At 39.4% G+C, this 243,793-nt stretch overlaps 1 protein-coding gene and 2 pseudogenes across 1 annotated transcript; 2 read left to right on the top strand and 1 right to left on the bottom strand.

Annotated features, from left to right (window-relative positions):
- Positions 1-118: 118 nt before the first annotated feature.
- LOC128069395 (partitioning defective 6 homolog beta-like) lies at positions 119-1,579 on the top strand (annotated as a pseudogene).
- A 125,095-nt stretch (positions 1,580-126,674) lies between these two features.
- Positions 126,675-242,546, top strand: THOC2 (THO complex subunit 2). The gene is made up of 39 exons (XM_052662974.1): positions 126,675-126,745; positions 141,593-141,651; positions 146,008-146,099; positions 148,232-148,283; positions 154,341-154,411; positions 155,240-155,361; positions 155,909-156,042; positions 167,804-167,970; positions 186,393-186,485; positions 189,441-189,596; positions 190,177-190,349; positions 191,582-191,777; positions 201,741-201,782; positions 202,224-202,354; positions 202,454-202,555; positions 206,428-206,512; positions 207,159-207,252; positions 207,674-207,754; positions 210,634-210,730; positions 212,129-212,246; positions 213,650-213,829; positions 214,870-215,034; positions 219,666-219,941; positions 220,963-221,104; positions 221,764-221,921; positions 222,820-222,948; positions 223,314-223,445; positions 223,536-223,720; positions 224,224-224,402; positions 224,648-224,750; positions 225,420-225,850; positions 226,018-226,076; positions 227,538-227,573; positions 232,336-232,473; positions 232,839-232,908; positions 232,991-233,148; positions 235,007-235,083; positions 235,574-235,619; positions 241,999-242,546. The coding sequence occupies exons 1-38, from the start codon at positions 126,675-126,677 to the stop codon at positions 235,599-235,601; spliced, it is 4,782 nt and encodes a 1,593-aa protein (XP_052518934.1). The 3' UTR covers positions 235,602-235,619; positions 241,999-242,546.
- LOC128069396 (tyrosine-protein kinase Fer-like) lies at positions 241,802-242,564 on the bottom strand (annotated as a pseudogene).
- Between the last annotated feature and the right edge of the window lie 1,229 nt (positions 242,565-243,793).

Genomic DNA, 243,793 nt, shown 5'->3' on the forward strand with positions numbered 1-243,793 from the left:
TGAAGGGGCTAGGCAGTCAGGAACCTTGAAGGAACAGTGGTTAAGAAAAATGGCACTCTGAAAGCCAACACTGGCATAAAAAGAATCAGCAAGCAGTGGTATATGTGGTACAAGGGGTATGGAAGATTTCAACATGGTGAGATGTGCTTAAAATATACATACACTTACACAAAATACACATATACCTGTATATACATAAAATATACATATACCCATACATATACATGTGTGCATACATATGTATACAAACATAAACATGTATATCATATGTATACATATTTATACACACATACATACATATATTTAGCCTAGTCAACTGGGTAAAAATAGCCATAGGCATGCGTCAAAGAGAGGAGACTGACTGCTACTCTAGCAATAATGTGGGACTCTGGGGAGTTGGAGGGGAGAGAAAAACAGAAAACCTACCTGGTATCTGCACACAATACAAGAGTTTCTATTTCCCTCAGGTTTTTATTATTAAAGTTGTCAAATATACAGAACAAAGGTTATTCTACACAGGTAAAGGATATAAAGTAGGATGTATATCAGACTGCAGCTGTGCAAAAATATATACTCATGAAAGACCTGCAGGTAATTTTTAATATATGGGTAAAATATTTTAAGGTGATCTTTTTCTCCAAAATGTATCTGATAATATTTTTGCCTAACTTCTCTCTGGTTGGCACCACAGGCCTGGTTGTGGGGGATGTGGCCAAGAGCAAAGAGGTAGATGGGTTGGTTGCCCCCTCATCCCCCTCCACCAGGGCTCTCCACCCACTAAAGCAGAGGGAAGGAGGACAGAGCTGTGCCTCCAGCCACCACAGAGACAGGCGGCCCCAGCCGCCCTGTGGAGCCCAGCACTGAGACCCAAGCCTTCTATGCAGGTGCCTCTGGTAAGTGGCAGACTCTTGGGCTGCAGCTCCTGCACTCAGTCTGACTGCAGCCACCCAGGCAGCCTGGAGAGGAGAAGGTTGGCACTGAATTTTGTCAGTTTTCAACACAAAGAGCAAAACTTGGACATTTAGTGGAGTTTCATGGATTATTGCAACATATTCTTAAGATACCTAATGATGACATTTTATTAGCCTATACAAGGGAGACTTACCATCTATATATAAAGATGATAATTATCACAAAGCGATTTCAACAACCAACCTGCTGCTTAGGATTTTTATACAAAAAACAGAAAGAAGCAAGACATGCTAATGAAGAAGGAAAATGTTTTAATGGATGGTCCATTAACCGAAGAAAAAAGCCAGATCTAGTCATTGGTATGCACCAAGACTTAAGATGTATCTTCCATTACAGATGTGGATATTCCCCCAGAAACACATCATAGGACTAGTTCATCTTTATAAACACAACACTGACCACTCCCTGGGGCTCTACAGCTGGGATGGTTTGAGCCTAAAGGAGACACTATATGGCTTAGAGTGGGTCCCATGGATCATTACACCCTGGCTTGTTCCAGGAGGTCTGGCTCTCAGCACAGGACTATCAGCTGCTAATGACATTTTAGGTTAGTGGTATAGAAGTTTCAGGGAAGAGCTTTATTCGTTTACATTTTATTGAAGTATAGTTGATTTACAATGTCGTGTTAGTTTCAGATGTACAGCACAGTGATTCAGTTTTGTTTTTCTTTTTGGCTGTGCGGTACACGGGACCTTAGTTCCCTGACCACGGATCGAACCAGTGCCCCCTGCAGTGGCAGCATGGAGTCCTAACCACTGGACTGCAAGGGAATTCCCCAGGGAAGAGTTTTGATCAAATAACAGGATGACTGCAAAGAGTCACAACTTCATCATAATAGCAAGACAAGTAAACAGGAGAACAACATTAGGAACAGTAGGACTTCTGGCAGCTCTGGCCAATCTACTGGTAATAGCTTTCTTGGCTATCCACAGCAGATTGAACCAAAACACTGAGCCAAAGGATGAAGACATTATTATTGAAGATAGTGGTGTACCATGCTAGAGTCCTAAAGCTGTTCTTATTATTGAAAGCCTGGAAATGGTTAACCCAAATAGAACAAACTCAGTTTTGAGTTTGGACAGAATGGTTTTATTCCTTCTAATTAAATGAGTTTAGTACTCCTAGAAAGTGGTGCAAACAGAATTTGAAACACATGTTCCAGATCAAAAACTCTTATAACATGGAACATCATGAAACCATCTTTTGAATGCTGAATGTTTTCTGAGTGAGGATGTCTGAGGACTTGTAAATTTGGCTAATTTAAGAACATTTAGACCTCTAAGCCAATGACCTGGAAAAGGCATGAGAACAATAATGTTGTAGGTTTAAAATTTCTTAAAGTAAATAGAATGAGAAAGTAGATTAGTGGTTGCTTACAGCTGGGTGAGGAGGAGAATCAGAAATATGCAAATGGTTACTGGGTTTCTTTGTGGAGTAATTAAAATATTCTAAATTAGATTAATTTTTTGGGGGTGGCTCCAAAATCACTGCAGTTGGTGACTGCAGCCATGAAATTAAGACACTTGCTCCTTGGAAGAAAAGTTATGACAACCCTAGACAGCATATTAAAAAGCAGGGACATTACTTTGCTAACAAAGGTCCATCTAGTTAAAGCTATGGTTGTTCCAGTAGTCATGTATGGATGTGAGAGTTGGACTATAAAGAAAGCTGAGCGCCAAAGAATTGATGCTTTTGAACTGTGGTGTTGGAGAAGACTTTTGAGTCTCTCGGACTGCAAGGAGATCCAACCAGTCAATACTAAGGAAATCAGTCTTGAATATTTATTGGAAGGACTGATGCTGAAGCTCCAATACTTTGGCCACCTGATGCAAAGAACTGACTCATTGGAAATGACCCTGATGCTGGGAAAGATTGAAGGCAGGAGAAAAAGGGGACAACAGAGGATGAGATGGTTGGATGGCATCACCGACTCAATGCACATGAGTTTAATTAAGCTCCGGGAGTTGTTGATGGACAGGGAGGCCTGGTATGCTGCAGTCCATGGGGTTGCACTGAGCAACTGAACTGACTGACTGAACTGAGACGGTAATGGTGGTTGTACAACTCTGATCATTAAAATCACTGAACTGTACACTTCAAAATTAATATTATAGTATGTGAATTGTATCTCAATAAAGTGGTTTAAATGTTAGTTTGGTAACTGTTAGTACAAACTTTGGTGGATCAGAGGTGATTTTAAGTCTAAAACAAAGGGAGCTCTGCTAATGAAATTATGTGCTTTTGATACGGAAAACTAGATGCTACAGTACATTTCTAGAACTATGTGAGAGGGTTATTTCTGTTTGAAAGAGTTAAATATTTAACCTATTACAAAGATTCCAGTTAGTTTTTCCTTTAACTACATTGTTTAAATTCTAATGCGAAGTCTGATTCTCTTTAAATATTTTTGGTACTCTGAGGACCTCAGTTCTTGTGTACCCAGTATTTGGGGGGAAGGAGGCGTGGCCATTCCCCAGGCTTGGGTAATCATAGTTCCCTGACCAGGGTGAATTTGGGCCCTGGACAGTGAGAGTGCAGAGTCCTAACCACGGGACCACTGTGGAATTCCCCCAGTATTTTTCTTTCTTAATGTTGTTCTTGTGCTAATGTTATTATATTTTTAATTAGAGGATAACTGCTTTACAATATTGTGTTAGTTTGCTGTTAATTGTTACAAATCATTTTCTGAAATGCATTTTTTCTAACTTCTAAGAAATCAAACCAATTGGCTATTCTTAGGAGCTTCTTTCAACATTATGAAGCACTGAAGCTATGTTCCTGAATTATGAAATTCTGTGAGTTTTTCACATTGATGCTTGTCTATCCTATAGATTATATAATCAGCTAATTTTATTGACTCCGATAATACAGGAGATGCTCTCCTTTAATTCTTATCCTCATTCCCAATCTCACTGGAAAGTATTTCTTTTGTTTTGGGTGTGTGCTACTATATGTATGTTGGTAGGCTTCTGAACTTTTTTAAGATACAGATGGTCCCTACTTACAATGGTTTGACATGATTCTTCCACTTTATAATGGTGTGAAAGTGATACACATTCAGATCTTTTCCTGTGCTAGTGCAGTCTGATACTCTCTAGTGATACTGGGCAGCAGGGCAAGTTGCAGCTCCCAGACAGTTCAAGCAATCACGAAGGTCAACTGATAGACTCATAACTCTACCCATACAAATATTCCATTTTTCTCTTTCAGTACAGTATTTAATAAATTACATGAGATATTCCACACTTTATTATAAATAAACAGGCTTTGTGTTAGATGATTTTCCCCAACTGTAGGCTAATGTAAGTGTTCTGAGCACATTTAAGGTAGGACAGGCTAAGCTATATTTAGTAAGTTAGGTGTATAAAATGCATCTTCGGCTTATGATACTTTCAACTTAGGATGGTTTTCTTGGGATGCAACCTCATTAGAAGTTGAGGAAGATCCATATTCAAGTAGTGCAAATTGTTTTGGATATAAAATGCACTTAAAGACTTTTACACATAGGACAAACTTGTTCACTTTTTTATGTAAAGATTTTGGATTTTCTTCAGTGGGATTATTCTAGGAACATTGCCTACACTTTAAGAGAAAGCTGTGGCATTTACCATTGACAAGTAAAGTTTACCTATATTATTTTCATTGGGCTATTTATTTTCCACACACCTACTTATGACAAGTAAGGGTGAGGCTGCCAATTTTCATTCTTTGCCTGATTTCTTTGATATTTATAATTGGACAGTGTGCGTAAACACTGTAATAATGCATGCACATAGAAATTAAGAATATTATGAAGCTCCCTGTGGTCTATGAATAATTTCCCCTAAAGCTATTTAATAATTCATCTTAAAATAAGGCTAGTATGAACGTGTTTATGACAGTTGTGTGCTATTAAAACAATGAAGGATCAAATGATTCCCTTCTGAAAGATAATTTCTCTAAATGGTAAAAAAAAATGAAATACATTTTTTATTAATTGAAAAAAAAATCCCACACAGGGAAATACTTTTGCAATATTAAATACCAGAACACTACTCCAAAATGTATTTAAGTATTAAACTTTCTAATAAAAATCTGTCTTACTTGAAATGAAGATTAACAGTAATTTTTTAAACTGAATTCTACTTGGTAGGCAATTATTATGGCAAAAGTAATTTTAAAAATCTATTCCATAATATCATGAGTTTCAGTTACCACAGCATCTTAGAAAAAAATTAAGAAGCAGTTTCATATGTGTACAAGACAACAAAGAAAGTAGTTTTGAAGATCTGCATAAATTTAATTATTTAAGATGATATACTAGGGAACTATCTGTGATGACTGAAAATTAACTATTACAAACAACTATTAAATCTTTTAAAGACAAGGAGCACCTGAATAACAAATCACTGTTTGTTTGCTGTTCTTAACATATAAGCAGCAAAACCTTTCATCTTTTTTTTTATTGAGCTCAGAGTTCTCTACAACCTGCCTGTGTTTCACTCTTCTGGTCTCTGGGAGAAATTCATTCAGTCACTACAGGCTCATTTAATGAACTAAAAATACGTACCATTATCCCTGCAACCAAGGGCCTTGTTAACCTCATCATAAAAAAGCATTTCTTAAGTAACTATATTGATGTGGCACAGTAAAAAGGAATTAAGTGATTATTATGGGTTGAATTGTGCCCCCTCAAAGATATTTTGAAGCCCTAAGCCACTGGTTAGGAATATGACCTTATTTGGATACAGGGTCCATGCAGATACAAACAAGTTAAGATGAGGTCATTTGGGTGCCATCATCCAATATGACTGATATTCTTGTCAAAAACGGAGAAGAAACACAAGGAAGATGGCCATGTGAAGACAGAGGCAGAGACTGGAGTCTTAATGTACTGACAAGCCAAGGAAAACATCAAGGATCAATAGCAATACCAGAAGCTAAGAGAAAGGCATGGAACAGGTTCTCCCCAGAGCTTCAGGGATAGCATGGCCCTGCCAACACATTAATTTCAGACTTCTAGTTACCAGAATGTGCAAAAATAAATTTCCTTCTTTCTTTCTGGTCACACAGTATGTTGGATCTTAGTTCCTCAAACAAGGACTTAGCTCCCCCTGCAGTGGAAGCTCGGAGTCTTAACCACTGGACCACCAGGGAAGTCCCTAAATTTCTACTGTTTTAAGTCACTCAGTTTGTGGTACTTTATTATGGCAGCCCAAAGAAACTAAAACAATGATGTTATGACAAAATGTAAGCAAGCAATATAACCCTATTAGCTCCCATTGCAGTACTACCATGCCAACTGAAACACATTATGTCATTAAATAAGGGCACCTGTTTATGGGTTTCCCAGGTGGCACAGTGGTAAAGAACCCGCCTGCCAATGCAGGAGACACGTAAAGATGCGGGTTTGATCCCTGCATTGGGGAGATCTCCCGGAGGAGGGCATGGCAACCCATTCTAGTATTCTTGCCTGGAGAACTCCATGGACAAAGGAGCCTGGTGGGCTACAGTCCATAGGGTTGCACAGACACAACTGAGTGCACGCGCACACGCACACATGCTACAGTCCATAGGGTTGCACAGACACAACTGAGCCCGCGTGCATACACATACACACACACACACACACACACACACACACACACACCTGTTTAAAACTCAGAAGACATATGTTTTTAGAATTTCATCTATGACATCTTTGCTGATTCATCCACTCAAAACCCTAGTATAGAATGACTACTCTTTGTGCCCTCAGTATATCCTCTAAATAATTTGAAGACCCAAGTTGTACTAGAACAAGACTGAATAATGACTGCATGTGTGTATGTTTATAGGTGTACCTATATTGTTAGAATGAAGGTCCTTTATGGCAAGGGCTCTGCCCTATCACATTTGTATTCCCAATTCCTAAAGCAATGAGTGACACAGTAGTGCTTAATTAATGTTGAGCAAAAGAATGAATGTTGAACCACCTCTATTTGGTCACAGCTGGCACTATTCCACATTCTACTCACCACTTCCAATGGACTCTTGAAATCACTGTGAGTAGTAAAAATTGTTAATATGCCACTGTGATCAGGAAATGTGACCAAAATAGGAAATATATGCATATTATGTAAACAGTACAACTCGAATCACATTTCAAAAATATAAGATTCATAAAATTTTTCATAGTAATATAATAAAAATCTTATATGTGCTAACCCAAAACACCATCATAATTTAAAATTTATCTTAAGATTCTCTCTTTCCTCATTATGTGTAGAAATATTTTAAGATTTTTTTCATCAGTTGTTTCTTGCTCCTATAGAAGATCCAGGATAGAGATCTCATCAAACTAGCAACATTCTCCCTAACCCAGTAGAGGTCAATCCCTCTTATAATGATCTTAAAGTATTAGTTCCCTGTTTAGAAACAGCATTTTGATTTACAAAATTGTAGTGTCTAAAAAAAGGTATCTACATAAATACAACATAGTATTAAAAAGCTGAATTTTAAAAATCTACTTGCCTTCAACAAAAGGGGTATATTTTTAAAAAACAGATTTTTAAAATTCAGTTTTTATACTATGATACATTTACACAAAAATTCAACTTTTAGTCAAACTGTTAATTTATATTACTAGGTTCTTCAAACCATGAAGCATAGTTTCATTTAAGTTAAATAAATGGTCAACAGAACATTTTTGAGGTTAATTACATTCAATAAAATCAAAAGTTCTCTCCCTAAAATTAAGCACTGCTGCTAAGTCACTTCAGTTGTGTCCAACTCTGTGTGACGCCATAGACGGCAGCCCACCAGGCTCCTCCATCCCTGGGATTCTCCAGGCAAGAACACTGGAATGCGTTGCCATTTGAGCCACTCAAATAACTGAATGGCATTAAGGAGCACTTAGCCCATAAGCTCAGTCAATAACATCAACTTATTAATACTGCTGACTACAATATATGCTTGATCATGAAGCCTACTTCTGTAAATACCTGAAAGGCCACGCTGAGAATCAACAAAGGGAGTATCAATTACATGTTCTACACTTAATTTTAGAAAGTCATAGTAATACTTAAATTTGAGCCCAGACCGCCAATCTTTGCCAAACTGTTTATAATAATTAACTCTGCAGGTATAGTTCTCTCAGAATGGACCCACAGTAAGGTATTCTGTCATCTTTTCTTCAATAAATCATGGGACTGTGCTCCCTCAAAGAATGGTTGTTTTTTTTTTTTGAATGAAGAATACACAGATTTGGGGCTCAAGAATTCACTTAAGATCATAAGAAGGTTCAAAATCACTAGTATCCCCTCTTCCATTTTTCTGAAAACTGTTCAGTACTTAAGACAATTTATAGCGCTTGTTAATCAAGTCTTTGATTCAAAAACAAACCATCTATAGCCCAAACTGTAGATCCACAGCATAGATTAATACTGTTTATGCTTATTCAGAGTCTATTCATAGATAAAAAAATCTATGCTAAAATCAGAATAGGCAGAAAGACAAAATCTCATGATGGATACCAATCCAATATTTAATACAAACAAGGGTTTTCCTTTTTAAAAGAGAAAAAAGAAGCCTATTATTCAGACTGTGAATACTTTAATATGTTTATCCTTTAAGACCCTTTTCTGTGTACATGTATAAATGCACATTATAAATATTTCTAAAGAGGACTTATATGGTATTTTTATAATTTTCTTTTTTCTACTTAAAAATATATCATAAGCATCTCTCCACATTAATTTTTATATAGATTAGAACATTATTTTAACTGGATGACTAGTATCTGACCGTATGAATGTATCATAACCTCACAATTTCATATTGCTGAACATGAATTTTAGATGTATATTTTTAAAAAGAGAAAATACACACATGATCAAATTCGAGGGGTACAAAAGTTGCATCCATTCCACCCCTGTACCTTAAACCTCCAGTTCCCTTCCTAGAAGCAATCACTCTTACCAGTTTCTCCTACATTCCTCCAGAGATGTGTTACAGCATTTTAAAAAACACAAATGTTAATATATACACACACAGTTATGCACCTTCACTGCCAGGCTTTTCTAAAGCTAACAATTTTTTACTATTATAAAATATGTTGAACTTAATGTCCTCCTGTTCATTTGCAGTTTTTAAAATGTTGGCAATACTGTGTGACATGCAGGATCTTAGGTTCCTGACCTGGGATTGAACCTCTGCCCCCCTGCATCGCGATTGTGGAGTCTTAACCACTGGGCCACCAGGGAAGTTCCTGTTTGTTTTTAACATCAATATTAAAGTGATCTCACACAGCAGTGTGTCCTATCACCACTTGTTTTTTATCTATCTTGTTTTCGACTAGGAATAGTCTTAAAGCTTGAAAGCTTGTGTTAACCTTTGGAAAAAAAAAGAACATCTCAGCAGAAAACAAATTTACAAGTAGCAAATACTAATGGCCAACAAACATGCAAAAATGTTAAATATCATGAGTGATCAAAGAAATAAACATTTCAAAAGATATCATTCTTGTACGTTCTGGCAGAGATTGCCATCACTAACAATAAAAATCCAGTGGATGAGAAGATAAAGTACAACAGTCATTCTTGTTGGTGGAACTAAAAACTGGTACACCTTTTCTAGAGAGCAATCTGACAATACACTCTAAAAGTTTTAAATATATGGTTACTTTCTGAACCAGCCATCCTAGTACTAAAGCATTAACACTAAGGAAATGATCAAGGATGTTTTAAAAAAATATGTATATGAGGATGTTCAATACAGCAATATTAATTAAAAAAAAAACTCATTTCCAACAAAAGAGGACAACATTTTGTTAATGTAGATACTAGGCAACCTTTAAAAACTTAGGTTGTAGAATACTAATGTTAGGTAGTTAGAATAGGGAAAAGGAGTCCAAAATGGCAGTGGCTAAAAGACAAGGAAGGGAAAAGCCCGTGAAAATAGAACAAAGGAAGGTCAAAGAAAGGTTTGAGGAGGACCAGAGTAAGGACTTCAGGTAGAACAGCACTCCTGGCTGAGCCCAATTTGCATAGTGCAGGCCCAGGGGGAAGAAGACATATAAAAGGAGGAGCCAAGTGCTCTCTGGCGCTCCACCCCCCCTCCTGCCCCCCCCACCTGCGTACACTCTTTATCTCCTTCTCTCACTACCCCCCCCCCCCCCCCCCCCCCCCCCCCCCCGCGCATGCTCCTCCACTCTCTTCTCTTCTTCGAGGATGGATTCTCCTGCTATCTTCTAAATAAAATAGAGCTGTAACACTGCTTTGTCTAAGAGCTATGACAGTTTGTTCAACACCCAAGAGCTGTGATGCGCCGAGGGCTTTAATGTCTGTCACTCCAAATCATTGTGATGAGACAAGAACTGAGAAGCATACACTCGCCTGACACTACTAAAGGACAAAAATATGTGTTCATGATGTTGTATTAAGTGAAAAAAGCTGGTTATAAAACAATATTGTCTAGTATAATCCCAATTATAAAAAATACCAATATATAAGGGGCTTCCCTGGTGGCTCAGTTAGTAAAGAATTCGCCTGCAATGAGGGAGACCTAGGTTCAATCCCTGGGTTGGGAAGATACCCTGGAGAAGGGAATGGCTATCCACTCCAGTATTCTGGTCTGGAGAATTCCATGGACAGAGGAGACTGGCAGGCTACAGTCCATGGGGTCGCAAGAGATGGACATGACTGAGCAATATATAAAGATTTAGGCTAAATTACTCTTGCCTGGAAAATCCTATGGATGGAGGAACCTGGTAGGCTGCAGTCCATGGGGTCGCTAAGAGTTGGACTTCACTTTCACTTTTCACTTTCATGCATTGGAAAAGGAAATGGCAACCCACTCCAGTGTTCTTGTCTGGAGAATCCCAGGGACGGGGGAGCCTGGTGGGCTGCTGTCTATGGGGTCACATAGAGTTGGACACGACTGAAGTGACTTAGCAGCAGCAGCAGCAGGCTAAACTACATATTAAAACTCTACTGTGGTTATCTCTGGGTACTGGGATTACTGACTTTAATTTTCTTCTTTATGGTTTTCTTAATTTTCTAAATTTTATCCAGCAAATAGATTCTAATTAAAAGAAAAAAGCAAAAAGAAAAAAGAAAAAAACAGTTGGACTCTTGATTAGTCAAGGTCCTTTATACAATTGTGCCCAGCAGGCTGGGGGTGTTATTTGGCTATCTGCCATATGACAATGTTTCCTTCATCTGTGAATAAAATGGCATGGTAAGCTATCATTAGTGGGGCCTGCTATTGCAAGGTTTTGGCTCTTTTTTCACATAAAATAATTTTTATAACTTATAACAAGGAGAGGGAAGAATGTATTCTTAGGTCCTTATCTTTTTGCCTATTCTGAGAATTTGTCAACTTGCTACTTTGTAATATTATTGTCAATTATGAAGTTAAAAATAAAAGGGTCCTTCCCTGGTGGTCCAGTGGTTAAAGAGTCCAGGCTCCCATGGCAGATGGCAAAGTTTGACCCCGGTTGGGGAACTAAGATCCTCCATGCTGTGGCAAAGCCAAAAAAAGAAAAAAAAGAAAAAAAAAAAGAGGATACAGGTCAACTCCCAGAGATAAAAGCAGTAACCAGGTTATGTACAAGTGGTTGGCTATGAACACATGTCTTTTGGTCCACTGCCTGGGTAGCAGTAAATTACTAGCAGAGAAGACTGAGAAACATTAGTAATAATGATACCTGATTGCTTATTGTTAACTTGAGTTGAAAAGAAAAGATTTCACTGAAAAATGTCTGAGTGATATCTACTGCTGGAGTTCTAAACTTGTTCACTTAATACCTTAAGAAAATAATTTGGGGCACTGGTAAGAAAGCAGTCTCCCCTGATCTTCAGCCAAAAATTCCCTGAAATAATTTTTACAAAAGGGCAGCTCAGAATCAAGAACATGGAAAAGTAAAATCATTATATTTGTTGATATCCAAAGGCAAAACTTATTCAACATAATTTACTTATATTTGTGCTAAGCAGGAAAGTAGAAATCACTTTTTCATTTTCAGATAAAGAAATTAAAGCATAAGGAAATTAAATGATTTGATGAAGGCCACAGAAACCAGAACTTATTCTATCTGATACTTGCTCAGATAACTTATGCTGATAGAGTGATCAGGATGCGGTACTGGAAAAAATCAGATGGTTCCACAAATGCCGTTCTGAGGTTCTTTTAATAAATGACTTGGTGAATGGGTAGTAACTACCCTAAGTCTTTCTCAGGATTAAGTATTCTCTTCCATGATCATGTTGGGATCACAAGCAAGTGCCGAAATAAGTTCTTGATAAAGGGCAACATCTTTTCTTTTTCCCCAGCAAAAATATTGTACTCTTTCTAAAAGCTACTCTATTGTCTCTAAGCAAACATTTAGTAGGTTTGTCTTCCACTGGGATTGAGTTAAAAAAAGACACAAAATGAAGGAAACGTTGCTACAGTGACTACAAGCCACATTAAAACAGTACAACATATTTAATGAATGCTCCGTGTTTTAAACACTATAGACCAAGTTTCATTTCCCTCTATCCCATCATTTTAACTATATGCATTTTCTCTAACCTACTAAAACATGCTGAATTGAAACTAAGTTTCTAATCCTATTTGTTTCAAAGGTCAGAATTTAACCAGAAACTTGTGTGATTCCACAGCCCATCCTCTTTTACCATGTTACCTCCTATAATAACTAAAATATGTAATGTGCTTTACAATCCACAATTTTTTCATGTGTGGTAGCTAATTTAACCTACACATCCTACACCCATTTGAAATATTGGGAAACAGTGATTTTCTGACTGGTTGTTACTCATCAAGGATCATGTGGCCAGTGAAAGTGAAAGTGAAGTCGCTCAGTCATGTCTGACTCTTTGCGACCCCATAGACTAGCTACCAGGCTCCTCCCTCCATGGGATTCTCCAGGCAAGAATTCTGGAGTGGGTTGCCATTTCCTTCTCCAGGGGATCTTCCCGACCCAGGGATTGAACCCGGGTCTCCCGCATTGTACACAGATGTTTTACCATCTGAGCCACCAGGGAAAAAATGCAAACCCAGTGATTATGACCAATCTAGGTATAAGGAGGCTTCTCTGGTGGCTCAATGGTAAAGAATTCACCTGCCAATGCAGGAGACGTGGGTTCGATCACTGGGTCAGGAAGATCCCCTGAAGAAGGGAATGGATGGCCACCAACTCCAGTATTCTTGTCTGGAGACTTTTATGGACAGAGAAGCCTGGCGGGCTACAGTCCATCCGGTTGCAAAGAGTCAGACATGACTGAGCAACTAAACAATAACGAAAGGTATAAGGAAATTACTATTGGGATTATTTGTAGAAAGGGTAGTCCAGTAAGGTAATAAATGTTTGGCTCTGTGCCTTTCAAGGCTTGAAAAATTAGGTGGAGCCACAAAAGGCACATCACATAGCAATAAATGCTGAGAAGTCTGTGTTATGAGGTCAACAAAGTCATTACAGGAATAAGCATAAAAGTTCAAACCATATATAAGTATTTACAGATATACCAGAGAATACACAGTGGCACCAGCTTTGCCCAGTTTAGGACATTAGCTTTAACTCACTCAGTTCAACCTCTGTCTGACCATCTGAGTTCAAGCTATTCCCAGACAATGCAGGTAAACCTCACTTTTTACCACAACCCATATTATAGAAGCAGATCAGAACGACAGTGAATCACTGTATCCATAACAAAGACTGGGTACCAATTATACCAAATCAAATCCCCAAATATATCAAATAGCACAGCTACAACTATATCATAATTAAAAATAAAAGTCCATGCCAAGTTCTACAAAATGGACATAAATATGCTTTTATCACATAAAGGACAACCTATTAAGTATATGCAGAGTAGATAAACATATAACTTAAGTTTGGCCTCAAGTTCTCACGGCAGATACATTTCTCTTATATAATATTCCAAATGCTCTTTTCATGCTTTGAATTAAGTGGAACAAACATACTTTAAAATTTATGAAAAAGAAACATGGAGGCAATGAGGTTGAATGATTCGCTCACAATCCTTCAGCTAATCAGAAACAAAGTCAACATAGGAACTCAGGCTTTCGATCTAAGGCTCTTTCCACTGTACCACATGACCTCTAAGATGTGAAAATAATATTTGTTCAACTCAGGATCAATTTATTTTACCACTACTGTTTTTAATCTCCTCAAATCTACTCACACAATGACCTTAAACAGTGCTACAGATTACATTCTGTAATACTATTACCAGATCAGACCACAAAGTTTGAGACATGACAGCTCATGATAATCTCCCATCCTCAAGAGAACAAGGGCATCTATTTTGCTATATTCATCTTTAGGATTCTACCACATAGTACAATACCTGGCATATATTGTAGGTGCTCAGTAAGTTTTTTTTTTTTTAATAAATTAGCGTTTTTTTTTAAATCTGTTAGTACCAACTACCAGATTTAAATATGGGACCAAACAAAAACAGGAAAATATCATTATTTCACACTTGGAGTCTCTAAGCATTTATAATATAAACAAACGATTTATTAAATGAGTTAATGTTTATAACCAAATAAATACAAGGGAACATTTATGTTAGTAAAATATTTCAAGAACTATACAAGTTAATGTTTACAACCAAATACAAGGGGAACATTTATGTTAGTTAAATATTTCAAGCTCTATACAAGTTAACTGAGTCATTAATTACAGTAATTCTTATCTAGTGAAATGGACCTGACTTTTAGTCAGTATTCCCTTCTCCCCCACCTCGTTGGAGTCATCGAACGCACTAGAAAGCAATAAAATTACAGGTGTAGTACAAGGTACACTGGACTAGGACCTAGACTCTAGTCCAAGCTCTGTTAATAATTAGATATATGACCTTGGGCAATTCACTTTTTTTTTTCTTGTGTCTTAACCTGGTAATAAAAACAAAAGAGCTGAACTACTAATCACCAGGGACCTTTACTGTCTTAATTTTTTTTATATGATTTTTACAAAGATTTCTAAGTTCAGAATTTTTTGTGTCAAATTTGATATCCTGAATGTTATAATTTGTTAATTATTCAATAATTAAAAGCTTAGCACATTTTCCAAAACTATATAAAGACTAATAAAATACACTGTTACTGCCTTACATTAGCAGCAATAGGAGAAAACCAAAGATGAAATATGAGCATCAGATAATCAGGCCTGCTTTGCCAGTTGGGCTGACATGAACCTCTCTAGATTTTACAAATCACTGATACGTAAATACATATGGGTATATAAATATATATACACATACCATTGATACTTGTTTATACTGATATACATATATGTGTGCAAACTTTAAAACTTGTTTTTAGCTTTAAAATCAATACTTGTTCACGGTGAGAATTTCAAACAGTACATTAGGTCACATGTGAGGTGCAAAATAAAAAGCCTCCCTCCAACCTCCAGAAGTAACCACTGTTAACATTTGTTTTGTACATCCTTCAATAACTTTTCTGAGCACATACATCTAGATGTGTGTATGTATAAATCTTTTTAACTTCTTGAATGATGAAGAAAAATACCACAAGCACTGGCTTCATAAGCATGTTAAATACACTTTAAGTAGGTAGCGCAGTTGTATGGCAAAGTGGTATATGCTTCAGAAATGTTCACTGAATACATCTTCATTTTCTTGATTGGAGGCTAAGTGGAGCAGTTGCACAGAAAGAGCAACAGCAAGGAATCGACTAGCATTAGGCAAGCCATGAAATCTTCCTATGCCTTAGTTTTTGCTTTTGTAAATATCATGGGTGGACTAAGACCCCTTCCAGTTCTAAAGTGTGATAATTCTAAGATGGCTGTCACAGTATTCTCTTGAACTGGATATAACAAATGTTAAGTAAAAAAAGAGAGAAAAAAAAGAAACACTATAGAAACCTCCGACCTTACAAGAGTAAATTTTTCTACCATCAACTATCATGGTAGCACATTTGTGACATAAGTAGTGATGCAATTATATCTGAAAAAAATAGTAGATTATTAAAATTTGATAGGTTTTTTAAAAGCTTTGATTGACGTTTTTCCTTTTTTGGAGGTGGAGAGGGCTATTGCTTAGTGTCAGCAATAACCACTCTCCCTCCTCCCGATGAGAAAACAATTAAGTGTATTATGGAGTTAAAATAATGAAACTGAAAGTTAGACTGAATTTTGTTTTACTCACAGAATATGCTGGGGAGGTGACAAAGGTTGGAAAGAATTACTAGCTAATTTCCTCTTCCGGAAGGTCTTTGGCTTCTATTCTTTCTGTTCACATGCTCTTACCAGACACACTCCACCCAGCTCCATACCCTGGCACAGGCATCAGATGGAGGGGGGCGGGGGGGTCCCCTTTGATCATCTTTTTAAAAAAGTTCTTCGACTCGTTTTACCTTAGGGGTCACGGGGTTTGAGGAGGCACGCAGGCGGCCTGAAGCCACCCATGCCTTTCTTCGCCAGTCCCGGAAGCCTGGGCACGAACCCCGGGCGGGCCACTCGCGCCTGGCAGGGGCTGCCCTCCTGCCCTCCCTCGCAGCGCGGGGCCCAAGGAGAAGGAGGGGAGAAGAGAAGGGAAGAGAGAAGGAGAGGGGAGGGGAGAGAAGGAAAGGGGAGGGAGGCGGAAGCCCATCCGGGCAGTACCCACCGCGCCAGGAGAGCCGGCCTAGATCGCCCGAGGCGCCCCGCGCGGTGCTGAGGGGAGGGTCCTGGAGGAGGGGCGGCCCAAGCCCCAATCTGGAAGTGCCAACTCCTCTCGGCGGCCAGGCCCCAGCCTAGAAGGAAACGGAAGTCCCTTCCTTTCCCTCACTCGCCCGCCCACCGCCCAGAGCAACCACGAGTCGGGGAATCCAAAGTGCCTCCACGCCACGGCCTCAAAGAGACAAGGCACGCGGCGCAGCCCGTCTGTCTCCCGCCCCAGCCGCGCCGCCGAGCCCCTCAAAGTCTTCGGGCCTCCGCCCCCGCCGCGAGGCCAGCCTCCCGCTCAGTGAAGCCCCTCCTTCTTCCCCCTCCGCCATTTTCTAACTTACCCCTCCAGCCCTCGATTTGCGCTGAGCCAGCCCGCCTGCGGCTCCGCCGAGGTCCCGCCACTCCCTCAGGCTACCGGGGGCAACCGTCACAAACGAAGCCCTATTTACCCCACCTGCCCCTCCCCCCCCCCGCCCCGACCGCCTGGAAATCAGAACCCGACAGAGAGGGCGCGCACGCGCACTGGACACCTCGTAGTCCCCGCCCCCAGCTCCAGTGTTTCCTCTTTTGGCCTCGAGGTATTTTTCCCACGGTTTTTACCTGCTGAGCCCTGGAGTGAAGGAGTAACAGAGGTAAAAGACTGAAAAGATAAAGAGAGTGAACATGTCCAGTTCTTGCTGGAGACCACTTAACGTGCTTGGCGTGTGACTACTTCTTTGTTGTAATTTTGACAATCCTTTAAGGTAGGCACTCTCGTGGTAAACCAATTTTAAGAGAGGAAATTGAGGCCCAGAGATGCCCCAGTAGCACACAACTAATAAACAAGGGAACTGGGAGTAGAACATGACCTGTGTTCAAGAACTGAAGGTGAAAGGAAAAAGAAAGACATTCAATAGTGTAACAGGAGGGAAAGGGGCAGAGCACAGCCTTTGAAAGAGGCTGATTAGAGAACATAAACTGATTAGAATCAAATGGGTCTAAGATGGCAGAACTGTTGAGTTCAACTAGACTGATCCTCAATCAGCAAACTAAATGACACACCCAGAGGTGCCATGACAATTCCATGAGACCAAGAAGTGGGCCGTGGCCCAATTCCTAGAAATCTCTTCCCCTTCCCCAAAATAGCTGGAATAATCTTCCCACTCATTAACATACCCAGCCCAGAAAAACTAACCAAGACACATTTTGTGGCTGCACTCCCTATCTGCAATGGCCCAAACTCTGCCTGTGGAGTGTGCTTCTCTCTGAATCTGAATAAATCGGCTTCTTACCTATTACTTGTATCTCACACGGAATTCTTTCTGCGATGAGACATCAAGAACCTGAGTTTCATTAGGTCCTGAAACAAGGTTCCTTGGGTTTTGGCTGGGTTTAAATACCAGCATATGGGTTCAAGTCCCAGTCTGAGGTAAATGGTCTCAATGAGAGTGAGAAAGGGATTGGGAGATGAAGGGAAAATGAACAAGGAAGAAGGAAAACCAAAGGATGAAAAAAACAAAAGAAATCTATGCACATAAATTCCTGATCATAGCCTAGACTTATTGCAAATATGTCGTTCAGTTCAGTCGCTCAGTCGTATCCAACTCTTTGCGACCCCATGGACTGCAGCACGTCAAGCTTCCCTGTCCATCACCAACTCCAGGAGCTTGCTCAAACTCATGTCCATTGAGTCGATGATGCCATCCAACCATATCATTCTCTGTCATCCTCTTCTCTTCCTGCTTTCAATTTTTCCCCGTATCAAGGACTTTTGCAATGAGTCAGTTCTTCACATCAGGTGGACAAAGTACTGCGCTTCAGTTTCAGCTTCAGCATCAGTCCTTGCAATGAATATTCAGGACTGATTTCCTTTAGTATGGACTGGTTGGATCTCCTTGCAGTCCAAGGGACTCTCAGGAGTCTTCTCCAACACCACAGTTCAAAAGCATCAATTCTTCAGTGCTCAGCTTTCTTTATGGTCCAACTCTCACATCCACACGTGACTACTGGAAAAACCATAGCTTTGACTAGATGGACCTTTGTTGGCAAAGTAATGTCTCTACTTTTTAATATGCTGTCTAGGTTTGTCATAACTTTTCTTTCAAGGAGCAAGCGTCTTTTAATTTCATGGCTGCAGTCACCATCTGCAGTGATTTTGGAGCCCAAGAAAATAAAGTCTGCCACTGTTTCCATTGTTTCCTCATCTATTTGCCATGAAGTGATGGGACCATGAACGTTGAGTTTTAAGCCAGCTTTTTCATTTCCTCTTTCACCTTCATCAAGAGGCTGTTTAGTTACTCGTCGCTTTCGGCCACAAAGGTGGCTTCGTCTGCATATCTGAGGTTACTGATATTTCTCCCAGCAATCTTGATTCCAGCTTGTTTCTCATCCAGTCGGGCATTTCACATGATGTACTCTGCATATAAGTTAAATAAGCAAGGTGACAATATACAGCCTTGACATACTCCTTTCCCAATTTGAAACCAGTCTGTTGTTTCATGTCTGGTTCTAACTGTTGCTTCTTGACCTGCATACAGATTTCTCAAGAGGCAGGTCAGGTGGTCTGGTATTCCCATCTCTTTCAGAATTTTGCACAGTTTGTTGTGATCCACACAGTCAAAGGCTTTGGCGTAGTCAATGAATCAGAAGTATCTACTTCTGAAATTTTCTTACTTTTCTATGATCCAGTGGATTTGGGCAATTTGATCTCTGGTTCCTCTGCCTTTTCTAAATCCAGCTTGAACATCTGAAGTTCTCAGTTCATGTACTGTTGAAGCCTGGCTTGGAGAATTTTGAGCATTACTTTGCTAGCATGAGATGAGTGAGATGAGTGCAATTTTGTGGTAGTATGATCATTCTTTGACATCACTTTTCTTCAGGAATGGAAAGAAAAAGTGACCTTTTCCAGTCCTGTGGCCACTGCTGAGTTTTCCAAATTTGCTGGCATATTAAGTACAGCACTTTCACAGCATCATCTTTTAGGATTTGAAATAGCTCAGCGGGAATTCCATCACCTCCACTAGCTTTGTTCGTAGTGATGCTTCCTAAGGCCCACTTGACTTTGCACTCCAGGTTATCTGGCTCTAGGGGAGTGATCACATCATCGTGGTTATCTGGGCCATTAAGATCTTTTTTGGGGTATAGTTTTTCTGTGTATTCTTGCTACCTCTTTTTAATATCTTCTACTTCTGTTAGGGACCAACAAATATGCTGTAGGAACAGACAGATGAATTAGACTCTCAGATGAATCATGTTTCACAAACATGGGCTCCCTTACAGGTTAGTGTAGTAAGTTGAGAAGTTCTGAATGATAATGTTTCATGTCAAGGGGAAGATCATTAAGTATCACCTGCATCCTCAAATGATCCTTTTATCTTTCTTGAAAGTATCATCCTGAGAAGTCAGATTATTGTCATTTTTCTGCTCACATCCCTCTAATGGTTCCCTGTTTCGTGCAAAGTAAAAACCACAGATTTATAATGGCCTACAAAGGCTGTGGTAACCAGCCACTAAGATGATATCCAGTAATCGAGGACATGGAACAACAGACTGGTTCCAAATAGGAAAAGGAGTACGTCAAGGCTGTATATTGTCACCCTGCTTATTTAACTTATATGGAGAGTATATCATGAGAAACCCTGGGCTAGAAGAAGCACAAGCTGGAATCAAGATTGCCGGGAGAAATATCAATAACCTCAGATATGCAGATAACACCACCCTTATGGCAGAAAGTGAAGAGGAACTAAAAAGCCTCTTGATGAAAGTGAAAGAGGAGAGTGAAAAAGTTGGCTTAAAGCTCAACATTCAGAAAACGAAGATCATGGCATCCGGTCCCATCACTTCATGGGAAATAGATGGGGAAACAGTGGAAACAGTGTCAGACTTTATTTGGGGGAGCTCCAAAATCACTGTAGATGGTGATTGCAGCCAGGAAATTAAAAGATGCTTACTCCTTGGAAGAAAAGTTATGACCAACCTAGATAGCATATTCAAAAGCAGAGATAGTACTTTGCCAACAAAGGTCCAACTAGTCAAGGCTATGGTTTTTCCAGTGGTCATATATGGATGTGAGAGTTGGACTGTGAAGAAAGCTGAGCACCGAAGAATTGATGCTTTTGAACTGTGGTGTTGGAGAAGACTCCTGAGAGTCCCTTGGACTGCAATGAGATCCAACCAGTCCATTCTAAAGGAGATCAGTCCTGGGTGTTCTTTGGAAGGACTGATGCTAAAGCTGAAACTCCAATACTTTGGCCACCTCATGCGAAGAGTTGACTCATTGGAAAAGACTCTGATGCTGGGAGGGATTGGGGGCAGGAGGAGAAGGGGACGACCGAGAATGATATGGCTGGATGGCATCACCAAATCGATGGACATGAGTTTGAGTGATCTCTGAGAGTTGGTGATGTACAGGGAGGCCTGGCGTGCTGCGGTTCATGGAGTCGCAAAGAGTCGGACATGACTGAGTGACTGAACTGAACTGAATCTTTACCTCTTGCTCTTCACATGCTTGGGTAGTCTCATCTACAATGAACTAGGGCTGATCTGTGTAACTGATAGAATACAGTGGGAGTGACAGTGTATCATAAAGGCTAGGTCATAAGGGGCACTGTGATTTCTGCCTTGCTCTCTCTTGGATTGGTTGCTCTGGAGGAAGCCAGCTGCCATGTCATAAGGATTCTCAAACAGCATTTAGAGAGACCCATGTGGCAAAAGACTGAGTCCTCCCCTTCTCATCTCCTTCTCTCCAACCCAAAACAAGTACCAACTTCCCAATCCACCACATGAATAAGCCACCTTGGAAGAGGATTCTACACAACAAAACCTCAGAGCCAGAACCTGCCAGCCATGCCACTCTTGAATTCCTGTGTTTTGTTTTAAAAAACAAAATTTTAGGACAATTTGTTTCTAGGCAGTTTGATGCTTTTGACCTGTGGTGCTGAAAAGACTCTTGAGAGTCCCTTGGACAGCAAGGAGATCAAACCAGTCAATCCTAAAGGAAATCAACCCTGAATACTCATTGGAAGGACTGATGCTGAAGCTGAAGCTCAAATAATTTGGTCACGTGATGTGAAGAGCCAACTCATTGGAAAAGACTCTGATGCTGGGAAAGACTGAGGGCAAGAGGAGAAGAGGGGACAGAGGATGAGATGGTTGGATGGCATCACCAACTCTATGGACATGAGTTTGAGCAAACTCCTGAAGGTAGTGAAGGACAGGGAAGCCTGGTGTGCTGCAGTCCACGTGGTCACAAAGAGTCAGACATGACTGAGTGACTGAACAACAACAGTATAACAAATACAAAAGCCCTACACAATTAGGATCCCTCTTACCTTTATGTCCTCATATCCTACTACTCTATTCTCTTGCCACATTAGCTTTCCTGCCTCAGGATCATTGCACCTGCTCTTTACTCTACCTGAAACACTTCCCCCTGATATCTCCATGGCTGTCCTTCATTCCGTTAAAGTCTTCACTTAGTAGTCACTTTCTCAGTAAGACCTACTATAGCCACCACATTAAAAATTACAATGTTTTGACATACACATGGCTAGCAAGCACCTGAAAAGATGCTCAACATCACTTGTTATTAGAGAAGTGCAAATCAAAACCACAATGAGTTAACACCTCACACTGGTCAGGGTGTTTATGATCAAAAAGTCTACAAATAACAAATGTTGGAGAGGATGTAGAGAAAAGAGAACCCTCACACATTGTTGGGAATGTAAATTGGTGCAGCCACTATGGAAAATAGTATGGAGTCTACTTAAAAAACTAAAAATAGGAAACTCTCTGGTGGTCCAGTGGTTAGTACACAGTACTTTCACTGCAGTGGCCTGGGTTCAATTCCTGGTCAGGGAATTAAATCCCGCAAGCCATGTGGCATGGCAAAAAAATAAAATAAAATAAACCTAAAAATACAACTACTGCATAATTCAGCAATTCCACTCCTGGAGATAATATCCAGAGAAAACAAAAACACTAATTTGAAAAGATACATGCACCCCTATGTTTATAGAAGCATTATTTACAATAACCAGGACATGGAAGCAACCCAAGTGTCCATCAACAGATGATTAGATTAAGAAGATGTGGTATACATATAATGGAATAAAAGAATGAAATATTGCCATTTGCAGTAACATGGATGGACCTAGAGATGATCATACTAAGTGAAGTAAGCCAGACAAACACTATATGATATGACTTATACGTGGAATCTAGAAGATAATGCAAATGAATCTGTATACAAAACAGAAATGGACTTACAAATTTATGGTTACCAAAGGGGAGAGGAAAGGGAGAAGGGACAAATTAGGGGCATGGGATTAATAGATACAAACTGCTATATATAAAACAGGTACGCAACAAGAATTTACTATATGGCACAGGAAGCTTTTGAGTAATCTTATAACCCATAATGGAATATAATTTGTAAAAAACAAAACAATGAATTACTATGCTGTACACTTTAACAATATTCTAAATCAACTATACTTTAACAAATAAATTATAACTTTTCCACTTAGTACTCCCCATCTCCCTTCCCTTCTCTATTTTGTCTTTTTACCTCTGGCATCTTTCACTTTCTATAATGCTATTTGGTTATCTTACTGATTATGTTTATTGCATGTTCCCTTCCTCCCACACCTGCTAGAATATAGGCTCTAACAGAACAAAGATCTTTGTTTTGTTCACTGATTTTCCAAGTGCTTAGAATAGTGTCTGCAACAGTGTAGATATTCATAAAATATTTGTGGAATGAGTGAACAAAAATTTCATAAACATGCCAGACCCTTGGTAAATACTTGGGTGCATTGTCAGTTGGGAGATGTGAACACCAAAGGCAGATATATCTGGGGTATGATAATCTAGGTTTTCTATTTAGGGACACATAGAGGTGTGAAGTTAGAAAAACCATAATCCATGGAGAGGTTACTCTAACCTGTCCAAGGATTTCTGTTGTTGTTGTTATTTGTTTTTGGTGGAGGAGAAGGAAAATTTAGAGAGGGAAAGAACAAAGCTATATTAGTCTGAACCATATGAAATTGCCAATATTCCACTATTGGTAAATGTCCCAAACAGCAATTTAATATGGTTTAATCATGCATTGGAGAAGGAAATGGCAACCCATGCCAGTGTTCTTGCCTGGAGAATCCCAGGGACAGGGGAGCCTGGTGGGCTGCCATCTATGGGGTCACACAAAGTCAGACATGACTGAAGCGACTTGGCAGCAGCAGCAGCAGCAGCAACCTAATAGGAAAGAGGAAATTTGATGGCACAAAGACTCAGAGGAAATGAGAAAGATATGGGATCAACCATGAGTAATGGCATTAGCCTTGAGGAGGAAAAAGAATACATACTAAGAGACTCAAGTCTTGAGATGTAGATAAGGTGAGAGGAATGTTGAGAGTGATCACCATACCTCAATGACAGCTGGCTTCTGTGGAAAGTAAACTATGTAGTTATCTACTGAGGGAAACAGCAAAGGTTTAGCACTAGAATGTGTGTGCCAGGTGTGCTGTCAGTCATGTTCAACTCTTTGCTCCCCGTGGACTCTAGCACCCCAGACTCCTTTGTCCATGGGATCTTGCAGGCAAGAATACTGGAGTGGGTTGCCAGTTCCTTCTCCAGGGGATCTTCCCAACCCTGGAATCAAACCTACATCTCCTTCATTGACAGTCAGATTCTTTACCACTGAGCCACCAGGGAAGCCTTTAGCACTAGAATACTTTTTGCAAATGAAGTTATAAGTGATTGTCCAAATAAATAAAATAGATACAGAAGAGAATTACCTTGAGTGAAAGGAGGTGGGGTGAGCCTTGCCCTTGGAGCCATCAATTTTATGTAGCTGTTTCTGGCAGGAAGGAGTGTATCACTGTTAGCGAGTCCAAACTCTCTCTGCTCACCACACGACAGGCCAGTGAATCTGAGAGATGAGGTGCTGAGGTAAGGAATACGAGTTTATTTGGAAAGCCGGCTGACTGAGAACATGGCAGGCCAATGTCTCAAAGTAACCATCTTGTCGGGGTCTAGATGCCAGGTTCTCTTATAGAGCAAGAGAGAGAGAAAAACAATGAGGAACTAAAGTCAAAAGGCAGAATAGAGGGGGAGAGGCAGTGGGGAAGTCAAGTAAAAAGGGTCTTCAGTCTTGCAAAACATCTCCAGGAAGGGCCAGCTTTTGGAAGAGATGTGTTAATCTCTTCTTTCTTGCAGCCACTCACAAATGGGCAAGGCCAGGTTATCTCTCTATGAGCTGAACAAAGACACTTTAACAGTCAGGCAGAGGGGCAGGGTCCTTTGCGGCAGGCCATTATGTATGATTGTAGTAATAGGAGCAATGAAAGCAAGTTAAAGAAACAGTTCCAGCATAGAGTCAGAATTGGTTCTTCTCTGCAACATACCCGCATAGGATTACTCTTGACTCATCCTCAGAAAAAAGCTTTTGTGAAGGTCATTCATGTTGGACAGTATCTATTAAGTGTAACTGCCTCTCAGTCTCCTGACTTTTGCTCCGGTTTCTTGATCACTAACTTCTTGTCCGCTCCTTGTTTCCACTAAGACTGGGACTGTAATTTCCTCTCTTTGAGCAGTCATAAAGGTGATTTGCCCTCATCTTGTGCTGGCAAAACTAGCATCTCCAACCAGCCTTCCCTTTCCCTTCTCTGCCTTCGTCTGCTGGGGACCCAGTCATAGAGAAGAGGCTTGTTCGTTTGAAACAAGAGCACAGTCTTAAGCTAATGGAAAATTCTACCTGAGCTTTCTATATATGAGTCTATTCACATGTTTATCTAATATTCAGTCTGCAAAAATCTAACAACAAAGTCAAGGTCAGGACGTTGTCACAGTACACCTGGAGTAGGGTAGAGGTGAAAGTTGAAAGCTACTGGAGTTGAGGTCCAGGAGAGAGGCTAGCCTCTTGGAGGGGTCATCACCAGGGCAGTTGTGGGATTTGTGTTTAGAGTGGAAGACTGAGCAAGAGGCCAAAGACGTCAGTGGATGTGAGGTAGTGTACTGAATATAGATAGATAATAATAGCATTCGCTGAGTGTTTACCATATGTCAGGCACTGTCTTAAGTCCTTGGCACACTTTATCTCTTATAATCCTCTCAGTAACCCTATAAGCTAAGAGTTCTTTTTATTCTCGTTTTGACTGAGAACCTAGAATGGTACCTGGTATATAGAAGTTAATTAGCCAGGCCAGGTCGGTCCTGCACCTTGAGACCCTGCAGTGGCTTCTCACTTAGTAGAGGCAAGCACAGGGTGCTGTGGGAGCCCAGAGTGGGGCTCTGGACATGGGGAAGAGCTGGCTGCACCAGGAATTCAGTTTCAAAGGACAACCAGGAGACAGCTAGATGAAGCAGTGAGAGAAAGGCATTCTAAGCAGACGTGTCTGCATGTGCTAAGTTACAGAAGCAAAACCAGACAGCATCCATTTAGAGAATGGCTAGATTCTTTTGGGCTAGAATGTTGAATATTTTATTTTCATACATATTCATACTCATATGAGTATGGCCTCTCAGTCGTGCCCAACTCTTTGCGACCCCACAGACAGTAGTCTACCAGGCTCCTCTGTCCATGGGATTTCCCAGGCAAGAATACTGGAATGGGTAGCCTTCTCCAGGGGATCTTCCTGACCCAGAGATCAAACCCACGTCTCTTGCGTTTTCTGCATTGGCAAGAGGAGTTTTTACCACTGTACCAACTGGGAAGCCTTTTATACGTTCACATTGTGTTAAATGCATTTACATAAATGATCATTTCACAGATAAGAAAAGTGGGTACAGACAGGTTAGGTTGCCCAAGGTCTCAAAACTAGTAAGTGGTGGAGGTGTTGGGTAGGTGATGATGGATGGGATGATGGAGCCTGACAGAGTGAGGCTCTAGAGAGGTAGCCAGGGCCAGAATTAAACCCTTGTGTTTTTGTCTGCTCAGGATGCCATAGCAAAATAGCACAGACTGGGTGGCCTACACACTAGAAATGCACTTTCTCACAGTACTGGAGGCTGGAAGTCTGAGATGAAGATGTTGGCAAGTTCAGTTTCTTCTGAAATTTCTCCTCTTGGCTTGCAGATGGCCTTCTTCTCCCTGTATCTCCACATGGTCTTCCCTCTTGGTGTGTCTGTATCCTACTCTTCTCTTATAAAAATTTAATTCATATTTTATTTGGGCCCACCCTAACCACCTCATTTTAACTTAATTACCTCTTCAAAGACCCTATCTCCAAATATAGTCACATTCTGAGTACTGGGGGGTTAGGGCTACAACATACGAATTTTGGGGAGTCACACCTTGCAGCACATTGAATAGTTTGGCTTCTATCATATAAGTCAGTGGTTCCCAAACAGGGTGATGCATTGGAATCACCTGAAGAGCTTTTTGAAACTACTGATTTGCAAGGGACATTCCCTCCTGTGATTCATAGTCAGTGACTGTGGGCTATGTTTGTGTGTGTGGGTGTGTTTAGTTGCTAAGTCATGTCCAACTCTTTGTGACCCCATGGACTGTAGCCTGCAGGCTCCCCTGTACGTGGGATTTCCCAGGCAAGAATACTGGAATGGTTGCCATTTCCTCCCTCAGAGGATCTTTCCAACCCAGGGATTGAACCCATGTCTTCTGCTTGGCAGGTGGATTCTTTACCACTGAGCAACCAGGGAAGCCCCAGACTATGTTTGGGAAGGATGTAAAGCTTCCCCCTGCTCTCCAGTTGATTTTGGTGCTTTCCAAATCTGTTTTCAAGCCAGGTTTGAGAGCCACTACTGGAGGCAAGAGAACCATCAAGAAAGTTTTACGTAGGGTAGTGAAATGAGAAATGGGTTTTAGAAAAATCACCCTGGTATAGTAAAGTAGAGGATCGATGGGGTAGAGGGAAGTGGTGGTGAGATGACTTAGGCGGTGAGTGAATGCAGTAATCAGGAAATGAGGAAGGTCCCAGCAGAGTCAGTGGTGGTGTGAATGGAGTGTAATGGCATGATTTCAAGAGTTGTGAAAACGGGATATTTGTGAGAGGAAGGAGGCAAAAGCTGAGTTTGAGTCATGTCTCCCCATCTTTAAAGGCCCTTCGCAGAAACCTTATGGGACTTGCACTTGCACCTCTTTGACTATTTCTAGCTGCAAGGGAGAGTGAAACATGTGTTCTTTTATCTGGGTACATTTCCACCCAAAATAAATCAGAGTTCTGTTAGGAAGGAAAAGAGAATGAATTTTGGGTGGACAACTAGCTGTCTTTGCCACCACAATATTCATGGATTGGAAAATTCAGTATCATGAAGATAATTTTCCCCAATGAATCTAAATTTAGATCCTGTGCATTTCCCAATAAAAATTCCAACAGAAATTTTAATGGAATTTGGCAAACTAATTCTAAAACTCGTATGGAAAATCAAACAGCAAAGGATAGCCAAGACACTTCTGAGGAAGAAGAAAAACTTGTGGGGACTTGCCCTTCTAGATATCAAGACTTATTGTAAAAGCTATAGTGATATAGACAATGTGATGTGGTTCACACAGAGGCAAAGAATCCAATGAAATGGAAAGGAATGGCTGAAATAGACCCACATGTTTCTGTATGGAAACTTGATATACGACCAAGGTTGCATTACAAATAAGTGAGCAAAGAATAAATTGACCAGTCAAGAAATGATGCTCTGTCTATCTGGACTTTGTTTTTGGGAAAAATATATTTCTCTACTTGACATTCTACAAAAAAGTCAATTCCAAATTGATTAGAGATATAAATATAACAAGCAAATTATTTACATTTTTATAGAAAATTTAAGAGGTTATAAGTGCACCATAGGGTAGAAAAAGATTTTTTAGACTAGTGATTTTTGTGTTTTTTTGCTCTCATATCTCTAAAAGAATTTTGAAAAATTATGCATCTTCTTTCATGTGTTTAATGGTGACATAAAAATGTTTTCATTATAAAGTTAAAAGAATTACACAGGATATAATTTCCAATGTATTCTAAAAGTTGGCATTAAAAAACAAATCCGTGGTTATTTTGGATGAAATCTAAATACTATGGTTATTTGATACTCATTGTCACCCATTTGAAAATTAAAGGAATAAGCTCTTCACTAACAGTCAGAAAATTTATATCTATTTTTGTCTTCACTTCATTTTTCCATTCCACTTTTCTCATAGACTTTTATCTTAATGTAATATATTTTTTGCTTACTAGTCTTTTTCTGATCACCTTATTTCTTTGCAGCAAAAAAAATGTATATATAAAATAAAATTTTAGGCTATGTCCTATAAGTTTTTAACTATTAGAAACTTCTGTGAGGGACTTCCCTAGTGGTCTAATGATTAAGATTCCTGGCTTCCACTGCAACAGAATGAGTTTGATCGATCCCTGGTCACGGAACTACAATCCTGCAAGCCATGCCATGTGGCCCCCAAAAAAGTAATATTTAAAAAAAAAACGATTCTCTGGATTGAGTTATTGTAACCATTATTATTAGGGCTTTCCTTGTGGCTCAGCTGGTAAAGAATCCACATGCAATGTGGGAGACCTGGGTTTGATCCCTGAGTTGGGAAGATGCCCTGGAGAAGGGAATGGCTACCCACTCCAGTATCCTGGCCTGGAGAATTCCATGGACTGTATAGTCGATGGGGTTGCAAAGAGTTGGATACGACTGAGTGACTTTCACTAACAACCATTATTACATAAAAAGCCTAATTTGAAAATGCACTCTTGAATGAGCTGGATTTTTTCCTCTCATGTATGTATGGATGAATACTACTTCTTGCTAGAATGAGAATTCAGTTTCAATTCTATTTGTTTTTATTTTTACTTCCCTGGTGGCGCAGATGGTAAAGCATCTTCCTGCAATGTGGGAGACCCAGGTTCAATCCCTGGGTTGGGAAGATCCCCTGGAGAAGGAAATGGCAACCAAAATGTTTTTATTTTTATAGATAGATACACTGAGAAACTTGCTCAAACATATAAGAATATAGGAATATAAGTATTAATAGTATTGTAATAGCAATGTAATTTGATTATTTGAACTCTTGAGTTGTTTGCCAAAATCACATAGTGATCTATCAGAAATGTCTTTTTATGATCTGCTGACTGACTTCCTAATTAGATTTTCCTTCAAATTTGTTGGAAGCAAAGGATTGGAAACCACCTGATTTGCAAACAGATTTGTTACTCTTTCACTAGAGCCATTCACTTTCTCAGTTTCTAGTAGCTATACCAAAAAGACTTTTTAGATAACTATAGCTATTTACTTTTTTGCTTAGAGGAAACTTATTTAACCTGATATGTTCAGAAAGGGTTGGAAAAATGAAAATATTGTTAATTTGAATGAATTTTTGTTAATATAGTATTTTAAAATAAAATGATTCTGTTTTATCTTGTGCTTTAAATTTATTTTCTTCAAAACTTGTGGGAGCTGCTGGTTTAAGTTTATGCAGTTTATATAAAATGCCCACCATATATTCTAATTGTTAGCATCAATTCTATTCATAAAAAAGTCAAATGAGACTTATTTTGTTTTAAAAAGTCTGTTTGAAACTCAAATAAAAATGTGTTAATGCATTCCTTGTAAAAACTATCTCATTTCTGAATTCTAAGATAGATGTTGCCTAGATGAAATAAGGCGTTACCATCTTCAGTGTTTCTTACCCAAACTCTTATTGCTTTGTTCTCATGGACTTCTTAGGAGCAGCGAAAGACACAAGAGAATTAGAGGAGAATTCTTGAGCATCAGTAGTTTTTTACATGTTATTCCTCTCCTCTAATATGTTATTATGGAAATTTAAAAGCAAATAGAGGGGACTTCTCTGGTGGTCCAGTGTTTAAGATTCTGCTCTTTCAATGCATGGGGTGTGGGTTCAATCCTTGACCAGAGAACAAAGTTTCCACATGCTGTATGGCTCAGCCAAAAAAATATATATATAAAAATACAGAAAGAGAAGTTGATAGAATTGTACACAAGTATCCATATTCTTGGTTTTTCCAGTGGTCATGTACGGATGTGAGTGTTGGACTATAAAGAAAGCTGAACATCAAAGAATTGATGCTTTTGAACTGTGGTATTGGAGAAGACTCTTCAGAGTCCCTTGGACTGCAAGGAGATCCAACCAGTCCATCCTAAAGGAGATCAGTCCTGGGTGTTCATTGGAAGGACTGATGTTGAAGCTGAAACTCCAATACTTTGGCCACCTCATGCGAAGAGCTGACTCATTGGAAAAGACCCTGATGCTGGGAAAGATTGAGGGCAGGAGAAGGGGATGACAGAGAATGAGATGGTTGGATGGCATCATCAACACAATGGACATGGATTTGGGTGGACTCTGGGAGTTGGTGATGGACAGGGAGGCCTGGCGTGCTGTGGTTCACGGGGTCGCAAAGAGTCAGACACGACTGAGCGACTGAACTGAATCCATATTCTTGGCACCTAGATACTGTAATTAGCATTTTGCTACATTTTCTTTATTACCTATCTTTCCATCAGTAGACATGAGTTTGAGCAAACTCCAGGACGTAGTGAAGGACAGGGTAGCCTGGCATGCTATAGTCCAGGGAGTCACAAAGACTCAGACACGACTTAGTGACTGAACAACAGCAGTCTTTCCATCTACCCAGCCCTCTATCAGTCCATTAATCCATCTTATGTTTTTAATGCGTTTCAAAGTATTAATAAGTTCCAGGCATTTCTACACTTTACTCCTAAATACTTCAACATGCATATTATTTGCTCTTGTGGTTTTGTTTGTTTGTTTGAGGCAGTCAATCTTCATTCCCATCCCAGAAGCAGCCACTGTTCTGATTGCTTTCACTGTGAATTTATTTTCACTGTTCTATAATTTCACATATATATGTGTGTGTGTACACCCTTTATATATATATATATTTATATATATATATATATTGTTTAACACAAATGTTTTGGTTTGCCTCTTTGTTTGGCTCACCAGAGGTTTTCTACTTGGGACAATGAATAATATTAAATTCAGGTTCAGTTCAGTTCAGTTCAGTCGCTCAGTCGTGTCCGACTCTGCAACCCCATGAATCGCAGCATGCCAGGCCTCCCTGTCCATCACCATCTCCCAGAGTTCACTCAGACTCATGTCCATCGAGTCCGTGATGCCATCCAGCCATCTCATCCTTGGTCGTCCCCTTCTCCTCCTGCCCCCAATCCCTCCCAGCATCAGAGTCTTTTCCAATGAATCAGCTCTTTGCATGAGGTGGCCAAAGTACTGGAGCTTCAGCTTTAGCATCATTCCTTCCAAAGAACACCCAGGACTGATCTCCTTTAGAATGGACTGGTTGGATCTCCTTGTAGTCCAAGGGACTCTCAAGAGTCTTCTCCAACACCACAGTTCAAAAGCATCAATTCTTCGGTGCTCAGCCTTCTTCACAGTCCAACTCTCACATCCATACACGAAAAACCATAGCCTTGACTAGGCGTACCTTAGTCGACAAAGTAATGTCTCTGCTTTTGGATATACTATCTAGGTTGGTCATAACTTTTCTTCCAAGGAGTAAGCGTCTTTTAATTTCATGGCTGCAGTCACCATCTGCAGTGATTTTGGAGCCCAAAAAAATAAAGTCTGACACTGTTTCTACTGTTTCCCCATCTATTTCCCATGAAGTGATGGGACCAGATGCCATGATCTTCGTTTTCTGAATTAGGGAAAATGAATACAGGACTTTGTGAAAGGAAAGATGAAAAAAGAGACCCAGAATGAGGCCACTACACAGGCATTCTGAAATATTTCAGTTTTAAGAAAGAATAAGTATGGAAGTTGAATATCTAGAAATCAATTCCTTCAAAGTCATCCATATTAAATATCTTAAAGTTTTCACATACCCCTAGGGAATGTGAGCGTGCTTGCGTACTAAGTCACTTCAGTCATGTCCAGCTCCTTGTGACCCCATAGACTGTAGCCCCCTGGGCTCCTCTGTCCATGGGACTCTCCAGGCAAGAATACTGGAGTGGGTTGCCATTCCCTTCTGCAGGGGATCTTCCCCACCTGCTGATCGAACTCACATCTCTTACATCTCCCGCATTGGCAGGTGAGTTCTTTACCACTATCGCCACCTGGGAAGCCCCAGGGAATGTGTGCCTTAGACCAAAGATCAGTGTCATAGACAAGATGGATAAAGTATTAAATGTAAAGGAAAAATGTTTTAAATTTGGCTATATTAAAATTTAAAACTTCTGCACAAGAATATATCCCATAAACAAAATGGAAAGACAAGATATTTGCAACATGTAAGAAATACAAAATTATCATCCAAATAAAGAATTTCTTAAAAAAATTAAATGCTCTATGGTGACCTAAATGGGAAGGAAAGTTCAAAACAGAGGGGATATATGCATGCGTGTAGCTGATTCAATTTGCTGTGCAGCAGAAACTAACACAATATTGTAAAGCAACTATACTCCAATAAAAATTAATTAAAAAATTAAGGACAAACAGCTCAACAGAAAAATGAACAAATCATACAAGTAGATAATATATAAAATGAAAGATGCTTAATATGAAAATATGTTCAGTTTCATTAGTAATCAGAGACATGCAGATTAAAACCCAAGAGAGATGAAAAGATATGTCCACAAGCAGACTTGGCAAGAATGTTCTTAGCAGCCTTATTTATAAAGCCAAACACAGGGAAGACACAAATTATCAATCACCAGAAAAATGGATGAACAAGCTGTGGCATACAATGGAATTCTACTCAGCAATAAAAAGGAACAAGCTAGTGACAGACATAGCAACCTGAGTGGATCTCACAAACATTATGCTGACTGAAGGAGATTTTCCACAAAAGAGTACCTATTATATTTGGAACAGATTAAAAACTAATCTATCATGAAAACAAAAACAGAATAGTGTTAACCTGGTGGGAATGGGACCAGGGATTGACTTGGAGGGGAATTAGGGAACTTTCTAGGGGTGACGGTACTGTTCTATATTTCGATGGAGGTTTGGGTCACACAGGTGTATATACATTTGTTAGAACCAGTGAATATATTACTTTGGTTTGAACATTCCACTGTAAATAAATTTTACCTTAAAATATGAAGCAAATATGAATTCTCACTAATGATATGCATGCTGACACGTTTATGAGTGAAGTATACTGATGTGTTCAATTTTCTTCTAAATATGTTATGAAATATGATAGATTGAATTATGGATAGAGGATGGATAGACATGTGATAAAGCAACTAGGGCAAAATGCTCATATAGCCACCACCCAGATTCACTGCATATTTTTTTTTTAAATTTTACTATGTGTTTAATTTTTTTTCATAACAGTGTTGGGGGAAAAGCAATAATATGACACTTACACCCATCAGATTGGTATAAATGAGAACTGACAGTCTTGTGTGAAGATGTAGTGAAATGTAAAGGAAGTATAAGTTGATATAACCACTTTGGAGAGTAATTAAGCAAAATCTAGTAAAGCTACAGATGCTCATATTTATGACTCAGAAAGTCTACTTCTAAGTATAACCTAGAGTTTCATGTGCCCAAGAAGATATGTACAAAAATGTTCTTTGCAACATGATTATCCCTCCTAATTTTTTATTTTGAAACCTTTAAAATACTAAGATGCAAGAATAGTGGAACATACCCCTTATCAATTGTAAGCATGTTGCCACATTTGCTTTATCTGTGTGTAAATATACAGTACTCTTTTTCTGAGTCATTTGAGAGCAAATTGCACTTAATTTCTAAATACTTCAGCATGCATTTCCTAAAGTAAAGGCATTCTTCTACATAGCCACAATATACTGATCACATTCAGGGCATTTTAATGCTTGTCATCCTACTATTATCTTGTTTACCATCCCTATTAAAATTTCTCCAATTATTGTAATAATGTCCTTTAGTGTTATTTTAAACTCCATCTAGAATCCACTCAAATGTCAGACATTATATTTAGTTGTCATTTCCTTTAGTCTCTAATCTAGTAAAGTTCCACTACCTTTTTTGTGCCTTTCATAACATTGACTTTTTTGAAGAGTCTAGGCAAATTGGTTTTTGTTTGTTTTTAGATTTTAGAGATTTCATTTATTTATTTTTATCTATTTTTATTGAAGTATAGTTGATTTACAATATTTTATTGGTTTCAGATGTACAATATTGTAATTCAATATTTTTATAGATTATACTCCATTTAGTTACTATAAAATATCGGCTATATTCCCTGTGCTATACAATAGGCAAATTGGTTCTGCAAATGTTCCTACAACTGGATTTGCAACATTTTTAAAGAATAAACATTTTATTTTAGAATTGCTTTAGATTTAAAGAAAAATTGCAAACACAATACAGAGGTAACATACTAGTATACATTCAGTTTCCCCCATTATTAAGTTCTTGTAAGTAGGATGCTGCATTTGTCACAATTAATGAGTCAACACTGATACATTATTATTAAATAAGTACATATCTCATTCAGATTTCCTTAGTTTTTACCTAATGTCCTTTTACTCTTCCAGGAACCCATCTAGGTTACCACATTACCTTTAGTTGTCAGGTCTCCTTACACTCTTCTTACCTATGATATTTTCCTAAACTTTTCTTACTTTTGAGGAGTATTGGTACAGTACTGTTTTGAGGAGTACTGCTCAGATATTTTGTAGAATGTTCCTCAATTGGGATTTGTCTTATATTTTTCTCATGATTAAACTGGGGTTATGTATTTTAAGGAGGAAGGACATAAGGTACAGTCTTATTCTCATCACGCCGTATGAAGGGTACACGTTAACAGCATGACTTACCACTGCTGATGCTGATCTTGACCACCTGGCTGAGGTAGCATTTTTCAGATTACTTCACTGTAAAGTTACTCATTTGAGACCCTTTCCATACTGTACTCTGTGGAAGGCTGTCATTATGCTTAGCGCACACTAAAGAGTAGGTAGTCATGCTCTATCTCTGTGAGGGTGGAATAGCTACACAAATTATTTGGAATTCTTCTGCATGTGATATTTAGTCCTTCTCCTCCATTTATTTATTTATTCAATCATTTATTTATACCAGTATAGACTGATGGATAAATACCACTTTATTTGGTTGCTCAAATTGTCCTAGATTTGGCTGAAGGGAATTCATTCATCTGACTCCTGTGTCCCTTTAATATACCTTCATCATCATTGCATCATTGCATCATCAGAGCCAGAGGTCAAAGACTTCCCTGGTGGCTCAGACAGTAAAGTGTCTGCTTATAATGCGGGAGAGCCGGGTTTGATCCCTGGGTCAGGAAGATCCTATGGAGAAGGAAATGGCACCCCACTCCAGTACTCTTGCCTGGAAAATCCCATGGAAGGAGGAGCCTGGTGAGCTACAGTCCATGGGGTCGGAAAGAATTGGACACAACCGAGCGACTTCACTTTCACTTTATCGTCATTGCATAGGTTCTTTGTTTCTTTGTTTTTTAGCATGTCCTTGCTTTCTGGCACTACAAGATGATCCAGGTTCTTCTTGTATATTTCTTGGCCCATTTCTAGAATTAGTCATTTCTCTATGGAACCCTCGTTGCTTTTATTGGTATTAGAAACCAAGATCTGGGTATTAAATGTGCTTGTTGCTACTGGATTCTCATTGCTACTAAGCTCTCTCAGTTGACAGAGCAAAGTGATATACGTATGTATATGTCATTATACATTTGTTCAACTCTATACAATGTATAGGGCTTCCCAGGTGGCTCAGTGGTAAAAAAAAAGAAAAATCCACCTGCCAATGCAGGAGACGCAGGTTCATTCGCTGGGTCAGGAAGATCCCCTAGAGCAGGAAATGGCAACCTGCTCCAGTATTCTTGCCTGGAAAATTCCATGGACAGAGGAGCCTGGTGGGCTACAGTCCATTGGGTTGCAAAGAGTTGGACACGACTGACTGACTGAGCACATACACACATACAGTGTACAACACCAGGAGTGAATCCTAATGCAAACTATGGACTTTGGGTGATTATGCTGTATCAATGTAGGTTCATCAGTTGTAACAAACGTACTGCCCTGGAGAGAGATGTTGATAATAGGCAAAGCTATGTATCCATGGGGCAAGGGGTATATAAGAATGCTATACTTTCTGCTCAGTTTTTCTGGGAACCTACAGCTGCTCTAAAAAATAAAGTCTATATAAAAGGGGAAAAATGAATGGAGGGTTACAGAGATAACTTATTATTATTTTACTATTCTCTATATTGGTTTGAATGTTTGAAGTATTCTATAATAAAAGGAAAACAAGATGCTTGCATATGGGCACTTCTTCAGGATTCAAAACAATTTTGAATTATATGCAAATAATCATAGCCATTTTGTTTTTTTTTTAATTTAAATTTTATTTTTTTACTTTACAATACTGTATTGGTTTGGTTAATAAACAACTCAATTGCCCATCATCAGGTGAATGGATAAAAAAACTGTGGCACATCCATTCAATGGAATACTACTCAGCAATTAAAAATTAGAAATTGCTGATATAGACAAGAACCTATAGAATCTCAGAAACACAAAGTTGAGCAAAAGAAACCATATACAAGAGTTCATAAATTATAAGTCCATTTATATGAAATATTTATTATTAAATGCTTTTATTGCCTGCTTAGTCACTCAGTCATGTCTGACTCTTTGCAACCCCATGGACTGTAGCCCACCAGGCTCCTCTGTCCATGGGATTGTTCAGGCAAGAATACTGGAATGGGTAACCATTTCCTTCTCCAGGGGATCTTTCCAACCCAGGGATTGAACTCATGTCTTCTGCACTGCAGGTGGACTCTTTACTGTCTGGGCCAATAGGGAAGCCCCAGATGTGTATGAAAAACCCAAATGAACTTTTTGGCCAACCGAGTATTATCATTACTCCAATATATGAAGCATTTATAAATGGAAATAAAACCAGTGGTTGCCCCTTGGGGGATAGTGGTGGTAACCAACTGGAAATGGGCAAGTGGGAACTTTTAAAATTTGAGATATGGTTGTCATATAATGTGTAAGTTTAAGGTGTATAATATGTCATCTGATACATTTATATATTTTAATATGATTACCACTGTAGTGTTAGCTAACACCTCTATGTCACATAATTATTATTTCTTTCTTGTTGTGAAAACAATTAAAATCTAGTCTTATAGCAACTTCACAGTTTATAATATAGTATTGATGACTATAATCACTATGCTGTGGATTAGATCACTAGGACTTATTTGTCTACTATTTGCAAGTTTCAGTGGGGATTTTTTGAGGTGATAAAAATGTTCTATATCTTGACAGCAGAGATTCTTATGTGGGTATATATATTTGTCAAAAACTCATCAAGAAATACACTTGAAATGTATATTATGGGACTTTCCTGGTGGTCCAGTGGTTAAGATGCCTTGCAAGTGCAGAGGACGTGGGTTGTATCCCTGGTGGGGGAACTAAGATCCCACATGCCTTGGAGTAACTAAACCTGAGTGCCACACCTAGAGAGTCCTTGTGCAGCAAGGAAAGATCCCAAATGATGCAACTAAGATCCAACCCAGCCAAATAAATAAATATTAAAAAAGAAGTAAATAAAATAAAAACCCTTCATTAAAAATAAAATCTATAATTTTATGTAAATTATATCTCAATTTTTAAAAATAGGGAAAAAAAGTGCTGGAGATGTTATTGTGTCTCGAAGGCCATCTTAGCTGAGGTGTACAGAAGGGGACTGATTTGTAGCCCCACTCCTCATTAGTATAGTGGTGAGTATCCCCATCTGTCATGTGGGAAACTGGGGTTTGATTCCCTGATGGGGAGGAGTGTCAAATTTTGGGCTTTCCAGGTGGCTCAGAGGTAAAGAATCTGCCTGCCAATGCAGGAGACACAGGAGATGAGGGTCTGATCCCTGGAGTCGGGAAGATCTCCTGGAGGAGGGCATGGCAACCCACTCTAATATTCTTGCCTGGTGAATTCCATGGACAGAGGAGCCTGGCAGGCTATAGTCCATGAGGTTGCAGAGTCGGACACAACTAAACACGCACACAATGTTAGAAACAGCAAGAGCCTCCAGCAAGTAGGAGGACTCAGATCTTATCAATGGAATCAGCTGTGGCCTCAATCCACATACTTTTGGTGCAGTCACAGCTTAATTGTGTGCAATGGCTCAAGACTTGTCAAGTTCACACAAGAGACAAGCCAAGACCAAGGCCAGATTTATTTGCCGATAAGCTCCAGTGAGTCATTTCTAGATTTAGACATTTTACTCCTTAAGTAGATAGCAAAAAGAAGAATAAGCCTAAGGTGCCAGTTCTCTGTGATCCTTTCCCCCACACTAAAAAAGACAACACTAGAACAAGTTGTCCTGAGGAGCTGAGGTGTCTGTCATTAGGGGTTTTATGTTCTTGTAGATACGTTATGAAGGTATAAGACAGAAAGCTCCACACATCATCAGAACCAGGGTGGCATGAGAAGCAACCTCATGACAGCCTCCCAGGGTGGGTAGGGAGGCCAGTGGGAGATGGCCTTGTAGGAGCTCCTTACAGGCCTCCTGTCCTCTTGTGTTCCAGGAGAATAAAAGGCATTCTGCCAAAGCTCAGATAGTGCAAGCCTTTGCCTATGCGGTTATGTGCAATGTCACCATAGCGGAGTTATTTCCCTAATAAGGCTATTTCCCTATTGACAATGAATAGAAACAGTATAAGTTGGATGAGTAGAAGGTCCCAGGCCTCTTTTAAGTGATCTGGCAATGACCTGGATTGATCATGATTTGGAGGAAATCCAAGTTCAGGTTTTTCAGGTAACCGAATACGTTAGTTCCTAGAATCCTTGTGTTGCCATAGTAATGAATTCACTTCCCTTTGCCAACGCTGCTAAGGGAGACAAGGAATTAGAGGTAGTTCACAAGTTTGTCTTTACATTAAATGCAGTATTCTTTAGATTTTATTTTTCCCTGGTGGCTCAGATGGTAAAGAATCTGCCTGCAATTCAGGAGACCTGAGTTTGATCCCTGGCTCAGGAAGATTCCCCAGAGAAAGAAATGGCAACTCACTCCAATATTCTTGCCTGGAGAAGTCCATGGACAGAGGAGCCTGGTGGGCTTCAGTCCATGGGTTCACAGAGAGTTGGACACGACTGAGCAACTGGCACACATATATTGTTCTCAAATTTTTTACATAGAGTTTAGGTTCGATTTTCTCAATTCATTCCTTAGGATGTTTTTTTCCCCCTTAAGAAATTCCTGAGCAAAGACCTCTTTCTATGTGAAGGAAAGAGCTCTTAACTGGTGGTTGGACTTGAAAACCAGTTGCAGGCCAGTTTCTGTCCACAGAGAGCACACTAAGTCAACAGTTCTACTTCAGGATGGTGTCTGAACAAGGCCTATTCCTGTTTGGGTATGCTACATGTTACAGGACATTAGGAAAAATTAAGACCAACATTCAAAAAGTCAATACACCACAGGAAGCCTGTGGACTATTTAAAAAATACAGTATTGGAAGCCTGAGAAAATATACGCCAATGATCAAAAATACTAGGCACTGGGGAAACAAAATATGCAACTTGGTTAACTGGCAAAGTCAAAGAGGCTATTGTAAGAAGGAAAAAACTTCTTTCAAAAAATGGAAATATAGTTTCTAATGAGGAGAACAGGGAAGTCTGGAAAATATGGCAGCTCAGATACAAAGTTGAAATCACAAGGGCTCAAAAAGAATGATGAGTTCTTTGCCAGGGACTGGAAAGCTCCTCTCTGAAATATATCCAAGAGAAAGCCAGCTAGAGAATCAGTGGGATTACAAGGATTTAAAGGGATTTGACGTGTGGCAGGAGCCTGGGAGGTGGGAGTTTTGGGTTGCTGGTGGCTTAAATGCTGGAAGGCTTTGGCAAGGCCTTGGGCAAGGCCCTGGAGAGATGATGAAATAAGAAAAGCTTTATCTTTCCCTCTCTGTCACTTCATCCTCCAATTTCATTCTCTCCTTAGCCTTTTCCTGAATTGGCTTGGCTTTGCCCCCTCTTTACCTTTAATGCCCTTTTTCTGTTTCTCCTTGATCAGATCTTGGTCATTTCCACCTTGTGGTGCCTAGGGAGACTGCAGAACCCTTCTCTGTGGGCACCCAAGTCCTCACCTGAAATCAGTACTAAGAAATTTCTGCACCTAAGTAGCTCTGATCAGGAATAGGTGAGGAGCAAATAGTTGTCAAGTCCTTTGTGCCTTCCTCTCCTGTTAGAGAGGGTAGATGACCGGGTCACCTTTGGCCTGCTAGGGTTTAGCTAGGGGAGGCTGACACCTGGTGGTCATACTCAGGAGGTGCAGAAGAGTTCACAGTAGCCCCATGCTTTTACCGTTTACTTACCATTTATTGAGCTATCTGCCTCATATGAATTATCTCATCTAAAAGTCACAATTCTGTGAAGTGCATATCACTATTTCAATTTGACATATGAGTGATTTATGCTAAGCATTTATAAACCTATGTAAGCAATGGGGTCAGGATTTTTTTCCTCCATTTTTCTTTTCTCAGCTCCTGGGACAGTACCTAGGTCATAGCAGATGCTCAGGAAATATTTACTGAAATCACATTTTTTTACTTATCAACATCATGAAACGTTAATTCAGAGGGTAGTCTCTTTGTAATAGAGTTGATCTGAATATTGTGCCACCCACCAGATAAGCCTAGATTCAGTCTGCTGCAACTCTTGCTTTCCCCAGAAATCTCACCATCTCATCTACTTGGAGACTGAGTCTGCTTCAGAGAAAAATTCAGATCTATTGAATCTCTACTTAACTACGATCATCCTGCACCCTCTGTCCTGAACAAGGCTGAGTTTCTGTCCAAATGGAGACATTTCATATTGAGTAACCACCAAGAAACCACAAAATTTAGTCAGCTGAGGCTGTTCACATGCTGCCTTTTTAGAATCCCCCTCCCCCAAAAACACTAGGTCCCCAAGATGAATGCTTGTTGATAGGAACACTGAAGTTGCTCAAGATGGTAGCCAGTTTGTTAGAGAGGAAGACTGTGAGTCAAGTGTCAACATATTCAACCAATGAGAGAGACAGACAGAGAGAGACAGAGAGAGAGAAAGAGAGAGACAGAGAGAGACAGACAGAGACAGAGAGAGACAGAGAGAGACAGAGAGAGGCTGGCCAGGAAGCTATTAGACTATGGCAATGAAGAAGAGAAAATGGATGGTATAAACTTTAAGGAAGCAATATTGAAAGAGTTATGGGCTTGGAAGCAGTGATGACATAGGAGAATACCTACTGTATTATGTGAATAATAAATGAACGAGCATTGTTCACTGGAGGGAGGTGCAATGGAAGTGGTATCTTGAGGGGAGCACCATGTTTAATTCAAGGCCAGAAAGTGGGAGAGTTCCCCTGGAAGAGAGTCTGTCTGTCTTTGAATAAGAATTCCGTAGGGCCAAGTGGAAAGGTCTCGGTGGGAGAGGTGTTAGTGGGAATATGGGTAGTACCAAAGTGCAGAGGGCTTCCCTGATAGCTCAGCTGGTAAAGAATTCACCTGCAATGCGGGAGACCCTGGTTCGATCCCTGGGTTGGGAAGATCCTCTGGAGAAGGGAAAGGCTACCCACTCCAATATTCTGGCCTGGAGAATTCCATGGACTGTATAGTCCATGGGGTCGCAAAGAAGAGTCGGACACGACTGAGTGGCTTTCACTTTCATGGAAGTACAGAGCAGGATGGAGATGAAAGGAAGAGAGAGGATAGATGATCAGGGGGCTTCATCTTGGGTGGTGGGCAAATATGATTGGATGTAAAGAGGGTTGTATTGACTTTCCTCAAAGCTAAGGCAGGCTGAGGCACTTGACTACAGTGGGGAACTTGGACTTTTGGAATCATTATGGGAAACTCATGAAAGTCTGGAACTATCAAGGTAGAAGTGGTAGCTGCAGAGATACAATCAAAACCGTCTGAGTGATTAAGTTGGCAGGTGAGTAGTGCCTTGAAAAAGATGAAGACTGAAAGTCTCTACACATTGGCTGACCCCACATGAAAAAGAAGGGTGTTTTCAGAAGTCAGTAGGTGCCCAACAAGAAATGCTACACTCTTAACCCACCAAACCTTACTGAGCTCTTTCCTTGTCTTCCAATTTCAAAATCTTGTATGACAGCTTTCTGAACCTCCTCGGCAGGCTCTTGGTGCTTCCTTTTAGACATCTTTGCTGATCCTCATGGACTCCATGAAGGTCTGTACTCCCTAAGACCACGGACTGACCATTTCTATCTCTCAATTGCCCCTCTGTTTCTGTCTCTCCCCATTTGTCATGTTTTCATCATGGAAGTAAAGGAAAGAAAGCAGTTCAAGATCTAGAGAGATTTTGAGGTCAAGAAAAATGAAATTGGGGAAGCTTATGTGGATGTCCTCATTCTTTTCTGTGTAATGGAAGGCACAGTCATTGGCTGAAGGTCAGGTGGTAATTCATACCTCACATGACTGTTGTGAGCATTAAACAAGATAGTGGACGTGAGGGACTTCCCTGGCACTTCAGTGCTTACGACACTGTGCTTCCACTGCAGGGGACGCAGGTTCAATTTCTGATCTGGGAACTAAGACACCGCATGCCAGCCAGGGCAGCCAAAAAAAAAAAAACAAAAATTGATAGTGGATGTGAGTCATTTAGCACAGTGTGTGGCTTAATAATTTGATATTTTAAAAAGCTCCTTGTGGAAAAGTCAGAGTCCTGACTGGGCACGGCAGTAGTCAAGGCAACTGACAAGTGTTGGGCAAGGTTCAACTCAGCAATGGATTAGTGAACAGGTAGGTAACTGGGATCCAAGTAAGGAGAGACCAGCAAGCTACTAAAGCTCAAGGAATAAACTGAGGATTCGTCACATTGCATAAGTTAAGCAGTGAGTTTTAAGTGAGGCATGTGCGTGCTAAGTTGCTTCAGTCGTGACCCTATGGATCATAGCCCACCAAGCTCCTCTGTCCATGGGATTCTTCAGGCAAGAATACTGGAGTGGGTTGCCATGCCTTCCTCCAGGAGATCTTCCCAACCTAGGGATTGAATCCACGTCTCTTATGTCTCCTGCATTCGCAGGCATGTTCTTTACCACTGGTGCCACTTGGGAAGCCCAAAGTGATGCAGGGATCCTGGCAAACCATTTGCTAGCCAGGGGGTTACCTTAGACCCAAAGGTTATACCTTTCCTGAGTTGGACTCCAACGGCCATTCATTAAGACCCATTAGGGCATCTTGGAGCCTGACTTTGTACAGAATCCAGGTAGTATGATTTAGACAGTTTCTTTAACAGCAGTTAGTAGGTATGAAGAGGGAGTAGAGAAATTGGGACAGGGCAGGGGACTGGCAAAAGGAGATGAGAAGGGGGAAATTTAGGGTAGTAGAAGGCATATTGTTAGAACGTTTGATATAGAATGAAGCAAAAAAGGGAGACTGTTTTGTAGGCTATCAAATAACTATAAAAAAGAAAAGAAGGAGATGGAAGAATAAGTTATATATCTGGTTCCTCTCCATCAAACATAATACCTCAAATCCAAGTAAGTAATTGCTAGAAATTTAATTCTAAATGAGAACACAGTAACTCTCTAAAATAAGTGAATTTATTTACAGAAAATGGACTAAAACTATACTATTAAAATCAATAAGAGGAGAAACCAGAGCAAGCAGGATTGATGCAAGACACTTCCCCAGGAATTTTTTAAATACTTTCTCTTTTAGAAAAAACGATTTTCTATGCTTTAAATCAGTGGTAAATTTTCAAATTCATTTGTTACACTATAAAAGCAATATCAATTTTATCTAAAATAGGGATTCCCTGGTAGCTCAGCTGGTAAAGAGTCTGCCTGCAATGCAAGAGACCCTAGTTCTATTCCTAGGGTGGGAAGATCCCCTGGAGAAGGGAAAGGCTACCCACTCCAGTATTTTGGCCTGGAGAATTCCATGGACTGTATAGTCCATGGGGTTACAAGAGTTGGACACAACTCAGTGATTTTCACTTTCACTTTTTTGGCTAACATGCACTGGCAATACTTTAGCAGTCCCAGTTGCTTAATAGATGTAGAAGTTTGATGAAATCCAGATGGTTAAATTATACTCACTTGTCTAAAGAGAGAGAAAACTGGCGGGCTACAGTCCATGGGGTTGCAAAGAGTTAGACATGACTGAGCGACTAAGTACAGCACAGCACAGTCCAAAGAGGAGCATAACTAGAGAAATGAAAAGAAATCCTCAGGACTTCCCTGGTGATCCAGTGGTTAAGAATCCACCTACCAATGCAGGGGACACGGGTTCGATCCCTGGTCTGGGAAGATCCTGCAAGCAACAGAGCAACTAAGCCCGCGTGTCACAAGCACTGAGCCTGTGCACCTAGAGCCTGTGCTCCACAACAAGACAAGCCACCGCGATGAGACGCCCGCACACCACTACTAGAGAAAGACTTTGCAGAGGAACACAGACCCAGTGCACACAAAAATAAATAAATAAAAGAAATCCTTGACGTTTAGGCAGTGGCTGACCAAAAAGAAATAGAAACGTGTCAGTTTCTTATGGCTGCTGTAACAAGTTACCTGAAACTGAGTGTTTGTTTGTTTTTTTTATAGCAGTCAGTGAAAGCACTTTATTACTTTTTTCCCATGAACAAATTAGTTCCATCTCTAATGTCTAGGTTTCTTGGTGGGGAGGGGGGGGGGACCTTAAAGGAAACTGCAAATTTATTGTAGAAAACTTTTCATTTTGAGCACAGACACTAGTCCTAGCTTCAAGCAGTAGCATCTTTTATTGGATGGTAGAGCTGCTAACATCTATGTGTGCATGCTAAGTCACTTCAGTCGTATCTGACTCTGCGCAGCCCCATAGACTGTAGCCCACCAGGCTCCTCTCTCCATGGGACCCTCCAGGCAAGAACACTGGAGTGGGTCGCCATGCCCTCCCCCAGGGGACCCTCCTGACCCAGGGGTCGAACCTGTGTCTCTTATATCATCTGCATTGCAGGCAGGCTCTCCACCACTAGTGCCACCTGAGAAGCTAACATTTACAGGCCCACTTATATATTTTTTGCTCCATATGCATGAAATCCATGGGATCCTGCATATGCGGATCTGCCATAGGTTGAATTCGCAGATGCGGAGCCCATGGATGAAGAGGGCCAACTGTACACATTTTCAACTCCATTCCTTCCTGTGTCAACTAAAAGTCCCCTTCATAAAGTTAAGCGCTATGTTTGCATAATGTTAGTCACTCAGTTGTGTCCGACTCTTTGTGACCCCAAGGACTGTAGCCCACCAGGCTCCTCTGTCCATGCGATTTTCCAGGCAAGAATACTGGAGTAGGTTGCCATTTCCTTCTCCACTGAGTGGTTTTAAATAACAGACATTTATTCTCCAACAGTTCTGGAAGCTGGAAGTCTGAAATCAAGGTGCCAGCGAGCCACACTCCCTGCAAAGGCTCTGGGAAAGTACCCTTCCTGGTTTCTTAACTCCCGATGGTTGTCAGCATTCCTTGGCTTGTGATGCATCTTTCCAGTCTCTGTCTTCACATGGCATTCTCCTCTCTGTGTCTGTGCCCGAAGCATCTCTTCCTATAAAGACACTAGTCGTATTGGATTTACAGTCTATCGTAACTCAGTATGACCTCATCTAAACTTGATTACCTCTGCAAAGACCCTATTTCCAAATGACATCACATTCACAGGTTTCAGATAGACATGAATTTTGGGGGGACACTATTCAATCCAGCACACAAGCTAAATGTACTCCCTTGAGAGCTGGTACCACCAGGACAGTAAGTGTACTCTAGGTTTCCGAAAATACCACTGGGGACAGCAGAGGAGTGACTGGTAGAGAAGCCAAAGAGGAAAGGCAGAGAGTTCATGAGAACTGTGAAAGGGAAGGTCCTCACTACTTGTTTGTTATCCAGACTTCTTAGTACCTGGGCAGAATGAATGTTGGGGAGGACAGCCTGACCTGCAAGTTAAAGCTGTTGATGTGACTGATATATGAAGAATGAAGTATTGTGTGTGAAAACCATAGATGCTTCAAAATGAACCTGCTTTGTGGAGGAGCAGTTTATGCTGTTCCAGCAGAAATGAGCACATTGGTCATACCGCTGATGGGATGTGTAGCATCCACCCAGACAGGGACGGACCCATATCCTGCCACCACTCATCATACAGGAAGTCCCCTACATACGAACCTTCAAGTTTTGAACTTTGAAAGATGTAAATGTGTGTTCCACCAACATCAGGCATGAGTGAAATTGCAGCTTGCCCTCCCTCTCCTATTGCTGATGATCCTTCAGCTCTGCCATCTCCCACCTCCTCTCCCTCCTCCAGTCAGTGACTCTTCTTGCCTCTTCACTCCATGCCAGCCCCTGTATGACAGTTGTACTGCACTATTGTACTTTTCAAGGTCCTATAAGATTAAAACTGTTTTGTTTATTTTTTGTTTGCTTTTTATGTCCTATTTGTGTGAAATGTATTAGAAACCTATTACAGTACAATGCTATTGTGTTAGTTGGTTACCTAGGCTAACTTTGTTAGTTGGGTTAATACAGTTGTGTTAGTTGGGTACCTAGGCTTTGTTGGACTTATGAACAAATGGGACTTATGAATGCCCTGTTGGAATTTATATAGGGGACTTCCTATATTATAATATGTCCCCTTCCTGGGGCTGAACCTATAGCTAAAAAAACACAAGGCCTTCCCCCACCTAAACTCAGACCAAGGCTGACACACATAACAGTGCTTAACCCTTTAGGACCAACTTTGCCCTATATCTGCTAGTCAATACATTGCCAGACAGTCCATGCAAGTGTTCCCAGCACTACTCCACAAGCCAAAGTGAAAGCTTGTGCACTGGCCACAGTACGTACATAGATCACCTTTCACCACATGTGGGGACAGCCATATCTCATGAAACCCATTCAGTCTTCAATACATCTTGACATTGTCCTGCTCAGATCACTGCTCACTGCTCAGACCCACACACTGCTCAGCAAACCAGGAGCCAGCTCTTACTTGAGAACCAGACCTCCATGCAATAGCCATCTGCCAGGCCAGAACCCATTCTCATACCAAAGCAAAACACACTGAGGGCCAGATTTGAATCCAAACAAGAACAAGAGCCAGACAGACAATACAACCTCAGAGGGTTTATAGGGCTAAGTCCACACACCCCCATTTGGCATGCCAGGAACCATCAGAATATGAGTCATGCCCAAGTCATTGCTCAGGACACTCTGAGAAGGGCCACCCCAATCAGACCTCAACATAGATCCTTGCACAGAGCTTGGTAACCGATGAGAGAGTCCCCAGCCACGCCTCACGCCTCTACTTGCTCAGCAGAACAAACTGTGATGCTGGTTCCAGCACTGGCTGGAACAACTGCCTGCAGGGCTGCACCCTCCGTGGACCACTACCGAACAAGACACAGGATATTTTTGCTTAGACCAGGCTCTGTACATATGCCACCCCTCAGAACAGGCACAGCGTTCTCAGCTGCTCAGGGTAAAAAATGAGACATGGTTCCGCCTAGGACCTTATCTCACCTCCTGCAGCCCCGTCCCTAGCCAGAACCCTCTCTTTTCTCTCTCCATGCCTCATCTACTCTTTTGCAACGGGTTCCTTTCCCAGCGCCCACCCCACCTCCATAACCTGTGACACCTCTTCCATCCCTAACACAAGAGCCAGCTCTTCCTACTCCTCTCTCTATTCAAATCCGAGCCAAGTTTTACAAGAGCAGCCTGTAGCCCTACCACTAACTCTTCACTTTCCATTCACTCCTCTACCTGCCCCCCTCCCTCAAAAGCTGGCCTCTGACCTCAGGCCTCTCTTGAGATCACCAGCTGCCACATCCTAAAGTTGCTTTCCTGACTCTTATCTGTGGTACCTGGTTGGGGGATGGGACACTGGGTCCCAGCTTCCTCCATGGAACTCCCTCTTCCCCCAGGTCCCTGGATTCGGCTCCTGCCTCTCCCCACTTCTCTGCACAACCCTGGGCCCTCCCATGCCCCCGTGGACAATGATCTCTGGGCCCCTGAGGACCTCCCGCTTCTTGGCACAGCCCCCAGGTGTCCCTCCCCAGGAAGCCTTGACAGACCCCGCCCCCAGCACCCCACTCCCCTCTCTAGCCCTGTGCAGCCGGCACTCGGCACTCGCACTCTGGGTGGACATCTCTCCCCTCCAGATCCTAGGTCCTCGCGGGCAGGAGCCCCCTGTTTCCCACCGCTGGGTCCTCACAGCGGGGCTTGGGGTCCGGCTCTGAGCCAGGGCTTGATGCACCCGGCTACCCCTGGAGCTGGAGGGATCCCTGAGGCCCCAGGGGAGCAGGAGAGGAGGCGCCCGGCCCCGCACGTGGCTGCGGGGGAAGCTGCTGCGGGGGGCTGGGGAGGTCGTCCCAGGAGGCCTGCTCCGGGTGAGTGGCCACCTCTAATGACCCCGGTAAGGGCTCCGTAAATGGGTGTTGAATCAGCCGAGAGGCGTCCGTGCAGACTCGGCGGTCAGGAGAGGCCTGAAGGGCCCTTGAGTCCCGCTGTTAGTGAGGATAATTTGGCTGAAGAGCGAGGCTCTGGGCGGCGGGAGGGAGAGGCGCCCGGCTGCAGGAGACTGAGCAGGAGTGCCCCAGGGTCTCGGGTCAAGCGCAGGCCTCCCCACCCCGGGGCGTCTGGGCACTGTGGGGGGCCGGGCGGCTCCCTGCGGGCACAGTCCAGGTCCTCTCCACACGAGGGGGGCCACATCCCCTCACGGGCGTGAGGGGCTCTCTCCCGCGTTTCCGCAGAAACCCCAGACAGAGCCCTGGGCGGGACAGACGGCGCGGGAAGGCGCGTGGGTCTTGAACAGGACGCCCTTCCCCTCTGCTGTTTAGAGCGGAGGACCCTAAGGGGGCCTTGGTCAGGGTCGCAGCCCCCCCCCCCCCAGGATGTGCCAGGGGGGCTGAGGGTCTGCACGGGGCTTGGGGGTGGGCTGAGGGTTGCCTGGAGGTGACATGGATTGGACCTTCTTCCGGAGGGATTGTCCTCGAGGAGCTGGGTCTCAGCTCTGGTTTGGGGTCCCTGTGCTTGGCAGCTATGCTGTGAGGGTTCATGCTGTACTAACCATCCGTAATGGTAGAGCCTTAGGTGCAAGCTGCAGATAATGAGAAACTCAATAAGCCTGAAATTAACCCTGAGCTGTTTTGCCAAAGTTCTTAACTGGTACTAGTCCCTGGTCAGAGTATAATATGTATTGATTACTAGTGTGGCTTTGTGACCATGGGTTCCAGGAATTTCAGGGCAGTTTGCACTACACTGTCAGCATGATTTTACTCCTTTTACATTGAGAATAAATTCACATAACACAAAATTTGCCAAAGCGTACAAGTCAATGGTTTCTGCTATAATCACAACATTATATAACCATCACCAGTATCTAATTCCAGAACATTTTCATCACTCTAGAAAAAAACCCCATGTCTCCCAATTTCCCCCTCCCTCCAGCCCCTAGCAACCACTGAGCTACCTACTCTCTGTCTCTGTGGATTTTCCTATTTTGTACATTTCATATATATGTAGAATCCCACTATGTAGCCTTTGCGGCTGGCTTCTTTTACTTAGCAAAACACGTTCCAAATGCCTTCATGTTTGCAGTATGTGTCAGTACTTCATTCTTTTTATGACTGAGTAACACTCCATTTACGGATAGACCACATTTTGGTTATCCATTCACCAACTGATGGACATTTGTTCCCTCTTCTTCATTGTTATGAATAACGCTGCTATGAACATTCATGTACAGGCACACCTCATAGACAGTATGGGTTTGGTTCCAGACCACTGCAATAAAGCTAATATCCCAATAAAGGGAGTCACATGAAGTTTCCCAGGGCATATGAAAGTCATATTGACACTATACTATAGGCTCTCAAGTGTGTAATAGTATTATGTAAAAAAAAATGTACATACCTTTAATAAAAAATATTTTATTGCTAAAAAATGCCAACCATCATCTGAGCCTTCAGCGAGTTATAATCTTTTCACAATGGTAATGTCAAAGGTCACTGATCACAGATTACCATAACGACTTTAATAATGATGAAAAAGTTTGAACTATTTTGAGAATTACCAAAGTGTGACTGAGAGACATGAAGTGAGTAAGTGCTGTTGGAAAAATAGTGCCAGTAAAATTGCTGGACCCAGGGTAGCCACAAACCTTCAATTTGTAAAAAAAACATAGTATCTACAAAGAGTAATAAAGTGAACTACAATGAAGTGAGGTGTGTCTGCACAAGTTTTTATATGAATTTATGTTTTCCACTTTCTTGGATATATACCTAGGAGTGGAATTACTGGGTCATATGGCAACTCTGTATTTAACTTTTTAAAGGATGTGCCAAATTGTTTTCCAAAGTGACTGCACTATTTTACATTCTCACCACTATGTCTGAGCTTTCCCATTTCTCCAGATCCTTTCCATTACTTTTTCCCATTGTTTTTTGTTTGTCTTAAAATTATATCCATCTTAGTGGCTGTGAAGTAGTACCTCCTGAGTCTGATTGTCATTTCCCTAGTGAATACTGATGTTGAATATTTTTTCTTCGCTTATTGGTCGTTTGTAGGTCTTCTTTAGATAATTTGTTTTTCAGACCCTTTGACCATTTTAAAATTGAGTTATTTGGGGACTTCCCTGGTGGTCTAGCAGTTAAGACTCTGTGCTTCCAATGCAGGGGGCACAGGTTAAATTCCTGGTCAGGGAACTGGGATCCCACATGCCATGTGGCCAAAAATAAACAACAACAACAAAAAACTCAGAAAGAAATAAAACTGGGTTATTTGTCTTCTTATTGTTGCATTGTAAGAGTTCTTTGTATATTCTGGATACTCAAGCACTTATTTTTCACAGTATTGAGATTAATGATTTGCACCTGGTCTTGACACCACACTCCTTCCGGCCCAGGGCTCTGGGGTTGAACTTCTGCGGTCCCGGACCTGAGAGAGAAAGTGTCCTGCCATGGCCCTTACAAAAGATACTTGGAGCTTGCTGCTGGCCTGGCCACTCTCCTTTCAAATAGCCTTTGCCTGTGATGTGTAGCCCCACTTTCTAGCTCTGTTGCACCCTTCTCCTGTAATAAACCATACAATTGTAAGAATTGTCATGGTGGGTCCTCTGGGTCTTTTTCAGCAGCCCAACTAGGTTTAACTACTGGGACTGTCAAGAAGGGGAGTTGTGGATGCTTGTTGCCTGGAGATTTTTGAAAGCAGTTGGACTGTAGAGCTAAGCCACACCAGCATGGTAGGAAAGAACTGAAATATGCCACCTAGACAGGAGACATCTAGACATGAGAGAGGCCCAAAGGCTGTCTGATTTCAAAGCCCACGCTTTTCATCACTTGTCTGTACTCCTTTCTGTCTCTTTGTTAGGGATTTCTGTCACAAAGGGAGTCTTCCTGTTTCATAACCTTGTCTCTCTTCTCAGAACTGATATTCAGAATATTTTTTCCTTCTTCCCTCTGTCCTCACCTTCCTCTCCTGTTCCCTGCTGCTGCTGCTAAGTCGCTTCAGTCGTGTCCGACTCTGTGCGACCCCATAGTCGGCAGCCCACCAGGCTCCCCCATCCCTGGGTTTCTCCAGGCAAGAACACTGGAGTGGGTTGCCATTTCCTTCTCCAATGCATGAAAGTGAAAAGTGAAAGGGAAGTCGCTCGGTCGTTTCTGACTATCCTTATTCCTTTCCCCTTCCCTTCATCCTTCTTTCTCTTCCCTGCTTCTTTCTGTTTTTCATTTATGTTCCTCCCTTCTTCCTTTACTCTTTTGTTTTTATTTTCCTTCCTTCCCTTCTCCCTTCTCACTCTCCCTCCCCTCTCCCTCTTCTTTCATCCTTCCTCTTCCTCTCTCCCTCCCTTCCTCCTTCCTTCTCTCTGTCCCTCCTGCCCTCCTCATCTACCGTTGGCTTTCTCCCATTGTCTGTCCTGTCATCTTGCAGTCCTGGGTCAAAACCTTGCTTAACCTTCTACTTCACAATATCTTAGAAAAACTGGACCCAGAGTTTCATCTTAACCTCCTGCCAGAAGCATAGCTGGAAGAGCATGGAGAATGCTCCCTAGCCCACCTCACAAGTACCTGACAGACAGGGTGAGATAGCACACCGAGAGCCTTGCCCATGAGAGGAAAATGATGGATATTTTCCATGGATCTCCTTACAGCCCACCCCTCAAATCCATGCTCCACTTTTTTCTACTGTGCCCTGTGCCCCAGGAGGCTACCCCTTCCATAGTCTGTATTACATGAGCTCCCTTGCCCTCTGGCTTCTGGTTAGGTTTGGCCAGTGGCAAGCACTGATGTGAGATTAGAGGGTGAGAAGAAAGAGAAGTTAAGGTATTTATTCTCTTTGTCCCCTTCTTGCCCAGCCCTGGTTGTAGAAAGGGACGTTCCTCAATGGCCACAACTGCTCCCAGGCAGCCTTCTTGTTTTACTCCATCTCTCACCGGGCTCTAGTTGTGTCTCCCTCTCTTTGCCTCTTCTGCTTGAGGGGTGATAATGACTTCCTTCTGAGGCTTCTCCAGCACACTTTAGCATCCCTTATTGCTTCCCTTATTCTTGCCCACATCTTCAGTCAAGTCGCCTCAGATAAATCCTTTGAGTGTGTCATCTATTTTGTTGTTGCTGTTTAGTTTTGGGGGGCTTTTCATTTTGTTTGGGGTTTTTAGTTGTTTTTCAGGGGAATGTGTTTTGTTTTGTTTCTCAAGGGGTTTGTTTTGGTTTTTTGTTTTGTTTGGGGGGGGGCTTTGTTGTTTGTTTTCTTTTTAGGCTGTGCCCTGTGGCATGCAGGATCTTAGTTCCCCAACCAAGGATCGAACCCGCACCCTCTGCAGTGGAAGCACAGAGTCTTAACCACTGGACTGCCAGGGAAGTCCCTGTCTGCTTTTTTTTAATTCCAGGACAATAAATTCCTTGCCTGGCAATGAATTCAATCTGCCCTAGAATGGGGGCCAGGACAGTGCCATTTGCATTGAGCCTGGGGCTTTCCTCCCCATTAAGTGACAGTACATCAGAGCCATGGACTTGGGTCCTAGAAGAATAGACTAATACAGATCTGAAGTAAGGGTGCAAAAGACATTTATTCAGTCTCACAAGGCTCTTGGGATTTTTGTGGAAAAGGGAGGTAAGAAGGCCAGGCTTCACTAGGACTACCAGGCCCTAAACAAGGAGGATGGTACAAAATCACTTCTACTCCTGCTTACCCCTGGCACACTGGCTGGTCTACAGGGTCAGAGGTGCTCTGAAACACATACTTCATGGCGATAAGCTCAGAGAGAGTGAGTCACTTTAGTCCTCTGTAGGGCGGTGAGAATACTGGGTGTTTCCTTTACTTGCATTGTTCCCAAGTCAACTATTTAGCATCCTTCATGATCTCCTGGAATGGCCGTAATCACTAAGAAAATGACTATTGTGGGTCTCCTGGTCCATGTTAATTGTTCCCATGGCCAGAATTCAACCATGTCTGGGCATGTCTTATCATAACCTGGAGGGGCAGGCAACACAAAGATATTTTTTTCCATCAGTATCAAATTGCTCAGGACACCTGTGTAAAGGAGGTTTGCATGGGCACCTGGGGAGACATGAAAATAAAGAAGATGGTACCCAGAAGATGCTGGGATGTTGATCCCCTTGCCCAGCCTCAGAGACACATGTTTGAGCCCTATATGGAGAAAGGCTAATGGCATAAGCTGGTGGATCTGGTTCCCAGCAGAGATGTAATAACGTGGGAGGGGAGCACTACCCTGACACCTGATCATTTGCAGCTTCAGTGATATAGGGAGCCTATACTTGACACAGATGTTCTGTGTGATGAAAATTATGAAAAACCTGGAAGTAAGGCAAAAGGATGTCCTTTCCATGTCACAGTCTAACAGGCTGCCCAAAGATTATTTGTCTAGAGGAATATGTTTTGTTTGACTTACTATTTACTATTGATTACAGTCAAGTCTCTCTGAAGTCTCTATTAACTTGCAGACTGTTTGTAGAGATGCAAATGCTTCTGTCAGATAGAAATGATGGCCTCCAAGCTAACAGTTGTATTTCCCTGTAGGACATTAAACAGTATTGTATTGAAATCAAACTTCATAGTTTTACTTTAGAATTATTTCTTTGAGTGCCTATATGCACTTTCTTTCAAGTTCTCCTTTGTTTATTTATTTGTTGTACTGGGTCATCATTATTGTGCAGTGGCTTCTCTTGACACAAAGCGTGGGCTCTAGGGTGTAGAGGCTTCAGTAGTTGTGGCATATGGGCTTGGTTGCCCCAGCATGTGGGATCTTCACAGACCAGGGATTGAACCCATTTCTTCTGCATTGGCAAGTGAATTCTTAGCCACTGGACCACCAGAGACGTCACAATTCTCCTTTGAACCAACTTAACATACTGCTGCCTCCTCATTAATGAATTAAATATTTATAGGGGCTTATTCTATATTTTGTATGTCACATATTTTTAAACATTTGTATTAGAGTTTAGCTGCTTTACAATGTTGCATTAGTTTCTGCTGTACAGCATATATCTGCTCTTTTTTTTAGATTTCCTTCCCATTTAGGTCACCACAAAGCACTGAGTAGAGCTCTCTATGCTATACAGTAGGTTCTCCTTGTCACATTTTCAATTTTCTAAAAATTATACTTTGACAGTGGACACGCAGCTATGGCAAAGGTGAAACACTCTTCAGGTGTTTAATTGAACAGTGGATATAAATGAGAGGGCTGAGGCAAGTGAGGAGGATGGTGGGTGCCATAAGGTAACAACAGCTGAAAGATAGGTTCGTGAGGATGTTAAAAATATCCCCTGGGGACTCCCAGACATGACTTGGTGAAACAAACGTTTTACCTAAAGTTCCTGATTTCATCTTGATTGTGAAGGCAGAAGGAACTCAGAAAAGGGAAGCTGTCCAAGTTTCACTGAGACATTATTTCAAAACCTTTTCATGGAAACTTCTAATTGGATATCCTTTGGCCAACTTGAACTCATGTCTAAAACTGTACTTCCTTTTCCACTCAAACTTATTTCTACCATTTTCCCCACTTCTTGAATGGCAACTCTTCTTACCCAGTCCTTCAAGCCTGAAACTGAAAAGTCATCCTGGACTTCTCTAGACTCTACATATAATCAATATGGTCAACGTAAATAAAAAGGTAAATGGAGACAGCCTCAATTTACCAGAAATTTAGTTTATTTGGGAATAGCAGAGAAATTGCAATTCAAGAAATGCAAGCTGTATCAAGCTACAGGTGAGTCCCTTGAGGGTTCAGGGTGGGCTCCATTTATGGGCAAGGAGTGCAAAGAGGAGGATGTCCAGCCAGAGCGCAAGCAGCAAGTTCACTGGCTTGAGGATGGGGAGGGATGTTCGTTGGTCAGGAGATAAGTCTCTGTCCTCTGGAAGTCAGGCATTTATGGGAAATCAGTCTCTCAGTTAAGTTCCATTCTTCTGAGGACACATGCCTGAGATTCTCTATTTCCAATCCTCCGGTTCCATTTCAGGTTGAAACCCTCTCACACTACGCAAGTCTTAACTAATTCTATCTCATAAACATTTTCCCCTTCCTGCTACTGTTTTGTTAATTGAGTTCTTTATCACCTCTCGCTTGATTAGCCTCCTCACCTGACTTAGGTTTCACCTTTCTTATCACTCATCCTGCCAGTCTAGTTTATACACGTTGCCAGTTTCACCTCATTAAAAAATATTATAATCATGTTACTCCTCTGATTAAAACCCTTCAAGAGTGGGGGGAAGCCTTCAAGGGAAGCCAGTGTAGAAGTGGGGTTGATGGAATTTGATAACCAAGTGAGTCAAGCAATCCAGGATGTGAAAAGACTCTTCAACGTTTTTACTGCCTATAGGGTAAAGTCCAGTCCAGGCTCATAACACTAAGGCAATTTACATCTGCTCTCAACTTACTTTATCAGTCTCATCTTCAGGCCCTCCCTAACAAATACCTTATACTATGATTATATCGCACTTCTTACCATGCTCTTCATGCTTCCTAGTCTTTCTGGCCACTGTTCCCTTTGTCCCAAATGACCTCATCTCTCTTCTGTGCTAAGTACATTCCTATTCACCTGTCAAACTCCTCCAGGTGGAACTCACCGGTGTCTCCTTAAGTTTGGCACTATAGATGCCTTAATCGTGACACTGGTAGCCCTTGACCAGCTTACCAGCCAGCTGGTGGTCACAACTCAATGTCCTCCTCCACCATGTGACAACGAAAGGCAATATCTGACCCTAGACAGGCTCCTGTACTGGGGTGAGGTAAGGGAATACTTAAAGGACATTATTAGGTCAACTGCTAAAATTGGAATATGGGATAATAGATTAAAGTGTTGTATCATGGAAATTCCCTCATGGTCCAACGGTTAGGATTCTGCCTGCCATTGCAGGGGGCAAGGGTCCAACCCCTGGTCAGAGAGCTAAGATCTCACAAGCTGTGTGGAGTGGCCAAAAATAATAAAGTGTTGTATTAATGTAAATTTCTGAAGTTGATAATTGGATTGTGGTTAAAGTAAGAGAATATTACCATACTCTTCAGAAATATGCACTGAAGTATTTAGGGGTGAAGGGCAATGACATATAATTCTCCCCAACAGTTCAGGAGAAAAGATAAAGAGACAGGTAGATCATACAAATGATAAAGCACATGGGGTAAAAAGTTAACAAGTGAATCTGGGGTAAAGATGCTCGAGGAGGTCATCAGGAGGAAATGACTGCCAGTTGACCCTGGGGTTGGACGAGCAATGGGAGGCTTCTTATCCCCTCCCCTGCTTGCTTGGAATGTACATTCTGCCCACTGCTCCCATGCTGCTGCTGCTAAGTTGATTCAGTCATGTCCAACTCTGTGCGACCCCATGGACGGCAGCCCACCAGGCTCCCCCGTGCCTGGGATTCTCCAGGCAAGAACACTGGAGTGGGTTGCCATTTCCTTCTCCAATGCATGAAAGTGAAAGTGAAGTCGCTCAGTCGTCTCCGACTCTTAGTGACCCCATGGACTGCAGCCCACCAGGCTCCTCCATCCATGGGATTTTCCAGGCAGGAGTACTGGAGTAGGGTGCCATTGCCTTCTCCAACTGCTCCCATAGCCAGAGGCGATTCAAGGCCAGAGCTCTGAGAGAGTGAGGTATTGAGACCACCTGGACTGAATAAGTGACTGAGCCCAGTTTGGGCCTCTGTGTAAACTTTTAAGATTCTGGCAGGTGGGTGTGGAGATGGGTTTGTTTTGGGACCATCCAAGATGAGCCTCCTGTGTAAGTTTCCTAACTTACAAAACCTCCTCCTACCAGTCTGGGGTGGTCTGCCTCTTTGGTCTCTCCTCGCTTCTGAGGACAAGGTGCCAATCTCAGATTTCAGCTGGGGAGCTCCAGAGGTTTTGAACCGACAAAAGGGTTTATAACTGTTCTTTAAACTATTCCTTTAAAAAAAATGTATTGGCATCTAGTTGCTTTACAGGACTTCACCAGTAATGAATCCACAGCAGTGCAGGAGATGTGGGTTCGATCCCTGGGTCAGGAAGATCCCCTGGAGAAGGAAATGGCAACCCACTCCAGTATTCTTGCCTGGAGAATCCCCATGGACAGAGGAGCCTGGTGGGCTACAGTCCATGGGGTCGCAAAGAGTCAGACACGGCTGAAGGAACTGAGCATGCACGTGTGCACAGTTGCTTAACAATGTTGTGTTAGTTTCTGCTGTACAGCAAAGTGAACCAGTTATACATATATCCCTTCATTTCTAGATTTCCTCCCCATTTAAGTGACCACAGAGCATTGAGTAGAGTTCTCTCTGAGTGCATGCATGCTAAGTCACTTCAGTTGTGTCTGACTCTTTGTGACCCCATGGACTGTAGCATGCCAGGCTCCCTTGTCTATGGGATTCTCCAGGCAAGAATACTGGAGTGGGTTGCCATGCCCTCTCCCAGGGGATCTTCCCAACCTGGGGACTGAACCCACATCTCTTACATCTCTAGCACCACCTGGGAAACCTAGAGCTCCTTGTGCTATAACAGAAAGTTCTCACTAGTTATCTATTTTATACATTATATATATGTATATAAAGTCCATATATATGTGTGTGTGTGTGTGTGTGTGTGTGTGTGTGTATACAGTCTTCCCTGGTGGCTCAGCTGGTAAAGAGTCTGTCTGCAATACAAGAGTTAAAGAAAGAAAGTGAAGTCACTCAGTCGTGTCCAATTCTTTGCAACCGCGTGGACTGTAGCCCACCAGGCTCCTTGTCCATGGGATTCTCCAGGCAAGAATACTGGAATGGGTTGCCATTTCCTTCTCCAGGGGATCTTCCTGACCCAGGGATCGAACCTAGGTCTCCTTCATTGCAGGCAGATGCTTTAGCTTCTGAGGCACCAGGGAAGCCCAGGAGACCCAGTTCAATCCCTGGGTCAGGAAGATCCCCTGGAGAAGGAAATGGTAACCCACTTCAGTATTCTTGCCTGGAGAATTCCATGGACAGAGGAACCTGGTGGGCTACAGTCCATGGGGTCACAAAGAGTCAGACACAACTGAGTGACTATATATATGTCAATCCCCACCTTCCAATTCATCCCACCCCTCCTCTTTATACTAGTCTTATTCTAGCACTCTTGCTGTATGTTTGAAATTATCTCCAAATAAAAAAAAAATTTAAATCATACAATAATACCTTTATCAGAGTACTTATATTGTGATTGTGTCTCCACTAGCCTATAAGCAATCACAGATATGGACTGCTGCTGCTGCTGCTGCTGCTACTGCTGTTAAGTCGCTTCAGTCGTGTCTGACTCTGTCCAACCCCATAGACAGCAGCCCACCAGGCTCCCCCGTCCCTGGGATTCTCCAGGCAAGAACACTGGAGTGGGTGGCCATTTCCTTCTTCAATGCATGAAAGTGAAAAGTGAAAGTGAATTCGCTCAGTCGTGTCCGACTCTTAGCGACCCCATGGACTGCAGCCTACCAGGCTCCTCCGTCCATGGGATTTTCCAGGCAAGAGTACTGGAGTGGGGTGCCATTGCCTTCTCCGAGATATGGACTATGATTCATCATTTCCAGGGAGCATGCCTTCACAGGACAGGACAAATGGTAGGTATGCTATGCATGCTTATTAATTGACCATAAGCATTAGCAAATGCATTCCCTGCAAAGGGTGTACTGATAAGGGTTAATCTCCTGGGTGATGTGTTAGAGGTTCAAGCAAGTTAAGAAATGTCTGCTGGTGCTCACAGCAAAACCATTTATCATTAACATTCTTGATGTTATCGCCTCTTGCCTTCAGGGGTTGGTTTGACTTTACAGAGATACTTCTGCAAAGGAAATATCATGGATTCCTCAGTTCTGAGTATGTTAAGGCTTTCCTAAAGTAAAGCCCAAACTGTATTATGCTCATTGTGTTGAAATTTTAAAGCCCAAACTGTGTTGTACAGCCTGTGTTGAAATTTACCATTTCCTGTTATTTCTATAATTGAGCAGACACCCTGAAAAATTTGTGAACACTCCCATACCACCTTCACAAAAAGGTATGATTGTAAGCCCCAAAGAGGTCACATGATTCACAGAGGCAACTATTCAAACAAGTGCCTGCTCCATCACACCTGCCTCTAATTAAGAAAATGACTCATCAGTACGCCATGATGGGTAATTGTTTTTAGTAGTGCTTTTCTTTTTAAGCTCTTTATTTATTTATTTATTTGGCTGCACCTGGTCTGAGTTGTGGCACATGGGATCATCCAGCTTCCTTGCAGCATGTGGGATCGTTAGTTGCGTGTGAGATCTAGTTCCCCAAGCATAGATCAAACCGGACCCCCTGCATTGCAAGCATGGAGTCTCAGCACTAGACCACCAGGGAAGTCCCTGTTTTTAGTACTGCTTTTGACTATCAAAGAAACATAATACAATCATTCATGAAATTTAAAAAAATGTGTTGAGTATCTACTATTTGAGGGGTATTGCCCTGGTCATTGAGGATACAGTAGTGAACAAAACAGTGTCCTGGTGTCATGGATGTTACAGTCCAGTAGGGGAGACAGACATAAGACAAGCAAGCACATCAGAGATTACTTTTGAAAAATTCAAAATTTCAAGAAAAGTATAATAGATTCCTGGGCATAAGGCTCAGTGTTCCTGGAAATTATTTCTTTAGGAAATTCGAGTGTATACATTTTGCAGTTTCACAAAATTATCAGTTAGAGAGTCTATATATTAGTATCTCCTTCTTGAATTGAAAATTAGTGCTGTTGACTTGTCATTAATAGAAGTAATGGAATTAATTCTTCAGGAATTTTCTCAGTAACATATGAATGAACCCATGTCAGTTAAAACATCCAGCAGGAACAGATGACACACTCTAATGTTTTGAAAGAATCATTTGATAAGGCATCTATTTACAAAATTTAGATAGGGTATAGAGAATCCACAAGTGATATTCCAAACCTGAGGCTAGTAAGGCTGTTAACAGTCCTAAACCTGAAGCAGCAAAGGGAGAGAGTGATTTCTTGAACTTGGGTGTAGGGGAGAGCAAGCACCGGGTGGCAAGGGCTACCAGACAAGAAGAGTTATGACCTTCAAGTGACAGAAAGAGCCAGTTTACCTCCAGACACCTCTCAGGGAAAAAAAATCATAGAAATAAGTACCCCAGTTTCATTCTTTTGCATCTTTGCCAGTCTTCCCCATTGGCCAAGCCACGCTGGAAACCAGAGGCAACGGAGCTCACCAATGCATTGAATTGGCCAAAAAGTTCATTTGGATTTTTCTATAACATCTTACCATCAATATATATGGGCTGGTACAGAGCAGAGTGAGGCTTCCCAGGTGGCGATAGTGGTAAATAATCTGCCTCCCACTGCAGGAGACATAAGATAGTGTGATCCTTGGGTCATGAAGATCCCCTGGAGAAGGAAATGGCACCCCACTCCAGTATTCTTGCCTGGAGAATGCCATGGACAGAGGAGCCTGGCGGGCTATGGTCCATAGGATCACAGAGTCGGACACGACTGAAGCGACTGAGCATGCAGGCACCGAGCAGAGTGGAGAACACATCGAGAGGAGCAAATCCTGAAAGGAAATGCAGCACAGGTTCCTATTACTCTTTTCTCATCACAGCCTAGGTCTTTAATATTAATTTTTAATTTATTTATTTGGCTGGGCCAGGTCTTAGTTGCAGCGTGCAAACGCTTAGTTATAGCATGTGGGATCTAGTTCCCTGACCAGGGATGGAACTCAGATCCCCTGCATTGGGAGTGTGGAGTCTTAGCCACTGGACCACCAGTAAAGTCCCACCTAGGTCTTGAACTGTTTGCTTCAACCTACACTGTATTTTATTCTCTGACTGGTTTCTGACCTTATCATTTCATAACCCCCTTTTCTTATGTAAAACTGAAGGTCATCTTTGGAAGCTGATGCTTATCACTGCTTCTTACTCGTGACTTCTGGCTTCCCTTCCTCCCTCATCCCATGGACTAAGATGTTTTCATCTGTTCTGGATGACCTTGCCCAGTTCACTCTGGAACACTGTTTGAGCAAAGGCCCTCAGAGCAAGAACCCCTGTTATATTTGCTTCAGCCTTGTGAGTGGTGACAGGATGTGACAGGTGAGATGGGAAGCGCTTATTTGTGTCAGACAAATAACTCAGTCATCACTCCAGTTCTGTTTACCTCCATCCCTCTGTCTTGCCTGACAGCCACACCTATGAGTAGATTAGGATCCTGGAGAACAAAGACACTGGACTCCAAACAAAGGTTCAAAGGATACCTCATCAGAGGTGAGAAGAGAAGCAACTGTGGAGACTATATGAACTTGAGGAACTAGTATTTCTTGCCCATACTGGATGATGACATTTTTAAACAGGGCAGTCTCGTAAAGAGTTCTGGCATGCCTGGGAAAAACAAACTTCAATTTCAGTGCAGTAGTTACCTCTGGAGCAGGAAGATAAAGAGATCCAGAAGTACAGAGGGAGCTCCAACTGGGGCTATATTTTATTTCTTAATAACTGAAATTCTGAAGCATGTATAAGAAAATTCTAGAATTTCATGGTGGGGTGCTAATTATGAAATGCTTTGTATTCTTCTCTATGTGGCAAATACAGTTGAGGAGAGGAGGATGGGGGGAGGGGGCTGCACCCCAGACATGACTAAGGAAAGCAGACATGATGGAAAGAATAGTGTAATTAAATCTGTCTGCTAGTCCCCAGTGGTGTTCTGGAAGTATGTTCCTTCAGTCTAGCCACAGGCAGAGGCCTCATGGGTGCTCTAAAATCATGATGACACTAGTAATTTGGAGACCTGATGAAGTTTGTATTCCTAGCCTTGCTCTACAAAGGAAGTAGTTCCATGTAGCATTGGGTTGGCCAAAAAGTTCGTTTGAGGTTTTCTGTATGATGTTACAGAAAAACCCAAACGAACTTTTAGCCAACCCAATAGCTAGAGGCCAGTCTGATAAAGCCAGCCTGCCCAGGTTTAGGTCTTGGCTTGGGCACTTTCTGGCTGTGTCACTCTACCCGTCTGTATCTCAGTTTCCTCATCTGTAAAACGTGATGAGAATGTCAACCCAGGTCAAGAGGTTGTTGAGAAGAGTATGGCCACAGACTGAATTTTATTCTGGTTTTATGCTTTTCTTCTCTCAGACAAGCTGAAGTAATGGGAACAGTCCTCTCCACAGGAATTGGAACACTTTTGCTGTAAAGGGCCAGATAGTAAACATTTGAGGCTTTGTGGGCCATGTGGTCTCTACCCCAATTACTCAGCTCTGGTGTTGTGCTGAGAAAGCAGCCATAGACGATACATAAACAAACGAGTGTGGCTGTGTTCCAATAAAACTTTACTCATAACAATAGGCAGCGGGCTCGTGGGCTATGGCTTCCCTGGTGACTCAGCTGGTAAAGAATCTGCCTGCAGTGCAGGAGACCCGGGTTGATTCCTGGGTCGGGAAGATCCACTGGAGAAGGGAGAGGCTACCCACTCCGGTATTCTTGAGCTTCCCTGGTGACTCAGCTGGTAAAGAATCTGCCTGCAATGTGGGAAACCTGAGTTAGATCCCTGGGCTTGGGAAGATCCCCTGGAGAAGAGAAAAGCTACCCACTCCAGTATTCTGGCCTGGAGAATTCCATGGACCATATAGTCCATGGGATCGCAAAAAGTTGGACATGACTGAGTGACTCACTTTCATGGGCTATAGTGTGTCAACTCTTTCTGTAGCATGTTTTATTTTTAATATTCGTTTACATTATGGTTTATTATAGAATATTGAATATAATGCCTTGTGCTATACAGTAGGTCCTTTATGTTTATCCATTCTATATATAATAGTTTGTATTAGTAGATATTTGTAGATAGTTTGTATCTGCTAATCCCAAACTCCTAATCCATTCCTTTCGCACCCCTCCTACCCCTTGGCAACCATTAGTTTGTTCTCTATATCTGTGAGTCTGTTTCTTTTTTGTTATGTTCACTAGTTTGTTGTATTTTTTAGACTCCACATATGAGTGATAGCATACAGTATTTGTCTGACTTACTTCACTTAGCATAATGCCCTCCGAGTATATCCATGTTGCTGCAAATGGCAAAATTCCATTCTTTTTTATGGTTGAGTAACAACCAATCCATTCTAAAGGAGATCAGCCCTGGGTGTTCTTTGGAAGGAATGATGTTAAAGCTGAAACTCCAGTACTTTGGCCACCTCATGCGAAGAGTTGAGTCATTGGAAAAGACTCTGATGCTGGGAGGGATTGGGGGCAGGAGGAGAAGGGGACGACAGAGGATGAGATGGCTGGATGGCATCACCGACTCAATGGACGTGAGTTTCAGTGAACTCTGGGAGTTGGTGATGGCCAGGGAGGCCTGGCGTGCTGCAATTCATGGGGTCGCAAAGAGTCGGACACGACTGAGCGACTGAACTGAACTGAACTGAATATATGTATGTGTATGTGTATATATACACATATGCTTTATCCATTCTTCTGTCGATGGATATTTAGGTTGCTTCCATGTCTGTAGCATGTTTTAAATGCTTGGACACTCCACTTATCTCTCAGAATGATGATGGCCTAGGCTATTTGAGAAGAGTGACACACGTCCCTAGGCCCTGGTTGTACCCTTACAAACCTATACTGTATCTCTCTTCAAAAAAGCAAAAAGTATGTTTCCTTAATACAAGCTGGGACCACATCTCTGCCTTCCTTGGCAGAGTCTGCTTGTGACCTTCCAGTTGAATTACTCCAAGACTCAGGGCTTGGTCCCTACCAAGAAGCTTAAAGCAATATCACTTCAGCCACACCATTGCTACTTTAGAAAATTCTCCATTCTTACTGAGGAAATATGGAAAAGCTCTAACTGGGACACTTAAAGCCCGCCCAGAACTCAGGGTACACAGTCTACAAGAATTTGATCATAAATAATAGCATGTCAGCCATTAGTTAGGTAGAAGCTGGACACACACAGAGAAGGCCACTGTCTTAAAAAAGGCCAGTTTAAAACTACCTCTTCCCAGTGTGCCAGGGGATAGCCATAGTCCATACCACTATCTCTAGCACAGTCAGGATCAGTTCAGTTGCTCAGTCACGTCCGACTCTTTGCAACCCCATGGACTACAGCATGCCAGTCTTCCCTGTCCATTACCACTTCCTCTAGCACATACCCCAGGAAATATCATCAGCCAAGAAGACATGATGCAACATCACTGCCAAGGGCAGGACCCACTTACATACCCACAGACAGCACTTCCCAAATCAGTTTGTGTCCAGACCTGGGTTTACAGCCAACCGTCAGCTAGACATACTGTGAGACAACAACGCCTGACACCCAGTCATATTCCCCTGAGGGGGCTGGCCTTGCTAAGACCAGAGCATGGACACCTCTGCACTCAGCACACCCTTGCCTAACTCCCTTCAGAGGGCAAGATGAGAAAGTAACCAAGACAGACTCAAGCCACAGCCAGATACAGAGGCCCCAGCTCAACACCATGCAGAATGGTCTCAGCTTAATCCCAGGACTTCATGTGCACACTTGCTGGACACAAGGTGCCCAAAACAAGGTTCAGGCCTGGCTCAGCTCCAGGCCCTTTTGAATAAATAAATATACCAAGCACAGGGACCCCAAACCAGAGCTGAGACCCAGCTCCTCGAGGACAATCCCTCCGGAAGAAGGTCCAATCCATGTCACCTCCAGGCAACCCTCAGCCCACCCCCAAGCCCCGTGCAGACCCTCAGCCCCCCTGGCACATCCTGGGGGGGGGGGGGCTGCGACCCTGACCAAGGCCCCCTTAGGGTCCTCCGCTCTAAACAGCAGAGGGGAAGGGCGTCCTGTTCAAGACCCACGCGCCTTCCCGCGCCGTCTGTCCCGCCCAGGGCTCTGTCCGGGGTTTCTGCGGAAACGCGGGAGAGAGCCCCTCACGCCCGTGAGGGGATGTGGCCCCCCTCGTGTGGAGAGGACCTGGACTGTGCCCGCAGGGAGCCGCCCGGCCCCCCACAGTGCCCAGACGCCCCGGGGTGGGGAGGCCTGCGCTTGACCCGAGACCCTGGGGCACTCCTGCTCAGTCTCCTGCAGCCGGGCGCCTCTCCCTCCCGCCGCCCAGAGCCTCGCTCTTCAGCCAAATTATCCTCACTAACAGCGGGACTCAAGGGCCCTTCAGGCCTCTCCTGACCGCCGAGTCTGCACGGACGCCTCTCGGCTGATTCAACACCCATTTACGGAGCCCTTACCGGGGTCATTAGAGGTGGCCACTCACCCGGAGCAGGCCTCCTGGGACGACCTCCCCAGCCCCCCGCAGCAGCTCCCCCCGCAGCCACGTGCGGGGCCGGGCGCCTCCTCTCCTGCTCCCCTGGGGCCTCAGGGATCCCTCCAGCTCCAGGGGTAGCCGGGTGCATCAAGCCCTGGCTCAGAGCCGGACCCCAAGGGGGGGGGGGGGGCTGCGAGGACCCAGCGGTGGGAAACAGGGGGCTCCTGCCCGCGAGGACCTAGGATCTGGAGGGGAGAGATGTCCACCCAGAGTGCGAGTGCCGAGTGCCGGCTGCACAGGGCTAGAGAGGGGAGTGGGGTGCTGGGGGCGGGGTCTGTCAAGGCTTCCTGGGGAGGGACACCTGGGGGCTGTGCCAAGAAGCGGGAGGTCCTCAGGGGCCCAGAGATCATTGTCCACGGGGGCATGGGAGGGCCCAGGGTTGTGCAGAGAAGTGGGGAGAGGCAGGAGCCGAATCCAGGGACCTGGGGGAAGAGGGAGTTCCATGGAGGAAGCTGGGACCCAGTGTCCCATCCCCCAACCAGGTACCACAGATAAGAGTCAGGAAAGCAACTCTTGGTGCTAAACAGTGGGTATTACAGAAGCCCTGATCTGAGTGCAGATTTCTCAGTTGTGTGATGAATGATAAATTGTCTGCCTGGGGGTCTCACATTCTGCTCTCTTTTCCTGTGAATGGTTTTTCTGTGGAATAGCAACTTGGTTTGCATATACTGGGCAGTGGATGTCCGTGGGCTGTTCTCAGCAGTGGCCGCCATGTTGTTTGTCATGTTAGAGCAACAGTGAGTGTTGGGCCTTAGGCCTGGCTTTCCCATGATATGCTTGGTATACATATGTATATGTATATATATATATATATATATATGAATGACACAGGCCCAGTCTTAGGGAGAGACTGCTGGTGGTGCCGGTGGTGGCCCTAACACAGACCATATAGACTGTGACTCGCTCCTGTTTGCTGAGTCGTGGGATAAGGACTCATGTGGTGTCTCCTTGTGTTCTGAGCCATTTTGTGGGCGTGGGCTCAGGTGTGAGTAGGATGTGTCTCCTGGCTCACAGGCTGATATGTGTATGTGCATGCATGCTAAGTCACTTCAGTCGCATCTGACTCTTGGAGCCCACCAGGCTCCTCTGTCCATGGGATTCATCAGTCAAGAATATTGGTGTGGGCTGCCATGCCCTCCTCCAGGGGATCTTCCCCACCCAGGGATCAAACCCTTGTCTCCTGCGGCTCCTGCACTGCAGGTGGATTCTTTACTGCTGAGACACCTGGGAAGCCGTGTGTATGTACATGAATTCTATTATAGGCAGAAGCTGCATAGGAGTTTACTATATCTCAGTTCAGTTCATTTGCTCAGTTGTGTCCAACTGTTTGCCACCCCATGGACTGCAGCATACCAGGCCTCCCGATCCATCTCCAACTCCCGGAGCTTACTCAAACTCATGTCCATCGAATTCGTGATGCCATCCAACCATCTCATCCTCTGTCATCCTCTTCTTCTCCTGCCTTCAATCTTTCCCAGCATCAGGGTCTTTTCAAATGAGTCAGTCCTTCTCATCAGATGGCCAAAGTATTGGAGTTTCAGCTTCAGCATCAGTTCTTCCAGTGAATATTCAGGACTGATTTCCTTTAGGATGGATTGGTTGGATCTCCTTGCAGTCCAAGGGACTCTCAAGAGTCTTCTCCAACACCACAGTTCAAAAGCATCAATTCTTCGGTGCTCAGCTTTCTTTATAGTCCAACTCACACATCCATACATGACTATTGGAAAAACCATGTCTTTGACTAGATGGACCTTTGTTGGCAAAGAAATGTCTCTGCTTTTTAATATGCTACTGTGTCTATTTGTAGCTATAAACCCTCATTTAAGAGATCCCCTCTTAGTGTGTTCTGCTCCAAGGCTTTCTGTGAAGCAATAGAGAGTCATCTGTAACTTTAAATGCTTTTAAGGGGAAAAAAAAAGCAGCTTTAAACCGGGTAGAAGCCCATAATGTTTTTTCCTATGCTCAGCACTGGGACAAAAATCACCCCTCCCAGCCTGTATTGCCAAGAGAAATTGGGCATGGGAGATAGTCATTGAAAACCAGTGGAAGACAGAATGGCTGGTTTTGCAGGGGTCACAGGATTGGGGGAGTGAGGACATCATTTTCTTGTGGAGAGAGGGCATGGATTCTAAGGATGGGGCGGGGGTAGTTTTGGGCGAATAATTCCTGGATGAGGAATTCAAAGAGGAGAGCTATGAACTGGAGAGGGGAAAGAAGGGAGGAGTTAGGAAAAAGCTTCCTAAATTTTGTGCCCCTTCTGGGTTCTAGGAGTTCTGAGGTATTGCCCCCCTTAGTCCCCAGGATGGCCATGCAAGGATTAGTGCAGCAGAGCTTCCAGACGGATCGTCTTTGGCCATGAACTGTCTATCCATTTACAACAGGGTGCCCTAAATATCCGTTTCTGAGTGCCATGAAAAGAAAAAGATTGGGAAGCACTGCATTATGAAATAGTGTCCAAGGCACCACTTCCGTTTTGCCCACTAGCCTGACTTTGTACAGCTCTGAAACATATGCCTGAAATCTTAAATGAAGAACTGCTTAAGGTCTTCCACATCAGGTAAAGGCAGATCAGGTAATTCAGACCAACTTTCCTTCTGGAGAACAAGTAAAAATGGTATAGACAAAGCATGTAAAAAGATACTTTTCAAACCATCAGAGAGCTACTAACATAGTGAGCAGTTTATTAGTTCAAGATCTAGAAGATATTTAGATAAGAAAAGAATATCATGATCAGCTTTATGTCATACATTTTAACATTTAAGTAAAATGAATTTTCTGAAAACACAAGTTTTGAATCTTGATACAGTATAAAAATAGGAAACTCAAATTAATATAAAAGTTCTAGGTATGAAGGGCTTCACAATTGAGTTCTACTAAATATTTGAGAAGAAATAGCTCCAATCTCTTCTACAGACTAGAAGTAAGATGCCCAACTCCTTTTATGAGGCTTCTATAACCTTGATACCAGAACCCAACAAGGACAGTTTGAGAAAGGCAAATGACAGGCCAGTCTCATTCATGAACATAGAAGCTGAGATTTGGCAAACCAAGTCCAGTAATATGTGATGGAAAGGATATTATATCTTGAATAAATTGGGTTTATTCTCAGAAATTCAAGGGTATTTTGATGTTAGGGAGTCAATTTTTAATTGCCCATACTAACAGATTAAAAAGGGAAAACATGTGGTAATCTCAGAAGATGCAGAAAAAACATAAAATTCAATATCCATTCATGACAAAAGCTAATAGTAAAATAGAGAAAAGTGAATGTCTTTGATAAAGATCTTGAAAAAAATTTATACCCCTCATCATATTTAATGATGAGCAATTGAGATCATGAACATGACAAAGATGCCCCCATCATCACCACTTCTCTTTAATGTTGTAGTGAAGGTCTCGTGCAGTGCAGGAAGGTTTTGAGATGACAAACAAAAATTTTCATTATTTGTACATGATCTGACTCTGTATGTAAACATTCCAAAAGTAATACAAATCAATGATTAGGGTTAGTGAGACTATTCAACAAGAATGTTGGATAGAAGATATTTGCATACAAAATACAGTTTTTCCCCACATAATAGCCACATATAGAAAAATTTAACAAAAGTTACAATATGCCAGTAGCATCATAAAAAAGAAAAACACTTGGAATACTATGTTATAGAATTTAGGGATAAGTGTACTGATGTCTGTAATTTACTTTGAAATACATCAAAAATAACATGGATTAATGGATGGATAGAAAGATACAGAGATGAATGTGTGTGTTAGTCACTCAGTTGTGTCCAACTCTTTGCAACCTCATGGACTGCTGCCTGCCAGTCTCCTCTGTTCACGCGGATTCTCCAGGCAAGAATACTGGAGTGGATTGCCATTCCCTTCTCCAACAGAGATGAAGAGATACATAATAAAGCAAGTATAGTGAAATGTTCCTGGTAAAATCAAGATGGTGTGTATATGGGGGTTCACGGTAAAATTCTTTCACCTTTTCTATAATTCTGAAAAATTTCATAGTAAAATGTTGAAAAAAACCTTAAAACGAATACAACTGGAAAAGCTTACATACCCTATAGATAAAAATATAAAACCTTATTAAGAAACTTTAAAGAAGATCTAAACAAATGAAGAGATATATTGTATTCATGGATTAGAAGGCCAAATATTGTTGGAAGTCCACTCAATCAATCGGGAGTTGGTCTGCCTCTTTTGTTGGTCTCTGCTTGCCCTCTATGGACAGGGTCTAGTTTCAAATTTCACCTGGGGTATTCCCCAGGTTGCAAATCAACCAAAAAAAAAAGTCAAATGATCTATAGATTCAGTGCAATTACGGTTAAAACCCCAGAAGGTTTTCTTTGTGGAACTTGACAAGCTGATCTAAAGGTCTAACAGAAATCCATAGGGCTAAGACACTAGTGAAGAACAGGCTGGGAGGAGTTGCTTGACCAGATACCAAGACTTATTTTAAAGCTATGTTGATTAATCATGGGATACATTTTTGAGGTACTGTAAAAATTAATTTTTATTGGACTATAGTTGATTTACAATGTTATGTTAGTTTTAGCTGTATAGCAGAGTGAATCAGTTATACATATATCCATTCATTTTTTGGTTCTATTCCCATATAGGTCATTACAGGGTATTGAGTAGAGTTCCCCATGCTATAATAGTAGGTTCTTATTAGTTATCTGTTTTATATGAAGTAATGTGTATATGTCAATCCCAATCTCCCAGTTTATCTCTCCCCTCCCACCTCAACTTTCCCTCCTGGTAATCATAAGTATGTTTTCTACATCTGTGATCTACTGTAAATAAATACAGTTGTACCATTTTTTTAGATTCCACATATAAGTGATATTGTATGATATTTGTTTTTCTCTGTCTGACTTCACCCCGTAAGACAATCTCTAGGTTCACCCATGTCATTACAAATGGCATTATTTCATTCTTTTTTATGGCTGAATAATATTCCACTGTATATCTGTACCACATCTTCTTTATCCGTTCATCTGTTGGTGGACATTTAGGTTGCTTCCATGTCTTGGCTATTGTAAATAGTGCTGCTATGAACACTGGGGTGCACGTCTTTTCAAGTAAGATTTTCTTCCGTTCTATGCCCAGGACTGGGATGGCTGGATCATATGGTAGCTCTATTTTTAGTTTTTTAAGGAACCACCATACTGTTCTCCATAGTGGTTGCACCAATTTACATTTCCACCAACAGTGTAGGAAGGTTCCCTTTTTCCCACATCCTTTCCAGCCTTTATCATTTGTAGATTTTTTTAAATGACAATAGTGTGATATTAAAACAAGGGAAGATAATAAGCCAGTGAAGCAGAACAGAGAGCCCTGAAACAGACTACTCCATATGTGCACACTGTTTAAACAAGATGGCATTACAGAGCAGAAATTGGACCCCCTACCTCATACCATACACAAAACCACTGCTGAGTAGATTAAAGATCCAAATGTAAAAGACTAAACAGTAAAGATTTTATAAGGTAATAAAGAGAAAATTTGGGAGTAAAAAAATAGTTCTTTAAAAAGTCATATAAAGTTCTAATCATAAAAGAAAGTATTGATGAGTTTGAGTGCTTAAAATTAAGAAATTCTTTTCATCGGAAAATACCATAAGTTGGAAAGAGAAGTCACAGAATGGGAGTAGGTATCTGCAATAAATCTAGTAGAAAAAGGGCTGTTTTCCAAAATGAGTAAATAACTCCTACAAACCAATAAGAAAAAAGAAAGAAAATACAATAGAAAAAGCGAGAAACTTGAATAGTCACTCCATAAAATTGTATATCCAAATAGATAACAAAAACATGAAAAGTTGTTTAACTTCATAACTAATCAGGGAAATGCAAATTAAAACCACAATGCAATATTAGTCACCCGATGAAAATGAAAAGCCTGACATTGATAATTGCTGTCAAGAACATGGAGCAACAGTGGGACTTTTAAATCATTGCAATCACTTTAGAAAATAGTATGTTATTATTTACTAATTTTGAGACTATACATATTTTTATGATTGAACAGTTCCACACAGGGATATATCCAGCATAAATGCATTCTTATGTGTCCCAGGGTGTGTGTGTATATATATGTATATATAGAAGCTGTCCCTCAAGAGGAGAATAGTTAAAGCATGCCATATTCATCCAGTGGAATACTACATATCAATAAACACAAATAAGCTATAGGTATAAACAAAAGTGATGTGGAGAGTTGAATTGTTAGTCCTTTCTTGGGCACTTTTTAATCTGTTTATTGCTACTAACCCATCTCTTTCCACCTACCTCATGCATGCGTGCTCAGCTGTGTGACCCCATGGACGCCCACTGGACTCTTCTGTCCATGAACTTTTCCAGGCAGGAATATTGGAGTGGCTTGCCATTTCCTTCTCCAGGGCTTGGGCACTTATATGAGTGAGATTTGTATCATGGCTTACAGGAGCAGAGATAAAGTCAAGGCCATGGTCTGAGAGGTCTTTCCAACTGTGCTTAATGGTGGTGTATGGCTAAGCTGTGTTTTGTATTGACATGCATATAAACCAAGTGCTTAGGACAGTGTATTCCATAATTGCTGAATAGTATTAAAGGTTTAAGCTTTGCTTTGGCATAGGGCTGGTGTGTTAAGCCCTGGTATGTATATGGATATGGACCCTATTGCATTCTTGGTGAAAGCTGTCTCCTCTTATACAGTCATAGTGTCGATTTAGGCTGTTTGCTGAGAAGGTATTTATAGGCACTGAAAGTATGGTCAATACTGAAATCAGATTGATTTTATTCTTTGCAGCCAAAAATGTGTGTGTGAGTCGCTCAGTCTTGCCCAACTCTTTGTGACCCCATGGACTGCAGCCCACCAGGCTCCTCTGTCCATGAGATTTTCCAGGCCAAGGATCCTGGAGTGGGTTGCCATTTCCTTCTCCAGGGGATCTTCCCAACCCAGGGACTGAACCCGGGTCTCCTGTACTGCAGGCAGATTCTTTATCAACTGAGCTACAAGGAAAGCCCTTGTAGCCAAATATAGAGAAACTCTATACAGTCAGCAAAAACAAGACTGGGAGCTGACTATGGCTCAGATCATGAACTCCTTGTTACAAAATTCAGACTTAAATTGAAGAAAGTAGGAAAAACCACTAGACCATTCAGGTATGACCTAAATAAAATCCCTTATGATTATACAGTGGAAGTGACAAATAGATACAAGGGATTAGATCTGATAGAGTGCCTGAAGAACTATGGATGGAGGTTTGTAGCATTGTACAGGAGGCAGTGATCAAGATCATCCCCAAGAAAAAGAAATGCAGAAAGGCAAGATGGCTGTCTGAGGAGGCCTTACAAATAGCTGAGAAAAGAAGAGAAGCTAAAGGCAAAGGGGAAAAGGAAAGATATATCCATCTTAATGCAGAGTTCCAAAGAATAGCAAGGAAAGAAAGAAAGCCTTCCTCAGTGATCGATGCAAAGAAATAGAGGAAAACAATAGAATGGGAAAGACTAGAGATTTCTTCAAGAAAATTAGATACCAAGGGAATATTTCATGCAAAGATGGGCACAATAAAGCACAGAAATGGTACAGACTTAACAGAAGCAGAAGATATTAAGAAGAGGTGGCAAGAATACACAGAAGAACTGTACAAAAAAGATCTTCATGACCCAGATAGCCAGGATGTTGTGGTCACTTACCTAGAGCCAGACATCCTGGAATGCGAAATCAAGTGGGCCTTAGGAAGCATCACTATGAACAAAGCTAGTGGAGGTGATGGAATTCCAGTTGAGCTATTTCAAATCCTAAAAGATGATGCTGTGACAGTGCTGCACTCAATATGCCAGAAAATTTGGAAAATGCAGCAGTGGTCACAGGACTTGAAAAAGTCAGTTTTCATTCCAATCCCAAAGAAAGGCAATGCCAAAGAATGCTCAAACTACCTCACAGTTGCACTCATCTCACATGTTAGCAAAGTAATGCTGAAAATTCCCCAAGCAAGCCTTCAACACATGTGAACTGGGAACTTCCAGATGTTCAAGCTAAATTTAGAGAAGGCAGAGGAACCAGAGATCAACTTGCCAACATCCGTTGGATCATAGAAAAAGCAAGAGAGTTCCAGAAAAACATCTATTTCTGCTTTATTGACTAAGCCAAAGCCTTTGACTGTGTAGATCACAACAAATTATGGAAAATTCTTAAAGAGATGGGAATACCAGACCACCTGACCTGCCTCCTGAGAAATCTGTATGCAGGTCAAGAAGCAATCATTAGAACCAGACACGGAACAATGGACTGGTTCCAGTTTGGGAAAGGAGTACATCAAGGCTGTGTATTGTCACCTTGCTTATTTAACTTATATGCAGAGTACATCATGTGAAATGCCAGGCTGGATGAAGCACAAGCTGGAATCAAGATGGCTGGGAGAAATATCAATAATCTCAGATATGCAGATGATACCACCCTTATGGCAGAAAGTGTAGAGGAACTAAAGAGTTTATTGATGGAATTAAAAGAGGAGAGTGAAAAAGCTGACTTAAAACTCAACATTCAAAAAGCAAAGATCATGGCATCTGGTCCCGTCACTTCATGGCAATAGATGGGTAAACAATGGAAACAGTGACCAACTTTATTTTCTTGGGCTCCAAAATCACTGCAGATGATGACTGCAGCCATGAAATTAAAAGACGCTTGCTACTTGGAAGAAAAGCTATGACCAACCTAGATAGCATATTAAAAAGCAGAGACATTACTTTGCCAGCAAAGCTCTGTGTAGTCAAGGCTGTGGTTTTTCCAGTAGTCATGTATGGATGTGTCAGTTGGACCATAAAGAAAGCTGAGCACCGAAGAATTGATGCTTTTGAACTGCGGTGTTGGAGAAGACTCTTGAGAGTCCCGTGGACTGCAAGGAGATCCAACCAGTTCATCCTAAGGGAAATCAGTCCTGAATGTTCATTAGAAGGACATGCTGAAACTGAAACTCCAATACTTTGGCCACCTGATGCGAAGGACTGACTCATTGGAAAAGACCCTGATGATGGGAAGATTGAAGGCAGGAGGAGAAGGGGACGACAGAGGATGAGATGGTTGGATGGCATCACCGACTCAATGGACATGAGTTTGAGGAAGCTCCGGGAGTTGGTGATGGACCAGGAGGCCTGGTATGCTGCAGTCCATGGGGTCCCAAAGAGTCGGACACGAGTGACTGACTGAGCTGAACTGACTGATCTATATAAGGATCCTGCCTATATAAGGCAGATGGCCATCTCTCAGCTCACTGGCTTTTGTGGTTAAGGAATGTAAGCTGTATGAAGGCTCCTTTGGGTTGGGTTGAAATATGGTATATAAAGGAATCCTAGACAGAACAGGGACTGTGTGTGGTTACTGGGCTGTGGTGTGTATATAAGCTCTACTCTTGATAGAAAGAGATGATTTGGTAGAGGAAAAAAAATCAGTCAAGAAAAAGGGATTGTTCAAAATAAATGTGATGAAATATCACTAAAAATATTACTGCAAAAACTCTAATAAGGACTTCCCTGGTGGCACAGTGGATAAGAATCTGCCTGCCAACACAGGGGACACAGGTTCCCAGGTCAGGGAAGATTCCACATGCCGTGAGTAACTAAGCCTGTGCACCACAACTACGGAGCCTGTGCATGTAGAGCCTGTGCTCTGCAATGAGAGAAGCCAGTGCAATGAGAGGCCCACGCGCTGCAATTGCAGAGTAGCCCCTGCTCCCACTCAGCACAACGAGAGAAAGCCCACGCACAGCAACAAAGACCCAGCACAGCTCCCCCAAAAAAGTGAATTAAAAAAAACTCTAATAAGATACCAATAAAGAGAATATCAGCATGTATTAATCATGACCCAGTGGAATTCATTCTAGAAAAGTGAAGATGCTTCAGTACAATGAAATATACTAACATTACAACATGTATTTTATTAATAGGTGAAAACTAGAAAATATATGATCCTCTTGATATGTGCCCCAAAAATGCATCTGAGACAATTCAATATTTCTTTATGATAATATTTCATAAAACCTTAATGAAACAAGAATAGATAGATATTGCTTTAACATGATCAAAAATGTTTTGACCTCAAAAATACAGCATCATCTTTCATATTTTTTTCTGAACTACCTCCTATCTGCTCTTTTATAGTTTGAGTAGCAAGCAACTGAGTAAGCCCTAAAGCAAACTGTTACAGCTTAGAATTAAACAATCTTAAATTCCAACAACCTCTTGGAATAGAGAATAACCTTTCAATATCTGGCTCTGACTGGAGGCAGGGATGCTGCCCCTTACTGACAAATGTGCTGTGTAAAACTGTGTAAATAAAGCTATTTGGCAGGCTGAATTGGAGCTGGATTCCCTGGCTAGAAATGAGACAGCTGGCTAAGCAGGAAGGTAAAATATTCCTTTTTGTGGGCTGAGAATGTGTGTGTGTCACCATAAGATCACAAAACATAGAATAGAGAAGTGTTATGTAATGAATATTCTGAGCTGGTGGCAGTGTGTGTGTGTGTGTGTGTGTGTGAGAAAGAGAGAGAGGAATGAACATAGAGCCTATCTAATACTTCAAATATTGAGAAGATACCACAAGAGTCAGAGCATGAGAGGGCTATACTGAAATAACTAAGGATCTCAGCTCTTAGTCACCATTTTCCTACCACCTAAGTTTCTACTATTTGGTCTGTTAGTTTCAGTGCTAACCCTTGACGCCCACCTATGACCTATGTCAGTTCAGTTCAGTTCAGTTGCTCAGTCGTGTCCTACTCTTTGCGACCCCATGAATCGCAGCACGCCAGGCCTCCCTGTCCATCACCGTCTCCTGGAGTTCACTCATACTCATGTCCTTTTGAGTCAGTGATGCCATCCAGCCATCTCATCCTTGGTCGTTCCCTTTTCCTCCTGCCCCCAATCCCTCCCAGCATCAGAGTCTTTTCCAATGAGTCAACTCTTCGCATGAGGTGGCCAAAGTACTGCAGTTTCACCTTTAGCATCATTCCTTCCAAAGAAATCCCAGGACTGATCTCCTTTAGGATGGACTGGTTGGATCTCCTTGCAGTCCAAGGGACTCTCAAGAGTCTTCTCCAACACCACAGTTCAAAAGCATCAATTCTTAAACACTCAGCTTTCTTCACAGTCCAACTCTTGCATCCATACATGACTACTGGAAAAACCATAGCCTTGACTAGACAGACCTTTGTTGGCCAAGTAATATCTCTGCTTTTCAATATGTTATCTAGGTTGGTCATAACTTTCCTTCCAAGGAGTAAGCGTCTTTTAATTTCATGGCTGCAGTCACCATCTGCAGTGATTTTGGAGCCCAAAAAGATAAAGTCTGACACTGTTTCCACTGTTTCCCCATCTATTTGCCATGAAGTGATGGGACCAGATGCCATGATCTTCGTTTTCTGAAGGTTGAGCTTTAAGCCAAATTTTTCACCCTCCACTTTCACTTTCATCACAAGGCTGTTTAGTTCCTCCTCACTTTCTACCATAAGGAAGGTGTCATCTGCATATCTGAGGTTATTGATATTTCTCCCGGCAATCTTGATTCCAGCTTGTGCTTCTTCCAGCCCAGCGTTTCTCATGATGTATTCTGCATAGAAGTTAAATAAGCAGGGTGACAATATACAGCCTTGACGTACTCCTTTTCCTATTTGGAACCAGTTTGTTGTTCCATGTCCAGTTCTAACTGTTGCTTCCTGACCTGCATACAGATTTCTCAAGAGGCAGGTCAGGTGGTCTGGTATTCCCATCTCTTTCAGAATTTTCCACAGTGTATTGTGATCCACACAGTCAAAGGCTTTGGCATAGTCAATAAAGCAGAAATAGATGTTTTTCTGGAACTCTCCTGCTTTTTCCATGATCCAGCGGATGTTGGCAATTTGATCTCTGGTTCCTCTGCCTTTTCTAAAACCAGCTTGAACATGACCTATGTACCAATCATCAAAATTATTTTACATTTTTCTTTTGCTCACATTTTGAGTTGTGTTTCTTTAAAAAAAATGTGTTTATTTATTTATTTGACTGTGCGGGGTCTTTGTTGTGGCATGTGGGATTTAGTTCCCGGCTCAGAGATTGAATCCAGTTCCCCTGCATTGCCAGCTTGGAGTCTTAGCCACTGGACCACCAGGGAAGTTCCTTGAGTTGTATTTTTATATTGTCAGAAAATGTTCTTCAACTCTTATCCTCGTATTTGTCTTCGATTTATAATTACACCTATCCAATTCTCCTTATCTGTTCTTCTGCCAAAATTTGCCAATCATCTCTTAGCTGGATGAGAGTGGACCTGTAATAGAATCCTCAGGAAGCGTTCTTGCATACAAAATCTCTTGAGTTCTTCAAAGTTTAAAACTGAAATCTGGACTTCCCTGGTGGTCCAGTGATTAAGAATCCACCTGCCAATGCAGGAGACACAGGTTCAATCCCTGGCCTGGGAAGATTCCACGTGCCTCAGGGCAGCAAAGCCTGTGCACCACAGCTGCTGCGCTCACTTGCCACAACTACTGAAGCCTGCATGCCCTAGAGCCCACGCTCTGCAACAAGAACACAGTGACAAGCCCACACACCGCAACTAAGAGTAGCCCCTGCTCACCACAACTAGAGAAAGTCCTCGAGCGGCGGTGAAGACCCAGTGCAGCCAAAAGATAAAATTAAAAAGAAAAAACGGAAATCCTTGGCCTGCACTTTTATTTTTACTTGAATTTCTTTAAAATGTTTCTTCATTCTTGTCCTCCTTTCTATAGTCCTGCAAGTTGTTTGCTGCCATCTGATTTCCTTTTCTTATAAGTTACTCATTTTGCTTTATCTATAAATCCAAAGGATTTTTTTTCTTTACTATTAATGTCTGTTTTACTAGACTATGTCTATGAGTTGATGGTCAGTTTTCCCAATTACACAATGGGTTCTAGAAATATGTAGAATCGGGTGTTTTTTTATTTCCATAAAGGTTTAAGATTATATTAAATATTAGTTCTTTTCCATTTTTTTTGATTTTTGTTTTTAAGAGATTCCAGATATATCTATCAGTTTTCTCTTTATGTCTTTATTTTGTTTTGATTCACTTGGCTCTTTTTCATTCTCATTCTTTCTTTCCTTTCCTTTTTCAATCATGTCTATTCTCCCTTGGATATTTTGTAATTTAGTCTTCTAAGGTAATTCTGTCTTTTACTTCAATTTCTTTCCTAACCTCAGTCAGCACTCACTTGTTTGTTTCTGAGTTTAGAATTTTCTGATTCATAATATTCCTTCATATCTGTAATTCTTTAATATATTTCATTCACAACTTGCTCTGTTTTGCAGTGGCTTTTACTGAGCTGTGTGTGAGATTATTTCTATCAGCTGAAAAGTTTTGTTTTGTTTAGCTGCACTGTACAGCATGAGGGATCTTAGTTCCCAGAACAGGGATGGAACCCATGCTCACCACAGTGAAAGTACAGAGTCCTAACCCCTGGACTATCAGGGAATTCCCTCAGTTGAAAAGTTTTGATTCTCACCTTTTTTTTTTTTTAAAGAATAGCTTTGTGCAGACATTGAGATCCTTTTTCTAATCTTTATAAACTGTACTGGATTATCTGAAATACTGTACTGGTTCAGCAATGACATCTGATGCTATTATACAGAAAAAAGTGTTTGGATGCCTTGTTTGTTTATTGGTTCAAGAGCACCCTCTTCTGTTGATACAAGAAAGTACATTTCCTTTAATAAATGGTGCTGGGGGGAGGGGTCATTTCAGTTTCTGACTTCTCCAGTGCATACCTCTCCTTTCTCTGTTACTGCCTTCTTCCTTCTTAAACCTTGTGTCCTATGCAGATTTCAGGCCCCTGAGATCAGATCTCAGCGCTCTGATCACCAGGTCTCAAACCTGTTGTTAGTATTTACTTAGGGTGGGACTTTCTCCTGAGTGTGAACTCTGGGTGATGTTAATCATGTTTAACTACAGCCCTGCAGAAGCCCTCTCTCTTCCTCACAATTCACGTAAATGCCTGAAATTTCATATTAATGGAACAATATAGTATGTGATCCTTTGTGACTGATGTTTTGCAAAATATCTTCAAGTTTCACCCATATTGTAGCAGCTATTAGTAATTCATTGCTTTTCACACTGAATAATATCCCATTCTATGGTTATACCATAATGTGTTTTTCCATTATCCAGTTGATGGACGTATGGGTTGCTTCCATATTTTTGACTATCATGAACATTCATGTACAAGTTTTTGTGTGAACATGTTTTCATTTCTGTTGGGTATATACCTAGGAGTGGAATTACTGGGCCTTATAGGAACTCTAGGTTTAGCATTTTGAGGAATGGTCAGATTGTTTTCCAAACTAGCTTGTATCATTTTACATTCCCATCAGCACTGTATGAGAGTTTCCTTGGCTCATCCTTGCCAACACTTGCTATTGTCTGTCTTCTGCTATTGTCTGTCTTCTTTTTTTGCTGTGCTTGGTCTTCACTGTGGCTTGCAGGCTTAGTTGTCCCATGGCACATAGGATCTTAGTACCCTGACCAGGGGTGGAACCTGAGTCTCCTGCATTGGAAGGTAGATTCTTAAACATTGGACCACCAGGGAAGTTCCTGTCCTCTTTTTTTTTTTTTTATTAGTATAGTCATCCTAGTGGATATAAAGTGATATCTCATTGAGGTTTTGGTTTGAATTTCCCTTATGATAACTGATGTTGAGAGTCTTTTCATGTCCTTATTGGCCATTTGTATATCTTCTTTGTAGAAAGGTCTAGTTAAGCCCTTTGCTCATTGGACTATTTGTTGCTTTATTGTTGGACTTTAAGTTTCTTTATGTATTCTAGATGTAATCTCTTATTAGATATATGACTGGCAAATATTTCCACTCATTGTGTGGGTTGTCTTTTCACTTTCTTGGTGGTGACTAATGTTGTATAAAAATTTTAAAATTTTGATGAAATTTTAAACTTACCTATTTTTCCTGTCATTTGCGCTTTTGATGTGCTATCTATTTTCATGGCCTAACTCATGGTCACAAAGATTTACTCCTATAATAAATACTTCTATACTTTGTTTTTGAATACTCATTTTGTATCTAGCAACCTTGCTAAACTCTCTAATTTTAGTAATTTACTGTATTTTACTTTTGATCTTCTATGTACATGAATATATCATTTGAAAATAATGACAGTTTAAATTTTTTTCCAATCTTTAAATCTTTTATTTCTTATTGCTGCTTTCTGCCCAGCATAATGTCAAATAGAAACAGTGATAGAAAATATCACTGTTTGATTCCTGATATATAAAGAGAAAACTTTCAATATTTCTCTTTTAAGTTTGATGCTTACTATAGGTTTTTAAGGTTAAGGAAGTTCCAGTCTATTACCATTTGCTTACAGTTTTTCTTTATCATTTTGTCAAATGCTTTTTCTGCATCTACTGATAAGATCATATAATAATTCTTTCATCAGCTAATGTGGCAAATTCATTGACTAATTTTTATTTTAAATCAAGCTTACATTCTTAACATAAACCCAATATCCTCATCACTCCTTTTTTATATTATGGGATTCAATTTGCTAATATTTTGTTGAGGATTTTGCTACACTACTTGTGATACAAATTAACCTGAAATTTGTCTTTTTTAAAACTATCTTTTTTTGGACTTGGTTTAAAGGTTAGCTAGAATCGAAAGTAATTAGAGAAGGCACACTCCCCCCTTAACTATTCTCTGGAAGACTTTGCATGAATTGCAATGTTTTCTTCATTGAATATGTGTTAGAAATTACTTATGATGCCATCTGGGCCTGAAATTTATGAGAAGCTTAAATTACTGATCTTATTTCTTTTGTACTTACAGGTCCATTTACTCATCTACTTTTTTCTTTAATTTTGGCAAGTTATTTTTTTCTAGGAAATTATCAATTTCATGCAAAACTTCAAAGTCATTGGTATAAGTTCCTCGTAATATTTTATCTTTTAAATAACTGCAACACTCATATGTTATGGATGTTCTCTTATGTTCTTAATATTGATCAGTTGGTAATGTTTGTCTTTTAAAAAAAATCAATCTCACCAGGAGTGGGATTTTCATATAAATTTTATTAATCTTTTTTAAAAAGCCAACTTTTGGTTCTGTTGATTTTCTCTATGTATACTTGTTTTCTACTTCATTAATTTGCACTTTTAACTTTATGACTCCCTTTCTACCCTTGGTATATTTTTCTGTTATTTTTGAAAATTTCATGAGATACATACTTTTCTCAATAAATTTCGGCCTTTGTTCCCTTCTAATATATACACTTAAAGCAAATATTCCTGTAATTATTGCAGCCCACAAGAGTTTCTATTCAGTGCTTTTGTTATCAGTCAGCTTGAAATATTTTCTAATTTCCATTAAGATTCCTTCTTTGTCCCATAGCTTTTTAGAAGCATGTTTCAAAATTTATGGACATTTCCTACCAATACTTTTGTTATTGATTTCTAGCACATTTTTTACTGAGATCTTAGAGGATATAATCTATACAATTTAAATCCTTTGAAATTTGTTGAGATTTGTTTATGATATTTATAAATGTTTCATGAAAGCTAGAAAAAATATATTCTGTAGTTGTTTGGTACAGTGTTATATACATGTTTAATAGGTCAAGTTTCTTTACTGTGTTGTTCAAATATTTTATATCCTTACTAAATTGTTTTTGTCTACTTGTTTAATCAGTTACTGAGAGATGTTAAAATTATGCTATAAGATTGGTTAGTCTATTTCTCCTTGTAATTCTGTCAGTTTTTTCTTCATATAATTTGAATTAATATTACTGGGTGCATGAATATTTAGAAGTGTTGTATCTTTCTGGTGAACGAGATGATTACAACTTTAATATTGTTTAAATGTAAAGTCTATCCTGACATTAATATCTTATATTAGCTTTATTTTGGGTGGTGTTTGTTGTTGTTCAGTTGCTAGAAGTGAAAGTGAAAGTGAAGTTGCTCAGTCGTGTCTGACTCTTTGCGACCCCATGGACTGTAGCCTATCAAGCTCTTCCTTCCATGGTATTTTCCAGGCAAGAGTGCTGGAGTGGATTGCCATTTCCTTCTCCAGGGGATCTTCCTGACCCAGGAATCGAACCCGGGTCTCCTGCATTGCAGGCAGACGTTTTACCGTTCAGTTGCTAAGTCATGTCCAAATCTTTGCAACTCCATGGACTGCAGCACACCAGGCTCCCCTATCCTTCACTGTCTCCTGGAGTTTGCTCAAACTCATGTCCATTGAGTCAGTGATGCCTTCCAACCATCTCATCCTCTGTAGTCCCCTTCTGTTCTTGCCTTCAATCTTTCCCAGCAGCAGAGTCTTTCCCAACGAGTCAGTTCTTTGCATCAGGGGCCAAAGTATTGGAGCTTCAGCTTCAGCATCAGTCCTTCCAATGAATATTCAGGGTTGATGTCTTTTAGGATTGACTGGTTTGATCTCCTTGCAGTCCAAGGGACTCTCAATAGTTTTCTCCAGTGCCACAATTCAAAAACACCAATTCTTTGGTGCTCAGCCTTCTTTATGGTCCAACTCTCACACTTGTATATGACTACTGGAAAAACCACAGCTTTGACTATACAGACCTTTGTTGGCAAAGTGATGTCTCTGCTTTTTAATATGTTGTCTAGGTTTGTCACAGCTTTTCTTCCAAGGAGTAAGTGTCTTTTAATTTCATGGCTGCAGTTACCATATGCAGTGATTGTTTAAATGCCATATTTCCCCCCATATTTTTAAACTTTCAACCTTTCTGTATCCTTTTCTAATAGATATGTCTATTGTTTAAGCATGTAGTGTGTGTATGTACCTGTGTGAATTCAGTCTAACAATCTTAACTATTAACTGAAACATTTAGTCAATTTGCATTTAATGTAATTTAATGTGCATACATTCATCTTTTCAATGTTCTGTCTCTTAATACCAGTTCTTCTGTGTTCCCTTATATTGTTTTTCCTCTGTTGGACTAGTTACATTAAAAAAAAAATCATTCAGTTCTCACTCCCATTAGTTTCAAAATTATACCATTAAAAAATTCTTTTTATGGTTACCATAGAGATTATAACATGACTCTTAATTTATCAAAGTCTAATATTAATCTTTACCTTTCTCTTTCTCCCAGATAATGCAAAGACCTTGCTGCTGTGCTATGCTCAGTTGTGTCTGACTCTTTCTGACTCCATGGACTATAGCCAGCTAGGCTTCTCTGTCCATGGAATTTTCCAGGCAAGGATGCTGACGTGGGTTGCCATTCCCTTCTCCAGGGCATCCTCCTGACCCAGGGATGGAACCTACAGGTGGATTCTTTACCACTGTGCCACTTGGGAACAGTTAAATCCACTTAATTCCCTCCAGCTCATGTGCTATTGTGTCATTAATTTTTTTTCTGGTTAAAAAAATTAAATTTACCATTTCAGGACTTCCCTGGCAGTCCAGTGACTAAGAGTTCAAGCTTCCATTGGAAGGAGCATGGGTTCCATCCTGGTTGGGGAACTAAGACCCCAGAAGCCACATGGGGCAGCCAAAAAACAAACAAAAAACCCCTGTGCACTGGCAAATGCCTATGAATAGAAGAGGTCCTGGTTCACTTGTGTTCTGACCACGCAATACCCTAACCACTAGTCCCCCACTTTCCCCCACCACACACTTGGCACAAGCTACCATCATCTGTCTCCTGGACTTAACTGGTCTCCCTGCTTCACAAGGGCTTCCCTGGTGGCTCAGTGGGTAAAGCGTCTGCCTGCACTGTGGGAGAGCTGTGTTCGATCCTTGGCTTGGGAAGATCCCCTGGAAAAGGAAATGGCAACCCACCCCAGTATTCTCGCCTGGAGAATCCCATGGACAGAGGAGCCTGGTGGGCTACAGTCCATGGGATCACAAGAGTTGGACACAACTGAGTGACTAACACTTTCACTTTCTTTCTGCTTCTAAAACTCTGTAACTCAAGTTGGGACTTGAACTCATGGTCTTTCAACTGAAATCACATACCATATCTTAGGACTTGATGAAGTTCAGGTCCTTGATGTCTCATCACAGAAAAAATTCAGTGAGAGACAAAGTTGATAGGGATAGAGTAAAGGGACAAAGAAGATGATTAAATAGTTTATCATATTAGGGGACTGTAAGTAGAAAAAATATGGGAGACCTCTGTAAGTTAACGATTTCCCAAGAGAGCAGGTTTGCTTAATCACAAAAACAAGCAGGCTTGTTTAGCAACAAAACTATGTAACAGAAGCATGAAACATGTGTCACACAATAGAATGATGGTGACATGAGCCCCACTTCCTGCCCAGTGAGCTCAATAAGTTAATGGTCCCTAGGACACGCTCTCTGCACACATAAAAACAATAATTTGTGGACTTAGCTTGAACATGTAGGGACAAGAAAACTCCTCTGCCCAACCTGGAGGAGGAACTGATGATGGAAGCATGACATCTACTCAAGAAAGACAAGGAAGCTCTTTTCCCCCTTCCCACTTTTCCTTTGATTATAAAACTGTAGCTCAGTAAGTTCTTGGGGCATGACATTTCTTGTCAACTTGCTTGTAAACCTCACAAATTTCCTATTCTAGTAAATTATTTCTTATCTATCACTTTGCCTCTCACTGAATTCTTTCTACACTGACACATATAGGACTATGGTACTGGAGCTCTTGATAGCCCCCAAAACAAAACCAAATGTTTTCAAAGTTACAGATAAAAGTGAATTTATTTAGAGAGAAACACACGCTACAGATAGTGTGGGCCATCGCAGAAGGCAAGAGCCACCCCAGGGTATGGAAGCTGACTAAGCCAACTCATTAGAAAAGACCCTGATGCTGGGAAAGATTGAAGGCAGGAGGAGAAAGGGATGACAGAGAATGAGATATTTGGTTGGATGGCATCACCGACTCAATGGATGTGAGTTTGAGCAATTTCTGGGAGATGGTGAAGGACAGGAAAGCCTGGCATGCTGCAGTTCATGGGGTCAAAAAGTGTTGGACATGACTGAGTGACTGAATAACAACCCCAGGGTATGTAGTTGTCAGTTTTTATGAGTGAGTGAAATCGCTCAGTGGTGTCCAACTCTGCGACCCCATGGACTGTAGCCTACCAGGCTCCTCCGTCCATGGGATTTTCCAGGCAAGAATACTGGAGTGGGTTGCCATTTCCTTCCCCAGGAGATCTTCCGGACCCAGGGACTGAACCCAGGTCTCCCGCATTGTAGGCTGACGCTTTACCGTCTGAGCTACCAGGGAAGTCAGTTTTTATAGGGGTGGGTAATTTCATTGGCTAATGAGTGAGACCGATATTCCAGTTATTTTGGGGAAGGGGTGGGGATTTCCAGGAATTGGGCCACCACCCACTTGTTGACCTTTTATGGTTGGCCTGTGGGTGTGTCATTTAGAGTGCTAATGTGTTACAATGAGCATATACTGAGGATCAAGGTTTAGTGGAAGTCTCCTCTGCCATCTTGGGCCTAGTTGGTTCTAACCATTTATGTCATGTCCTATGGCTATGTCATTCTTTATTTTTTAAAAAAAATTATTTTATTTATTTATTTTTGGCTGTGCTGGGTCTTCTTTGTTGCATGAAGGCTTTCTCTTGTTATGGCAGGTGGGTGCTGCTCTCTGGTTGTGGTGCTCCGGCCTCTCACGACAGCGGTTTCTCCTGTTGCAGAGCACTAGCTCTCCTCCTTGCAGGTCTCAGTAGTTGTGGCATGCGGGCTTAGTTGCCCTAAGGCATGTGGAATCTTCCCAGACCAGGGATTGAACCTGTGTCCCCTGCACTGTCAGGTGGACTCTTAGCCACTGCACCACCAGGGAAGTCCCAAGTCATTCTTTTAAAGGTTGCCCCCTTCCCTATTTAATTTCCACCTTTGCCCCCTCATAGTAATGACAGTGATCCTTTAAAGGAATAAATCAGGCTTGACATTTCTTTATTTAAAACCTCCCAGTGCTTTGAAGCCCACTCAGAATAAAATTCAAAGTCCTTCCCATGACCTACAAGGACTTACATAACCTGAACCCTGGTTACCTCTCAGATCTTATCGCCTGCACTTCAGAAACACTGGTTTCCTTGCTGTTCCTCAAACAAGCCAATCATGCTTGAGCCTTGGGGTTGTGTACTTACTTACTGCCTGTAATGCTCTTTACCCTGATATTCACATGGCTGGTCCTTTTACCTCCTTTACAGTGGTTCTGTTCAAGTTTCACCTATCAGAAAGGCCCTCTCTGACCATTCTACATAAAATATCTTTCCTTTCCCTTTAGTCTCTATCCTCCTATCTGGCTTTATTTTCTTTTAGGACTTGTTGCCAATTGTTATATATTTATTTGTTTTTTAACATATTCTTTCCTCTCCCACTAGATTGTAAGCTCCATGAAAACAGGGACTTCTTAAATTTATTTTTTATGTCCAATATCTTAGACAGTGCCTTGCACACCATAGGTGCCCAATAAATACTATGTTAATGAAGAGACTATAAAACCTACATAAAGGAAACTAAGTTTTTTCCAGAGAGACATCAAAGTGAAACCATTTACGACAGATTGGGACTTGAACCCATGTGCTGGGACTTGAACCCAGCCAAAATCCAGTTTGGGACTCAAATCCATGTGGCTAGGACTTGAACCCAGCCAAAACCCACAGTACCTGCTTTCAGGACCTAATGAAGCTCAGGTTCTTGATCTCTCATCACAGAAAGAATTCAGTGAGAGACAAAGTGATAGGTAAGAGGTGGATTTATTCAGATACAGAGAGATGCACACTCCAGAGACAGAGTGTGGCCATCGCAGAGGGCGAGTGTGGTCCCGAAATTTGGCATGGTTAGTTTTTATAGGCTGGGTAATTTCATATGCTAATGAGTGGGAAGATTATTCCAACTATTTTTGGGAAAGGGCGGAGACTTCCAGGATTTGGGCCACTGCCCAGTCCTTGGTCTTTTAACAGTGCCTTGGAACTGTCATGGCACCTCTGGGTGTGTCATTTCACTTGCTGATTGAGGATCAAGTTCTAGTCTTGTCTGCCAACTTGGTCCCATTTGATTCGAATCAGTTTATGTTGTGTTCTTGGGCTATGTCATTCTTTCAAAAGTTGTGTCCTGCTTCTTTCCCTCCTGTTACATTCCTGCCTCAGAGATTTAACTCCCAGATTCTTATGGGAAGCAGAAGGGTGAAGATCCATCTTCTGTAATTGCTTCAAGGCTGAGTAGGGGCGACAACCCTGACTCAGTTCAGTTTATTCAGTTTACTCAAACTCATGTCCATTGAGTCGGTGATGCCATCCAACCATCTCATCACATGACTACTGGAAAAACCATAGCTTTGACTAGACAGACCTCTGTTGGCAAAGTAATGTCTTTGCTTTTTAATATGCTGTCTAACTTGGTCATAACTTTCCTTCCAAGGAGTAGCGTCTTTTAATTTCATGGCTGCAGTCACCATCTGCAGTGATTTTGGAGCCCCCCCAAATAAAATCAGCCACTATTTCCCCATCTATTTGCCATGAAGTGATGGGACCAGATGCCATGCTCTTCGTTTTCTGAATGTTGAGCTTTAAGCCAACTTCTTCACTCTCCTCTTTCACTTTCATCAAGAGGCTTTTAAGTTCCTTTTCACTTTCTGCCATAAGTGTGGTGTCATCTGCATATCTGAGGTTATTGATATTTCTCCCAGCAATCTTGATTCCAGCTTGTGCTTCATCCAGCCCAGCGTTTCTCATGATGTACTCTGCATAGAAGTTAAATAAGCAGGGTGACAATAAACAGCCTTGATGTACTCCTTTTCCTATTTGGAACCAGTCTATTGTTCCATGTCCAGTTCTAACTGTTGCTTCCTGACCTGCATACAGATTTCTCAAGAGGCAGGTCAGGTGGTCTGGTATTCCCATCTCTTTCAGAATTTTCCACAGTTTATTGTGATCCACACAGTCAAAGGCTTTGGCATAGTCAATGAAGCAGAAATAGATGTTTTTCTAGAATTCTCTCGCTTTTCGATGATCCAGCAGATGTTGGCAATTTGATCTCTGGTTCCTCTGCCTTTTCTAAAACCAGCTTGAACATCTGGAAGTTCACAGTTTATGTATTATTGAAGCCTGGTTTGGAGAATTTTGAGCATTACTTTATTAACGTGTGAGATGAGTGCAATTGTGCGGTAGTTTGAACATTCTTTGGCATTGCCTTTCTTTGAGATTGGAATGAAAACTGGCCTTTTCCATTCCTGTGCCCACTGCTGCGTTTTCCAAATTTGCTGGCATATTGAGTGCATCACTTTCACAGCATCATCTGACCCTGCTTATCAGGGAGTAAAAATCTCTGGATACCTGATCTAGAGGCCCCAGGGGCCAGGCAGCTCCTTGTTTTAGTCCACACGGGATGAAATCCCTACATAGCCATCATCTTGATGTAGAACTGTTGTAACTGGTTCCTTAGTCCTCCTATGTATCTTCTTGATGATGAGGCATTTTTGTACCAATACCAGTGTACAGAAATATCTATAAATGACAAAAGACTAAAAAAGTATGGTCAAGTATTTGATTACAGTGTAGGATAAAGTTTGGTTACAATAACCAGAATTACAACTAATCACATTTAGCATAACATACCAAATAACCCTAGTTAAATATTTCTCTTTGAGATATCTCAGGAGCCCTCTAACATTCCAAAGTTAGTTTTTAGTCAGATAAGATCATAAGTCACTGGAAGATAATACTTATTCCCTAACCTAAAGATTTTTTTCCCTAAAGAGCTTGAAAGCAAATGCAAATCACTCACAGGCTAAGAAACTCATCTCAATCTGTTTGTCAAAAGCAGCATTTCAAGAATACTGTGGAAGGAGAAACCAAATCCAGTCTTGTCTTAATCTGTTCCTAACAAAATCCAGGTGAATTCTCTACCAGGTGAGGCACAAGGGAAGCCCTAAGATTTAAGGCCTTTAGATTAAAGGGACTAGATCTGATAGATAGAGTGCCTGATGAACTATGGATGGAAGTTTGTGACATTGTACAGGAGACAGGGATCAAGACCATCTCCAAGAAAAAGAAATGCAAAAAGGCAAGATGGCTGTCTGGGGAGGCCTTACAAATAGCTGTGAAAAGAAGAGAATCCAAAAGCAAAGGAGAAAAGGAAAGATATACCCATTTGAATGTAGAGTTTCAAAGAATAGCAAGGAGAGATAAGAAAGCCTTCCTCAGTGATCAGTGCAAAGAAATAGAGGAAAAGAACAGAATGGGAAAGACTAGAGATCTCTTCAAGAAAAACAGAGATACCAAGGGAACATTTCATGCAAAGATGGGCTCGATAAAGGACACAAATGGTCTGGACCTAACAGAAGCAGAAGATATTAAGAAGAGGTGGCAAGAATACACAGAAGAACTGTACAAAAAAGATCTTCATGACCCAGATAATCACGATGGTGTGATCACTCACCTAGAGCCAGACATCCTGGAATGTGAAGTCAAGTGGGCCTTAGGAAGCATCACTGTGAACAAAGCTAGTGGAGGTGATGGCATTCCAGTTGAGCTATTTCAAATCCTGAAAGATGATGCTGTGAAAGTGCTGCAGTCAATATGCCAGCAAATTTGGAAAACTCAGCAGTGGCCACAGGACTGGAAAAGGTCAGTTTTCATTCCAATCCCAAAGAAAGGCAATGCAAAGAAAGCTCAAACTACTGCACAATTGCACTCATCTCACACGCTAGTAAAGTAATGCTCAAAATTCTCCAAACCAGGCTTCAGCAATATGTGAACTGTAAATTTCCAGATGTTCAAGCTGGTTTTAGAAAAGGCAGAGGAACCAGAGATCAAATTGCCGACATCCTCTGGATCATCGAAAAAGCAAGAGAGTTCTCGTAAAACATCTATTTCTGCTTTATTGACTATGCCAAAGCCTTTGACTGTGTGGATCACAATAAACTGTGGAAAATTCTGAAAGAGATGGGAATACCAGACCACCTGACCTGCCTCTTGAGAAATCTGTATGCAGGTCAAGAAGCAATCATTAGAACCAGACACAGAACAATGGACTGGTTCCAGTTTGGGAAAGGAGCACATCAAGTCTCTATATTGTCACCCTGCTTATTTAACTTCTATGCAGAGTACATCATGAGAAACACTGGGCTGGATGAAGCACAAGCTGGAATCAAGATTGCTGGGAGAAATATCAATAACCTCAGATATGCAGATGATACCACCTTTATGGCAGAAAGCAAAGAACTAAAGAGCCTCGTGATGAAAGTGCAAGAGGAGGGTGAAAAAGTTGGCTTAAAGCTCAACATTCAGAAAACTAAGATCATGGCATCTGGTCCCACCACTTCATGGCAAATATATGGGGAAACAGTGGAAACAGTGGCTGACTTTATTTGGGGGGCCTCCAAAATCACTGCAGACAGTGACTGCAGCCATGAAATTAAAAGACACTTACTCCTTGGAAGGAAAGTTATGACCAACTTAGCAGCATATTAAAAAGCAGAGACATTACTTTGCCAACAGAGGTCTGTCTAGTCAAAGCTATGGTTTTTCCAGTAGTCATGCATGGGTGTAAGAGTTGGACTATAAAGAAAGCTGAGCACCGAAGAATTGATGCTTTTGAACTGTGGTGTTGGAGAAAACTCTTGAGAGTCCCTTGGACTGCAAGGAAACCGAACCAGTCCATCCTAAAGGAAATCAGTCCTGACTATTCATTGCAAGGACTGATGCTGAAGCTGAAACTCCAATACTTTGGCCACCTGATGCGAAGAGCTGACTTATTTGAAAAGACCCTGATGCCGGGAAAGATTGAAGGCAGGAGGAGAAGGGGACGACAGAGGACGAGATGGTTGGATGGCATCACTGACTCAGTGGATATGAGTTTGGGTAAATTCTGGGATTTCGTGATAGACAGGGAGGCCTGGTGTGCTGCAGTCCATTGAGTCGCAAAGAGTTGGACAAGACTGAGCGACTGAACTGAACTGAACAAAATCCATTTACCCAACTAAATTTAATCCAGTCTTAGAAAATCTTGATCATGTGTAACTCTTTGCCTGTAGTAATCACACCAAAAAGCTTAAACCACTTTCAATTTTTTCCTGAACATTTTTCAGATAACATGAGCCTGAAACTCATTCTGGCCAGATTATTTTGTATTTTTGACTATTTGTATGAGTATTTAATTTCCTTTAAGTCAATTAAATGAAGTTCTTTTATGAATTAACTTTTGGCAATATCACACATCTATAACACACATATAGACACATATGAACACACAAACACAGAGACCTCATAATTCCTGTTCCATAATTCCAGCCATGATCTCTTGAACCCAAACCATTTTTCTAAAATAATACCTAAATCTAGGAGAGGTTCATTATCATTTTCTATATATTGAAGTAATCTTAGAGGTGGGATTATCTTTTTAATCAAGTTCTCTGTTACTCCTAACACCTTTCCTTCCATATGGGAATAGCCTCTGCCCATCCAGTGAATGTGTCTACATTTACTAATAAATATATGTATCCTCTGGACTTGGGTACCTGAGTAAAATTAATGTGCCAGTTCTCCGTTGTTTCTTTGGTGTTGAATGGGTCTAAATAATGGAGAAGGGGGTGGCATTGTTCCAGGATTATTTTGTAAACATGTGTCACATGATTTCGTAATCTGAGCCACCACCATTTTCATTTCTTTACCCACAAGCAATCTTTGTAGTAAATTCCAAAGAGCTATCCAAAGAGCTTCACACTCATAGTGGGTAGTTTCATATAAAGCCTTGATTACTTTCCATTGCTGAGCTTGTGGAATCATAATCTTTTCATCTAACATATGTCATCCCCTTAGGCTTATTAACCCCCTATTTTTAGCCCAGTTTTCTTTCTTGGTATAGCCAAGGAAGTTGTGGAATTTCCTCTATCAAGCCTAGGACTTTTAAAACTGCCTGCGGTATGTCAGCTGCTTTCTTTGCTTCTTGGTCAGCTCGGTGATTTCCCTTTCCAATTTCAGACCTGGGAATCTGAGACTGATGTCCCCTACAGTGAACAACAGCTATTTCTTGAGGATCTTGTAGAGTAACCACTGGCTGGACATCTTTAACCAGACCTGGAACCTTGATATTCCGCATTCCAGGGCCTATTAAGTCTTCCATTTCAACTTCAGATTCAATCTGTCCCTTTCTGTTTTCTGTTAAAATCATTTGGCGATGAGGGTGGTTCCTTTCCCCTTCCAGAAACAGAGTGGCCCCTAACTTAGTTAATAAATCTCTTGCCATTAAAGGGATGGGGCAATCAGGCACAAACAGAACTGAGTGTAAAAACAACTGACCATTAGCATTTCACAAAAGAGGCTCCAGAAAATTGTGTCCTTGTTTCTTTCCTGACAACCCCATTACATATTCCTTATGATTGCTAAGGTTTCCAATCCTTTGGGTTAAGACTGAGAGGGTTGCACCAGTGTCTATAAGAAATTCTACCAAGCGGCCGGCCACATCAATGATCACCTGAGGCTGGATATTAGTTATGTAGACAGTATCTCTAGGCAGAGCCACTTTTGGCCTTGGGTCCCATCAGTCTTCTGATTGCAAAACCATCAATGTTTCAGGGGCTCCTGTCGTCGCTCTCTGGTGTCTGGGGCATTCCCTCTCCCTACGCCCTGGCTGCTCGCAAAGGACACATTGACCGTGGTCCTTCCTCCAGTGCCCCTTTGTCTACACAGGATACACCAGCCTTGTATGGGTACCCATGGACCTTGTGGTCTGCCAGAACCAGATTGGTCCAGAAAGGGCAGCCTCCTCGCTGGTGGTCTTTGAGCAGACAAAGCCATTGCAATCATTTGGGTCTCTTGCATATTTCTCTGGGTACGTTCAGCCTTTTCAGCCATATCCCTATTATTGAAAACCAAATAAGCCAACTGGAGCAAATCATTCATTGGAGTCTGAGGACCAGCAGTTGCTTTCTGAATTTTGTGCCTGATATCTGGGGCAGACCGGGCTATGAAATGCATAGCCAAAAGGGCCCATCCTAAAAGTCTCCACTAATCTCCTTTGGAAGACTTCAGGATTTTCATCCTGTCCCTGTTGGACCTCTTTCACTTTTTCGTAATTAACAGGTTTTACTGTAAGCTTCTTCACACCCTCTATTAAACAGTTAATCATATGATCCAGTCTATCTAGAATTTAGCTGGTAATTCCATTGTGGGGTTTGCCTCAGTGACAGTCCTTCCCCACCTGGTGCACGGCATGGTCCTGTCATGGGCTGCCAGTTGGTCTGCAAGGGCTCTGGCTGCCAGTATTATACCCTGCTTTTCCTCTGGGGTGCAGCAATGGGATAGTAAAATCTGTAAGTCCTCCCAGTGAGATCTTTTGATCTCACTAGTCGGGTAAATACTTTTGTAAAACGTTCAGGATCCTCAGAAAAACTTCCCAACCTGTCCTCTGCCAAACTTAGATCAGACATTGAGAAAGGTACATAGACTCTTATTGTTCCTTGATTTCCATCAGGAACTTCTCTCAGAGGCAAAACTGCAGGGGCAGCTGGTTGGTAACTTATATCACTGATAGTACTAGCTGAGCTAAGGATGGGCCCCTTGGGTAACTCAGGGTACAAAGAGATTCCTGAATATGGGTGGGGCCTCTTTTCATCCCAAAGCTGTGTCTTCCCCTGAGGCAATGGTTCCTCCCAGTAGGGGAAGAGTAGCTCTGGCTCCTCCTTGTAAAGGATTTCACCTTTGAAAGTAAAGTGAAAGGGAAAGTCGCTCAGTCATGTCCGACTCTTTGCAACCCCGAATTCTCCAGGCTAGAATACTGGAGTGGGTAGCCTTTCCCTTCTCCAGGGGATCTTCCCAACCCAGGGACTGAACCCAGGTCTCCTGCATTGCAGGCGGATTCTTTACCAGGTGAGCCACTTTGGATGGCCCTAAAGGGTAAATCAGTTAAAACATCTATCTTTGTATCCTTACTAGAATTATCCCTCTGAGCTACACACACCTTAAGTCCCTTGTGGGTCTCATTGTCTATATACAAGGACATGAAAATTTGAATATATAGAAGCTCACTCCATTTTTTTCTTTGGTTTTCTTTTTTACTTTTTTTTAATATAAATTTATTTATTTTAATTGGAGGCTAATTACTTTACAATATAAGTCTACCTGCAATATAGTGTCATAACTCAGGGACTCATTTAGTGGCCACTTTTCTTGGCTTTCTAGCTCACATTGTGGGCAAACATGATTACATAGCTTCACAAGTTTCTTTGGTTTTAATCCCAGTAGTCCAAATCTTTCCCAATCCTGTAGGATAAGACCCAGGGGGTATTGGTTGGGATTGATGCCACCTGACCCATTTCAGACCCAAACCTGAGATGATGTCTCTAACTCCTGTTCTATCCAAAATTTTACCCTTAAGTCAAAATCTACCATACAATTTGGTCAAGATTTGCACTTACGATTTTAGATGCTATCCCTTCCAAGGGAGTCTCCCAACCAGTTGTTAGTGCCCAGAAGTTGTCACAAAGAAACAGCGCGAAGACTTCCCCCATGGTGTTGACGATGAGGTGGAGATGGTTTAGCTATAAGTTGGGAATAAAGGGCCAACACTTGTAAGGGTTAGAGAGAAGGGAATAGAAGCAATTTTTCTGGGGTTAACAGAAGGAAGAGAGTGGAAACGAACAAGAAGAAAAAAATGTAGGAGAAAAACCTTAGGGTCAAAGAAAACAGTATAATTTTGTCCTGGACCTGCTGTTGAACATGCATAAGCATACAGGATTGACCTGCCAGTCACAAATGAGCAGACGACAGCAGAGCATTTTCCTCAGTATACCTAGCTCACGGTGTCCCAGGGATCTCTTTAGGACCAAGACCTGACTCTAAACCTTTTCTTACCTTATCACTGGCCCTTCATGGTCACCAGCTGAAACCATTTACCACAGATTAGGACTATTCTGCTAGCCTTAATCTCTGGTTGTCACTCATTGTCCCCTGTTTGGTTTTTAGCTCTTCCATTACCTGCATAATCCATTCCCTGCATTTTTATATTCCCTGTTTGGTTTTTTTCAGCTGTGCCACATGGCTTGTGAGATCTTCTTTCCCTGACCAGGGATTGAACTTGGGCCACCTCAGTGAAAGAATTGAGTCTTACCCATTGGACCACTACAAAATTTCCATTCCTTCTATTTTATTTAATTATTACAAAATTGGAGGATAATTGCTTTACAATGTTGTATTTGTTTCTGCTGTAGAACAATGTGAATCAGCTACAGGTATACATATATCCCCTCCCTCTTGAACCTCCCTCCCACACACCCCTCCCACCCTCTGTGCTACACAGCAGCTTCCACGAGCTATTTATTTTACACATGGTAGTATATATATACCGTTCATGGGGTTCTCAAGGCACAAATACTGAAGTGGTTTGCCATTCCCTTCTCCAGTATGTATATGTCAATGCTACTCTCTCAATTTGCCCCCATTTCCTGTATTTTAAATACTCAGAGCAGTTTCTATTTTCTGGTGAGACTCTGACTGATACATCAACAAAGAAAAACAAACTAGGATTGGGCTTTTCATCTAGGACTCAGAAAGCTAGAAAACACTGGAATACCATCTACAGAATGCTGGGAAAAGAGAACCGTTAGCTAAAAATGCTATACCCAGCTGTGACAGGCTGCTTCTAAAAGGGCTCCCAATTGAGCCTCACCTCCTGGTATTTTTTCCCTTATCTAATTTCCTCCCCTTGGGTGTGTGTTGGCCCTAACGACTTGTTTATAATGAATAGACTATGGCAGAAGTGATGGGATGTCACTTTCATAATGAGGGTGTGAAAGAGTGTGGCTTCTGTTTTGCTTACATTCTCTCTCTGACTGTTCTTGTCTTCTGATGTAGAGAGCCACCTGGCAAGGACCCGAGGCCCTCAGTCCAACAGCCAACAAAGAACCGAATCCTGCCAACAACCATGTGAGTGAGCTTGGAGTGGATCCTGTTCCAGCTGAGCCTTGAGACGAGGCTGCAACCCCCACTGACACTGACTGCAGCCTGTCAGAGACGCTGAGGGGACACCTTGATTGCAATCTCCTGAGAGAGTCTGTGCCAGATGACACCCGTTGGACCATGCCTGTAATCCTGACCCACAGAGACTGTGAGATCATCAATGTGTGTTGCCACTACATGTTATTTTTCAAAAAGTGGAATTCAAGACTGAAAGCGATAAACAAGATAAACGGAAGCATACACCATTCAATCCTCGATGAAAAGGTGAACCATTAACCTTTTTGTATTAAATTATTACAGTGGCTTAAGATTGAAAACACCCCGTGCACCACAAGGACTGAGCCTGTGCTCTAGAACCCAGGAGCTGAAACTACTGAGCCCATGTGCCCACACACTCTAGGGCCTGTGCTCCACAACAAGAGAAGACACCACAAAGGAGAAGCCCCGAGCACCACAACTAGAGAGTTGCCCCCACTCACTGAGTGCCCCCACTACTAGACAGTCACCCCCATTCACTGCAACCAGAGAAAAGCCAGTGCAGCAACGAAGACCCAGCACAGCCAAAAACAAATATTTAAAATAACAAGTTTAAATGATATTAAAATAAATAAATTTAAATAAATAAACAACATTACATTTAAAAGATTTAAGCAAAAACTCTAAGAAACACAGGAAGATTTTGATTAAAAAAAACATAGCCATAATGGGAGATTATTATATATACTTCTTCCAGAATTTAAACGATCAAGTAGACAAAAAAAACTAGAGAATACATGATCTGATCAATTTAACCAACAAGCAACAATGTATAATCTTATATATGTCCCTATGCATTTAAAAATGTAAATTATTTTCTAATGTCCTTCAATTGTGTGCTTCATCACAGAGGAAAAACTTCATAAATTTAAGAGATTTTAGAGGCTACACTTTCTCATTATAACCCAGTAAAATTAGAAATACATAAAAGGTAGCCAAAATATCTTTACTACTTGGAAACATTAATTTAGTCCTGCTACTGCTGCTAAGTCACTTCAGTCATGTCCGACTCTGTGCAACCCCATACACGGTAGCCCACTAGGCTCCCCCGTCCCCGGGATTCTCTAGACAAGAACATTTGAGTGGGTTGCCATTTCCTTCTCCAATGCATTAAAGTGAAAAGTGAACGTGAAGTCGCTCAGTCGTGTCCGACTCTTTGCAGCCCCATGGACTGCAGCCTTCTAGGTTCCTCCATCCATGGGATTTTCCAGGCAAGAGTACTGGAGTGGGGTGCCATTGCCTTCTCCGAATTTAGTCCTAGGTTAAGAGAAAATCAAAATGGAAGTGATATAATCTTTAGGAACTAACAAAAAGATGAATGTTTTATATCAAAAGCTATGGGATCACTTAAAGCTTTATTCAGAAGAAGAAAATTTATAGCTCTAAGTCAGGAATCACAAATATGTTCAGGGCCTAGGTTGGTGATGTAAATGTAGGAAGTGGCTAGATGTAAAAACAGAGATGGGTCCTGTGGAGAGTTAAAAGGTACAGCTCAGTTCAATTCAGTCGCTCAGTCATGTCTGACTCCCTGTGACCCCATGAACTGCAGCACGCCAGGCCTCCCTGTCCATCACCAACTCCCAGAGTTCACTCAGACTCATGTCCATTGAGCCGGTACATGACTGCCCTAAAAGCCCTGAAGTCCACCATTTTACATGCTTTTAGTATTAAAAAAAAAGGAAAATATGTAAAATAAGTAACCTATTAATACTAAGAACACAGCTGCAAAGCTATAAAATTACTAAAAGAAAATATAAGCAGGAATTAATAAGGATAAAACTCAAATTAGTGCAACAGAAAATTGTCTCAGGTTGAGTTCTCTGGGAAACAGATGCTGAGGAATTAAGGGTCCAAAATCTTTATTGAGGAGTAACATCTGTGAAGACAAAGTCCCTGCCAGCCCACTGGGGAGCTCCATAGCAAAGACTACCCATTAGAAAGTTCTTCTTTGGGCAGAAAAGGCTCTGCCCAGTGGGAGAAATATCAACACCCTCAGATATACAGATGATAGCACTCTAAAGGCAGAAAGTGAAAAGGAATTAAAGAGCCTCTTGATGAGGGTGAAAGAGGAGAGTGAAAAAGCTGGCTTAAAACTCAACATTCAAAAAACAAGATCATGGCATCTGGTCCCATCCTTTCATGGCAAATATTTGGGGGAAAGTTGGAAATGGGGGACAGATTTTATTTTCTTGGGCTCCAAAATCACTGTGGATGGTGACTGCATGAAATTAAAAGACACTTGCTCCTTGCGGAAAAAAAAAAAAACTATAATAAACCTAGACAGCATATTAAAAATCAGAGACATCATTTTACCAACAAAGGTCTGTATAGTCAGTCAAAGCTATGGTTTTTCCAGTAGTCATATACAGATGTGAGAGTTGGACCATAAAGAAGGCTGAGTGCTGAAGAATGGATGCTTTTAAACTGTGGTGTTGGAGAAGATTCTTGAGAGTCCCTTGGACTGCAAGGAGATCAAACCAGTCCATCCTAAAGGAAATCAGTCCTGAATATTCATTGGAAGGACTGATGCTGAAGCTGAAGCTCCAATACTTTGGCCATCTGATGCGAAGAGCCGACTTATTGGAAAAGACTCTGATGATGGGAAAGATTGAAGGCAGGAGGACAAGGGGATGACAGATGATGAGATGGTTGGATGGCATCACTGACTCAATGAACATGAGTCTGAAGAAACTCCAGGAGATAGTGAAGGACAGGGAAGCCTGGGGTGCTGCAGTCCATGGAGTCGCAAAGAGTTGGAGGACATGCCTGAGTGACTGAACAACAAGAACAGTGCCACCACACTGCCAGGTCATCAGCTTTGGGCATCCAGAGAGGAGTTTGACCCTCAGCTCAAAATCTGAGGTGAATTCTGCAGACACTAACAGCTATTAGCACTCCTTGCACTTGGACCATTACTCCTTTCTTAAAGTGGGATCTGAGCTGCGCCTCCCTATGTCTGCCACAAAACCTACAAAAATGGTATTAAAAAAAATTCCTCATGGACTTCTCTTGCGGCTCAGTGGTGAAAAGTCCACCTGCCAGTGTAGGAGACGTGGATTTGATCCCCGTTCTGGGAAGATTCCACATGCAGCAGAACCAGCTAAGCCCAGGTGCCACAACTATTGAGCCCACGCTCTAGAACCCACCCTCTGCAACAAGAGAAGCCACTACAATGATAAGCCCTAGCACTGCAACTAGAGAGTAGCCCTGCTCTCCACAACTAGAGAAAATCTCGTGTAGCAGTGAAGACACAGTACAGCTAAAAAATAAATTAAAAAATTTTTAAAGCCTCATAAAATCCCAAATCAAAAGCTGGATTTAAAAAATTAATTAAAGCTTCCACTTCTTTCTCTGTGTGCGCAGTTTGCAAAACTGTTCTTCAGTGGACTATGCATGCACAAATCTGGAAATAGTGGACTTTTATAATTTGTTAAATGATATATCAGGCAAAAACAAGCATTCAAAGAACTGTCTTCCATGGTGGGGCCTTTAAATTCCTCATCTTTTAAAGTCAAACTTTTTTTAAAATTATTTTTTAGTTTATATTGGAGAATAGTTGGTTTACAATGTTGTGTTAGTTTCAGGTGCTTAGCAAAGTTGTTTCACTTATGCAGATACCTATCTGCATTCTTTTACAGATTCTTTTCACACATAGATTATTACAGAATACTGAGTAGAGTTCCTTGTGTTATACAGTAGGTCTTATTAGTTATCTATTTTACATATAGTAGTGTGTATGTGTTAATCCCAATCTCCTACTTTATCCCTCCCTTCTAAAGTTAAACTTGAGATGCCAGCCTTCCTTCTACCGCCCTGCAAATAAGGAAGCACTTTTTCATGACTTGAAATTAAGAGAGGGCTATTCCTACCAGAAAATAAAAGAGGAATATTCTGTTTGAAGCTTCAGTGTCCCCTGAAGATTCAGAGCTCCAGCTGCCCAACTCACTATTTCCTGCCAGTTTCTACACTGATTTGACTGGGCATTATTCAAACAGGAAAGCTCCCAGTCATTCCAATTTTCTGGAGTTTTGTGATAACATTTAATAACAGCAGGTGAGGTATATTACATGTATTGTATTAAGGAATTTCCTCAAGGAATTGCTAAAGTATATGGGTCCAACTGTTCTATTAGTGCTCCTACACGTTTCATCTAGATTAGATTCCCGATAGTCAATGGATCCATAATTGCCCTCAGAGATTCACAAGAGTAACTGTTCAGAACCTTTGGCATATGACAGAAATAGAAGAAACTGCATTGTTCAGTATGGTGACCACTAGCCAATGTGGCTTTTAAGCACTTGGAATGTGGCTAATTCAATTGGAAATGTGCTGAAAGTATAAATACACACAAGATGTTAAAGACTTGGTATGAAAAAGGAGAAAGAATGTGAAATATCTTGTGACTTGCATATTGATAAATATTGATATATTTTGGATATATTGGAGCAAAGACATTGCGATTCATTTGACCTGTTTCTTTTAACTTTAAGATTTTTTTTTTTTTTTGATGTGGACCATTTTAAAAGTCTTTATTGAATTTGTTAAAATATTGCTTCTATGTTTTGGGTTTTTGGACACTGAGGCATGTGGGATCTTAGCTCTCCAGACAGGGATCAACCCATACAATCCACATTGGAAGGCAAAGTCAACCACTGGACTGCCAAAGAAGTCTGTCTTTTAACTCTCTAAATGTGGCTCCTAGAGCATTTAAAATGGACACTTACGAACTTACTTTGTGACTCCCATTATATTTCTATTGGAACATGCTATGCTAGGTATTTACTGTAGTTTCCTGAATTCCTGGGCTTCTCTGGTTCTCAGTGGTAAAGAACCCGCCTGTGAATGCAGGAAACACAGGTTTCATCCCTGGGTGGGGAAGATCCGCTGGAGAAGGAAATGGCAACCCACTCCAGTATTCTTGTCTGAAAAATCCCATGGACAGAGGAGCCCGGCGGGCTACAGTCCATGGGATTGCAAAGAGCTGAACACGATTTAGCAATCTGAACATAACGAACTTGAAAGTTGCTCAATCTTGTCGGACTCTGCGACCCCATGGACTATATAGTGCATGGAATTCTCCAGGCCGGAATACTGGAGTGGGTAGCCTTTCCTTTCTCCAGGGGATCTTTGCAACCCAGGAATCCAACCCAGGTCTTCCGCATTGCATTGCGGGCAGATTCTTTACCAGTTGGTCCACCAGGGAAGCCCTAAAAACAACCCGCATTCCTATTTTTTTGACTCGTTCCAAGTTCCAGGCAGCACAGGAATGATGGCACTCCCATCTTTACTGCTTGCCATGGCTTTAACAGTATAAGACAAATGTATGCCAATACAGCGCTCATCTTCAGTTCTCCAAAAATCTACCGATTAACAGGGAGGTCCTACAGAGGTGTCCTGTCTCCCTCCACACTGAAAAGTGCAGGGAGACACAGGAGCACATGATGGGAACGCCATAAGCTCGGGCAGCAACAAAACCCGCAGTAAGTCATCCAGTACCAGCTGTGATAATGGCTCCGGCGTGTCTTTTTGTTGACCGACAGGGTGAATGCCAGCCTTCCAGCTGTACATTCGGCTGAGGTCCTGCGGCTGCGTACCACTGGGTACCGCCGCATCACTCGGTCGGATATATGGTGCAGGATGAGGAACCGAGCGCCGGCGGCATCAGGAGGGACCAGGCACCACAAGCCCGGCCCGGGGTGGGGGTTGGCGGGGGCGGGGGGAGGGCTGGGGGGAGGAGGAGAAGGAGGAGGAGGCGGCGACAAAGAAGGAGGGGATAGCATCCGGGGCGGCGATGCCGGAAGATGGGGCTTGCCGCTCCTTCTCCAAACCCGGAAAACCCTGGTTCGGGTCTTAGGAGTTATCTCTCCTTGGCCGGTGTGATGCCACCGAGCCGCCCCTGCCTCTGCCTTCCCTCCGCTCCGAGTGATGCGGGTATCCGGGCTCCACGCCCGCTCAGCTCCCGCCCGCCCGCTCCCTAAAGCCGGTTTCTTTCTTTCTTTTTTTGAAAGAAACAATCAACTCCAGGCTAGCCGGTCTGCGGGCACGAAAGAAGAAAAGGGGGAGGGGAGGGAAGAAGGGGGGGGTAAAATATTATTAACGATAATGTAGACCAAAAAGCAGATAGATATAGAGGGTATTAAAAGACTTTTTAAGGGAATATAGAGTGTGAATATATCAAAAGAATGGTTGATTTCCTGGCAAACCGTAAACTACTAAAACTGACGCAAGAAAGACAACTCAAAGAGAGCACTAATTATAGAAGAGAACGGAAAGTCAGCAGGTCCAGTTAACTCTACAAATAAGTTCTAGCTAACCTTTCAAAGCAAATAATTTAAACGTTATTTTGTCCATTCTAGACCAGTGTTTTTCAAAATATCTGCATGAAGGACTAATTTTTTTTAAAGTTACAATTATCGTGGATAAATACTTTTGTAGAATTCAATAAAAATAACTAGAAAAACGAAATCATAAGCAAAGCAAGTTCAACTTAAAAATTTTAAGCTTCCTCAAAGATAAATTACATTTTACATTTCAAAAAATACAATCAAAACAAATTTAATATAGGGACAAAAAATTTACAAAATCTGAATGCATTATTCATTGATGATCACTGCTTGGATGTCATAGTGATGTCAAATTGCTATAAAAGTTTTTAAACCTTTTCAGTTTCTGTCCTTATCTCATCATGGGCTGGTAACAAACAGTTCAGAGACTGGCAGCAGTCCTAACACCACACAAAAAAAGGAAAATCCCAAATTCATTTTGTAAAGGTAGCATAGCCTTACATATAGTAATATGTTATTAAAATATGATAATATTTGTACAAAATATACACATAGAAATTCCAGATAAAATATTCATAAACCAATCTAGCAGTGTGACAAAAGAATAACACTCTGTGACCAAGTGGTATTTATCTTACAAATATAAAGATAATTCAACATTAGGAAGTCTATCAACTTCTTCATGACATGAAACAATTACAAGAGAAAACATATAGTATTGTGTCAATAGAAACTGAAAATGGATTTAAGAACTCAGCAACCATTCCTAATAAATATTCAAAGTAAAATAGAAATTAAAAGAAACTACTTAAATGTGATCAAGTTTGCTTACCAAAACTCGACAGCCAATATACTAAATGATGAATAAATAAAGTCAGTTTCATTAAAATCATGAATGAGAGAAGGATGCTGTCATCACTATTATTCAGTGTTATTTTGGATGCTATAACCAATATAGTAAAATAAGAAAAATAATATGTGTAGCAGATTGTTAGTGACCTTCAAAAACTATTCTCTTATTTCTTGGAAATACTGTTTTAGCTAAGGACATGACTGAGAGAGTACATTTCCCTGTTTCTCTTGAAGCTAAGTGCAGCCACATGACTGTTTGCACCAGTGGAATATGCTCAGACATAATGAGGTCAGTGTACCCCTCAATTGCTTAAAAGGAACTTATTTACCCTAGACTTGTCTTCCAACCTATTCCACAGAGGCTGGAATATAGAAATAACTGTAACTTTGCTTCAACTGTGCTCATGAGTACAACACCCCAGTAGATGGCAGGGCAATAAGATGAAAGGAACATGGGTCACTAATAACTTGGAGGAGCAAGGGTGTTGCTCCAGCCTGGATTGGTCAATGACTGTGTAAGAAAAAAATTAACTTTCATCTTATTTGTACCACTATATTTCTCTTTCTTCTCTCTCTCTCACAGGTGTGTTTAGATTTTACTCCAGCTAAAACAATAGAAATTCACATTAGAAAAAAAAAAAAAAGATTGGAAATTCCCTGGCTGTCCAGTGGTTAGGACTCCAAGCTTTCACGGCTGAGGGCCCCCCCACCCCCCCAAAAAAAGAGGACGAATTATGCTATTTAGAATTTTATATTCAGAGACTTCCCTGGCTTTGGTGGTTAAGACTTTGCACTTCCAATGCAAGGGGTGAGGGTTTGATATACTATGGAAATTTGTCCTTTGTGATATTAGTTGCAAGTATATTTTACCAGATATTAAAAGTATCATAAAATCTCCATAATTAAAATAGTACAGCATCAGTACAGGAATACAAAGACATCAGTGGAGTATTATTGTCCAGAAACAAAATCCAAATATACAAAGTAAGTTGATAGATAAGAAATCAGCACTTTAATGCAATGATTTGATAAATAGATGTTGGCACAATTGGGTATCCACATGAAATAAAACAGAGCCGTGCCCTTATATCATGCCATGTGTGCATGCTGAGTTGCTTCAGTCATGTCCAACTCTTTTCTACCCTATGGACTGTAGCCCTCCAGGCTCCTCTGTCCATGGAATTCTCCAGGCAAGAATAGTGGACTGGGTTGCCATTTCCTCCTCCAGGGGATCTTCCTGACCCAGGGATCGAACCTTCATCTCCTGCTTGGCAGGCAGATTCTTTACCACGGAGTCACCAGAGAAGTCTGCCAGAGTGTATACACATATTTGTAAATATTTAATATGTAAGTATTCATACCTATATTAAGCTAAACATGAGTTCACACAGGTGTCTCCAAGTCTGCTCCATTACCACTTGAATCATCCTAGCTTCCTCCCGCCATACTGATCTACAAATTTGGATGAACAATTTTACCCAAAGAAATAACAAATATTTGAAGAAAACTTGGAGATTTATTGAGGTGTACGAGAACATTTTGAGGGGTCAAAGTGCCTTTCTAAAATTAGAGACACAAAATCCAGGAGACATTAAAGAAGATAGACATGATTGACTATATATAGATTTTTAAATTTTTTTTATGTTTCCAACATAAAAAATGTCAAATGACACATTCTAAACTTGGAAAAAGTGTTCACAACACACACAATACATATAGGAGTGATATTCCTAATACATCAAGAGTTCTTATAAAAGTCTGATTGAAAAAATAATGAACAAAAGGTGAATAAACAATTCACGAAGAGAAAATTTAAATGGCTATTAATAGTAAATGAAAAGAAGTTTAGCCTCCCTAGTGGTGATGAAAACAATTATAGTAACAATGAGATACTGTTTCCATCCTTTAGATTAAAAATTAAAAGAGTAATAACATTGTACAGGGGTTTTCCAGATGGCTCAGGTGTAAAGAATCTGCCCACCAAGCAGGAGACAGACACAGGTTCGATCCTTGGGTCAGGAAGGAGGAAATGGCAACCCACTCCAGTATTCTTGCCTAGAGAATCCCATGAACAGAGGAGCCTGGGGGGGTACAGTCCATGGCGTGGCAGAAGAGTCAGATACAACTTAGTGACTAAACAACTCTTCCCTGGTAGCTCAGCTGGTAAAGAATCTGCCTGCAATGCAGTATACCCCAGTTCAATTCCTGTGTCAGGAAGATCCCCTGGAGAAGGGATAGGCTACCCACTCCAGTATTCTGGCCTGGAGAATTCCATGGGCTGTATAGTCCATGGGGTTGTAAAGAGTAGGACACAACTGAGCAACTTTCACTTTCACTTTCATGCCACCAAGGACTGGGGAAAAAGTCATTATCAACTTTCCTGGTGGGAATTGAGTTACTGGAACCCTTTTAGAGAGAAATTTGGAGGAAGACTTTAAAAGTAGAAACACACATACTTTTGACCTAGCAATCCTTAATTTTGGAGTTTATCATATCGCATGGATGGAGGAGCCTGGTAGGCTACAGTCCATTGGGTCGCTAAGAGTCAGACACGACTGAGCGACTTCCCTTTCACTTTTCACTTTCATGCATTGGAGAAGGAAAGGACAACCCACTCCAGTGTTCTTGCCTGGAGAATCCCAGGGACAGAGGAGCCTGGTGGGCTGCCGTCTATGGGGTCGCACAGAGTCAGACACGACTGAAGTGACTTAGCAGCAGCAGCAGCAGCAGATATAAATAGAAGTACTGATTCATTAGGTTAAAAGTCCAAGAATGCTTAGGCAGCATTGTTTATGGAGGCAAATCTGCAAATTACCTGAATGTTTAGCAACAGAAAAATGATATACCTATACTATGGAATATAACACAGCTATTAAAATATTAATTAGATAAACAACTTATTGACCTGGAAGAATTTCCATAAAGCATCATAAAATGAAAAAAGATTATTGCAGAATAGTGCATTTGGCACAATTTTTTTGGTAACAACCAGCAACAATGACAGCAACAAAAAACCTCTATGTGTACATTTTTTAGTATAAACAAGAGTCTAGAAAGAGGATGCATTAGGTTGAACTTCCCCAGAATTAGACCTGGAGGTATGGATTTGAGTGCAAATAGTCTATTTAGGGGGTGATCCTAGGAAGCTTTGGTAGAGAAATAGAAAAGTGAGGTGGGGAAGGATGGAAAGCAATGCAGGGTGCATGAGTGAGCAGGCATGGCTGTGGGCGACTGGTGCTCAGTCTGGGGATTTCTAAGTGACTGTGGAGCACACCTCAAAGTTGTCTCCCCCAGGCGGGAGCTGAGGAATGTGGCACTACTCCCTGCCAGTTCAGCCAGGATGTGGCATCATTTCTTATTTTGGCAGAGTGAGGGAGTTTCAGAAGCTTCCACTTAGCCATTTCTATCACAAGCTTTTACTTTTTATGTGAGGGAATAATTTTTTAAAAATATTTATTTACTGAGTTATTTATTTGGCTGTACTAGCACTTTGTTGTGGCACATGAGATCTAGTTCCCTGACCGTGGATTGAACCTGTGTCCCCTGCATTGGGAGTGTGGAGTCTTACCCACTGGACTACGAGGGAAGTCTTTTTTTTTTTTTTAATCTTTTTGACCACGTGGCACAGCATGTGGAATCTTAGTTCTCCAACTAGGGATTGAACTTGTGCCCCGTGCCGTGGAAGGATGGAGTCTTAACCACTGGACTACCAGGGAAGTCCCCCTGAGAGGGAATAATCTGAAGGTTCTTCTAATTGCTGGGTACGTCTCTTCCAATAACACACTCAGGCACCAGAGAAATAATCCGTTGGATTCACTGTGAGACTTGGGCCAGGACTCCACTTCCTTGATGGTACATTGGATTCCCTGATATCAGTACCCTCAAAGTACGGGTATTCCTCTTGCCTCACAGTATAGTCACCCTGATAAATGGCTTAGGTCCTGATAAGGCAGAATTGCTGGCATCATAACTATGTATTTTCAGTTGATCAGCTCTGGGTCTGAGAACCTGCTTGGAGATGGAAACTAGATAAAGGATCATGATTTTTCCATTGTGGTAACTGACAGTTTACTGCTCAAGTAATCTTCGCTTATTATATATATATATATATTTTTTTCAGTTTTATAGGTAATACCCTTTTTGAGTTCTGTTAGGGGCTGAAATGTATCCCCACAAAATTCATGTTGAAGGCCTAACCCCCAGCACCTCAGAATGTGACATATTTGGAGATAGAGCCTTTAAAGAGATAATTAAGGTAAAACGAGGTCATTTACCAATTGGGTAGGCTCAAATCCAATGTAACTGGTGTCCTTATAAGAAGAAGAAATTCGGACACAGACAATACACAGACTTAGGGGTGACCATCTGAGGGCACAGTGAGAAGGCATCTATCTGCAAGCCGACGAGAGAGGCTCTAGAAGAAACTGACCCTGCAACAATTTGATCTTGGACTCCTAGCCTCTAGAACTGTGAGAAAATAAATGACCATTGTTTAAGTTACTATGTCTGTGGTATTTCATTATAGTAATCCTAGTGAACTAATACAGCTTGCCATCTGTATTGTTCCTAGGAAGGCCACAGCTTATTACCATCTCTACAAACCCCTGCAGGTTCAAGCCCCACCTTTGCCACTCCAGGCTTGCTGTCCATTATGGTCATTACACTCACCTTGATTCAGCACTTAACTGCTGCCACCTGGCCTCTACAACTCTAGATGCCTATTTTCCTCATTGACACCAAGGAGCCTAATTACATAGAAATCTACCATGTCATGAGCCATAGTAGGCAGCCACCATGGAGTTTTTCAACAATGCCAATAACACATTTTTTTACTGTCTTAACAAAAGAAGTGTCCTCTGGGTGCCCCTGGGGACATGGTCTACTGGTATGTTTTCTTACATAATAAAGTCATTCTAGTTTGCTCACCTCTATGAGCTTTTGGTTTGACTCTCAAAACCTTGTCAAGGCAGTTCCAACAACTCCACTTCGTTTACTATATAGACTTTGTTGTTTCCAAGTTTCAAGGAGCCATTCTGAACTGTTTGGTATTGTTTCCAGGGCTCTGAAGAGCTCCTGGTTCTTTGTGTCTCAGTACAGAAAGAATTCAGAGAGGCAAAGTGAGAGAGAAGTGATTTCTTAGAATAGGACACTTGTGAGGCTTACAATAGGGCAGGCAAGGGGGTGTCAAGCCCTGAGAACTTACTGGGCTACAGTTTTAGAATGGAAAAGTAGGGAGGGGGAGAAGAATTTTGTCTTTCTTGAGTAGACGTCATGCTTCCGTCATCAGCTCTTCCTCCAGGTTGGGCAGAGGAATTTTCTTGTCCCTCCATGGTCAAGCTAGGTCCACAAATTATTGTTTTCATGTATGCAGAGAGCATGTCCTAGGGATCATTAACTTATTGAGCTCACTGAGCAGGATGTGGGGCTTACATCACCATTGTTTTATTGTTTTGGGGGCATGTTTGTTGCATAGTTTTGCTGTTATACAAGCCTGCTTGGTTTTGTGGTTAAGCAAACCTGTTCTCTTGCATAATCATCAACTTACAGGGGTCTCCCATAATTTTTTCTACCTGTAATTCCCTAGTGGGATTAACCACTTACCTACTTTGTCCCTTTATTTTGTCTCTATCAGTTCTAACAGCATACTAGGACTGGCTCCAGGTATCCTTGCCAGGAGGTTAATCCTGAGTCATGGGAGAGTGTTCCAATATCAATAAGCTGCCATATTCAGCTTTATATTCCTCCCTGGTCCACTACCCTCAAGATCCAATCCCAGGTTTATTTATTTTTTAAATGAATTATTTATTGGCTATAGTGGGTCCTCATTGCTGCACGTGGGCTTTCTTTAGCTGCGGCCAGCAGGGGCTACTTTTCCTGTGCAGGCTTCTCATCGCTGTGGCTTCTCTTGTTGTGGAGTATGTTGTGGGTTCTAGGTGTGAGTGGGCTCGGTAGTTGCAGCTGGCAGGCTCTAGAGCACGGGCTCAATAGTTGTGGCACAGGGGCTTTGTTGCTCTGTGGTATGTGGGATCTTCCCAGATCAGGGGTCGAACCCATGTCTTCTGCAATGGCAGGTGGATTTGTTAGCACTGGACCACCAGGGAAGCGCCCCCCCCCCCCCCCCCCCCGATTCCCAGGTTTATTTTCTGGATTCCTGCAAATACATATTCACCAAGGGAATAGTCTCTTTTCTCTCAGAGGTGAAACACTATTTCCCTGCTTCAGTCATGCTAAGAATGGCCCTTATCTATTTGTCTGTAGAAGAAATGTGCTAAGGTGAGAGCAGATCTTGAGGAAGATAAGCACCATCCTCTGTATAACTCAACCACCCTCATAATCAAATCAAGGCCTGGTTTTTAGCCCAGACTGCTCTTTTTTGGAAGACATTAAAAAAAAAAAAAGTTTTCACGAAGGCCTTCTGCTTCCATGTTGTTGATGTTTAGTCGCTCAGTCATGTCTGACTCTTAGCGACCCCATGGACTGTAGCCCACCAGGCTTCTCTGTCCATGGGATTCTCCAGGCAAGAGTACTGGAGTGGGTTGCCATTTCCGCCTCCAGGGGATCTTCCCAACCCAGGGATTAAACCTGGGTCTCCTGCATTGCAGGCGGATTCTTTCTGTTCCTCAGTTTAATAGTTGGCTGCCCAGACCTATCATTTGCTTCTTTTAGGGTTTCTAAGGCTATTAAAATAACAATAGCAAACCAACTCCCTGATTCTTAAAATGTTTCCATTTTTCAAGTGCTAAAGCTATTGCACAAACCAGTGCATTTCCTTCCATTGCTGCTGCTGCTACTGCTGCTAAGTCACTTCAGTCCCTATCCCAATTCAGCATGGGTGGGAGTCACACCACTTGTGATCCTACAACATGCCAAGTGTTGGGCTGCACCCTGAAGGCCTACAAGGCCTGTACTTGCCCAGTTTCAAGACTGAACAAAGAGCCCGGAGTCAGCGACAGAGACGTCAATGGTTTTAATGGGTGGGGGAGCTTACCCGTCTGACGCAAGGTCTTGGAGCCACATCCCGTCCTTGTGTGGAGTGGATGGTAGGCAGGACATGGCAACAGTCTTTGCTTATGGGGGAGGGGGAGATGGCCAGTCATAGGGGAATTGACATCAGGTGGGCTCTTTGGTTGCCAGGAAAACCAGAAGAGGGCATGCCCCTTGCTGCCCCTTTGATAGGAGAAGTCACTAGTTGGGTTCTGGGGCAAGTACATAGGAAGGTCAGTCACATGAGTAGGTATTGGTGAAGCAGGCCCTGGTTTCACAGGGATGTACAGAGAGCAAGAGAACAGCAATCTTTTTTTTTTTTTTCATTAGGAAGAAATTTATTTATGCTGTATAGGTTTTTTCATTGTTTTCATTTCTCAGTCTTTACTTTGTATTATTAACTGTTCCAGAAATGTACATACATTAGTCACTGGAGACCAGCCATCTTGAGTGGCCTGACCATACACAAGGGATTACCAGCACTAGTAATGAGGTCTTCCTGTTCATATGTTCTACAGGTGATCCAATTCCAGAATCATCCTGAAGGTCTATTTCAAAGGACTACTTCTGTATGAACTGTCTTACTTTGGGTGAAATAGAGCCTGAGAGAAGTATTTGAGAGCAGGCTACTTGGAAGATAATCCCAGGAAGCTACGGAGGGGAGTGAGGGAAGTGAGACATGAAGACCTGAAAAACAATACCAGATCTGTTAATGAGCAGGTTAGTGCTGTGGGCAGTTGGGACTGGTTTCCATGGGGACCTCAGAAAGACTAAATAGAACATGCCTCCGAGTTTTTCACCCAGGGAACAAGGAAGCTGGGACAGTTTTCCCCTACTTGTGTCCATCATGGTTTGAGAGTTGCTCCTGTGGACCTTAACTCCTTGCTACCCCTGGTTTGCTGTGTACACTGGTTAAACACCCTCCTGTGGCCAGAAGTCCTCAAGCAGAGAGTCAGGTGCTTGCAGTAAGAAGTCATTAGCCCAGATGGAAACAATGAACACCCAGGGGATTGGGGGAGGTGCATTAATACACAGTATCAATCTTTTCCTTTTATGTATCCTTTTTCTGGTTGTGGTAAGAATGTTTCTCTGTGCACTGGCTGCCAAGAGGCAGGAAGATGGAAGATTTCTTCTTTCAGACTTTAAAATAGGAAGTTTGGTACTGCAGTCCACTGATGCTCTATACACTGGGGAATTCATCCTTCCCTACCCCCGCCCCCACCATCCAATCAACTGGCTGTTGAACAGGAAAAAAAAATCCACTGCATACACCTTTCATGCCTAGGTTATATCTCTGTGACATTCTCTCATAGCCCCTTCTATGTTTACCTGCTTGTCACTCAAGGATGCTTTTGTCCACATATAACAGAATATCTAACAATTTTTCTGAGAACTAGGAAGCTGGAGGTCAGGGGCATGCGTGGCTGCTTAGTTGTTCAGTCATGTCCAACTCTCTGTGACCCCATGGACTGTAGCCTGCCAGGCTTCTCTGTCCATGGGATTCTCCAGGCAAGAACACTGGAGTGGGTTGCCATGCCCTCCTCCAGGGGATCTTCCCAACCCAAGAATATGAACCCAGGTCTCCTGCATTGCAGATGGATTCTTTACCATCTGAGCCACCAGGGAAGCCCAAGAATACGGGAGTGGGTAGTCTATCCCTTCTCTAGAGGATCTTTCTGACCCAGGTATCAAACCAGGGTCTCCTGCATTGCAGGCGGATTCTTAACCAGATGAGCTACCAGGGAAGCCTGAAGGTCAGGGGCTGCTGGCATCTATTCAACAGCCCAACAGTGTCAAGGCTGATGGCTTTGCAGTTCTCTGGCCTTTACCTCAGTGTCACCAAATGATTTTTACAGCTCTACATTCAAGGCAAGTGTAAGGAATGGACAACACCTATATCAGGAAAGAAGCCACACATTCATTTCCTTCGATTGCTCTAACACATCTCTGCAAATTCAGTGACTTAAAACGAATTGGTTACCTTATAGTTTTGAAGGTCAAAAGTCTGGAAGGGTCTAGGCTAAAAGACAGTGTTGGCAAGTTTGCATTCTTTCTGGAGGCTCTAGGGAAAGTGCCTGTTTTTGTTTTTTGCCTTTTCCAGCTTCTAGAGGGTGCCCTGCCATCTTCACAGCCAGTGATCACAATGCTGACTTCTGTTTTTGTCATCACATCTCCTTCTCCGACCCTGGCCCTCAGATCTTTGTGATTACATCAGTCCCACCTGGATAACCCAGCATGAGCTCCCTATTTTAAGGTCAACTAATTAGCAAGGTTAATTCCATCTGCAACCTTAATTCCCCTTTGCCATGTAACCTAGCATATTCATGGGTTCTGGGGATTAGGATGTGATGTGTGTGCATGGAGGAGGGCAAATATTTGCTTACCACAACCCACTTTGCCTCATTGGCCAACATTCTGGCTAGAGTGGGAATTGAGTTAGATGAACAACAGTGTTTGCTCTGCCTCACTAGGACTTCTCACCATTTGTAATTACAGATTTATAGTATGATTTCTCCCCTAATAGACCTTATATCCCATGAGAGCAAGAACCATATAGGTTTTGCTCACCATTGTATTTTCAGCATATGACACAATACCTAACAAATAGTTCCAGCTCAGTAAATTTTTAGTGCATAAAGGAATGCCCAAACAAGTACACAAACATGTAGACACACACACACACACACACACACACACACACACACACACGGAAGCATACTTTGGCATTTTCAGGGTCTTAGTCAAGAACTGGAAACTATCTGTTCATCTATAGAAAACTGGTTATACTACAAATTATTGATTTTTAAAAAGTAAATTCCTGGTATGTTTCCACAATGGAATATTCTTCAGGTTTTATAAACAATGAGGCTGATCTTAAACGTAATGGCATGAAAGAATGCTCATGATTTATCATCATGGGAAAATGCAGAACAGTGTGTATTGTATAACCTGATATGTATGATAGAGAATAACTGACACTTATTGCCCTGGAAAAGGAAGAACACAAAGAACTAGAAAGAACAGAGTCAAATTCTTGGCTTTAATTTTTTCCAGGAACACACACCAAGAACATTCCCACCTCTTGGTCTTTTTCACTGTCTGTTCTTTCTGCCTGGAATACTCTCCTCTCAGATATTAACATATTAGTATGATTAATATTTACATATTAATAACTTGCTCTCTTCTTTCACTAAGGTCTCTTTCCAATGTTACCTACTTAAAGAGGCCTGTCTTGACCCGCCTGTCTTAGATAGCATGCCCCAACACTCTCCATTCCCTTGCTCAGCTTTATATGAGATTATCTGTTTGTTTGCTATATCGCTTCTTCAAGCCCCATGAGGCCAGAAATCCAGGTGATTCTGATGCAGGTTGCTGAAGTACCTCAGCTTAGTAACCACCTCTAATTCTTAGGGCAGCAGTTCTCAAAGTGTGGTCTCTAGACCAGCAACATCATCATCACCTGGAACTTGCTAGAAGTCAGATTCTCATACATAGAGCTGATTCATTTTGCTATACAGCAGAAACTAACACAACATTGTAAAGCAACTATATTCCAATAAAAATTAATAAAATGAAACAGATTCTCAAGCCTAGACCTACTGAATCAGAAACCCTGGAGTAGGGCACAGCAGTCTGTGTTTTTAACAAGCTCTCCAGGGGATTCTGATGTGTGCTAAAGCTTGAGAATCACTGATTCTGGCTTTGTTCCTTAGTCATCACCCACCCCCTCACCCCTTAGCTCTCTTGCTAGATACCTTTTCCTGGTAGAAAGATTCTTCTCTCTATTGTTTCCTTTTTGCTGCTCCTAAGAACATTCTAGATGAGATACAAATGTTGAAATTCTGTTTAACTTACTTTAAACATGAAGTTTTTTTTTAAACTTTGCCATCTAGAAAAGGAGCTGACAGTAAGTGTTTTTTGGGTTTGTGGTCTGAGACAGCTATACAACTCTTCCATTGTATTGGGAAATCAGCCATAGACAATACATAAATGAATCAGTGTGGCTGTGTCTGCATAAACCATCATATATGGACACTGAAATTTGAAGTGTTGCTAACCCAGTGGCATAATGTATAATATGACATTATTTTGCATCTCTCTAACTACATTCATCTTGCCTCCTCTATAAAATGCTTGTATGTTTCTCTTGCCCTTTTTCCTATCTGCTGAAGGGAAATCATTCCAGTGGGCAGTACCCATGGTCATTCACTTTGTAAGCAGAGAGAATCCTGGGAATTGGCCAGTATCTTGGCTCACAAGAGGCACCGAGGGAACAATGCTGGAATACCACTGGCAAGGGAATGTGCGAAAAAGCTATGTAGGTGGACCCCTGGAAGTGGGCTCAAAGTGCACAAACATTCATGTCTCATTTTATATAGCCACCAAAGAGCATTTGTTGCAGAGGATGTGAAAAAACAGCCAGGTTGGATACATCAACTATACTTCAATTAAAAAAAGGTTTTTTAAAACCCTCAAAAACAAAAAAAAACTCCCCATCCAGGTAGATCAGCCAACCTTTCTCCTTAGGCGTTACCACTAGTGCAATGGGCCCATGAATAGGTGGTTACACCACAAGGGAGGGAGGCTAGACCTGGGCCCAACAGAGAGGGTTTCACCTCTCCAAGGCTGACTTAGCTCCTGTCACTGCTGAGTGCCCAAGAAGCCAAGGGCAGAGAACCATGGTGACAGCACCAGAGACTGAGGGGCACTAGCCATCCACCTTATGGCAAGTTGATTACATTGAAGCCCCTCCATCTTGGAGGGGACCGTGAGTTGTCTTTAATGGAATCAATATATCCTTCGCATCTGGGTTTGCTTTGCCCACCTCTGCTGTCTTTGCCTCATCCTCCCACCTCCTCATTTCCTTTACAGGTTTCACTCTCCAGTAACCCGTTGGCACGCCTAACTCGGTTTCAGCTTCAGCCTCCTAAAGCATGCAATCTGTGACCACCTCTTTTCTAGAGGGAAATAGGACACTTGAAATGCGTGGCATGAACTGAATGATGATTACTCAAATTATCACCCACGGTGGCTTGAAATGAAATACAAGTGGAGGGCAAAGCTTTCGGAAATCAAGTGGTTGGAGCACTTAGTCCCTATGGCGACAATGATGATTGCGATGGATGTGGCTCGGGCTAACTGCTTCTGATGCTTGTAGAGAGCTCACACAGAAAAAGAGGATAAATGGAAAACCTTGAATGCACAACTCAGATCATGGTGGAAAATTCAAGAGCCCCATTTTAAAGGAGTCTTTATTCTCCTGGAGCTGCAGAATGGATATGCAACTTATGCTCAGGGACTGATTAAATTGTTGAAGAGTTAGAGCATCACTTAGAGTTACTGCCTTGCTAGGACTCCTAGGCCAAGTTAGCTAAGGATATGACTAGGGAACAATCAGGACCCTAACATATTGGAGGGAAATATTTGGGCATAAACAGATGAAGCTGAGAAAAATGTAGACTCCAAGTCCTCCTGAACCTTCATTGCTAGTGGAAGCAGTCCTCTATCTCTTGTCTAACAGTACCAGCCTTCCTCTGCATAAAAGCCCAGGGACTTCCACTGGGGTGTTTACCTCATGAGGACGGCTGATTCTCCTTATGACCAACCTCTGCAGCATTTCATTGCCTGCACTCCCATAAGAATCACTGGATTTCAGGATAGCCTGTAATGCCCAAGAAGAAGGGAGTGTTGAAGCAGATATATTTATTAAGGGTGACCTGTTCAGTGCCGACTTCCAACTATGCTCATGGAGTTTTCTGTGGAGTAGGGCTTCTGGATTATAGGATTTTTCAGTTTTAGAACTGTGACATATCCAGGAAAATTGGGACAAGCTTGTTACTGGGAGGATACTCTACACTGAGGCTTCAAGATATACATTGGTGAGAGGAATGCTAGCATTGCTGAAAAGCTCTGCAGAATATCCTCTGTAGGTCAGAGATGATGGCAAGAGATGCTCCAGTGGAACTGGGCTACTTGATTTCTGTAGGACTAATAGGATCCAAGTGGTAGGGTACAAGTGACAGCACTTAACTGGCAGAACTAAGGTGGGTGCAATTAACATAATAAAGCATGAAGATAGAGTGGTATCAGAGTGTTTTGACCTCCATCTGTTGGAGTGGATGATTGTTTATGAAATACCCTAGGTGACATATAGAAGCAGAAACGTTATAGGCCTGATGGGCAGAAGTTTTGCAGATTCCTGAACCCTGACTCTGTTCCCAGATCTACCATGCCATTTCACTGATCTGGAGCCCCTTGATTAAGAGGGAGGTGAGAGCTCTTTGAGGAAGAATCCCGCTGCAATGCTACCATAGATGTAGTCTGAACATCTTCCAAGTTCTTCCTCAGACTGGGACCTGTGGTCATTTGCTAGGGGGCCACGATCAGGGGAAATGAAATAGCCACAATCTTTTAAGGTTATCAGATTATGACTCTGAATTCATTGCCAATTCTTTGAAGCCCAGTATGCTACTGTGGTCCATCTCCAGAGTCAGGTGATAAATTAAGCCTTGGTCTGAGTTTGTTTCAGTAGGAATCTCAGCAGAATTACTACACATATTTCTAACCCAATGATCCAAGGAGGGAGGGCTGTTATCATAGGAAGGGTCAAGTGGCATCCCCTGGAACTGTACTTCCCCCTCCTTTCACCCCTATTGCCAAGAAAGTAAACCAAAGCAATACCAAATTCCTGGTACAATGGAAAAGACTAGAGCCATCGCCAAGGACTTGAAAATTGGAAGTGTGATGATTTCAACCACATGCTCCCGTGTAACTTGCCTGTGTGGCCTGTGGGAAAAGCCGTAGAAGTTTTGTAGGATGCTTCTGGCTTATTGATAATTTAATAAGGCGGTGACACCAATTGCAAGTGTGGTTCCCATGGTGGTACTTTTACTGAGTACATCAACACAGCTTCTGGCATTTCTGTGTGCTGCCTTAGCAAATATAATCAGTAGAGATAATCAGAAATAGTTTGCTCTCACTCTTACCTCAGGGCTATGTTACACTATGCTGTTTTCAGTCATAATTTACTCCAGAAGGAAGTCCATTGTCTTTTTATCCCAGACATAATGCTGGTCCATTACACTGATGGCATTATACTAATGAGCCTGAGGGGCAGGAAGAATCAAGCACCTAGATGCCTTATGGCCAGAGGACAGGAAATAAACCCTATGAAATTTCAGGGGCTTGCTAAATGGATGACATTTATAGAGGTCCAGTGAGCCAGGCAATGTCAGGATCTCTCCTCTAAGGAGATGAGTTGTTGTTTCCTTGCAATCTATCACAAGGAAGGAAACTGATATTTGGTAGGCCTCTTTGGATTTTGGAAGCAACATCTACCATATTTGGGCATGCTGCTCTGACCCATTTACCAAGCAACCCGTAAAGTTGCCAATTTTGGGTGGAAACTGAAGCAAGAAAAGCAGCAGATCTGGGTTGCACTGTGTGCTGCTCTGTTACTTGGGCCTTTGGACTCTGCAGACCCGATGGTTTTGGAGGAATTTGTGACAGAAATGTTCTACGAAGCCTCAAAAGAAGTGGCACAGCACAGTCCCTTTGGGTGTTGAAGTAAGCCATGCTTCCCTACTTGACAATTACTTCCCATTTGAAAGGTAACACGTAGATGGCTACCAGGCCCTGGTGGTCACTGAATTCCTGACTGCAGGACACCAAGAGACTATCTGATTTCAACTGCCTATTATGAGCTGTGTGTTTTCTAATCCACTCTGTCGTCAAATAGTCATGTGTAGCAGCATTGCATTGTTAAATGGAAATTGTCTATGAAATCAGATTCTAGTAGATAAAAATCAGAATGAATGAGGAAGTGGCTCCTACTGCACCATTGTCTCTCCACCAGCACACACATATGGCCTAAGGAGAGTCCTCTACTATCATTTAGCAGAACAAGAAAAGGTAGGCCCATGGGTTTATAGGTGGGTCTCCATGGTAGGCTGGCAGCTGGTAGAGGTGGGACACAGCTGTCTGACAGCCCTACTCAGAGATGGCTCCTAAAGACAGAAGTAAGGGAAAATCCTCCCAAAGAGACACCTGATTGTCTATTTGGTGGAAGGAGAAATGCCCCAATAAACTGATGCAGACTGATTCAAGGGCAGAGGCTAATGCGCTGGCTGGATGGTGATTAGGATATCTAGTAAAGAGGTTGGTGGATAGATGAAGTCTTGTCTTGATGTTAGCCTCTTTCTTCAACTGCCCTCTTGCTTGCTCTGTAGGCGCATGTACAAAATGGCCATGGCAGCTGGGATAGGGTGTCTGTTGAGGGTCTTCCCTCACCAATGCTCATGTGCCTACTACTACTTTGAATTGGCAGCTGGCTTATCAGCAGACCAAACACTGAGGCACCAAGCTGGCACCATTCCCCAGGAAGACCAGATAGTCACTGTTGGTGGATTGGTTACACTGAACCCTTCCATCACCGAGGAAGCACCCACTGCCTTCATAGGAATAGATGTATATTCCAAATATGGATTTGCTTTTCACACTTGCAATGCTTCTGCCAGCACCACCATGTGGACTCACAGGATGCCCGATTCATCCCTATGGTATCCCACCTAAAGCTGCTTGCATCAGAGGAACTCAGTTGAGTAGAAAGGAAGTGTGGCAATAGGCTCATCCCCACGGAAATTCATTGGTTTTATCACATGTCCCACCACCCAGAAACAACTGGCTTGAAAGAATGGTGACACTTCCTGCTGAAGGCTGCTATGGTGCCACAGCCTGCAAGTTCAGGGTACTGTCCGACAGAAACTAGTACATGCTTCAAACCAGTAGCCAATACATCACTTCATCTCCCTCACAGACCGAAGGTGTGGGTCCAGGGTTCAAGAGGTGGATGTGGGAATGACCCCTCTCACTGGAGAAATAATTATTTTCCTATCCCTACATCTTGGACTCAGTGGGTTAAGAGGTTCTAATGCCCCAGGGAGAAGCGCTTGTACCAGCATTCCTGTTTTAGAAGCTGATACTTCTCTCTGGCCATTTTGTGCTCCTAGTATTTTTGAACTAACAGACAGACAGGGGGTCACTATATAGACCAGGGTGGTCTATCCTGATTAGCAAAGGCAGATTAGGTTGCTGCTACACCATGGAGACAAGGAGAACTATGTCTAGAACCCACGGGCTTCACTGGAGTGCATCTTATCACTCCCTTGCTCAGTAGTACTGGTCAAGGAAAACTGGCAATCCAGTCAAGTGAGATTATAGGAAGTCAGATCCTGTAGGGATGAAGGTTAGGGCATTCCACCAGGTAATGTATCCTGTCCTACTGAGATGCTGACAGAGGGCAAGGGCAGCATGGAGTGGTGAGCAGAAAAGGAAGCTATGACGATCAACTCTGAGCTTGTTTCCAGCCAAGAAACAGGATGACAGCAACTATGTTTTCTCTTCTGCTTTATCTAAAAAGCACTACTAGTGGTTAATATTTTATTTTATTTATCTTTTTCAGTTCAGTTCAGTTCAGTTGCTCAGTCATGTCCGACTCTTTGTGACCCCATGAATCGCAGCACGCCAGGCCTCCCTGTCCATCACCAACTCCCAGAGTTCACTCAAACTCATGTCCATTGAGTCGGTGATGCCATCCAACCATCTCATTCATCCTCTGTCGTCCCCTTCTCCTCCTGCCCTCAATCTTTCCCAGCATCAGGGTCTTTTCAAATGAGTCAGCTCTTCGCATCAGGTGGCCAAAATATATCTTTTTAGTGGCTAATATTTTAGATTCCATGTAGAAGTATGAACAAATCAATATCACCGTGCACTGATACAGTAGCTGATGGGACTTTGCACATTTTGTTTGAGGCCATGGGTTCTTCTTCTGGACAAAGGGCAGGAGTGGTGTGGAGGGGCAAAAGGAATGGTCATTTCCAGCAAAAGTGCTGGAAATTCTGTTTTCCCTTTCAAAATCCACTTTCCATCCTTTTCCACCCTGCTTTGTCCCCTGACGCATACTAACTATGTTTTCCATGGCCCTTGTATTATGGCTTGTGGTAGCCAGCAGCCAGTGGGAGGGATCAGCAGGAGACAAAATGGTGAAAGGACAGAAAGGTCAGGGTATTTATTCCCCAGACTCCCTCCCTGCTAGGACATGAGTTGGTAATTATTCTTTGACAGAAGGCCACACTTCCTGTTGAATATTCCGTTCCTTATTATTTCATTTTTTCCTTGTCTCCTTAGTTTTGGGGACCCACTCCCTCCACTTGTCCCTTCAGGCTTAGGGGTGCTAATGTCTCCCAGCACTGCTATTCATGAGGTATTTTACTATCCATTTTTGGTTTTCCCTAATCCTGCCCACTCACTTGCCAATGCAGGAGACGCAGGCTCCATACCTAGGTTGGGAAGATACCTTGGAGAAGAAAATAGCAACCCACTCCAGTATTCTTGCCTGAGAAATCCCATGGACGGAAGATCCTGGCAGGCTACAGTCCACTGGGGTCACAAAAGAGTTGGACATGACTTAGCAACTACATCACAGCAACAAATCTTGCTCACACTCCTGTTCATGGTTCCTTTATTAAATTCTCTTTAATTATCCCCTTTGAGTATGTCATCTGTTTTCTGTCATGAACCAAACTGATACAATCCTTAGTATTTGTTTATATGTACCTCTCTCTTCTTTTATATACTCAGTCTCGTCAGAGGTGTGTCAGTTTTATTAGACTTTTCAACCAACCAATTTGGGGTTTTATTTGATTTTTTTGGCTGGTTTCTTTTTATTAATATTTTTCTATTTAAAAATATCCTTACTTCTGCTTTCTTCTATTTATTCTGTATTTTTTTTGTAACTTCTTAGATTAGATGCTTAGCTTTTTATTTTTCAAGCCTTGTTTCTTTAATAATACAAAGGTTTAAGAGCATAAATTTCTAAATACCACTTTAGCTGCAATGCATCATTTTTTCTGTTAGTTTTGATATGTAATATTTCCATTATTTCTCTGTTCAGAGTATTTTCTAATTTTTAGTACGAACTTTTTCCTTGACCTGTGACATATTTCAAAGTATCTTTTTACATTTTCTAACATAGGGTTTTTTTGTTGTTGTTGTTAAGCTTTCTGTTATTGATTTCCAATTTAATAGCATTGTGGTCAGTAAATGTGAACTATATAAGACTGATTCTTTGAAATCTGTTGCCATTTGCCTTTTTAAATGTAGTATGTGGTTAATTATCATAAATGTTCTATGTGCTGGACTACCACTCACTGACACACTGCCTTTACGTGAATTAGGAAAATGTGCCCTTTCTTCCAGGTGAATGCAGCAGCACACCTGAGCATGTGGTTTGGCAAGTGAAGCACGGGATAAATGTTTGACCCTCACTTGTCCCTTTGGCTAGGTGCTTTTGCTCAGTGTACAATCTGTATGTGTTCTTATAAAGGATGTTTATTTTCCAGTTGCTAGGTACAGCATTCTTTGTATATCTACAACATCAAACTTGCTCATTTGATGTTCAACTAGTCTACATCTTTATGGACATTTTTATTCTGTTTTATCTATCAGTCTCTAGGAGAGATGAATTAAAGACTCACTGCCATGGTAGATTTGTCTATTTCTCTTTGTAGTTCTGTTATATGTTCATATATTTCAAAGTGGTTGATTATATTCAAGATTAGGATGGTTACATTTTCTTGGTGAATTGAAATTTTTATCAATATTTTGTAATCCTCAAAGTTTGGTAATTATTTTTTTCCTTAGAGTCTATTTTATCTGATATTAATCTAGCTATAACAGTTTAATTTTTGTAGATCTTAGTATTTTCCTGGTGTATTTTCCCCATTAGTTTTACTTTCAAACTTTCTGTGTCCCTGTGTTTTAGAGATCTCTCTCTTTTTTTCTTTAATATTTATCTGTTTGTGTCTTAGTTGTGGCGCAGGGGCTTAGTTGCTCCGCGGCATGTGGATCTCAGTTCCTTCACCAAGGATCGAACCCACATCCCCTGTATTGCAAGGTAGACTACCAACCACTGGATCACCAGGGAAAAGCCCGTAGAGATGTCTTTTAAAAATAGCTAGACTTCTTTAAACCCAGACTTTATTTTAAACTGGAGCATTTTGTTAATTTACATTTTATGCAATTATTGATATCTTTAAGTTTAAATTGGTAGATTTAAATTTCTTCCTCTATTCCACTTTTCTAAAAAATTTCCCTTCCTTTCTTGCCTTCTTGGGGATTGATTGGTTTCTTTCTCTTTCTCTCTTTTAGTTTTTCCCCCCTCTGGTAGTCTGGAAGATATATAATATGATTATGTTTGTAGTGGTTATCCTAGAAATTTAATATGTATATTTAACATAACTAAGTCTTCAGTTGATAAAAACCCATTACTAATACTCAGCATTCATGGGACAGTCCCACAAAGTGCATGGATTTATTATTTTGATTATTTTATTTATCTTGTTTTGCTTTCATGTGTTTCCTTCTGGGTCCCATTATCTATTGTCACTGAGATGATAAAAAATTGCTTGATCTTACAATTACCTAAAAGCAGCCAGTCACTCCAGGCGTCAGACTCTCAATATTGAAACTACCCAATCCCTAGCCTTCACCATAGACCTCACTCTCTGTCTAGTCCATTGGTACCCAAGAACCAGTGAGATCACCAGGGAACAGTACTCCCAGCTGCTGAGACAATGCCAGATGCTGATAGCAAAGAACAGGCAAGCCAACAACAAGGATGCTAAACATGTGATAGCTTTGCAATCTTATGGAGCAAGAATGCCAATTAGTTGTGAGCAATTCCTAAAGGAGTCATCATACCATGTAAAAATAGTTCTGCAGGCTCTGGGAGAGGGGAAAACCTCAGAGGACATCACTGCAGTCAGATCATACCACATTTGTGGGATACTGAGTAATATGCATGCTGCACACAGTTCAGTGTTTGGAAGAAGAAATCACTGTGATACAGTGGCAAGGTAAACCACAATATGGCAGAATATTATAGCTCAGTGGCTCTCAACAGGGGGCTATTTTATACTCCAGGAGACATTGAGTGATGTCTGGAAATACTGCTGTAACAACTGGTGTGGAAGGTGTGACTGACATCTAGTGGGTCTAGGCTAGACATTCTACAATGCACAGGATTCCCCCTGCCTTCCCCAAAGAATTATCTGACCCCAAATGTGGATAGTGCCCACTGCTGTAGATTATACAGTGAAGTATACATAAACAACAGAATAGTTCTTCTTGGATCACAGAAGCCATCCTATAACAATGATTTTAAACTTTTTAGGGAGGATGATGGTACAATGAAGATTCACTATACCATTCTGTTCACTTTAAAAATGTTCCTTAGTTTTTGGGAATAATGAAAAATGAAAAGCTCAGAGGGAACTCATATCGCTGAATCTCCTTGAAGTGGCAAAATTATTTTTTTCTTTTTTTGGAGATGTCATTGAAACTGAATGGTGAAAAAAAAAAGAAAAACAAAGAAACTGAACGGTGTATTTTAGAATTTCAGAATCAGGACAGTAGAAGACTACATATAGCTGATGAAAAACAATAATAATAAACAATGTAGCATTTCCCTGAATTTATTCTAAATACAGCCTGTCCCTTGAACAGGTTTTCAATGCAAATGAACCTGGTTCATTTGATAAAACTTGCCAAATATAGACGATATTAGTTCTAAAGTTCATACATTAATACATGTATGGTAGAATTTCTTCATTTCTTATGTCTGTATTTTCTAAATTTTCAAACACTTTTTAAAAAAGACCTCTTTACTTTGAAAAGCTGCACAAATAGAACAGAGAATCTGTTCAGTCCTTTACCCACATTCCTAAAACGTTAATATTTTACATTTGCTTAATCATCCTTCGTTCTTTTCTGAAACATTTTAAAGTTGCAGCACAATGCCCCAATTATCTCTAAATACGTCATATTTTCTTAAGGAATTTCGCATAACCACAAAACGAGTATTAAGTGGACATTTATACAGTATTATTACTTAATCTACAGATATTCGAATCTGGTCAATTGACCCCTTTTTAGCAAAATAATTTTTTTGGCTGGGGATCAGTTCTATTGTTTTCGTTAATCTGGAAGAGTTCCTCAATATGTCTTTGTCTTTAGTGACCTTGATGATTTTGAAGAATGCAAGCCAATAATTTTGTTAGACTGTCCTTAATATTGGCTTGTCTGATGGCCCTTCGTGATTAAATTCAGGTTATGCGAATTTTGGTATGATGAATACTACAAAATTGGTTAGAGTTTTTCTTAGCACCTCATCAGAAGGCATATGACGCCCATTTGTCTAATGTATGGGAATGCTTATTTTTTATCAGAATTAGGAGGGTATCTGCCATGTTTTCCGACCGTAAAGTTTCTATTTCGCCCTTTGAAATAAGTGTCTCCTCGGGAGCTACTTTGAGATACTGGAATGTAAACAAGTTGTTTCTCTTGTTACTTGCGCCCCCTAGTTTTGCCTAAGGTTTCAGTAATAGCGGTTGATGCAGTGTCAGCGCTGGTGGCTCCGAGTGTTGCCCAGGCCGATTGCTCTCTCACAAGATTATAACCCTCATAACAGCAATGGCAACCCACTCCAATACTCTTGCCTGGAAAATCCCATGGGAGGAGGAGCCTGGAAGGCTGCAGTCCATGGGGTCGCTAAGAGTCGGACACGACTGAGCGACTTCACTTTCACTTTTCACTTTCATGCCTCGGAGAAGGCAATGGCAACCCACTCCAGTGTTCTTGCCTGGAGAATCCCAGGGACGGGGGAGCCTGGTGGGCTGCCGTCTATGGGGTCGCACAGAGTCGGACACGACTGAAGCGACTTAGCAGCAGCAGCAGCAGCAACAGCAAAATGCCTGGTGCAAAGTAATCGGTTGCCTTTTCTCCGACTAATTTCTTTGATCTCAGCTGTTAGCAGGGTGTATTGTAATTGATCTGCTTATATATTTGTCTTCCCCATAGACTGAGCTCGTTGAGGGTACGAATCATGGCTTATTATTTCTCTATCCCCAGTGTCTAGCACACATTAGGTGCTTTAAAAACACAAGTTTGAATTAGTGGTCTGGAGTAGAGACGAGGAAAGAAGATAAAGGCTACGAGTTGGCCTGGGGATGGCATTTTTTTCTGCTCTAAAGGGAAGTGGGGCCAGGTTTGCAGAGGGCGCGGCCAGCGTAGTCACTGTGCGACGGGACCCATGGGTCCCAGCCACCTGGTTGGTGGCAGAGCCTCGGGCTTCCGCAGGGTGGGGTGGAAAGTGGGGCGGGAAATAAAAAAACCGAACTCGCGGCTCCCGGCATTCCCCGTGGGCGGTGCTCCCCTTTGACCCCTCGCTCGCGTGCTACACATCCGGGCCTCTGCTACTAGTGAGGGGAAGATGGCGGCCGCAACCGTGGTGGTTCCTGTAGAGTGGATAAAGAACTGGGAGAAATCAGGGAGAGGCGAATTGTGAGTGTCCGGGCTGGAGGAGAGAGCTCCGCCGGGCCGGGCTCGGGCGTCAGCAGTGCTCTCACATTTGGCGGGAGGTGGGGGGGGGGGGGGGGAGAGGTGTCCCCTCCCCCATCTGGGTGACGGGTGTGGATGCTTGACTGGGAGTTTCGAACTCGGGAAGGAGAGGTGCTGGTAACTGCCGCCGATCTCCTACCTTCCCTGGGCTCCTCTTAAAGCCCTGCTGCCCGCCAGAGCTTGTCTTTCTTTAGCCTCTTAGCAGAACTCCCCGTTTTGTCCCTGCGGGTCCCCGCGCTCTCGCTCCGTCTCTTTTTGTCCCCCTCTTCGCTGAGCTCACTTGGCTCCTTTCTCTTTACCGGGCCGCGCCAGGAGGGTTCCGACTTTCCGTCTCTCTCTGTCCCATTTCTTTACTCTGCACCCGTTCGACTCTGCAGTTTGGAGCCCGGCGCCTCTTCTGCCCGAAGTCCGGACCGTCCCGGACTCCCTCCCCTCCTTTCCGCCCATGGCATCGGGAAGGACCTTGCTTGGCACCTCTCGCCCTCCTGGGGAGCGATCTCCCAGACCGTCCCGGCCCCTCGTGGCGCCGCTGTCTATGGGCGAAGTGCAGCAAGCATCGCCGCTTTCTCCAAGATCTACCTGCATTTCTTTGCTCCGTCTTTCCATCTCAGGGCCATTTCGGCTTGGAATCAACTTTTTCGTCATTAAATGTTTCCTAAACCCCATTTTGTCCTGGGACTGCAACTAATTTTGGCAACTCTCCAAGGCTCTCGGGTACCTAGAATAACGTGTTTCCTGTAGTCATAAAACTTGGGTGTTTTTCCTCTTTCTTTCCGTAACACAGAAGACCGTAATCTGCCATAACCCGTGATTTCCTTGCCCCAAATTTCGGCTCTGTCTGTCTCGGGGGGAAAATTCGTTTAAGCGGCGGAACAAACCCCAGATTTTAAAACAAATGACTTATTGCGAATGTCTTTCTCCGGATCGCTTTATTAGTTAAAGCTCAGCCGGGTATGAGATTAACTCTTCATTAGCTGTTTTCCGCGTGGTTGCGCGACCCCGCCTCCCCTCCCCTCCCTGCCCGGTAGTCAGTTTACGGTTGCCCGTGCGAAAAATACGATCTTTCGAACTTCGATACCGGGACCAAACGCGGGGAACGTGTTGCCGGATCTTGCGCGTGTAATCGCGCCAGCCTACACGACTCGCGCCAGCCTACATGGCCCGCGCCAGCCTTCATGACCCTCCCCAGCCCCCGTCCGCACTCGCGCTACTTTCCGAAGTCTTAGTGTGAGCGCTAGAATTGGATCGCCTGGGTAGGCGGTAGTTTTAGCCACTTAACTAGCCAGGTGACCTTGGGTAAGTTCCTTAGCCACTGTGACCGTTTCCCCTTGAGTAAATTGGGAATAATAAGTACTCAAAGGATTGTTGCGAAGATTAATGCCTGTAAAGCATTTGGCTTATAGTAAGTGCTCAAGTGATAACTACTATTACAAGTAATATCATTATTGCAGTCTTTAGATATTTCAGCTTCTCTGAACAGCTCTTGCACTTAAAAGTCTGTACTACTCAGGTTAGCAGTTAATTCGTCTCTGATTCTTTCATGTAATCTCATGGACTCCAACGAATTGAGTGATCCTTTAAGAGTGGGGACTGTGTCTCACGTTTCTTTTGGTTCAACCCTCCCGTCCCCATCTTCTATCCCCCTCCCTCCAGCCGCTCTAGCGTCTGCTTAGGGAGCTTATTGTTTTATGAACTGACAGGGAAGTCTGTTTGATAACCACTCACTTTTAACTGTTAGGAACATTTTGCACATCCTTGTACGTGCTAGTTAACAAGTAGCTGTTAAAGTGCCTTGTGTGCGGGGAAGGCAGGATGAGAAGTTACCAAAGCAAAGCATCATTTTCATCTATATGAGAGTAGGATAACCACCCCATTCCCCCCCACCCCAAACGGGTACACCAGTTTATTGTTACTTTGTTTACTCTTAAAGTCAACTTAGTTATTTGGGGACTGTCATCTTTGTGGATTACTTAGCTTGCTCCTTCCTGCTGTTTTTGACAGTTTTACTGTTATTCCCATCTTAGTGTGAGTGGTATTAGGGCTAGGAGATAAAATTCTGCTTGGCTTTTGACTGGCAATGGTTGAAGAAAAAGTCATGTAGGAGTTTGAAATATCTAATCAGAATTGGAATTTTGGATTCACTTTATGCATATTTACATGATCCATGCTATCCATCGTAATTTCTGTGTTTTTGAAGAGCTGCTTCAAAACTGTTATTCGAATTTAGGTGTATGTAGTTATTGCATGGCTTGTGGAATGTAGTTTGAATTATAGTAGATCCAGATTAGTATATTCAATTTTATAACTGTTCTGTTACATGAAGAGAGTCGTGTGACATTAATGAAGTATTTTAAATAGTTGTGTGACATAATGAAATATTTTAAATAGTCAAACTCATCACCATCCAGTACTTAGTCTTCATTTGACCTCTTTTCCCTCTTTGGAAACTTTATTGCATATAGTCTAACTTTGGAGTTTTTTATCTTGCTAACTATAGAGTTGGCATTTTCATTTTATTATAAAAAATGGTATAAATATATTACAAAAAATCTTTTCCTTTCTCTGGAAACAGCTTCTTAAAATATGAACCAGCAACCAGAAATGTTAAAAAGATAATATGCTACCAAATTATTAGTGAATCTATTTACATATTTGGCTTTTGAGATTGATCAGTATTTAAAATTATATCTTCAGTGGATTTTTCCTTTTTAATGAGAAAAGTTAACAGATGAGCTTTAAGTTGACCAAAAGTCATGATATTTTTCATGAGGTGTAAGTTCATTTCTTGTCTGTTACTTTCTATAAGTCTGTATTCTGGGAGTTGTATCAAGTTCAGCAGCACAGTGTTAAAGGAACATATGAGCTGTATGGGGTGTATTATAACATTGAGAGGGCAATTCTTATTTGTGCCTCATGAAAAGCAGCTGTCAGTTAATATGGAAAGTCTTGGCTTTGAAGAGTAAGTTTTGTTAGATAACTAGGGAGAAAAGAAAAACTGTATTTTGCCCATGTGAATGGTCCGTCACATACCTAGCTAACCTATTTCCAGAGATACTGATTATGTTTTCAATGGTAAATTACAGAACTCTTAAAATGATCTTTTCCAAGAGATAGCAAAAGCACAAAGGACTCTGAAAACATAATTAAGCATCCTTTGCAGTAATACTTTGATCTACTCTTCAGAGTTTCACATCTTAATGCAAACTCTTTGAAATTCTGTGACATATGCAAGATATGGATTTAATCACTTTAATTTTGGAATTAGAGCTTAAGTTTCTTGATTATTTCATATTATCATAGGATTTGCCATGATTAAGCTAATAAACTTGCATGTACTGGTAGATCTAGGGGAGAATTTTATTTCTAGTAGACATCTTTAACACAGTGAGCCCAGCATTTCTTTGTGTCACAAGCAACCTTAATGGAGGATTTATATTCCAAGCTCTTAATCTGAAGATGTTAGCCTCATGTCAATACTTATTTCAAAATACTTATATTTGTTGAATATCAAGTATTTGTTTAAATAACTTGATTCTTTTTCTTTAAAAAATTTACATATCAAATAAAAATTTTTGTTGGGCGTTACCTTATTCCTCAGTAGCTCAGCAGTAAAGAATTCATCTGCCAATGCAGGAGATGTGGGTTTGATCCCTGGGTTGGGAAGATCTCCTGGAGGAGGAAATGGCAACCCACTGCAGTATTCTTGCCTGGAAAATTCCATGGACAGAGGAGGTTGGTGCGCTACAGTCCATGGGGTGGCAGAGAGTTGGACATGATTGAGCACACACACCCACAATAATACAGTTTTAAAATTTAATGGCCAAATGTTTTGGTTGCCATTCTTTTCTTCATCTGCTACTGGATGATTTGACATATTCCAGAACTAATGGAAGGGCATTTGGATGTTCATTAAATGTTGTCTGACCTGAATTTCTTGGAGCAAAGTAGGAGGAGGGAGTTTATAGCAAACAGTCTAAAAAATTTTGTTTTAATATTTGTCTTTTTTTTTCCTTCAAAGCGTGCTCTAAGTTTATATGAAGCTTTATCTGAAACCATTTCTTCATGTCTTAGTTTTCATTTGCATTTGTTTTCTCATTTTGACCTGTGTTCACAAGTATAAGTCTTGGTCTATTTCCCTGGGAAGAGAAATTCATTCTTCAGAAAATGTAGCAGTATCAGGAGGTTTTTCTGGGCTACTGCTTTCTTTTTTTGTTAGAAAAATTGTTCTTTAACTAAAGTAGCATGAGTGCTGTTAATGTACTTGTGTGCAGGAACTTCTGTTGTCTTTAACATTTCCTGTTCCTTTTCCTCCTCGTAAGTGCATATTTTCATTTTCTTAAATACATGTTTTGAGATAAAACTATATGTCCTAATACTCATTTTTTGGGGTTATGTCTCCTGTCAATGATAATAGAGGTAACACTTGCTTAACAAAGTTTAGCCACCTTTTGTTTTGTTTTTAAAAATTAGTTGAAGCACAGATCGACATCAATTTTTTATATGTAGAAGCAGCTTTGAGATGTTGCGTATAATCCAATAGTTCAGGCTTATGTTGTGTTTCTTTACTGGAAAATAGGATCAAGTAAGATGGAAAGTCAAATACTCATGTTAAAGAGTATTCACAAAATGCTTAAGTTCTTGGAAGAACTTAAGACATTTTATTCAGTTTAAGTTTCATATATCTTTGACAGAAAGTAGACTCTCTGTTCTCAGGGGCCTGACGTCGCACCTCCACTGTAGCACCAAACTGTCATAAAAGGGAAAAAATGGTAAACCCAATTACTTGGAGGTTATTAAGGGACTAAAATAGTCATTTGAATTTTTTCCAAGGCAGAATATTTGATTATTTTTAAAGCCATATTAAAATGGGCAACTGTTGAAGTTTTGTTTTTCTCCTCTTAAGATTTAGGATAGAGTACTAAACTGTACAAGAGGTGTAGTAAGACATGCAGCATTCTGAAACAGGGTTGTTTCTTTAAGGATACTTCATAATCTTCTATTAGTGGGAGGACTTAGGGGAAAAGCTGGGTCAAATCTACTGATTGGGGGAAAATTCTTAGTGAGTTTTTAGTTTCCTCCAACACCTAGGGAAGAAGTATTTTATACTAGGGAAATAAAAGTTACACAAATAAGTTGCTTTATATAATGTAATAACCCATCAGTGATTCCTTACACAGTTTGAGTGAATCTTTAAGATGCTAATTAATAGTGCACGATGACATTATCATCTGCATCCTAATGAATATGTTTGTAGCTTTTGTGACTGACAAGATGGAATTACATTTCAGTTATTTTTAAAAATTATGTAACAATGACTGTACCATTAGATTAAGTGGGATTTGGTACACTGACATTTGCCCCTCCCCACTGGAAGGATTATAGCAAAAGACATTTGCATTAAGCTTGTTAAAACAAATAGAAAATGAAGCTATTGAAAATGTGAATAAGCAGACAGATTCACTGTAAGAAAGAATATTTGACCTTGCTTTTTAGTAGCCAGGGTACAAAGGGGAAGATGAGTTACTAGATTTCCTTGCATTCTTCTGTCAAAGTTGCAGTATTTCCTGCTACTACATTCTGAAGGCAATTGAACCTATGGGGACAGTGAAAACCACGGGGGTGGGGGGGATTGTTTCAGTACTTTATGGCAAATACTGAAGCAGCCTTGATGCACTGTCTTACATATTTACTCTGAACAAAAAGGAGCTAGGTGTCAGGCATTTTTAGGTTATATTCTCTGATGCTAGTCTGAAGCAGATATTTTTGTATTGCCTAATGTAATGAAGACTGATTTTGTTTCATATTTGAGATAAGCTCGTTGTAGGTTTAACTTGGAGAAATTAAAGCTTACCCACTGTCTTAGCACATTGGAAGGCCTATCTGGTTCTCAGGAGAAATAGTTGAAAGTACTTGGAGTCAAACTTAAACTGCCTTATTTTACTATTTCTAAGGGGCTCTCCGAAAATTTTTGTTCTTTTAATAGGAGTTGATTAAAAACTAACAACTAAATGAGATTTTCAAACTATGCAGATTTAGTAATAGTTGTCTGTTGGCAAGGGATTTTTGTTCTTTGGTTTTGAAAATGATTTTGTGAGACCTACAGATGAATTTTTGACCTGGAAAATGCCATTGAACCTTACCCTGCTTATCCTGATGATGGAGTCGTGAAATAAAAGACACAAGAGAGGTGAACTGCAAGGGCATGCATAATCTGCAAAGTAGGTAATCCCTCTGTGGATGGTTGTAATGTGGCATCATATTTCACCTTAGATGTGATATATAAGCACATTCTGTCAGTTTTATAGTTACTTGCTTTATTGACTGGATTGCTAGACTTAAAAAAAATAAACATATGCATTCGTTGGTTGTCCTTTTTTTGAGTTTTGTACAGCTTGTAATAACAATTACTTTTTCTAAATTGTGAAATTAAAAAAAATACAGAAAAGTGCCTAAAGTTTAAATATAGAGCTCAAAGAATCACTAAGATGCACACTCATGTAACTCATACCCAGCTCTAATCCCCCTTCCTTTTTGTACTCTTTCACCTCCCCTGTGATAACTGACATTTATGGCTTCCTCTTGTTTTTATTTACAGTTTTGCTACCAAATAAGTTTAAGTTTGTTCTTTTTGAATTTCATATAAGTGAAATCATAGAGGATGTGTTCTAATTGTTCCTGACTGCTTTTGATCAACATTATGTCTTTAGGATTCATTTGTATTTTGCGAGTATTTGCAGTTCTTGGATTTTCATAGTTATAAGATGCTCCATTGTATAACTATACCATACTTTATCTCTTATGCTACTGATGAACACGTTTGTTGTTTTGAGTTTTTGGCTGTTGCCAATAGAGCTATTCTTATACAGGTATTTTGGTGTACACAGGTACACATACACCAACTTTACTAGATACTGCCACACTATTTCAAAATATACTCCTATCAGCAGTGTATGAGAGTTCACCTTCACACCCTGGCTAACACCTAATATGGTGCTATGTGCTCAGTTGCTCAGTCGTGTCCGATTCTTTGCAACCCCATGGGCTGTAGCCCTCCAGGCTCCTCTGTCCGTGGGATTTTCCAGGCACAAATACTGGAGTGGATTGTCATTGCCTACTGCAGGGGATCTTCCCTACCCAGGGATCAACCTGCGTCTCCTGCATTGGCAGGCAGATTCTATACCACTGCGCCACCTGGGAAGCCCAACATCTAACATTGTCACACTGTAAATTTTTTGTCAATATATATATCTAATGTTATTTTCTTCAACTTTTTCATAGGCATTTTTTCCAATTTTTTTTTTAGTTGAAGTATAGTTGATTTACATTATTAGTTTCAGGTATACAAAGTAGTTCAGTATTTCTGCAGATTATACTGCATTTACAGGTTATTACAAGATAATGGCTACAATTCTCTGTGCTACACAGTATGTCCTTGTTGTTTATTTTATACATGAAAAGTGAAAGTGAAAGTCGCTCAGTTGTGTCCGACTCTTTGTGACCCCGTGGACTTTAACCCACCAGGATCCTCTGTCCATGGAATTCTCTAGGCAAGAATACTGGAGTGGGTAATGGTTTTCTTCTCCAGGGGATCTTCCCAACCCAGGGATTGAACCCAGGTCTCCCGCATTCTAGGCGGATTCTTTTATCATCTGAGCCACCAGGGAAGCCCAGGAATACTGGAGTGGGTAGCCTAACCCTTCTCCAGAGGATCTTCCCAACCCAGGAATTGAACCAGGGTCTCCTGCATTGCAGGCAGATTCTTTACCAGCTGAGCTACCAGGGCGGAGGCTATTTTATACTACTATGACAACTATTTTATACATAGTAGTTTGTTAATCCCATAGTCCTAAACTGTCTCCTTCCCACCCCTCTCCTTTGGTAACCGCAAGTGTGTGTTCTGTATCTGAGTCTGTTTCTGTTTTGCATATGCGTTTGTTTGTAGCATAGGCGTCTGTTTTTTTTTTTTTTTTTACTTTTTATTTTGTATTAGGGTATAGCCGATTAACAATGTTGTGATAGTTTCCCAACAGTGAAAGTATTCAGCTATACATACGTATTCATTCTCCCCTGAACTCCCCTCCCATCTAGGGAGCCCTGTAACACTCAGCAGAGTTCCATGTGCTATATAGGCATCTTTTTGTATATTATCGGTCATTTGGATTTTGGTTTATTGTGAAAGATCTCTTTATATCTTTTTTCCATTTTTCGATTGGATTGTTCACATTTCTTTCATTGATTTATAGTTCTTTCTATAAATTGTAGTTCTTTCAGTGGGTTACACTGTGTGTGGCAAATCTCTTGTTATTCTTAGGCTTGTATTTCCACTCTACAGTCGTGACTTTTAATAAGTAGAAGTTGTTCATTTTAATGTAGTTAAATGTATCTGTCTTTTACTTTCTGAGTAGTACTTTTTTATGTTTACTAGTTTCTCTCCATTCTAAGGTTAATGAACTACCTTATGACTTTTCTGGAAACATTATGTTGCTTTCCCTTTTTAAGTCTTACCTAACTGGAGGTGATTTTTATGTGTGCTGTGAAGTAGGGGGTTGCAATATATTGTCGTGGTGGATGTATATGAAGAAAGTTCAGCCTCACACTTAAATAGTTGGCAAAAGGAAGAGAATTTTAGTAGTCTTTTCAGATAATTATAGATATTTTTTAATATCATGTCAAAATTTGTCAAATGGTAGTTTCTTAATGGTTTGTTACAATGCCAAACCTAAAATCATATCTGTACTCCTTGTATGTTGTTAAATTGAAATCCAGTTGTCTCTCTTTTATTTGGAATCTGTTTTACCCATGTATTATTTTGCAGAATCCTCCATTGGTCAGTTGGAAAATACTGGTTCACCCAATGATGCAGCACTTCCAAATATGACACAATGCATTGTATAATATAAAAAAACACATTCTTCAGTATCTTCACTGAACTAATCAGGGAAGTTTTTATGAATTGTGAACTAGCCAAGTCCATGGTGCCAGATTAAAGTTTTCCAAAATTCTAATTTTTGTTTGAAACATTACCTTTTATCATTGGCAACAGACACTCTCAGCTTTTTCCCTGGAAGTGACTGCCTCACTTGGTTCATTTTTGAGAAAATTCCGGCCAAAGACCCAAATCTGAATAACCATAGTTTGTCAGTTCTTTCAAGTAAAAAGGGCTTCCCTTGTGGCTCAGCTGGTAAGGAATCCGCCTGCAATGCAGGAGACCTGGGTTTGATCCCTGGGTTGGGAAGATCCCCTGGAGAAGGGAAAGGCTACCCACTCCAGTATTCCGGCCTGGAGAATTCCATGGGCTGTATAGTCCATGGGGTTGCAAAGAGTCAGGCACTTTCAAGCAACTTTCACTTTCAAGTAAAAATGGTGTTCTGTGAAAAAGCAGCTAGTTCAGCTCACAATTCAAACAATTGCATAAGTGATTTTCCTGGAGACAACCATGGTATTTTGGTGTGTGACAAAAATGTTTTATGTAGACCTTCCAATTTGTCACATAGAATATTAAAAATATGTATTCTTAAAAAAACATGTTCTCAGGGCTAGGATTTAATAAAATTCATTAAGGACATTTTCTTTATTGTAGATACAAACATATAACAGATAAATCTTAACACATTTTTAAGTAAACAGTACAGTATTGTTAACGATAAGCACAATGTACAACACATCTTTAGATCTTTTTAATCTTGGATGGCTGACATTTATACACATAGAACAGCAGGTTCCCGTTTCTCTATCCCTCTAGCCCCTGGCAACCACTGAAATTCTACTTTTTGTTTCTGTGAGCTTGATTACTTTAGATACCTCATATAAGTGGAGTCATGTAGTATTTATCCTTCTGTGACTATTTTGTTTCGCATACTATCTTCATGGCTCATCCATGTTGTTGTATATGACAGGATTTATTATTGAATAATGTTCCATTGTATATTTGTGAGGTTTTCTTTATGTACTCATCTGTTGATGGACATTTAGGTTTTTTCCTACCTCTTGGCTGTTGTGAATAATGCTGCAATAAATATGAGACTGCAAATACCTCTTTGATATCCTGATTTCAAATTTTATGAGTAAATACCTAGAAGTGGGATTGCTGGGTTGTATGGTAGTTCTATTTTTGCTTATTTGAGGGACCCCCATACTATTTACCATTTTACATTTCCACGAACAGTGCACAAGGTTTGCAGTTTCTTCATATCCTTCCTAATACTTATTTTCTGTTATTTTTTAAAAACAGGTGTTTTAGGTTCACAGAAAAGTTGAGAAAAAGATACATAAATTTCCCATTTACCCCCTGTCCCCACACATGCATAACCTCTCACATTATCAACATTTCCCCACCAGAATGGTACATTAGTTATAATTGATGAATCTGCACTGACACATCATAATTGCCCCCAATTCATAGTTTACCTTTGTTTTCACTCTTGGTGTTGCACATTTTATGGGTTTAGATCATAATGACATGTATCCATCATTATAGTATCAGAGTATTTTCACTACCCTAAAAATCCTCTATGCTCTGCCTATTCATCTCTCTTCCCAGCCCCTGATAACCATTGAACTTTTTACGCTCTCCATAGTTTTGCCTTTTCCTGAATGACGTATAGTTAGAAACACACTGTGTAGAGTTTTCAGATTGACTTTATTGACTTACTAATGTGCACTTAAGGTTTCTCCATGTCCATGTCTTTTCATAGCTTCATTGCTTTATAGCTTATTTCTGTATGGTGCTGAATAATATTCCATTGTGTAAATGTACCAGTTTATTTATCCATTCACCTATCGAAGGACATCTGGTTGCTTCCAAGCTTTGGTAGTTATGAATGAAGGTGCTATAAACATCCTTGTGCAGGTTTTTGTGTAGACATAAGTTTTCATCTCCTTTGGATAAATATCAAGGAGTGAGAGGGTTGGATTGTAAGGTAAGAGTATGTTTACTCTTGTAAGAAACCACTAAACTGTTCCAGTGTGGCTGTACCGTTTTTCCTTCCCACTAAAGATGATTGAGTGTTATGTTGCACCACCTCCTCACCAGCATTTGGTGTTGGCAGCGTTCCAGATTGTGGCCATTTTAGTAAGTGTGTAGTGGTATCTCATTGTTTAAGTTTCCGTGTCCGTGATGATGTATGATGTGGAGCATCTTTTTGTTTGCTCATTTGCCATCTGTATATCTTTTGATGAGATGTCAGTTAAGGTCTTTGCTCATGTTTAAATTGGTTGTTTGTTTTCTTATTGTTGAATTTTAAGAGTTATTTGTATATTTTGGATAATAGTCCTTTACCAGATGTCATTTGTTTGCTTGCAGTTTTTTGATAATGACCACTTTTACAAGTGTGAGGTGGTGGCTCATTTTGTTTTTGATTTGCATTTCTCTGATAATAAGTGATGTTGAGCATCTTTTCATAACCTTTTGGCCATTTTGTCTGTCCTTTTTATTTTTTTTAGGCTATGCCTTGCGACATGTGGGATCTTCGTTCCTCAACCAGGGATCAAACCCATGCCCCCTGTATTGGGAGCGCAGAGTCTTAACCACTGAACCACCAGGGAAAGACCCTTGTAGATCTTCTTTGCAAAAATGTCTATTTAACTCACTCCAGTATTCTTGCCTGGAGAATCCCATGGACAGAGGAACCTGGCAGGCTACAGCCCATGGGGTCGCAAGAGTCGGACATGACTTAGCGACTTAACAACAATTTATTTTTTAATCAGGTTGTTTTCTTGCTATTGAGTTGTAGGTGTTTCTTATATATTTTGAATGTTAGCCTCTTATCAGATACATGGATGGTTCACAAACATTTTTTCCCCCTATTTCATAGGCTACCTTTTCTTTTTTTTTGGCCACAACTTGAGGCATGTAGCATCCTAGCTCCTCAGGGATCAAACTGGGTCCCCTGCAGTAGAAGCATGGAGTTTTAACCACTAGACCATCAGGGAGGTGCCCTGCCTTTTCATTTTGTTTGTCATTTCTTTGCTGTGCATACAGTTTTTAGTTTGATGGTCCACTTGTCTGCTTTTGCTTTTATTGTCTGTGCTTTTGGTGTCACATCCAAGAAATCATTGCCAAGACCAATGTCATGAAGCTTTCTCCCTGTTTTTTCTAGGGGTTTAACAGTTTCAGGTCTTATTTTTATGTATTTGATCTATTTTGAGTTGATTTTTGTGTATGATGTAAGAAATAGCCAATTTCATTCTTTTGTATATGACTATCCATAATGCTGTTGAACATCTAACGAATTTTTCAGTTCAGTAGTTATGTTCTTTAGCGCCGGAATTTGTTTGGTTCTTTTAAAATTTTCTGTCCTTTTCTTAAAATTCTCATTCTCTTTATGCATCATTTTCCTGAACTCACTGAGCATCTCTATGATGGTTATTTTAAATTCGTTGTCAGATAATCCATATACCTCTAATTCTTTAGGATCAGCTTCTGAAGACAAGTTTTGTTCCTTTTATTAGACCAATTTTACCTGTTTCTTTATGGTCCTTGTAGTTTTGTGTTGGTATCTTTGCATTTGAGAAAACACTTTTATCCCAGGCTTTATGGACTGCTTCAGTGCAGGGGAAGGCCTTTACCAATCAGCTTGGCTATAGATTCTGAGAGCCTCTCAAATTTTACTCTGGATGTGTCTTCTCTGGCCTAATGTGTAGATTCCAGATTAGAGGGAGTTTCTCCAAGCTTTCCCTCTCTTGCATCCTCTGGTGTCCATCTGTTGTACCCCAGGGTCCTCTGAAGCAGCAGCACGTCACCCAGCTTTTTTTTGTTCTTAGTGGCTCCCAGGCAGCTAGAGTATGCTGGGTACCGTCAGCGCCCCGAGTCAGGCTAGACAGAAACCAGTCTGTCAGGTAGTGCCCCTCCCCCAAAGCTGGAATACTGGGCACATGCTCTAGTTTTCTCTTTCTCCCTGGAGGGAGAGATTGCCAAGCTGTTGGGCACCTCCCTGACCCCCCCAACCTGCCTCGCTGCCCCCGCCCCCGGAAGAACGTTAGATGTATATATAGTCCAGTCCTCTCTTTCCCTTCTCAGAGAGAATTTGGAAATTGGGAATTGCCTTCCAGCCATGCGGTGCTGTGCCAGGAGTAGGGACTTTGGTGAAAGAGCATCATGTATTTTCCTAGGAGCTTTAATGCAGCTGGTTTAGTTCTTGCCTGGGGTGCAGGAGCCTCTTAACTGTTTCTGAATTTCTCATAAAGGGAATTGTGGATGTGTATTGTTGACTTGTGTTTTTGTGGGAGGAAGGAAGGCCTGGGACCTCCTATTTTGCCATCTTGCTGAGCCACTCCCATCAAGGACATTCTTAAGTGAAACTGGCTTTTGTTTGTGTGAATGATCGTGAGAGATGTAATGAAATAATTTGGTGACATCTTACATGAGACTGACTTTATTCTTTGATTTAAAAAAATTTTTTTTTAATTCTTCTTGATTGTGAAGAATTCAGTGAGACAGTTTGATGCTACTACCCTGATGAATGCTAAGGTGCCAGCAGTCTCACCTTCCTTTGCTTTTGAATTATTAGTGCAAATGTCAGTACAGTAAGAAGGGAAATGCAGTCTTAGTACTATTATGAATATAGCTTTGACCTTGCAGAATGCCAGAAAGTGTCTTGGGGATCAGGGGTTTGTGAACCACACTATCAGAACTGCTGCTTTATCCAGTTATAACTTTTTTTCATACTCCTAATTTTTAAAGTTTTAAAAAAATAGTGAATGGTTATTGAATTTTGTCAAATGTCATTTATGCATAAAAAGACATAGAAAACTAAGAATAGAAACTTTCTGAACTATTTTGTGATTTTAAAAGTTTAATGTGGTAAATTAATTTGAACCAACTTTGTGTATTTGGGATAAACCCATGTTAACCTTGATGTATTTCAGTATTTTTCAATTTATATATCTGTACATATTTAATGGAGCTTCCCAAGTGTCTCAGTGGCAAAGAATGCACCTGCCAATGTAGGAGACATAAGAGAAGCAGGTCGATCCCTGAGTCGGGAAGATCCCCTGGAATAGGAGATGGCAACCTGCTCCAGTATTCTTGCCTGGGAAGTTCCATAGACAGAGGAGCCTGGCAGGCTCCAGTCCATGGGGATTCTCCAGGCAAGAATACTGGAGTGGGTTGCCATGCCCTCCTCCAGGGGATCTTCCCAGCCCAGGGATCAAACTCAGGTCTTCTGCATTGCAGGTGGATTCTTTACCATCTGAGCCACGAGGGAAGTGCATACATTGCAATAGATGTACTTCTTAAGCCTTTTTATCCTGAGGGTCCCCCACCATCTTTTATTTTCCCTTGTAATATATTTGTTGAAGAGACTGGGCCATTGTCCTGTAGAGTTTCCCACAGTTTGTATTTAAGCTTTGCTCCCCCTCCTCAAAGACAACTTCATACGTGGTGGTGTATTCTTGTATTAGGATCAGGAGGCACATAATATCTGATTGCGTCTTAGGATGTGAACAGCCATTGATAGATGCCTAGATCCTTGAATTTATTAAGGACTTAAAATTGGTGCTGTTCTATCATACCTTTGTTAGCTGAAATACTAACAGAGGCATTTCTTATCAACTGTTGGTTTGTATACAAATTTTCATTCTTTTATTTACCTATTTTCATTCAAAATAATGTATTGATTCATTAGCATTTTCCAATTATGGTTTTTAGGTTATTTTATTTAAATTATAAATGTGTAATTTAAATTAAAATGTGTAATACATTTCCAGATGTTTTTAGTTGATAGAATTTGCTGTATAAGGATTATCTGTGTTAGAAGTAGAAATTAATACAGATTATTTGTTTTATTCTAGTTTACATTTATGCCGGATCCTCAGTGAAAATAAAAGCCACGATAGTTCAACTTACAGAGGTAAGACTTTTAAAAGTATCATAGCTATAAGATTTGGCTTGGTCAAAATTAATAAAATACCGTTTTCCATTAAATTTTATAAATAGAAGAGTTAGCATGGAAAGAGAAACTAATTCTGATCTTGTTTGTGCTAGGAAACTTGCAGAAACTGAGGTTCAGTGTTTTTACTAAAGCTGGTTATGTTTAGGTGGTATCTGGGGATCTTGTTAAAGGCAGTTGTCATGGAAAACATTACAAGCAAAGGAGTTGTTTATGACTGCATATCTCAAATATGATTTATTAAGAAAAGTGTTATGCAATTACACTGAATGTAAATTTTTAGTTATTTTAATTTTAGAGAATTTGCTGTTTAATTTTTTTGAATTTAAAATTAGATATATGGATTCAGAAAAGGAGGGGCAAAAACAAAAGCAATGATGCCCAGTAATTTAAACCATTTTCATATATAGCTTTCACTGGGGGTAGAATCAATGACATTTTTTTTTCCAATCTGGAAAAATAATTTATAATCAATATTCTATTTTAAATAAGTTATTAGATAATTTTCTGTAAATGTTTACTTTTATCAAAATTTAAATAATTTAATAATTATTAAACATTAATATTTAATAATTCAATATTAATATGAAAATATATACTTTTTGAAGAACATTTGGATTTTTGAGTAGAAAGCATTTTCAAATGAATGAATGAACCATTTTTCTTTCTGTCATTTGGGTAAGACTTGTTAACACTCCTTGCTCAATCCCCAAAGTTATTTTACAGTCATCCTGCTTTTAAAATTTCAGATCATTCATAAAGATTTTTGAGGTTGTTAATATAATGCCGTTTTTTAATAAGTCAGTTGACTGTCAGAAGAGTAAGACTAAAAAAAGAGTCCTTTTAAAAAGCATTGGATACTTTTCCCCCTCCTCATGTTTGAAACAAGTTTCTAACTTCTCAGTTAACTTGTATCTTGTTTGTGTTTGAAACCTTAAGTGGATAAAAAAAAAAAATTCTCAGAGAAACTATAAATAGCATAACAGGGTGGTTACTCTTAACGGTTTTAAATGGAACTATTTAGATCTTTAATAACTATCAGACTTTTGTTAATTTGCATGGTTGTTCTGATTCACGCATGAAACTCAAATTAGTAGGGGTGTGGCCTCATTGGCTCAATTGTGGGGCTTCTCTGGGCTTCCCTGGTGGCTCAGAGGTTAAAGCGTCTGCCTGCAATGTGGGAGACCTGAATTCGATCCCTGGGTTGGGAAGACTCCCCTGGAGAAGGAAATGGCAACCCACTCCAGTACTCTTGCCTGGAAAATCCCATGGACCGAGGAGCCTGGTAGGCCATGGGGTCTCAAAGAGTTGGACACGACTCAGCGACTTCACTTTCACTTTCTCTTTCTTGCTCTTGCCTACTTGCAGGGAACTGAATGTCATTTGTTTAGAATGTCCTTTGTATATCTCAGGGGGATTGACTTTGTGTATCGTTCCTTCTGCCTTTTCTCTTTTTGCCTCTCTCTCCAAATTGATTTCATTTCAGGAAGGCAGTTTCCCTTGCACATGCTGCTGCTTTTATAAGTTCTTTTTATAAGTTCCCTCCCCCCCCATAAAATAACATAGTAAGGATGGCTGATGAACATGAGCATTCCTAGTGATATTTGACATAACTAGTGGCTAAAATGCTCATATTTCACAAAAAATGTCTAGACTCTCTAGAAATCCCTTTTACTTGTGGCTGTTCTTGAAGCTGCTTTTTCTGAAATGTTAGCATTTATTCTTTTCTGTATAATTATAAGGGTTGTAAATTTTCCTCCCCATGGTAAATCTAAAGTTTTTCAATTTTAGTGTAGATTTAGCAGGGTTTTGTGGACTAGCCTTGATAGTCTCTAAGACATCACTTACTGACTGTTTCTGTGGATAAAATACAACAGGAGTTCCTAGCCATTTAAATGGGCATTTAAATGACATGTGAATTGGGAACTGTCTTTGCTACTTTGTGGATTACATTGTGATTGTTTTGGTGTCAGTGTCAGCAAAATGACCTGGGCCATTTGTTCTCTATTTTAATCTCCTTTGATTAAGGTTAGAATTCCCTCAGCCCCTGTGAGCCCATATTCTTGTGGGAATTTAGTTTATGATGCTCAGCTGTTTTGTTCTTCAGTGAGTGATTGCTTTTTAAAAAATCTTAGTTATGTGGATAATTTCAAATGAATATTATTTGTAACAAAAGCATTTTATTAATGGAAATTGAAAGCATCAAAATGACCTCATATTCCAACCATAGTAACAGATTTTTCCTTTGCATTTTAGTTTTTATGAATTTATTATAAGCATAATGAAGGCATATTTGTGAGAAAGGTAGAATATATTTAATGAATCCTTCATAAAGAATTGGGATAATCTGGCTATATTTCTTTTGTGAATAATTTAGTGGACAAATTAATTTCATTATAAAATACTATTTTCATTGTTTAAGGGGAGATTGATACAAGTTTTGATTTCTATTATGTTCCTTTTTGTGGCCAGTAGTAGACCAAAGGAGATTTTTAAGTATTTGATTTCTTTTAAACATTTTTTTATTTTTATGGCTGAGCTGAATGGCTTGTGGGATCTCAGTTCCCTGAACAGTAATTGAACCCAGGCCATGGCAGTGAAAGCACAGAGTCCTAACCACTAGCTGCTGCTGCTAAGTCGCTTCAGTCATGTCCAACTCTGCGCGACTCCACAGACGGCAGCCCACCAGGCTCCCCCGTCCCTGGGATTCTCCAGGCAAGAACACTGGAGTGGGTTGCCATTGCCTTCTCCGAGGCATGAAAGTGAAAAGTGAAAGTGAAGTCGCTCAGTCGTGTCCGACTCTTAGCGACCCCATGGACTGCAGCCTTCCAGGCTCCTCCGCCCATGGGATTTTCCAGGCAAGAGTATTGGAGTGGGTTGCCATTGCTGTTATGAGGGTTATAATCTTGTGAGAGAGCAATCGGCCTGGGCAACACTCGGAGCCACCAGCGCTGACACTGCATCAACCGCTATTACTGAAACCTTAGGCAAAACTAGGGGGCGCAAGTAACAAGAGAAACAACTTGTTTACATTCCAGTATCTCAAAGTAGCTCCCGAGGAGACACTTATTTCAAAGGGCGAAATAGAAACTTTACGGTTGGAAAACATGGCAGACTTCTCCCCTAACCACTAGACCACCAGGAAACTCCTAAATATTTGATTTCTTAACTTGCTATGTTGCCCTGAAAGATTTTTTGATTTTCTTCAAAAGGGGGTTATAAATTGACTTTGTTTTACATTAATGTTTTTAGAGTTACTTGTTTTCTTACTTTTAAAGAGAGGAAGAAGGTAAAGATTTTAGTGTTTGGGACTAAAGAAAAAGGTAGCTGGAAGGATATGTTCACCTGACCATTAACTTCTACCTCCTCCCAAAACTCCTCCAGGAAAGGGCTAATTGTGAATGAGACAACTGTACTTGTGGTTGATAATTCTCACAGGACTGCTGTTTTTTTGGTCTGTATGTACATATGTAATTATGATCATCCCTTAGTATCTACAGGGAATTGATTCCAGGAGCCCCCTCGAATAGCAAAATCCGAGTATCCTCAAGTCCCTTATATAAAATTGCATAGTACAGTGAATAAAGTCAGTCCTTCATATTCATGGGTACAGAATTTGTGGATACAGAGGGCTGAATATATTTTAGTTTGAATTCTGATGGAAATATAGGAAAAATTGAGGTTTAGGTTTGGGAAGAAATTTCTCTGACAGGGTATGGGTTTTATATTTACTGTTATTCCTTATCTGTTTGTTGTCAGTGTAGCCCTGAGATTGAATTAACTATAATCTGAATGTAGTTAGAAAAATCTGCAAAATCTCTTGGTGAGAAGAATGGTTAATTTATATTCATTTGCTGGAGTTCTACACAGTCCTTAAAAATAATTTTGTAGACTTTGGTACTAGGAGGAAATACTTTTACAAGTGTTTTTCGGGGAATCAGAGTACCAAATGATGTGAACTCTGAATGCAAGTATGTAAAATATGTAGACATATAGAAAAGGATTGGAAGGAAGTGCTCAAGCAATAGTTATGTTACAGTAGTGCAGTCAGTTCAGTTCAGTTCAGTCACTCAGTCGTGTCTGACTCTTTGCGACCCCATGAACCGCAGCATGCCTTTTTCTACTCTTTAAGTATTGTGTTTTTGTGAAAATAAAAGGAAAAAAATCTGCTAGAGAAAAGCGTTAGAAATATATTTTTCTTAATCATTATTGGTGTTTATAATCTGAGAAGTAGGAAATACATAGGTCTTCCCTTAGAGGGCTGTCTTTCATGTTCAAGAGATTGTGTCCTTATACTCTTTCTTTTATGTTTGACAGATTTCCAGCAAGCTCTTTATGAATTATCATACCATGTCATTAAAGGAAATCTAAAGCATGAACAGGCATCTAATGTTCTTAGTGACATTAGTGTAAGTATGCATATGTTTTTTAAATTTTATAATTGTTACATTTTTTTTTTGCCTTTGATACAAGGGATCCTGAAGTATAACTTGTGTTTTATTTTATTCAAAATGGTAAGCCATTGTTGCTGGACAGTAATATAGGTATTTTAATCTTTTTCTGTGGCTCTGAGTAGAGCAGAAAATATTAGGTAAGCTGGGAGGGCAAAAACATCTATAAAAATATTGGTTAGAATGTTCTCTCAATATTAACATAAGAAGACATTTTCTTTTGTTTGTGGTTATATTTAGATATTAAATATATTTTAAAAGCTGAGGATGAAATTATTTTAAAATGAAGTTGTATGATTCTAACTTAATGCTAATTTTCATGTTTGCTTTAGAAAATAATAGAAAATAATAACTAGATTTTTTCCCTCACCTTTCAGTGGCTATTTAAAGGTGAGAAAAAAAACTTTGTTTCACTCTTTTGTTTAGTAGGCTTCCCCGGTGGCTCAGATGGTAAAGAAATTGCCTGCAATGCAGGAGACCTGAGTAGGAGATTCCCTGGAAAAGGGAATGGCAACCCTCTCCAGTATTCTTTCCTGGAGAATTCCATGGACAGAGGAACCTGGCAGGATACAGTCCATGGGGTCACAAAGAGTCAGATACGACTGAGCCACTAACACATATTTTTACACTTGTATAAATAAAGGTACATGTCCAGTTGAGAACAGCTTTCATAATAAGTATTTTTGAGGTGGTACCTGGAGTTTCTTGATACCTGTATGAATTTCTGTAGGCTTTAAATGTCTGTAGCCTTTAGCTTTGTATGATTTTTCTGCTTCCCCAAGGATAGTCTTAAGGAATTTCTGTGTTTAGTTGTTGTGATTTTTTCCCCCCATCATGTTGAGATGTATTTGAGCAGTAGAGGTTCAGTATGAGTTTCTCTTTTACCCCTAAATTGTCTCTATCTGATTAGTTCATGTAGGAGTACTCTATTTCTTCAATAAGTGATATTCTGTGTTTGAAAACTCTTGTCTTGCTCTATTATTTTGGAGCACTTTCATTCAAGTAGATATAGCCAGATTTCATAGCCCTTAAGAAAAGACTAATGTCTGATTGGCAATTAAGGTCATTTCATTCTGTAAATTGGGCATGAGTATAGGGTTTATTGTGCTAATGGAATCTGATTCTAATACTCTTCCCACTTATTGAGAGTGAATAGTCCAAATGAACTTAATGTGTTTCATTCTTACGTAGCCTCCCTTTCTTTGAGTGCTTAGTAATATATATATACTTCTGCAGCTGGATCCTTTGTCATGGCTAGATTCTCATAGTCCCATATTGCACTCTCCCTTATCTTAGCCACAGAAACATATCTTGTGTCTCTTACAGCTGCCAGGTTTTTCTTTAGAATTATATTTCTTTCCTTTACTCTCTGAAAATAGGCTAATTTTAGTGTTGCTATAGTGCCAGCAAACTAATTGCAGTAATTGAACAGTGATCCTTACTAATGAAAAATGGCTCTAAAACTGGGCATGGGAGTGTGAAGTCAGGAGACAAATCTATTATAAATGTTGGATCCGTTTCTCCAAAGTATGCAAACATCAGTGCATAAAGAAAATATAGATTTTTGGTAGTTATTTTCATCTTCAGAGAATCTTGAGTTATGAGACAACTGCTTGTACTTATTGTATTTTTCAGATTTCTGTTCTGAATACTATGATTTTTGCTTAGGTCAATGTTGACTCAGGTATGAGCACAGCATTTAAAGTTTTAGATGAAACATGTACCATTTCAAACAATCTTACTTTAGATAGGTGTAAGGTACTCCAAATTCCAGTGGTTTCTGACATGAAACTTCATTGGAAAAATGTTACTCGTTTGTGTTTTTTATTATTTCCTGAGGTGCTTGTTTAAGGTTCATTTTTTTTTAACTTAAGTTATTTCATGGTAGACATTTAAACAGGTTTTCTAACCATTATCTCCCTGTTTTAATTTTCTCTGTGTTATGAAATTTGAAGAATTTTATTTGTCAACATAGTGGTATTAGGGTTTCGTTTTTAAGTTTTACTGAAGAGTGTTATTGTGAACCCATAATACTTGCTAGTGTGCTATTCTAGTATTTACTGTGAATAATTATATATTTTTTTAATTAGGAATTTCGTGAGGATATGCCCTCCATTCTTGCTGATGTATTCTGCATATTAGGTAGGTATTAATAAGCCTGTATTAATTTCACTTATAAATAGCCTTTATTTCACTTGTAAAAGGTGTTTGGAAAATTAATGTTCTTTGTTAAATAAAATATTTTTTTAAGCTAAGGATTTTACAGATGTTTCTACAAATCTAGATTATATTTTTTTACTTTATAGAGAATATAGTATTGCAAGTCAAATGTGAGTTTAATCACTATATTTAAATAGTTCTACTTTATAATTTAAATGGTTTGAATTTTTCCAAATGTATCTTTGTATAAAATTGAGCTAAGTTAAGTCATTTCAGGTTTAAAAATCCAGGTTTTCTGAAGTTAGTCTGAATTATTCAGATTTTAGTAACCACCTAATTAATATTATTCAATGTGGGTTATCAGTGAATGTCAGAATATCAAATTTAGGACACTCAAGAGATAATTACTTTGCTATTGTACTCTTTTGATTTTTAATTTTAGGAAGAGTAAGAGGAGCCAAAGTAATCAAAAATACTTTTGTTTTGAGGATAAGAAACCAGCTTTGGAAATAAAACTTCTCTCTTTGTCCAGAATAAATAAGAATTCATGCAAGATCCCTGGAGAAGGGATAGGCTACCCATTCCAGTATTCTTGGGCTTCCCTGGTGGCTCAGCTGGTAAAGAATCCACCTGCAATGTGGGAGACCTGGGTTCAATCCCTGGGTTGGGAAGATTCCCTGGAGAAGGGAAAGGCTACCCACTCCAGTATTCTGGCCTGGAGAATTCCATGGACTGTACAGTCCATTGGGTCGCAAAGAGTCAGAGACGACTGAGTGACTTTCATTTTCACATGCAAGATAAGAATGGAATTTCTTTGACTTGGAACAAAAGGTAGTATCCCTCCATGGGAAGCATGGATTTGAAAAATAATGTATATTACAAATATATTACTCTGATTTTAAATCTGAATTAAAGTATCTGAGCACAGTTTTCCACATCAGTTTTAAACTTTCTGTAACTTTGATCTGTTAGAAAACATTACCAGACATTATAATATTCACTTTAAAATAAGACTTATTCTCTGAGAGTTTTTCAGGCTGGAATGAATTACTTTACTTTAGCTCATTAATCTTAACTCTTAGAATGAGATAGGTTACTTAATTTGTCTTACTGAGAATCTGGAATTCGATTGCAACAAATCTAAATGCCTGGTCCTTGATCCTTCATGATGTTTAAGATTTTATAACATCAGTAATATTGTGAATAGGTCAAAATGTATGTGGACTGTGAGTGATAAATGAAAAGAGCAGACAATTGATTGGATGACAGTATGTCCCCTTTCTGTTTTGTTTTCCCTGGCGTGATTATTAATTGTGTGTTCTGTCAAACTTAAAACTCCTGATTTAGATGATAAAGTATTTGTCTTTGCTATCTATTGAATTGATTGATTTTAATTTTTAGAGCAGGCGCTAAATATATTATATTACAAATAAATACAACATAAGTCAAGTTTCAATTTAAAATATTGTTTTTACTATAAGGAGAAAAGGAAAGATATACCCATTTGAATGCAGAGTTCCAAAGAATAGCAAAGAGAGATAAGAAAGCCTTCCTCCGTGATCAGTGCAGAGAAATAGAGGAAAACAATAGAATGGGAAAGACTAGAGATCTCTTCAAAAAAATTAGAGATACCAAGGGAACATTTCATGCAAAGATGGGCTCAATAAAGAAACAGTATGGACCTAACAGAAGCAGAAGATATTAAGAAGAGGTGGCAAGAATACACAGAAGAACTATATAGAAAGATCTTAATGACCCAGATAACCACGATGTTGTGATCACTCACCTAGAGTCAGACATCCTGGAGTGCAAAGTCAAGTGGGCCTTAGGAAGCATCACTATGAACAAAGCTAGTGGAGGTGATGGAATTGTAGCTGAGCTGTTTCAAATCCTGAAAGATGATGCTGTGAAAGTGCTGCACTCAAACTCAATATGCCAACAAATTTGGGGAACTCAGCAATGGCCACAGGACTGGAAAAGGTCAGTTTTCATTCCAATCCCAAAGAAAGGCAATGTCAAAGAATGTTCAAACTGCCTCACAATTGCACTCATCTCATGTGTTAGCAAAGTAATGCTGAAAATTCTCCAAGCAAGGCTTCAACACATGTGAACCGGGAACTTCCAGATGTTCAAGCTGGATTTACAGAAGGCAGAGGAACCAGAGATCAACTTCCTAACATCCGTTGGATCATAGAAAAAGCAAGAGAGTTCCAGAAAAACAGCTGCTTTATTGACTATGCCAAAGCCTTTGACTGTGGATCACAACAAACTGGAAAATTCTTCAAGAGATGGGAATACCAGACTACCTTATCTGCTTTCTGAGAAATCTGCAGGTCAAGAACTAACAGAACCAGACATGGAACAATGGACTGGTTCCAAATTGCGAAAGGAGTAGGTCAAGGCTGTATATTGTCACTCTGTTTATTTAACTTATATGCAGAGTACATCATGAGAAATGCCAGGCTGGATGAAGCACAAGCTGGAATCAAGATTGCCGGGAGAAATATCAATAACCTCAGATACGCAGATGATACCACCCTTGTGGCAGAAAGTGAAGAGGAACTGAGAGCCTCTTGATGAAAGTAAAAGAGAGTGAAAAAGCTGGCTTAAAACTCAACATTCAAAAAACAAAGATTATGGCATCCGGCCCCATCACTTCATGACAAATAGATGGGGAAACAATGAAAACAGTGACAGATTTTATTTTGGGGGGCTCCAAAATCACTGCAGATGGTGATTGCAGCCATGAAGTTAAAAGATGTTTGCTCCTTGGAAGAAAAGTTATGACCAACCTAGACAGCATATTAAAAGGCAGAGACATTACTTTGCCGACAAAGGTCCGTCTAGTCAAAGCTATGGTTTTTCCAGTAGTCATGTATGGATGTGAGAGTTGGACCATAAAGAAAGCTGAGCGCTGAAGAATTGATGCTTTTGAACTGTGGTGTTGGAGAAGACTCTTGAGAGTCCCTTGGACTGCAAGGAGATCCAACCAGTCCATCCTAAAAGAAATCAGTCCTGAATATTCGTTGGAAGGACTGATGTTGAAGCTGAAAAACTCCAATACTTTGGCCACCTGACGTGAAGAACTGACTTATTAGAAAAGACTCTGATGCTAGAAAAGATTGAAGGCAGGAGGAGAAGGGGACGATAGAGGATGAGATGGTTGGATGGCATCACTGACTTGATGGACATGAGTTTGAGCAAACTCCGGGAGTTGGTGATGTACAGGGAAGCCTGGCGTATTGCAGTCCATGGAGTTGCAAAGAGCTGGACACGACTGAGCAACTGAACTGAACTGATATGTTTATAAGTCTGAAAGAATGATTTGTAGATATCATTTTGTGGAAGCTGTTAGTTCTTGATAGTGTCAGAAATACATTTTTGTCTTTCTCTGGGTAATCAGTTATCAGTTTATCAGTAAAGTTCTAGTAATTTGTTTTTTTATTGACTTATTAGGATATATTTTCCCTTCATAGTTGTGTAATAATAAGAATGATTGTTACAAGTCATTGCTTTTTACTAGTAACATGAATTCATGAAGATGGTGTTTGGTTGCTCTTGGGAAATTTCTTTTAGCCTATCCAGTCCATTTTTACAAGCAAGATTAGGATGGCAAACTTGGAAAGAGAATTTCCCACACCTGCCCCCCTCACTCACCCACTCCTACCCTTGGCAGAAAAAAAAATGATCCCAGGGTGACCCCAGACCAAGATAGGGGAATAGGAGTAAGAATGTGAGCTATCTCTAATGATAATGATCATGATAATTATAATGATTATAACAGTAATAATAATATAGGTGCCATTTTGGACCATCTTCTATATGTTCAGAAAACATTTTTAATGTTTTCTGTAAGGGAGGTTTATGGATCAGAAAATTGAAGCTTAGGAAAGGAATTTCGCAAGGCCACACAACTAGTAAGGCAGAATTTGAACCTGGGTCTTTTTTGGTTCTAGAGTCCATGATCTTTTTACTGCATCATGTTGTCTTTCTAATATTTTGACAATTATAAGGGAAATCAGTGCTGTACTCTCCTGGTTGAGATAGCATTTTCCTTTAAAAGACTGATCATGTAAGGGTGAGCAGGCCTGAGAGGTATTAATATATTAACCCAAAAGGAAAGTGTGGTGTAACTTGATGCACTGTTGGGACCTCTGAGCTGGGTTGGTGATTGGTAATAGTGGGCCTAGAGTTTTAAATGACTGAGGACTTTTTAGTAAAATCAGAGGGAAATTAGAACTTTGATGCTGATTTGGGGTTCAGGAGTCAGGAATAGTATATGAATTTATTGGAATAGTTTCATGAGTTAGAATAAAAAGAATAAATTAAACAGGGAAGGCATAATTTGGATAATAGATTCCTGTGTTGATGATTGAGATAACTTAGCTAATAAATTTACTGAGGTCCCATTAAGCATTTCCTAACATGGTCAGAACCCAGAGAGTTGTATTTTAATCAGGTCTGGTGGCTAAGAGGAGAGTATATATGGTTTGTAGAAGATGAACCTGCTACCCAAGTACTCTGATTTTAGGGACTTTGGAGGTAGATTTTAGAGACTGTAGGGCCTTGGAGAGTAGATAGATATTGGTTAAAAGAAGAGGCCCAATTTAGTCCTGACCTCTCAAGATCAGTATGTTTGAAGTTCTAGGCTGGGGAGGGACCAGAAAACCAGCTAGTGGGGAGACCACTTGGGAGTCCCTGGAAAGGGTTGCACAAGAGATGCACATGAATTTAAAGTCTTACTGAGGGATTGAGATCGTACTGGAATTTACAGTACATTACAGGGTGTATAAATTGCACCCTGAAATTCCCTTAATACCCTTGATCTGATTGTGTGCTTAGCTATAGTAGTCAGAATGTTGGGAAATGGCACTTTCCAAGATGGAAAAGTGGAAAAGAGCCAGGAAAATGTGGATGTGTTTAACAAGGTCCTCTTCTCTTTTGATTCTTAGTGATGTCAATAGAAAGTAAACTGAAGGAAAGCAGTGGTACAATGTCTGTCTGAGGGGAACCCTAGAACTCTTAGAGGAGAATTTTTATTGCATCACTAAAATGGGTGCCTTTTTCTGTAGTACATTTTAAATATGTTGATTTTTAAAGTAAAGTAATGGTGTGTCATCAGTTAAAACAATAATTCTGAGATCAATCTTGTAATCCTGCTAATCCTGGTTGAAGTTTTTGATCCTTAGCGTTTAGAACTAATTGTTTATTTCCTGTATACTTTAGATGAGAAAATTGTTTGACAAATTCTTTGAATAATTTACTGAAGCTCAAGGAGGTGTCATTTTCTTAAAAAAATATTTAAGTAGGAAGAAAATGAAAACCTTCACTGAATTTTTCTTTGCTGACTAGAATTGTAATTCAAAATAAGATGTTAAAAATATCTTTTAATACAGTTTTCATAGAGTTGGTGACCAAGTAGCTTGGTTAGAACATGGTACGTGGTACCAGTGTAGTCAGTCAAAGGCTTGATCTTCATGAATAATAGTGTCTTTAGTATTAGAAGAGATCTTTGTTGTCACCCAGTTCAATTTTCCACCTTATTGTCTCTGACACATGGTCATTTAAACTTTGCTTGAATGTTTCCATTTTTTTTCTTGGCTATACCACATGACTTGTGGGTCCTTAGTTCCTCAACCAAGGGTTGAACCCAGGCCTTGGGTAGTGAAAACACCAAGTACTAACCACTGGACCACCAGGAAATTCCCGAATGTTTCCCTTTTTTTTTTTTTTTTGAAAGCAGTCGTTTTTTGAAGCTTTGTTGCTTCCAATGCCTTAGCACATAGCTCCATGATCAACTGACCATTTTATGGATATGCCATTGGTCACAGGCTCAGTCTTCAATATCATGAGAAATTAATTCTAATTATTCATATGTGTATGAAGGACTGCTTATGCTTATCACCGTTTAAAATTTTCCCCCCAATTCAGAATGAGGTATTTTAAATTTAGTTAGTTTTAAAGAAGCGAGGTATGTTATAGTTCTGTAGTCTAGAAAAATCAATCAAACTTTCACCTTTTTTTCCTTCATCATTGTAGATATTGAGACAAATTGTTTAGAAGAAAAAAGCAAGAGAGACTATTTTACACAATTGGTATTAGCATGTTTGGTAAGTTTTAAAAAATACTTTCCATTTCTCAGTTTTTTATGGAATGATTGTAATGACAATCATGTTAATGGAGAAGGATATTGACATTCAGTTGACTGTTCATTATAAGGTGAGACTTGGGTTTTGAAATGGAATGCTTTGTAAAATTAGACATGCTATTTCTATGAAATAGGCATGCTACTGTATCAAACTATCTATGCATATAGAACCTTTGGTGATACTCCTGACCTAGAAAGTTTCTAACTAAGGAAAAGGTAAGCATCTATCAGATGAGTAGAAATGATGTGGACAGCTTTTAAACTGAACGATTTTTCATAAACTATTAGGCAAGGAGGAAAAGAATGGAGGTAGTTTAAAAATAATAAATTTTAGAACTTGTTATAATCATTGTCTAGTAAACCATTTTATGTTCATAAATTTAGAACCAAGGAGGAATGGCATTACTTAGACCTGGAAGAATGTCCTTGTCTTTGCTGCACTAGAATCTGACTTAAACAGTAGAAACCAAAGAAGGCTGAAGTGCTGCATTATTTTAACGAAAATTCAATTTTAATCAGAATTACATCTCTAGTTCTTGTCATTTGTAGGCTATGGAGAGCATGCATATAATTTTTAGTGAAGTTTTAAAAAGCTACATGTTGTATTTTTCAATACTTTGAGAGTCATTTTTGTTAAATTGAAGTTCTAAGCCTTTTTATGAAGTTGTATATGTGTGTATATATAATATGTGATTTTAATATTTGAGAAAATTATTTTGCATGTTTTAAGATTGTGGATGCATAGTTGGAATGCTGAGGAATAAATGGCCTTTAATATTTTTTAATACAGTATTTAGTTTCAGACACAGTTCTAAAGGAACGCTTGGATCCAGAAACATTGGAATCATTAGGGCTTATCAAACAATCACAGCAATTCAATCAAAAGTCAGTTAAAATCAAGACAAAACTCTTGTAAGTACATGTATTTTTATATTGCAGATCAAGTACCTGTGTATGTTTTTTACTTCCCATGTTGAATACCAGAAGTTTTTAAAGGTGTTTTGAAGACTTTAGTTGTTTTTGCTGTTAGAGTGTGTCTTGTGTTTTTTCTTTCTAAGAGTGGCCTATGGTTATTGAGTCAGCAGTGAACTTTACCTGTGTGAAACCAATGTTAATTTCTTTTCCTTATTAGAAGTTAAAATAATCAATGTTTTTATTACTACCAGTAAAATAATTTACAACTAGAGTATATTCTTGTCAATGATGGAGATAGTGTTATGTTAGCAGTATCATTTCCTTGTGTAGCTGGTTTCCCCTGTGTAATTCATATTGGGGTGTCTCTTATGAATCACTGTTATTTTCTATCCTAAAAGATACACAAAGAGGTAAACTTTCAACAACTGTTCTTTTGGTGATTTAATATGAGTAAGAAAATTCAATGAAAAGAATACATTAATCTTATGCAGGCCTGTTAATTGAAATTAATTTTATCTGCTTTGTGATGTTTATCTAATTTCAGTTATAAGCAGCAAAAATTTAATTTGTTAAGAGAAGAAAATGAAGGTTATGCCAAGCTGATTGCTGAATTGGGGCAAGATTTATCTGGAAATATTACTAGTGATTTAATCTTAGAAAATATCAAATCTTTAATAGGTAAGATGTACATTATATGGTATATGTTACTAAGAATAAATTTGACTGTTGAAGAATATCCATAAAGACAAACTTAGTGCATTTTCTATAGATCTTTGTTTTTAAATTAAGAAACGCGAGAAGTGTTCAGCTTGTACTTTTAAGATTATTATCAACAGAAAAGAATTTGAGATGATATTTGTAAGAAATCTTTTTGGTACTCTTACCCTTTTGTTTATACTAGTTTCTGCTCTCTAGTATTTCTATCTTTAAATTTTAGATATTTTCCAATAATTTTATGGAGGGCAGAAAATAAGCAAAAGCGAAACTTTAATAAAATCTTTGATGAACTCTTGAAATGTGGAGATGTTCAGTTCTTTTGAACTTGATTTTAAAAATACTAAGCAACTTTGATAGACATTTTATCTGTTAAAAGTAAGTATAGCAGATGTTGTAAAAGTGTAACAAAGAGGAGAGTATTATTTTCCCTCCCTTTTGAATAGAATTTCTTTAGCATTGTTCTTTCCATTTTTAAATTTCTTTGACTGCATGGGGTCTTAATTTGCAGCATGTGGTGTTTTTGTTGGGTCGTGTGTCGCGGCGCTTGGACTCTGGAGTGTGCAGGCTCAGTACTTGTGGTGTGCAGGCTCTCTAGTTGTGGCGTGTGGGCTCCAGAGTGCACGGACTTCAGTAGTTGCAGCATGCAGGCTGAGTTGCTCTGTGGCATGTTGGGATCTTAGTTCCCTGACCAGGAATTGAACCAGCGTCCCCTGCACTGCATGGCAGATTATTAACCACTGGACCTTCATGGAAGTCCTAGCATTGTTTTTTGTATTGAGCATTTGGAAGAAATAGCTGGCTTCTATAGAAAGGAGGAATGAATGATAGAAAAATAAGGTACTTCTGATTTTTCAAGAATGGAAAGAATTTTTGCTATTTGTTAGGTGTTATGCTCTCTCAGGGAAGATTTTGCAACAGTTGGATGTCTTAAGTGTTGAAACCTGTTGGAGAAGTCATATTTTCTGCTTCACTAGTTTTATATAAAATTTTATTTATTTTATTTATTTGTTATTTTTGGCTGTGCTGAGTCTTTGTTGCTCTGCATGGGACTTTCTCTAGTTGTGGTGCATGGGCCCCCATTGCAGTGGCTTCTGTTGTTGAAGAGCACAGGCTCCGGGACAGGTGGGTTCAGTAGTTGTGGTGCACAGGCCTAGTTGCCTTATAGCACGTGGAATCCTCCTAGACCAGGGATTGAACCCATGCCCCCTGTGTTGGCAGGTGGATTCTTAACCATCGGATCACCAGGCAAGTCCTTCACTGGTTATATTTTATTAGAGGATATGTCCGCTCAGTCATGTCCGGCTCTTTGTGGCCCCATGGACTGTAGCCCACCAGGCTCCTCTGTCCATGGGATTCTCCAGGCAAGAATACTGGAGTGAGTGGGTTGCCATTCCCTTCTCCAGAGGATTTAGAGGATGCTTATGCTCAATTCTCAGTTATTTTCTGTGGTTTTGAAATTTGTGTATGATTAAGAGAGAAGAGGTATCCTAGTCCTTTCTTCCTTTCTCCAGTGGGGACCCAGATAAAACTAGATTTACTGCAGTTACCTTTGCTTTTAACTTAGGCTTTTGGTGACCAACTGGTATAGAGGTAAGGAGCTTTTAGTTTAAATTTACCCTTTTCTTTGAAGTAAGTTTTATTCTGGCAACTGATTAAGTCTCTTTGCTACTTCCATTGTCAATTTAACACCAAGACTGGCAATCCCCTAGGGCTGCAGGGCTCTTGCTTGCTTAAACTGTGTGGCAGTGACCCATTAAAAAAAATGACCTGTAGGGTTTCCTTTCTGTTCTTTCCAGGGTAGGCTCTACATTTTTCCTGCAGCATTTTGATCTAGTTTGAGATGTTTGTCAGTACTACCTTGCTATAGGTTTGTCTTGTATCCTGCCATGTACTGTCAAAATGGTATTCCCTACATAAAAGTTCTGTGCTGTATGAGGTCTTCACGTTTTTAAAAACTTTATCTGCTTGTTTGTTGACATCTCTTGTCTGTCCTTGTCCCTTCTATTTTTTGTCCTTGTGAGTTTATACTTTATTAGTTCTTTGTTATTTTGGGAACATTTCAGAGAGGGATTTTTGTATGCTTTTATCTAACTGAGAATAACATACACTATGTACTTTCTTTTCTTGAACTTTGTCCCTATAAAGAACAGGTTATGTTACTGTATCTGAAGAACAGTGTGACAATCACAGCTGTAAGCTCATGACTCACATGGATATTCCATGAGTTTAAAGAATTTGATTTCTTGGGCTAACCCTCTATTCTAGTCTGTCAGGTGTACTACAAAGCTCGATAGCCCAGAAGCACTCAAATGCCACCTCTGCAGAGTAGACTTCTTTGGCTACCCCACCCCCAACTCCAACACTCCCTATTGTTCACTATATTCCTTCTGAGCATTCGGCACCATATAATATGCACTGTATTTTATGCCACACCCACTGGAATGTAAGTAAGTTCTATGAGAACGAGGGTTTTTGTCTGTTCTGTTTGGTACCTCTAACCTTAGTGCCTGGTATGTAGGTGCTGAATAAATACTTGTTGAAAAACAAATGAATGTTTCCCCCTTTCTAGAATAGTTTATACTGATTCTTAGCCTCTTTCTCCCAGCATGGAGGATTTGAGAAAGTTCATTTCCCTGGCTCAGTGTTTGTTTCTCTTTGGCTAGCTGATTCCTCTCCTCCCCCATTGTCTGAGAAAGAAATTTTTCATAGTTGAAGACTGAGTACTCACTCTTTCGGTGTTAGAATTTACCGGATTCCTCCTCAGTGTAGACTCTAGGTAGTCCTTGTCTCATCTGGCCAGAGGAGTTCACTAACATAGCATCCTGCTCTTCATGACATCTTTGGATGAGTTTCCTCTTGTTTATTCCCATTTTTTTCTCTCTAGAAGCAATCTAGACAGATAATACCTGAGCTATCTCAGGTCTGATCTCCTTCACCAGCCACTGACAGAACTGGTACCTGGTTTGGGAGGCTTGCATTTTTAGATACATTTATATTTCAGGGTACTTGGTCTGATCAGGAGAAATCCTTATTTATCATTCTATAATTAAAAGCTGGTATTTAAATGAGGTATTTAAATGCTCATTTAAATACTCATTTGCTCCCTAAAAGATTCTGGCACATCAAAATTTTATGTCCTAAATATGAAAAACAGTATTTATATTCTGTCAGATAGCTTTGGGCTGTTTACTGCAAGCAAGCAAGGATTAGGAACAGTTATGAGTCTATCTGGTGGTTGCAATCTCGAGTCTGACAGTAAGTTTGAGAAACTTAATAGGAATGTATAGTGATTATTAGGCTCTTGAGCTGCCATGTCATAGATGCCTCACAGATGATCCCCACATCAAGATGGCAAAAAGTATATTTTAGAAATTAGGGGAAAGAATATCAGAGATGGACTCTGTTTTTTGGCTATGCCGAGCAGCTTGTGGGATCTTTTCCCTACCAGGCATTCAACCTGGGCCCTTAGCAGTGAAGGTGCTGAGTCCTAACCACTGGACTGCTGAGAAACTCCCAGAGATGGACTCCTTTGATTGCTGAACTAAACTATAAGCTGTCTATTCTTCTGTATGCCCTTCAGAAAAAGTAATAACTAGTAGGTATTCTTTCCTTTTCTTTCTTCTAAATTAGTGGTCAGCAAACCTTTTCTGTAAAGGATGAGATGGTAAATATTTTTTTCCTTTGTGGGCCATATGTTTTTTGTTGTAGCTACTCGCTTTTGCCATTGTAGTGTGAGATCAGGCGTGGACAATATGTAAATAAAGGAGTGTCTGTGACAGCACAACTTTACTTACAAAAATTGAATGGGTTTGATCCATAGGGTGTGGTATGCTGATTGCTGCTGTCAGTCAAAAGTTATGGCTAAAAATTAGTCATGGAGCTAGCTTGAGTTTAGTTTTGGAGACTGAAAATGATTCTTGCTGGTTTGGGGGTTAGTGGCCCAGGATCTTTTTGGCTTTGACTCTGATTCTTTCCATCTCATGCAGAATCAGAGCCCTCTTGGCCAAACCTCAGGACCTTCATTTGTCACCTGGTGTCCAAAGTTGTAAATCTGACTGGAGGTGGGAAAGGTGGGGTGAGAGTCTTTTCCTCCTCCGGTCTCACAAGCCCTCTTAGTTGCTTGTTAAGTGACCAGAGAAACATTAAAAACGAAACCCCAAGTCAAATGATTTTATTCTTTGGCAGATTATGGGACATTTAACCCCTTTGAGTACATTATCTTGAATGTACTTAGTATTTTGTCTTCAGATCAGTTTGGATATAAGAGCCACTCAGCCTTGAAGCTTCTTATTGTATCAACACTCTCCTATCCCTTGGAAACGGAAACCAGTTGACTGCTTCTTTTACCTAAGGCTTTGCTTTATTGGTGTTTCTTTCCTGTACATGAGTTACAAAGAAGTCATTTATCTCTACTATGAAAAAGAAGATAGCAATCGGTGTTCTTAAGTATAGTTTTTTTTTAACTATTATACTTTTATTTTGTTTGATGCATTGCTCTGCATCTTGCTTCTCTGGTTCTTGCCTTGAAATGTGTAGTTTTTTGCAAATACTGTTTTCTTAGAAATAGTCTAGCATAAGTTTTCATTAGCCTGTTTTAGTCTATTCAGGTTTCTGTAACAAAATATCATAGACTGTGGGGCTTATAAACAACAGAAATGTATTTCTCACAGTTTTGGGAGCTGGAAGTCCAAGACCAGGGTGCCAGCATGGTTGGGTTCTCATGACAGCTCTCTTCTGGGTTGCAGACTGCTAACTTACTGTTGTATCCTCATGTGGTAAAAGGGGCAAGGGAGCTCTCTTTTCTAAGGGCATTACTCTGATTCATGAGACTATGCTTTTATGACCTATTCATCTCTCAAAGAGCCTACCTCCTAATACCATTTCATTGGGCATTAGAATTTCAATATGAATTTTGGAAGTACAAAAAACATTCAGACCATGGCTTAGCCTGCTTCTAAAGTAATTCTACATGCCAAAGCTACATCATGTCCTTTTGTTTAGAACATGGTTTTTCTTTGTCTTATAAGGTTTATTCTGTCAGGAACATGATAATTGAAGCTATCATTCTGTTTTATTGTCAAAAATGTATAGGCTGGACGTCTCTCCCTGTCATGTTTACAGTGTTACCCAGGTCTTTTTGTCTCTGTTAGGAATCTCAATTTGACCTATCCCTAAAAGAACCATTGTCACTTTAATCATGTTTTTTGCCTCTAATTGGAGTTAGTTGCTCTAATACTGGCCATCTTATCCATCTTTGGGGAACATTCAGTTACTTTTCATTGCATTTTTCCCAAAGATATATCATCCAAAAGGTGTGAACTTTCGTTACGGGTAGGGAAGGCATTAATCTCTGTATCACAAGCATTTGGTACATAGTGGGTAGTTACTTAATGTTTATTTAAATGAAGGACTGAATCCATGGTCATTACAGGTCTACCATTTAAAATGTTATTTCCCATATGGTTCCCTGTTTGTTTCTGAAAAAGCGTGTGTGTGTGTGTGTGTGTATTGCTTAATGTAGCTGATGTAGAGGTAGGAGGTAGGCTTTATGCTTTTTCTCAGGATGACATGACTATCAATGCTTGGGCTGGATAAAAGCCCTTTTAAGATGTTTGAGCACAAGATTGCCTGTTCTACCACAACTGCCATTAGAAAAAAAATTATTTTGTACAATTTAAGCTTACTTATTGATGCTAAAATCTTTATCGTATATGAAATAGCTTAACTGTTATTTAGCAAATCTCTGCCATTTAAAAAATGATTTTCTAAATCCTTCATTTGGTTTCTTTTTCTTTGTTATATAGCATATGTGTGTTAGTCGCTCAGTCGTGTCTGACTCTTGTGACCCCATGCACTGTAGCCTGCCAGGCTCCTCTGTCCATGGGATTCTCTAGGCAAGAATACTGGAGTTGGTAGCCATTTCCTTCTCCAGGGCATCTTCCCAGCCCAAGGATCGAACCCTGTTCTGCATCGCAGGCAGATTCTTTACCATCTGAGCCACCGGGAAAGCCCATTATGTAGCATAGGTCATTCCAATTGATTGGACTAACTTATGGCACCTGAGACATATAACAGAAAACTCATAAGCCAGATTTTTTTGGTAAGAAATGCAAACATTGTCATCTGTTATAAATAAATGTTGCATCCTGTTCATCTAGGTTGCAACCTTAAATTGCCTCTAGAAAGAAATTGGTTGATATTACAGATCACTGTAAAATAACCTTTGTGGAATAATACTGTTAAACAAAACATAATATATCAATGGTTCATTCTGTAACACATTGAAAATATAAACTGTAAAGCAGTGTGACTGAAACACAACATTTCCATGTAATATGTTGCTGTTTTAGTCCTTATACACAAGTTTTGTGGACTGTAGCTTAAATGGGTAATTATAAGCTAACATTTTTTTCTAAAGTATATTCAATGTATCTTTTGTTCTCTGATAGAATAGAGCATTGTTCATTTTTATTTAGTTGAGTGAATTTTTATATTTAGTAAATGTAGGAGTAGTTATAAGGTTGGAAAGTTTGCTAGATCCTACTTCCATACTCTATTGTTAGTGTTATAGCAGTTTGAAGGCTTTTGTTTTTTCAACTTTATCTAGGCATGAAGTGTTAGTCGCTCAGTTGTGTCTGACTGTTTGGGACCCCATAGACTGTAGCCCACAAGGCTCCTCTGTCCATGGGATTCTCCAGGCAAGAATACTGGAGTGGGTAACCATTCCCTTCTCCAGGGGATCTTCCTGACCCAGGGATCGAACCCGGGTCTCCTTCAATGCAGGGAGATTCTTTACCATCTGAGCCACTGGGGAAGCCCATCTAGGCATAATTAACGTACAATAAAATGTGTGTATTTAAAGTGTACAGCTTGAGTTTTAACACATATATACACCTGTGAAAACATCTCCACAATCTAGATAATGGACATTTCTATCACCCACCCTCCAGATTTCCTCTTGTCCCTTTGTATTTCATTCCTCCTTACTCTTTATTTCCTCCCGGAATAATCAATGATCTGCTTTCTTTCTTTTTTATAATGCTGTTGCATTTTATTTTAATTTGTAAATTTTTAAAAATATTTTGTCTGTTCTTGGTCTTCATTGTTGAACATGGGTTTTCTCTAGTTGTGGTGAGCAGGGTCTAATCTCCAGTTGCATCGTGCAGGCTTCTCATTGCAGTGGCTTCTCTTGTTGCAGAGCACACACTCTAGGGCATGCAGGCATCAATAGTTGCGGCTTGCGGGCTCTAGAGCATGGGCTCAGTAGTTGTGGTGCATGGGCTTAGTTACCCCATAGCATGTGGAATCTTTCTGGAGCAAGGATCGAACCCATGTCCCCTGCATTGGCAGGTGGCTTCTTAACCACTGGACCACCAGGAAAGTTCAGTGATCTGCTTTCTAGACTATAGATTAGTTTACATTTTCTATAATTCTTTTATAAATAAAATAATACAGTGAACTTTTATTTTGGTCTGACTTATTTCATTCAGCATAATTATTTTGTAATTTATCCATGTTGTTGCTTGTATTAGTCGTTCTTGTTATTGTTGAATAGTATTCCACTGTATATTTACAGTTATACTGTACTACACTTTATTCATTCACTTGTTGAAGGATATTTGAGAGTGTCCTATTATAAATAAAGCTGCTGTGAATATTTGTGTATAGGTCTTTATATGGATATAGACAATTTTTCTCTTGAAGTAAAACCTAAGAATGAAATGGCTGGGTCATATGGTAGGTGTTAAGTTTAACTTTTAAGGAAGCTGGTGATTTTATAAAGTAGTCATACTATTTTACATTGTATATTTCCACCAGCAGCATTTAAAAGTTCCAGTTGCTATTTTGGAGTCACTTGTACATTCATAGGCCATACTTTTTGCGGGTGTAAGGAAAGGCAAAAATATTCAGAAGTTTTCTTCCCAGAGCTTTAGGTAAACATCTCTGGAGAATTTATGAAAGTCGAGCTCTTTTCTGCAAGATGATCATTGTATTGGTCCTTTCTTTCCTTAGTATGAGAAGTGGAAGAAAAATGTATTCTAAGCTTTGGTTTCATAAAAGGAAGAAAGAAATACTTAAATTTGGAGGTTTTGGTTTTCTAAGTGATGGCTAAGATACTGCAGTTAGACATTAGCTTTATAGCATTTAATATACTTAAGTGTGGAGATAGTAGAAGTAACTCTTTAATAGAGAAATCATTAATATATTATATAAGAATTTTCTTTGAAAAATCCTCTAAGTCATCCATAATATACAGTGGTTAGACCCAATATCTCTGCCTCAGTTGACACTGTTCTTTTTTGCTCCAGCATTAGAATAAATCAGTGTTTATTTGCTTGCCCCAGATGAAGTGGTTAGCTTGCATTTAGGGGCTATGCCTAATGAAAAATCTGTTATTAAAAATACAAGAATTCCATTCAGCTTGGTGCACAAGGCATAAGGGAACTGATATAAACTGAGGGAACAGCAGAGTGATGTGCTCACTCTGGGTCATCAGCATATATTATTTTGAGATGAATGGTGGATGAAATTGACTATATCATTTTTTTTTTAATTAATTTTTAAAAGTTAATTTTTATTATAGTTGTTTTACAATGTTAGTTTCTACTGTACAGCAAAGTGAATCAGCTATACATATACATATAGCCCATCTTTTTTGGATTTCCTTCCCATTTAGGTCATCACAGAACTTTGAGTAGAGTTCCCTGTGCTATACAGTAGGTTCTCATTAGTTATCTGTTTTATACATAGTAGTGTGTATGTGTCAGTCCCTGTCTCCCAGTTCATCCCACTTCCCCCTTCCCCCTTGGTGTCCATATGTTTGATCTCTGCATCTGTTGTCTCTATTTCTGCTTTGTAAATAAGTTCATCTGTACCACTTTTCTTCATATAAGTGATATTATGTGATATTTGTTTTTCTCTTTCTGACTCACTCTGTGTGACAGCCTCTAGGTCCATCCATGTCTCTGCTAATGGCACAATTTCGTTTCTTTTTATGGCTGAGTAATATTCCATTGTATGTATGTACTACATCTTTATCCATTCATCTGTTGATGGACATTTAGATTGCTTCCATTATCCTGGCTGTTGTAAATAGTGCTTCAGTGAACATTCAGATGCATGCATTTTTTTGAATTATGATGTTCTCCAGGTATATGCCCAGGATTGGGATTGCTGGGTCTTATGGTATTAGGTTGATGAAAGAGTAATTGCGGTTTTGGACCCTGAATTTTAAATCATTATAACTAGACTCAAAGACGTCTTTATTAATCAAAATAGGAACCATTACAGTCAACATATTTTTGCCAATGAGAAATAAGTTTGTTTATTCCTGTAGCATAAAAATCTGTGCTTTGGGATTCAGTGAACTTTTGGAAAGTATTTTCTGTCTCCTGATGATTGTGGAAGCATTTTCCCTGCAAAAAGTTATCGAGATGCTTGAAGAAGTGGTAGTTGGTTGGCGAGAGGTCAGGTGAATATGGCGGATGAGGTGAAACTTCATAGCCCAATTCATTCAACTTTTGAAGCATTGGTTGTGTGCTGTGCAATTGGGTGTTGTCGTGGAGAAGAATTGGGCCCTTTCTGTTGACCATTAATGGCTGCAGGTGTTAGTTTTCCGTGCATCTCATTGATTTGCTGGGCATACTTCTCAGATGTAATGGTTTTGCTGGAATTTAGAAAGCTGTAATGGATCAGACCGGCATGCACAGACCACCAAACAGTGACCATGACCTGTTTTTGGTGCAAGTTTGGCTTTTGGAAGTGCTTTGGAGCTTCTTCTTGGTCCAATCACTGAGCTGGTCATCGCTGGTTGTTGTATAAAATCCACTTTTTGTCACATGTCACAATCCAGTTGAGAAGTGGTTTGTTGTTGTTGCATAGAAAAAGAGAAGATGACACTTCAAAGTGATGACTTTTCTGATTTGCAGTCAGCTCACGAGGCACCCACTTATCAAGCTTTTTCACTTTTCTAATTTGTTTCAAATGCCAAATGACCACAGAATGATCGATGTTGAGTTCTTGGTAACTTCTCATGTAGTTGTAAGAGAATCAACTTTGATGATCCTCTTAATTGGTTGTTGTCAACTTCCAATGGCCAGCCACTGTGCTCCTCATCTTCAAGGCTTTTGTCTCCTTTGCAAAACTTCTTGAACCACCATCTTTCACTTTTCACTTTCCTGCATTGGAGAAGGAAATGGCAACCCACTCCAGTGTTCTTGCCTGGAGAATCCCAGGGACGGAGGAGCCTGGTGGGCTGCCGTCTTTGGGGTCGCATAGAGTTGGACACAACTGAAGCGACTTAGCAGCAGCAGCAGCATTGCACTGTATGTTTGTTAGCAGTTCCTGGGCCAAATGCGTTGTTGGTGTTGCGAGTTGTATCCACTGCTTTACGACCCATTTTGAATTCAAATAAGAAAATTGTTCAAATTTGCTTTTGTCTAACATCATTTCCCTGGTCTAAAATACATATGAAATAAATAGCAAGTAATAAGTTATTTAGCCAAAAAACATAAAGTGAGAAATGCGCATTAAAATGTTATAGAACATAAGCATATTTATTTAAGAATGCATTCCAATATCAAATGGCAAAGTTCAACAGTGCAAAACCACAGTTACTTTTGCATCAACCTAATAGTTCTGTTTTTAATTTTTTAAGGAACCTCTATACTGTTCTCCATTGTGGCTGTACCCATTTACATTCCCACCAATGGGAGTGTAAGGCCAGACACTATAAAACCCTCAGAGGAAAACATAGGCAGAACACTCTATGACATAAATCACAGCAAGTCTGTTTTTGACTATATCATTTAAATGATTTGTCTCTTTCATTTTACATTATTTATTATGTGTAAATGGTTGCATTCTCAAATGCACATATGATCTAACTGCACTATAATATGGTTATAGTAACAGCTGAAGATGAATGCAAATAGAGGTAATAATAGTATTAAGAGTAGGGTGGCTGATAGGACTGTTTATTAAATTCATGTCTATTGGCCTTTTTAACTTACTCTAGGAGATTAGCAAGGGTAAGTAACCATCAGTCTCTATTAAGTGCTTCTTTCCTTTCTCTATCCTGCTCTACCTAGATCGTTTTCTTCTTCTCTGTTTGCTTGTGTTTTCCCCAGCCCCTTGGTATTCTCATATCTTTAGTATCAGCAGTGTACCTGATTTCCTTTAGAATTACTGCCAAAACTATGAATATATAATTACTTTTTGTAGCTTTGTTGTGTATATAAGATAAACTAAAATATGATTCTAAAAATGATGCTCTACTTTCACAAACCTGAACTTCTAACTTGTTTATCCACATTCCAAATAGTTCTGCATAAAAGTTGTCCAACTTGTAAAACACGTTGTTTGATTTTCATATTTTGATAAAAAGAATTAAAAATGTGAATCTCTTTCACTAATGTGAGTAAACAAGAACTGATGAGATAATATGGCATAGAAGGTTCACTTGACTTAGCGTCACAGGGTCCTGGGCTCAGCTGTGTCAGTAATCTGCTCTGTAATCCTGGGAAAGTATGTTTCTCATCTGTAAAATGTGGGGAGGTTGTCTTGATGACCTTGAAAATGAAGATTTCCCTCTGGGGCAGAGAAGGCAGACTTGTAAAAGAAATTGTCTTTATTTTATGTAAGTTGTCCCTGAAAGTTAATGATTTTTTCTAGAAATGATGTATAATCACTTTTGAATTTGTGTATATCTCATCTGTTACAGGATGCTTTAATCTGGATCCCAATAGAGTTCTGGATGTCATTTTAGAAGTGTTTGAATGCAGGCCAGAACACGATGACTTCTTTATATCTTTATTAGAATCTTACATGAGTATGTGTGAACCGCAAACACTGTGTCATATTCTTGGGTTCAAATTCAAGTTTTATCAGGTAAAAAAATGTGTGTGTGTGTAAATTTTGTGATTTTATGTGTAAAATTTAATTTGAATTTTATTTATAAATGATTGGTTTCAGCTCAGCCATTTTAGCAGAATGGATAAGAAACTACATTAGTGGTATGAATGATGTGATGTGAAGGCCTAATAAATTTTTGCCTTGAGAGAGATGGAGTCAGGGAAGACTTACAGATACAACATTTTTTTTGGAACCTGGTGCTTGAAGGCTGTACGAGTTTGTTGAGAGTTGTCTGTGCAGAAGTCACAAATAGTGTGTGAATGAAGACATGGGAGATAGAATGTATATAACAAGTTGAAGAAATGGTACTTAGTCTCATGTGGCTGGATTGTAAGATATGGGGGAAGAAGGGACAGGAAGTGAGGTTGGAAAGGTTGACACAACTTTAGATTGTCAGGAGCCTTGAATGCTGTGTTGAGTTAGAATTTTATCATATAGGTAGTTACTGTTAAAATTTTTTATGGATGTGAATAAATTCTTGAGGCCTATCTTGCATCATTTTTCACTTAAACCACTGCATAGTTATCTTGCAGATCTGTGGCCTCTGATTATTTCTCTTTCAATCCATCTTTCATATTATGGATGTACTACTGTTACATTCTGAAAGAGATCTAATTAACACACTGCTTAAAAACCTTTGCTGGCAGGATGAAATTCAAACTTCGAAATGTAGCAGAAAAGGCTCTTCACAATCTAGTCCCATTCTTTCTTTCCAGCCTTATCTTTAGTAATTTTTTTTCCTGTCACATCTAATATTCTAGTCATTAAATTACTAGCTGTTACTTGAACTTTGGTATGGGCATTGCTATGTATAGACTTTTGTCTAAATGCAGTTCCTTATAACTGGAAAATGTACTTACCCACCCCCTCTCATCTGTCTTTTCTTCATCCTCTAAATTCTTATTTATTCTTTAAGATCAAGTACTTCTTGAACTATAAAAGTTTTTGGTGGACACTTCACCCATGCAGAGTTTAAGTCACTTCTTAAATTCTGTTCTCATAAAACTTAACTCACATTTCTAGCACTTATCAGGTTATATTGGAATAAACTGTGTCTGTCTCCTTTGCTAGGTTGTGAGTCATTTAGGACAGGGTCTATATTTTACTAATTTCTTTTGATTGATTTTATTGCTTAGCCTGTAGTAAAAGTTTGCTAATTCTTACAAATGAATGATCTATATTTTAGGAAGATAATTCTCTTGATAGTGTGGAGGATTTTAATGTAATAAGGCCTCTATTGTCTTTCTGGTCTAGCTTTTCTAATTTGTCTACCTGCCTGGGATTTTCAACTAGTCAGGAAATACTCATTTACTGAGTTTTTATGGTATGTTGTTTCTTTGTGTTAAGCACTGAGGATACTCTGGAAAAGAGTGTCTATTCCTGTCCCTGAGAGCTCAAGTTCAGGATAGAAGGACAACTTCTTTTAGGATTCTCAAATATAATCCACCTACTGCCATTGGTTGTCTTAGTTTTTCCATTTCTCTATAATGTTCCAGAAGAGAAATTAGTTCAGAACTAAAAGCATATAGCTTTTTGGTACCAAACAAGAGAACTGTCAGGGTTTTGGGGCAAGGGCATTTCACCTTTGTTTAAAAATTAATGATGATAGTCATTCCTATTCCTACTGGCAGCCAGGGAGTCCATTCTTAGTACAGAGAAAGAGAAATTCAGGTGTTTAATTGCACCTTGATTGTTTTGGATTTGAGAACATGAAGCCAACTGCTGAAGTGACAGGGTAGCTGAAATTTAACTTGAGCATGATTAATTAGAATATAGGTTAGGACTTTGGAGACTGAGGGTTTCAGGGCTTATTGCAGTGAATAATGATGACCTACTGCTTAATATAATATTGTTAGTTGAATATCAGTTTTAGAATTAAAACTTTCTGTATGAGACTATTCCTCATAATGGTAACACTTTTTGAACTGAATTAAAATATCCCTGGGGGTTAACCAATGTTGAAATGATCCTTTTTCTTAAAAGTAGATAATGGGGCCTTTGTCTTACATAAGAAATGCCCAACCAAAAAATATTTGATTTAGAAATAACCTATTATTGGAAAGAGTAACCCTGGTATTGTTCTGTGTAACACCGTTTGCTTATTTTTATTGCCTGAGCAATCTTATTTTGGGAGTCTGTAATCTTAAGGACCACTGAGGGCAGGGGAAGAAATGTAAGAGATTTTAGATAATTTGTAGTCTGGTGAGGTAAAGTAAGAAAAGCCACGAAAATCAAGAACTGCTGAGGGCTTCTAACCTGGGGAATTGGTTCCTAAGTGTATATGCTCATCCTGTGTACTGGTCTCTTGCCTAACTCTACCCACCCCAGCCCCCTGCCATCATTTCCTGAAAATGTTTACTCCCCTAGTCCACAACCCATATTTTTATCAATTGGAAATTATTTGGATTAACAGGGTTCTTTTAATTTTTTTTCCCTTAATGCTAGGACTTCTAGGCAAAGGTAATTATTTCTGCTATAAAGTCAGAGTGATTTTATTCTGATTTCAACCTGGGATTACCTGTACTGGATGTTTTGACTTGGAAAGGTGGTAGGGATGTAAGCAGTTTTAGAACAGACTTTGGAAAATTGGGCTGATTCAGTTCCCTTAACAGAGATTGCTGGAATAGAGGGTTTAGGGTCAGCACGAAGGGCAAGAAGAAGGGAGTACTAGAAAGTGTGAGGATACTGAAAGACAAACTTGGCTGGGTTTGTCTTGCCACAGGAAAAGGGAGATGATGACTCTCAACTCTTGTCCCAGCTTCTTAGCTTCTTGATTCAGAACACAGTAATAGTGGTACCATCGTTATGCACTATTATAACCCAAATATACTCATTTAAGGAATATTGACTGAACACCTCCTATGTGCCAGGTAGTGTCCTAAGTGTTGCGACTATATATGTAAGAAAATACAAATCTTTGCCTTCATGATGCTTATATTCTAAGCAAATCATATGATACATTAAAAGGTGATCAATGAGAGGGGGCAAAAGAAGACAGAGAGCAGCATAAGGAAGAATGAGAATACTAGGGTGGTGAAGTGGCAATTTTAAACAAAAAGTAAGAGTAGACCTCATTGAAAAGGTGAATTTATTTAAGCAAAGAAACAGATGATGTGACAGTGTAAACTGCAGATATTTGGAAGAGCCTCCAGGCAAAGAGAATAGCTACAGCAACAGTCTTAAGGTGTGAGCATGCCTGATGTGTTGAATAACAGTGAGGAGACCAGTGTGGCTGGATCAGCGTGATTGAGTGGGAGAGTGGTAGGGGGTGAGGTCAAAGATGAAGGACCATATCACATGGAACTGGTGCAAGGTTTCTGACTTCCAATGCCGGGTGAAGCCAGTGGAGGTTTTGAGTGATATGATCTGGTATAGTTTTTTTCATTTTGTTTCTCTTTTACCTTTTCATTTTATTATGAACATTTTTAGACATATAGAAAAGAGTGAATAGTGTGACTACCCATAACTCTATCACCTAGAAGTATGTTTATTAACACATTGATATAATTTTGGGGGGAAATATTAATTTATATTACAGATCATGAATGGTTGCTCCTAAATACATTAATTTGTATTTTTTAAAAGTAAGGACATTTTTCTGTACAACCATGATACTAATTTTGTATCTAACTAGACTGCTATCATAGCTCAGACCATATTCAGATTTTCCAAGTTGTCCCCCAAATGCATTTTACACCTGGTTTGTTCAAACGATGATCCAGTCAAAGACCACACAAATATAATATTTGATTTTGGGGATTTTTTTACTCTCTTTTAATTTAGAATAATTTCCCCCACCCCTTCCATTAATAGCAGTGACTTGTTGAAGAGAACATTCCCAAAGAAGACTCCACCTTTTGGATTTATCTAATTGCTTTTTGTGGTTGGTTTAATTAGTTCTTTATCCCCTGTTTTTCTTATATGCTTGGAGTTAGGGCTAAAGGCTCAACTATGTTCAGGTAAAATATTAGTGGCAAAAATACTTCATAGGTTGTGTTATATGTTTCATATTGCATAGCATCTAATACTGACTTCTAATATTTCAGTAAGTTGATGACAGTATAATCTCGCCATTATACAATGACATGTCCCCATCTTGTCAACAGCAAGTTATCTGTAGGTTGATATTTGGTAACATGTGAATATCCACTTTTTCATCAACCTTTCATTAAGTGTAATGTAACTACTTGGATGGTAGTTTTCTGAGTCACTTATTTCCTTTGGGGTTCCAAATTGTTGGTTCACTAATTTTATCTTGCTGTCTACATTTATGAGCCATAAGTTGTCCCTTATTAACTTGAGTTGTTTGGTTATTCTGCAGTATAGTTGCTACTAGAAAGACAGACAAATACTTCATTTTTTCCCCACATTAATTACTAGCCATCAGAGTAAGGAGTTTCTTTAGCAGACATATCTAATGGTGACATGAGTGATATGTGTGTGAGAAAGAGACAAGAGAGACAAAAAGAGTGTGTACATGTGCATTTTGACTTAGGTTTTCAAAGAATCAATATGGTTATGGTAGTAGTGGAAGTAGATGATATTCTGAATATATTTTGAAGGTAAAGCCAATAGTATTTGCTGATAGATTAGATATAGAATGTGAGAAAGTAGAGTTAAGGACTGTCCTAAATTTTTTTTTTTTTTTTTTGGACTGAGCAGCTAAAAAGATAGTTTTCATCATCAACTGAGATAGGGTAAATTTCAGGTGGAATGAGTTTGGAGTACTGTGGGCAGGAATCAGGAATTCAGTTTTGGGCATGTTAAGTTTGAAATACCTGTTAGAGATTCAGATATCCAAGTGGAGATGTTGAGCAAATAACTGGATATTGGATTTGGTGCGCTGGAGAAAGGGCTAGAGATAGAAATGTGGGTGCCAAAAGCACATAGATGATATTTAAAGTTGTGATACTGGATGAAATCATTAAGTTGGATAAGAGAACCAAAGGCTGAGCACTTTGCCTTGAACCAAAGGCACTCTGATGTTAAAGGGCCTGGGAAAAGAGGAGGAGCCAGCAAAGGAGATATAGAAGGAACACATGTAAGGTAAGAGGAAAACAAGAATATAGCATCTTGGAAGCTAAATGGAAGAAGGAATGATCAAGTCTGCTAAATGTCTCTGACAGGTCATTTAAGATGAGGACTGAAAAATGGTCATTGGATTTATTAGCAGGGAGTTCAAAACTAGCCATATTTGTAGAGTTTGAGTGATGTTAAAAGAGAATGGGGAGAATGGAGTTAGAGACAATGAGAATAGACAACTCTATAAAGGAGTTGCTACAGAGAGGCACAGATAAATGGAGTGGTAGCTGGTTGAGGAAGTGAACTTGAGATTTTCTTTGAAGATAGGAGATAGACTATTTATGTGTTGATGGGAATAATTGAACAGAAACTGGTGATGCAGGAGAAAGAGGAGAGAATTATTGAATTAGTGTTCTTGAATAAGATAGAATGCAGCTCATAGCATAAGTGATGGATGAACTTTATATAGGACCACAGGGAATTCACATATAATAACAGGTGGAAAGGTAGCATATGTGGGTACACTTGTTGGTAGGTGGATAGATCTGATGGTGAGAATTTGTAGAGGTCCTGTTGATTGATCCAGTTTTCATGCTGAAATAGAAAGCAAGTTCATCAGATGAGAAAGGGAATGATAGAGGAGGTATTGGAGCTTAGGAGAGAAAGTAGGAAATAGTTGCATAAGAGAGTATGAGAGTGAATGGACTAGAGAAATAAGAGTATAATTGGCCAGTGACATTAAGGACCCACTTGAGGGTGGATATGTGAAATTAGTACTTTGAGGAGTTGTAGCTATTGGTAATATTAGAATTTAGGATATGGAGTGAATGGCTAAAATAGAGTAGAGGAGGTCTTTGCAAGAGTGGAATTCAAGGAACTGAGAAACCAGCATGTTGGAAGTATCACTAACATGTATATGAAAATCTCTAAAAATTAAGAAAAGGATAGAGTTGGAGAAAGTGACACTGAATCAGAAGCTAAGATCATTCATTGCTAAGTAAAGGGCAGTGACCTAGGGGTCCATAGATGACAACAATAGTACATAACTAAAAGTGGCAGAGTAAAAGAACTGATGAACTGGCAAAAAAACTGTCAATCAACTTTCACAGAACTCTGGAATTTAGCAAAAACTTAAACCACCAAGGGATGATTTGGTGAAGAAAAAAGCTGCTGTTTGGGATAAGAGAGCTCTGTGGCATTCTAAATTGCCTGCCTACTATCTCACACCCAGATTGATGGTGGCTGTGAAGATAAGAGCCCGCCATTCCTAGTACAGATTGCTAATGCCTGAGGATATAAAGAATTGTTCTCAAAGAATTTGGCCTGTCTGGCTACTCCCTGAAGGATTGGTGAAAGGGCTTGTCTTTGTTTTGCCTAACTGGGAACATCCCTTGGGCTAGGGTGAAAGTGAAGTCTCTCAGTCTTGTCCTACTCTTTGCAACCCCATGGACTATAGCCTACTAGCCTACTCGGCTTCTCCGTCCATGGGATTTTCCAGGCTAGAATACTGGAGTGGGTTGCCATTTCCTTCTCCAGGAGATCTACCCGACCTGGGATTGAACCCTGGTCTCCCACATTGTAGGCAGATGCTTTACTGTCTAAGTCACCAGGGAAGTCCAGGGAAGATCCCATCCATGGGAATCTCCTAAAAATACCTTTTGGATCTTGGTATACCCTGCTGCACAGTGTCCAGTGGTGCCTTATATAGTCTGAGGAGCAGAAATAGAAAAGAATGAAGAAAAATCATCAGAGCCCAACAGACCTATGGGACACCATCAAGTATACCAATGTGTGAGGAGTTCTTTGGCTGTCCAGTGGTTAGGACTTGATAGTTTCACTGCCATGACCCTGGGTTCAATCCCTGTTTAGGGAACTAAGATCCTATATATGGTGCAGCCAAAAAAAAAAAGTGTGTCAGTATGTACATTTCGAAGTCCAAGAGGCAGAGGGGAAAGAGAGAGAAAAGGACAGCATATTTGAAAAAATAATGGTGGAAACCTTCTCAAATTTGATGAAATATATGAATCTACACATCTAAGAAACTTGAGGAACACCACATGGGATAAACTCAGAGAGATCCACACTGAGACACATTATAGTCAAATTATAATATAGTATATTATATATATATATATATATATATAAAATAGTCAAAGACAGAATCTTGAAAGCAGCAAAACAGATGTGACTCATTCATACAAGTGACCTCAATAAGACCGACAGCTGATTTCTTCAGAAGGCAGTGTAATGGACTATATAAAGTACTGAAAGAATGAAACCAAGAATTCTATATCCAGCGAAACTATCCCTCAAAAATGAGAGATTATGATATTCCAAAATAAAAGCTGGGGGAGTTCATCGCTAGCAGACCTGCCCTATAAGAAAGGCTAAAGTGAGTCCTTTGGATTGAAATGAAAGGACACTAGACAGTAACTTTAAGCCATATGAAAAAATAAAGAACATTAGTAAGTGTAACTACATAACTAAATATAAAAGCCAATGTTATTGTATTTTTTGGTTTGTAGCTTCTCCTTTTTTCTGATATGATTTAAAAGACAAAAGAATAAAACAACAATTATAAATCTAGTTGACACACAATGTGTAACAATATAAAAGGGAGAAGGATAGAGATTTATAGATGCAGAGTTTGTATAATATTGAAGCTTAAGTTGATATTAATTCAAAATATGTTATATAACTTTGGAATGTTAATTGTTAACACTCAAGGTAACCACTAAGAAAATACTTTAAAAATAAATAGAAGAGGAAAAGAATAGGGAATTTAAAAAAACACTAAAAAAGTGATGGAGGAAATGAAAAACAGTAAAATAAGACAGGAAACAGTAAAATGGCAGAAGTCCTTCCTCATTACTAATTATTTAAATGTAAATGGGTTAAACTTTGTAATTAAAAAGCAGCATTTGGCAGAATGTATAAAAAAGCAAGGTCCAGACCCACTAATATCACATGACTTTTCTATAGTGTTAAAATTTATTGTAATAAAATGAAAGGGGAAAAAAGCATGATTCAACTATATGTTATCTATAAGAGACTTACTTTAAGATCCAAAGATACAAATATGTTGGAAGCCAAAGTATGTAAATAGATAACCAATGCAAACAGTATCCAGGAGAGATGGGGTTGCTGTATAGACTTTTAAGTCAAATTTTTTTATAATAGATATCAAAAGACATTATATATTGATAAAAGGGTCAGCCTACTAAGAACATAAAGCAGTTAATAACTGTATATGCACCAAACAGAGCCTCAAAATACATGAAGCAAACATTGGCAGGATTGAAGGGAGAAGTAGACAGTTCTACAGTAACTATTGGATATTTCCATACCCCACTCTCGTTAGTGGATAGAAAAATTTAGACAAATTATCAGAGAGAAAACAGAGGACTTGAGTAACACTGTAAACCAGTTAGACTTAACAGACATATATAGAACAGACCATTGGATAACAGTAGATTACATATTCTTCTCTAGTACACATGGAACATTCTCCAGGAAAGATCTTATATTAGATAACAGACCAAGTCTCAATACATTTATAACATTGAAATCATGCAAAATATTTTCTTGGACCACAGTGGAATGAAACTAGATCACAAGAAAAGTGAATGATAGCGATAGAAAATTCAAAGCTGGGTGGGCTTTAGGGAGCATGGATGGAGAATAGTCTGAAAACTACTATAAAAACAAAGATGATTCATACCCTACCCCCAGGCCTAGTAGTGTGAGGGGTCCAGGGAAAATAGCTACCACTTGACTGGGTTACAGTGGGAGTGGTGTTCTAGTGAATGCTAGGCTCTGTTCAAATGTTAAGGTGAAAGGGGGAAGGAAAGGTTTAGAGGATACATTTAGAGGAGAGTTTCAAGGTATAGGGGGTTTTGCTGAGGATGGGTCCTGAATTCCAGATGATTCCATAGAAGTTCTTTTAAGAATGTGGATGCATGAGAGAGGATAGAGCAGGGATTGTGCAGAGCAATATGAAGATCAGAGTACAGGAATTGACATTTGGCCCTGAGAGTTGGAGGCTTCTTGTGGCTCACTTAAGCAGAGTTAACGGGGAAAATGTGAATACTCCTGGTGGATTCAAGTCAGTGAGCTTTTGTGGTTTTGCTCTGAAACCATGACCACCATTTGTTTTCATGGAAAAATGTTTTGATACTAAAATAGCCATTTAAAAACAATTAAAATCAAACTCTTGTTAAGTTGAGGACTTAATCTGCCTTAAAAATCATGGTGAAATAATGCCTTTTTAATATATTTGTTAGTTTCATTAGCTTCATATGTGCATAACACATATCACAATTATGGTAGGAGGTTTACTCATAAAGATCAGTATTGAGTAGAAGCAGAATGTAGCTGGGGTGGTCCTAAGATGGCAGAGGAATAGGACGGGGAGACCACTTTCTCCCCCACAAATTCATCAAAGAACATTTAAACGCTGAGTAAATTCCACAAAACAACTTCTGAATGCTGGCAGAGGACATCAGGCACCCAGAAAAGCAGCCCAGTGTCTTTGAAAGGAGGTAGGAAAAAATATAAAAGACAAAAAAAGAGACAAAAGAGGTAGGGACGGAGCTCTGTCCTGGGAAGGGAGTCTTAAAAAGAGAGGTTTCCAAACACCAGGAAACACTCTCACTGTGGCGAGCCTTGGAACCACAAGTCTGTGGCGAGCCTTGGAACCACAGAGGGCAACATAACTGGGAGGAAAAATAAATAATTAAAACCCACAGATTATGTGCCCAATGGTAACTCCCCCAGCGGAGAAGCAGCGCAGACGCCTGCACCCACCACTGGCAAGCGGGGGCTGGGCAGGGAGGCCCAGGCTGCATTGCTTAGAGTAAGGACCAGACCTGAATGCCCCGAGGGCAATCTGAGGGAACTAACTTGGGCTAGCAAACCAGACTGTGGGATAGCTACCACACGAAAAGCCCTAACCTAAGACACCACCAGGCCTGCTCACAGAACAAAGGACTGAACAGAGCTAGCCCGCTACAGACCATCCCCCTCCGGTGACAGGCAGCCAGAGCCGGAAGGGTGTAATCGCAGCCCCAGAGAGGCATTATCTACCAAACTGCAAGCAGGCTTCTTTGCCAACTAAGACTTCTTGGGGTTCTGGACAGTCAACATCCGCCTGAGAAGGTGTGCCAGTTGTACACCCAGAAAACCGAGCGGCAGGTACGGGGGAGGCAATAAGTTGCAGCTACCGCACTCTCCAAACACCTCATCACCTGAGCTGCTCGGACCTGGGAAGGGAACAAAACGCAGGCCCAACCGAGTCTGCTCCTCTGAGGACTACCTGAGTGCCTGAACCTGAGCGGCTTAGACCTGGGAGCTGCATGCAGCCCAGGGCCGGCCTCGGACCACTCCTGGCGGAGCAACCTAGAGCCTGAGCAGTGTGGGCAGGGAGGGCACACGTGCCATGAGGAGGGGCAGGCCCAGTGTGGCTCAGACACTGCAAGCACACACTAGTGTTATTTGTTTGCAGCATCCCTCCCTCCCCACAGTGCAACTGAACAAGTGAGCCTAAAAAAGTGTCCACCATTGCCCCCTTGTGTCAGGGCAGAAATCAAACACTGAAGAGACCAGCAAACAAGCTAAAACAGAGGGAACCACCTTGGAAGAGACAGGTGCAATAGATTAAAACCCTGTAGATAGTACCAACTACATAGGAAGGGGCCTATAGATCTTGAGAAATATAAGCCAGATCAAGGAACTATCCGAAAATGAACTGACCCCACACTGCCCACAACACCACCAGAGAAAGTCCTAGATATATTTTTACTATCATTCTTTTTTAAAAAATTTTTAAGTCCTCTATTACTCCTTTGTTATTTTTATAACCTACTATTACTTTGCAAAAAAAGACCCTATTTTTTAAAGCAAGCTTCATATACATATATTTTTTTATAATTTTTGTGACTTTGTTTTTTCTTTTTTCTTTAATATTGTAGTTTTGAAAATCCAACCTCTACTCTAGATTTTTAATCTTTGCTTTTTGGTATTTGTTATCAATTTTGTACCTTTAAGAACCCACTCTTTTGTACCTATTTTTACTTGGGAGCGAGATTACTGGCCTGATTGCTCTCTCCCCCTTTTGGACTCTCCTTTTTCTCCACCAGGTCACCTCTATCTCCTCCCTCCCCCTTCTCTTCTTTACCCAACTCTGTGAATCTCTTTGTGTGTTCCAGACGGTGGAGAACACTTAGGGAACTGCTACTGGCTGGATCTGTCTCTCTCCTTTTGATTCCCCCCTTTATCCTCCTGGCCACCTCTGTCTCCTTCCTCCTTCTTCTCTTCTCTGTACAACTCTGTGAACATCTCTGAGCGCTCCAGACTGTGGAGCGCACATAAGGAAGTGATTACTGGCTAGCTTGCTCTCTCCTCTTTTGATTCCACCTCATGTCATTTGGGTCACCTCTAACTCCCTCCTCCCTCTTCTCTTTTCCATGTAACTCTGTGAACCTCTCTGAGTGTCCCTAACTGTGGAAAAACTTTTCATCTTTAACCTAGGTGTTTTATCAACCGTGCTGTATAGGTGGAGAAGTCTGGAGACTACTGTAAAAGTAAGACTGAAAACCAGAAGCAGGAGGCTTAAGTCCAAATCCTGAGAACACCAGAGAACTCTTGACTCCAGGGAACATTTATTGACAGGAGCTCATCAAATGCCTCCATACCTACACTGAAACCAAGCACCACCCAAGGGCCAACAAGTTCCAGAGCAAGACATACCACACAAATTCTCCAGCAACACAGGAACACAGTCCTGAGCTTCAATATACAGGCTGCCCAAAGTTACTCCAAATCCACTGACATCTCATAACTCATTACTGGACACTTCATTGCACTCCAGAGAGAAGAAATCCAGCTTCACCCACCGGAACACTGACACAAGCTTCCCTAACCAGGAAACCTTGACAAGCCACCCATACAACCCCACCCACAGCGAGGAAACTCCACAATAAAGAGAACTCCATAAACTGCCAGAATACAGAAAGGCCACCCCAAACACAGCAATATAAACAAGATGAAGAGACAGAGGACTACCCAGCAGGTAAAGGAACAGGATAAATGCTCACCAAACTAAACAAAAGAGGAAGAGATAGGGAATCTACCTGATAAAGAATTCCAAATAATGATAGTGAAAATGATCCAAAATCTTGAAATCAAAATGGAATCACAGATAAATAGCCTGGAGACAAAGATTGAGAAGATGCAAGAAAGGTTTAACAAGGGCCAAGAAGAAATGAAAAAGAGTCAATATATAATGAATAATGCAATAAATGAGATAAAAACACTCTGGAGGCAACAAATAGTAGAATAAAGGAGGCAGAAAATAGGATTAGTGAGGTAGAAGATAGAATGGTAGAAATAAATGAATCAGAGAGGAAAAAAGAACGAATTAAAAGAAATGAGGACAATCTCAGAGACCTCCAGGACAATGTTAAATGCCCCAGCATCCAAATCATAGGAGTCCCAGAAGAAGTAGACAAAAAGAAAGACCATGAGAAAATACTTGAGGAGATAATAGTTGAAAACTTCCCTAAAATGGGGAAGGAAATTATCACCTAAGCCCAAGAAACCCAGAGAGTCCCAAACAGGGTAAACCCAAGGCAAAACACCCCAAGACAAATAACACACAAGGGGATTCCCATAAGGATAACAGCTGATCTTTCAATAGAAACTCTTCAGGCCTGGAGGGAATGGCAGGACATACTTAAAGTGATGAAAGAAAATAACCTACAGCCCAGATTACTGTACCCAGCAAGGATCTCATTCAAATATGAAGGAGAAATCAAAAGCTTTACAGACAAGCAAAAGCTGAGAGAATTCACCACCACCAAACCAGCTCTCCAACAAATGCTAAAGGATCTTCTCTAGACAGGAAACACAAAAAAGGAGTATAAACTGGAACCCAAAACAATAAAGTAAATGGCAATGGGATCGTACTTACCAATAATTACCTTAAATGTAAATGGGTTGAACACCCCAACCAAAAGACAAAGACTGGCTGAATGGATACAAAAACAAGACCCCTATATATGTTGTCTACAAGAGACCCATCTCAAAACAAGGGACACATACAGACTGAAAGTGAAGGGCTGGAAAAAGATATTCCACACAAATAGAGACCAAAAGAAAGCAGGAGTAGCAATACTCATATCAGATAAAATAGACTTTGAAATAAAGGCTGTGGAAAGAGACAAAGAAGGATACTACATAATGATCAAAGGATCAATCCAAGAAGAAGATATAACAATTATAAATACATATGCACCCGACATAGGAGCACCACAATATGTCAGACAAATACTAACATGTATGAAAGGAGAAATTAACAATAACACAATAATAGTGGGAGACTTTAATACCCCACTCACACCTATGGATAGATCCACTAAACAGAAAATTAACAAGGAAACACAAACTTTAAATGATACAATAGACTAGTTAGACCAAATTGATATCTATAGGGCATCTCACCCCAAAACAATGAATTTCAACTTTTTCTCAAGTGCACATGGAACCTTCTCCAAGATAGATCACATCCTGGGCCATAAATCTAGCCTTGGTAAATTCAAAAAACTTGAAATCATTCCAAGCATCTTTTCTGACCACAGTGCAGTAAGATTAGATCTCAATTACAGGAGAAAAACTAGTAAAAATTGCAACATATGAAGGCTGAACAATACGCTGCTGGAAAACCAACAAATCACAGAAGAAATAAAAATATGCATAGAAACGAATGAAAATGAAAACACAACAACCCAAAACCTGTGGGATACTGTAAAAGCAGTGCTAATGGGAAAGTTCATAGCAATATAAGCATACCTCAAGAAACAAGAAAAAAGTCAAATAAATAACCTAACCCTACACCTAACAATTAGAAAAGGAAGAAATAAAGAACCCCAGGGTTAGTAGAAGGAAAGAAATCTTAAAAATGAGGGCAGAAATCAATGTAAAAGAAACAAAAGAGACCATAGCAAAAATCAACAAAGCCAAAAGCTGGTTCTTTGAAAGGATAAATAAAATTGACAAACCATTAGCCAGACTCATCAAGAAACAAAGGGAGAAAAATCAAATCAATAAAATTACAAATGAAAATGGAGATATCACAACAGACAACATAGAAATGCAGAGGATCATAAGAGACTACTACCAGCAATTATATGCCAATAAAATGGACAACTTGGAAGAAATGGACAAATTCTTAGAAAAGTACAACTTTCCAAAACTGAACCAGGAAGAAATAGAAAATCTTAACAGACCCATCACAAGCACAGAAATTGAAACTATAATCAGAAATCTTCCAGCAAACAAAAGCCCAGGTCCAGACGGCTTCACAGCTGAATTCTACCAAAAGTTTAGAGAAGAGCTAACACCTATCCTGCTTCCCTGGTGTCTCAGAGGTTAAAGCGTCTGCCTGCAATGCGGGAGACTGGGGTTCGATCCCTGGGTTGGGAAGATCCCCTGGAGAAGGAAATGGCAACCCACTCCAGTATTCTTGCCTGGAGAATCCCGTGGATGGAGGAGCCTGGAGGGCTACAGTCCATGGGGTCACAAAGAGTCAGACACGACTGAGCGACTTCACTTTCACTTTAACACCTATCCTACTCAAACTCTTCCGGAAAATTGCAGCGGAAGGTAAACTTCCAAACTCATTCTATGAGGCCACCATCACCCTAATCCCAAAACCTGACAAAGATGCCACAAAAATAAATAAATAAATAAAACTACAGGCCAATGTTACTGATGAACATAGATGCAGAAATCCTTAACAAAATTCTAGCAATCAGAATCCAACAACAGATTAAAAAGATCATACACCATGACCAAGTGGGCTTTATCCCAGAGATGCAAGGATTCTTCAATATCTGCAAATCAATCAATGTAATACACCACATTAACAGATTGAAAGATAAAAGCCATATGATTATCTCAATAGAGGCAGAGAAAGCCTTTGACAAAATTCAACATCCATTTATGATAAAAACTCCAGAAAGCAGGATTAGAAGGAACATACCTCAACATAATAAAAGCTATATATGACAAACCCACAGCAAACATTCTCCTCAATGGTGAAAAATTGAAAGCATTTTCCCTAAAGTCAGGAACAAGACAAGGGTGCCAACTTTCACCACTAAAACATAGTTTTGGAAATTTTGGCCACAGCAATCAGAGTAGAAACAGAAAAAAAAGAATGCAAATTCGAAAAGAAGTAAAACTCTCACTGTTTGCAGATGACATGATCCTCTACATAGAAAACCCTAAAGACTCCACCAGAAAATTACTAGAGCTAATCAATGAATATAGTAAAGTTGCAGGATATAAAATCAACACACAGAAATCCGTGGCATTCCTATACACTAATAATGAGAAAATAGAGAAATTAAGGAAACAATTCCATTCACCATTGCAACGCAAAGAATAAAATACTTAGGAATATATCTACCTAAAGAAACTGAAGACCTATATATAGAAAACTATAGAACACTGGAAAAGAAATCAAAGAGGACACTAATAGATGGAGAAATATACCGTGTTCATGTATTGGAAGAATCAATATAGTGAAAATGATACTACCCAAAGTAATCTATAGATTCAGTGTAATCCCTATCAGGCTATCAACGGTATTTTTCACAGAGCTAGAACAAATAATTTCACAATTTGTATGGAAATACAAAAAACCTCGAATAGCCAAAGCAATTTTGAGAAGGAAGAATGGAACTGGAGGAATCAGCCTGCCTGACTTCAGGCTCTACTACAAAGCCACAGTCATGAAGATGGTATGGTACTGGCACAAAGACAGAAATATAGATCAATGGAACAAAATAGCCCAGAGATAAATCCACACACCTATGGACACCTTATCTTTGACAAAGGAGGCAAGAATATACAGTGGAGAAAAGACAATCTCTTTAACAAGTGGTGCTGGGAAAACTGGTCAACCACTTGTAAAAGAATGAAACTAGAACACTTTCTAACAGCATACACAAAAATAAACTCAAAATGGATTAAAGTGTAAGACCAGAAACTATAAAACTCCTAGAGGAGAACATAGGCAAAATACTCTCCAACATAAATCACAGCAGGATCCTCTATGACCTACCTCCCAGAATATTGGAAATAAAAGGAAAAATAAACAAATGGGACCTAATCAATTCCAGAAAAATAAATGACCCAATCAAAAAATGGGCCATAGAACTAAACAGACATTTCTCCAAAGAAGACATATAGATGCCTAAGAAACACATGAAAAGATGCTCAACATCACTCATTATCAGAGAAATGCAGATGAAAACCACAATGAGGTACCATTTTACGCCAATCAGAATGGCTGCAATCCAAAAGTCTACAAGCAATAAATGCTGGAGAGGGTGTGGAGAAAAGGGAACCCTCTTACACTGTTGGTGGGAATGCAAACTAGTACAGCCACTATGGAGAACAGTGTGGAGATTCCTTAGAAAACTGGAAATAGAACTGCCTTATGACCCAGCAATCCCACTGCTGGGCATACACACCGAGGAAACCAGAATTGAAAGAGACACGTGTACCCCAATGTTCATTGCAGCACTGTTTACAATAGCCAGGACGTGGAAGCAACCTAGATGTCCATCAGCAGATGAATGGATAAGAAAGCTGTGGTACATATACACAATGGAGTATTACTCAGCCATTAAAAAGAATGCATTTGAATCAGTTCTAATGAGGTGGATGAAACTGGAGCCTATTATACAGAGTGAAGTAAGCCAGAAAGAAAAACAGCAATACAGTGAAAAGATATAGAAACTACAACAAAAAACAAAGATTCTGAAGTGAAGTGAAGTCGCTCAGTTGTGTCTGACTCTTTGCGACCCCATGGACTGTAGCCTATCAGGCTCCTCCATCCATGGGATTTTCCAGGCAAGAGTGCTGGAGTGGATTGCCGTTTCCTTCTCCAGGGGATCTTCCTGACCCAGGAATCAAATCTGGGTCTCCCACATTGCAAGCAAATGCGTTACTGTCTGAGCCACCATGCTAAGGCGTATATATGGAATTTAGAAAGGTGGTAACGATAACCCTGTATATGAGACAGCAAAAGAGACCCAGATGTATAGAACAATGTTTTGGACTCTGTGGGAGAGGGAGAGGGTGAGACATTTTGGGGGAATGGCACTGAAACATGTATAATATCATTATAATAAACGAATCGCCAGACCAGGTTCGATACTGGATGCTTCGGGCTGGTGCACTGGGATGACCCGGAGGGATGGTATGGGGAGGGAGGTGGGAGTGGGGTTCAGGATGGGGAACATGTGTACGCTCGTGGCGGATTCATGTTGATGTGTGGTAGAACCAATACAATATTGTAAAGTAATTAACCTCCACGTAAAATAAATAAATTTTTTAAAAAAGGAGCAGAATATAATGTATTGTCACCGTTTGCTTTTTATTTGCATTGGGCCATTTAGTAATTGCCAGTTGTCCTCACTTCATTCTTCTATTCATCTGACCCCAGGCCATTTAAAAATTAAGCGAAAGTCATCTTGATGACAGAGATCCATCTGTTTCTTGGTAGGACCAATAGAGCTGACCTGGGATTGGCCATTCCTAGTTTTAAAATGTTTGATTATCCATGTGTAATAAGTATAGTAGTAGTAGTAGTGTTAATCCCTCAGTGATGTCCGACTCTTTGCAACCCCATGGGCTGCAGCCGGCCAGGTTCCTCTGTCCATGGGATTCTCCAGGCAAGAATACCAGAGTGGATTGTCATTTTCTCCTCCAGGGGCTCTTCTTGGCCCAGGAATGAAACCTAGGTCTCCTGCATTATTGTCAGATTCTTTACTGTCTGAGCTACCAGGGAAGAAGTACAGACAACTGTTTTGAAGGAGAAGTCAGCTGACAAGCAGATATACTTAGCACAGAAACCAAGAAATAAAAGAACAGGGAGAAAAGTATAAAGCAGACACAGATGGTTCCACACTTCCAAATTTGTCAGTCTTGTCTATCTGCAATTCCACTGAGAAGTACTTGAGAAAGCAAGTTAAAAAAACACGCATATAAACAAGAAACCCAAACTAAGTACTATGCAGTATAAAATCTTATTATGTTCAAGTTTCAGATTTTATTCATATATTTGCATGTGTCCATTTTTGAAACTTTTTTTCTTGTGTTCGTCAGTTGTACCAATGTGAAAAGAGATACTCGCATGATTATATTTGTCCTGAATTTGAATGTTATTCATGGTCAGGAAGAGCAATGAAGCTTATTGTTGCCCTAGATTTGTTTGGTCTAATTGTTCTTAATCATTGGTAGATTAAAAAGATAGATTTTAGTTGTTCTTTTTGCACTAAATAGAAACTTTTCTTTTGTTTTTCAAGGAACCAAATGGAGAGACTCCTTCATCTTTATACAGAGTTGCAGCAGTACTTCTACAATTTAACCTTATTGATTTAGATGATCTTTATGTACATGTAAGTTAAGTGGGTTGCTAAGAATATTTGGTTATTCATCCCAGGGGTGGGGAAGAGGAGGAGGCAGCCATATAGCACTCCAAGATTGGTTCTAGACTCTCAAGTCTTAATTTTTGAAGCCCTATTACATTATTGCTTTGTGTTTGCTTTAGAAAGTGAATGAATTTAGTTTATTGGAACCATGGAAATAAAATACCTTTTGTCACTGCTGCAGTTTTCAAGGTTGACTATGAAGTTAATTGTCATCAAAGCATATGACATATGCTTTGACATATGTCTCCACGACATATGGAGAGAGAGGCCAAGTTCTAATTAATGTGGTTTTAGACTTCTATATTATACACGGATTATGGGAAATATAGGATAAACTAAATAGTTTTTCCTTTTCCCCTAAATGTTAATTTTGAGGGTTCAGGATGAATTTGGAACTTTTCGTGTACTGTTAAAAGATAGCTTCTCTGGTGTTTTTACTGCTGGATAATAGATCACTAATATTGTGCTTTTATTGCAGGATCTCGAGGAATGTGTATGTGGTTGTAATAGATGACCTCTAGTTTAGCAATAGCTTAGCCTGTCAGTGTGAAAACACTAGGTTTGTAGTACAGAATTTCTTGTTTTATTAGGTTGTGCATTAGGATATCTATGAACTGTTCAAAACTGACATCATCTTCACTGCCTTTGAAATCACTTTCTAACTTCTAACTTCCTTGCCTGTCATTACATATTATGGTTACAGAGCTGAATGAAATTTGATCAGTCTCTTGGAAGCAGTCATAGTCTAGCAAGGGAGAAAACATTTTGCATTCTATACGTACTTTATTGGAAATAGTCACATAGTGCTATGAGGGCTCAAAATAGGTAGTGACCATCTCTGTCATTGGGGGATTTTGAAAGGCTTCTCCAAACTACTGACGTTCACCTGGGAACTTGATAGATGAGTAGATGTTGGCTAGGCTTAAATAGGTAGAAAGCATTGTAGGTAGAATTAACTGAGTATAAAGGCAAGAGGTTTGAAAAGATTTCATTATCCCCTTAGGGGAACACTGAGAAGCTCAGAGTGGTTGGAGCCTAGGATGATATGTAGGGGAAATGAGGATGGAGAAGTAGACTGGAGGCCAAACTGTGAAGGGCTGTTAAGGGCCATGGTAAGGAGTTTGGATTTTTTTCTTGTTGATAGTAGACAGCCATTCAAGATTTAGTGTAGACAAGGATGTACAAACTGAAAACATGAAAAACTGGTCAGAAAAAGAAGAATCTGAAGATATAGGTATGAGTTTATACAGGCAAATGTACACTCGCAGAACAAATGAAAAGTACAAAAATGATGATAAATTTATTACTGATATTTTTCAGCTTAATTATAAATAAAAGCAGAGTTTAAAAGTATTCCTGTTAAAGTGACAGGGATTTTCAGATGGGATTAAAAACCAGTTTATTGTTTATATGAAACTTCTAAAACCTAAGGGCAAAGAAAGGTTGAAAGTAAAAGGATGGGAAAATATACCAGGGAAATTATTCTTGTCAGACAGAACAGAGAATCACTTTATAGTAATAAACTTGTTTGTACTAGAAAGATATAATCCTTGTAACTTTTATATATACCTAATACCATATTTTCAAAATACACAAGACTAGAAATGGAGAGAACTGTAATTAAAAACTTAGAGTTAATCCACTAATGGGAGATTTCAGAGGCAATTGAAGTAGACTAGGTAAAAGATGAGAATCTGTGGTAGATATATGATAGGTATATAAATAGAGCAATAAAAATGGGTTTGATTGGCAGTGGAGAGAATAAGGAATGAGAAAAAGTCTGGCTTACCTCCTTGCACCAGTCCATAATGAGTTTTCTTCCACTCCCCTTTTTTGACTGATGGGATAAAGTCTGTAGTATGTAGTTTAATATTTCACTGTGTCTCCTTGTGCATGTGCTCAGTCGTGTCCAAGTCTTTGTGGCTCCATGGACTATAGCCCACCAGGCTCCTCTGGCCATGGGATTTTCCTGGCAAGGATACTGGAGAGGGTTACCATTTCCTACTCCAGGGGATCTTCCTGACCCAGGGATTGAACCTGCATTTCTTGTGTCTCCTGCATTGGCAGGCAGATTCTTTACCACTGCTCCACCTGGGAAGCCCCTCACTGTGTCTCCTTTTATTATTTACTGATTTTTTAGTTTGTGTTAGATTTATCTATTGAAATAGATTTTGCATTTCTAGGGGCAGGAATGGTGAGCTATCACCATAGTGCCTAGCAAAAATGACTCAATAATGGTTTGTGGGATATGTGTCTATTTATGAACTGTCCATATTAACCATCTTCTACTCATACAAGATGGCTATACTTGAGATACTTGATCCTTTTTTTCATAATGGAGGATCAACTATCCACATGATACTTTTCCTTTTGTAATAAACTAGAAACTAGTTTGTGACTTAAGTCAAATAGGTGTCTAGAAAATGAAAAGTGAGATGTCAAGCTGTTCGTAATTTTTTGACTTGAGATTTTTCATTTAGAGGAATCAAATTTGCCCCATTATGTAAATCAATAGTTTACCTCTCCCAAATTGGATCTGTATATAGTATTTTATTTAATTTGGAGTTTAGCCTTTAAAGGGGAAATCTCTGACATTTTTAATTGAACAGGTACACATTTTCTTGGATAAACTAACAAATGCAATGGTAGGCACTACTGTTGTAGTATAATATTAATTTAGGACCTCTAACAGAAGAGATGAAACTTTGAATTGCTACCTGAGTTTAAAATTGTACAACATTCAGGTATTTAACCCTGTCAGGTTAATATGAAAATAAGGGGGAGACCTATTTCAAAGGGAAATTATGGTCATAAATAGACCAGACTTCTTATGTACAGTTTTATCAATTAAGAGTAGTGTTTGCTTTTTATATATGCAAATAGTATTAGCTAACTTATGAAATTTTAATGAATTATTTTTAGCTTCTTCCAGCTGATAATTGCATTATGGATGAACACAAACGAGAAATAGTAGAAGCTAAGCAGATCGTTAGGAAACTTACAATGGTTGTATTGTCTTCTGATAAAATTGATGAGCGAGAGAAAGAAAAGGAAAAAGAAGAGGAGAAAGTGGAGAAGGTATATAATTTATTCTGATAAATGTTGTCTTCTGGATTTAGAATTATGAAATTCAACTTGTGATGGTTAATCAACTTGTGGAAGAATAATTTCTTAATTTTGATTGTGATGAAACCTAGTTTGTGGAATACTAATTTGCAAACATGGTTTTGGTACCTCCCAAATGAGGCTGTCATGTTTTTTCCTATATAAATTTCAGAATGTATTCTAGATAATATCACACATGTATTGACTATATTTGTGCTCTGTGTATAGTGTCTCTCAAGTCCTGAAGGGATTCTCAAAGATGAATTCTAGTTTCCTGTGGCACAATAGAACCTTAAGTAGAACTGAATTTAATTCTAAGTCTGTAAACTGTCGTGTTTTGTCTGCTAAACGAAAAAGCAGATCCTGTTATTTCTTTTTTCAGTCACTAAAAAACTTGATTGTGCTTTCAAGAAAATACTGTTGAATTTGCCGTGAATGGCAACTGTTGTTGATATACATTGTGTTATTTGGCTTAGTTTTTTAAATGAAAAATATTTAAAGATTTATTGGTATCTGTATTCTGAGTATCTTTGCTATAATTGTTCCATTTTAGCCACCTGACAACCAAAAACTTGGTTTGTTGGAAGCCTTGTTAAAGATTGGTGATTGGCAGCATGCACAGAGCATTATGGATCAGATGCCTCCATACTATGCAGCTTCACATAAACTAATAGCCCTTGCAATTTGCAAGCTGATTCATATAACTATTGAGCCTCTCTATCGAAGGTATGTTACCATATGGTTTACTAATTGAGGTAGAAAGAGTTTAGGACTACAAAATAAAATCTGCATATTTACCTTGTCTCCTTCAATCAAGCATATATTTTAATTCAATCAAGCATATATTTTAAATTGTTTTATCAGAATATAAGAGATGTTCACAGAGCATATCCTTCTGGCAGGTATTAATCAGTGACTTGTCTCCTATCATCTACACCAGGCATTGCAGAATTTGTGCTGCAGTGTTGTCTAAAAGCTACATGTTAGATTTCTAGGTAGGATTTGCTCCGCTGAGAGTGAAAACTCCATTCTTCTGTTTTTGACTTTTCCTTCTCTCTTGGGGAGGAGAGAATTCCTAAAGTTTTTACCTAGTGTAATTTTCCTCTATCTTGGGTTGAGTGGCTCTGAGTGAGGTCTGTGCCACTCTGCTTGCCTTGTCTCTTCTGGCATATAGGCTGCTCTTCTGGAAATTGCTAGTGCAGCCTCTCTCATCATCCCTGGTTACTGTGTCAACCAGTCCTCTAGCCCTCAACCTATTTGTAGGATACTTAGGAGCAGTACTGGCAGCAGTGCTGGCTTCAGCCCCACAGATCAGAGCCTGCCTCAAAAGCCCCAGCTTTGTGACTCGTGCATAGCTGCTGGCTGCTGCCTTCAGTGCCACGTGGGCTGTGGACCATGAAGGCTCTTCTTCAGAGAGTGACCCCTGTGACTCCACAGCAGAACACCTGCTCAGCAGGTGAGAACTCTGGGCATGCTGTCCTTTTTAGTGTGACATACCCTCTTTCATTATGCTGCTCACCTACCTCACGCTCAGTCTAGGTAGTGGAAGTCAGGTTGAGAAATGTTTAATGTTATCTCCATATTTTTCTCTTTCATCTTTGTGTCTCTGAGGTCCATCCCTTGTTCCCCATTCCCATATCCAAATTCCTGATATTGACCAAATTTAATTAAAAACCAAGTTCATGTGATGTATGAATATGTTACCTGTTACATGGAACCTACATTACTCTGATTTCCTTTTCTTATGCAGTTAATTTGAAACGGTCTCCTAAGCTCTGAGTTTTTTCAAATGAGTATTGTTTTTGTTTTCTTCTATCAGTTAAATTATGTGGTATAATGAAGTTAAGCACAAATGAAATAGAAGAAGCAAATATGAGTAAGAAAAGTTTTATAATATGACTGTGTTAACTTAAAATGGAGCATTGCATAGTATATATACATTTTTCTTCTTTCTGTAGAGTTGGCGTTCCTAAAGGTGCTAAAGGCTCACCTGTTAGTGCTTTGCAAAATAAGAGAGCACCAAAACAAGCAGAGAGCTTTGAAGATTTGAGGAGAGACGTCTTCAATATGTTCTGTTACCTTGGTCCCCACCTTTCTCACGATCCCATTTTATTTGCAAAAGTGGTGCGGATAGGCAAGTCATTTATGAAGGAGGTTAGTAAGTTTTTTTTCTTTAGAGCAGAAAGCTAAATTATAGAATGAAAATGTTCTGAGTATATTTGTGTTATATGTATCTCTAGAAATACAAAGAAAGTAAACTTAAGAAAATGTTATGCTGAGTAAGATTTGGACAAAGTCAATTGTGTCCCAACCATTTATATATAAAAACTTAAATCCAGTCAAGCCCTCCAGGTAGAAAAATATGGTTTGGACATGTGATTGCTTTTTGAATCCTCTTATAATTGTGGTTATTTGAACATTCTTTCCTCTTGCTTTTATTCTGCTCATTTATTTTATTGGCTGCAGTTTTGAATCATTGCCATTATTTGTGTGAAGTCCCTTTAGCCTCAGACTTCAGACTGTTCAGGATCCATTTTTTTTTTTAGTAAACTTTTTATTGAAGTAAAACATGATACAGAAAGCACACAAACCATAATTATATAGCTCAGTGGCTTTTTCCAAACTAAATAGCCATGTGTCTACCACTTAGATCAAGAGATAGAACAGTGCTAACACTTGAGAGTTTTCCTTAGATGCTCTCCTAATCATTACTCCAAGGGAAACTTATTATTTTATTGATATAGAGTTGGTTTACAATATTATATTAGTTTCATATATACAGCAAAGTGGTTTGGCTATACATATGTATGTATATATCTTTATACCATTTTTTTGGTTCTTTCCCATTATAGTTTATTAAAAATATACTGAATATAGTTCCCTGTGAGATACAGTAAATCCTTACCTATTTTATATATGGTAGTGTGCATCTGTTCATCCTTTGCTCCCAATTTATTCTGTCTGTGAGTCTATTTCTGTTTTGTAAATAAGTTCATTTATATCATCTTTTCAGATCCCTCATAAAAGTGATATATATTTGTCTTCCTCTGTCTGACTTACTTCACTTCGTATGATAATCCCAAGGTCCATCCATTTTGTGGCAGATGGCATTGTTTCATTCTTTTTTATGGCTGAGTAATATTCCATTTTGTGTGTGTGTGTGTGTGTGTGTCTGTGTGTGTGTGTGTGTACATACACAGATACACAGACTCCACATATTTTTCTCCATTCGTTCTTGATGAACACTTAGGTTGCTTCTGTGTCTTGGCTTATTATTCTTTTTTAAAGTTAGTCTTGAGTTATAATTTACATACAGTAAATCTCACCAACTTTAAGTATGCAATTTGATGAATTTTGACAGATGTATATAGTTGTATGTCTACCACCACAATCACGATATAGGATATTTTCATCATCCCAGCAAGTTCCTCTTGCTCCTTTGCCATCATTTCCCTCCCTTCATTGCTGGTTCCTGACAACCGCTGGTAGGCTTTCTGTCACTATGCTTTTGCTTTTTCTAGAGTTTGACATAAATGGAATTGTATAGAATGTACTCTTTTCTGTCTGGTTTCTTCCACTTAGTGCTTTTGAGATTCATCTCAGTTGTATGTGTCAGTAGTTCTTTATTGCTGTGTAACATTTCATTATATGCACATAAGAGAGTTTATTTGTTTGCCAGTTGATGGGCATTGAGTTGTTTCTAATTAGGGGCTATTGTAAATAAAGCTGCTGTGGATATTCTTCTACGGTCTTTTTTCGGGGGGAGTGTATGTTTTGTTTCCCCAGGATTGGGATTGCTGGGCCATATGGGTAAGTGTATGTTTAACTTTTTGTCAAACTTTTCCAACACGTGTGTACCATTTTGCACTCCTGGGAACATTGTATATGACTTCCTAATGCCCCACATCCTTATCAACATTTGGTATTGTCAGTCTTTTAAATATTAGTCATTCTAATGGGTGTGTAGTGCTATCTTTTGTGTTGTAATTTATGTTTCACTAATGATCAGTGATGTTGAGCATCTTCTAACGTTCGTACTTGCCATTTGTAATCACTTTTATTGAAATGTCTATTCAAATCTCTTGCCCATTTTAAATTCAGTTGTCCTTTGTTCTCAGTCTGATTTGCCTTGTCATTTTGTTTACTGTCTTTTGTAAAGCAAAAGTTTAAAATTTTGATTAATTCCAATTTAATAGCACTTCTCTTTTATAGTTTGTGCTTTGTGTTCTAAGAGGTCTTTGCGTAACCAGGGTCTTAAAGAATGCGTAATTTCTTTTCAGTTGTGAAGTAGTGTAACCAAAAGACTCTAGAAATCTGCAAATTGTTACAAGCATAAATGTGGTTTTCTCCAGTGTTTGGTGATTGCACCTAATTTTTAATTTTTGATAACAGTAGCTGGATAGAAAATTAACAACTCTTGTGTATTAATCACTTGACACCTATTTCATTTGGCTTTAGATACTTAGCTGGTAGATAATTTTTTTTTTAATGTTAACAAATTTATATTTTATAAAGGTACGCTAAAGAAATCTGCTAAGTAGTTCATTACTATACATGATATTTATTATATAGCATATATTCATATAAAAGAACTAAAACAGTGTTTCATTATCTTGATCCTTATAGTCTGAAAAGGATGAGTCATGTTAACTAGTGCTTGTTCAAAGAACATGGGTTGTGTTTTCCCAGTGTGTAATATTGAGAAGCATGTAAAGTGAATTTGTCCCATTACTGGTGATGTTAGCATTAATCACTTGGTTAAGGTGATTGCTGCCAGGTTTCTCCAGTGTGTAGTTACTTTTTTTCCCTTTGTTGTTAATATGTATCCTGTGGGGAGATACTTTGAGACAATGTAGACAGCCTCTTTCTCATCTTACTTTCACCCACTAATGTTATTCTTTTTCATTGAAAATCTTAATGTTCAGATCTCTTGTTTTGAAATTCTTTCTCTGGCTATGAGTATCATAAACTTGTAAGCAGGAGCCCGAACATCAAACTTTTGGAAGTCCCATATGTAGACATATGTATAAACATATACAGATACAATATTGTTAAGATACATAGGTGCTAAAAGTCTTCCACTCTGCCATCTCCACTGTAGCCCTCATTTGTCTTTATTCTATCACAGTTGTGCCTGGTGCCTGCCCCTAACTCCAGTCTCTATTTTTGCAGAGGTAGAAAGGCAGAAGGGAAGGTGAAAAAGTTTATTTTGATCCCAGTGTGGAAAGAAATCTATCTTCTCTCATTTCTAAGGTTGTGGTAGGAAAAGTGCATCTTTCCAATGATCTGACTTAGCAGTTTGGTTCATTTTTTTTACCCTAAAAATATTTCACTGTAACAAATCATTGTGTGTTTATATATAGGTTTAAAAGACTTTGGTTGCCTAGCTCGAAATTTAATCATTTTTTTTCTTTTTTTAAGGTTCTTTCTAAAGGGGGAATATGGGGCTTCCCAGGTAGCTCAGCTGGAAAAGAATCCACCTGCAATGCAGGAGATCCTGGTTCGATTCCTGGGTCAGGAATTTCCCCTGGAGAACTGATAGGCTACCCAGTCCAGTATTCTTGGGCTTCCCTGGTGGCTCAGACAGTAAAGAATCTGCCTGCAATGTGGGAGACCTGGGTTTGATCCCTGGGTTGAGAAGAACCCCTAGAGGAGGGCATGGCAACCCACTCCAGTATTCTTGCCCAGAGAATCCCCATGGATACAGTCCATGGGGTCACAAAGAGTGACATGACTGAGCAACTTCTCTGTAGTCTGGAATAGGGAGTGAATGAGCTCCATGAGGCTGAGTACAGCCGTCATTTAGGGGATCTCTGTTTTGTCTTCTGAGACTACACATCGTATACTAGGCATGCCCAGCCAAGTGGGTATCCAGCTCCCTTGGACTTTGATTCCCCAGTCTGAGCCCAGTTCCTTTGAGAGACAGCAAGCCTTAGCAGCCAGAGTCCTGCTGTGCTGCTACTCAGAAGGGATTTTCCTCAGGCTGCTTACTTACCTTGTAGGTCTTGTTCCCTAAAGGATTTTATTTACTTACCTTCCTTGCTCAGTACTATTTCTGGGGATTGGGTTAATGGCAGGCACCATACCACACTGTCTGTAGTTTAGAATCTTTGTGTGTGTGTGTGTGTGTTTGCATGCCCTTGAAATTAACAGCATAATTTGCTCTTTTCTTGCTTGGTTGGTGGTGATTTGGGGACATAAAAAAAGTAAGCTATATTTTGTTTATTGCATTAGGGATCAGGGGAGAGAAATTCTGTTTATGCTTCACTCTGTCATCTTAATTCAGTTGTCTGACTAGTTTCTTTATTTGACTGTTTCTTATGTTGGACTTTGGTAAAAAAGCCAAAGGAAAAGAAAGTGAGGTCGCTCAGTCGTATCTGACTCTGCGACCCCATGGACTGTAGCCTACCAGACTCCTCTGTCCGTGGGATTTTCCAGGCAAGAGTACTGGAGTGGGTTGCCATTTCCTTCTCCGAAGTGCTCTAAATTGATTCACAGATAAAGTTTATAGAGAAACCTAGAGTCAAAGGGTCAGATTGGGTACTATTGGGTTGGCCAAGAAGTTTGTTTCAGTTTTTCAGTGAGATGTTCTGGGAAAACCCAGATGAACCTTTTGGCTAACCCAGTAGGTGATAGTAGGAATAGTTGTGATAATGATAATTGTGGTAACGTGGCAGAATGTCTTTACTCTTAGGAGATGCACACTGAAGTTTTTTGAGATCATGTCTGTAACTTTTTTGGTCAAGAGAAAAAGAAGGCAAATGTTAATTGTTGAATATACATAGGAGGTATATAGATGTTCATGGATAGCATACATTGATTCAACTTTTATGTAAGCTTAGAATTTTTCATAATAAAAATTTGGGTTACTAGGGGAGAATGTACCTTAATACGATTCATCCTTAAACTGGTTCTAGTTTATGAACCAGCTACTTTAGAATCTTGACTTGATATTTATTGTTTTTTGTTAGCTATTAGGGGAGGGAGAGTCATTTTCCTAAGCCAGAGATGGGTGGTAATAATATTTGTCTTGTCTAGCTCCTGGGGTTGCAGTGTGAATCAAATGAGATATATCATCTCACACGCTAGTAAAGTATTGCTCAAAATTCTCCAAGCCAGGCTTCAGCAATACATGAACCATGAACTTCCAGATGTTCAAGCTGGTTTTAGAAAAGGCAGAGGAACCAGAGATCAAATTGCCAACATCCGCTAGATCATTAAAAAAGCAAGAGAGTTCCAGGAAAACATCTATTTCTGCTTTATTGACTATGCCAGAGCCTTTGACTGTGTGGATCACAATAAACAGTGGAAAATTCTTCAAGAGAATGGAATACCAGACCACGTGACCTGCCTGTTAAGAAACCTGTGTGCAGGTCAGGAAGCAACAGTTAGAACTGGACATGGAAAAACAGACTGGTTCCAAATAAGAAAAGGAGTACGTCAAGGCTGTATATTGTCACCCTGCTTATTTAACTTCTATGCAGAGTACATCATGAGAAATGCTGGACTGGAAGAAGCACAAGCTGGAATCAAGATTGCTGGGAGAAATATCAATAACCTCAGATATGAAGATGACACCACCCTTATGGCAGAAAGCAAAGAACTAAAGAGCCTCTCGATGAAAGTGAAAGTGGAGAGTGAAAAAGTTGGCTTAAAGCTCAACATTCAGAAAACGAAGATCATGGCATCCGGTCCCATCACTTCATGGGAAATAGATGGGGAAACAGTGGAAACAGTGGCAGACTTTATTATTTTGGGCTCCAAAATCACTGCAGATGGTGATTGCAGCCATGAAATTAAAAGATGCTTACTCCTTGGAAGAAAAGTTATGACCAACCTAGACAGCATATTAAGAAGCAGAGACATTACTTTGCCAACAAAGTCTAGTCAAGGCTATGGTTTTTCCAGTAGTCATGTATGGATGTGAGAGTTGGACTATAAAGATAGCTGAGCACCGAAGAATTGATGCTTTTGAACTGTGGTGTTGGAGAAGACTCTTGAGAGTCCCTTGCACTGCAAGGAGATCCAATCAGTCCATCCTAAAGGAGATCAGTCCTGGGTGTTCATTGGAAGGACTGATGTTGAAGCTGAAACTCAATACTTTGGCCACCTGATGCGAAGAGCTGACTCATTGGAAAAGACCCTGATGCTGGGAAAGATTAAGGGCAGGAGGAGGAGGGGACAACAGAGGATGAGATGGCTGGATGGCATCACCAACTCAATGGACATGGGTTTGGGTGGACTCTAGGAGTTGGTGATGGACAGGGAGGCCTGGCGTGCTGCGATTCATGGGGTCACAAAGAGTTGGACATGACTGAGCAACTGAAGTGAACTGAACTGAAACGTTAATTAGATTATAATAATTAGGTATTCAATTTTAGAGTTAAAAATAGTTGTCATGAATTTTTAAGATCATAATAAGTTATCACTTATGTCAGCTATTGCTACACTATCTTTGATGAATTTTTAAAAGTGTTAATATTGTTTAATCTATTTCTGTCTTTAAATATAAGATGCCACTTTAAAGTAGCAGTTTTGTTTCCCTCAGGAGCAGATTTTATATGGGAATGCTTTTAGCTTCTTTACATTGTAGTATTAAATGTCCCCCCCTCCCATTGTTGATTTGTTATAAATAATCAAAGAATTTTTTTCAAATAAAGGACATTTTTGTTGCTGGGTTTTAATGAACTTGTTAAAGGTAGTTATGGACGTGTGTCCATTTTAAAATAGAAACAAATTTTGTCAACTATCTTAAAAACAATCAGAACTTTTCATTATAATCCTTATTGTCCAAATGGACACAGACACTGCTGTCGTTGGCAATCTAGAATTGGAGCATAAGTTTAATCTACAGTACCCTTGCGGTTTAATGAGTCTGAGCAGGGAACAACTGTTAGAATGTTTATATTTGTATTATCCCCTATAATAATTGGTTTGAACTGAAGTCATTTTAGCTATTACTGAATATCTTCATATGGCAATTCTAAACAAGGTATAGAATCATAGTAATAAATTACTATGTAACAAATTACAAATAGGATCTTAATTTTTCCCATTAGTTATGTTTTTTACCTGGGAGGGGTATGTAAACATACAAGGAGAGGCAGACATTTAAATCTATTAGTAGGCAAATGGAGACTCTTACGTACAAACGGTATAATTTTTAAAAATTTGTTTTATACAAGAAAAGAAAGTAGAATTTTTAGTGTGGACCACATGCATGCAGTATACAAACACTTGATTTAACTATTGTAACTCCTCTCTGTTTCCTGAAATTGAACCTCAGTGTTTAGTTTCAGAAAAGATAATTCAAAGTGTGTAAAAGAGAGGTAACATTTAAAAATTACCCTGGGATAAAAACTGAGCCAGCACTTATGTCATCCTGTGTGTGGGTGACCATATTAGACATTCTTTGGCATCTTAGTAGAGGTTTGTCTTGACTGAAAAAGAAATGTGGTGGAAGATAGTACTTTTCATTTAGTATCCTACCCTGTGATTTCATAAAAGATGTAGTATCAAAGTTAAGGGATTATTTCTAACTAAATGTTTTGTGAAGTCTTTAAGAATTTCTGATTGAAAGTTAAAAAGACTTTGAACCAAAACACTGAAAGGCTATTGAGTTATCTCTTCTCCAGGCTTGATAAACTCAGGTTCCCATTAGTTTTAATTTATAGGCTATATTTTCCTATTTTAAGTTACTGTGATGAGTCTTCTATAGACTCTATCAAAGAAGTTTTCTCATAGAGTAGTTTTAAGACAAATCTGAAGTTCTTAGCCCATTCCATGGAACATAGTACTCAGTGAATGATAGCTAATAAGAACAAGAAAAATAAGGACATTGAAAGTAATGCCATGATTTATTTAAATGTAGCTTTGAATTCTAACCTAGGCTTAAATTTAAGTATTTTTCATTTTTTTCCCTTTTCTGAGATAAAGTATACTCTAGTATGCTACTACTTTAGTATTTGAAACATTCATGAGTAACAGGTACTAAAAATAGTACATTAGTAATAAAAAAAAGTAATTGATCTAGTTATATCTACGACTTTCCCCAACCTTTATTTTTCAACTCTCTGAAAGCCGCTTCTTGATGAACCTATTTTTTTTTGTATGTGGGGGGTTGTGCTCGGTACTGTTATGCAGCCCTGACAGCTACTCTGTCATTGTAGGGCAAGAATGAAACCTGCTTGGGGTCATTTATAGCTGATGGTCTGTGTAGACATAATTGTGTGTGCTCAATTTTATTCAGACTTAAAAATTCAGTTCCTAATAGTGTATTGGTAAGCATAGTTTTTTATCTTAAAGAGATCTTCAAAGATAAGAACTATCTTTGTCAATTCCTCAAAGATAGAAACTTTTTCCTGTTCATCTTTGAATTCCCAGTGCCTGGAACATAGTAAACAAATGCAGGAATGAATATCTTTTGTCCATCCCCATCCTGTCTCCCACTTCTGCCTGACCATTCAATAAAGCTTTTAGTATTCTTTTGTGGGAATGAAGTTTTGTATGTGCTCTGAATTAAAAAGCATATTAAGTTAAGCTAAAGGAAACAATCAAGGAAGTGGAATGTGTAAAGGAAATCACTTTTACCTGTGTGTATATCTTGATATTTTTTTTGTTCATCTTTATTATAACTAGCCTTTGATAGAAACATTTTCTTACTGTTCTTCTAGATAGTTTCATTGTGGTTTCCATATTTCTTTCTCTCTTTCAAATTTTCCTGTTTGTGAAATCCAGAGAATTGATACATAAACATTAAAAACTAATGAAAGTATCTAGTAAGGGAATTAGGACAGCTTAATAACTAGGAAAATGTCTTATCTGTATGGAGAAAACTGCATGTAGCTTTTTTAGGTTCATCTGAATTGTAGTATACTGAACTGATACTAGGAAAAGAGTAACTTAACTGCCTTTAAACCTAATTCTTCCAATTATGACATACCCTTATTTCTGCCTCCCAGGGTACACCCAGTATGCCATGAGGATTATCCCCCTCCTCCCAACAAAATAAAAGCAACTGTCTAGTTTGTTTTCTGCCAAGCCACTTCTTCATAACTGGACTCCTTATTTGCTGACCAGGATATATGTTGATGACTAAATTGTTTCTGTGAAAGGGAGCCATATTTTTTACCCTGCCAATTAAAAAAATGTGATTGATTGTTTTCCCATCAAAGTAATATGACTATCTCTGAATTAGTCTTATGTGAAAATGTTGCATGGAAGTTAGATTTCCCTGTAGTAACACCCATTAAATTACTCAATCATGAAAACACATATGCACAAAATATCCTTATCTACCAGTAAAGTATGTGAACTGCTTATTTGCTTTCCCCCTTCTCACACTGAATATTGAGCTAAATCCTTTCCAGAAATCTAGATTGTCCTTGAGTATCAGTTCCTCAGCTGTCCTTTTGGCCTTTGCACACTCCCCACAACACTCCATCTGAATATTCACACGTGAATGTTAGATTTCATTTTGAATGAATAGACAGCATTGTCAGACATGGCACTTCAGCAGCCCACCTGCAAATCACTGATAAAATAATGACCCAGGCCGTTTTGTTCAAGTCTGTTTAGATTAGGAAGTGGTTTGGTCTTTGTCAGCAATGTTAGTAATATTTTTGGGCATATTTCTTGGTGAGGGATTAATAGTAGTGAATTAAAATGTAGCTTTACATTTTCTTTGAGTTTAGTTTTTGTTGTTATTGCTTTGCGTTAGATTTTACCAGTTCTGAGGGAGAAAACTAGAATGTCTAGAAGGAGAATTGTAAATGCATTATAACCAAATTGAGCTTGCTACAATTTTATAATAAATATTCAGATCAGTTTTAGGATGTGGTAGGTTTGTGATAATGAGGTTGAGGAAAGAATTGGCTTATAAATCTGGCCTTTAAAATTCATGAATGTTACAAATTATTTGAAGGTTAGAAATATAGATAAGAATTTAAAATGGTAATTTGTAATAATGGCTATATATAAAATCTACATGTGTGTAACAAGTTAGGAAAGAATTCAAAACCACATGCAAGTTGATTGTTTTTTGAATTAGAAATGAAGTTGTGACAGCATAATCTTAATCTCTTTGCATTTTATTTATAGTTTTTTTTTAAATTTTAGTTTCAGTCTGATGGAAGCAAACAAGAAGATAAAGAGAAAACGGTAAGAGACTAGAAAAGTCCAATGTGTCTAATGTTTGTCTAGGTACAGCATACTGTGAATTTTACTGTGAACAAGCTTTAATCACCTATGTGAATAACTATTTTATACTTGTACATGTTGAATATAGCTTTTGGCTTATCATACAAAGTATCTTTTAAGATTGACAGCCTCCTGTTTTTGAGGATTACCTTGTTCAAAAAAGGAAAAGGGATAAAAATTCCCTCATTCTTGCTACACCTTTCCTTCCCTCACCTCATTTGCTTTCTTAGATAGAGAAACACAAATACATTGTGAAAAGTACAGTGATAATGTAGGGAATTAGATATGGTGTGTTATGAAATCAAAGAATGGCAATTTTTCCAAGGCTCACATAAATTTGTTTTGGGGGGAGGGATTAATATGCAGCTCTTACTGAAATAATTTTTCTTCCCTTCTTCTTAGGAAGTTATCCTTAGCTGTTTGCTTAGCATTACTGACCAGGTATTACTTCCATCTCTTTCTTTGATGGACTGCAATGCTTGTATGTCTGAGGAACTATGGGGAATGTTTAAAACATTTCCATATCAGCATAGGTAAATATACAATATTTTGTATTTTTAGTTAAACAGTTCTAGTGCACTAATCGTGAAATGTTTAACTTTTCATAATTCTTCATCTCATCATTTTTAAAGATATCGTCTGTATGGCCAGTGGAAGAATGAAACTTACAACAGTCATCCACTTTTAGTAAAAGTTAAAGCTCAAACAATAGACAGAGCCAAATATATCATGAAGTAAGTTTTAATTTATTTTTCTTCTTATTATCTGGATCTGATTTACTTTCTTTCAGCCAGCTTGTCTGAATTTCAGTTTTGAGGATGCCCAGGAGTATTTACTAATGGTATAGCTGATTATATACTTCCCATAGAGTGACTACCAGTTTTTGTGGTTTTTAGCTTGTTTTGACTATAATGTTAGCTTTGTAGTTGTCATTTTGCATAGCTATAAACTCGATAAAAATCCTTTATAGGATGCATTATATTATAGGATTTTTTTTTTAAAGGAGAGCATACTGTGGCCTTTGCTCAATTTGGGTACTACATCCAACAGCTTACACAAGATAGTCAAACTTCTAGGAATTTCTACTGAAAGTTATAGCAGTTTTTTTCCCCCTTTTTGGAAGATCTAGTAGAATCATGCAGAACTATCTCCTTAGGGACTCAGCTTTTGAAAAATTTCCATTTTTTAAGTTTGTGTGCTTTATTTTGTCACTAAAAACATAAGAGTGATGTTATTCCTAATTCCTAGTAAACTGTTTGAAGTTTAATTATGAAAATTGTATACTTCAAATCAGTACTGGTTTAGATACTAATTACACTGCTGTATTGCAAGGACTTTCAGTAAGGCTGTTTTTTGTCATTTCTTTTACATTCGAGCAGTGGTATGGTTATTCTAATTAGAAGTAGTGCATTCTCTAGTTTAACTAGATTGAACAGTATGCAGTGAGACTCTTTGCCTAGTGATACTATCCTAGGTTGCAGTCTACTAGGGAAACAAGTGTGTGCACAACCACAGTCTGGTTTAATAGATGGCTGTTACACAGCATGTATAAAGTTCTCTGGGACAATTGAGAAGAGAATGAATTATTCCACCTCATGGAAGTTAGGAAAGGAAGGCATGTTAAGAGGTGATATAAGAACTGGTTCTTCCAAAAGAGTTCCAGTTTTAAAAATTTCCCAAGTAGGGTTTCTAGCTTTAATAATAGCTAACATTTATGAAGCCATTACTATATGTGATGGACACTGAACTAAGTGCTTTATATGGATTATTTAATGATGTATTAAATATTGAATCTGTCTCTTCCACTCTCTACCCCTGCTTACTTAGTTCTTTCAGCTGGAGTATTAAAGTGCCTTGTATTATTCTCTTTCTTCAAAATCCTTTGGTGACTAACCATTGCCTGCAGGTTATATGTCAAACTTCATGGCATGGTGATATAAGAGCACCTCCATGATCTGTCTCTCACTATTTCCATCTTCACTTCCTGTCAGTTTTACCTCTAGCTGTACTGAGCCCCATGTATGTTTCCCTGAATGTGCTATGGTCTCCTTTTTCTTTGCATATTTTTTTTCTTTTGTTCATACAGATTTTCCCTTACCTCTTTTCCTCTCTCCACCTGGTGACCTCACCCTTGGATGGTGGGCTCCAGTGTTACCTCTGTGAAGCCTTCCATTGCATATACCACCAAGCAAAATTGATTTTTTAAAAATTTAATTAATTAATTTTTGGGTCGCTGGGTCTTTATTGCTGCGTGTGGGCTTTCTCTAGTTGCGGTGCGCGGGCTTCTCATTGCAGTGGCTTCTCTTGTTGCAGAGCACGGGCTCTAGGGTGTGCAGGCTCAGTAGTTGTGGTGCATGGGCTTAGTTGCCCCTCGGCATGTGGAATCTTCCCGGAGCAGGGATCGAACCGTGTCCCCTGCATTGGCAGGCGGATTCTTAACAACTGGACCACCAGGGAAGTCCAACGATTGTTCTTTATTTGTGCCGCCACTATTAAATATGCATATAAATACTATCATACTGCTTATGTATATTGTTATGATTATTTTTCTTTTTAAAATTATCTATTTTTTTTTACTAGTTTATACATTCACATGTTTTAGATTTTAGTAAATATAAAAAAGTAGACAGTAAAAAGTCTCTCACCCTGTCCACTCAGTTCTCCCAAGGGAAAAAATGTGGCCACTGTTTAGTTTCTTATTTGTCATTTGATATTTATATATATATGCAAATAGATACAATATATTATTCCCTCTCTTTTTATACTATTGATAGTATATAATAAGTAATGTTCTATAAGTTGCTCTAATTGTTTATGAATAAAAAATTTTTTTAAATGGTTTTAAATCTACCTCCCCAGCTGAACTGAGCTTGAGAGCAGGAACTGTTACTCATCCTTGTATTTCTAGTGATTAGCACTCTGCCCATCATAGAAGACATTAATATGAATTAATGAATAAGTAAATTAATACAAATGTTTATCACAGAACAATATATGCAGAATTTTTCATGTATTTGGATTTTTTTGTTAGCTGTAACTGTTACACTAGCCTTGAACAATATGGTTTTAGTATTCATTGAATTTTTTAAGTTGAGAATGAAATTATTAATTTATTACTTGAGAATTTCACCAGTTTTGATTACTGTTTAAAACATGAATTTTCTATAGGGCATCCAGTAATTCATTCCACAGATGCTCATTGATTGTGTTCCATATGCCAAGCACCATAGTTGCTTGAGGGGAAGACATAATCAAGAGAATATTCCTTTTATTATAATTTTTTTTGGTGGAGGGAGGAAGCAGAAAGGAGTGAAATAAAAAAATGGGAAAGAAGGGCTGTTTTTGTCAAGTAGGAGGGCTACCTGAAATAGTAGGGTTAGAAGTAAGGGCAGGTGGTGGTAAGCTTGAAAGTAGAACAGAGTATAACCAAAGTTTAAAACTGATGAGTCATTCTTTTCTATGGGAAAAAAAGAAACTGGGCATAGAGAATGGGAAAGGGAAGCAGTTGTTGATAATAATTTTGATTAATGGATCAGTTTTGTCTTAAGATTTTTAAGATAATTATAGTTTGTCACTTCCAGAATGATCACATTCCTTGAACTGTCAACTAAATTCATTATTTGCTTCATTATATTTTCATTCTAGAAAGCTGTCACTTGTTATTTTTTCAAGTTTCTAGATTTATTATATAATAATCTCATCAGAAGAGTTTAAGATCCTGTGTAATAATTGTTTTGAATTTGTAAGCATTTCATAGATATAAATTTCCAAAATGTTAGTAAAAGAATACTTAGTAGAGGGTGAATTAAAGAGAAAGGAAAGAGTAGAATAGATTTTTCAGGACTTGATTACTTTGAATATGAAAATCAGAGAACTTCCTGTATCAAGTGCAGTCTTGGCTATAACTCTTCTAGGGTCACTAAGACAGATGACATGAGGTATTTCAATGTATTACACCAAATTTGTTATCTTAATCCCTAAACTGATAGTGAGCCCTTCTAAATCTGAAATAATTATTCTCTGTAAGAAGAGTTTTATGTGCTTGTATAGTACGGAGAAGGCAATGGCACCTCACTCCAGTACTCTTGCCTGGAAAATCCCATGGACAGAGGAGCCTGGTAGACTGCAGTCCATGGGGTCGCTAAGAGTCGGACACGACTGAGTGACTTCACTTTCACTTTTCACTTTCATGCATTGGAGAAGGAAATGGCAACCCACTCCAGTGTTCTTGCCTGGAGAATCCCAGGGATGGGGGAGCCTGGTGGGCTGCCGTCTATGGGGTTGCACAGAGTCAGAGACAACTGAAGCGACTTAGCAGCAGCAGAGTATGTTAAGAGTTTTAATGCTTATTAGACTATTACTATAAAATGAAAATGTGTATATTATAAATGTTAAGCATTAATACAAAAGTTTAATACCCTCTTGGAGAATGCATAATCAAAATAGCTCAAGTCCTGCAGTAAAGCATATGATGAGGGTGGTTGTTTACATGGATCCATTTTGGATATATGGGAAATAAATTTTTTTTTCATGATGTAATAAAGCTACCAACATTATAAGGGAAATTACTTAAGATGATCCCTGCCACCTTTTTCTCCTCTTGTAGGCGTCTAACCAAGGAAAATGTGAAGCCTTCTGGAAGACAAATTGGGAAGTTGAGCCACAGCAATCCAACCATTTTGTTTGATTATGTATGTTTTGAGGTTAATATTATTTTCAGGGATTTTTCTTTTTGTTGTCTTTAAATCCGCACAAGTGGAAATAGAATGATGTAGCTTAAAAAATGATAGGTTTAGGGGAAAACTCTTTAGCAAATGAACCATTGTATGATAAAAATAAAATTTAGTATGCTATATACTTAACACATTGATCTACTTTTCTAGTAATATGTGACAATGCTGCTGCTATAAACAGATTTTCTGACATTGTCTCATGTATCACATTTCGAGTTACAAAAACATTAATAAATAGATACATTATTTGTTGATTTAGTTTTTAGAAACACTTGAACAGCATTTCATTGCAATTCACATGTAACACTTTCATATTTAGAATGTGATTTCTAAAACACATTTGATGTCAGTCTAGCCTCTATAATTCCAAAATTCAAGTTTGGATGTCCTGGAAGTATTTCCTAATTGGAAAATGTAGCCTAAGAAAATATTTTCTTAGGAAATGATAGACTAGTAGGTTTTATATAAATAAACAATGGAAGGAAACTAATTTTAAGTATTCTTTCTTTTGAAAAATAAAAAAGACTAGCCATTATTTAGTTAGCACAGTAAAAGTTCTCTTTTGATTAGTTAATGCCTTTTATTCTTTGTTGCCATCTTCCAGATCTTGTCACAAATACAGAAGTATGATAACTTGATAACACCTGTAGTAGATTCATTGAAATACCTCACTTCGTTGAATTATGACGTCTTGGCCTGTATCCTTTCAAATGAAGTAATTCATAGGTTTTACATTTCATAGGTTTTAGTGGTGAATGTTTTTTTTCTTTTTTTTTTTTTTTCATTCTAAGTTCCTTTCTTAACCATCTGAGGTTGATTCAGATGGCTGATTGGAAGGTTGGCCAGTCAGGAGTTTGTGTCTGGGTTGTATATTGGGAAAGATAATGTTAAGATTACCAAAAATCTTTGATATAGTTAGATTCTATCTTGCATGCTAAAAGATGGAAAAGAGGCTGCTAAAAAGAAAAGTTTGTACTACAGTGAGTGTATTTTTCAATAATTTGTAATAAATTGAAGCTAACAATAACTTTTTTCCAAAGGGTGGCATTTTATTGTTCTCTTAGCTAAAAGTCATTGTTAGGGATGTAATGACTTAAAATTTTTCTTAATATATGAAAGATTGTATCATTGAAGCTTTAGCTAATCCAGAAAAGGAGAAGATGAAGCATGATGACACAACCATCTCAAGTTGGCTTCAGAGTAAGTATTTTTATTTTTCCAAGGATGAAATTTCCATCTGTTGTTAACTGCCATGCTATGTATTCTGTTACCTATTTGTCAAGAGCTTTTGAGACTATCTAACCACTCAGCTTGTTCTACAGAGGGTTCAAATCCTTGGTTGTGTAAGGAGGTTCATATGGTATTTATTCCTTTTCTAACTCAAGAGATCAGTATTGGCTGTGATAGAATTTGGAGAAACATTACGAGGGAGATGAAAGTTCCCAACCATTTTATTATTTTAGAAGAATTAATATTAAGGGAACTATTTATGTCTCTCCTTTACATCCTGAGGTTCCAGTTACCTTAAAAGAACAAAAACTTGGTTGTTTCATAAGAAGCCCTAGCATTGTTTTTTTTTCCCCCTTGTACCTTTGATTTCTAGCAGCCATTTTCATTTTCTTTCAACCAGTTGTGTCTAATAGCTGAATCTTCAGTAACTCTCCATTGCCCTTTGAAGTCTGCAATCTGTAATATATCATACAAGTAAGTTCTTTTGGAATCAGGTCCTCTTTCTATACTAGCCTCATCTTTTGCCCCTCCCTAATATTCTAGTTCACATGGAAAGTGAACTTCTTGTACTTTCCATGGCACATATTTTTCCCTTTTCTTGGGGGTACACATCCATACCCACTCATCTCTTCCAGCACACTTCTACATATTCATTAGATTTCAGGTCACTTTCTTTGGGAAGCTTTCCCTGTTAACACCTCCCACCCAAAAAGTCAGAATAAAGTGTCCCTCTTCAGTACTGTTGTGTAGTTTTTTATTCATCATAGTTATTTTAGTTTACTTTTCTGTATCTCTCTGTAATGTAAGCTCCTTGAGACCAGGACCTGTGTTTTGTGCATTATCCTTTAGGTGCTCAGCAAATAATTGTTGAAAAGGATGCAGATCACTTGACTTCACTAGAGTCTCCTCCTCTTTTCTTGACTGGGATTTTCTCCCTACTGATGTGATAAAGACTATTGGCTAAAATTGGTCTTTTGTTTGCTTCTTGGTCTGATGATGTTTCCTTGCACCTCCACAACTGGTGGCACATTCCTAGATAAAGTGAGATCTTTTTTTTGTGACTCAAACATTTGAGGGGCAAGTGTTTTGTTGATCATTCAAGTTTGAGTTATATGAAAGATTCTGTTGTGGCCTAATTCATGTCACAGGTTGTGGAATCAGGCCTAAATATTTGAATCACTGTTCTACCTCATACCCAACTCTGTGACCCTTAGCTAGTTTCATGACATAACTGTTCCAGAATTCTGAGCTACCAACTGTAACTCCTTATTGATAGGTTTATACTAACTTGAGATGATTATTGCAAAGATTAAATGAGATAATTACATAAAGAGCTTAGTAGACTACTTGGCATATGTATGATCAATGAATATTAGCTGTTAGGTTGGTGCAAAAGTAATTGCAGTTGTGCATTGTTGAACTTTGCCATTTGATATTGAAATACATTCTTAAATAAATGTGGTTATACACTTTTGTATAAAATGATGTTATATAACATTTTAATGTGCATTTCTCACTTTATTTTTTATCTTTTTTGCTTATGACTTAACTACTTGCTGTTTATTTTATATTTATTTTAGACTAGGGAAATGATGTTAGACAAAAAACAAATTCGAGTGATTTTATTTGGGTTCAAAATGGATTGGAAAGCAGCAGAGACGATTTGCAACATTAACAATGCATTTGGCCCAGGAACTGCTAATGAATGTCCAGTGCAGTGGTAGTTCAAGAAGTTTTGAAAAGGAGACAAGAGCCTTGAAGATAAGGAGCACACTGCCTGGCCATGGGAGTTGACAGTGATTAACTGAGAGGATTATCAAAGTTGGTCCTCTTACAGCTACACAAGAAGTTTCCCAAGAACTCTGTCAACCATTCTATGGTGGTTTGGCATTTGAAGCAAATTGGAAAGATGAAAAAGCTTGATAAGTAGGTGCCTCATGAGCTCACCGCAAATCAAAAAAATCATCATTTTGAATTGTCGTCTTTTCTCTACATAACAACAAAAAAACCATTTCTTGATTGGATTGTGACATGTGACAAAAAGTAGATTGTGTAAGACAACTGGGGATGACCAGCTCAGTGGATGAACCGAGAAGCTCCAAAGCACTTCCCAAAGCCAAACTTGCACCAAAAAAGGTCATGGTCACTGTTTGGTGGTCTGCTGTTGGTCTGATCCACGACAGCTTTCTGAATCCTGGTGAAACCATTGCATCTGAGAATTATGCTCAGCAAATTGATGATGTGCACCGGAAACTGCAGTGCTTGCATCCGGCATTGATCAACAGAAAGGGCCCAGTTTTTCTCCATGACAATGCCTGACCACATGGCACACAACCAACACTTCAAAAGTTGAGTGAATTGGGTTACAAAGTTTCACCTCATCTGCTATGTTCACCTGACCTGTCGCCAGCTGACTACCACTTCTTCAAGCATCTTGACAACTTTTTGCAGGGTAAATGCTCCCATAATCAGCAGGATGCAGAAAATGGTTTCCAGGAGTTCGCCACATCCTGAAGCATGGGTATTTTATGCTTCAGGAATAAACAAACTTATTTCTCATTGGCAAAAATGTGTTGATTGTAGTGGTTCCTATTTTGATTAATAAAGATGTGTTTAAGCCTAGTTATAATGATTTAAAATTTCACTGTCTGAAACCGCAGTTGCTTTTGTACCAACCTTAATATTATTAATTATAAAATTCTATTCAGTGGCATCAGCAACAGTTTTTCCCAGCTCATTTTGTTTTGGAAATTGAGTTAGTTGAAATGACACTTAATATTGTGCTTTTTGTTTTATGAACTGTTTTTTTTTAAGCCCTGTTTTTTGTTTTTTGTTTTTATTTCACATAGGTTTGGCTAGTTTCTGTGGTGCAGTTTTTCGTAAATATCCAATTGATCTTGCTGGTCTTCTTCAGTATGTGGCTAATCAGCTAAAGGCAGGCAAAAGGTATTCATAGCAAATTATATGTAAATAAAATTCAATAATTAGAGTGCTTCTGCTGGTATTGGGATACTGAGGTTGCTAGTATCTTGAAAAACTATTTGTTGGTTATAGACTTAAGAATAATAGTTGTTCACTTATTTACATGGAATTCTTTAAAAGAAATTCAAGAAATTATAACTTACATACATAAATAGAATTTTATAATTTTATAATATTTGGCTATATATGTAACTCATTAAATCATATTGACTATGCATTAGACTTTTGAATAAATAATTGATATGGTATATTTTAAATCCTCTTATGGCAAAACATATTGCACTATTGATTATGCTACTGGGCAAGAATTGGCCTTTACATTGAGCATTTGGTAGGAATGTGTTTATTTTGAAGGTGTATGTACTATCTTTAAAACAACTATTTTTTGAATTTAAACTTTAGAGATAGGTAACATTAATGTATCTTTGGACACTGTCCTCTTTTCTGTATAAATAGTTTTATTATTTTATTCTGGACTAATATCAGTGCTTAGAGTTTGAATTAGAATGTAGGTTAAACCCCATCAGCAGTAGACTGACTAGACTAAGAACTGAAAATTGTTTTCAAAAGTTTTCTGGTAGAAAGCAAACAGAAATCTGTAAAGCTCTCTGGTGCTTCAAACAAGTATTATCTAAGTAATTCTTGACAGATTGTTTTGGTTTAGGGAAAATTTTAAAAAAGAAAAACAAAACTATGTTAAGGATCTATTGGCCAGTCCCATACATTTTACTCTTCTGTGACTATTTAGGCCAGGAAAATAATCATGTTACTTTAAAATCTCTAGTTCAGTTTTCTGTACTGTGATATAGTTTTTGTGACCGTATAATGAAAAGATTTTATTGGTACTTGTTGCATACTAATTTGCATGAAGGCCCTCTTGTTTTCCAAAACTATGTTTAGAGAAGCAAGGCAAGTTGAGAGAGTAAGCACTTACTCTATTAGAAAAACCACTGTTCTTTTTTCTAAGAAAAAAGTCTTAGAAAAACCACTGTTCCTTTGTTAACTTGTATCTTGGGTATGCTTAGCTTTACCTTTCTTTGGAAACACATCTGCATCCATTTTGTAGAAAAGTATGTTTTTACTTCATTACTTAACAAATTAAGGAAGATCTTAGAAGTCATAAGGTGTTATTTTCATCAGTAGTCACAAACTTAGAGAATTCAAATGAATAACTGTTGGCACAGTAATAAATATGCTTAAGGCAGACCTCCAAACTGTCATATTGCAACTTTGAACTTGCATTTCCTTCCTTTTTTTCCTTTCTCCTCTCCCTGTCTCCATTCCTCTTTCTTAGTGTATTAATTACAACTCATTTACATTTGAAGTTTCAACTGTAGACTGTTTCTTATTTTTCCTAAATAGTTTTGACCTGCTTATACTGAAAGAAGTGGTACAAAAAATGGCAGGAATAGAAATTACAGAAGAAATGACAATGGAGCAACTAGAAGCCATGACTGGTGGAGAGCAACTAAAAGCTGAGGTGAGAGTTGCTCTTTTTGTTTGGTGACTTAAAATTCAAACTGGGTGCATGTTACCTTTTAAAATCACATTAAAAAAAGTACTTGGAAATATACTTCACCAAGGGAATGAAAGACTTATTATGCTGAGAAGTATAAAACATTAATAAAGGAAGTTGAAGATGATTCAAAGAAATGGAGGAGAAGGCAATGGCCCCCCACTCCAGTACTCTTGCCTGGAAAATCCCATGGGCAGAGGAGCCTGGTAAGCTATAGTCCATGGGGCTGTGAAGAGTCGGACACGGCTGAGCGACTTCACTTTCACGCATTGGAGAAGGAAGTGGCAACCCACTCCAGTGTTCTTGCCTGGAGAATCCCAGGGACGGAGGAGCCTGGTGGGCTGCCGTCTATGGGGTCGCACAGAGTTGGACATGACTGAAGTGACTTAGCAGCAGCAGCAAAGAAATGGAAAGATATTCCATCCTTCTGGATTGGAAGAATTAACATTGTTAAAATAGCCATACTACCCAAAGCAATCTATAGTTAATGTCATCCCTGTCAAAATATCTAGGACTTTTTTTTTTTTTTTACAGAACTAGAACAGATAATCCTAGAATTTATATGGAACCATAAAAGACCCAGAATTTGGGGGAGGGAGGTGGGAGGGGGCTTCAGGATGGGGAACATGTGTATACCTGTGGCGGATTCATGTTGATGTATGGCAAAACCAATACAATATTGTAAAGTAATTAACCTCCAATTAAAATTAAAAAAAAAAGACCCAGAATCACCAAAGCAATTTTGAGGGAAAAAAACAAAACTGGAGGCATAACCCTCCCAGACTTCAGACAGTACTACAAAGCTACAGTAATAAAAATGTATGCTTGTTCATAATAAAGAATTTAAACATCAAATAAGTACATAAAACTAAATGTCAAAGCCATACCCTTCTCTTATAATCATCCCCACCTCCCTTTTAAAAATGGCAATGTTCTAGTTATTTAAACATTTTTAAAAAGCTGAAACAAAGTATCAAAGATAGTAATACATCTAAAAGGAAATAAATATCAAATCTTCTGTGGTCCTTGATACCCCAGCTGGCATAAATCTGAGCATAGTTACTCTGTTGTTGAATCTGCTCCAAACTGACTAAAGAATAGTCCTTTATAAGGAACCACATGGTAGAAAGTGGAAAATATGTAGAAGTTTAAAGACAATTGGCAGTTATCTTTAAGCCAGTGACTAAAGCCAGTGGCAGTAATAGTGTCAGTAAAATGAATTTGTCAGGAGAGGGAAGGAATGTAAGGTGTGTGAGAGTTTTTATCTTCAGGATTGTAACCAAATCTTTCCTGTTTTCTTTTTTCAAATCAGATGGCATGTGTTATGTACTGGTACACTAGTAAAATGTATGTCTTTTCTTTTGCAGGGTGGTTATTTTGGTCAGATAAGAAACACGAAAAAATCCTCCCAGAGATTAAAGGATGCACTATTAGACCACGATCTTGCTCTTCCTCTCTGCTTGCTTATGGCTCAGCAGAGGAATGGGGTAATCTTTCAGGAAGGTGGAGAGAAACATTTGAAACTTGTGGGAAAACTCTATGATCAGGCAAGTTAAAGTGGCCTTTGTGTTTCTGTGGGTTTTTAAATCTTCATAATGGAAAATATAAAATGTTATGTAATTTTGCTCATCATATATGTTATATATACCATGGTATATATATCATATATATATATTGTATATATTATATATGGTGTATATATTATGGTATATGATGTATATATAAAATAGACATTCTGGAAATAGGGACAATTTCTGTGTAAATTATGATATTTAAGAGATGGCTCTAGGGGATATAATAGTATAAGGTTTTCAGTCATTTTTGAAAATTTTATGGTAATAAACTTGCATTTATAATATACACAGGTTTAGAACAAAAACCTAACAAAATGTGAATAACAATAATCATAGATTGTATAATGAACCCTTGATCAGTTTTAAGGTCTAACAACTTTACATGGTGACGTTAATTGTATCACTCTCTAAAAATGTATTATGTGTTCTTGGGCAATAACATTCAGGTGACAAAAGACGTAGTAATACGTCTCTAGTCAATAATGCATTAAGCACTGAAACCTATGGCTAACCTAAAAAATGTGTTTAACTATCACCATATTACAAGGTAATTAAAAAATCACACGTGTTTTATAAAATTTTCTACTTTTAAGGGCCAAGAGAATTGACTTGTGTATATATATAATATTGTTCTATAAAATTTAGGTAAATATATTTTACCACTAAACGTGGTGAACTTGAGACCCTGGTTGACTATCAAAACACCCGTGGCGGATTCATGTCGATGTATGGCAAAACCAATACAATATTGTAAAGTAATTAGCCTCCAATTTAAATAAATTTATATTAAAAAATTCTCAAATTAGTCAACTTTTCAGGACTTGAGTGTATTTTTTGTAATATGATTAAGTTTGTGGATTGTCTCCAAAGTTCTTTCAAGTAGTAATATTTGAATTCTTAATTGTTAATCAAAATATTGTTAAAAAGAACATCTTAGTCATTTTGGAAAACATTACGTTGGTTTAATAAAATGTTAGCACATTTGTGTTTTTTGTCTTATTTTTTAAATATAGTGTCATGATACCCTGGTACAGTTTGGTGGGTTTTTAGCATCTAATCTAAGCACAGAAGATTATATAAAGCGAGTGCCTTCAATTGATGTGCTCTGTAATGAATTTCACACACCTCATGATGCAGCATTTTTCCTGTCTAGGCCAATGTATGCACACCATATTTCGGTAAGTATAAGTATTTTTGCTGCCATTCCAAGAATGATTCCACATTACTTCTTAACTGTTTTATTTGTAAGTGCATTGTTTGACATAGGTTATTAGAGAGTTGCTCTTTTGTTAGTACTCAGCTCTGAGCAGTGGTCAATGAACATAACCCTTTTAAAAAGGAAAGTCTTTCTAGTTCTATAATTTTACTGTTGCTACACTACCAGTTGTCCAAGTTGATATCTTATAGGCCCTCTAGAACTATAGTTTTTAAACATTAGTGCAGATCATCAGGAAATTATTAGAGAACCACCAGGGAAGCATCTTAAAAACTTAACCCCATGTCCATAAATTCTGATTTAGAAACTTGAATGCTACCAGAGAATTTTTGCTTTGTTTTTTTTAAATAAGACTAGATGATTCTGATGCAGATGAATGTGGCATATCATTCTGAGAAACACCCCTAGTGAGTTTCCTTAGTGACAGTTATCCTTGTCAGATAGTTGACTTGCTATTACACATACTGCCTTGAAAGAAAAGGCTGAAAGACTTAACCACCTCTAAACATTGTAAATACTTCCGCACTCTCTGTTGTGTAACTTCTAGGGAAGGTATATTCATGGTTTCTGTTTTATTTCTCTCCACCTAAATAAAAAACAAATGAAAACAAACAACAACAAAAAGCAAACTAGAGTCCCCCCAAGTAGGTTATCTCTTTAGTGACTGTACTGAAAATCAAGTAAGGATGTGGGGTAAGAGGAGAAAGCCCTTCCTCTTATTGTTTATCTGCCATCTGGACTCTTCCCTTCAAAGCCATTACCTCTGATAGGAATAAACTTTTCCTTTTTCCTCAGGGCCATGGTCAGTCCTCTGTTTGGAAACTGTGGTCTTCTCCACTCTGACTGGAGTCTAAGCATATTCTTCATTTTTGTGTAGGCTTGGATTCTAGCCCTTCTGTTTATCTGTTGTTTTTAAGTCTGTACTATGCAAGGCTTTCATTACATATTTGAGGAAAGATCTTGGTTCCCCTATCTTTAACTAGGATCCCTTCTTTTTTCCAGTAGGGATACAGGGCTGTGTATTAGAGTTTGGCAAAAGATGCTGAGAAATTTGGGATCTAATTGATCATTTGATCAACCTATTAGTTATAAACCTAGCTGTTAGTGTTTACATATCAACCCGCTACAGTCTCACACTTAACTTCTAACAACTGACTAAATGTTAATTGATTCAACTATTGCTTGCAATACTGTGCTTTACTCTCTAGAGGGAAAAAGACAATAAGGGAGTAAGATTGGGCTGTTGCTTCTCCTTCAGACTCTTCTCAATCCAGAAAATTTGTATTCTCTTTCTGTAGTTATAATTTGTGTTGTTGCTCCATCCCCAGAATATCAGTCTCAGCTATACAACAGGGGACCTGATTTCTTGAGGGACTGAGGTGGGAGAATTGCTTCATCTCAGAAGTTCTGACCTACTGTGTACTATACTGAGAAATGAACACACTAATCAGTGATATTGAACCCTAGCAAAGAGGAAAACTTGGTTGCTTGACGTTGGCTGAGTGTTTCCAGGTCAGAATATGGAGCAGATCATTCATACCAACAGCTACTTTTTCCATAGCCTGTAGAAAATATTGCTTGAGAGATAAAAATATCTAAACAAAGAAATGTCATTCCCCTCTCAGGGTTGAGAGGAAAACAGAACTACAGAGGTGGCTGTACAACCAAGTCAGGAGTAGGCCACATACTACCTCCTGGAAAGGGAATTCCTCAGCAACGTTGGTTGCACTGGATTGGGCATCCAAGCTTCCCTTGGGATCCTTATTTTGCCTCTTGCAAAAGCCCCTCTTGAAGACCCTCCCCCCTGCTCTTAAAAATACCTATTTTGTTTCTTGGCCATGCTGTGCAGCATGTGGGATCTTTGTTCCCAGACCAGGGACCATACCTGCATGCTCTGCATTGGAAACGTGAAATCCCAACCACTGGACTGCCAGATAAGTCCCTTGAAGAACCTTTGATGAGAGAGTATGAGTATTAGAGGGCATCTAGGTCCCTTCCATAAAGTGATTACTGGCAGACTCCTGGGAATAATTAAGCCAACCAAATACTGCTCAGATTGTTAGACTGAGAGTGTTTTGAACAGTAATTAGAAGTACAGCAGAGACTTCCTGGCAGTCCAGTGGTTAGGACTCTGCTTGCACTGTAAGGGTCATGGATTCAGTTGCTGGTTGGGGAACTAAGATCCCATATGCCATGAGGCACAGCCAGAAAAAATAGCAATAACAGTGAGTATCAGTTCTATTCCATAGGTCTGGTTCCCCAGGTGACTTTATAGAACTGTTAAACTTATCAATTTGACAAGGAAGTATTTGTCCTCAACAAATACGAAGTGTAGCCATCTTTTCTGATTGAGCCTGTTTTATTTTCAGCTAGATAGGAACCAGGAGGGTGCCTGGCAATAGAAGTCACAGATTCAGAATGAAAGGATTAGGGAGACTAGGGCTATCATGTAACACTCTCATGTTGTTGTTGTTGTTTATTCACTAAGTCTTGTTTGACTTTTTGCCACCCCTTGGACTGCAGCACGCCAGGCTCCTCTGTCCATGGAATTTCCCAGGCAAGAATACTGGTTTTAATCGTTGAGACCCACCTTGCAACACTGGTCTCAAAGAAAGGCTTTTCCTCTAGTTCATATTCTATATATGACCAAATCAGGTAGATAAGCTATCTTATGCAGGTAATTTCAGCACTGTTTTATTCTATGTTTTGTTAGAACCTCAGCAAATATCATTCTGCACACATAGGTTCATATTAGCTGACTTCAATTGGAGAAGGCAATGGCAACCCACTCCAGTACTCCTGCCTGGAAAATCCCATGGACGGAGAAGCCTGGAAGGCTGCAGTCCATGGGGTCGCTGAGGGTCAGACATGACTGAGCGACTTCACTTTCACTTTTCACTTTCATGCATTGGAGAAGGAAATGGCAACCCACTCCAGTGTTCTTGCCTGGAGAATCCCAGGGACGGGAGCCTGGTGGGCTGCCGTCTATGGGGTCACACAGAGTCGGACACGACTGAAGTGACTTAGCAGCAGCAGCAGCAGTTGACTTCAATAGGACTTCAGTAGGATCAAAAATTTTAAAGTCTTTCTTATCGCAGCTGCTATTCTCTCAGGTTTCTGGTGTAATTGGGACTTCTCTCCTAAGTAATGTTCTTTTTATTTATAGCTTTGTCATCTGTAGCCTTAGTAGTTATCAGCATGCTTTCTAAAATGGAGATAACAGGAGATAATTTTTCCCACTTCTAAAATAATTGTATGATTCTCTATTCTGCTTGAGATATCCTGTGAAACAAAGAGCACTTGGTGTGCCTTCAAGCCAATGAGCCTAGAGTATGGCAGCACTCAGTGGGAACGGCAGCCGGATTGTAAGGAGCCAAGACTCTGCTTGTCATGATGCAGAACTGGAAGTAGGACCTTTGACTTCTGACCTTCTAGTTCTGGGTTCCATGTTTAGCAAAAACTGTGAATGATTTAAGTGCTTTTCTAGCATAAAGAAGCAGCTAGTTTTAGATGTCCTCTTAGGTTCATCTTCAGGGATGATGCCAAACCCAGACAGTTTTCTGGATGAGAGCTCTTTCATCTTAAAGAAACTGAAGGACATGAGACAGTAGCAACAACTCTGTATTGTTTTCTTTTTTATGTTTGGCATATATTTTATGAACTATTGATAATATGTGGTCCCTTCCATTATACTAACAGATTCTTTTTTTCATACAATTAATCCCAACTCTCTCCCAAACCAATCAAGCCAAAAAATAAGCTATAGGAAGTCAGTTCCCATATGATTTAAACTTCAGTATACCATAGTCATTCAGAGAAAATCTTATTTGGCTTAGCAATAGGATTATCGGTAGGTCCTTGTTTGCCCAAGACTTTCCCAGTTTCAGCACTACAGTCTTGCATCCTTGGAAACCTCTCAATCACGGGGAGATCTGGACAGTTGGTTCTCCTACTTAGCAGTCTTATGGTAATGTTCTCATAACCTTTCTTTGTGTTGATCCAGCTTCTTAATTGACAGATCATAACAGATGACAGGGGCTACATGTAGTGATAAAACAGTCTGTCTTGGTTTGCTGTCCTGCTTCTTTCCTAGTGTTTAGACCATCTACTTGGTTCCCTTGAATATTTCAAAAGCAGGAGTGGAAACCCCACCTGTTCAGTCCTTGATGCAGCAGCAATAGAGTATAGTGGGGGAAATGGACAAGGGGCTCACATACCCTATTCACTTACTCAGCAGAAACTTGTGCAATAGGAATCTTCTGGAAAGCTCCTAGTAAGCACACAGGACTAAATATTGAAACAGCTTCTAGGGATGATTTATCTTTAATGTTGTTGGTAAGAAATTAGATTTCCTGCAACATTTTTGATTGGTCATTTTCTGATTCTTGAAAAGGGGACCTAGGTTTTTTTTGGTAACTTTATTTTTTACTAGAGTATGGCCAATTAACAATGTTGTGATAGTTTTAGGTGGACAGCAAAGGGACTCAGCCATAGATATATATGTGTATCCATTCAAGGGAACCTAGGTTTTTATACTATGAAAATCATTGCTATAAATATTGTATGTGTGTGTTTTTACTTTTTTATCTCCAGTCAAAGTATGACGAACTTAAAAAATCAGAGAAGGGAAGTAAACAGCAGCATAAAGTTCATAAGTACATCACATCATGTGAAATGGTGATGGCTCCTGTTCATGAAGCAGTGGTTTCCTTACATGTTTCCAAAGTCTGGGATGACATCAGTCCTCAATTCTATGCCACGTTCTGGTCATTGACAATGTATGACCTTGCAGTTCCACATACCAGCTATGAACGGGAAGTCAATAAACTTAAAATCCAGATGAAAGCAATTGATGACAATCAGGAAATGGTAGGTTTTGTTCTAGTAGTTCAAGAAAAATAACTTCATGGTATTAATTCAACATTTTCCTTACCTTGGAATTATATTAGCTCAAGTTTCTATCTTGTTGTTTTATAATGTTTTTCTAAGTGGGTTTAGAAATGATCTCTCCATGAGTGGGGGCAGGGGCTTGGTGAGTGCATGGAGGTTATGATCAATCAGAAGGTATTCAAGTTTGCTTTTCTACTGAATGCTGTGCTAGTAACTTAAAATAGTCTGTGTTACTAATTGCATGAAGAATAGGAAATCCCCAGAGGAGAATTCTTTAGGAGAAAACTTTATTGAAGAGTTGAGTCTTAAACTGGATAGGCCTTGAAGATAGGATAGGTTTAGAAATATGGAGGCAAATTGGCGACTCTAGAGCTTCAGCAAAGGTATGAAGTAATCTAAAGTTTAAAGAGACCGTTTGTACTATAGTGAATGGGCTTAGTGATAAATTTGAATGGTTAGGATGATGCCCAATGCTGTAGAGCAATGGAAGTTAGAAAGGAAGGCTTGATAAAATTCAGAGCTATTTTAGATTCCTGAGCAGGGAAGCAATAATGGTAAAAATGGCACTTTAGAAAGCTTGCTCATAACAGTGGTATGAAGGATTCATTTGGTAGGCCAAGGGACTGGCATGAGGCAGGAGACCACCTAGGTGGCTTTTGGGTAATTCATTATGAGGTACTGAGAGCATAGACTATGGTGGAGGCAGTGAGAATGCAAGGGACTTGTAAGCAGTTAGAATGTTGAAACAGAGAAGGAGGGATCCAAGATGGCTCTATGCCTCAGACTAAAAGTACCACTGTTGAGAAGGTAGCCTATTTTGGTAGGGTACAAAGACTGACTTTATCGATTGGAGGTGAAAGCACATCCAAGTGGACTCCTGAACATCCCTGTTGAAGTAATTAGTATAAAATACTGGCATTTATCTCCTTACATTTTTTAATTAAAAGAAGGAGAAGTAATGTGCCTATAGTTAGAAAAGTATCTAACTTATACTTTGTAGCCTCCAAATAAAAAGAAAAAAGAGAAGGAGCGATGTACTGCCCTTCAAGACAAGCTTCTTGAAGAAGAAAAGAAACAGATGGAACATGTACAGCGAGTTCTGCAGAGACTGAAACTGGAAAAGGACAACTGGCTTTTAGCAAGTAAGTTGTTGGAATTGTTACATTTCTGCCACTTTACATGAAAAAAGCAAACTTTTATAACTTTGGAGGTACTGAAGTGTATTATGTTTGTATTTCAACTCATTGTTCACTATCCCATTCTTTGGTTTAGTTGCTAAGTCGTGTCCGACTCTGCGAGCCCATGGACTGTAGCCCACCAGGCTCTTCTGTCCATGGGAATCTCCAGGCAAGAACACTGAGTGGGTTGCCATTTTCTTCTCCAGGGGATCTTCCTGACCCAGGGATCAAATCCGAGTCTCCTGCATTGCAGGCAGATTCCTTACCAACTGAGCTATAAGGGAAGCCCATCCCATTCTTTGGTTATTCATTAATGCAGAGTTGACTTCACATGTTCACTGAAAGAACAGATTTAGTTTGTGATGAAATTAATTGACCATATTGGCAGCTTATCATTCAGCTCTTATGTATGAAATCTTATTTCTGGAGAAATTATAGGTAGAAAAATGTCCACAGAGTGAAAATGAAAGTCTTATCCCAGGCATGACCTTTTGGTTACAAACTATAAATAGTTTGTGGTTTTATAGCATTCTCTACACTAAAGTTAATGTTGTCATGTTTAGTGACCTTGAGGCACTTGAGGAAGAAGTTTACCACTTAATATATTCTTCCCTTATTTTTAGAATCTACCAAAAATGAGACCATCACAAAATTTCTACAGCTGTGTATATTTCCTCGATGTATTTTTTCAGCAATTGATGCTGTTTACTGTGCTCGTTTTGTTGAATTGGTACATCAACAGAAAACTCCAAATTTTTCCACACTTCTTTGCTATGATCGAGTAAGTTCTTTTTATTGCAACCTTTAAAAAAAGTCTCACACAAAGATAGCTAAACATTATAATCTGTGGAGGTATTATTTGTGTGTGGTTAAAAGTATGAGCTCAAGAGCCAAGTGCCTGAACTTGAATGCTAGCTCTGCTACTTTCTAGCTATATGATCTTTGGCAAGTTTTTTTAATCTCTCTGTGCCTCAGTTTTCTATCTGTAAAACGGGATAATAGTACCTGATTCATAAGATTGTTGTGAGGATTAAATGAGTCATTACACACAAAAGCACTTTGATTAGTGCCTGGTATATATAATAAGCACCCCCTTGTTAATCCATTAACTCTACATTTGAGTTTATGCATTCTTAACCTTCACCCCCTCAAAAAACAACAAAAAAGCTTACACTTTTGCACATATATAAAAGCCGGGACACTTTTTAGTATGGTCACATTCACAGATTTTTGCATCTGGCTTTTTTCTTAATAATAAATTACTGCATTTTATGGTTTAAAAATCTGATTTATGTTACCGCCTCTTAGCTGCCTATTTCTAGTTTCTGTCAGCCTTGCTTCTGCTTAACCCTGCTTAACTGCTCCCTGTAACCCCATTAATATCTATGGCTAAGTCTGTTAAAAAGTTATGATGTAGTAATAATGATATTTTTTTCTTCTGTCATTGTAAATCAGCTTGCTTTATAAAAGTGGGTTTTTGTTGTTGTTATTGTTGCTTTATAAATGTACTATTTTCTCACAAAAGCCAAAATCTTTAAAGGTCTTGGAATTGTGAATATAAGAGGGGATGATGCACTTTGACTAAAGCTACCTGTTTAGTTTATTATGATTGGTATTACATGGTCTTTTAATATTTTGAACTTGATCTGTCTTCATATTTCACACATTGTTTTCTGTAGGTTTTCTCTGATATAATTTACACAGTCGCAAGCTGTACTGAAAATGAAGCTAGTCGATATGGGAGATTCCTTTGCTGCATGTTAGAGACTGTGACCAGGTGGCACAGTGATAGAGCCACATATGAAAAGGTATGAGAAACAAATACTATTAGACATTTACCCATTTACCATGTATATAATGACCACTTCCAGTAAGCTCTGGGTTGTTTGGTTTTAAAAGGGAAGCTGAGTTCAAGATTCAGTTGTAAAACAATGTTTAAAATTTAAGCACAGTTCATTCATTATTAAAAAGTGCTATATTTTTATCTTATCTCAAACTGACATTTCAAATTAATGTCACTGAATAAACAATCTTTCTGTGAAAACTACCTATAATTCAGATACACATCATATTTTCCCATGGAATCATTAATCTAGTCTACTTCAGTTTCAGCTTCTGCTATTTTGGAGGACAGAATCTTTCTGTAAAAGTGACAGCCTATTTTCTCCCTTAGGAATGTGGAAATTATCCAGGATTCCTTACTATATTACGAGCAACTGGATTTGATGGTGGAAATAAAGCTGATCAATTAGACTATGAAAATTTTCGACATGTTGTACACAAATGGCATTACAAACTAACCAAGGTAAGAAAAAAATTTGTATTTCTCAAATGTGTTTTTTTCTTCTTCATACTGACACTTTTATAGTAACAGATCTTAAAATGTTTGTTGTAGGCATCGGTACATTGCCTTGAAACAGGCGAATATACTCACATCAGGAATATCTTGATTGTGCTAACAAAAATACTTCCTTGGTACCCAAAAGTTTTGAATCTGGGTCAGGCTTTGGAAAGAAGAGTGCATAAAATCTGCCAAGAGGAAAAAGAGAAGAGGCCAGATCTATATGCATTGGCTATGGGGTAACAGAATTATACTTTAATGTGATTTATGAGACTAGATTACAGAAGGATTCTGAAGACTCTAAAATGTTTTACAGTGTTGAAGTTTATCTTCTGCCTTACTTCAGGAGATTATGGGAGATTATGCGATCATGTTCCCACAGGCTGGTGAGAGTTGTCACTTCTGATTATTAGCTTCCGGTCTGTACTGGATGATAGTTTCAAAAGTCATACATAACATATTTTGGCTTGGAGGAAATGCAGTTTTATCATTAGTTGAATTATCAGATCTTCAGTAGTGGAAAAAAGGCATTTTAGTTGAAGGATTAGTTTACACTGAGATTTTTATTTTTAAGCATCTAGGCTCTCCATAAAGACCTTTAGGAACTTACTGAAAGTTAATATTATTTTGTTCTTTGGAACCAAGTATCAGAGTGAATAACTTGCTATTTTATTCTTTTAAACCCCATGTTTGTGCCTTTTGATTTGTATTTGTATATTTAAACACTTTGTGCGACTTTCAGCTACTCTGGGCAGTTGAAAAGTAGAAAGTCATACATGATACCTGAAAATGAGTTTCATCACAAAGACCCCCCTCCGAGGAATGCAGTTGCCAGTGTACAAAATGGGCCTGGTGGTGGGCCTTCTTCATCGTCGATCGGAAGTGTGTCTAAGTCAGACGAAAGCAGTACCGAGGACACTGGTATGCTTATTTGTATGAATTTATAAGTAATACATTTCGTTCCAGGAAACTGATATGTTTTGTATCCCATGACAAGTAAAATGCTGGCTTAGTGTTACTTTTTTGTTTCCTAAGTAGGAGTATGTTACTGCCAAGAAGTGATCATTCCTTTGTTTCTTTCTATCTAGTCTTTAATCATTTTGCTGTGAAATTGTAGCTTATTTACATCTTGGGGCTTATCAAATAAAGCTTTACCTTTATTTCAGATAAATCAAGGGAGAGATCTCAGTGTGGTGTGAAAGCTGTTAATAAAGCTTCTAGTGCCACACCAAAAGGGAATTCAAGTAATGGAAATAGTGGCTCTAACAGGTAGGAACACTGTGTTCTGAACTAAAATTCTGAATTCTTATATGATTAACCAACCTCACTAGACATGAATGAAAGAGGATGATAGTTGAATACTATTAAACTCATTTATGTTGGACTTAAAAATTTTGTATATACTGCTATTTGATGATATGCTTACCTTCCTCACATGTTTTATAATGCTGAAACTACCTTTGTTTCCTCTACTGGAATATGCAGGGGAATGTATGTGTTGAAGTTGAAAAAAATTTTTTAGGATTGGGTGTTTGCTGTGAACAGTCTAGGTAAGAATAATTAATATGAGAGACGCATACACTGATTTAGACCAATGGTCCATCCAACTAAGTGATCCAGTTCCTGATCATAGCACCCTTGGTTGGCTTACAGGGTAGTTTTTGTTACTTTTTAATTCTCAAAGGTTATGAACATATACAAAAAGGTCCAGCATCACTTTAATTACCCTTTCTTAATCTACTGTTTGTGAATTTGGTTATTATTTATTGGATAAAGAAGTACTTTCCTTTTGTCTTAAAGTTGTCCTTTAGTTTTCTTAGTTGTCCTTTAGTTCTGAAATTTTTGAAGTTAGTAAAAAAAAAAAAGGCTTTATGATTTATAACATTGAATATATTTTATGGCCATTTTGTCTTAAAATCTCGTGTTTTCCTTCTTAAGCAGCAAAACTGTTAAAGAAAATGACAAAGAGAAAGGAAAAGAGAAAGAAAAAGAGAAAAAAGAAAAGACTCCAGCTACTACTCCAGAGGCCCGAGTACTTGGTAAAGATGGTAAAGAAAAACCAAAGGAAGAACGGCCAAATAAAGATGAAAAAGCAAGAGAGACGAAGGAAAGAACACCTAAATCTGACAAAGAGAAAGAAAAATTCAAGAAGGAAGAAAAAGCTAAAGATGAGAAATTCAAGACCACTGTCCCGAATGTAGAATCTAAGTCAACTCAAGAAAAGGAAAGAGAGAAGGAGCCGTCCAGAGAACGAGATATAGCAAAGGAAATGAAATCAAAGGAAAATGTTAAAGGAGGAGAGAAAACACCAGTTTCTGGGTCCTTGAAGTCACCTGTTCCCCGATCAGATATTACAGAACCTGAAAGGGGCAAGTTTAAGTTTGTCTTTCATTTTACTTGTTTACCTTTGGTTGTTGTAATTTAAAGGGAGAAACTAATACTTAAGAATCTTAGAAGTTGGTGTTTTTTTTTTTTTAAGTGTTTGGGAAAAGTGGAAACATACCTTAATTATGACTATTTCTTTTCATCCCAACAGAACAGAAACGTCGCAAAATTGATACCCATCCTTCTCCATCACATTCCTCCACAGTAAAGGTTAGTATAGCCTGAGGAAGGCAGCGTCCATGTTAGGCTCACCTGTTTGGAATACATGTCCTGACTTCCTTCAAGTCTTGTGCCAAGTATTCACTGGAGCCACTGGAGGTTTTATATTGCATTAGAAAATGATTTTTTTTTTACATATTGGTGGACTGATATTTTTTTCCTATCAAGTATTTTTCTTATAAGAATATTAAAACTTCAAGGACCTAGCACTAATTTTGTAGTGTTTCAAAGTGCAAGAGAAATTTTTCCCAGAAGTGCCTCACTGCTTTAAGCAGTCTTTTTTTGGAGTGCAATGATAGCTACAAGCAAATGAATCTTTGCAGCAGAATGAAGCCTATTTTCCAGCATAAATATTGAAGAATATATATCACTGAAGACTTCCTGGATGATACAAGATAAACAAGATACCTCTGAATTCATCAAGCTACTTGATGAGCATCATACCGATGTGTGCCTTCTAAGAAGGAGTCTTGAAAGGAGTTCCATTTTAAAGTCTCCTTGGTGATCAGTTCTCCTGTAGTTGTGTATATTCAGTGAGCATGCAGCTTCTGTTGTATCTTCCCTTGGAGGTTTGTTTATACCCATTGGGTTCCCAACAAGTTGAACCTTGCAGATGTGGCATCCAATCCTACCACCCAGCAAAGAGAAACCCCAGGCATTCAACTGCAGCACAAAATCGTGGGTGTAGCCTTCTTGAAGACTCAGGGTAGCCATTCCTTGCTCCATATTTAATTTTAATTCTAAAGTCATCTAATTTCATGGAATCTTTGAATTTGCAGTACGTTGAACTTTTAAACCTGTAAGTTAACTAATTCTTCATCAAGAGCACTGTGGTTGAATACCGTAATTTCATTTTCTTTTTTTTTAATGTCTTTTTTTTAATGGGAGGTATGAGATTTACAATTAGAGGCACTTTGCAAAAAGAAAAGAGTTAATTACTCTTTTATAGAATATATTTTGTTTTCTTGTTAATGTAATGCCACTGAGTTTTCTGGCTAGAATAAAATTTGTGTATATTTATGATAGAGTCACAAGTAAAGTTTGAAACCTCCCTATTAAAGAAAAACTATGAAAATATAAGACAATGTTGTGATCTCCACTATCTTAAACTTTTTTGTGGGGAAAAAATATTTTGCTTTTTTAAGCTTAACGTTACCTGTAGCTTAAATACAGTATTATGAAAAAATGTGGCATTGACATTTATTTTTAAATTCTGAGCAGAGATTTTTATTTGTTACAATGAGTACATATAATTGAGTTTTTTTTTAACATTACAATTCCATTACATAGTTTTTTTTTTAACTGTTGATATTCATATAATAATGACATCACGAGATTTATCCTCACAAGAAGTAGATGGTTTATTTCCAGGTTACAGCCATACTTCCCAAAGTTCCTCTGGGTTCTGAGAACTATGCCAGCTCACCTGTCATCTCCATTCATTTTCTACAGGACAGTCTCATCGAACTCAAGGAGTCTTCAGCAAAGGTTTGAGTCTTTTAAAATCATCATGCCTAAGTAAAACAAAGAAAAATTCGTTACTTCATTTGTTTAGTATACCCTCACCCTAGTAAATTCAGTAAGCTAGTGGAATAACCTTTAAAAATACCTATCACAAACTGAAACAGTGGATGACAATGGGGATGATCCCTTTAAATGAAATTGTTACAAAATGTATGTAATGTGGCAACCTTTCTATAATCTCTCCTTGCTTGCTGTTATGCCTTATCCTTTTATGCTTCAAAATCTGAAAATAAGTTTAAGATATGCGAAGGGAGTTGTTGGTTTTTTTTTAAGGGGGAGTAGGCTTATTTAATTTCTCAAAACAAATCTGTCAGACTGTTTTCTAGTTTTTTTAGACAACCCAGAAGACTAAAAGATATATCTGATGCATTCATATAACTCTTCTAAAAACCGAGTCCATCTCAACCCATAAACGTCAACCCATTTTATGTCACTTCTGCCGAGCTACCTTTTTGGTAGTTGTGGCATATTATCAAAAAATATGGTTAATGTAAGCTAATCATTCTCTTGGAGGGGAATATTCAACTCAATGGTTGTGTTTACATGTCAGTATTAATTCTTGCCTATTCTTGAGTATTTTGCTACTAAAAATAATGTGCAGTTTGTGTATCTTATTACAGAGTTCATTCATTTCATGATTATAGTTGAATTGTCCAATGTTCATGTTATTTTGTCTTTATTATTATAAAATTTGTACCCTGTTTCACTTTGATTTTCTACTTTGCCTCCTCTTATATCTGCTAAGTACGATTCCTTACTGGTGGACCAGTAAAAAAATGATACCTTGGAACAAAGCCAGTTGACAGTACTAACCACTTTTAGAACTATAGCTTTAAATTGAAATGTCTGTGGATATTGGGCAAGTAAGCACTAATTTTTAACAGCTTAGATTAGCCAATATGCCTGTCCTGAAATTGTAGCACTGTTTTTAGAATATACTGTATTAATCAAGTGTGAATGGTTTCTTTTAAAGTAAAATTTTTGCTATATTGATTATGTATTCCAGTATAGTAGATTTTTATAACAGAGTGGGATTGTGTATGTATGTCAGTCTTAACCATCAGTGGCTTGTGTGGGCTATTTTAAATTCATGGGTTTACAATGTTACCTTGTGAATATTTCCTGGAACATATTTTGAAGCAGTTGGAAACCTGCTGTTATACTTAACTGGATTTTTAAATCAATGATGAAGATTATGGTTCCTTGCATTTTGTGAAAGCCTTTTGAAAATAAAACATATGAGATAAGCATATGTTATCTCATTTCATACTCATCATAGATGTTGTGAGGCAGGTAGGGCAAGTAGCAGTGTCTTTTTTAAAACAAATAACAGCCTAAAGTTTCTGATCTTTTCCCAGTGGCATATAACTTGTTAGTACCAGAACTTGTACTAAAATTAAGGTTCCTCAAGTATTCTTACCACCATGAAAATAAAGTTGCAAAAAAATAGTTCTTTGATTCCTAGCACCCATATTTCAATAGTAGTTGAGAACGTTCTTAACTTCTTTTGTGTGTTTGTCTTATTTTTTAAATTATAGTGATTCAAGGGTGATCCCGTTCCCCTTAAAAAAAAGATAGTGATTTTGTGGGCATTTAAAACTCAATAGATTTATTCCATATTCAGTCAGAACACTTAGAAATGGCATATGAATACACTTGTAAAAATTGTGACTCATACCACTTTTCAGATCCTTAGTGCCTGACAGTATGATTAGATGTTCAGTAAATATTTAAAATGAACTTCTGTGCCTTTGGACTTGTTAAAGCATCCAAAGTTCACTAGTCTGAATAGTAGTTGATGTTGCTTTTTGTGTGTCTAGGAAAGTTTACTAGCATATGAATGTCTTAGAAATTTTTTTTTCTGGATTTTGAGTGCTTTCTAATATGAATGATCTATAAATAAACTCACTGTTTCTGTGGTAGCTTTTACTTTTTAGAGGATTTGAAAGGTATGTGTCTATATTTTCAGGTCACTTTGTTATTGTACATGTAAAAACATTTCCCTGCTTTAGTTTCATCTTTTAGTTATACTTTGTCCAGGATCCTCTTTTTTAAAAAAAATTAAATAGTTGCTATTTTCATTTTTTAATCCATAGTGAAAGTAATACATGGACTTGGCTTTTCAAGATGAGTTAGTATCCAAATCTTTTCTGTCAGTTCACCTTCTACCCCAGTTTCCAGTTGGCATGTTTCTAGTTTTGGTCCATTGTGTTTTTATTTAGCAATCTTAGCACTTACATTGGATAAAGTATGCATAGCAGGCTCCTTTAAACCAAGCTTCTGTGTAATTTCAGAGGGGAGCAATAACCCCCCTCAAAAAATAAACTTCAGCTTTTAATTCTGTTCATCATCTTAAAACAAGGGTCTACAACCAAACCTGAGCCTACATGTCAGGCCATCTTCATATGTATTGAGTACTCACTGTGTGTACAAGGCACTGGGAAGTATGTAAAAGTAGAAAAAGGGAAATTAGCTTCCCTGCCGTCCTGTAAACTGTGTTATGGACAAAAGTAAATGACATGATATTAATTGGGAATACGTGTCACCAAAAAGGCTAATATAAGTTCACTGGACAGTGATTTGTGGAGTTGAGGGAATGTTGAACTGCTGATGGCTTTTGAAGTCAAAGTAGGAGTTTAAGAGATTAAGATAAAAATGAACACCTGTTCCAGTGAAGAGACCTGCTGGGAAGTACAGAGAGTTAGGGAGCAGCAGCAGCCACAGCCTAGGGTACGTTGGATTACTCCATAGAAGAATAGAATTGTGCAAAGATTGTGAAGAGCTTGGAATACTCAAGCTAAGGAATATGCATTTTATTCTGTAGGCAATGAGAGACTGTTTTTGTAGAAAAGAGTGTTGTCATCAGAACTATTCTTAGAAGGATAGAAAGAAGGAATAGAACTGGTATATTTCTAAACTAAGAATTTTTAGGTTTCCCAATTCCTTGCAATACAGAATTCAAGTTAGGTACACTTCATTCTTGTGGAGGAGTGTGCATGTGTGCATGCCTGTGTGCACACATGTGTGCATGCGTGCACATACTTACTGATAATCACAAACAGAAATTTTACTGGAAGAATTAAGCAGTACTACACTAAGAGTATTGCAATAACATCGCTTTCTTTGTCTTGTCAGTTTCATGAATAATATTGACTTAAGGTGTGAATAAACTCCTCAGTTAGAAAATCTTAGTGTCATTTAGGGCATGTACCTGGCAAGAGTACCTTTTGGACAAGCATTTTTATGATTGTTTCTCATTCTCTTGCTCTTTGTTATTAATAAACATTTTGTCTATTTCAGTTGATCATCAACTTTTATACATTGAATTTTTAAAGAATCTACTTATGCATTGCTATGGCAGTATTTCTGAGCAAACTGAATTGAAAATATTTGGTGGTGTTAAAAAACAAGTGTTAATTCTCAAACTGATGGCTGTCTTTTTTTGTGTATTCCTTTGAATACCAAAGGATTTGTTTGTGTAAAAATATGTGACTTTTGACTCACTGTTCTTTTCATTCTCAAGGTATATCTAGAATTGTGTAGTTATGTAATGAGTTATGTTCAGTATCCTGCCTAATACTTTTTAATGTCTTAAGTTAAATGTAACCTTATAGCACAGTTATAAATGCTGCAAGGTTAGGTGTCTGATTACTTCCTTAATATTTTCTTTCCTAATGGAATTCCATATTTACAACTTGTATAAGTAAGATTACCTCTTCTTTAGAATTAGCACATCCTTGATCTTTGGCTATTTTATGGCCTATGGGCCTTTCACTGGAGAAAGAATAGGCAAAAGAGAACATTGGTTCATCATTTTTCAGTCTGTTTCATCAACCTCAATGGACAATATGGCTTTCTGAGCTTTTTAGAACCAGTAAGACAAATTTTGAGCTTCCCTGGTGGCTCAAATGGTAAAGAATCCACCTGCAATGTGGGAGACCTGGGTTCAATCCCTGGCTCAGGAACATCCCCTGGAGGAGGGCATGGCAACCCACTCCAGTATTCTTGCCTGGAGAATCCCATGGACAGAAGAGCTTGGGGGACTACAGCCCATGGGGTCTCAAAAGAGTCGGAGACGACTGAACGACTAAACACAGCTCAGCGCAAGACAAATTTTACAATCAGTTGTGATTACTTGACAGAAACTGGAGTGCTTTCAGAAGTAGAGAATATGCAGCCTTTACTATAATGGTGATTAAGGAAAAATCTATTTATGATTTATACTGAGGCAGAAAAGACTTATTAGTAAAGTCATGGCTAGGTTTTATATTATACTTTCCTCACTGTCATCAGTTGCTTATCAGTGAATGGTAAAACTTTTTAAAATTTCCGTGATTGTGTAGAGTTGTTTTTTTTTTTTTTTTTTTGTGGTAGAGAAAGTCCAGTAACTATTTTTCACACATGAACTCTTGTAATGATGGTGGCTATAGGTCTTCACAGTAGAACTATATAAGAACCTGTAGCTTGTGAATTTACTAATAAAAATCTCAGTTGAGGGAGGAGTGAACTGGTTGAGTTTAAATGATAAACATTTACAAGGTCAAGAATTGAAGTCTTTGCATAATTTGTGCCATGCCCTTTTATTTTAACCTCTCATAGTCCATACAGCTGACCAGTTTTGACTTTGGGTCTACTACCAAATGTCTTTCATTAAATAAACAATCAAGCAAATGATGTCAATACTGGAAAACTAATAATCTTTAGTAATATTGCCTTAATTTAACAGCTCTACATTAATCATACTCCTCCACCACTGTCCAAGAGTAAGGAGAGAGAAATGGACAAGAAAGATTTGGACAAGTCAAGGGAAAGATCCAGAGAAAGAGAAAAAAAAGATGAAAAGGACAGGAAAGAGCGGAAAAGGGTTTGTAATTTTTTAAAAACTAGTTTGGAAAGTTCATTATCATGTATGGTAGTGTGTCTGGAAAGTTCATTATCATGTATGGTAGTGTGTCTGTTGTCTTATTTAAAGTACTAGTTTGTTGCATGACAGTCTATTATTTGGTGTTTAACTGGTATTTTCACCCTAAAGTGTGTTTGAATCTTCTACAGTATAAGGATCTTCAGCCTAATAATCTCTACCAGCTCTTCTTGCCTATCATGTCATTTTACCAAGTATGTGAAACTACTGCAGATATTCTCCAATGCTAGTTAGCTATGCTCTTGTAGAAAAGTAGTACTTTAAAACAAAAACTCTCAATCAACGTAGTTCACAATTCTTGGTTCTAGGATCACTCAAACAATGACCGAGAAGTGCCACCGGACTTAACCAAGAGGCGGAAAGAGGAAAATGGAACAAGTACGTAGACTTATTAATACTTTCCAAGTAGTCATCAAACTGAATCGAAAAAGGCTTTCATGATTCTCTTTTATAATTTTAGTGGGGGTTTCAAAACACAAAAGTGAAAGTCCATGTGAGTCTCCTTATACAAATGAGAAAGACAAGGAAAAAAATAAGTCAAAATCTTCAGGCAAAGAAAAAGGTGGCGACTCTTTTAAATCTGAAAAGATGGATAAAATCTCCTCTGGTGGCAAAAAGGTAAATTTTGAGAACAAAAGGAACAATGAACCATTTTCTTAGAAAATCTCCCATTAGAAAATTTAGCCAATATTGTTTTTTTTTTTTTTTTTGTAGTCAAATAGTTTTCTGTTAATTATTTGGGGGTGGGAAGAGGAGGTTTTGGAGGAGGGCAGGTTTTCTTGGAGAACTTGAAGCAGTTTAGTCCCAAATTGCTGGGAGGGTAGAATTAGATTACTTCTGAATTTCCTTTCCTCTCCATTCCACTCACACCTGCTTCTTGTCCTTGAGTTTCAGTGTGTTTTCTTTTTTCTCTGACAACAATTCTTATAGTTACTCTTTAGTCATGAGATTAAAATATGGTCACATGTATTCTCCCTGATCATTACACTGTTATAAAGTCTTTCTCATTTTTCAACACACTTTTATAATATTTTCTCCTAATAAACTTATGTTTACATCTTATATGTGATTTTAAAATTAAGTGTAGTGTGCATTCTCTTAGATGCTAATGGAGAATACTCAGAATATATCCCATGCATCTGTCATAAAGTAAGCAAGTCATTACTAAAGTGTTTACGAAGCATCATTATATTTAGTCAACATATATGCCATATATTCATAGTTCTTCAAAGCAGTTTTTGAAAATTATAAGGTGATGGTTTTTAAAGGGAGGCTGCTCCTTTTAAAGAAGTATTTTAAACTGAGGTAAAATTTCACATAACATAAAATTAACCATTTTAAAGTATATCATTCAGTGGCATTTAATATATTTACAGTGTTTTGCACTCATCATCTGTCTAGTTCTAGAACATTTTCATCACTCCAAAGGGAAACCACATTCTCATCAAGTCATTCCCCATTTCCCCCTCCTTTTAGCTTTTCACAACTCTGAATCTGCTTACTATCTCTATGAACTCTTTATGAGCTTATCAAAAACTCTAGCTATTTCCTATAAGTGGAACTGTATAATAATGTGGCCTTTTGTCTCTAACTTCTTTCACTTAGTATAATGTTCTTGAGATTATTCATGGTGGTGCATGTATCAGTACTTCATTTCTTTTCATGGCTAAATAATATTCCCTTGTTTGAATATATGACACTGGTTTATCCATTCATCAGTTGATGGACTTTTGTCCTGTTTTCTACTTTTTGGCTGTTGTCAATTGTGCTGCTATGAACATTTGTGTGCTACTATGAATTATTTGTTTGAATGTCTTTTTTCAGTGATCTTGTGTATATACCCAGGAATGAAATATCTGGGTTATATGGTAATGCTATGTTTAGCTTTTTGAGGAACCACCAAACTGTTTTCCATAGTGGCTGCACAGCTTACATTTCTACCAGCGATATATGAGAGTGCCAGTTTCCTTACATCCTTGCCAACACTTGTTATTTTCTGTTTCTGTTTTATTTGTTTTTACTTAGTGGGTGTGAATTATTATCTCACTGTCATTTTGATTTTGTGTTTTCTTAATGACTAATGATGTTGAACACCTTTTCATATACTTGTTGGCTATTTGTATATCTTTTGAAAAAATCTATTTAGATGTTTTGGCCATTTAAAAAATTGTATTGTTTGTCTTTTTGTTACTCAGTTGTAAGAATTCTTTATGTAGTCTTGATATTAGACACTTATGAGATACGTATATACAAATATTTTCTCCTGTAGGTTGTCTTTTCACTTTCTTGATAGTGTTCTTTGATGTATACAAGTTTTTATGTTTGATGAAGTCCAGTTTTGTTTTGCTTGTGCTTTTGGTGTTATATTAAATAAGTCTGAAGAAAAATTTATGGCTGGTGGCTGATGAAAAGGAATTTTAAGCTGATTTTTATATTTGGTTTTCCCTTCCTCAACTAATTCTACCATTCATTATAGGAGTCCAGGCATGATAAAGAAAAGATAGAAAAGAAAGAGAAACGGGACAGTTCAGGAGGAAAGGAAGAGAAGAAACAATATCCTTTTCATCTTATAGATCTTTTTAATCAGTATAATGGAAAACTTTGATACTGATGTTATTTAGAATTGTACCCTTGTAATATGTGTCTAACTGCTTAAGGACTTTTTAAAATGGTCTACCTTTTAAATGGTCTCTCTAGTTAACCCTCTCAAATGTATGAAACATGGAAATGGGGGACTTGATTGTTTTTTAAACTTCTTTGTTAACTGAGGTGGTTTTATGCCACCAAGGGATTTAAAGTCCCTCTGGCTCTATCACCAAGAGGAGGAAAGGAAACAGAGTCCCTTGGGCTGGGGGCATGGGGAATAGCAGAGCAAGATGATGCTGCAGCTGAGCAGAGCTGGTAGAGTCTGAGACTACCAGGCTGGTAAGAGTCAGTCAGGCCTGCAGGCTGAGGGATTGTACTAAAAGATGAGACACGATTTTTCCGTGCGCCCCCCCCCCCCGCCCCCCGAAAAGTTGTTTTCCCTTAATTTGTCATCTACTCATAAGTCCTCGGACAAGCACAGATAATGAAGACTTTCAATCAAGGTGAGTCTTCTCTTACCTCTTTCTCATTTAAAGATAGAAATACAAAATGAGATATGATAATGTTGAAGAAACTAGATCTGTTTTTGCAAGACACAACTGTAGTGTTTCACCTAAATATAATGCTCAGGTCTTTGGGTAAAGATGTGAAACAAGGTTCATGGTTATTTTTAAGCTATTTTCATTTTAAGCTTGCTGATTAAGTCATGCCTTTTTTTTTTCTTTTTTAAAGCATCAAGATGTGTTTAAAAACATCTGGCTTTCTCTTCACCACTCATTCCCATCTTCTCTGGATAATCAATCTGTTTTTAAAGTACCTTATAGGTGGTGGTGGTATCTGCATTTTACAGGGGAAGAAACTGAGACTCGTAAGGTTAAGTTGAAGGGGGTGGCAGAGATATTACCTGACACGGCCAATACATAAACGTAGATCTTCTTGCCTACTAGTGTTCTCCCATCTTTTTGCCTTCCATGCCGACATGTTATTCAGAGATTTTTTTTGTCTTAAAGTTTCTTGCTTCTCTATCACTGCCCGTGTTTTTCAAAGCCAAAAATATGGTCTGTGCTTTTAGTTTTGGAATTTAAAATAGGCAATTTTGTTTTCAAAGTAGTTATACCTTAAATGAATTTAAAAAAATGTTTTATCCATCTTAAATTATAAGTGGACAGAGTGTTCAGAACCCTTAATATGATCTTTTTTGAGCACTCAGATCATCATTTGAAAAGTTATTGTTTGGTGATGCCTTAGGATTATTGAGGTATGTAGGATGATTTGCCCTCTACAGCTAATGGTTTGAGATGGCAGTATTGAAGTTTTTGAATCTTTTATAGCCAATTTTCTTGTTTCTGTATTAGCTGTCACTTCTTAATGACATCAAGTATACTTACATTCTCTACCTTCCTCCTAATATTATTTGCTGCTTCTAATCTTTTATTAAACCAAGGCTGTTTACAGTTTGAGTGAGAAATGTCTGAGAGCCTGTTCCATATAAAGCAGTGAACTTTAGAGTATGGATTTTGTCCTATTTATTTTGGCTACAAAGCAGGGATTTGAGGTTGCCAGGTAGGTAACTTCCTGATAGATTATGTGCTTTTTCTGTTTTGTTAGTCTGTGCTTGTTTTCTAAGTATTAGCATAGAAGGGAAGATGAGAGTTGTGAGAGAGCTTTTAAGAATTTAGTAGATTTTTTTAAATTAGGAAGATTATAAAAGAAACATTACCTGTTCTTAAATTCTAGCTATCCCTTTACCTAACAACTAGCTGTCTTCCCTGGTGAATGATAAACTCTTAATATTTTTTTATTCTTCACCATAACCTTCCTTTTAGTTGGTGTTTTGCTTTTTGCTTTTTACTTCTTGCTGTCACCTGGTCCCCTCATTTAAAAAAAAAAAAGCTCTACCTCTTTTATCTTCATTAGGAATGGGCCAGTCATTGTCATTGACAGCTTTCACTGTGGTTTTATACATCTCTCTTCTTGTGTAGACTCTTCGTGAAAGCACTGGTAGACTTTTCCTTTTTTTTAAGCTGTTCTGATTGTCTTCTGTTGGATACCTTCTAGGGTTGGTCAAGTCTTTATGCTGTTCTTTTTCATTTAGAGTTCTCATCATTTCTGATTGGCATCATTTACCTTTCAGTATCAGTATCAGTTCACTCACTCAGTCGTGTCCGACTCTTTACAACCCCATGAATAGCAGCACGCTAGGCTTCCATGTCCATCACCAGCTCCCGGAGTCTACTCAGACTCATGTCCATCGAGTCAGTGATGCCATCCAGCCATCTCATCCTCTGTCGTCCCCTTCTCCTTCTGCCCCCAATCCCTCCCAGCATCAGAGTCTTTTCCAATGAGTCAACTCTTTGCATGTGGTGGCCAAAGTATTGGAGTTTCAGCTTTAGCATCAGTCCTTCCAATGAACACCCAGGACTGATCTCTTTACCTTTAGGCCACTTCAAATCTGCTGCTCCTTGCTCCCTTTTTAATTTATATTATACAGAAAGGAGAACTGCTACACATGTCACATTTCCGTGATTCAGAGATGTCATTAATTGTAAGATTCACTGTTGCTTTCTAGAACTGTTTTTTTTTTTTTTTGAGAAAAGTGCATAGAGAAATGGCATTGATTTGTAAGTATCACCCTGATTTCAGAAACATTAAAATGATCATGTTAGAGTTAAGAAAATACAGTATATGAATGTGACCCAGATTAAATTCCTTCCAAAGTCTTCTTTTCCTGTTTCATAATTTTTAGTTGCAAAATCCTTTTTGCTTGTTCTCTGTGTTTCCTGTTACTTGTTTTTGCTAACGTCTTTGTCCAAATTCATCTTACCTCTCTTTCATTTGGTCTCTGGAACACAACTAACTTCTTTGCTTTTAACCTTTTCCCCTAGTTTAATCTTTAAAAATTCCTGTCTATGAAAAATTTCCACTTAGAACCATTCTTTAGAGTCTCAGTTTTAAATTGATATGTATGGTCTTCAGTTTATTAATATTGAGTTCAGCTATCTTTTGAGAGTCCTTTAGTGAGCCAGACATTGCTAAATTGAGACTTGCTTCTAGGTTTTGAGAAACTCAATCTACTTGCACTTCGATCCTGGATTCTTGATTTCAAAGAATATTAACAATTAACTCTCTGCTACCCATCTGTATTTGTAGTATACTACATTCCTATTGTAATACTCCACTCCAGCGAGGCCTAATATATTTTCAGGTCTGTCTGTCATCTCCATCTCTTATGTGTAACCTAACTCTTAACATTTAAACCCAAGGTTGCAAATTCTCAGCCCTTAGGCAGAATGTGGATTATTAGACATAACTTCTTGGCCTTGGAGATGGCAATGGCAACCCACTCCATACTCTTGCCTGGAAAATCCCATGGACAGAGGAGCCTGGTAGGCTGCAGTCCATGGGTGGCTAAAGAGTCAGACACGACTGAGCAACTTCACTTTCACTTTTCACTTTTCACTTTCATGCATTGGAGAAGGAAATGGCAACCTGCTCCAGTGTTCTTGCCTGGAGAATCGGGAGCCTGGTGGGTTGCCGCCTACGGGGTCACATAGAGTCGGACACAACTAAAGCAACTTAGCAGCAGCAGCAGCTTCTTGGCCTTGCACAGTATTTAACATTTTCAGAATAGTTACACAAAATCCAAATGTTACTTTCTGTTGAAGAACTGGAACACCTGGCAACATTGTGTTCTCATTTCTGCATGTCAGCCATCAGCTGGACCTGCCTAGGTACTTGTCCCCCTTAAATAGAATGGGTATTTTTTTGTCGTTTGCCTCAATCAGGCCCCAGTAAGTGCACTTCCATTTGTTTCCACTTTATACTAGCCCCTATAAACAATTGATTTTCTAATCCCCATTCTGAGTCTTTCTTCTTCAGTCCATACTTGGAAACTGACCTCCTAAGTGCTCAAAGATTGCTTATTTTAGGAATGTATTACCTTGAGGTGCAGTTTTAGATGCTGATAATATATGTAGAGTAGGGAGTGTTCAGTTAACTTTCTCAGTAGTTTCCCATTGCTTACAAGCGTGTGTCAGCTTGCCTAGAATCCTAGTCACTAATTCCTATGTATATATGAGTGTGTTGCATATCCCTTTCCTTAGATTTTGGTCTTGTTGAAGGCAGTTAGCTTCCATCTCTTCCTTCTAATCAGACAACCAAGTATTTTTCTTTATTACCTACTATGTTTCAAAGGGTGTTGGTTTAGTTGCTAAGTTGTGTCTGATTCTTTGCGACCCCATGGACTGTAGCCCGCCAGGCTCCTCTGTCCATGAGACTTTCCAGGCAAAAATACTGGAGAGGGTTGCCATTTCCTTCTCCAAGAGATCCGCCTGACCCAGAGATGGAACCCTCATCTCCTGCTTGGCAGGTGGATTCTTTGCCACTGAGCTACCTGTTTCAGGTACTCTTAACTTTACATGGAGAATTATGTACTCAGAGTGTTAAGTGTATCTTTTTGAAATTGAGGAGAAACATCATTGACTTTTTTTTGCCCTCAATAGAAGGTTCAGTTTATTTGTAACATTTGGTCAGTTCAGTTCAGTCTAGTCGCTCAGTCATGTCCGACTCTTTGCGACCCCATGAATCGCAGCATGCCTCCCTGTCCATCACCAACTCCCGGAGTTCACTCAGACTCACGTCCATCGAGTCAGTGATGCCATCCAGCCATCTCATCCTCTGTCGTCCCCTTCTCCTCCTGCCCCCAATCCCTCCTAGCATCAGTCTTTTCCAGTGAGTCAACTCTTCGCATGAGGTGGCCAAAGTACTGGAGTTTCAACTTTAGCATCATTCCTTCCAAAGAAATCCCAGGGTTGATCTCCTTCAGAATGGACTGGGTGGATCTCCTTGCAGTCCAAGGGATTCTCAAGAGTCTTCACCAACACCACAGTTCAAAAGCATCAATTCTTCGGCGCTCAGCCTTCTTCACAGTCCAACTCTCACATCCATACATGACCACAGGAAAAACCATAGCCTTGACTAGATGGACCTTAGTCGACAAAGTAATGTCTCTGCTTTTGAATATGCTATCTAGGTTGGTCATAACTTTTCTTTCAAGGAGTAAGCGTCTTTTAATTTCATTGCTACAGTCACCATCTGCAGTGATTTTGGATAGTATAGTGTTTAAGAAGTTGCTTTATGTGCTGCAACATATTTTTTGAGGGCAGGTTTATTATGCTTTCATCTGGCTCTGTGTGTAGCAACCACTAAAGATATACAAAAGTTTTGTTAGGAGATTGAAATGATAGACCCGAACTATTTTTCTTTTCATTTTTATCCTTTAAAGTATCACTGAATTCTGTGCACTGATATTCATAGGCACTAAACAGTTGGAGAGAACAGGAGGGATTTTCCATTTCCTTTCTTTTACTTAAGGCAGACAAAACATTCACTCAGGTGCTCTGCTGCTCTTCATCTGTACATAGGCATGAGCACTTCCCAAAGACTCCAGTGCCACATTTACCCCTGAGTGACTACTCCCCATGCACACATTTATCTTGAGAGCTACCCCAGGATGTGCTGAGATTCAGTTCAACAGAATCCTAGTCTTAACTGTTCCATTTTATCCAGTTGGAATACCTCAGGAAGTGTGTTTACGATGATAAAAATGGCTAGGGAGCAGTTTAAGGGTAAGTGAAGGAGTAAAGTGGGGTTAGGATGGCTGTCCTTTTGTCTTTCTCCTATAGCTTCTTTCTTCCTTGTAAATGTTCATTGAACTTTTTAACTGTCAATTTTATCCATGTGTGCCTTTCTACTTGGCTTGTGGGTACCTGTGTATGTGTGTGTGTATGTATGTACAGGTACTAGGATTAACCAGGAATAAGCTATTAATTTGCTGGGCTTGTATTACGTAGTTTCTCTACATAAATTTTGTTGTCATCCAGAGGGCTCTTTTACAAAGAACAACTGAAACATTTCTTAGGACTTTTTTGGTGAATTTAATCATAAAATTAGTGTGTGTATGTGTTTGTAAAGAGGTAGCTCTGCTAACAAGGCTGATAGTCTATTTGTGTTTGTTCTCTACTTTGATCAACAGTTTAGCTGCTCTTTCACCCAGACCTATGCTTCAGACTTCCTTCTTGCTGTCATAGCTCTCTATAAAGTAGCTTCATTGAAAATCAGCTGTCTCAACTCTGAAAGAGTACTCTTTGAAGGCATTTCATACATAGTTTTCTGATACCCAAAGGAGAAGGGTGTGGTGGAACATAGGGAAATGACAACCTTACTAAAACAGCAAGGCCTATTTCTGGCAAAAAGCAAAGAAGAAAAAACCCCAGGACGTCCAAATAATTCCCAATGGAAAGTGATATTTACAAATGTAATCCTGTCTTAGCACAGTGAAAGGCCACCTTTTTTGGAAATGTGTCCTGCAAAGATGGTATTACCAATGCAATTTATAGCACTGGGAGAGGAAAGCTGTCTAGGATCGAGGACAGCCAACTCTGAACTGAGCCTAAAGTAGAAACTCTTTGAGAAATATCAGCAGTCCTTGATGTGAAAAGATCTGTGGGATTTCCTGCATTTAGAACCTGTGCTTTCTTATTACAGTGGTTAAAGTTGTAAATATTTCTTAAAAATAGTTGAAAAAAAAAATAACCTTGGTAGAATATTGCAGGTAATGTGGTATAGACTTGTTAATGAAAAGAAAATATTACTCTGCTGGAAGATAGAGTCCTAAAGTCTGAGTTTAGCAGGTTTTATCACTGGGTGACTTTCTTCTTGATGGCATTTCTTTCTCAAGTTCCCTGAACTTGGGGCGGTTTTCAAGTTTGTAATTCCAAGACTTCAGCATTATTTTGTAAATACATTCTGGACACTGCTGAGAGACTGACATCCAGTATCTTCTTTCCACTTGCTCTTGTGCTTGCTGATTTGTCATTCCAGGGTGTGGACAGACCCCTAAGCTGAAGGTCTCCCAGAGGAGGATGCCAAAGCTCCATGCGTCACTCTCAGAACGATATCTCCCATAATTGAGAGCTTCTGGTGCTGTCCATTTAATGGGAATCTGCTTTAAATCAGAAGATGAATACACACCACCATCCTCTTGACGAGACATTCCAAAGTCACTGGTTTTCAGAACATTATTTTCACCTCCAAGCAGTTTCTTGCAGCAAGGTCCCTGTGTATACAATTTTTACCTGAGATTTGCCATCCAGAAGCAGCATCTAATAAAAATGTCACTGTTTTAGGTCATCCTTCTTTCTCAGAAAGGAGAGGAAATCACGTCCTGGAACAAGTCCCTTAATTTTGTAGATAGGCTGTATTTGTGTGCTAACGTTTACGAATTTTACAATATTGGTATGATTATATTGCTTGAGGATTTTGGCTTCTTGTAAAAATTTTAATTTCAGTTCCTGGGAAAGATCATCTTCACATGTTCTAACAGGGATACCAATTTTATGTTTTAATGTACCCCTAAATGTGTCATCAAAATTTCCCTTGCCCAGTAATTATGACAGCTTTGTGATTGAGATGGAGAAGGCAGTGGCAACCTACTCCAATACTCTTGCCTGGAAAACCCCATGGACGGAGGAGCCTGGTGGGCTGCAGTCCATAGGGTCGCTAAGAGTCGGACACGACTGAGCGACTTCACTTCCACTTTTCATTTTCATGCATTGGAGAAGAAAATGGCAACCCACTCCAGTGTTCTTGACTGGAGAATCCCAGGGATGGGGGAGCCTGGTGGGCTGCCGTCTATGGGGTCGCACAGAGTCTGACACGACTGAAGCGACTTAGCAGCAGCAGCAGCATGATTGAGAACCCATTTCTTATACTGATACCATGATACTCTTTATTGTAACATGGACTTTTTTGGCAGTTAAAAAAAATGAGTTAAATTCACATAAAATAAAATTTGCCAACGTGGTTTTTAATATATCACTATGTTGTAACTATCACCATTAATTCCAGAACATCTGCATCATCCCCGAAAGAGACCCCATACCTGTTAGAGTCACTCCCAGTTCTCTCTTTCCCCTCCCCTTGGAAGTAACTAAAGTATTTTCTTTTTGGATTTGCCTATTTTGGACATTTCATAAAAATGAAATCATTCTATATGTGGCCTTTTGTGTCTGGCTTCTTCTACTTAGCGTCATGTTTTCAAGATTCATCCATGTTGTAGCATGTATAAGAGCTTCATTTCTTTTTATAAGTGAATATTATTCCATTGTATGAATTTGTACCACATTTTGTTTATCCATTCATCAGTGATGAACAGGAACAATGATTTTTAAGTATTAAAATTAATTGTAAGTTCAACATATGTGTATCTATAATTATAATTGGTAATGTCAAGATTATACATGATGTGAACAGAATGCTGTATAGAAATGATATGTAAATTTTTGTCAGCATTTCATGCAAGTGTGATGATTTTCTAAGACCCTTCTAGCTCTGATTTTATGAAATGTGTGAATGTAGTATTTCATCAATAAAATTTAATGCCTTAAGCATTAATTTAAAATTTGAATGAGAACAATGTTAGGCAGATAACTTATTTGCCACATGTTGTAATAATCATGTTTTGATTTATTTCAAATATGCAGTATTTGAAAAATGTCAATACATAAAGGAAACGAGTATAATTAAGTCAATATATTTTTAAAGCAATTTTTATAATTTAGCAGACATTGCATCTTAATATAAGTAACTATTAAAATCATGTCCTCATGAAAAAATG

This window comes from Budorcas taxicolor, chromosome X (genome assembly GCF_023091745.1).
Source record: "Budorcas taxicolor isolate Tak-1 chromosome X, Takin1.1, whole genome shotgun sequence".
Taxonomy (NCBI): domain Eukaryota; kingdom Metazoa; phylum Chordata; class Mammalia; order Artiodactyla; family Bovidae; genus Budorcas; species Budorcas taxicolor.

Excerpts from the sequence above, each read along its gene's own strand:
- THOC2 (XM_052662974.1), top strand. The coding sequence starts at position 126,675 with ATGGCGGCCGCAACCGTGGTGGTTCCTGTAGAGTGGATAAAGAACTGG. Across the intron at positions 189,597-190,176 it reads AAGAGGAGAAAGTGGAGAAG|CCACCTGACAACCAAAAACT; the intron begins GTATATAATTTA and ends GTTCCATTTTAG. Across the intron at positions 225,851-226,017 it reads TATTACAGAACCTGAAAGGG|AACAGAAACGTCGCAAAATT; the intron begins GCAAGTTTAAGT and ends TCATCCCAACAG.